Source organism: Chiloscyllium punctatum, chromosome 32 (assembly GCF_047496795.1).
Source record: "Chiloscyllium punctatum isolate Juve2018m chromosome 32, sChiPun1.3, whole genome shotgun sequence".
NCBI lineage: Eukaryota > Metazoa > Chordata > Chondrichthyes > Orectolobiformes > Hemiscylliidae > Chiloscyllium > Chiloscyllium punctatum.
The window spans coordinates 51,396,254-51,684,611 of NC_092770.1; the positions used below are offsets into that span (position 1 = coordinate 51,396,254).

The 288,358-nt window shown below is 42.6% G+C and overlaps 1 protein-coding gene and 1 long non-coding RNA gene across 5 annotated transcripts; one reads left to right on the plus strand and one right to left on the minus strand.

Moving 5' to 3' along the window:
- Positions 1-78,655: 78,655 nt before the first annotated feature.
- On the minus strand, positions 78,656-212,703 carry LOC140458168 (proline-rich protein 5-like). Of its 4 annotated transcripts, none has more exons than XM_072552363.1 (9): positions 212,553-212,703; positions 157,813-157,926; positions 155,781-155,861; positions 153,212-153,260; positions 137,142-137,199; positions 132,782-132,873; positions 123,994-124,134; positions 89,267-89,405; positions 78,657-86,922 (listed from the first exon to the last, which is right to left on the minus strand). In XM_072552363.1, exons 2-9 carry the CDS (start codon positions 157,914-157,916, stop codon positions 86,327-86,329), a joined length of 1,260 nt encoding a protein of 419 aa, XP_072408464.1. In that variant the 5' UTR covers positions 157,917-157,926; positions 212,553-212,703; the 3' UTR covers positions 78,657-86,326. The 4 variants fall into 4 exon arrangements, with proteins under 4 accessions (XP_072408463.1, XP_072408464.1, XP_072408465.1 ...); XM_072552364.1 differs by lacking the exon at positions 212,553-212,703 and adding an exon at positions 158,292-158,310; XM_072552362.1 differs by lacking the exon at positions 212,553-212,703 and having other exon boundaries at positions 78,656-86,919; positions 157,813-158,268.
- A 116-nt stretch (positions 212,704-212,819) lies between these two features.
- On the plus strand, positions 212,820-227,705 carry LOC140458169 (uncharacterized). Its single transcript, XR_011953446.1, has 3 exons — positions 212,820-212,963; positions 218,787-219,056; positions 227,515-227,705. It is a non-coding gene; the product is annotated as an uncharacterized lncRNA (long non-coding RNA).
- The last annotated feature ends 60,653 nt before the right edge of the window (positions 227,706-288,358 follow it).

Genomic DNA, 288,358 nt, shown 5'->3' on the forward strand with positions numbered 1-288,358 from the left:
ATTATCTGGGGCAAAAATGAAACTGATGTTCAGGCTATTTCACAGATGCTGCCTGACCTACTGAGGTTCTTCAGCAATTTTTGGTTTAGTTTCAGATTTCCAGCATCCAGCAGTCTTGTTTAATTTGTTCAGACTATTTTCTGGGTTTCAGCAAAAGCCTTGACAATGTTGTGCAGTCTAATAAATTACCCTTTCCAGTGTCCCATCAGAGACGGACACCTTAAACAGTTAATTTGCATTTCCAGTGGCCAAATTGAAAGAAGTACACACTAGATTTCAGGTTTTAAGACCGTTGCAATAACAAAATCTGAAAGCAACATCAACTAGATATCATTTATAGAATCCTCACAGTGTGGAAACAGGCCATTCAGCTCAATAAATCCATACCAACTCTCCAAAGAGCATCTCACCTACACACTCCTCCTTTTCCCTGTATTTCCCATAACTAATCTACCTAGTACAGGTAATTTAGCATGGCCAATCCACCTAACATACACATCTTTGGACTGTGGGAGTGAACTTACACAGACACAGGGAGAATGCACAAACTCCACACAGCCACCGAAGGCTGGAATTGAATCCAGGTTCCTGGTACTTGTAAGGCAGTAGCGCTAACCATTGAGCCACCATGCCACCAACACATACACACACATACACACACACACTCCAGACATTGCATTGAACAATGAAAAATGGTTCACTTTATTTTCGAAGGATTTTCAAATCGAATGCCAGCAGTAAGACAAGGACAAATCTTTAGAATACATCTCACTCACTGGACCTTGCTCCTCCTCCTATATCCTGTGTGGTACCATGCAATCTTATGACTGAGTCTTACCCCACCACCCATGGGTCACCATAAAATAAAGCATTTTTTCCCCTACCAAGCTGGCTAATTCAATACCTTATCTATAACAAGTAGACAAAATCACAGCTTTTTATCAAAACAAAACATATTCAATAAAGGTGCAACAATATCCATCATCACTATAGAAGTATAGCTTATCCCTCAAAACACACTCAGACTGAAATAAGAAAAAAAGGATTTCTCTGCAGAGCTTGGCTTTCTGGAAAAAAAAGACCAATGAGTTATTTTTGAAGGCAAAAGGAAAAAGTGTAATGTTATGAAGGTGTGGGTGTACTGTAACTTTAAGAGAGTTAAAATCTAGCAGGACTATCTGACAGCACCAAGTGTTCTGAATAAGATTCAAAGTAACATGTGGTCTGGCAGCTAGGGTAGCTGGTTGCCTGATGCCAAAAACAAATTTGAATTAGACCAATCAATTTAAATATACCCTGAAAAATACCAAACTCCAATCAAGTTTAAATTTAGTAAATTGACCATCTTAAAAGCCAATGACAGAATCTTTTGGGGTATAAGCCCAGGGAAAATTGAATAGTTGAAGGAGAACTGCCACACCACCAGCATGTAGAGACTACCCAAAAAATAACACTCTCTTATAGGTACCTCTAATGATCAGTGACTTGTGAAATAGAAATCCCTAAGAAGAAAAGAAGACCGAGGATGAGAAAATTTGATGTCTGGCTGGTTTGGAAAACTTGAATTTTTGGTAAACCTTAATCAGAGGGTTTTATCGGACTAGTATTGTAGAAAGGGAAGATAAAAGATAAGTTAGAGGAAGGAGTTGTAAACAGTTGTTAGTTAATTATCCTCTGTTAAACCTTAAGAGATAAAGTTGTTAATTTTTACTTTAAATAGTTCTTGTCCTCTCAAATTTTCACAAATTACTATACAGGATAAATCTTTTCTGCATTGCTGGTTTAAATTACGCAGGAGGGTTTAGCCTGTGACATAACAATTTGGGGGCTCAGCGCGGGTTTTGAACTGGTTCAGACAGATTTGAATAGTTTGGGGGTATGAAACCCCAGCAGATTTAAACATTTCAGGTTAGTGTCTTAGACCTTTAAATAAAAGGTGGTGAGACAATTCATTTAATTTCAGTGACTTGTGCTTGATTAAATTAGTTGGAAGAAATGGCTCTTAAAATTGCTAAAGAGGTTCTAGGATTTAAAGGTGATTGTCAAAGTTGCCAGGATGTTTAGAAGGAAACAAAAAGGCCATACTTTTAGAATTCGCAAGTAAGTTAGATTTGGGTTTAACCAAGGACAAAATTTGAAATTGTAAGGGAATTACTCAAACACTCAAGTGTATTAGAGAAAGAAACAAGTGCAGTAGAGGTAGGAAAACTTAAATTACAATTGAGGAACATGGAGTTAGAAGATAAACAAAGGGAGAGAGAAAGAGAGAGAAATGAAAGAGAGAGAAGCTTCTTAGCTGAGCAAAATGAGAGAGAATTTGAACTTGAGAAGTTACGACTTAGTCAGCCACGTCATATTAACAGGATGGAGATTACAAAAGAAGCTGGTGCAATGTATAAATATGTCAAAACTCTGCCACATTTTGATGAGAAAGATGTTGAAGCTTTCTTTATTTCATTTGAAAAATTGGCTAGGCAAATGAAGTGGTCCAAGGATTTCTGGGTAATGTTAGTTCAGACTAAACTGGTAGGCAGAGCAAGCGAGGTATTTGCCTTGCTGTCAGATGAGGTGTTTTAAGTGCTTTAAGTGCTTATGAATTGGTACCAGAAGCTTATACACAGCAATTCAGAAACACATAGAAGGAACCAGGTCAGCCTCATGTTGAGTTTGAAAGAACTAAACAAAGTCATTTTGATCGATGGGTGGATGCTTTGAAGATAGATAGGAACTTTGAGGTCCTAAGAGAGATTATGCTGCTGGAGGAGCATAAGAATACACTTCCAGAGATGATAAGAATTCATGTGGAGGAACAGAAAGATCAGGAAGTGAGAAGGGCAGCAGATGAATACATCTTGGTGCATAAGACAGGCTTCCAGTCAGAATTTCAACCTGTCAGGGACAGCAGTTGGGAGAAGGGAAGATCCTACACGATGACTTCAAGAGTAGAGAGCACTGGCAAGTATTTACCACAGGCTAAAGAAGCCCAAGAGGGTGGAAAGAAGGTGAAAGGCCTCAGGTGTTTTCACTGTAATGGGTTGGACACTGAAAATTATAGTGTCGGTAGTTTCAGAAGGGCACTGGGAAAACTTGTTTTCACTGCCAGAGGTGGGACACATAAAGGCACAGTGCTGGTCATTACAGAAAGGCACCGTGGGAAAAGATGTGGTAAAAGAAGCTCAGCCAGTGGCATAAGTGAGGGTGGTAAAGGTGACCCCAAGAGCAGCTGAGGAACTGCAGGAGAGTGCACAGCCCAGGCAGGGGCTGGGTATGGAGTCAGTACCTGATCTCTACAAAGAATTCGCCTCTGTGGGCAAAACATACTCAAAGAACAGGGGGAGAAGGACAAGAAGTTATAAATTTGAGAGATACAAGCTCTAACTAGTCGCAGATAGTAAGGATTGAGCGACTATGCACTCTTTCTGATCTAGTACCCGAGAGTGTCGTAATTTGTGGGATAGATGGACAGAAAATTTTGCATTCCCCTATGTACGATCAGGTTGGGAGTGCCAACTCAAGACTGGGGGAGTTACAGTTGGAGTGAGTGACAGAGTGTCAATTCCAGGAATTCAGTTTGTTCTTGGGAATGATTTGGCAACATCCAAGATGGGAGTGACACCCCTTGTTGTTGAGAAGCCCAAGGAAGACCAGTAAACTGAGGAGTTAAAACAGAAATATCTTTGTATTTTCCCAGACTATGTGGTAACCAGATCCCACTATCATAAGTCACAGTATGAAGCAAAAAATAAAGAGAAAGATGACTGAGTTGAGGTTCAGTTAGTGTATATCCTGTTTGATGTAATGATGCAGGAAAAACCTCAACAGGCAGAGGGTCAGACAGAAGTGTTTAGTCCTGAAAGGCTAAGGGACTTGCAACAGCAAGACAAGACAATAAAATATATATATGAGGATACATACTCTGAAAAGGAGGCAGAGAATATTCTGGAGGGTTATTATCTGAAAAATAGAATCCTAAGATGGACACCAGGGCAGGTTAGTGCAGAGGATAAATGGGCCGAAGTGCACCAGATTGTGTTGCCGGTAGCATACAGACAGGAGGTGTTAAGGGTAGCACATGAACTACCTGTAGGAGGTCACCTAGGGGCACGAAAGACTCAGGCTAAGGTACAAAAACATTTTTATTGGCCTGGAGTGCACAAGGATGTAGTTAACGTTTGCCGTACATGTCATACATGCCAAATGGTAGTAAGCCACGGGCAGTAATAAAACCAGCATCTTTGTTGCCAATTCCCACATTTGAAGAACCTTTCACGCAGGTTATGATTTATTGTGCAAGTCCCTTCCCAAGAACTAAAAGTGGGAATCAGTACTTGTTAACCATAATGGATGTGTCTACCAGATTTCCGGAGGCAATTCCATTATAGAGTATCAAAGCAAAAAAGGTGGTAGAGGAGTTTTCTTCACACAGTATGGGCTACCCAGAGAGATTCAGTTGGACCAAGGGTCAAACTTTACTGCTAGGCTGTTTAAGGAGGTTATGGATAGCTTTGGTATACAGCACTTTAAATCCAGTGTGTATCATCCTGAATCCCAGGGAGCTTTAAAAAGGTGGCATCAGTCCTTGAAGACCATGTTGAGAGCGTAATGTCAGGATTACCCAAATGATTGGGATAAAGATATCCCATTTGCCATTAGAGATACCCCAAATGAATCTATTCAGTTTACTCCCTTTGAGTTAATGTTCAGAAATGAAGTCAGAGGACCTTTGAAATTAATTAAAGGAAATTTGACAGGACCAAAGTCAGAGATCTCACACTTAGATTATGTATTGGAGGTCAGGGAGAAATTAAATTGGGTAGGTAAGTTAGCCACACAGCACCTAAAGAGGGCACAGTATAGAATGAAACAGGTGGCAGATCAAAGCTCTGAGACTCAGACTTTTTCCCAAGGGGATAACGTGTTAGTACTGTTAGGAGTGATAGAAGATCCTTCAAATCCAGGTTTAGTGGTCCCTATCAAATTAAGGAAAAGCTGAGTCAGGTAAACTCAGATTAAAGTTATCAGTATGTTAGGTAATGTGTTTAAAGAACAGACAAAAAATGAAGCCATCTTTGCATTATGATAGTTCATTTTTTTCTTAAGGAGGGAGGTGCTATGAAGAAGTGGGTGTACTGTACCTTTAAGAGAGCTAAAAGCTAGCAGAACTACCTAACAGCACCAAGTGTTCTGAACAAAATTTAATGTAATATGTTGTCTGGCTGCTAGGGTAGCTGGTTGCCTGGAGACAAAAACAAATTTGAATTAGGCCAATCAATTTCAATTATATCCCAAAAAATACCAAACTCCAATCAAGATTGAATTTAGTATTTTGACAATCTTAAAAACCAATGTCACAATCCGATGCTTTGGGGTATAAGTCCAGGGAAAATTGAACAGTTGAAGGAGAACTGCCATGCCACCAGCATGTAGAGACTGCCCACAAAATAGCTCTCTCTTAACAGTACCTTTAATGATCAGTGACTTGTTAAATAGAAATCCCTAAGAAGAAGGAAAGAAGACCGAGGATGAGAAGATATGATGTCTGGCTGGTTTTGAAAACTTGAATTTTTGGTAAACCTTAATCGGGGGTGGGGGGAGTTATCGGTCTAGCATTGTAGAGGGTGAAGGTAAAAGATAGGTTAGAGGAAGGAGTTGTAAATAGTTGTTAGTTAATTATTCTCTGTTAAACCTTAAGAAGTAAAGTTGTTAATTTTTACTTTAAATAAGCTCTTGTCCTCTCAAATTTTCACAGATTACTGCACAGGATAAATCTTTCCTGTGTTGCTGGTTCAAATTAAGCAGGAGGGTTTACCCCGTGTCATAACAGTAGGATGTTCCAAAGGCTGTTGCTCTGATGTGCTTGGGTCACTGATCATGCACAGTTGCCTCTGGGGTCTTGCAGACGCAGCTTGCTGAGGAATACAACCTTGAGATGTTCTTAATCGCTCTTTCAAAAGAACAAATCGGTTTCACCCTGAAGCGATTTAAGGAATTTTCTTATCAGTAATGGGAGAGGTAAGCTCTGCACCTTGTTCATTACACGTTTCCCTCAGACCCAACGTGTTCTTAGCTTCTCTCCAAGTCAACTAGATAAAACAAAAATCTCTCCAAGCCAGTTCATAACATCCCCAAGTAGAATATATATCAAAGCAAGCAGTCATGTGATATACAGGAAACCGTGTTTGGGGTAAAAAAGGTCCCCAGTAACCTTTTAAAGAAACTATTTGGGAATGCCCACAAAATTTGGGGTGGCACGGTGGCTCAGTGGTTCGCCGTGTTGCCTCACAGCACCAGGGACCTGAGTTCGCTTCTAGCCTCGGGCAACTGTCTGTGTGGAGTTTGCACATTCTCCCCATGTATGTATGAGTTTCCTCTGATTTCCTCCCACAGTCCAAAGATGTGTAGGTCAGATGAATTGGCTATGCTAAATTGCCAATTGTGTTAGGTGCATTAGTCAGAGGGAAATGGGTCTGGGTGGGTAACTCTTCAGAGGGCTGGTGTGAACTTGTTGGGCCGAAGGGTCTGTTTCTACACTGTAGGGAATCTAATCTAAATTCCCCTTTCAATTATCCTTCATTACCTAAGTCCTTCTTACAACATTAATTTTAAAACGTTTATGTAATAGCAAAGATTTGCAGCCTTCATCTTTCTGTTGATCACATCAACTGCAGCCTTTGCCTGTGTGAGACCTCTCCTGTCCGTTTCTGTGCAAGAGTATGGAGAGCAAAAGCATGTCTACTTTTAGCATAGCTGCTCCTGCCTTTGTTTTCAGATGTGAATGCTTTGTACCTTTCTCCCACTAAGTCTCAAACTGCATTCCCTTGTCCCATCATTAACCTGGTCATCCTGGCTTGTTGATGAGCAGAAATTGAAGCAGACAAAGTGACTCTCTTCATTCCTCCATTTTGTGTTGAATTAAAGAGATGGGTATAAACATAATAGTCGAATAAAACTTTATTTGTGCATTTGTAAGGGCATCAATTAGCATGGAGTGGGAAGGCCATCCCTGAGCGTTCTGTCTAGAATGAATTGTGCCAAAGACAGAGAGATGATTGGATTCTCACCCAGCACACCCCCCAATTGATTCAATCTCTCATCCACCTCCAAACCTACCTTATGCATAGGGCATTGAGTTCTGCTCCATGTTTTAGGAAAATAGATGACAGTGTTATGTTGGCACAACTGATTGAATGGTTGCCTTTGAATGGGGAGGCATTATGTACAATCTCCATTGCAGATTCTGAGCATGCAATCCAATGACACCTGTACAGTACAGAGAAAAAAAGGTGCTACCTTTTGAATATAACTGTTTCATAAGCAGATGTAAAAAATTGCAAATCTGCCTTCTATGTGAACATTGTTCTCGCAATTATCATAACCAAAATTAGTCATTTATCTGTCTGTTTTGTAGGAAAGAGTGCCTGGCTAATTTGTCTACACAGAACTGTATTAGCACTTTGAAGCACCAAATACCAAATAAAGTGCTTTGATATGTAGTAAGGTACTTAGAGAATACATGTTGGCTTGTATAAATTGAAGTCTTTATTTATTTACTATATATTGGTTCCTCTTGGACTCTATACAGAGAGTAAAGCAATTTGAGTCAGCCTTTGTTATGCATTTGCAACTTCAGCATAAAATGGAAAGCAGAGAATGATTGATATGCACTGTAAACCTGTTTTACTAGTTCCTTTGGGAACTGCTGAGGCATTTGAAATGTTTTTTGATGATGTGGGTTGACTTGCCACAACAAGGAATGAATAGAGTGCCCAACCTGCATTTGTCCCTAACTTCCCAACATGTCCAAGTCTGCATATTCCGGGTAGTGACAGTATAGCAGGGAGGTGGCCACAAAAACCACCTCCAATGTTCATTAGCATAAACTGGGTGGACTACTGCGCCATCAATTATGCTTCTTGAGGGTGGATGTATCATTCCTGATCAGAAACCACCCATCATGTTGGATCTAGTAAAACAATACTAAAGCCCACTTTGGAAAGGTGATAAAAGAGCAATCCTATCTTTTTAATAGGATTGGTTAAAAATGGTCACTGTTTTCTATCTATGAGAATCTGTTACAAAGGTATGTGACACACATACACACACCCAAACCACATAGAACATTTGCTCAGTCTGAACAAATACATAAAATTAGTCCATAGGAATATTAACTCCTCTCCACAGATGCTGCCAGAAATGTTGAACTTTTCTAGCGATTTCGGTTTTTGTTTCTGATTTACAGCTTTCACAGTTCTATCAGTTTTTTCATCTCATTTCATGCTGCATGGGTAATGATTCTTCAGTGGATGAAGCCTCATCTCTTCCAGTGGAAACAGTTTGCATAACGAAGATCTTTCTCAGTTGAGTTAGGACAAAGCACAAATCGTGGAGGTTTGGCTTAGCAGGGGAGTGTAGCTACATCATCTCGCTTAGACCGGCAGAGCGGTCCTCTTCTAGGGGGTCGTCCTCTGCGGCCGAGTGCTGAGCTTCAGGAGGGACACACATGGAGCTGTGAGGGAAGGGGGACACCCGCCTAGCCAGCCAGATCAGCCAAATCAACCCTAGCGATCAATGGGGTGACAGATGTCGCAGCCAAACCGGGTATTTTCGGTGCTGGAGGTGATTACCTCGAATTCCAGCAGCAGCAATTACTGTTTTATATGCTGTTGCATTGTTTTGGAACTTTGGAAAATAAAAGTCAAAACAACAGCAGTTTTAAAAGGGAGAAGAGCAGACAAAGGAAGCACATGGTGAGGATGGAATGAGCTGCCAGAGGAAGTGGTGGAGGCTGGAACAATTGCAACATTTAAGAGGCATTTGGATGGGTATATGAATAGAAACGGTTTGGAGGGATATGGGCCGGGTGCTGGCAGGTGGGACTAGATTGGGTTGGGATATCTAGTCGGCATGGACGGGTTGGACCGAAGGGTCTGTTTCTGTGCTGCACATTTCTATGACTCTGTGACTTTAAAGCACAAGGCGTTTAGTATGCTTTCCTTTATTGGTCAGAGTATTGAGTACAGGAATTGGGAGGTCATGTTGCGGCTGTACAGGACATTGGTTAGGCCACTTTTGGAATATTGTATGCAATTTTGGTCTCCTTCCTATTGGAAAGATGTTGTGAAACTTGAAAGGGTTCAGAAAAGATTTACAAGGATGTTGCCAGGGCTGGAGGATTTGAGCTACAGGGAGAGGCTGAACAGACTGGGGCTGTTTTCCCTGGAGTGTTAGAGGTTGAGGGGTGACCTTATAAAGGTTTACAAAATTATGACAGGCATGGATAGGATAAATAGGCAAAGTCTCTTCTATTTCTTCTATTTCACTGTAACTTGCATGTTTTGCTCTTCAAAGTTTGTGAGAAGATTTGTAGCTTGTGTGCTTGTTGTTGTGGTTCTGTTCGCCGAGCTGGGAATTTGTGTTGCAGACGTTTCGTCCCCTGTCTAGGTGACATCCTCAGTGCTTGGGAGCCTCCTGTGAAGCGCTTCTGTGATCTTTCCTCCAGCATTTATAGTGGTTTGTCTCTGTCGCTTCCGGTTGTCAGTTCCAGCTGTCTGCTGCAGTGGCCGGTATATTGGGTCCAGGTCGATGTGCTTATTGATTGAATCTGTGGATGAGTGCCATGCCTCTAGGAATTCCCTGGCTGTTCTCTGTTTGGCTTGTCCTATAATAGTAGTGTTGTCCCAGTCGAACTCCTGTTGCTTGTCATCTGCGTGTATGGCTACTAAGGATAGCTGGTCGTGTCGTTTCGTGGCTAGTTGGTGTTCATGGATATGGATCGTTAGCTGTCTTCCTGTTTGTCCGATGTAGTGTTTTGTGCAGTCCTTGCATGGGATTTTATACACTACATTGGTTTTGCTCATGCTGGGTAGCGGGTCCTTTGTCCTGGTGAGTTGTCATCTGAGAGTGGCTGTTGGTTTGTGTGCTGTTATGAGTCCTAGTGGTCATAGTAGTCTGGCTGTCAGTTCAGAAATGTTTTTGATGTATGGTAACGTGGCTAGTCCTTTGGGTTGCGGCATGTCCTCATTCCGTTGTCTTTCCCTTAGGCATCGGTTGATGAAATTGCGGGGACATCCGTTTTTGGCGAATACATTGTATAGGTGTTCCTCTTCCACTTTTTGCAGTTCTGGTGTGCTGCAGTGTGTTGTGGCCCTTTTGAACAGTGTCTTGATACAACTTCTTTTGTGTGTGTTGGGGTGGTTGTTGTCGTAGTTCAGGACTTGGTCTATGTGTGTGGCTTTCCTGTATACCTTTTGCACTTCTTATGCACTTTATGCTGTGTAAAATTGTATAGTTTGTGCTGTCCATGTAGCACCTTTGGTCCTGGAGGAAGGGAGAAGAGGAGCAACAACATTAAGATGACAGCAGCAGGAACAGCATTCTCTTCACACTAAAGGACAGAGAGGATGAATATCAATAGCCAGGTCCCAGGAGGTAATACCCAGACTGCATGGCTTTCTGGACATGATTGAACTGCGACTTTCTCAGTGGGGGGCTGCAGACATCTCTTGGAGAAGGTATTCTGCATAGGGGAGCAGAGTGAACACTGATTGCAAATTGGTACTCAAGGTTCTCACAGCCCTCAATCTCTTCATCTCCTGCTCTTTCCAGGAATCTGCTTTTCGTATTGACAAAGCTTTACAATGTGCTGCCCACAGGTCCAGCTCCATCTTAGCTAAGGCTGCTATTAACATTCACTTTGCAATCACTGATGACCCAGTCAGACTAAGAAGTCGCTGTGGCTGGATTTCCAGTTGAGGGAGTCCTATAGCGTACCCTTGTGGCAATCAGGGGCACTGCAGACAAACTGGGAGAGTTTGTCAACCAAATTGATGTGTTCCACATTGGGTTACAAAGTAGCTAGATTTCTGGGAAGTCCTATTGAAGTGTTTGTATCTGATCTGTGCAAACTGCACATGAACCACGAATCCCCCAGCATTCATGTAGTGTGCATTCGTGCAGCAGCTAATGGACTGGTGCAGAGCCAACAACCTGTCTCTGAATGTGGAAAAAAAAACAAAAGAGATGGTTGTTGACTTCAGGAGGGCATGGAGCCACCATTCTCCACTGGACATTGATAGCTTCCCTGTGAAGATCGTGAAGATCCACCTGGTCTTTTCCATCCCCCTGGTGGAGAATCTCACCTGGACCCTCAACACCAGCTCCACAGCCAGGAAAGCCCAGCAGTGTCTCTACTTTCGGCACAGGTTGAGGAAAGCCCATCTCCCACCCCCATCCTCACCACGTTCTACAGAGAGAGTACCCTGAGCTGCTGCATCACTGCATGGTTCGAGAATTGTACCATCTTGGATCATACAAACCCACAACGGATAGTGAGGACAGATGAGAGGATCATCGGGGTCTCTCTTCTCTCCATTACAGATGTTTACACCACACGTTGCATCTGAAAGGCGAAGAGCATTGTGGAAGACCCCACAACCCCCTCACTCAAACTCTTCTCCCTCCTGCCATCTGGCAAAAGATACCGGAGCATTCGGGCTCTCACGGCCAGACTGTGCAACAGTTTCTTCCCCCAGGCCATAAGGCTCCTTAACACTGTATGATCAGACTCTATTCCATCTGAAATCTTGGCATGAATTTGAATTGCTGCTACAACAATGTATTATTAATTATCATTCTTTTATTTCACTCTAATTGGTGCACCATCGTGTCTGTTGTCTTGACGTGTCAGGAATTTCTGTGCTGTCTTGTGATTTTTGCACTTCTTACACACATTATGCTACCCTGTGTATGATCGTGTAGTTTGTGCTGTCCATGTAGCACTCTCGGTCCTGGAGTAACAGTCTCATTTTTTACTGTATCAGTTGTATATGGTAGAGGTGACACATAAAGCTATTCTTTACTTTCGACTGATGGTAAGCTGATAGACAGTCAGGTCTGTGCAAAAAAGCCATAAATGTGCCAAGATGGCTTCATTCTGTACCCAGTGAACATTTCCACAGATTTGCAAAGAGGTTGCACCTTGGGATAAGGAGGAAGCAGCAAGGTGGGAAATCCAACTGCTGTTGCCTAAGGAATGGTACAACAGGAGTACAGAAATGGTTATTGAGCAAGCCATTGGACTAAGGGAGATGTGGTTCAGCTGTCTGGGCTGATCTGGGAGCCCCCTTCATTACACACTGGCAAGAGTATCCCGAATGATATCAGTTTGCTGTGCATTAGTCAATGTTGTACAACAGAGAAGACTGAAGAGGCAGAAGGAAGATAGTGATGAGTGCATGTGCAGAGGAAGAGGATGACCATAAGCAGCAAGCAGACCATAGGCAAGCACAGCTCAACATGCATGAGTCAGCAAGCTTAAGCATTATGATGCCCACCCCCCCTCCCCACCCCACACCCTCTCACCCCTCAGCCATAAGCAATATTATAGTCAGGAGTACCCCTCTGTTGGATCATTTACCTCAAGGTTGATGCTCATTTGTGGCATGTATGAGGAAACAATGGAGATGACTGAACAATGGGGACTTGAAATAAAGCTAATGATGTTTGATAAATACAGAAGTGCATGGTCTCATGAGCAGTCATTTAAACCCTCAAACAATTTTCTTTGTACAACCTCAAATCTTTATCTACCTTCTTCCACCAATTCACTTTGGTGCAATTACCGTGGTTTGATCAGAGCCGCTGTTAGGCTGCTGAAGTCCCTGCTCCAGTTGCTCAAGTATATGTGGTGCGTGTCCTCTGGGTTCCTGAGCCTAGGAAAGCCTCACCTTGGTTGACCTGCAGGAACGTGCTCTCCCAGTCCTTGGCTGGCAACAGGATAAGATTGACCACAAGAGGGAGGATGGAGTGAAGCCAGTGGAAGGATGACTCTGCTGAAGCTGCTCATAGTCCACCCCCATTGTACCCATTCCCCAGGCAGAGCCTCATACATTGCGTCTTGCTATGACTGCCCTGGCACTGTCTTGGTAGGCTCAGGAACCCAGAGGACACTCACCACACATACTGATGATCATCTTTCCATTGCAGGTGATAACATGTCAATTTGAATGCACCCATATAGCGATGTGATCCAATTCTGTACTGAGTAATTGGGGAGACCCATGTCCCTTAAATTCCAGTGCATAGGTAATTGGTTGATTTCCAAAGCCCTTTCCTCCACAGTACTCAGGATGGCAATGATAGGAGAAAGTGACACTTACCCCTTACCTCTCTCCCAGTTCTCTGTGTCTCCCTGGAGTTCTACCCTCCTCTGGAGAGTTATGCATGTCAGGAATGGTTCTACAGAGAGGAAGGAATGACAACAGTAGTGGATGGTGAGTTTCACTGTTGGTTGTTTAATGAGGGTATGAGGAGGTGTCTAGGGAAGCAGGAATGAGTGGAGTTACAAGTTGTGCTTGTCCGAGGACTCTTAATGCAGCATGAAGCTGATGGTGACAGTGTGGAGATTGGTAATTGAAGTTGGCCCACTGCCCACCACTTCAGCCCCAGTGAGGTTGGGGAACCACATTCCAGCTGCTCACTTCCTCCGTGACTTCCTGCCAGATCTTTTTGCCCCCTAGTGCTGACCTCCTCCTCCCATCCCCTGAATAGCATATCTCTCCTGTCCTGTAACACCTACAACAGGCAGCTATGCTGGAACCGAAGGGGTAGTGTGACCTTCCCACGTTGGGCAATACACCAAGTCCCCTGCCTGGTCTCTGCCACTTGAAAGTGGATGAATTTTAAACTCCACTTCAGTTCCTTTAAATAGGCATTCTTTGACATGTGTAAGTTACCATCTTACGGTGAACAGTTGCAAGACTCAGAAGCCGAATGCTAATACTGTGGCTGAGCTAAAGGGCCCACTCTAGATCTTTCAAGTTCCCGACCTACTGCCAGTCTTTGCTATTGTGGGTGGGTCTCAGTTTTAAATTTCACCCCTTTACCTATGCACCTGGACAGTTGATTGTGGAAGAGCCATGAAATGCTGGAAGAACAGTATCAATGGGATTTACTTAATTAAGTTTCATTCGGGGTTTCCCAAAGTGTGGGTTTGTGAACTTTTTCTCCTCCAAAACAGCAAGGGTAACTATGGGAACTGAGACTCAGCTGGAACAGTCCTCACACTGACTCGGAGGCTCCTTGCTTGCAAAATGATGGGAAACAAATTATATCACTGTCTCATCTCTAACACATGGCAGGATACACGTATTCCGAGAATATCATGTGGCTTCTGACTTTCTACTGTCCCTTTCCTGGACACCTGCCCTTAATCTCTCAGTGAGGTCACTCTGCCCCAAACCCCATGCCCAGGCCCAAGCCCAAGCCTGTGTTATTTCAGCCTGAGTGTTACTTCTGCCCTGCATCCCACTTGGAAATGGGAGGCCACTTGGTGAGAATCACCCTGGCCATCCTGGGAAAGCACCTCACCCCCATCATGCTCTTCTTTCACAGCTCAACCACCACTCATAATTGCCCCCTTGCTGCACAACCCATCTCCCAACCTCCCTTTTCACAAAACCCTTTCGACTACACAATGACACCCCCTGTCCCGTCACAACACTCCCTCTCATTTTCACAACATCTTCCTCTGCACTCTCACAATTGATTGATAGACTCCTGGCCAGTTGAAGTAGAAACATTCCTCTGTCTCCTACATTCACATCTCCTCTCCATAAGACTATCCTCCCACACACATAATTTCACCCCCTTTACCCTACACTCATAATTCCACCCTATCCACCTCACACCCCTACTCACATAACAAACTGCCTCCCCCTCACAACCCCCACTCTCATAACATCACCCCATCCCCCTCACATGTCCCCACTCACATAACAAAATGCCTTCCCCTCACAAACCCCACTCTCATAACATCAGCCCCTCCACCTCACATTCCCTCACTCTCAAAAAATCACCCCCTCCATCTCACACATCTCCACTCTCATAGCATCTCCTCCTCCCCCTCAAATGTCCCCACTCTCATAGCATCATCCCCTTGCCCTCACAACCCTCTCAAAACATCACACCCGCCCCCTCACATGCTCCCAACTCTCATAACATCACACCCTTCCCTCCCCTCACCCACCACCCTCATAGCATCACCCTCTCCCCCTCACATCCCACTTACCCTGATAACATCATCCCTGAACCTCACACCCCCACCCTCATGACATTAACCCATACTCCTCACACCGCCCCCCCACCCTCATAACATAATCCCCTCCCTCCCCCTCATCCCCCACCCTCATAACATCACCCCCTTCTTCTCACACCCCACCCACCCTCATAACATCACCCCCTCCCCTCACATCCCACCCTCCCGCATAACATCAACCCCTCCTCCTTACACGCCCTCACCCTTGTAACATCACCCCTCCCCCCAAACTCCCCCACCCTCAAAATATCAACACTTCCCTCTCACACTACCACATCCTCTTAACATCAACCCCTCCCCATCACACCCCACCACCCTCATAACATCAACCCCTCCCCCTCACATTTCCCCACTCTCATAACACCACCCCTCCCCTCCACATCCCACGAACCCTCATAACATCAACCCCTCCTCCTCACACCCCCTCACCCTTGTAACACCACCTCTCCCCTCAAACTCCCCCAACCCTTCTAACATCAACCCCTTCCCCTCACAACCCCCCCACTCTCATAACATCAACCCCTCCCCCTCACACACCCTCACTCTCGTAATACCACCCCTCCCCCTCAAATACCCCCAGCTTTCTTAACATCAACCCCTCCCCCTCGCACCTCCTCCCATCCTTCATAACATTACCCCTCCTCCTCACATTCCCCCCACTCTCATTACATCACACCTTCCCCTTCACAACAGCTCCTGCTCCTTCACTGTCACTACTCCATCCTCTCTGCCTCATGAACCCCATGCCATTCTCATAACTCCATTCCTTCCCCCCACAACGAGTTCCCCCGCCCCTCCACCTTCTTTTATTCTGGGTCTAAACCAAACTTCATGCTTCAAAATTGGCTCCATGGGAAAAAAATGTTTTGAAACAGTAGCACAGTTATTTCTTGTAGTTGAGCTGTCCCTACAGTCAGAAGCATTTTCATAAATATTTTATTGACAGATTGGAATCAAATGAGTTACTGAGAGCAGAGATTTCCTCAGTATTAAACAGGAAATGTCCTGTTTAGTTAACTTGATATGAAACATGAAGATATCCATCTTGGTTGTAAATATATGCAGTCTCAAAGGAACCCTACAGTTTTATTTATCAGGCACATCGTTCAATGAGGTTAATCAGCATCACAACCACAGCTATTTTCTTCTTCCATCATTGAATATCAGGTTTAATCTAGTGACATTCCTAGTCATTTGACCATTACAGTGTAACCAGTACCAGACATTCGGGAAACAGACCAGTCTGAATATGTTACGGTCCCCTCTAGATAAGATAGAACAAATGTCTTCAAATAGCTTGTAGACTACAGTCAATAATATCTTGACTTGGGTGATGCAATTTTAATACCTATGCATTAAGGTGTATTGTTGACACTGTCTTTCATTGTTCACTAACATGAGTAGTTGCACCTTCCACAGACACGTGTTATAACATGCCCAAACAGGTTGACCAAAAAACTAACCAAAAACCACCTACAAACTGAACCCACCACCAGAGATATATTTCCCTCTCCACCCCTATCCACTTTCCATAAAGACCGTTCCCTCCGTGACTCCCTCATCAGGTCCATACACCCCCGCCAACCCACCCTCCCCTCCTGGCACCGTCCCCTGCCACCGCAGGAATTGCAAAACCCGCGCCCACAGCCCTACCACCACCCCCCACCACCACCCCTGCCCCATCACTGTCCAAGGCCCCAGAGGAGTCTTCCACATCCATCAAAGTTTCACCTGCGCTTCCACATATGTCATTTACTGTATCCGTTGTTCCCAATACGGTCTCCTCTACATTGGGGAGACAGAATGCCGACTTGCAGAGCGCTTTAGAGAACATCTCTGGGATACCCGCACCAACCAACTTCACCGCTCCGTGGCTGATCACTTCAACTCCCCCTCCCACTGCACCAAGAACATGCAAGTCCTGGGCCTCCTCTATCGCCACTCCCTTACCACCTGACGCCTGAGGAAGAAAGCCTCATCTTCTGCCTTGGGACCCTCCAACCCCATGGCATCAATATGGATTTCACCAGTTTCCACATTTTCCCTCCCCCTACTTTATCCCAATTTCAACCCTCCAACTCATCACTACCCTCATGACCTGTCCTACCTGTCCATCTTCCTTCCCACCTATATGCTCCACCCTCCCCCTGACCTATCACTGTTACCCCCACCTTCAGCTACCTAGTGCACTCTGAGCTACCTTGTCCCCAGCCCCAACCCCACGCCCATTTATCTCTCCACCCCCGAGGCTCCCAGCCTCATTCCTGATGGAGGGCCTTTGCCCGAAGCATCGATTTTCCTGCTCCTTGGATGCTGCCTGACTTACTTTGCTTTTACAGCACCACTCACTCGACTCTAATCTCCAGCATCTGCAGTCCTCACTTTTGCCAAATACTAACCTGTTTTGTTGTAGGCAGCAAACCTCCTGTCCTGGCTGGATGTAGATCCTGCACAGTCCATAACTTTCAAAAGATACCAAGAAAATGGTTCTAATGAATGTTCAATTGGCATGGCCACTGAGATTCAAAAAGTCCTTGGCCTCGCAGCGCCGGAGACCCGGGTTCAATTCCCGCCTCAGGCGACTGACTGTGTGGAGTTTGCACGTTCTCCCCGTGTCTGCGTGGGTTTCCTCCGGGTGCTCCGGTTTCCTCCCACAGTCCAAAGATGTGCAGGTCAGGTGAATTGGCCATGCTAAATTGCCCGTAGTGTTAGGTAAGGGGTAGATGTAGATGTAGATGTAGATGTAGGGGTATGGGTGGGTTACGCTTCGGCGGGGCGGTGTGGACTTGTTGGGCCGAAGGGCCTGTTTCCACATTGTAAGTAATCTAATCTAATCTAATCTAATCTTAACAAAATCTTAAATCAGGTAATCCAGCCTAGTAAGCAAAGGTGAATAAAAGACTTCCTTGGCAGATACAACACAACATCAGGTTACACATACACACAGGAGCACACACACTCTTACATACTCACGCACTCACACAGACCCTATCCCATATACGTGCTCTGTCTCAGAGACACACAGTCACACAAACACACACACACATATACACACACACCTCCACCACACGCACACCTCCACCACACGCACATGCACACAAGCACTCTCTCTTTCTCTCTCTCTCTCTCCCCCCCCCTTTCAGGCATACACACATACATATAAATCAATGGGGTGAATTTGCATTTGCAGATTTGTATTTGCAGACACATTCTGTTTTTTTTTCAAAAAGCACACAATCTGTAGGCAGTCAATATATTTTATAATCCATGTGACATTTTATAAACTCTTACTTTGGAAATAGTCTGACTCAAGATTGGAATACATACAGACTCTAACATCACCTTTAATGCATTGCCTGTGCTGAGATGTCACTTTTTTTTAATAAAACCTTAAGTTAAGAATTCTAACAGGTTTGTCAGGCACGACCTCCCCTTACTAAATCCCTGTTGACTTGTTCTAATCCGACCCTGCACTTCCAAGAACTTAGAAATTTCATTCTTAACAATGGATTCCAGAGTTTTACCTACAACTGGGGTTAGGCTAATCGGACTATAATTTTCCATATTTTGTCTTGATCTTTTCTTGAACAAGGGGGTTACAACTGTGATTTTCCAATCATCTGGGACTTTCCCCGACTCCAGTGACTTTTGAAAGATTACAATCAACGCCTCCGCTATTTCTTCAGCGACCTCCCTCAGGACTCTGGATGTAGCCCATCGGGGCCAGGAGATTTATCAATTTTTAGACTTTTTAGCTTATCAAGCACTTTCTCCTTTGTAATGGCCACCATATTCAACTCTGCCCCTTGACTCTCCATAATTGTTGGGATATTACTCATGTCTTCCACTATGAAGTATTTATTAAGTTCTTCAGCTATTTCCTTATCTCCCATCACTAGCCTTCCTGCATCAGTTTGGAGTGGCCCAATCTCTACTTTTGCCTCTCGTTTGTTTCTTATGTATTGAAAGAAATTTTTAATATCATTTCTAACATTGCTGGCTAGCCTATCTGCATATTTGATCCTCTCCTCCTTATTGTCTCTTTGTTATCCTCTGTTTGTTTTTGTAATCTTCGCAATCTTCTGATTTCCCAGTTCTCTTGGCCACTTAATAAGCTCTTTGATACATTTCCTGACCCCTTTGTCAGCCATGGCTGTGTAATCCAGCCCCCACCCCCACCCCCCAGGGTAATCTTTTTTTTAATGGGATGAACCTCTGTACTGTATCCTCAATTACACCCAGAAACTCCTGCTGTTGTTGCTCCACTGTCTTCCCCACTAGGCTCTGCTTCCAGTCGATTTTCATCAGTTCCTCTCTCTTGCCCTATTTATTTTTATTTATTTAACTGTATACCTTTATACCTTTATTTAACTGTAACACCATTACATCTGATTTTGCCTCTCTCTTTCGAACTGCAGACTGAACTTTACCATATTATGATCGTTGCCACCTAAGTATTCCCTGACTTTGAGATCTTTTATAAAGTCTGGGCTCGTTACATGACACTAAGTCCAGAATAGCCTGCTCCCTTGTGGGCTCTATCACAAGCTGTTCCAAAAAGTCATCCTGTAAACATTCCATGAATTCCCTTTCTTTAGATCCACCGGCAACATAATCCACCCAGTCCATTTGCATATTGAAATCCCCCATGATCACCGTGACCTTGCCTTTCTGACATGCCCTATCTATTTCCTGGTACATCTTGTACCCCTGGTCCTGACCACTGTTGGGAGGTCTGTACATAACTCCCATTATGGTTTTTTTTGCCTTTGTGGTTCCACCCTCACAGACTCCACATCATCTGACCCTATATCATTTAATGCTGTAGATTTAATTTTATTCTTAACTAAGTGGTCAGCCCTGTCCTCTCTGCCCACCTACTTACCTTTTCGATAAGTTCTTTGTCAGAATGGCAGCTAGTGACAAGTGGGGTCCCGCAGGGTTCAGTGTTGGGGCTGCAGCTGTTCACTTTATATATTAATGATCTGGACAAAGAGACTGGGGTATTCTGGCAAAGTTCGCCGCTGCTACAAAGTTAGGTGGACAGGCAGGTAGTGCTGCGGAGGTGGGGAGGCTGCAGAAAGATTTAGACAGTATATGAGAATGGTCCAGGAAATGGCTGATGAAATTCACGTGAGCAAAAGAATTCAAGCATGGACTATTTTCTAAACTGTGAGAAAATTCATAAAGCCAAAGTACAAAGAGATCTGGGAGTGCTAGACCAGGACTCTCTAAAGGTTGACTTGCAGGTCGAGTCCGTGGTTAAGAAAGTAAATGTAATATTGTCATTTATCTCAAGAGGGTTGGAATGTAAAAGCAGTGATGTGCTACTGAGACTTTATAAAGCTCTGGTTAGGCCCCATTTAGAATACAGTGTCCAGTTTTGGGCCCCACACCTCAGGAAGGATGTACTAGCACTGGAGCATGTCCAGTGGAGATTCACATGGATGATCCCTGAAATGGTAAGCCTAACATACCACTTACGATGAATGGCTAAAGACCCTGGGATTGTATTGCTTACAATTTAGAAGGTTGAGGGGAGATCTAATAGAAACTTACAAGATAATGCATGGCTTAAAAAGGGTGGATGCTGGGAAATTGTTTCTGTCAGGCAGGGATACTAGGACCCGTGGGCACAGCGTTAGAATTAGAGGGGGTCAATTTAGAATGGAAATGAGGAGACATTTCTTCAGCCAGAGAGTGGTGGGCCTGTGGAATTCATTGTCACAGAACGTATTGGAGGTCGGGACGTTAAATGTCTTCAAGGCAGAGGTTGATAAATTGTTAATCTTACAAGGAATTAATGGATACGGGGAGGGTGCGAGTAACTGGCATTGAAATGCCCATCAGCCATGATTGAATGGCGGAATGGACGCGATGGGCCAAATGGCCTGACTTCCACTCCTATTTCTTATGGTCATACCTTGGGAATGTGGCTTGAAAGAAGTTTTGGGATTCACATATTAATGAATCAAAACCTGTAACCCATTGTAAAAGATGAAAGTCTTGTCAGCAATCTAGGTTTGTTCAATATATTGCATCAGTTGTATGGCACTATAATCTTTTACTATAAATTCTGTGCCTATGATCCTGCCCCACTAGCTACCTGACGAAGGAGGAGTGCTCTGAAAGCTAGTACTTCCAAATAAATCTGTGGAACAAGAAGCTAGTGTTGTGTGATTTTTATTTTGTCCACCCCAGTCCAACACCGGCACCTTCACATCTTTGCAGACATGAGCACTGGAAAAAAATTAAACAGTGATGATGAACTAAAGCTGCAAACGTCACTGACCTTCACTCTCCGACACTTCAGAAATGATCTAAAGACTTAGCAACCAGATTGATTCAATGGCAAGAGCAATTTAAAAGGGGATCAATGCCCCTAATGTATCCTTTTAAAAAAGGGGTAATCAGCAATGGGTTGAAAGGAGTGTGCCCAAAATAAGTCAATGACAAAGGGTTAACATTAATAAAGGAGAGAAACTCCAGTTGAAAAGGAGAACGTGAGAGTAAATGATGGTCTAAGGAGGCCAAATTAAAAAGGTGTACCGAGTGGGATTAAAAAGGAGAAGGGAGCATTAGAGAGTAACAAAATCCATAAGGTAACTCAACAGATTTCTTTTAAAATTAAACTAAAAAGTGGCAGAGGAGACCAGACTAAGGAGCAATCGAGGTGTAAAGTATGATAGGAGGATATTTATGAATGAGAAAGCCATGTGCAATAAGCAGCTGCTGATCAGTATCAGTCTAAAGGAAGAGAACAAGGTACAGATATTTACATATTCAAACAGAAAGGACAGATGTAGATAATGAATAGATTGGTAATTGGATCATCACATGACAATAAACTGGCTAGGCTAAAGCTAGACTTTGCACAATAATGGTAAAGCAGATTTAGATTGCAGCTAAATACCATTGATTCCTCACTAGTATGAGCAAATCCCTGGGCATTTTTCCCAGTGCTACCTCATCCCAAATTATTCCATCCAGTGCAATGCAAATTCAGGTTCACTTCAGTGCCACACAGCTCAAACTATCTCCAAGAAAATCCATTCTCTGGCACTACCTTATTAAATTCTAAGCATCTACCTCCAACACACAGCTTGCATGTCACTCTGCTGCAGTTTAAAAGCAGTAAGCCCTAAGTATAGACTAAAATCACTAAATCATGCACAATAATAGGGGTGGCTGAATTCAATAATATAGTGCCTGTAATAATCTCAGGATACTTCCCAATAATATTGAGTTTGACTTATTTTGGCCACATTAAATCATTGACCCTTATTTCAATTGCTGTAAAAAATATTATGAAACAGCACATCCTCTGATCACTGTGAGAAATGCAACACTAAATCTGCTGGTGATAAATAAAAAGCAATGAATTGGCAGTGAGCAGTGAACACAAATACATTCGCATTTATCCATGAAAATACTTTACGGGTTTTTGAACTGCTCTTTATTAGAGATAGCAGCACCATCTACAGACCATCTGCTACCTGTGTTAACAGGATAAGCAATAATATTGCCTTAACCAAACAGATTAGAGCAATATTATTTGCTGTGCAGTCTGAACCAAGAAGTGCCGGTTAGCGAAATTAATTCAATGTCACGTTATGATGGAATGTAAAATAAAGAGGATAGGAAGATTAAATTAGGGGAGATAAAGTAGAAAATAAATCAAATTAAACCTCCAGTAATAATCAAAATCTGAGAGGATGAGCATTTAGACTTGTCCATTAATTTTCAGTGCTAGAGAAGTTATTTGGTGCTAATTATGATAATCACACCATTAAAAGTTGACTGAAAATGGCATCGATAAGGGCCATCTTTTCTGTTCAGTTTCATGTGTATATTTATCAAGTATATATAGCAACTTCTTGTCATTCCTTGTACTTCAAAAGAGAGCCTCTTGGCAAGATACATTTCTCACACGATCTTTGGAGGGAAAGGCAGCCAAGATAGAAGAGTGTTGGTTGTGAGATTGCATAGTTCTGTCTATATGATGAAGTTTCCACAGTTTAGCTTGCAATTAGTTTCTTGTTTGTCCCTCATCTTTGTGTTTGTCTGAAACTGCTCCTGATATGCTCTCTGGATTCCTCATGGAACCAGGATTGATCCACGTGAGGAATACATCAGGAATTCTAAGGATGTTGATGGCCCACAGTGCCTTGTGGATGGACAATTTTGAGTTCTAGATCTATTCTGAATCCATTTGTCATTCATCAGAGTAATAGTACTATCCAACACAGTGGAGGGTACCTTCAGAGTGAAGTCACAAAGTAATGCAAATTTAATTTGCTTTCCATATAGGGTAGTCGGTTTGGTATTGTCTGGCCTTTTGTTGCTATGGATGCCATTTTGGTCCCGAAGTAGCACACACACCTCACATGAGATCTTCTGGTGTCAGAAACGCTGGATGACATTTTGAGGAAATCATCAGTGTGGGAGATGAGTGTACATTGGAAGTGTGCAGAATTAGCAGATAGTGGCGTCAGTCAGTGTGTAAAACTGATTTGGCACCAGGGCTTTATAGACTTGAAAAACAAAACAAGTGCCTCCTAGCACATACACTGACCATGTGTTCCAAGCAACAGCTTCCCCCTCCAACCTCGCCAGTCAACACTATTAAAGTGATCATCAACCACTCTCAGGTTAGCTGCTAAATCATTTTCATTCACAGGATATGAGCATCTCTAATTACACAGAGGGCAGTTAAGAGTCAACCACATTGCTGTGAGTTTAGAGTCATACATAAGAGTGATTTGGATACTTAGATAAAGTTGGTAAAGTTCACTGGAGATACTGCAGCACACAGAGCGACCTTGCTCTTGACTTTAAAGTGTTGGTCAAATCATTTACTCTGAGGTATGAATAGTATAGTTGCCATTCCTCTTGACTCACAGGGCAAAACAGAAATGGAACTGAGGCAGCATGAAGATCACAAACTGCTTCCTAAGGGAAGGAAGAGGAGAGGAAAGAATTCTTTCATCAGACAGGATCTTCTCTTATCGCAACATAAGCCCTGAGCAACATGTGCATCAGTTCTGTTTTACAAAGGTGGTGCTGACAGCAATCTGCCATCATTTATAAATTTGGAAGAATGAGACATCAGCAGAATGTGCAATGGTGAGTGTGTATAATGATGGTGTCAGTGACAAATCAATAACTGAGAGACAATGCTGGAGAAACAGAACTGTTCTGGCAGCATCACTGTTAACATTTTGACCAGTACCCACACTTTTTCAAAGTTTCTAAGGAATGACATTGGACTTGAAACATTAACTCTGTTTATCTCTCCACAGGCATGCTGCCAGACCTGCAGAATTTCCCCAGCACATTCTGTTTTTATTTAAGATCACCAGTGTAACCAGTATTTTGGTTTAGTTATGTAGAGGCATCTGGAAGGAACCATAAGTTCTACTAGAGACTCAGAGAATGTGTGCATCCATAATTTTGTAAATAAAGAGTTTTAAGAAAGCACCTTGGATATAAGAAGCAATAATTGGGAGATTCCATATAAAGTCAAGTCACAATAGGCTTACCAGGTCATTGGGCTGCTCTCTCATTAACTTGAGGGTACCACACCTCAGATGAGGTTGAGAAGGAGAATTCTTCATGGCAACCTCAGCCACTGCAGGAATTGAACCCAAACTGCTGGTGTCACTCTACATTGGAAAACAGCCAACTGAGCTAAACTGATCTTCATGTACCTGATAAAACAATAGGCAAACCTTTAATCTCAGAGGAGGTGAGGATGATACTCGAAGTGTAAAACTGACCATGCTCTTAAAGTTTTTCGCACTGAGATCCTCCCAGGCTGGAGTAGTTTGCTGGTCATTGTTGTGTCAGAGAAGTGACTCCTTGTGCCAGGAGAGAGGAGAATGTCTTCTCTCAGATCAGATTGCATCATTGTAATAAACAGGCAGCACAAAACCTGCGTTACATTGAACAGGCACAGGTTAATTGCCATCCTTACACTAGTATTCATTATCGAGCCTTATCCAAATTTTTCATAGTCCTTTATCCTTTTTGAGTTTCTTCGGGCTTAATTTATTTTGTATTTTATCTAAGCTTTTTATTCCGCAGGTCACCAGATTCTGTTTTTCCATAGTTCTGGTCAGACTCCACCATTAATTGAGTTCAACAAAGCCTTCATTCTCTCCTTTGTATTATTGACTAATCTACTTTTCTCTACAGTATTTTGATGCATTCAATTTTTCCCCTGCATTGGACAATATTCAAGATTCCTTTGATACTTTGAAACTTTATAGTTAAAGTTTAAATGAATGCGAAAAAAAACAATGCACAACCATTGTCATAAGAGACAAGATGTTACTGTCAAAATTAATCGTTTTGCAATTTGGAATTAAACAAGTTAATCATTACTTATTTTCTTTTCACCAAAGTCTGAGTAGTGCTTAAGTAAATAATCACTTCTGCTCAGAATGTGTTGAACTGGATGAAACTGGCTGTATGTCAGGTGATTGCGTGAGTTTGTTCTTTAAAATATATGTAGCAGTCATTTGGAATGGAGAGGAATCGGTTCTTCCAGTGAACTGCGACTGATGCCATGTTTTGTTGCATGTTATTGATTGTGGAATTCAGTGCTAGTTTAACAATGCCATATTTAGTCATTAGTTGCCAGGTTGTCTGAAATTGGGTATGTATTCTAAAAAGATTGTTTCACTATATAGTTGGTCTTCCACTCTGTAAACTGTTGCAATAACAGAATTACTTAAATAAAGGTGGATGAAATCTAATGTTGTTTTGCTGCCATTTTTCTGTTCCTTGTTCATGTTATAGATCTTAATAACTGAAAATCTGTTCCCACAGGATTGTATTCCTTTTCATAATTGTGCCCATGAAGCTATTCTGTCTGTATATACTAGACAGCTGATCATATTCTATTGTCCAGGTACCAGTGTACTTTGTAACAGAGGTCTGTGAAAAGCATGGAAGATTGAGGGATGATTTAATTGAAGAGATTAGAGTGCTAAAAGGATTCAGGTAGATGTAGGAAAACTATTTTCTCTGGTGGGTTGAGATGAAGGAGTGTAATAAACTAAAGCAAAGTCAGAAAACACCTTTCATGCAAAGGCTAGTCGAAATCTGAAATTATTTGCCCCAAGAGACTTTGATGACTGGATCAGATCATAACCAGCAAAAACTGTGGATCAGTAGATTTTTATTAAAGCAAATTACTGCAGATGCTGGAGGTCTGAAATAAAAACAGAAATGTCTCTCAACAGCACTCGTGGAGAGAGAAACAGGGTTAACTTTTTCACTCCAGAATTACCCTTCTTCGGAACTCATTTCCGGAACTAAGTTCCAAAAAGAGTCATGTTGAACCGGAAACTTTAACTCTGTTTCCTTCTCCAGACCTGTTGAGTTTCTCCAGCAGTTTCTATTTATATATTAATAGATTGTTATTAAGTATGTGGATGAACAAATTTGGAGCTAACGTAGGTTAATGATGGACAGGCCAGCCATAATTTATTTGAATGGTGGAATAGAACTGGAGAGGCTAAATGACCTCTTTCCGCATGACTGAAGGATGACGATTCCTGAGCAGACTTTCTTTGCTTGCTAATGGCACTACTATTAATGTTACTGCGGCTCAATTAAAATAATGACCTATTTGTGATTCTAATATTATGTATTAGATCTTTCCAATCTTCAAAATTAAGCATCAACACATTCACAGGACAGTCTTATTTGGTCTTTCTTCAAATGAAAGGAAATAAACTTCACAGAACTCAAAGAATCATCTTTCTCAATCACGTTTAGGAAGCCAATATTTATTTAGCCAAACAATCAAAACTAATCGAAAGGATGACATTTTTTGACAAACACTGAAGTCTAATTTTCTTAAAATATATAATTCTGACATTAACCTAAATTTTCCAATTGGTTATCTTTGATTTATGGAAATCAAGTGGTCATAACAAGCAAAAAAAATGTAAAAATGCATTATAGCAAATTATGTGCCTTTAGTTTTCCATCTAATGCCCTTCAGTTTTGTTTTGAGACTTGTAAGAAGTCTCCATAATGACATTAGGACCATAATGACATTTATATGTACACACAAATTCCCCTTGCCTCTGCCAATTTAACAGTTAATTACCCCTTACCTACATGAACTGGCTGCTTTGTATGTGTTGCCTACTTTTACTTTTCCCTCTCAGGTATTCAGGAAACATTACTCAGCATTTCTCTTTCTTGATCTATCCATGATATTGGGAAAAAAAAACAAGTTCCTCAGTGTGAGTTATCTTTTGGGATCACCCTTCATTCTTTTTTACAAGGAGGGATGCTAGGAATAGCTCTGTCCGTCTACCTACACTCTGACACATATGCAAGGACAGCTCTACCTGCCATGCACCATCAACCTGGCACTGTCTATAGCTCACTTCCTCTTCCTCATACGTCTTTACAGGCATGTTGGAACATTCCCCTGTAGGGAAAGTCTCCTGCACTGACAGGGCAGAACAGCAGGTTTGAACTTGGGCTCTACAATGCCCCTAGTGCCACAGCCCTGTGGAGAACCCAAACACAAACCAATGCTGAGTGGAAAGCTTCTGTCAATGTCCTGACTGAAAAGGCACTACCGTGTCTTTTGTGTTGCAAACTTGATTATTGAGAAGCCTGTGATGGCGAGCACACTCAAAGCTGATATGATGCATGACCTGTCACTGAGAACAAATAGGTCAAAGTGGTACTGGGTTCTTAATTTCTTAGAGATGAACTACCATGAATTTTCAGATGAATTGCTGGGATAGAGTCAGTCAGAGTACTGTGCTCTGTGTTTTTGGAGGGGATTTGCTAAATTTTGGGATTTTCAAAGGGGTAATGTCCAGAATCTAAGTAAGGAAATCAGGCAAGTTGCTTGGACTGTCAGTGTAATGCTTCACTGCTGGGGGTTATAGATGTAGTTCTTGTTAGGTTGCAACCTGAAATGGAAATAGGGTAGAAGCAGGAGAGAGGGGAGCAGTGCACTAGGGACATAGACACTCATGAGAAGGTTATACTAAAGGGTCTACGAAGAACTTTTCCAATCTCCACCTCCACCGAGTGTTACATCCGAGGCTCCTGCATTTCAATAGGAAGCAGTCACTGATTATGCTAGCTGCACATTAGAGTGAAGGTGACTCTGTCAAGGTTACCATTGTCCCTAATTCCTACTCCAGTGAATCTTTCTTGACAACGTTAGCAACACTTCATAGTTCAACGTCCATCACTGTGGCAAGGAGGTGGGCAGAAGCTTTGTGTATCAGAAGAAACTTAATTGTCCTCTCACTGAACCTTAGAGGGCAGGAGAAATGAGCAGATGGAATTGCCAGCCTGGTAGGATTCTGAATTGTTCAACTGACAACACACATACGACACTGGAGACCCCATCTGTTACTGAGATGCTGCTGATTAACCATGAGGGCTACCACTCCATCAAGGCCCAGCTGAGGGAGAAGAGGTTTCAAACACAGAAGCAGGGATGTGTTGTTTTAATTGTACAGGGCCTTAGTGAGGCCACACCTAGAATATTATGTGCAGGTCTGGTCTCCTTTTCTGAGGAAGGATGCTCTTGCTCTCGAGGGAGTGCAGCGAAGGTTTAGCAGGCTGATTCCAGGGATGGCGGGACTGATGTATGAGGAGAGATTGACTCGGTCAGGATTGCTTTCACTGGGGTTCGGACGAGTGGGGGGTGGGGGTGGGGGGGGGGCGGCGGGGGGAGATGACATAGATTCTTTAAAAATTCTAACAGGACTAAACAGGATAGATGCAGGGAGGATGTACCAATGGTGGGTGTGTCCAGAAGCAAGGGTCACAGTCTAAGGATTCAAGGTGGACCAGTTAGGGTGGAGATGAGGAGATACCTCTTCACCTAAAGAGTGGTGCACCTATGAAATTCATTACCATAGGAAGTAGTTGATGCCAAAACATTGAATGTATGCAAGGGGCAGCTAGATATAGCACTTGGGGCAAATGGGACCAAAAGTTATGGGGAGAAAGCAGGAGTAGGTAATTGAGTTAGATGAGCAGCCATGATCATGATGAATGGCAGAGGAGGCGCAAAGGGCAGAATGGCCTCCTTCTGGTCCCATCTTCTACTTGTCTATGATTGAACTGATCCTTTCAGTGAACATCTGTTATCATGGCAGCAGCTACTATGTCTCTATCCTGCAGCTTTTTGGAGAAATGGATTTGTAAGAGTACTATATTCTGTGTCTTGTGTTAAGTCACGCAACCTCTGATTTCCATTAAAGGAGAGCCTACACACGGAACAACAGCAAACAGTCATACCCACCATCCTTAAGCCACCACAACAACCAAATGCAGGATGCCAAGGGCCCCCTTCCTTACACCATGTGCACAATTCTAATCTGCCATCAGAACATTCATGGACATTGTGCCTCGGGATCCTTATAGAGCGCACTGTCATCATCCTGAAGCAATATTCTGCTGCATGGACCATTTGTAACATAATACATCGCCAAGTGTATGGTGGTCTGCTGTGAAGCCACAGGCCCTGCTATCAGGTTTTCCAAAGCCATCTTGGAAGGAAGAGGGGTGGGAGGCAATGGGACACCTCCATTTTGGATGAATTGTCTGTGGGCTAATACTCATATTCTGGTCCCCACATTGCAGTTGTTCCACAATTTCCTATCTTTCAATCCACCTTTACATCACAACATCCTGTTGGTCATATTCCTGAAATAAAAGCTGTCATAAACTTTCCACTTGACGATTTATTTCTGTGCTGCAGTGGAGCCTGAGACTGTGAGCTCCAGACGCTGTAAGGCTATTGGGTCCACAATTCTGAATTAGTGGTGCTGGAAGAGCACAGCAGTTCAGGCAGCATCCAAGTAGCTTCGAAATCGACGTTTCGGGCAAAAGCCCTTCATCAGGAATACAGGCAGTGAGCCTGAAGCGTGGAGAGATAAGCTAGAGGAGGGTGGGGGTGGGGAGAAAGTAGCATAGAGTACAATGGGTGAGTCGGGGAGGGGATGAAGGTGATAGGTCAAGGAGGAGAGGGTGGAGTGGATAGGTGGAAAAGAAGATAGGCCGGTAGGACAAGTCCAGACAAGTTATGGGAACAGTTACTGAGCTGGAAGTTTAGAACTAGGGTGAGGTGGGGGAAGGGGAAATGAGGAAACTGTTGAAGTCCACATTGATGCCCTGGGGTTGAAGTATTCCGAGGCGGAAGATGAGGCGTTCTTCCTCCAGGCGTCTAGTGGTGAGGGAGTGGCGGTGAAGGAGGCCCAGGACCTCCATGTCCTCAGCAGAGTGGGTGGGGGAGTTGAAATGTTGGGCCACGGGGTGGTTTGGTTGATTGGTGCGGGTGTCTCGGAGATGTTCCCTAAAGCGCTCTGCTAGGAGGCGCCCAGTCTCCCCAATATAGAGGAGACCACATCGGGAGCAACGGATACAATAAAGTTTCAAGTCCGTGACCCTTCTTCAGAACACGGAGTAAAGTTAGATGATCTGAAAGCACAATTTCAGAAGGGGAAGGTTGGAGTTAGACAAAGAATATGATATATCAAGTGTGAGAGGACTATGGTCACATACCTGCAGCATGCCTCCTCTGGTAGATACTAAAATGAGGGCATCGTGGAATTTGAGATAAGGTGGTGAGAGGCGGTCACTCTGAATGATACATTGCCATAGTCCCTCAAAACTCATGTGCAACATAGTCTTCTTGTGAAGGTGCAGTCAAAGCCTATCCCTCATCGGATTCTCTGCTGCGCTCTGTTGTTTTGGGCCACCTTGTCCTGCCAGAATGATAGAGAGAAGAGGAATGTCAGTAATTGTATTGTGTTTAGGTGATGTACCTGTCATATCCAAATAGGTGAATCAGCATAGGGAGGCTGATGGCATGTAGTATGTGTGTGATGGTGCAGTGAAGTGGTTAAATGTTGGGCATGGATCCTGACTGCTACATATTGCTGATGGCTGAGTGATGGGATTGTGCTGCATTGAGCAGTATGAGAGGCTGGTGTTGTGGTGATAAGGGAGTGTCACTGTCCTTGGTCGCTTGTGTGAACAGGGTATTCCAGCCTGTAGCCAGGTCCCTTCAGCTTGAATCACAGAGCTGACTTCCTCTGTCAGCATGAACATAGTATCCTTGCTGCTTTCCATCTCTATCAAAAATGTCTGCAACACCAGAGTAAACCTGGGGACCCTCTCTCTTGCTGTTGATCCATTTTTTGAGCTTTTATTTCCAGTTCCTGGGGTGAGACGGTTTCTAATAAAGACATGTTGACCCCATATCCATTGGAATTTAAAAGCGTGAAAGATGAACTTATTGAAACATGGACAATCCTGGGATGACTTGACAGGGCAGATGTCGAAAGGCCATTGTCCCTATGGGAGAGTCGAAAACTAGGGAACACCTTTAAAAATGAGAGAAGATGCAGATGAGGACAATTTGCTTCTCTCAGGGGGGTCATCAGTCTGTGGACTTTTCATCCCCCGAGATCAACCTTTTTGCTGAGTTGAATATATACAGAGGAACCTCGATTATCCGAATATCAAATATCCAAATATTGGATTATCCAAAAGGGACCTCAAGGTCCCGATAGAAACATCACGTCAAAGAGCTGTTTCAACCCAGATCGCGTCGTTTGTTTACAGGTATAATGATTAAAAATAAACTCTGTTCACTGAAATGCTGGCGTCTCTAAGTGGCTGACCCCCTGCTGTCTCTCTTCCCCCCCACACTTTCCCTGGAGTTCTACACAGGGGTGAACCTTAACCCCCTTCCCCAGGTAATCTTTCCAACATTGTCCTGTTCAGGGCAAAGGTGGAACCTGTAAAACAGTTGCAGTAAAAAGGTGTGTGTGTGTGTGTGTGTGTATGTGTGTGTGTGTGTGTCACTATTTGGAGACTTACCCCACAAAGACAGCAGCAGCCTTACTGTTGATATACCTTCTGGCTGCCCCATTGGGCAGGGAGGGGGGAGGGAGTTGCAGGGTGACCGGGGGTGCGGGTCAGCAGGGGGGGTGGGTTGGAGATGGACGGGGTTGGGGTGGGCGGTGTAGGGGTAGATGGAGCTTGGGGGGGTGGGGTTGGGGTTGCAGGCAGGGGGTGGGAGCAGGGGCTCGTGCATGGTGAGCAGGGAGTAGACTTCACAGAAAACTCCAAGCCCCAGAGGAAATCTATTAACCAAATAATCGATTATCCGAATGAAATAGTGCCTGCCCATCTCATTCGGATAATCGAGGTTCCTCTGTACTTGTTGGACAAAGGAAACAATGGGTCTAGAGAGTAAAGAGGAAAACAAAGGCCACAATCAGATCAACCATGGTCAGTCAAATGGTGGAGCAGGTTTAAGGGGCTGGATGACTTGCCTCTGCTCTGAATACATATATCAAGTTTATGTTGCTTGAGTAAAGCTTCTCTTTAAAAAGGTCAGGCTGCCTTAAAGAGGCTCAGATAGGAGTGGAACATACTGGCCTTCCAAGCTGCTGGTCTCCTGTTGAGTATATAACCAGTCTGTAATACTGAGCTGAATGCTGGATTAATTCAATGAGCAGCTGGCACTACCTTTGAGTGTTGCCTGGATTGATGGCACCAGACACACAGCAATCACATATCGTGATTCATTTATCCACTTTTACCCTCCACTGTCTCTGGTCCTACTTCATTCTACACCACATCTATTCTGTCACTTGACAACAGACTTAGTTTCTGATTTCCATGTATGTGCTGCCAACTGTTAACTTTTTTCAAGAATGTTTTGCTACCCAAATTTATTTTGTAAAGGCTGAAAAAGACATTAAAAGAGATTATTTACTCCTACATATGGCTACTTACTTCCAACATCTCCATCACTTTAAATTGACTTGGTATCCCTTGTGAGCAGCAATTTGTGTTTCTGACTTCCTTCCCTTTACCACCCCCACCACATACCCCATTCAGAGTGCCCAATGTCAGTTCCACCATAGACTTGGGGCACATTCACATTAAAGCCTCCAAACCAGGCAGATTAACAGTTTGAGGCCTACAATAACATTTCTTTGGAAATCCCATCCCATTTATGCAGGGGTGTGGTTTTATAGTAGTAATGTCACTAGACCGACAAATCCACAGGCCTAGTCTAACAGCCTATGTTCAAACCCCATGATAGAATTTGAATTCAACTAATAAATCTGGAATTATGAAATAGTCTTTGTCATGTAGTCGTGAAATCATTGTTGTAAAAATATACTTGGTTTAGGGTTGGAAATCTGCTATCCTTACATGGTTTGTCCTACTCTAGATTCACACCACTGTTGTCACCTCTGAAATTACTTGGCTAGCCACTCAGTTTTACCGGATTGTTGTAGCGCCTAAAAAATAACAAAGGATCTTTAACAGTGATGGCAGGCCTGCTACATTACAAAGCATCCACATGTACATGTCCATTAGCCTTTTTCAATATTATGCCTTTTTGAAGTTCTTACTTGTGTCTGCTACAACAGAACTCATGTACAACCTTATTACCTGTACTATCGTATCATTCACCCTGACTAATCACATGAAACACTGAACATTTTAGCAGCCCTACCCAGAACTAGACTGTTGGCATTCCCAATGTTCTCACTTTGTCCTCATTCAAATTGCAGTGTCTTCCTGGGTGATCTCCTACCCCCTCTGAGGGAAGACAATCTCCTCCTGTCTACTTTCTGCAGCAAGTCCTCCAGTGCTGTGGCCTATTGCATTGCTTTCCAAGGTTCATCTTGCTCATTAACTTCACTTGCACCATTTCCAGCCCTTTCTGCAGCCAGAACACACCTCACCTTTGAGAGATGCAGGCTACCTTTAAGTTCTACAGGCTATCTTTCAGCGCTGCAAGAAGCAATAGTCTCCCAAAAACTCACACCTTCTGTTCAGTGTGTAATCACCGTTTAGCACTGGGCTACAGAGCGTCATCATTAGAATTAGTGGGCACAACAAAACATTTGTGTTGTGAGCAGCCAAGGGTTAACCGTGCTGGTTTTTGGGGCAATATTTAATTTTGCATCTGTTAACTCTGTCACCCAGTATTTCACTGAAGTAGTTGTAGTGCTGGCTAGAGGTTTGTCAGGAATGGGACTCTTACTGATGTCCCTTTTTGACAACTGAAGGGAAATGAAGTCAATTGTAGAAACCTAATTATTGCTTTATTTAAGTTCAGTTTAAACACCACAAGTTAAAGATTAAACCTGGGATTTTCTGGTCCACAGAACCATGTCTCTAGATTTATGCACCAACCAAGAGAGCTATTAAATCAACTTGAACGTATGAAAGTCCAATAATGGAAGTCTTATGGGAGGGAAAACGTACGGGAGGTTCCTGATATTATTCAAAACTTACCTTTTTATGGTAAAGTTTATCAATTACAGTTATTTAAGGGTCACCCAGCATGCATGCTTATCGAGAGATTTTTTTGCAAATACATTAAGACAATTTTAATGACGTCTAGAAATATTCTGTTTAAGTATTCATGGCATAAAACATCTGAGGAGTTAGGTACTGGCTCACTTCCCAGAATGTAATTGCAATCCTGGTTACACATTCATTCTAACTCATGCTCTGTTAAATTGCAATGCTGACTCAGTTAGTATGTATTTATCAGCCATCATAATGAGATGCCACAAACATGTTATTGAGCTTTATGTTTAAAAGTCACTCATGCTGCTTCTTGCTTCAGGAACAAAGACTAAAAATTAAATTGTTTATGGCAAGAACAGGCTTCAAACTGCAAGCACTTCAAACATATTCTTTTTTATCCTTCTCAATTTTGTCCCATCCTCTCAGGATATCACAGCTGGAGGGATGGTTTCCATGGGCACAAACAGCCAAGTTGCTATTTCTTCATGTGTGATCCCATATCAGAAACATTTGCAAGCCACCAGAACTCAATTGAGAAACCGAATGGACCATCTGGCATCAATTTAAACACCAGAAATGACAATGGCAAACCCATCTCCACTGGTCCTGCCAAAATTAGGAAAACTGTTACACTGACTAGTCAAGCAAGATGCTGCTCTAGTCATACTCAAGGGTCATATCTTACAGTGTCCCAGACGTCTTCATCACCGTCTGTGGTATGCCCAGGCCCAGCAGCTGGGCAGATCAAGAAGCAATGGTAGCACATTGCGTTACAGTCAGGAGGGAGTTACCCTGGGAGTCTTTAACATTAACAGTGGAGCCCAAAGAGTCTCGTGACATCAGGACAAATATAAACAAGGAAAACCCTTGCTGATTATCCCCTATCTCTCACCTTGAGAGATGAATCAGTTCTCTTCCACATTGAACCCCCACTTGAAAGAGATACTGACTGAGGTAAGAGCACAGAACATACTCTGGATGGGTAACTTCAATGTCTACCATCAAAAGTGGCTTAGCAGCAAGTGCACTGTACATTTATTTCCATCATCCAATTCATTAATACATCTTGTAAACGGGTGTGGCCCCAACACTGATCCCTGTGACACTATTAATTACAGGTTGCCACCTAGAAAATGCCCCACTTCTCCCAGCTCTCTGTTTTCTATTAGTTAGCCAATCCCAAATGCATGTAAATATATTACCTCCAACACTATGGGCTTTTATCTTATGAAGTAGTCTTATTACAAAACCTGTCAAACACCTTTTGGAAATCCAAATATATTAAACTACAGCTTCCTTTTTTTATTTATCCTGTTTGTTACCTCCTCAAAGAACTCTCACAAATTTGTTAGACACGATTTCCCTTCATGAAGCCATGTTGACTCCGCTGATTATATTATGTATTTCTAAATGCTCTGTTATTACATCCTTAATAACAGCCCTTAACATTTTCCCAATGACAGACATTGAGCTAACTGGCCTATAGTTGTATGTTTTTGTTACCCTCCTTATGTGAATAAGAGTGTTACATTGGCAGTTTTCCAATCTTCTGTGATTTTTGCAGAATGCAAGGTTCCTTGTAAGATTACTGCCCGTCCATCTACCATATCAATAGCTACTTCCTTTAATATCCCAGGATGCTGCCCATTAGGTCCATAGCATTATTGGCTTATAGCCCTATTCATTTTCGAGTATCTACTCATAAAATTATAGAGTCCCTACAGTGTGGAAACAGGCTATTTGGCTCAACAAGTCCACACGGACTCTCTGAAGAGTAACCCACCCAGACCCATTCCCCTACCCTATTACTCTACACTTCCCCTGACTAATGCACCTAGCCTACACATCCCTGAACACTATGGGCAATTTAGCATGGCCAATTCACCCGATCTGTACATCTTTGGACTGTGGGAGGAAACCGGAGCAAACCCACACAGACATGGGAGAATGTGCAAACTCCACACAGTCAATCGCTGGACGCTGGAATCAAACACGGGTCCCTAGCGCTGTGAGGCAGCAGTGCTAACCACTGAGCCAAGGTGGCTCTATTCTTTTCTCTACTGATAGTTGCTGTACATATTTCCTACCCATCACCTTTCCCCCCTTGATTCTTTTGTATTTTTGGAATGTTATTAGTCCTATTATGAAGATGGCTGCAAAGAATTTATTCAACTCACTGACATTTCCTGGTTCCTTATTACTTTTTCCTGAACCTCATTGTCTAAGGGGCCTTTGTTTACTTTGACCTCTCTCCTCTTTTTTATACCTTTAAAGAAGTTCTTAACTTTTCTTTAATCTTACCAGCAAGTTTTCGGTCAAGGTTCATTTTCTCCTGTCTACATGAGGACACTGGTTATATAATGTTTCAAGTGAAACCCATTCCACTGGAATCGCTCCTACCTACTCCAATACTGGTGCAGGTGCCCCATGTGGTGAAACTCATTCCTCACACACTAAATATTTAGCTTTATTTATCCTATGCCAGTTTATTCATGGCTGTGGTCATTAACCAGAGAGTATTACCGTGTAGGTATTGCTTTTTAATTTAGCTTCTAACTAAATCTTTTTGCAGAACCTCATTCCTTGTTCTATCACTGTCATTGGTACCCATGTGGATGACAACAACTGATCCCTCCTCTCCCATTACAACAACTTCTTCAGCACCTGGTATTGGACAGGCGACACAGCCATCATGACCCCTGCTCATGGTGCAGAGAACAGTATCGATCACCTTGATTATATTGCTTGCTGCCACTACTACATTGCTATATCTTCCCACCACTTGAATGGCTGTCTGTACCAATTTGCCAAGGCCAATGCATCCTCCCTTCTGTCCCCATTCTCATCTATACACCTCACAACTGGTAGACAATTGTAAGGGTCAAAGCTCCTTGAACACCATCCTCAGGAGATTGACCTGCAGTCACACCTTCCTATCTCTGGTCAAAAGCCAAATTGGAATTGCCTAGAGCAAACTGCCCATGTAATGCTCTCCCTCCCTGTTGTGATGCAAAGTCTGCTGCTTGGAATCCAGTTTCTCAACTCAAAACTAACGTTCCTTGAGCTACAACCACCTACTACAGATGGTTTTGCTCTGAATCACCTTGGTTCCCAGTAGCTCCCACATGCTGCAGCAGGGACATACCCCCTGGTCTGAAATCATTATCACACTTTAATGAATTAATTACTGTTGTACCTTGGTCATAACATGTGAAGAAACCCTCACTCTTAACACAATTATAATCATTCTTTTCCTTCATTAAAACAAGTTATTTTAAGAAAGAGAAATAAAGACTGAAGACATAAGCACAAACTAAACACCTTACTTTTACTTTAAAGACTAGAAATACTAAAAGAAACCATACATCCTCTTTTCTTCCTCAGCTTAATGTTTTGATGCATTTAACTCCGGTATTCTATTGTAAGTTGCATTCTCAAGTGCTAAGTTACACTAGCTTGGCTACTTATATATACTTACAACACAAAAAAGGAAGTCACATAATAGGGATCTAGTTTCAGCTGGTTCGTCATTAAATTTTCCTTTCACTGGGATCCTTGAAATGAAAAATCTGTTTAAGGCTAGCAACTACAAGTTGCACACTGTCAATTTCAGTTTAATTCTGACAATAAACTAAATTAAATTAGGTTCGTACATTATAAAAGCTTAGGCTTTATCATCAACCATTCATATTCTGCTGCCAACATTGGCCAGAAACTGGTCCAGACCAGCAATGCAAATAAAATGGCTACACGAGCAGTTTTTGAGACAAGGATATCATTGGTGAGTAACGTATTGTCTGTCTCCCCACTGCTTGTCCACTGCTAACAAAGTACAAGTCAAGAACTTGATGGAATACTCACCATTTGCCTGGGAGCAGCTCCAACAACTCTCAAGAAGTTCACTGCCATTCAAGAAAAAGCTGTCCATTCAATATGCCAGTCCATCCACTACTTTCAGCATCCATTTTCTTACCCACTGATGCACAATGGTAGTAATGTGTACTGGCTACAAGGTTCACTGCAGGAATTTATCTAGGGTCCTCCAACCCATCCACCGAGAACATCAAGGGAAAAAGGTACATGCAAATGCCACCACACGTGGCATTATTATCAAGTTCAAAATGTTGTATGATTGGACTTCATTGCTTAGATTAGGTAGAATTAAAGAAATGATACTATGGTATAGTTGTGTATGTGATTTGATTCAGTATTTATAACACACAATTGTTATTCAAGTCCAATATATAAAATGCTATAAAGAGAAGCAAAATTCTGGTTAAATTATTTGCTGTTACTGTGTAACAAGCATATCAACATTTCAATTTACGCTGGCCTCACAAAACAAAGCGAACCATTCAGCTCAGATGATTTGTGCCAATATTCAATATTCGCCATTCTCCCATGAATGGATTAAACCTACCCTTTAAGTATGCCAACACTATCAGTTTCAACAACTCCAGGTAGTAGCAAGTACCAGATAACAGTATGACAACAGAATTCTTTAAAGAGATTCCATCCTTTCATTGTTTGATATGTTAGTGTCTCTAATATTTAGGTCCCCTCGTTCTTCACCCATACACAAATAGAAACAGCTTTTTCACATCATCCCAAACAAAACCCCTTCAAGTTTATATCAGATTTCTTCTGCTAGAGAAAAGAACTGCAGCTCAATAATTTCTCTCATTCTGGTAATATCCTTAAAAATCTTTTCTGTGCTTTCTTCAGTATTTCACTGATTAACAAAATGAGAACTATGTGCATTGCTTCAAACTACTATTAGCTCCTTCACTAGGACATATTGCTATCCAGTTGCACTATACTGTTCTAGTTGTATCAGTGCTGAAGTCCTAAAGAAGGGTTACACCTGAAACGTCGACTTCTACACCTCTTGATGTTGCATGGCTTGCTATGTTCTTCTAGCCTCCTGCTTGACTACTTAATCATATCAGTGAGCAGGCAAACCCCTCTATTCACAGTAATAGTTAAGCAATGCCCAGTTGCTAAGTGAACAGAAGCCTGTTGCTGAGCTGGCATAAGTGAACTCAGAGAAAAAGGCAGAGTGGGTGCTACCAGGGTAACTACAATAATGAATCTGGCTCATAAACGGTTTACAGCAAGAATTCAGTTCCCAGCATTAAAGAGGAACATACTATATCATAAGATCATTCATTTCAAAATGACTCCAGCAAAATTTGCAAAGAATTTTGTTTTCAATTAATTGCTGTTACAAGAGTTTCTTTTAAACAGCAATTGTCTTCCTTCCCCCAGTAGGAGGTGACAGGAATGCAGCCACAGAACATTAGGAAGCCAGAGGAGATGACCTGCTTATTTTCTTTTGATGGCTATAAACAAGCTGAGCCTGGAAAAGCAAAGTCTGGCACTAGTGTCTGCACAAGCCGTTGTCCATTTCTAGTGTGGAATGAATTAATTTCTCCTCAGGCCTGGTTGGCAGGGCTGGCATCTGGTATCAATCATCAGCTCGCGCTCCTCACTCGTCATGATTGAGGTTGTGCGTTTTCATTTCTCTTTTGACAGCATCCTTGAGTGAGAGTTTTGGTGAGCCTGATGGTCTCTTGGCAAGGACTACCTGCCTGCCTGTACGGTATATCCCTGGGGAATTTGGTTATCAACCATCTTGTACATTTGCCTAAGCTAGCAAAGATTTCTTTGCTTGAATAGTGTCAGAATGCTCTTTGAGTTATGCCTCACAGTTGCTGTGTCAGTACACCTTCACGAGACATGCTCACGATATTATCGACGTGTCATCGAATGTGATCTGAGGGTTTACTGGTCTCATATTCCATCTTATCTTGTGATCAATTATGGCATGCCAAGCTACTGGAAGCAGGCTACTCTATTGAAACATAACAGATTAATGTTAGCCTGCCTGTGCATGTAATGCTTATACATAATAGTCAGTTGTAATAATAGTGAGTTGTAATAATTTTTGGATTCTTCAACACCGCAATATCCACACCTAGTTTCTTGTGTTACATGGAATAACATAAGCATTGCTGGGTGCAAAAGGCCCCACTGTATGCAAAACCTGTAAAACAAGAAAGGACTGCTACATTGACAACTTTGCCTTTTAAAGTGATGCCAAGGCCATGTCATATCATTCAGGATGGAAGGTGTTTAAGCCTTGTTTTTAGCAGCTGTAAGTTGCTCAAAACTTCACCGCCATTCAACAATATACTGAGAATACAGACCTTATATATGCATCTTGGTCTGCAGCTCAATTTGTTGTTTTTCTATCCCACATTAAACAGCAACTTCCAATCATTCATAGATATAATAAATTCATTTTCCCATGAAGCCTCACCTTGATAGCAGAGAGGAAACACACATACTGTTATCGATATAAATCTTGCAACTCTAACCATTGTTCTTGCTGCTCAGTGAAGAATAACATGATTAGCACGATACACATTGGGTACAGTTAGTGAAGCTTCCAATATGTTTGGAATATTTAAAATTGTTCAATTATTAACATTTCTCATTCACAATTCTGACAGTGGTTCAATTGACAGCAGTAGGTGAACTTGGCTCTCGGGAAATAAAGGCTGTGTGTTGGAAACTCGGGCAGTGGTTTTTACCAGTTCCTACATCAAATACAAAAGACTTTTTTCTGCACTCAAGATCCTGATATTTTTTCAGTACTCCAGTTACACACAGACTCTGTCTGAGTGGGCCTGGGGTCCTGAGGTATGCGAACAGCAGGATGCAAATTTGTGTGTGTTCTGGTGGACAGAACCTACTCCTTTTCCCTCATAAAAGTGAACACCATAGATTTCTTGAGCTTTTATTGAACAACCTCCAGCATTGCCTTTGCTCAATACCTGGTACAACTGCATGGAGCAAATTCCATACAGTATTGGTGGCACAGTGGCTCAGTGGTTAACCCTGCTACCACACAGTGCCAGGGACTTGGGTTTGATTTCAACTTTGGGTGACTGTCTGTGTGGAGTTTGCACATTCTCCTCATGACTGCGTGGGTTTCCTCCAGGTGCTCCGGTTTCCTCCCAAGGTCCAAAGATGTGCAGGTTAGGAGGATTAGCCATGTTAAATTGCCCCATGGTGTTCAGGGATATGTAGGTTTGATGCATTAGTTAGGGAAATGAGCCTGGGTGGGTTACTCTTTGGAGAGTTGGTGTAGGCTTTTTGGGCCAAATGGCCTGCTTCCGAACTGTAGGGATTCTATTAACACCTATCTCACATGTTCAGGGTTTATAAATGGAAAGCACCCATGGTTTTCCTTTTGAGGAACCTCTACCTCCTGTTTGAGGAAGGCGTCCTGGACAACTGAAGGGTGCCAATTGGAATGTGGAGCACCCTCAGCCACATTTGGTGAGGCAGACCGCAACTTAACACTGGAAGGTTTTAGCCCACTTTTAAATAGATGGATTTCTCTTCAGAATAGATGGGTTTTAAACAGCAATCCTTCAATCATTAACACATCAGGGTCAATTTTAATTCCATCAGGATGGGGCGGGGGTTGGGTGATTAACTTGTGTAAAAGCCCCAACAGATCAGTAATTATAATAGAAATGAAGTCTCATGCTCAAATGCTATTGTCATTTAGATTCAGTGACACTAACATGGATTTTCCAGGACTTGGGGAATCTCTCATCTAAAGCAGCAGAGATGCCGAATCCAGCACTGCCCGTGGGCCAGGAGGAGCAGCGATGCTCCACACCCCACCACCACCACTCCCCTAATCCCAATGTTCCTTGTTTTGTGATGTCTTATCCACAATCTCTTTCCCCCTCACCCATTGGTCTCCGTTTTGCTGTGAAACTTCCATCCATGCTGCCCATCAGGCTCTGTACCCCTCAGACTGCCACAAGCCTGATTGCCTAAGGACAGTCCACAGTGATTCTGAGCCACAGCTTTGACCTTTCTCTCCCTCTCAGCTGGCCAACCTTCCAGCTGGCTGGCTGCCCGGACAACAATGAAGAAAAAGATTTTTGCTCCTGATAGATTTCAGTGCTCCTGGTATTTGTGGCTTCTGAAAGCAATATCCCAGCTCCCTCCCCACCCCCCTGTAAATATTGAAACCAACATGTTTACAGTGCACTGATGAACAAGTATGATTCCCATTACCTTCAACACACAAATATTGTAATATCTTTCTAAATTTCTAATATACAGAATAGTAAAAAAAATAGCCATTTTGAAATAATTGCTACAACAGATCAGAAAGCAGCAGCTGTAACAATAGATCACAGTAAATGGAGCTGGCATAGGTACAACTTTATTATCTCTTCCTGCTGCCATTTATAGGCTCATGGCGCATCCGTCAGGAAGAGTTAGCAGACAGCAGTTACAACAAGTCAGTGTTGTAAAAATCAGGAAAAAGTATTACCAAGTCACTGGTAGGTCATGCATTAAAGTTTAATGGCTCCAGCAAACCCAGACCTGTAACATTATGATCACTGTGTGAGCTACTGAGAAAGGATGGGAAATGTCGGGACAGTTTTTGAATAATTTATTTCATAACACTTCTTAATGTCAGTGATTTACATTTTTGATTATCCAGTAATTCCTCCTGAATGTTATAGCTAAAGGTGCAGTAGCTTACAAAGATCTGACAGCTCACTTTAGCAGGTTTGGTGAAGAAATGCAATATATTTATTTTCTACAATCTGAGACAAATTCTGCCTAATATGAAACAAATTGCCGATATAGTATTAGTGTCAAGGTAACCATTCTTGATCTGTACTTTCTTTGGAAGGTCTTCTGACTTTTTTTAAGAGCCATTCCATCACTCCAAACACTATGAAAGAGCATATAATTAAATGATCACTTCCGTTGTTTTATGTGTCAAGAGTGTGGCACTAGAAAAGCACAACAGGTCAGGCATTATCCGAGGAGCAGGAGAATCGACGTTGTTTGGCATATGATTATTGAGGCAGCATCATTTTGGGGGGGGGGGAGTGTTGGCATCTATTACAAGTGTAAAAATGTTAATAAGTTCCTCATTCCTTCTTTCTGTAGAAGGTCAGGTGTGGAACTCTCTGAGTCAGTTTTCTCAATTCGATGGTATGGGATTCATAATATCGCAACCTTTAGAATATTCCTTTAAAATCCTTATCCTTGGTCGAACAGGAACTTTCTGAGAATCCTTGCCTCTCTTGGAACACTGAGGTTTCAACCATGGAGAACATTTGTCTTTTGTAGCTAGACAAATTCAAATTGATACGTTCTCCTTTCACTCACTAATCTTATTTACTATTGAATCAATAGCAGTAATTTTTTGGGTTTTAGAACATAGAACATAGAACATAGAACAATACAGCACAGAACAGGCCCTTCGGCCCACGATGTTGTGCCGAACTTCTATCCTAGATTAAGCACCCATCCATGTACCTATCCAAATGCCGCTTAAAGGTCGCCAATGAATCTGACTCTACCACTCCCACGGGCAGCGCATTCCATGCCCCCACCACTCTCTGGGTGAAGAACCCACCCCTGACATCTCCCCTATACCTTCCACCCTTCACCTTAAATTTATGTCCCCTTGTAACACTCTGTTGTACCCGGGGAAAAAGTTTCTGACTGTCTACTCTATCTATTCCTCTGATCATCTTATAAACCTCTATCAAGTCACCCCTCATCCTTCGCCGTTCCAACGAGAAAAGGCCGAGAACTCTCAACCTATCCTCGTATGACCTACTCTCCATTCCAGGCAACATCCTGGTAAATCTTCTCTGCACCCTCTCCAAAGCTTCCACATCTTTCCTAAAGTGAGGCGACCAGAACTGCACACAGTACTCCAAATGTGGCCTAACCAAAGTCCTGTACAGCTGCAACATCACCTCACGACTCTTGAATTCAATCCCTCTGCTAATGAACGATAATACTCCATAGGCCTTCTTACAAACTCTATCCACCTGAGTGGCAACCTTCAAAGATCTATGTACATAGACCCCAAGATCCCTCTGTTCCTCCACCTGACCAAGAACCCTACCATTAACCCTGTATTCCGCATTCTTATTTGTTCTTCCAAAATGGACAACTTCACACTTGGCAGGGTTGAACTCCATCTGCCACTCCTCAGCCCAGCTCTGCATCATATCTAAGTCCCTCTGCAGCCGACAACAGCCCTCCTCACTGTCCACAACTCCACCTATCTTTGTATCATCTGCAAATAGTTTTATTGCAAATAGATGCCCGAAGGGAATATAAACATTTTGTTGCAGGGCTATTATTCTCACACATCACTACAATTTACTGCAATATTTCTTAACTTCAAAGCGTACCTGTCATCAATCGCATTCACTTTGATTTAAGATCCAACTCATTCCTGTTCCTTGATAATCAACCAATTGAAATATTTCATTAACCCATGTACTGAAGTCTTTGGAATCTGATATAATAAGTGAACAGTCTGCACAGTTATATTCTGAAAAATCTTGCAGATACCATGATACTGCTGCAACATGTTGGAATATTTCCCGGATGTTGTGTCTGCTTTGGTCTTAAATCTGTGGAATGATAGTTTAAATCACAAACGAAACAGGTATCTCAAAGGTAGAGTGCCTGATAGCTCTCTTACAATCATTGCAAATGTTTCCAGGAAAACATAAAATTCTGAATCATAGTTGACTTTGCCATCAGTCTTGTTGAATAGAATAGCAAGTGATAAAATAGTTACTTTCATATGTCTTTATCTGACTTCCATCTCCTTCAGCTGGTAAAGAAATCAACTCATCACAAACACCTTGAATCCATATTTTCCCTGAGATTAAATTAGGTTTTAATTCTCCCTGTTTTCAATTTTGAAGGTTATAGCATGACGGAGAGTTGTTATTTACAGCAACATTTTTGTGAACATTTAGTTGAGGGTTGTGGGTATTAACTCAAGATATGTACTACATTCACCTGTTGTTGAATCCTGACAAATATAGCTCACAAACTTGAAATAATTTCAGTGAGACAATCCCACTTACAATGCAATTCTGTCTTGTCCAAGATTCTACAATTCAAAGCAATCAGGTTCTAATCATTTACAACAATATGCCCCAAATCAACTGAAATCTGTTGAAGAACTGTTGAAAATCTAGAAACATTCCATTCAGGATAAAGGTATGGTATGTCTCAGGGTGCAGTGTATGCCTCAATGGTATTCCAGGGAGTCCTGATCCTGGAGGGGATGCAGCGAGGTAGATGCAAAACACACAAATAGAAAATCTCAACTTCAAAGAAGTGGTGAATATAGACTGTAAAAGCACACTTGCCTTCCATGTCTGCCTAAATTTACCATTCAACTTGAGGAACATTCTGGATTGTTCCCCTTGGCTGAGTTAAGCCATTTGGCATTAACCAGATCCTCATTAGATTATACATAACCTACTGTGTGAATAAATTAACCATTGCAAAGGAGGCACCAGAATGGTGATTTTATCTTTGGACAAATAACCCAGAGCCACAGGCTAATGGTCTAGGATCATGAGTTCAAATCCCATTGCAGCAGATGGTAAAATTTGAATTGAATGAAAAAAATGTGGAAATTAAAAGCTAATCAAATGATGGCCAGGTCACCATTGCAGATTATTGGAAAACCTTTATAAATTGTTTATTAATGTCTTTAAGTGAAGGAAATCTGTTATTCTTATAGCTGTCCTCTGAAACGGCCTAGCAAGGTCTCAGTTACACAAACCGCTACAAGTCTAAGGTAAGAAATAAACTGGATGGACCATCTCAACTCTCGAGCGAAGACTGGAAATAACAGTGGCAAACTCAGCCTTGATAACCCTGAGAAGTCCTCCTTACTAACACCTGAGAGCTGCTGCCCAATTTGTAAGGGCTGTCTCACAGAGTAGACAAGCAACAGCCTGTTACTCGTGGAATCATGAATTAGAGAAAACATCCCAGCCATCCCCATCACTGTTCCTAGCTACTCCTGATCCATTGACGTGACAGATCCACATTGGTCCAAAAAGAGTGGCCTTCGGAGTCTTAAACACTGCCTCCTAACAGCACAAAGTCTCACAGCATCAGGTCAAACATGGGTAAGGGATCCTCCTGCTGATTATCACCTTCTGCCCTGTCGTCATTCTCCTCAATGTTGAAAATCACTTGGAGAAAGCACTGAGCGTAACAAGGGATCAAAATGAAATTTGAATGGGTGAACATCAAAGTCCAATAGTGTTTCAGCAAGTCTACCACTGACTGAGCTGGGTAAGTCCTAAAGGTCACTGCAGTAATACTGGGAGGGAGTTCTCAAAGATATAATGGTTTGGAGAAGATAGGGGAGAAAGATGTGAGTCCATGGCTAGAGGGTGGGGGGAGGGAGGTATTTCTTGGTTTGTGGCCAAGAGTGAGGGATGAGGGGACAGAGGAAGGGATGTGGCACTGAGAGAAATGTTTGTTTATGAGGTCAAAGTTTGAGTCCCCCTTCAATGATCAGCAAGATTTAAAAGAATTCATTTGGGGGTTGTGGATGTCACTGGCTCAGCCAGTGTTTATTGATCATCCCTTGAGAAATGGTGGTGAGCTGTCTTCCTTAATTATTGCCCCCCATTTAGTGTAGGGATACCCACAATGCTATTAGTGAGGGAGTTCCAGGGTTTTGACCTAGTGACATTGTTATCTATTTCCAAGTCAGGAGAAGTCTTGAAGGGAAACCTGCAGGAGCTGATACTCCCATGTATCTGGTGCCCTTGCCTGTCTAAGTAGGAGAGTCATAGAGTCATAGAGATGTACAGCATGGAAACAGACCCTTCAGTCCAACCCGTCCATGCAGCCCAGATATTCCAACCCAATCTAGTCCCACCTGCCAGCACCCGGCACATATCCCTCCAAACCCTTCCTATTCATATAGTCATCCAAATGCCTCTTAAATGTTGCAATTGTACCAGCCTCCACCACATCCTCTGGCAGCTCATTCCACACACGTACCACCCTCTGCATGAAAAAGTTGGCCCTTATGTCTCTTTTATATTTTTCCCCTCTCACCCTAAACCTATGCTCTCTAGTTCTGGACTCCCTGACCCCAGGGAAAAGACTTTGCCTATTTATCCTATACATGCTCCTCATAATTTTGTAAACCTCTATAAGGTCACCCCTCAGCCTCCGACGCTCCAGGGAAAACAGCCCCAGCCTGTTCAGCCTCTCCCTATAGCTCAGATCCTCCAACCCTGGCAACATCCTTGTAAATCTTTTCTGAACCATTTCAAGTTTCACAACATCTTTCCGATAGGAAGGAGACCAGAATTGCACACAATATTCCAACAGTGGCCTAACCAATGTTCTGTACAGCTGCAACATGACCTCCCAACTCCTATACTCAATACTCTGACCAATAAAGGAAAGCATACCAAATGCCTTCTTCACTATCCTATCTACCTGCGACTCCACTTTCAAGGAGCTATGAACCTGCACTCCAAGGTCTCTTTGTTCACAACACTCCCTAGGACCTGATCATTAAGTGTATAAGTCCTGCTAAGATTTGCTTTCCCAAAATGCAGCATCTCGCATTTATCTGAATTAAACTCCATCTGCCACTTCTCAGTCCATTGGCCCATCTGGTCCAGATCTTGTTGTAATCTGAGGTAACCCTCTTCGCTGTCCACTACACCTCCAATTTTGGTGTCATCTGCAAACGTACTAACTGTAACTCTTATACTCGCATCCAAATCATTTATGTAAATAAGAAAAAGTAGAGGATCCAGCACCGATCCTTGTGACATTCCGCTGCTCACAGGCCCTCAGTCTGAAAAACAGCTCTCCACCACCACCCTCTGTCTTCTACCTTTGAGCCAGTCCTGTACCCAAATGGCCAGTTCTCCCTGTATTCCATGAGATCCAACCTTGCGAATCAGTCTCCCATGGGGAACCTTGTCGAACACCTTACTGAAGTCCATATAGATCACATCTACTGCTCCTCCCTCACCAATCTTCTTTGTTACTTCATCAAAAAACTCAATCAAGTTTGTGAGAATGATTTCTCACGCACAAAGCCATGTGGACTATCTCAAATCAGTCCTTGCCTTTCCAAATACATGTACATCCTGTCCCTCAGGATTCCCTCCAACAACCTACCCACCACCGACGCCAGGCTCACTGGTCTTTAGTTCCCTGGCTTGTCTTTACCGCCCTTCTTAAACAGTGGCATCACGTTTACCAACCTCTAGTCTTCCGGCACCTCACCTGTGACTATCGATGATACAAATATCTCAGCAGGAGGCCCAGCAATCACTTCTCTAGCTTCCCACAGAGTTCTAGGGTACACCTGATCAGGTCCTGGGGAGTTTTCCACCTTTAACCGTTTCAAGACATCCAGCACTTCCTCCTCTGTAATCTGGACATTTTGCAAGATGTCACCATCTATTTCCCTACAGTCTATATCTTCCATATCCTTTTCCACAGTGATACTGTGGAAAATGTCTATATCTTCCATACTGATGCAAAATATTCATTTAGTATATCCCCCATTTTCTGTGGCTCCACACAAAGGCCGCCTTGCTGATCTTTGAGGGGCCGTATTCTCTCCTTAGTTACCCTTTTGGCCCTAATATATTTGTAAAGACCCTTTGGATTCTCCTTAATTCTATTTGCCGAAGCTATCTCATGTCCCCTTTTTGCCTTCCTGATTTCCCTCTTAAGTATACTCCTACTTTCTTTCTACTCTTCTAACCATTCACTCGATCTATCCTGTCTGTACCTGACATATGCTTCCTTCTTTTTCTTAACCAAACCCTCAATTCCGTTAGTCATCCAGCATTCCCTATACCTACCAGCCTTCCCTTTCACCTTGACAGGAATATACTTTCTCTGGATTCTTGTTATCTCATTTCTGAAGGCTTCCCATTTTCCAGTCATCCCTTTACCTGTGAATATCTGCCTCCAATCAGCTTTTGAAAGTTCTTGCCTAATACCGTCAAAAATGGCCTTTCTCCAATTTAGAACTTCAACTTTTAGGTCTGGTCTATTCTTTTCCATCACTATTTTAAAACGAATAGAATTATGGTTACTGACCCCAAAGTGCTCCCCCACTGACACCTCAGTCACCTGCCCTGCCTTATTTCTCAAGAGTAGGTCAAGTTTTGCACCTTCTCTAGTAGGTACATCCATGTCCTGAATCAGAAATTTGTCTTGTACACACTTAAGAAATTCCTCTCCATCTAAACCTTTAACACTATGGCAGTCTCAGTTGATGTTTGGAAAGTTAAAATCCCCTACCATAACCACCCTATTATTCTTACAGATAGCTGAGATCTTCTTACAAGTTTGTTTCTCAATTTCCCTCTGATTATTGGGGGGTCTATAATACAATCCCAATAATGTGATCGTCCCTTTCTTATTTCTAAGTTCCACCCAAATAACTTCCTTGGATATATTTCCAGGAATATCCTCCCTCAGCACAGCTGTAATGCTATCCCTTATCAAAAATGCCACCCCCCTCCTCTCTTGCCTCCCTTTCTATCCATCCTGTAGCATTTGTATCCTTCCTGGAACATTCAGCTGCCAGTCCTGCCCATCCCTGAGCCATGTTTATGTAATTGCTATGATATCCCAGTCCCATGTTCCTAACCATGCCCTGAGTTCATCTGCCTTCCCTGTTAGGCCCCTTGCATTGAAATAAATGCAATTTAATTTATTAGTCCTACCTTGTCCCTGCCTGCGCTGACTGTTTGACTCACTTCTGTTCTCAGCTGTACCCGTCTCAGATCGATCTCTTTCCTCACTATCTCCCTGGGTCCCACCCCCCCCACCTTACTCGTTTAAATCCTCCCAAGCAGTTCTAGCAAATTTCCCTGCCAGTATATTAGTCCCCTTCCAATTTAGGTGCAATCCGTCCTTCTTGTACAGGTCACGTCTACCCCAAAAGAGATTCCAATGATCCAAAAATGTGAATCCTTCTCCCATATACCAGCTCCTCAGCCATGCATTCTATCCTCCTATTCCTGCCCTCACTAGCTCGTGGCACTGGGAGTAATCCACATATTATTATCCTTGAGGACCTCCTTTTTAAATTTCTGCCTAACTCTCTGTAATCTTCCTTCAGAATCTCAACCTTTTCCCTTCCAATGTCATTGGTTCCAATGTGGACAATGACCTCCTGCTGGCCCCTCTTCCCCGTGAGAACATTCTACACCCTCTCTGAGACATCCTTGATCCTGGCACCAGGGAAACAACACACCATTGGGCGGCACGGTGGCACAATGATTAGCACTGCTGCCTCACAGCGCCAGTGACCCGGGTTCAATTCCCGCCTCAGGCGACTGACTGTGTGGAGTTTGCATGTTCTCCCCGTGTCTGCGTGGGGGTGCTCCAGTTTCCTCCCACAATCCAAAGATGTGCAGGTCAGGTGAATTAGCCATGCTAAATTGCCCGTAGTGTTAGGTAAGGGGTAAATGTCGGGGTATGGGTTGGTTGCGCTTTGGCGGGGCAGTGTGGACTTGTTGGGCCGAAGGGCCTGTGTCCACACTGTAGTGAATCTAATCTAATCATTCTGCTTTTTCTCTGCTGGCCACAGAAATGTCTGTCTGTACCTCTGACTACAGAATTCCCTAACACAATTGATCTCTTGGAAGCCGACATACGCCTCGTTGCATTAGAGCCAGTCTCAATACCATAAACTTGGCTGTTCATGCTACATTCCCCTGAGAATCCATCACTCCCTACATTTTCCAAAACAGCATACCTGTTTGAAATGGGTATATCCACAAAAGACTCCTGCACTAGCTGCCTACCTCTCTTACCCTTCCTGATGTTAACCCATCTATGTGAGTGCATCTGAGACTTTCCCCCTTCCTATAACTGCCATCCATCACATACTGTTGCTGTTGCAAATTCCTCATCGCTTCTATCTGTCTCTCCAACCGATCCACTCGATTTGATAAGATTTGCAGCCAACAGTATTTATGGCAGATATAATCCGCTGTAACCTTTAAACTCTCATTAAACTCCCACATCTGACAAGAAATACATATCACTGCAAAGGCCATCTTTGCTCCTTCACAATCTACAGACCCAGAAAATAACACCGTCTTATTCCTCTACAAACACTGCACCAGGTTAAATTAATAGCTATGGCTTATATTTTAAGTTAAATCAAGAGACTTATCTCCAAAAACATATAATCAAGAAAGAATCCACTGTACTCACTAATACAGCCTTTCTCTTGGACAGACTTAAAACAACAATTAACTGATCTGATTCTGTGCTGTGAACTTCGCTCAAACTGGTTCCTCCAAGGTTAGTTGTGAAATTCACTGTTTGTTAATTTTCCCAGATGCACTCCGATGTCCAGTGACACATGAATTCAAAAACAGCAAAGGCGGTAACTGTGAAGGTTTTCTCTCTCTCTCTCCTGCAATGACCTCACCATGTGCTTCCTTTGTCTGTTCTTCTCCCTTTTAAAATTGCTGTTGTTTTGAATTTTTTTTTCCCCAAAGTTCCAAAACAATGCAACAGCATATAAAACAGTAATTGTTGCTCCTGGAATTCGAGGAAATCACCTCCAACACCTAAAATACCTCAAAAAAAGGAGCAGGTCTTACAGCCAGAAATTCTTCCCATCCTCCATCTTGGATTACCCAGAATCCGGGCTGTGAGTTTTGAAGGTGCTTTCAGAGGAGCCTCTCCTTCTGTCATGATCACATCAAATCTATCATTCCCACCTCCTTCTCATCCTTGCCTCCTCTGTCCCTGCAAGCTACTTGCTAATCTCCAATCTCTCTTTTTGCTGGAAAGTGCTAGAAGGTTTTTTTGCCAATTCCCAAATCTATCCCCACATTTATATGATTGGATTTCTGCACTTGCTTCAGCTTTCAAGCATCCCTAATCAGTCACGGTGTTGCTAACTGTGACGGTGCTAAACGTGAGCTGCTCATTCCTCTCAACATCTTTGACATGACCAAACCATCTTCCCCCAACATCTTTACTTCATTATCCAACCGAGTCGAACTGTTTCTGTCTGGTATCAAATTTATCATTTATCCAAGCATAGCCAGAGAATTAACAGCGATCGTCTCTTGTTACTCGAGAACTGTGATTTATGGTGTGTGTCCTGGTGATTTATCTCCGGCCTCCTCTGCATACTGGCACCTTAAGGCATTATCCAACAATGTGTCAGATTCCAGCTGGAAGTCGATAACACTTAGTTCCAACTCATAACCACTTCTCTCAAGTGCTGTCCTGCCTCTGCATAGTTCCATTCTTCTTTGCTAATGTGTAGAATTAAAAAGCTAATCAAATGGTGACCATTGTTGATTATTAAAAAATCTAATCCTCGATGAACCATGCTGTGGTTTTGTAGCTGCCACATCTAAACAGAGAAATGTAGACAAACTGTGGAGGTTTTCACTCTCTCAGTTGGTATGTGACCTTACACAGTACACCTTGCAAGAGAATGTCCTGAATCTTGGTAGCTGCCTACTTTTAGCATGCACTATCTTGGCTTCTCATGACTGCCCTTCTCTACATCTTCACCCTTGGCAGGGACTGCGATGGTTTTGGTGTTGGAGGGTGTAGCCTTATGCAAGCTCTGCTCAGCTGGACAAGAATGATGCATCCTGGGAGTCTTCATGGAAATGGAGAATTATTGGAGAGCATGGGGCTCAGTGGTTAGCACTGCTGCCTCACAGCACCATGGACCCAGGATCCATTCCACCCTCGGGCCATTGTCTGTGCAGAGTTTGCACATTCTCCCTGTATCTGCACAGATTTCCTCTAGGAGCTCTGATTTCCTGCCACAGTCCAAAGATGGGCAGATTGGGCAGATTGGCCATGGGAAATTGCCTGTAGTATCCAGGGATGTGCAGGCTAGTTGGATTTTAGCCATGGGAAATGCAGAATTACAGGGATTGGGGTGGGTCTGGGAGAGATGCCCTTTGGACTTCACTCTTTGGAGGATTAGTGTGGACTTGATGGGCTGAATGGCCAGCTTCCACACTGTAAGGATTCTACAATTGAGAAGGAGCATCCAAACACACTGATCATAATTAGGGAGGGCATGAAGGAATCTGCCTCAATCCTGCCAGGTCTGACAATATAGCTCATTCAGGTGATCATGTCCTTCCATTGGTGGAATGGTCAACATCATGTGACATCGAATGAGCCCATGCAAGTCCTGACCATGGTGATAGGCGCCAGTATGTCTGTCAACTTCAACAGGTTGACAAGGAGTTTTCTTTGGCTTAACCAGGCTACATTGATCAAAAAGAGGTATTCTCCAGCACAGGGCCAGAAGTGAAGGCTGTGAGAGGGATGATGGCAAAGAGGTCATCAAACTGGAGACTTCACTCTAATGCTGCTCACTCCATTGTGCCGATGCTGGAGGAGCAATCCTTGATTGGACCTCATGGGCTGCATGACCCAAAGGATGTTATCGAACAGCTGGGACGACAGTGACTTGATTCTACCTCTGCATAAGCCAAAGTGGTTGAACCATGTAGAAATTTATAGGAAAAAAAGGTTTTGCAGTTACACAAGGCTATGCAAATGGACATATGAGAAAACATTGTGCTGCTCAATTTCTGTCCTTTATATAACTGATGTAAAGATTACTCCTTTGCATCTTTAAGCTCATTCAATAAGTTAACAAGGACCAATTGAGTTGTGATTGGCTGTGTATAGCGCTCCTCAGTTGTGGGTAGCATGGACTGGGGGTGTGGGGAGGTACAGTGACAAATAAATGTGCTTGCAATATGGATCCATCGGTCCATCTGGAGCGAACCTTGCACCCAGAGCATTGCAAGCAGCAACGTGCATAGGAGCATGCTTCAGTATCTATCTCTGATGCACCTTCTTCCTCCTCCCAACATTCTTCCAGGAGGCTGCAGATGGCTACCACCATTTGTCTTAATAAGCTGAGCCTCCTGAGATACTATAGCTTGGATCATGTTAAGGAAACAGTACCTCGACCTGAGGACTTGGGGAGTGCCTCCGGTGAGCTACAACCTTTCTACTAATGCTCTCTCTCTCTCTCTCTCTCCTCACCAGCTACTGGTCTATGCCTAAGAGGCTCCTGTTGCTGCTCCAGAACACATTCCTCCTCAGTTGATGTCCAATGAATGTTCAACAAATTGACAACCAATCCTGGTATGATAGAACAAAGGTCCTAAGCAAACTGTCAGCAAAAGCATTGTGAACAGGTGAGAAAGCAACTATAAGTACTGAGCAGAAATTGACATGTTTACCAAAAATTGATACAATCTCTTCAAAGTTTACTCTGCACTTGTCTTGCCTTCATGGGGGAGTTTCAGGAAGTTTGGGGAACATGGGAACCTGACTTTAAAGTAAAAATCTGGTTAAGCAGCATTTTAATTGAGAAAATTACCACTCTGGTCTCCTGATCATAGATTTATCCTTCTCAATTGGTACAGTAGATTTCATGGTGTTGTCTCAATCTGAGATATGCAAGATTATTCCTGGGAAATCTGTATGGTGAATCTCCATCTTTCATCACAGTAGCTCATCCAATATTGATTCTCTCTGTGTAGCATTAACTTTGCTTCCATTCTCAGGAACTTAACTCCAGCATGCTGAATAATTTACCGACCTCTGGCTATTGGTGTTCTTCAGACTTTGAGCTCCCAAATGCTTCCTCTTCATCATTTTTGTGACTTCTCAACTTCTCTCACCTTTCCCCATTTATTTCTACATTGGATCATTGGAGTGATTTGGATTACAGCAAAGATCGTTGGTGACAATGCTGTCAGTATAACAAGGTTGTTTTGTCCTTGGGGTTTTTTCAAGAGAGGTTATAAAGGCAGAGTTGCTGAAATGGCTGGTTTAACAATGGCAGAGGAGTGGCCAGCTCTCCCAGTTCAGGTTTTTTTTCTAGTTTGCTTTAGTTGTAGCAGAAGCTGCTGCAGTTCGAAAAGGCTCCATGCTTCACCAGATGATCCCTGGCTGACGTTTCTCAGACGAAACCTCCCTGCCTGTAAGAACCTATGTTTGACTTTTGCCACAGGGTGTGGTTATGGGATGTTACGGGTTAGTTAAGTTGCTGTATTGAGTCAGTTATGTTTTCCAAGAGTTAAGTTATTCTAAATTCTGCTTCCTTTTATTCGTGTTTCAACTGTGGGGTGTAAATAAGTTCTGTTTTGCTTAAAGCTGAGTGGTTTGACCAGCTGCATCACACCTGGAATATCCACTTCACATCTGCCATTAAAGCAAGAAAAGGTTAGGGTCTGGGCTACCTCCTTAAAATATTGTGAATTGGGGTCTGGCCTGGTCCATAACACCTTGCTTGTTAATACTACATTAGGTACATACTGAGGATTAATAATAAACATATTTTTAGTTTCTTGAGAAAAACCAGGTTGTTCATTAGGTTGTAACGTCTTTTACGTTGACTGTTAATGGTATTGGTCAGCTTGTTAAGGGCACGTCGACTCCTGCTCATGACGAACGTTGCTACTTCTATCCTCTTTCAGTATAAGCCACTAGGGATTCTGGGTAATCCAAGATGGAGGACGGGAAAAATTTCTGGCTGTAAGGGCTGCTCCTCTTTTTGAGGTATTTTAGGTGTTGGAGGTGATTTCCTCGAATTCCAGGAGCAGCATTTACGATTTATATGCTGTTGCATTGTTTTGGAACTTTGGAAAAATAAATCAAAAAAACAGCAGTTTAAAAGGGAGAAGGGCAGACAAAGGAAGCACATGGTGAGGACAGTGCAGGAGGGAGAGAGAGAGAGAACCTGCAGTTACCACCTTTGCTGTTTGAATTCGTGTATCGCTGGACATCGGAGTGCATCTGGGAAAATCAACAAACCGTGAAATTCACAACTAATCTTGGAGGAACTGTTGGGCGAAGTTCACAGCACAGAATCAGATAAGTTAAGTGTTGTTTTAAGTCTGTCCAAGAGAAAGGCTGCAGTAGTGGGTACAGTGGATTCTTTCTTGATTATATGTTTTTGGAGATAAGTCTCTTGATAAAACTTAAAGTATAAGCCATAGCTATTAGTTTAACCTGGGGCAGTTGTTTGTAGAGGAATAAGACGGTGTTATTTTCTGGGTCTGTAGATTGTGAAGGAGCAAAAATGGCCTTTGCAGTGATATGTATTTCTTGTCAGATGTGGGAGTTTAAAGAGAGTTTAAGGGTTACTGCGGATTATATCTGCCATAAATACTGTTGGATGTGAATCTTATCAGATCGAGTGGATTGGTTGGAGAGACAGATAGAAGCGATGAGGAATTTGCAACAGCAACAGTATGTGATGGATGGCAGTTATAGAAAGGGGGGAAAAGTCTCAGATACGGTCACATAGATGGGTTAACTCCAGGAAGGGTAAGAGAGGTAGGCAGCTAGTGCATGAGTCTTTTGTGGATACCCCTACATTTACCCCTTACCTAACACTACGAGCAATTTAGCATGGCCAATTCACCTGACCTGCACAACTTGCAGCAGTGCTAACCACTGTGCCACCGTGCCGCCCAATAGTGTGTTGTTTCCCTGTTGCCAGGATCAAGGATGTCTCAGAGAGGGTGCAGAATGTTCTCACGGGGGAGAGGGGCCAGCAGGAGGTCATTGTCCACATTGGAACCAACGATATTGAAAGGGAAAAAGTTGAGACTCTGAAGGGAGATTACAGAGAGTTAGGTAGAATTTTAAAAAGGTCCTCAAGGGTAGTAATATCTGGATTACTCCCAGTGCTACAAGCTAGTGAGGGCAGGAATAGGAGGATAGAGCAGATGAATGCATGGCTGAGGAGCTTGTGTATGTGAAAAGGATTCACATTTTTGGATCATTGGAATCTCTTTTGGGGTCGAAGCGACCTGTACAAGAAGGACGGATTGCACCTAAATTGGAAGGGGACTAATATACTGGCAGGGAAATTTGCGAGAACTGCTTGGGAGGATTTAAACTAGTAAGGTGGGGGGGGGGGGGGGTGGGACCCAGGGGGATAGTGAGGAAAGAGATCGATCTGAGATGGGTACAGCTGAGAACAGAAGTGAGTCAAACAGTCAGGGCAGGCAAGGACAAGGTAGGACTAATAAATTAAATTGAATTTATTTCAATGCAAGGGGCCTAACAGGGAAGGCAGATGAACTCAGGGCATGGTTAGGAACATGGGACTGGGATATCATAGCAATTACAGAAACATGGCTCAGGGATGGGCAGGACTGGCAGCTGAATGTTCCATGATACAAATGCTACAGGAAGGATAGAAAGGGAGGCAAGAGAGAAGGGGGAGTGGCATTTTTGATAAGGGATAGCATTACAGCTGTGCTAAGGGAGGATATTCCTGGAAATACATCCAAGGAAGTTATTTGGGTGAAACTGAGAAATAAGAAAGGGACGATCACCTTATTGGGATTGTATTATAGACTCCCCAATAATCAGAGGGAAATTGAGAAACAAACTTGTAAGGAGATCTCAGCTATCTGTAAGAATAATAGGGTGGTTATGGTAGGGGATTTTAACTTTCCAAACATCAACTGGGACTGCCATAGTGTTAAAGGTTTAGATGGAGAGGAATTTCTTAAGTGTGTACAAAACAAATTTCTGATTCAGTATGTGGATGTACCTACTAGAGAAGGTGCAAAACTTGACCTCCTCTTGAGAAATAAGGCAGGGCAGGTGACTGAGGTGCCAGTGGGGGAGCACTTTGGGGCCAGTAACCATAATTCTATTCGTTTTAAAATAGTGATGGAAAAGGATAGACCAGACCGAAAAGTTGAAGTTCTAAATTGGAGAAAGGCCATTTTTGACAGTACTGGGAAGAACTTGCAAAAGCTGATTGGAGGCAGATATCCACAGGTAAAGGGATGGCTGGAAAATGGGAAGCCTTCAAAAATGAGATAACAAGAATCCAGAGAAAGTATATTCCTGTCAAGGTGAAAGGGAAGGCTGGTAACTATAGGGAATGCTGGATGACTAAAGAAATTGAGGGTTTGGTTAAGAAAAAGAAGGAAGCATATGTCAGGCATAGACAGGATAGATCGAGTGAATCCTTAGAAAAGTTTAAAGAAAGTAGGAGAATACTTAAGAGGGAAATCAGGAGGGCAAAAAGGGAACATGAGATAGCTTTGGAAAATAGAATTAAGGAGAATCCAAAGGGGTTTTACAAATATATTAAGGACATAAGGGTAACTAGGGAGAGAATAGGGCCCCTCAAAAATCAGAAAGGCGGCCTTTGTGTGGAGACACAGAAAATAGGGGAGATACTAAATGAATATTTTGCATCAGTATTTACTGTAGAAAAGGATATGGAAGATATAGACTGTAGGGAAATAGATGGTGACATCTTGCAAAATGTCCAGATTACAGAGGAGGAAGTGCTGGATGTCTTGAAACGGTTAAAAGTGGATAAGTCCCCAAAACCTGATCAGGTGTACTCGAGAACTCTGTGGGAAGCTAGAGAAGTGATTGCTGGGCCTCCTGCTGTGATATTCGTATCATCGATAGTCACAGGTGAGGTGCCGGAAGACTGGAGGTTGGCTAACGTGGTGCCACTGTTTAAGAAGGGTGGTAAAGACAAGCCAGGGAACTATAGACCAGTGAGCCTGACCTCGGTGGTGGGCAAGTTGTTGGAGGGAATCCTGAGGGACAGGATGTACATGTATTTGGAAAGGCAAGGACTGATTTGGGATAGTCAACATGGCTTTGTGCAAGAGAAATCATGTCTCACAAACTTGATTGAGTTTTTTGATGAAGTAACAAAGAAGATTGATGACAGCAGAGCAGTAAATGTGATCTATATGGACTTCAGTAAGGCGTTCAACAAGGTTCCCCATGGGAGACTGGTTAGCAAGGTTAGATTTCATGGAATACAGGGAGAACTAGCCATTTGGATACAGAACTGGCTCAAAGGTAGAAGACAGAGGGTGGTGGTAGAGGGTTGTTTTTCAGACTGGAGGCCTGTGACCAGTGGAGTGCCACAAGGATCGGTGATGGACCCTCTACTTTTTCTCATTTACATAAATGATTTGGATGCGAGCATAAGAGATACAGTTAGTAAGTTTGCAGATGACACCAAAATTGGAGGTGTAGTGGACAGCGAAGAGGGTTACCTCAGATTACAACAGGATCTTGACCAGATTGTCCAATGGGCTGAGAAGTGGCAGATGGAGTTTAATTCAGATAAATGCGAGGTGCTGCATTTTGGGAAAGCAAATCTTAGCAGGACTTATACACTTAATGGTAAGGTCCTAGGGAATGTTGCCAAACAAAGAGACCTTGAATTGCAGGTTCATAGCTCCTTGAAAGTGGAGTCGCAGGTAGATAGAATAGTGAAGAAGGCGTTTGGTATGCTTTCCTTTATTGGTCAGAGTATTGATTACAGGAGTTGGGAGGTCATGTTGCAGCTGTACAGGACATTGGTTAGGCCACTGTTGGAATATTGCGTGCAATTTTGGTCTCCTTCCTATCGGAAAGATGATGTGAAACTTGAAAGGGTTCAGAAAAGATTTACAAGGATGTTGCCAGGGTTGGAGGATCTGAGCTACAGGGAGAGGCTGAACAGGCTGGGGCTGTTTTCCCTGGAGCATTGGAGGCTAAGGGGTGACCTTATAGAGTTTTACAAAATTATGACAGGCATGGATAGGATAAATAGGCAAAGTCTTTTCCCTGGGGCTGGGGAGTCCAGAACTAGAGGGCATAGGTTTAGGTTGAGAGGGGAAAGATATAAAAGAGACCTAAGGGGCAACGTTTTCATGCAGAGGGTGGTACGTGTATGGAATGAGCTGCCACGATGTGGTGGAGGCTGGTACAATTGCAACATTTAAGAGGCATTTGGATGGGTATATGAATAGGAAGGGTTTGGAGGGATATGTGCCGGGTGCTGGGAGATGGGACTAGATTGGGTTGGGATATCTGGTCGGCATGGACGGGTTGGACCGAAGGGTCTGATTCCATGCTGTTCATCTCTATGACTCTCTGGCTCTACAGGACCTGCTTGATCAGGTGTGATGAGGAAAACCACTGTTGATCTAACTAGAACAGTCTCACTTCTTAAAGACCCTGGGCTGTTGTGCCCACATCATCATAATGGACAGTGTTTATGGCAGTCCCTAGTGTGAACCCTATCAGACCCATTTACAACTTATTCCCCAAGATTTTAGTTTATATATTAGTTTTAAAAAATTTAGCCCTTCTTCCCCTAAATCTCTAGCTTTACAAATTCAGATAATCCAGAGATTTCACTGCTCTCCCAGAACACCAGAATGGGAAACCTACTAGCTTGTTGGGTGGAAAACCTTTTCCTTAACTCTCTGTCTGACAGACTGAGGTCTGCAGTTCCCTTTAAACTCTAGGCTCTTGAATTGTTTGGATTTCCTTCACAGAAGGTGTTCTCTGTGCTGACACAGGCAAGTATTTTGTTTCAGAATCCTGAATCTCTGAAACAGGCAATTTCTTCCTTCTAATGTTTTAACTCATTGAACATTGGCCATTCTTTCTCAGTGGTGGTTTTCATGGAGTTGTATGAACCATATCTTCAGTCCATGTCGGGAGATTTTTATCCCAATCCATCTGTAGATTTGTATTGAAGGATGTAAACCCTTTACTTCATGCTCCATGAATAGGATCCATAGCCTCTGGATCTTTGAAGAATATTAGATGACACAAGATTTTCAAAATGATGAGGGAGTCACCAAGAGACTGATCCCTAGCTGGAGAGCCTGCAGCAAGGGGAACACCCTAAGGATGAGAGGCTGATTACTTACGACCATTAGGAGAAATGTTTTCTCCCAGAGGCTTATGAATCTTTGGCATTTTCCATCTTAGAATGCTCCATCATTGAATATGATAGCAACTGAGATTTAAGGAGCAGGCAGAACAGTAGACCAGGCAGCAGAGTATGACTTGATCACTTGAAATGGGGGAGCAGCTTTCAGGGACTTAGTGGCTTATTTCTGTACCAATTCCTAATATTCTTGCTACAGAAGTCCTAGGATGAGGAATAGAACATCACAGAACTAGCAGCAGAAGAGTGAACTGACTCCTCCTTTGTGATCCTCCATTAACCTGAATCTCCAGTGGCAAGTCCAAGAACATGTGTGCCCTCTTACCTGGTCCCTACACCACCCGAACAGTGCTGCTCCAGCTATATTTCACCTTCAGTGGAATAGGGTGCTTAAATTTCAGAGACTGTATGCTACTCCATAAAACTGGAGTTCATTACCACCTGAAACATAAACTTGCAGGTTTAGCATTGTTATGGGATCATCATGTGGTGCAGAAGAGCAGTGCAAGGTGCAGGAGACAATATTCAGAAATGTGAGACAAGCTTTTGAATTTGATCATGCAACTGCTGTGCAGCCTGACAGATATGGCTTTGAGCAGGAGCTCCAGTCCAGGCCTAGTTGAACAGCAAGTGATAGCTGAGATTGAGCTAACACGGGAGGCTGCTGAGTAAGGTGAGGGCCCTTGGTGTTCGAGGTGAGCTACTGGCATGGATTGAGACTTGGCTGGCTAACAGAAGGCAGAGAGTTGGGATAGGAGAAAGTGAGGACTGCAGATGCTGGAGATCAGAGCTGAAAATGTGTTGCTGGAAAAGCGCAGCAGGTCAGGCAGCATCCAAGGAGCAGGAGAATCGACGTTTTGGGTATCAGCCCTTCTTCAGGAATCAGAGAGTTGGGATAAACAGTTCTTTTTCAGAATGGCAGCTGGTGACAAGTGGTTCCCGCAGGGTTCAGTGTTGGGCCACAGCTGTTCACTTTATATATTAATGATCTGGACGAAGAGACTGGGGGCATTCTGGCGAAGTTCGCCAATGACATGAAGTTAGGTGGACAGGTAGGTAGTACTGAGGAGGAGGTGGGGAGGCTGCAGAAAGATTTAGATAGTTGAGGAGAAATGGCTGATGAAATTCAACGTGAGCAAATGCGAGATCTTGCACTTTGGAAAAAAGAAAACAGACATGGGTTATTTTATAAACGGTGAGAAAATTCATAAAGCCAAAATACAAAGGGATTTGGGAGTGCTAGTGCAGGATTCTCTAAAGGTTGACTTGCAGGTTGAGTCCATGGTTAAGAAAGCGAATGTAATGTTGTCATTTATCTCAAAATCATTGGAATGTTCCTGAGTCTCACCGTTATTCTCATCTGATGCCCCTTCACAACTTAACTCGGACTGACAGAGTTTACATATCCAACAGAGTTTACATATCCAACATGTTTCTGAGACTTTATAAAACTCTGGTTCGGCCCTATTTTGAATGCTATGTCTACTTTTGGGCCCCACACCTCTGAAAGGACATACTGGCACTAGAGCGTGTCTAGTGGAGATTCACATGAATGATTCTTGGGATGGTAGGCCTAACATACAATGAACAGCTGAGGATCTTGGGATTGTATTCCTTAGAGTTTAGAAGGTTGAGGGGAGATCTAATAGAAACTTACAAGAGCTTTGACAAAGGGTCAGTTCGACTTGAAATGTCAGCTCTTTTCTTTCCTTACAGATGCTGCCAGACCTGCTGAGATTTTCCAGCATTTTCTCTTTTGCTTTCAGATTCCAGTAGCCACAGTAATTTGCTTTTATTTCTTACAAGATAATACATGGCTTAGAAAGGGTGGACCCTGGGAAATTATTTCCGTCAGGCGGGGATACTAGGACTTGTGGGCACAGCCTTAGAATTAGAGGGGGTCAATTTAGAACGGAAGTGAGGAGCCATTTCTTCAGCCAGAGAGTGGTGGGCCTGTGGAATTCATTGCCACGGAGCACAGTGGAGAGGGGATGTTAAATGTCTTCAAGGTAGAGATTGATAAATTCTTAATCTCGCAAGGAATTAATGGATACGGGGAGAGTGCAGGTAAGTGGCATTGAAATGCCCATCAGCCATGATTGAATGGCGGAGTGGACTCGATGGGCTGAATGGCCTTACTTCCACTCCTATTTCTTATGGTCTTATGGAGCCCAGAGCCTGAGGGTAAATGGCACTGTGTTGACTTGCTTTTGAGAGGCAGGCTTGGCAGAGAGAGAGACTTGCACAAATCACGTTCTGGGCCTCAGCCTAATGATTGCTGAAAATGGAGGGTTCCTGAGACTCACCGTTATTCTCATCTGATGCCCCTTCACAACTTAACTCGGACTGACAGAGTTTACATATCCAACGGCAAAACGTGGAGATAGCCATTATTTAAAACTGAAAAAGGGGATAAATATTGAATTTTCGGGAGCAGCTGATCAGGAAAAGGCTGGAGAAGGTGGTGTAGGGAGCCCAGACTGCTGATACTTTTCACTCTCTTGCTCTGACCTGCAGGAGGATGACTTCCATTTTTGAAATCCTGTGTGGCCTCCCACTTTGCCAACACTAAGGATTTGACTCAATCTCACTTCATTTATCAATGACTGATGGCCTCTCACTTAGCCGAAGAGCTTCTCTCCATCCACTCTGCTTTAAAATTAACTCCCTAACACATTAGCTTTTTATCATGCTCTTCATTTCCCAAAGTACTTTTTACTTTCAAACTTCCCCTTCCTGCTGAATATCTATTCTTTTACACTCCTCAATGTAAAGCCCTTTGAGACACACGCACACAGACACTCACACACACCCTTACAGACACACACATTCCCACACTCACACATACATCCTCTCAGAGACTTAGACCACTCTACACTCACACACACACATATACACTCTCCCTCACGGACACTCACAATCCCACCAAGACACACACACACACACACTCCCACACACACACATGCACCCCCTCACAGACTTGAGACACTCTACGCTCACATACACACATATATATACCCTCTCTCTCACGCTCACAACCCCCCAACCCAGACAGACAGACAGACAGACAGACACACACACACACACAAAGACCCACATGTACACATATACATATATTTTGTGGGGTGACTTAGTACTTGCAGAGTTACATTGTACTTTGCTCAAAAACTGCATGAATTCATGTAAACTCTGTTATCTCACTTTTTAGATTAGAATCAATCTAAACATCATGGCATAGACAGAGAACACAGGGAGCTAACACCTTCAACATATTGTCTAGCGAACGCCCATTGTTACAGCTAACCTGAGAATACAACTTTTTTTAAAAAAAAGGTTTTGTGATTTACACATGAAAGGAGTGAAACTGTCATGGTATTCGAACAGATTAACAGATAATCAGGGCATTTTTCAATGTATAATTTCAGTTACATCACACTGTAAATTCTTGCTATAAATTCTGTGCCTTACAATTGTGTCCTCCACAGCCACCTGATGAAGGAGCAGCGCTCCGAAAGCTAGTGCTTCCAATTAAACCGGTTGGACTATAACCTGGTGTTGTGTGATGTTTAACTTTGTACACCCCAGTTCAACACCGGCATCTCCAAATCAGAAATGCAAATTGTTACCAAAAGAGTGGCATGTCTGTACAATTCACTAAGTATCTATTATTCTCCATATCAAGATGTTTTATTACATTAGTTCAAAATATTGCAGATGAAGATCATGTCAAAAAATTGCCATTAAAATCTTCACAGTTTATGGATGAGTATGTATAAAGTGAAGCACAAAGGTATTGCAATTGTATGGCATAGGCTACATCGACTAAAGGATCCTTACTTATAATAATCATTGATATGTTTCTATTAACTGCCAATATGGCATTCTGAAAAAAACTCAGATTTGGAGATCATAATAGTCAATCCTTTGTAGATAAATGTATTTAAATAATATATTAAACTGGATTATGTGGGTTAGGAGTTATCCCAAAAAAGAGGCAAATATATCAGCCAATGGTGACTGTGGTGAGAGGGTGAATTTTCTTAATAAGAGTGGGACAGTACTTAAGGTTTTTGAAACACTAGTGCAGAAATATTTCCGGTGCTGTAATATATTTTTTATGAAGAGCTCAGACCTGTTTGAGATTCAATAAGACACCAATGCTATTTTTAAACACCTACCAATCGATACTGAAATATGCTTAACAAAAGAGATTTTTATATTAAATTTCTTGGTTTATTTAATGATTTATGAGTTAGGGGTCACTTGGCTTTGCACTTAGACCAATCTAGGAACTTCTTGCTTTAGTCAACTAAATCATAGACTCTCTAAAGTGTGGATATAGGTTATTCGGCCCATCAAGTCCACACCAACCTTCTGAAGAGCATTCCATCCCAACTTACCCCATCCCTCTAACCCTGTATTTCCCACAGCTAATCCATCTAACCTGCACACCCTTGACACTATGGGCAATTTAGCACGGCCAATCCAGCTAACATGTACATCTTTGGACTGTGGGAGGAAACCGAAGCACCCAGAGGAAATCCATGCAGACATGGGGAGAACATGCAAACTCCACACAGACAGTCGCCCAAGGCTGGAATTGAACCCGGGTCTTTGGCGTTGTGAGACAGCTGTGCTAACCACTGAGCCTTGTGCCACCCAAAACAGAAATCTCAATGCAATTTTGACAAAAACCTGGTGTGTTTAAATTGAATGTAAAACAATTGCTAACTGTGAAACGTCCTCTTGCATTCAGGTTGGAAAGCTCAAGTGGCAATCCCACCTTCAGTAGTGTTTTTGTCAGAATATTTTTTTAAAAATTCATTCACTGACTAGGCCAGGATTTCTTGCCCATCCCTAATTGCTCTTGAGTAGGTGATGATGAGCTGCCTTCTTAAAATGGCGATGTGGTGTCTGGATACCCACAGTGCTGTTCAGGAAGGAGTTCCAGGGTTTTAACCCACCAACTGAAGAAAGGATGCTACAGTTCCGTGTTTGAATAGTTTTGGCTTGAGAGATCTTGTGGGTAGCATTTAAATGGATCTGCTGCTCTTGCCTTTTGAGGTAATAGAGCCCATGGGTTTGGAAGTTGCTGTTGAAGGAGCACTGGTGGATTGTTGGAATGCATCTTTACACATTGTTACCATTAGGTGGGGTGCCCATCAAGCAGGATGCGTTCATAGAATCATAGGGTCCCTATAGTGGGGAAATAGGCCGTTTGACGCATCAAGTCCACGCTGACCCTAAGAAGAGTATCTCACCCAACCCCATTCCCTTGCTCTATTGCTCTACATTTCCCATCACTAATGTACCTAACCTATGTATTCTTGAACACTATGGGTAATTTAGCATGGCCAATCTACCTAACCTGCACATCTTTGGACTGTGGGAGGAAACTGGAGCATCCAGAGGAAACCCATGAAGACACAGGGAGAATGTGTAAACTCCACAAAGACAGTTGCCTGAGACTGGAATTGAACCCGTATCCTTGCCACTGTGAGGCAGCAGTGCTAACCACTGAGTCACTGTGCTGCCCAACATGTTTCTTTGTTCTGGATGGTATTGAAATTCTTGCGTATTGATGGATTTGCTCTCATCTAGAATACTCAATGATTTCACATGGTTAGTGAAGGGTCAAAGGTGGTGGATGGTACTAAGGCACTAAGTTGGCATCAAGATATAAGGGCTAATGGGTTCTGGCAGACAGAACTAGGTTGCATGGGTAGGGCATTGAGACTTTGTAGAGACGAAGGGGTGTGAGTTGGGCATGAGGGTCAAAGGAATGTTTTCTGTTTCAGCCTTTTGAAGAGGAAAGATTCCCTTTTGGATTTGATCCCAGGACACCTTTCATGGAGGTAAAGCATTAGTGCTATAAAGGGCCATGGGAATGATTGAGGGCATATGGAGTTTGAGGAGCCATAGAAGGTGGATTGATTGGTCTGGGGTTGGGGAGGGGGTAACATTTGAGGGGCCATGGGGCTGGGTAGATGTTGATTGGCCTGGGGTGGGTGTTGGCAGGTGATTTTGAGGGGCCATGAGGCTGGGTAGATGTTGATTGATCTGGGTAGGGGGGATGTTTGAGGGGCCATGAGGGTGGGTAGATGTTGATTGGTCTGGGGTGGGGGCAGGGAGTGTTCGAGGCTCCATAGGGCTGAGTAGCTGTTGATTGGTCTGGGGTTGGTGGGGGTGGGGGGGGGGGAGTGATGTTTGAGAGTCCATGGGGCTAGGTAGATGTTAATTGGTCTGGATTGGTGGGGGCAGGGAGTGTTCGAGGTTCCATAGGGCTGAGTAGATGTTGATTGGTCTGGGGTTGGGGGGTTTGAGAGTCCATGGGGCTAAGTAGATGTTAATTGGTCCAGGACTGGAGGATGTTTGAGGGGCCATGAGGCTATGTGGATGTTGATTAGTCTGGGGTGGGTATTGGAAGGTTATATTTGAGGGGCCATGAGGGTGGGTAGATGTTGGTTGGTCTGGGTAGGGGGGATGTTTGAGGGGCCATAAGGGTGGATAGGTATTGATTGGTCTGGGGTGGGGCAGGGAATGTTTGAGGCTCCAATGGGCTGAGTAGATGTTGATTGGTCTGGGTGGGTGGGTGGGGGAGATGTTTGAGGGCCATGGGGCTGGCTAGGTGTTGATTGGTCTGGGGTGAGCAATGGTGTGACGATGTTTGAAGGGTCATGAGGCTGGGTAGATGGGCACAGTGAGTTGGGGGCCTTGGCATGTGGGTTAGGGGCACAGGTAAACATAGATAGACTGTGGCCAGGTCAGGTAGGTTGTGCTTATTTTTAAACTTTGAATACAGTGTCCCCACCAGGCAGTGTCTCCATAAGCTGGCCAGGCATGAGCAACCTCTTGGGTTCTTCCAAGGCTGCCTGGCCCAACTCCAAACCCAGCCCTCAACACTCCCCCAGTGAAAACTGGAAATGTAGGTGGCCATTCTTTGTGGAAACAGGATTTCTCCCAAGTCTGACCCCTGACCCAGGAACAAAGGTCAGGCCATATGTGAAACTACCTGAAGGTATTCACAGCCCAGAGATACTGAGGAGAGGTACCTGAATATGTTAGTCGCAGTGTTAGCCTTCAGCATAGAATAAAGCATTGTCCAGCAGGAATCTCTCTCACACAGTAAATAAAAAAGAAACGCCAAAGTAAGAGGCACAGGAATTTACTATCCAGACGTCTACAGGTTTATGAAAGCTGTTGGCTATTTACTCAGACAAATGATTGCAAACCATCTGTCATCGATGCTTACTGGGGCCAGTGTGTTTATCTTGTAAATATCTGAATCATTTTCAAGTTTCCAAGGACTAATTAGTATTGTCATTAATTTTTTTTAACTAAATTGCTAATTGCTTTGTATGAAAACCATGAGTAGGAGAAAACACACAGGAAACTGAATGCAACCAATAACAGTATCTTGTACATCTAATTCCAGACTACTGAGATCATTTAATTGCAGGCATTGCTTTTGTAAATCCCTCCAGTAAATGCAATTATAAGTGTTGCTGTTCTGTTTTGTTTCCTGTTTTGACAGATGATATTGAACAACAGGCACCGCAGTTTGTCATTCGATTGCATTCTGATAGCCCAGCATCACCTTCTCAAGGGCAATTTAGGGATTGGCAATAAATGCTGGCCGAGCCAGAGTGAATTGGCCATTTTGTTTTGACAGCCCGATGCTCCCTTGTGTAATCACTAGCTCCAACCAAGCTGATCTAAAGCCTGTAAAATTTCAGCATCACAGTCTCCCTGTAACCAACCACCCCTTTCCTGTTTATTTTTTGTTTTCTCTTATCCAGTTTTGAGGATACAACATTCAATCTTGGACGTTCCTAATTATTTGCTATTTTAACTATCCTTGTTTTATGTCATCCACCACACTGCTGAGCAGGCAAATGACCTGCTCCCAGGCCTCTGTTTATGGGGATGGTCACAAGACTGACCATTAGGTGGACAATCCCAGTTTAGAGTCACTTTCCTGCCTGTGCCACAGTTTGACAGCAGCCTGTTAGTGAGGACTCTTTTTCCTGGAATGCCTTCCCTACCCTTGAGGAACACAGCTGATCGTTCCTTGCTGGGAGTGAGTGGGTGGATGGAGGCCTTTCTGTTAGCTGTTTCTAGAAACATACGGAGTAGAAGTGGTCCATTCAGGCCTTCGAGCCAATACACAATGAGCACTACTCTGAACTCTAACCCAGCTCGATTTATCTATCCTGGTTTCATCTTCCTTAATACCAATTCAACAAAAATCCATTCATCTCATAGAAGATAGGAGTGGGAGTAGACTATTCAAGCCCTCAAACCTATTCGTTATTCAATAAGATCATGGCTGGTCATTAAATACCCTAATCCTGCCCTTTCCCCCTTATCTTTGATCCCTTTTTGGAACTTTTAACTTTGACAGTGTTTTGACAAAGTTCCAGCTGTCTACTACCCAGAAATGCTTTCTCACATCACCCCTGAACAGTCTAATTCTAACTATAAGTTTATATCCCTTTGTTTTGGACCCAATCACTAGAGTTTCTTTCTATCTACCCTATCAAATCCTTTAATAACCTCAATTGTTCAAAGAAATACAGTCTGTTCTTGACTGCAACCCTTTTAGCTCCAGTATCATTTCAGTGAATCCATGTCGGACACGTCCAGTGCAGTAATGCCTGGATCTGAATGCAATATTTGGGGTGCAGTCAGATTAGAGCTTTATACAATTGATGTAACCTCCTGTCTTTGTGCTCCATCCAACTTTAGATTAGAAACTCATTCATTAGCTGTTTAAATGACTTTTTCTCAACCTGATTATTGGTGTATAATGATATCCCCCCAGGTCTTTCTGCTGATCCATAGCTCGTAGCTTGTTCACTACCACCTTCTCCAGGGTAACTAAGAATGGAGAAGACATGCTGGCATAACCAGGAGTGCTCACATCTCATGAATTAATAAAAGGCTGTTCTAGGTGCCACCTGCTTTACAGGTGTCAGTAAAAGCTGGACAGACTTTAGACTAACATGGCAAACTGCATTTGTTGCAGATCTTATTACTTTGGTGTGCTTTTCTGACTACACCTAAAGAATAATGGTTCTTGGCCTGCCACTATGTCTTCTTATTTGCAATGTCCCTGGAATAATGCATGAATGGTATGGTTCTTTCTGTTGCCTTCCTTCCGAAGGCTTATATGGTGTGGAGGTGGCCACAAATTCAATGAACCTCTCTGACAGGTATGATTTTTCTGAAGAGAAACTGTGTCCTTTGCTGTGGCATCTCCTGACAAACTGGTCAATAAGCTCTTCAGGGCGCTGACTGAATAAGGTGGGTTAATTTTTTTTTTATTTCAAAATATACTTTATTCATAAAAAGATTTGATTGTCTGTACATTTGATCATGCCATACATATGTCCACATTTCCAAACACAGATTCGAATTTATCAATGTCATTTACAATCCTGTGCATTTTTCAATCTTGTACATATATTTGGCTGAGGCATCAGCAGAGCCCAAAAAAAACATCTGTATGGGCCCCCTGTTCTTCTTTAGGCAGGCCGATCTTACACGGTGGTCTTTCCCCACCGCGCCTTGGCGGCAGCTGCCCCAAGCTTCAGCGCGTCCCTCAACACGTAGTCTTGGACCTTGGAATGTGCCAGTCTGCAACACTCGGTCGGGGTCAACTCCTTCAGCTGGAAGATCAACAGGTTTCGGACCGCCCAGAGAGCGTCCTTCACCGAGTTGATGATCCTCCAGGCGCAGTTAATGTTCGTCTCGGTGTGAGTCCCGGGGAACAGGCCGTAGAGCACGGAGTCCCGCGTCACGGCGCTGCTCGGGACGAACCTCGACAAGCACCACTGCATTCCTCTCCAGACTTCCTCTGCATAGGCACATTCCAGAAGGAGGTGTGTGACAGTCTCGTCCCCCCCGCAGCCACTTCGAGGGCAGCGTGCGGTGCGGCAGAGAGTCCGGGCGTGCATAAAGGATCTCACAGGCAGAGCCCTTCTCACCACCAGCCAAGCCACGTCTTGGTGCTTGTTGGAAAGTTCTGGCGATGAGGCATTCTGCCAAATGGCTTTGACAGTCTGCTCAGGGAACCGCTCGACAGGATCCGCCCTCTCCTTTTCCTGAAGGGTCTCAAGGACGCTACGTGCTGACCACTTCCTGATGGTTAATTTTTACCTTGAGCTGGCCTTTTGAGACCTTTCTAGATTTTCCCTAGCCTGTCTGTTTTGTGGCAAGTATTTGTTCTGTGAAGCCCATCTTTGTCAATGTTAGCAAGATTCTGAGAGTTTTTTTTGGGATCATCTAGCATTTAATCTGGAAGATAAAACTGCAAATGTTTGCACAGTTGTAATTCAGTAACAGTATCATTGGATGCCTAGCCCATAATTAAGTTTTTTTAGATTAGATTCCCTACAGTATGGAAATAGGCCATTTTGGCCCAACAAGTCCATATCAACCCTCCAAAGAGTGACCCACCCAGACACGTTTCCCTACATTTATCCCTGACTAATGCACCTAACACTACGAGCAATTTAGCATGACCAATTGACCTAACCCACACATCTTTGGATTGTGAGAGGAAACCAGAGCAAACCCACACAGACATGGGCAAAATGTGGAAACTCCACACAGACAGTCACCCGAGGCAGAAATGGAACCTGGGTCCCTGGCACTGTGAGGCAGTGGTGTTAACCACTGTACCACCCCCCCCCCCCCCCCCGCCCCCAGTGTATCCGTGGTTAGCACTGCTGCATGTTATCTTACATGTTTCTTTCCCCAAAGTTGAGTGCAGTGCAGTACAGTGTTTGTTTATTTCTTTTACTGGTTTTGTTTCTCCCACTTTTATGAATTTATTTTTGTATCAGCTTCTTGCTGTTGCTCCTTTACTGGACTCTGGTTCCTTTGATGATTGATATTTTGAGAACCAGAGGCTTGTAGTTGCAGCTTTCAGCTTCCAGCTGGCTTTTACACCAAATAAGGAGCAATGATTCCTTTTTAACTTTTGGCATTGACTTGCAGAAAAAAAAATCAGTGAATTCAATAGAGCTCTGGAGAGAGGTAAGCCTTCTTTGTGCATAACACTGATTCTTTACTGTTCTCAAAGCAGTATTTCCTTTTAGCTGGACAATGTTTTTACAACTTTATGGCTGCTTTAATTTTAACATGGAATTTGAACTGCAGAGTCTTCAATAGATTTTTAAAAAAAAGATAGATAATGCACATACTTTAGCCCTTTTCTATATCAATGCACTGTTAAAAAAATACTGCCCAGTCGGTTCTGCTATACCACGGCAATTCTGTTTCTGTGCAAACCTGTGTTGTAAGAAAATCGTGTTACAGCAGCACTAATTAAACTAACGAGGCCAGAATCACGTTATAACCAATACACACTTTAAAAGTTTGCACTTTAGAAACAGTCTCCCCAATTCACCTAACCTACACATCTTTGAATTGTGAGAGGAAACCCACACAGATATGGGCAAAATGTGCAAACTCCACACAGACAGTCACCCGAGGCTGACTGAATAAGGTGAGTTGGGACTTGTTAATTTTTACCTTGAGTTTGTTATAGCGAATTCACATTAATGAAATGCACATTATAGCGGAATGATCTGTATTTGAAAGAACTTAGGCAAAAGTGAGGCCTGCAGATGCTGGAGATTAGAGTCGAGACTGTGGTGCTGGAAAAGTACAACAGGTCAGGCAGCATCCGAGGAGCAGGAGAATTGACGTTTCGGGCAAAGGCCCTTCATCAGGAGTGAGGCTCAGGGGTAGAGAGATAAATGGGAGGGGGCTTGGACTGGGGGAAGGTAGCTGAGAGTGCAATAGGTGGATGGAGATGGGGGTAAAGGTGATAGGTGGGAAAATGGACAGATAGGACGGGCCATGAGGGCAGTGCTGAGCTGGAAGGTTGGAACTGGGTTGGGGGGGGAGGGGTGAAAATGAGGGAACTGATGAACTCCACATTGATGCTGTGGGGTTGGAGGTTCCCGAGTTGGAAGATGAAGCATTCTTCCTCCAGCCATTAGGTGGTTAGGGAGCAGCGATGGATGCAGCCCAGGACCTGCATGTCCTTGGCAGAGTGGGAGGGGGAGTTGAAATGTTTGGCGATGGGGCACTGGGGTTGATTGGTACAGGTGTCCTGGAGATGTTCCCTGAAGAACTGTGCGAGGAGGCATCCAATCTTCCCAATGTACAAGAGACCACATCGGGAGCAACAGATACAGTAAATAAGGTGTGTGGATGTGCAGGTAAAACTCTGAAGGATGTGGAAGGATCCTTTGGGGCCTTGGACGGAGGTGTGGGCACAGGTTTTGCAATTCCTGCGGTGGCAAGGGGTGAAAGGAGGGGCGGGTGGGTTGGTGGGGGGGTGTGGACTTGACCAGGTAGTCATGAAGGGAACGGTCTTTATGGTAAGTGCATAAGATTGGGGAGGGAAATATATCTCTGGTGATGGGGTCCTTTTGTAGATGGCGGAAATGTTGGCGGATGATGCGGTTTATGCAGAGGTTGGTGGGGTGGATGGTGAGGACTAGGGGCATTCTGTCCTTGTGGCGTTCGGGGGCGGAGGTGTGGGAAGTGGATGAGATGCGCTGGAGAGCATCATCAACCATGTGGGAGGGGAAATCGCAGTCTCTAAAGAAGGAGGCCATCTGGTGTGTTCTGTGGTGGAACTGGCCCTCCTGGGAGCAGATGTGGCAGAAGCGGAGGAAATGGGAATAAGGGATGGTATTTTTTTACAGGAGGTGGAGTTGGGGGGAGGTGTAGTCCAGGTAGCTGTGGGAGTCGGTGCATTTGTAGAAGATGTCAGTGTTGAGTCGGTCATCGTTGATGGAGATGGAGAGGTCCAGGAAGGGGAGAGAGGCGTCAGAGATGGTCCAGGTGAATTTAAGGTCGGGGTGGAATGAGTTGGTGAAGTTGAAGAACTGATCAACCTCCTTGTGAGAGCACGAGGTGGTGCCGATACAGTCATCAATGTAGCAGAGGAAAAGGTGGGGAATGGTGCCCGTGTAACTATGGAAGATGGACTGTTCCACGTAACTGACAAAGAGACAAGCATAGCTGGGGGTGCCCATGACTACCCCTTTGGTCTGAAGTAAGTGGGAGGATTCAAAGGAGAAATTGTTGAGGGTGAGGACCAGTTCAGCCAACCAAATGAGTGTGTCAGTGGGAAGGTACTGGTGGGGACATTGGGAGAGGAGGAAACAGAGGACTTGGAGGCCCTCATTATGGTGGATGGAGGTGTATCGGGGTTGTATGTCCATGGTGAAGATGAGGTATTGGGGGCCAGGGAAGCTAATGTCTTGGAGGAGTTGAAGGGCGTGGGTGGTGTCCCAAACATATGTGGGGAGTTCCTGGACTGGGGGGAATCGGACAGTGTCAAGGTATGTGGAGGTGAGTTCGGTGGGGCAGGAGCAGGCCGAGATGATGAATTGGCCTGGGTAGTTGGGCTTGTGGATCTTGGGTAGGAGGTAGAACTGGGTGGTGTGGGGTTCCCAGACTATGAGGTTGGAAGCTGTAGGTGGGAGATCCCCTGAGGTGATAAGGTTGTGGATGGTGTGGGAGATGACAGTTTGGCTAATTTGTTAGCTAATTTGTTTCTGATTAAAATGTCTTCTTGCTCATCAATATCTCATTGATGGATCCGTATAGATGTCTTTATTCACAGAAGCTGACTTCTTTGAGTCCCAGGAATGCTGTCTATATGATCCTTAATTAGTTTTCCAAAACCCTACCACCCAGATCTGAGTCTTTTTTTCGTATGCAGTCACTGTTACTAATAACAACATGTGTTTGATCTCTAGCAGTGTATCTTTACTGTTTTGGTAATGCTTGTGTTATCCCTTACAACTTGAGAAATTAGGCATGGATAATGTGGTATTGAAAGGTCTAACAGAATTTTTTTTAAACATAAGTACCTGGGCTTTTGGAAGGAGTGGGTGCAGAAAAGTTTTACCGGGACTGGAGGGTTTGAGATATAGTGAGAGGCTGAATACACTGGGGATATTTTTCTGTGGAACATCAGAAGCTGAGGGGTAACTTTATAAAATCATGAGATGCACGGATAGGTTGAATAGCCAAGGTCTTTTTTTCTAAGGTGTGGGAGTCCAAAACTAGAGGTCGTAGGTTCAAGAAGGGAAAGATTTAAAAAGAACCCGAGAGGTAACTTTTTTTCATAGAGGGTGGTATGTATGGAATGAGCTGCCAGAGGAAGTGGTGGAGGTGGTACAATCACAACATTTAAAAAGCATCTAGATAAGGAGGGTTTGGAGGGACAGGAGTCAAATGGGACTAGATCAGATTGGAATGTCTTGTCAGTACAGATGAGTATTTTTCCATCCTTACGACTCTGTACTCCAAGTAGCATATCATTTTTCAAGTGATCTCCAATAAGATGGTGTAAAGGTCTCTGATACCATCAGTTCATATTATGGTACACTGAAGCCACCACAAGCATTTTTCTTAAGGGTATACTGACATACCAACTATAAGACAGAACATCCCATGTGTTTTCCCATTCCATCGGTATGTCCACGTCTTCAATGCCTATCATCATCCTTGCAGTTCATAATATATCTCCACGTTCTGTGCCATTTGCAAACTTTAACAATTATGCCTTGTACCCACACCTGAGTCATTGATATAGAGCAACAAAAAAAAATGTTCTTATATCAACCCTGGGAACCCCTTTCCTAGCCCAAAAGCGACTATTGCTGCTCAGACTCCTGTCGCCTCAACTTTGTTTCCATGTCGCCATTATCTCTTTTATTCCATGGGTTTGAACTTTGATGACAAGTAAATTATGTGCAAATTTAGCAAACACCTTATACATTGCACTAACCACATTATCTTCACCAACAATTTGTGAATTCATCAGAAGTCTCAAATAAATTATTTGATCGTGATTCACGTTTTCTAAAACAAAATTGTCTTTTCTTAACTAATCCAATTGCCTGCTAAATTTATTCTGGATTAGCTATAGCAGGAGCTATCTTCCCAGACTATGCTGACAAACCTGTTGTTGGTAGGTTTACCTAGTGTTTGGAATATTCTGATATTGTGAAGCTTCAGTCTCCTATTAAAAGGCACATCTTGTCAGCTGGGTTAAAAAAAAATCTACACTTAATCATTCTCTATCTCCTATCTCTAAATCAATCCCTTACACATTTCAGAAGATCACCTCCAACATAAATGGTTTTACTTCAGTGAAGACCTGGTCTTATCAACCAGGATACAGATCGCAGGCTGCAGTGTGATTGGGTTGGACATAAGGACAAGCCAGAATTCTTACTAGTTATTATACTGTCCACTAATGCTTTGGTGGAAAGTGCACAATGGATACATTTTGTTGCTAAGAGATGTGGATTTTAGCTTTAGATATAGCCGAGGTGCCCTCACTAGGTGAATTGCCTTGACACCACCCATGATGAAAGCTGACACGAGTTATGGACTCCCAGCAATCATGAACCTGTACACCAGCAAGCAACTGATGTCTTTAATGTAAGGACCAGGGGACAAAAGTGAGAAATCAACGGAGAAAAAGTTCTTTTTTTGAAGAAGAACCTTTTGCATAAGGAGGTGTTAAAAATACCGATGTTGAACACTAGGTGGCACACCTCATCATCCATTTCCTCTGTAGCTCTTTCGGGGAAATGTTGACAATGAGCACTAGATGGCCTTCACAGACTAAGCTTTGTACCCAGCTTATCGAAGCTGCAGCTGGAAGAGGCAGGGACTGGGTTTATGCACCTGACCCACATGAACACTTTTATTTTTGGAAACCAACAGACAAGCAGAATTAGGGCAGGATGATACATTTTGGTGAAGGCTAGTTTTTCCTGATTGCACATTATAAAGGGAAGTGCTGACCATAAGTGTGGAGCTCAGTCCTTGGTATTACAAATAAAGCATTTGGCAGAGATGACAAAAGTCTGTGGATGTGGGTGAATTATATTTTAGAAAGAGTCAGTGCCATGAAAAGTGGAGGGTGGGTGCTGAGGGCAGAAACTGAACAACACACACAAGATTCAGCCAACATTCCAAGCTTACAGAATTTTTATATAAACGGATTGTCTCATACAAAGAGTAAGCTCCAATCTAAGGGGTTGTACATTCAGTTAGCACATACTGTAGCTGAGATACAGCCCTTCCAACTTATCAGCTGCATTGGAAATTTGATGGTATAACATGGATAACCAAAGCCCCAGTGGGAATGGTGGAAACCACAAGTTCTGGTTCTATTGCAGTCTCCTGGTTAGGTCAATGGAGTGGCATTACCTACACTGGCACTGGCAGGTCGAGTTGGGAAGGAACTGTTCGGGAACAAATTACTGTGTTTGAGACACTGCACCGAATATTTTAGTTTTCCCTCGGTTCTTCACTAGGAGACCGAGTCTCAATTTCCAGAGACTCCGGGATAGAACACTGTTCATAAACTATTAACGAGAACCTGGCCATCTGCTCCATAAACACAAGCACGACTCTGTTTAATATAGCTCATAGCTCTTAATGATTACTTTACTCTGTTCGCCGAGCTGGGAATTTGTGTTGCAGATGTTTCATCCCCTGTCTAGGTGACATCCTCGGTGCTTGGGAGCCTCCTGTGAAGCGCTTCTGTGATCTTTCCTCCGGCATTTGTAGTGGTTTGAATCTGCCGGTTCCGGTTGTCAATTCCAGCTGTCCGCTGCAGTGGCCGGTATATTGGGTCCAGGTCGATGTGCTTATTGATTGAATCAGTGGATGAGTGCCATGCCTCTAGGAATTCCCTGGCTGTTCTCGGTTTGGCTTGTCCTATAATAGTAGTGTTGTCCTAGCCAAACTCATATTGCTGGTCATCTGCATGTGTGGCTACTAAAGGATAGCTGGTCGTGTCGTTTCGTGGCTAGTTGGTGTTCTTGGATGTGGATCGTTAGCTGTCTTCCTGTTTGTCCTATGTAGTGTTTTGTGCAGTCCTTGCAAAAAGAGGAAGAACGCCTCTACAACGTATTCGCCAAAAACGGATACCCCCGCAATTTCATCAACAGATGCCTAAGGGAAAGACAACGGAATGAGGACATGCCACAACCCAAAGGACTAGCCACACTACCATACATCAAGAACATTTCTGAACTGACAGCCAGACTATTACGACCACTAGGACTCATAACAGCACACAAACCAACAGCCACGCTCAGACAACTCACCAGGACAAAGAACCCAATACCCAGCATGAGCAAAACCAATGTAGTGTACAAAATCCCATGCAAGGACTGCGCAAAACACTACATAGGACAAACAGGAAGACAGCTAACGATCCGCATCCATGAACACCAACTAGCCATGGAACGACACGACCAGCCATCCTTAGTAGCCACACACGCAAATGACAAGCAACATGAGTTCAACTGGGACAACACTACTATTATAGGACAAGCCAAACAGAGAACAGTCAGGGAATTCCTAGAGGCATGGCACTCATCCACAGATTCAATCAATAAGCACATCGATCTGGACCCAATATACCGACCACTGCAGCAGACAGCTGGAACTGACAATCGGAAGAGGCAGGTACAAACCAGAATAAATGCCAGAGAAAAGATCACAGAAGCGCTTCACAGGAGGCTCCCAAGCACTGAGGATGTCACCTAGACAGGGGACGAAACGTCTGCAACACAAATTCCCAGCTTGGCAAACAGAACCACAACAACGAGCACCCGAGCTACAAATCTTCTCACAAACTTTGATTACTTTACTCATTCTACATTTTGGTTCCAAGACAGTTGGAAAGGGTTGGTCACAGCATAGTGTATAGATCAGAAAAAAAATCAAGATCCATTGAATGATCAGCTATTGGAGGTAGGCATGAATGGGAACAGATTTAAACTTCATAAACAAGCCACTATGCATTCACCTCCCAAACCTACAGAAACAGGACTGGTTTGTGAACAGTATTTACAAGCAGCACTAATATTAAAGGTGAAAAAGACACACTGCTCAATGCCCCCTAAACTCTCAAAAATGTCAGACAGGTAAAGCAAGCATTGTATGACTTTGGAAATCTCCACCTCAAAGTGGTGGGAGATATTTTTTTAATGCAGATGTTGATTGATTCCCTGGTTTGCTGAGAATATAAGAATACTGGGGGTGGAAGGGAATGGAAAATTCAGAAAACGAACAATTTAGCCATGATTGTATTGAATGGTACGGGAGCCAAATGGCTGCTTTCTGCACCTATTTTGTTAGTTTGTGGATAACTATTCTCCCACAGGATACCTTTGTGCTATGTATGCGTGCGGTGAGCAAATGGCCGATTTACAAAATTGTTGATAAGGCCCACCTCAGCGCAAGATGTGTACTGACTGGTGAAGGTAACGCTTACCAGAGACATCAGTGAGGTAACCAACTGCAATGTTCTCAACTAGGATGGAGAGAAAAGGCAGTGTGTATTCGAGCTGTTCCATCACCACCTCTGGAGTTTAAAACTGCCCAGTCTACCTCAAAATACTCTGGAAAGGCAAAGTATCCCAAAACATTTCAGCAACAATTTCAAGAATATTTGAAGTGCAAACTCTCCTCAACAAGCCTGAATTTTAAAAAAAAATTATTAACCTATTTTTCTTAATCAAACGCCTCTAGAGCAGGTGGGACTTGAACCCAGATCTCTCAGTGCATGGGGGTAGGAATATTACCACTGTGCCACAGAAGTGCCCTCAACTAACCTGTATTTTGCTCCATACTTTTTAAAATTAAATTCACATTTTGCATTCTGCTATGGGATTTAAACCCTCATCTCCAGAATATTAGCCTGACATTCTGGATTATTAGCCCAGCGACACGATCATTACCTCACCATCTCCTGGAAGATTCCTGGTGAAGGGCTTTTGCCCAAAACGTCAATTTTCCTGCTCCTTGGGTGCTGTCTGACCGGGTGTGCTTTTCCAGCACCACACTAATCTCGACTCAGTTTGGGGTGCCTATCGTTCACTGTCGCTTTCACCATCTGCACCTATACTGCCAGTAGCAGTAGTGGACTCTCCCTCTTTATGGGTATTTAAGTGGGCATTGGATAGGTATATGGAGGATAGTGGGTTAGTGTAGGTTAGGTGGGCTTTGATCGGCGCAACATCGAGGGCCGAAGGGCCTGTACTGCGCTGTATTCTTCTATGTTCTATGTTCTATCTCAGCATCGTGGCTAATCGGAGTTACTTTGCCACCCAATTAACATCTTTCTCTCCTGTAAAATAAACTGCGATGGCTTGATATTTATGTTTGTCCTGATGAGTCAAAGATCTAAATCTTCAGCAACATTATTATCAGCCCCTAGCTTCGCTGTTTTAATAAGACTGTAAGGTCAACACTTCCTCCATGGATTAACACCAGTGTTCTGCAAGGCTGTATACTCAGCCCCTTCCTATACTCCTTGTACACTCCTCACTGTGTGGCCAAATTCTGCTCTAACTCCATTTACAAGCATCTTGGGGCCATCACATAGCAAGTTTAAATTTACGTTCTCATTCACAGATACTGAGACGGAAAGAACAACCCTTTCATCGCAGTCCTAAAACAGCAACCCCTCATTTTAAAACATTGTCCCCGAGTTCTGCACTCACCCACAAGAGGAGACATTATTTCCATGTCTGTTTTGTCCAGCGGATTCAGAACCTTATATACAGCAGTGACATCATCTGTCACTCCCCTAAACTGCAATGGAAGCAAGCTCAGTCTCTCCAACCTTCTGAGTGCAGGTATCAATCTAGTTCTTAGGCCTAAAGGAATCAAAGAGTACGGGTAGAAAGCAGGAACAGAGTACCATGTTGGATGATCAGTCTTGATCAGATTGAATGGCAGAGCAGCTCAAATGGCTGAATGGACTATATAGAGACATAGAGATGTACAGCACGGAAACAGACTCTTCGGCCCAATTTGTCCATGCCAACCAGATATCCCAGAATCTAGTCCCACCTGCCAGCACCCAGCCCATATCCCTCCAAATCCTTCCTATTCATAAACCATCCTGATGCCTTTTAGATGTTGCAAATGTACTAGCCTCCACCACTTCCTCTGGCAGCTCATTCCACACACACATGACCCTCTGCATGAAAATGTTGCCCCTCAAGTCTTTTTAGTATCTTTCCCCTCTCACCCTAAACCTAGGCCCTCTACGTCTGGACTCACCCACCCCAGGGAAAAGACTTTGTCTATTTACCCTATCCATGCCCCTCATAATTTTGTAAACCTCTATAAGGTCACCTCTCAGCCTCGGACACTCCAAGGAAAACAGCCTCAGTCTTTTCAACCTTTCCCTAAAACTCAAATCCTCCAACCCTGGCAACATCTTTGTAAATCTTTTCTGAACCCTTTCAAGTTTCACAACATCTTTCCGATAGGAAGGAGATCAGAAGTACATGCAATATTCCAAAAGTGGCCTTTAAGCAATATCCTGACCTCCCAACTTCTGTACGCAATACTCTGACCAATAAAGGAAAGCATACCAAACACCTTCTTCACTACCCTATCTACCTGCGACTCCACTTTCAAGGAGCTATGAACCTGCACTCCAAGGTCTCTTTGTTCAACAACACTCCAGAGGACCTTACCATTAAGTCCTGCTAAGATTTGCTTTCTCATAACGCAGCACTTCACATTTATCTAAATTAAACTCCATCTGCAACTTTTTAGCCCATTGTCCCATCTGATCAAGATCCTATTCTAATCTGAGGTAACCTTCTTCGCTGTCCACAACCCCTCCAATTTTGGTGTCATCTGCAAATTTACTTACTATTCCTCTTATGCTCACATCCAAATCATTTATATAAATGATGAAAAATGGTGGACCCAGCATCGATCCTTGTGGCAATCCACTGGTCACAGGCCTCCAGTCTGAAAAACAACTCTCCACATCACCCTCTGTCTTCTACTTTTGAGCCAGTTCTGTATTCAAATGGCAATTTCTCCTTGTACTCCATGAGATCTAACCTTGCTAACCAGAATCCCATGGGGAACCTTGTCGAATGGCCTACTGAAGTCCACGTAGATCACATCTACCACTCTGCCCTCATCAATCCTGTTCATCACTTCTGCAAATAACTCAATCAAGTTGTGAGACATGATTTCCCACGCACAAAGCTATGTCAACTATCCCTAATCAGTCCATACCTTTCCAAATATGGGTGCATCCTATCCCTCAGGATTCCCTCCAACAACTTGCCCACCACTGACGTCAGGCTCATAGGCCTGGATTGTCCTTACCACCTTTTTGAAACAGTGGCACGTTAGCCAACCTCCAGTCTTCCTGCACCTCACCTGTGACGATCAATGATACAAATATCACAGAAGGCCCAGCAATCACTTCTCTAGCTTCCCACAGTGTTCTAGGGTACACCTGATCAGGTCCTGGGGATTTATCCACTTTTGTGTGTTTCAAGACATCCAGCACTCCCTCCTCTGAAATATGGACATTTTTCAAGATGTCACCATCTATTTCCCTACATTCTATATCTTCCATGCCCTTTTCCACAATAAACACTGATGCAAAATTTTACATTTATATATCACGGAAACAGATCCTTCTGTCCAACTCGCTCAGGCCGACTACACATCCCAATCTAACCTTGTCCCTATGCCAGCATTTGGCCCATATCCCTCTAAATCCTTCACATTCATATACCCATTCAGCTGCCTTTTAAATGTACCAGCCTCCACCAGTACCATTTGCAGCTCATTCCATAAATGAACCACTCTCTGCGTGAAAAAGTTAGGTGCGTCTATGAACCACCTTAAAAGCATTTACATCCATCCTTAAATAAGACATCCGAAATTGCACACAATATTCTGGTTTTACTGCCAATTCCATCACTGGGCAAAGATGACTTGAAGAATCTCGGAGTGGTTATATTTTGAGTGTTTGGATGAGGATAAGAATTGTAGCTCCTGCAAGGGACAGCCATTCATCTACCTCCTTGTCCAATCTCACTTCCCCAACAATTTTGTCAGTATTCACTGTGAAAGCAAAATTAAAGACTGAAGTCAACAAAACAAACATCAATAGGGAAAAGTTTGCAGGATCTGTTTGAACGTTTTTATGTTGTAGTGTTTCACTGCTGATCTCAGTAGCCCTGAGCTCAGATGGGGAAAGAATAGCCAGAGTTCTTGTTCCTCACTACTGTGCAATGATCAATATTGGAAATTGTGGGCATGCCTGATCAAACAGCCTATCACCATTTGCTAGGTACAAAGGATGCCCATGGAAACTCACTCTAATATGAACCATGAGAAAGGAAATAAATAACATGAAACCAGTAAGTTAAAAGAGGATATTTTTACTCTTGTTAGTGCAAGCTCTCTTAAATAAAAATAAGTCTGCTGACTTTTACGGGCTAAAGCAATAAACTTGCTGTTTTACATGATAAAACAACATTTATAATACAGGCGAGGATATATAGCAATCTCATATGAAGTCAGTTGTCTTAAGAATGTATTGATCAATCAGATGTTCTTAAGTGAAGACTTAAGTAGGATCTACTGTTCATTAATATCCATGGTTCTTGTGATATTAAATCCATTGAACAGTTTACAATTGCAAATACCATAAGCCCCATAAGGCTGCACATTCGTAGAAAATACACAAATAGCCTCTATCGAATGGGCCTATTAACAACTATTGCAGAATGTAATGAAAATAAGCAAAGGACTCCTTCAAACAAATACTTTCATTAACAAAGTACCTGCTAACTTGTCTTTACTGAGCTTATTTGTTGCAACTTATTTCTACGGAACAGTATGCATGGTAGGACATGCATCTTCAATGAAGTAAAATAAAATGGTGACTGGCTAGAATAAAGTCTTGTCAAAATCTAACTAACTACTGTAGGGTCAACAATGACATCAAGACTCCATCAACCACTCTACAGATGGCACCCTGACAAACCAGGAGGGTTCCAGGGTTTGATCACCAGTCTCAGTTGTATTAAGTGATCTTGACGGGTGTAATGGTGCCCAATTGGGTTTGATACTCATTAGTTTCTGTTCCTGACTACCATTGATACCCAGTGAGTGTGTGCTGTGATTGACGATAATGCCTGAAATTGGCCAAAACAGGTTAAATGCCAGAGGCTGCTTTGTACTCAGAAAGTGGTCAACATTTTCAGGCAGTACAGCATAGTGGGAAGTGGACAGGGGATAAAATGGTTAAAACATGAATACACTGTTCTAGACATTCCTACTTATGATCTTTACAAACAATTGGTGATGAGGCAAGAAAAACATTCTGAATGCACCATCTCCAAGGATGAGTTGGTAAAGAGCTCTGCTCCCCACCACCAATGAGCTAACGAACTTAACTCTTGCTTCAGTAACTCCTTACTGGTTGGCCCACCAGACTTTATACTTGATTGTGTTTAGGTCTCCTTTATTGCCTTGTGTACTGGATGGATAAACTATCCAGTAATGATTGATATGTTAGTCTTTGATTTTAGGGATGGTTGAGCAGGGTAAAAATGGACTGAAGCATTTCTCGTTGCTTGTCCTGGGGAAACTCCGTGTGGGGATTTTTTAAAATCCAGTTCTTCTCAGCCCCTACTCTTCAGTTACATTCAATGTATAAAGTGCTTTCTATCAGAGGTATCCCATGTAAAATCCAACAGCACTTAAACAGGGAATCTTCTGCACTTTAAACTGCAGCATCAGAATGAGAAGAGCACAGCAAACCATCAAGCAGTGTCAACAGGAGAACCTGACTTCTTGTAAATGGAAACATCAGTGCTCTTGCCAACAACTTTCAAACACTTTTGTTACTAAATGTATGGCTCTCTCTGAAACATTCAATCTGAATCAAAGTCCCTTTTATGTTGCTCTCACAGATCTATTGGTCCCATTCATGTACCAGGTAATGCAAATCATGATACTGAGCCCAGGCAGCACTGGTCAAATTCTCAAAACGTTAACAGCTCTGATATCTCCCAATGGAAGGTTTCTTTAGATACTGTTCAGTATTTTGAAATCAGAGAGTCAGCAGGCTTTTCTTTTCTCAATAGTCACGATTTACGCAATAGACTTATCCAGATGAAATGCCTGTTTAAAGATGAAACTTAAAAGTATTCTACAAATCACAAGCGTTAAAAAAAATCTACAAATTATAAGTCCAATGTGCAAATCATTGAAAACTATGAGAAGTATGAAGTACATGAGGAGATCTTGTGTAATTTTCAATGGGTAAAGGAAGGTGACTTGTGAAAGCATTTGGTCACAAAGCGTTTCAATTGGGAAACACCAATTAGACTATTGTTTTGAAATACAAACTGAACTGTGAATACTGTTTTATAATGAAGACTTCATTATGTGTGGTTCATTCTTAACTGCCCTTTGAAATGGTCAAGTAAACTACACAGCTCAGGGACGATTAGGAATGGGCAATAAATGCTGGCCTAATCAGCATCGCTCACATGCCAAGAAAGAACAAAAGAAATTAAAATATTCCGCCGCTTAACGTCCGCTGCTCTGTTTCTCTGTGAATCTGTCAAAAACTGAAATTGCAGCAAAAACACAGAGCCAGAAAAAGCAATAACTGAGAATAATCTAATACGATTTGAGTCTGTGCACTGCAGAAATAGGTCTGTAGTCTTTTGCTCTGCAAAGCTACAGATGAATGGAGTGTTAAGATGGGAGAAATGGTGAAACCAGGAATTTGTCTCTTTCTGTTGGTTTTGGCTGGGTTTTACATATACAGTAGCGCCTTGACATATGAACGACCCCATTCATGAACAAATCAGTTTATGAACAGGATTGTACGTAAACTTTTGCTTCAACGTAAGTACGAAATTCAAGGTATGAACGCAAAAAGACCATGTGCGACCACGTGGTTTCATTGTTCTGCTTTGCTACGCGCTTGTTGAATGCAAAAGCTCTAGGGCCCCGCGTGATCTCATTCAATTCGTCTTTGGCGCGTGCGCGGTGAACAGCTGTCCAAGCATTCTTACGCTATCCGAACAATGGGAAAAATTGATTCAGTTCGCGAACCGGGTCCCGGAACAGATTAAGTTCGCAAGTCGAGGCACTACTGTATTACAAATTAGCTGTAGACAGTAGATGTTGCTGGTTTTAACAATGGTTCATACTTTGAATTCAACTTGTGTATCAGAAATCTTCTCCTTCAGTTTGACAAATTTAAAAACACTTCAACATCTAATAACTGGCAGTGCAACAGTGACAGCTTGGCTGTGGTTGTGGGGGCTTTCCTTTATTGCGTCACTGCATTACTGGTTTTGCTGTTCTTAATGTCACACCACACTTTGTCTGCTCAACTCTCTGTTGTATGTTGGCGTCTCGGAACATCTGTGACCAAAGTCGAGAAAAATCCCCTCTGAGTCTGTACCCACTGATTCCAAAGTATTGTCTCCTGTGCTTTCAGGACTGGACGATGCTGCAGTTGTCATGGAAGGGCTACTCGTTAACTTAAAGGCATTGTCTTGGTCACCTCTCGGGGCCTGAACGAGGAAACAATCCTGTTGCTGGCTGATAATGGGCTCACTCATCGTTTTGCACTGGAGAAGTTCATTAATGGTTTGTATGCTCGCTTGCTCTTGCTCTCCAGGCAAGTGATTCTGTGCTGCGGTAGCAGTCTTGACGGACATTGGGTCTACAATGGGGGTTGTGATGCAGGGACTGAGATTTAAATAGCCTTCAGACTCAATGCAAGTTGTCATTTCTGATACGGAGTGCCTTCTGATACTTGTGCCATTGACCAGACTTCCTTCGCTTTCGTATTCTGCGACTGGGGTTAACATCGGATTGTTGTAGCTCTTGGAGCGCACCACTGGGTTCTTGGTCAGAATTTCATTTGACTTGGAACAGCGGGGAAGCAATCGTTTCTCTGCTGAAGAGAAATACACAATTGATTCTTTTAGCAGCAGCAACAACAACCTAAAAAAAAAATCAGCAATGTGGAAAACAAGGCCATTGCCAAGACTGAGATTGCAGAAGGAAAATAAACAACAAACCTGACTACACACTCACTTAAGCAGACATAGTTGTGCCTTTTGAAACACATCATTACTGACAACCACAATGAATGAATGAATTCCAGTTCAAAACGGGAGAGGCTTCACAGAGCTCAGACTGTGGAACACACTTCAGGTTTCACTGAGGCATCTCTATGAAATCACACCTGTAGGTTTGGATGTAGCCTGGTCCAATGAAATAATAGTTGCACTGAACAACAATGTTAAAGATTTTCATAAGAAATTTGCCATCTTTGGTATCATCACCAATTCGCTTTTCCCTGGGTCTCCTCAAATCAGTTGCCAACTTTCCGTTTTTAACATCCTATTTCTCTTTCCCCAAAATCTTGCTCTACTTGGTTGCTAAGTTATCCAGAATACTTAACGTCCATTTCTTCTGTCCTTCCCACTGTAAAAGCCCTTCCCATCCATTTTACAGTTAAGAATAACTCAATTGTAATATACAGCTAACAGTTAACATGACCTACCCAATCTTTTCAACATGCCCCTCCTCAGGCCCACCAACACCTTTAATAATCCCCGCTCTTAGTATTTTTATATGGAATTCACAAACTGTGCTCAATCAACTGTTTGTTTAACTAATCTTTGTAGACAGCTTTATTTTCCTAAATTTCCTTATAATTGTTTTTTGACTTGTACAAAATTTGTGGACAGCAGCTCAAAAAGCACCAGATAGATTGAGGCCTACAAGGTAGGATTTGTTATGGAGCCTGTTGAGGGTGAGGCTACAGTGAGAGAAGGCACAAGAGATGAGAGACCGACTCTGGGGGAAGGAGGTAGAGGTGTAACACCTTGGAAGAGGAGTCTGATGACTTGAGTGACCACCAAGGCAGAACTGCTGGTCAGCATCTTGGCTCAAATAGGGGGTGGCCATCAGTCTGTTCAGATGGAAAAACAACCTGGGGCAGTACAGAAAACAAAAAAAAAATTGGGGTACAGAGCAACCTGCAGCTCAGAACATTTATTTGGGCAAGATCTGAGGCAAATGGTAATCAATGACAACTTAATGAGGATAGAATAAGGTCAGAAGGCAAGATAGGAAGAAACATACAAAATGTGGTGGGAAGCTTAGCTGACGGATAGCAGTCATTCTATTGAGAGTGGCGACAGAAACAACACAAGCCTAGAATAGATTGCTAGATCACTCTCGAATAGAAAATGCAATGTTGCCCGACATGAATAAATAAAATATGATTTACGGATAGATACTGTCAAAATGTTCAAAAAGGACACAAATCAATGAAAAGGACATGATTAACATTTAAACCTAGCAGCAAGGTTAAATTCAGACTTTCAGCCCTCGAGTCTAGAATTTAATTCAATTTCATAAGAAAATTTTAAACTACAAACACCAATAAGGAAAACGTATGCATTTTTTGAGGTAGGGTTAGGACCAAAGGATAATTTTATCTTTCTTAAGGTCACATACCTATCCATGAGAAGTCACCACAGTCTCAGAGGACTATAGGGCTGCTCTCTCATTACAGCAAGGGGGCTGGTAATGAATTTAACCTGAGGGTCACCACAGCTCAGGAGTGGGGCAAGGTTGATAAGTTGGGACTTCCACAGTTGGTGCGGGAATGAAACCAGAATGATTGGTATTGCTCTGCATCACAAACCATCCATCATTCTACCAACAGAGCTAACCAAACCCCAACATACATATCACATGCACATACAGATCATTCTCAATCCTGACCGTCCACACACTTCTGAAGTGTTGTGACCAAAGGAACCCAATCAACCTTGAGTTCAGGAAGTTGCAAAACACAGTGCAACACATATCCAAAGGACCAAGTATATTTAAAAATGTCAGGTCTAACATGCAGGAGCAATAGGTGGACTATTGGAAAGGGGACATCAGATGAGGTCTGTGTTTGCTGAGTTTTGGAAGATGTCAGAGGCCAGATTACATTATGCAACACATGTCACACGTTTCACTATTAGCATTCTAACAGATTAGCATAACATAGAACGAGTTCCACCCAAAAGGTGTGTAATACCATCATACCCCGATTGTTCAAAAAGCTATCAATATCCTTTATCCAGTGAATAGCCTTACACATATTTGGGATTTCTCTTCTAAACTTCATCTGTTCCAATCGTGTTCAATGAAATCTTTCTACAAATTACTTCACCCCCTCTCAATGATTTATAGTTTGTAATTAGTTATGAGAAATGGGTTCTGTATGTTCTTACCCAGAAAGCACGCTGAGTGTGTCGCTTGTTCATCCACCGTGTGCACTCCGTACGTTCCCAGGTATGGAGAAACCACCTTCTGTATCAGCAACTCGAGCCGGAGGTAATCCCCTGTCACACCCTTAGATTCGTGAACTCCCTGAAATAGAAAAAATCAGTTTACTAGCCTGCTCACGTTGTGAACAGTTAACACTCACCATCCGAACTGGAGGGAGAGAGAGAGACAGAGAGAGAGAGCGCGAGACAGAGAGAGAGACAGAGAGAGAGAGACAGAGACACACACAGAGAGAGGGGGAGAGAGTGTGTGTGAAGGGGGGACTAATGAGGAGGGAAAGAGGGAGAGGGGGAGGGGGAGGGAGAGAAGGACGGGGTAGAGAGGGGGGAGAGAAAGAGAGAGAGGGCAAGGGGAAGACAGACGAGGGGAAAAAAGAGAGAGTGGGGAGAGAGAGAGTGGGGGGAGAGAAGGGGAAAGAGAGAAAGAGAGGGAGGGAGTGGGGAGAGAGAGGCGGGCAGAAGAGACAGAGAGGGAGAGGGAAAGAGAGTACTTGAAATGAAGCCTTCCACAGTGTATGATTAAGTTAGCTGCTGTTCTTTGGACATTAGGAGAAGCTCATTGTACAAAAAGACTCTAGGCCTTCAAAAACAATGCTGTTTCATATTTCTGTACATATTTATCATAGCCACGTTCACACTGGGAATTCTCAATTTCATCCACGTTTCATCCAAAGAAAGTGAATGTCAGTGGCATATTTAAAGTCGAAGACTGGAATTTTCAGCCACATACTCGACGCTTGTGATGTTTGAGGGCATATTTAATAAGAAGCCAGACATGTGGCTTATATTATTTTCACCCGTTATGGGATTAGTCTGACTGAGATGGATGACAGCAACTCTCTGCAATGCTCAAAGACTGCAAGTGAAGGGTTTAGTATGGTCAGTTCTTTGCAATATTCATGAATAGTGCAGGAGGAAATACATCCTCAATGCAGGCTGTGCTTAGAGTGGCTAAAGAAACTGAGGCAAAATGTGTCCAGTCACAAAACAGAAAACTGCCGCACTCTCACATCTGAGTAGCAGCTGACAAGAGGCTGAATAAAGTCAAATTAAGTTGTTAACATTTATACGTCTGCTGTACAAAGACTGCAATATCATTGTAAAGCCTCAATTCTATTTGAAAGCATCTACTTTTGTAAAACTCTGGTTTAGAAATACTGTGACAATGGGAGAAAATTTACAATATATTGAAGGATTACGATAGCACCTCCAAGAATTGTAGTGTTTTAATTTGGAGCAGCACGTCTCATAGGGTACAATTGACCATAATACAATTTCCGCTTTGTATTTCTGAAGAAGTCATATTAGACTTAAAACATTAACTCTGCTTTTCTTCCAAGGATGTGGCGATACCTGTCGAGTTTCTCTAGCATTCTGTGCTTGTTTAAAGTAGTTATGATGTATTTGAATGGATTTTCCCTATCTGTCTCTGGTGCATCATGTCAACACATGTCTCTCCTCTACATCTGTAGCTCACACAGTAAATCTATATCTTTCATCATTTCTTTATGTTTGCATTTTTCAGTTTAGACGCCGGTGAACATTCACAGAGTTTGCAGAGTGAAACATTGTACCAGTTTCCCAATAAATTGCACAATCTCTCTTACATATTGAAATGTCCTGCATGTACAGGAGAAAGCATATTTTAGATAGAGGGTCCATTTTTGATATGCAGATGTAGGTTTATATTTGGGCCATTAACAGAGGTCAGCACTGTGGGCAAAAGTTGGCACTTATGAAAACCGAACTTCCAAACAGCCAAAGAACAAGCTGCTATAAATTCGACTGGTAAATAAATTTAGAGTTGCTCTGCTAAGTAGTTTATAAATATTTTTCTAATGATATTATGAAGTTTTAAAATGATCAGGGCATAGTGATAGAATCTTTCTCCTTTGAAATCAGTCTCCAAATCTAGCATTCTGGGGCCAAATTTAACATAACTCACATAAATTGTAAATGAACCTCACAGACATATCCAAACTCTAGGTCCAGATACCGCATGTGGTTTTTTGAACTTCTGGAACTTTCTCAACATAAGCCATCCTTGAACCCTGAATAACGGCTCTTTGTCGCTTCATGAAAATTACAACATTGAAAATTACTTGCACAAGTTTCACTGAGCGCTGCAAACTTTATAAAACTGGATAAACTAATTTCATTTCAGGGAGACCATCTTCAATCCCAGGCACACAGCTGAAATCCTCATTCCTTACAGTAGGTGTACCCTTTGTGCGGGCGCAAAGGTGACAAAGTATGACATTAGTGATCGTTTTTCTGAATCTCCTCCCACTTTCTCAGTCCAGACATCAAAAACACAACTGATTTTATTGCAGCCGAATTCAAGATGGCTTTTAAAAAGAAACTTTGATTACTCAAAATGTTGAGGGAGTCCAATTGCAAATCTTAAGAAAAGTAGAGTCTAGATATATTTGCAACAGAACATTACACAAGTTAAGCTTTTGTTTTGTCTCCTGCAAAAACCAGACACCAAAGAAACAAACCCCGTCATATCTGATCTCTACAACAGATGAGAATGAAGATCTTATAAATCATGAGTGTTTTTAAGTCACAACTAACCACTAGCTACTGGCTTCTAGACAATAACCACACTTCGTTGGCACCTAGTTTGAGAGAGTCTTCAGCTTGAAATGGCTCTCTTGACTTCAAACATTCATATCATTCATCATTCCAACTGACATAGTAATGAAAAGGAAGGACAGCACTTTTTCTTTACAATTACTTTAAGCACAGCCTCAGTGGCACTTTGCAAATGATGGTCCTAATCTACTGGAATATTTTCATTCATACAACTCTCCTCAGGAATGCTTTCCTCTCTCCTATTGCTGTTAAGCTTTAGAACCATAACTGACAGAATTGTGAAGTAACCAAACGGTAACTGAAATAGGAACTGGCTCCTTTACAGATCAAGAGGACAATTATCCTCCAGAATGTGTGTTGTACACCATATAGTCAGGAAAGCAGCTGCTGAAATCTCAGTGGCTCAATTTGTAACTGGCATTATATATTAGCTAAGAAAGTAAAGAAAACAGACTAACTGCCCCTGTTGTATTAGATACACTGAGAAAATTGAAAAAAAAAGAGAATTACTGAGAATCTCAGCAAGTCTGGCAGCATCTGCAGAGAGAGAAGCAGAGTTAGCATTTCATGTTTGATATGAATTCCTCAGAGGTTCTCAAGCATTTCCTGTGCTTGTTTCAGATTTCCAGCAGCTGCAGTATTTTGCTTTTATATTGAGAAAATAGTTGCTTTGACTAAACTCTAGGTGCATTTGTGGAAACCACTGATCGTGCTGATATTCTGAAAGACTAGTGGGAAGTTGCCATATGGCAGTTACAGAAACTGTGAACAGCCAACTTAAACTTTAAGATCACACAGAAACTGCCCATGAGAGGTGCTGTTTAAATTATCGAGAGCTCATCCAAGTATACTTATATCACAAAGTGTATTTCATTTTTACAGTAGGTACATCTCACAAACAAAGGAGCACACTGATTAACAGTATAGTGTGATACAAGATAAAGAAAATCCTTGAATAGAGATGACATTTTGAAATCAGTAACTTTACTGATTACCCTTCATTTATGTAAACAAGTGTTTATTTATTCACTCTGAGTTACACATCACATCTTGCTTTAACAGTTCAATAAGTGTATCCATTAGGTAGCACAGCCACAGAGAAGAGGGAATGTTTAATCTCAGACATGTGCTGGAGTCAGTTCATTTCTGCTGTGACAGAGAGGGGTCAATGCAGTTAGCCTCAGAACAGGACAGTGCATTGCAATTGAGCTTGATAATCTATTTTATCCAGGTTTCAACTCACTTTTTCCAATTTGCTTATCATTTCTAAGGATCAAAACGATCAACATATTTGGCCCCCAATCCTGTCCCACTCTCTGTAATAGTTTAACATCGCAATTGCATTTATATACCGACCTGGTATGTTAATAACTTTCCCATTCTTCCTATGCATCCTGCTTTTTTTTTCCTCTCATGCTGACTTATAGTATGCACTTTTCTCTGATGGATTTTTTTTCAGGTTTTGTTTATTTTAGGCTTTTGGTAGTTAGCGATCTGTTGTCCTCATCCACGTATAAAGCAAAGAGGAATTCACCGGTTTCTCATTTGACGGAGGAAGGAATGTAAATGGGCTGAGTAGGCAGAGCTGACAGAGGAACAATATTGTGGCAGAGGAAAATTATTGTGATCTGGTCTCCACAACTGCACAGTGAACTGGAGAAACAGCTAAGAGAAAATCCTGCTACAGAAAATTTGGGTAGAATTGAAAGCTGCAACTGAGTCAACATCTCAATAATTAGGAGGCGCTGAAATATTCTGTTTCGTTGAAAAGGGGTTTTGTACCTTTTTTAGTGGAATATGACCCAATACAAGCAAAGCCATTTGGCTCAACTGAAACAATTGATGCTATTAAACATGGCTTTGTTCCCAGGATGGCTAACTGTGGAATGGACATTGATTGCATGAATAATACATCAGTCATTTTATCAAGTGTTTCAAATACAGATAGCTATCGTGCTGAATTTTCAATTTTGGGACAGATCCTGACGCCAGCATTGTTTCTAGCTTCTGATCTTTTATCGTGCTGATGTCTGACAAAATTTCAAGGTGGTCGAAGGACAGTCAGTTGACACAAATGCCACCCACTAATGGATGGACGACAAGTGTCAATGCTAAAGGGCCAATAGGAAAGCTTTAGCAGTGGATGATTAGCAGCCTTCCTGGAGTGGGAGCTCCTGATGTAGGGAGCAGAAAGGAAAAAAAAAGAGCCTCAGGAACGAGCTAATCCATGCAGATTTTTAAAAAAATTCATTCATGGAATATAGGGATCATTGACTAAGCCAGCATTTTTTTGCTTATTCTTAATTGCTCTGGAGGTGCTAGTGGTGAGCTTGAACTGCTGCAGTCCTTGGGGTGCCCACAGCGCTGTTAGAGATTCATTGATACGGACAGATTTTCAAAACGTTCAAATGAGACATTGCCTGACCTACACTGTGGGGGGGAAACCCTTTCACAAGTAACCTGTGGCTGACTGTAATGGCCTCATGGTATTTTCATCAGACTGTTAATTCAGAGACCCAGATAACATTCTGGGGACCTGGGTTCAAATCCCACTACGGCAGATAGTGGGATCTGAACTCAATCAAAATCTGGAATTAAGAGTCTAATGATGACCACAAATCCAATGCTGATTGTCGGAAAGACCTATCTCTTCACTTTAGGGAACGCAACAGTCATCCTTACACAGTCTGGCCAATGTGTGACTTCAAACCAGCAGTGATGTGGTTGACTCTTAACTGCCCTTTGCGCAATTAAGGGATGGGTAATAAGTGCTGGCCTGGCTAGCGATGCCCACGTCTACTAAATGATTAAAAAAAAGACTTGCCCATTAACTATTGTGGGCTGGTGGGTGTGCTAATATTACAGATTTGGAACTGGTCTCTTGCTGGCCAACCTAATTATTCACCAGGAAGTTACCTTCATTCATTGCTGTGGCTCAGATGCAGCAAAACTGAAAAATGCTGATTATTTCTGATTGAAGTGTGATTGATCCACTCTGTCCTGAAATTGTTGTCCTTATTTTAGTTTTCCATAACTTGAATTTGCCTGGATGTGTACAGAGTGTTTATAAGGCTTAAATGCTCATGCTCCCAATGAAAATTGTGGATAATCAGCACTCGGGTGGTAATCCTGCAGCTCTCAGGTTTAGCAAGCCCATGTTCTGATAAACAACAATTAGGATCAAAATGGTGTGTTAAAAACAGCCTTTCAAACAGATGTGTCCTATTAGCACAGCACCAATTAGTATCTTGATCCTTTGGCCAAAATAATTCTCTCCAGATTGAAATAGAGAGGAGAAAAAACATTAATTAACAATGAATATTTTGCTTCATAACGACATATCAAATAGTCACCAGTGATGAGGTAGTGAAATACATTGTTTTCCACTTTAACACAACAGCCTCAGTCTTAACATGCTGTTTTTATTGAGAGCCTTACATTTCTTCTACATAGAAGCTAAATGGATATTTAATGTGCATGCCCTTTGGTACCTCACACTCTTTGCACCATAGAGACTGTTGCAAAGACTTTTCCAGCGTAGGAAGGCTTTGTACATAAAGAAAGGAAAGCTGGACTGCAGAGACAAAATAAAGTGCTAACAAAATCCAATTCCCCTGGCTGCACACAATGGCTCCTGTGTGAGAGAGAACAGTCAGGGGCCTGCAAAAATTCCGAAATCTCTGCCAAGCTCCCTCAGGGACTAATTTTCAGAGCACCATGAACTCCAGCTCAAAGGCACTGCTGACTTTTGCCTGCTCAACACTATATTGACTGGGGGTGAGGGCACAGAACCAAAGTATGAATATCATAGGTGAAATTTTAAATCCAATTCTGTAGTCCATGATTAACAAGTTATACCTCCAGCTCAGTGTCACTCTCATAAATTCCACGTTTTACACTTCAGACAGTAATCACACCTCAAACAAAGCCACCCAGAAAAACCTAGAGATCTATGGTATGGGTTTTTCTGGGCCTATATTTGGTTGAAACTACGGAAATCAAGAAAGGGGTGTCTGTAAATTAAAACAAGGGCAGACCATCCCTTGAGCCTTCTCAAAAGATCAAGGCTATTCCGAGTGGTGCCTACAATCTATTTTCCCTTGCAAAGCAAAAGATTGACCAAACACAGTCTGTAAAGTACAAAGTGAACCCGGACTCCACCCCTCTCTTGGAGAGGTAGTTCCATCGACTCACGACCCTGAGAAACAAAAATCATCTACATCTTAAGCAGGAAATTAAAAACCAATTGCTAGAAAAACAGAGCTAACATTCCGAGGCCGGTGTGACTCTGCAGTGGAACTTTGGTAGTGTATGCAGAAGCTGAGCTCCAACTCCCAGTTCCAAAGAAGAGTTACACAGTTTTCAAAACATTGACTTGGTTTATCTCTTCACAGATACTCCAGGGCTGCTGAGTTTGTCAGCACTTTGTTTTTATTTCAGATCTCCAGCAGTTTGCTTTTATTTAAATCCAGACTTTTGGTTTTTAAAACAGTAAGCTCTAACTTTAACCTCTTAAAAGGGGAAACATCAATTCAGCTTCCACTTTATCAAGCCTCTCAGTTTCAATAAGGTCACCCCTCATTCTTCTAATGAACAACAATGGAGACAGGTCCAACTGTCCAACTTTTCCCTTTATGATAATCCAAACATCACAGAATCAGTTAACTGAACGACTTCTAACACAATGATGTATTTTCTCAAAGACCAATATTGTACAAAGTGTTCCAGTTTCATGTCACCAATTCTGTTTAGTTGATGCAAAACTCTATTTTTTTAAATTCCAATCCTTTTGCAATAAACACCAACATTCCAGTAGCCTAATTACTTGCTTCATCTGCAAACTAACATTAGCATTTGTGTACAAGCCTATCTGATCCCTCTGTACCACAGGATTCTGCAATCTCTCTCCAGTTAAGTAGTATCCTTCCTTTCTACTCTTCCTGCCAAAACAGACAAGTTCACATTTCCCCCACGTTATATTCCATCTGTTATTTTTGTGCCCACTCACTTAACCTATTTGTATTCCTTTGTATATGCCTTGTGTTCTCTTCACAACTTTCTCATCTTTCTATCATCAGAAAATAGAATTATAATAAAATATGGTCCCTTTACCCAAGTCATTGATGCAGATTGCCAGGTTTCCAGCAACAATGCTGACACCTAGCAAGGTATGTTTAAGTATACTCAAAGAACAGGAAGGAAAATGCACTAATTACTTTTTTTAAACAGTGAAGGATTAAGTTGATAGAAAATAAATGATTTGACATACACATTAGAAGTTGCAACATCGCAAACTTTAAAGAAAACATCAGAACTGAAAAAGATGACATTACGTGGATGTAAAAATAGCTTTTCCCATGCTATGGAGATTAATTAGATTCCCCAGTGTGGAAACAGGCCCTTCAGCCCATCAAGTCCACACCGACCCTCCGAAGACTATCCACCCAGACCCATTCCCCTACATTTACCCCTGACTAATCCACCTAACACTAGGGGCAATTTAGCATGGCCAATTCACTTAACCTGCACATCTTTGGACTGTGGGAGGAAACTGGAGCACCCGGAGGAATCCCACGCAGACATGGGGAGAGTTGCCCGTGGTGGGAACTGAACCGGGTCCCTGTTGCTGTGAGGCAGCAGTGCTAACCACTGAGATACCGTGCAACCCCTAATTTGTTTGTCACAATTTTGTGCATGATTTAAAAGATTGGTGACTTTGAAGCAATGGTAGTTTATAAGGGTTTAACAATGATCTTTACGGAATAGATTAGAATTATTACAGCAACTTCCAGATTTCCAGGTTTAACTTGCATGTCAGATTCCAGACATTACAGTCAACTTCAGAAGTTATGATGGCAAAAGCTGATAGTTTCACAGTCACGTGTATTACAAAATTTACTTCACATCTTCTGCATGAATAGTAAAAATGTTGACTTCACTGGAGCCTTTTAGACACCACCGAACAGAAAGGATCATGTGAGGTACAGCTGTGCAATTGTACTAACTGCAATCTTCCTGTTGCCTTGGGGTGTATGTGCATGTGTGTGTGTGTGTGTGTGTGTAAAAATAAATGAAACAATGAAGTGCGCATGAAGCAGTGCAGTAGTTTAACCGACCACTGGGATATAACACAATGGCAGCAATTCACTCCAGTTTATTACTGTACTATGTTTAAGTATACAGACCAGTTAAAAGCTGAGGACACAAGCAAACAATCTGTTCCCAATCTTCTGTAATTGCTCTTTCAAGGTGGAAAAAACATGCCAGTAGTGGAGGCAGTTTGCTAGCAATCTTTGACTGCCCTGTACTAGCTGTACACGTGAAAACACTAGCCCTTGAGAAAGAGCAAGCCAGAGGTTAGTACATCACAACAATGTAAAATTCATTCAAATTGCTTTTCTTCCTCTCTGCATTATGCAAGAAATGTTGCTCCCCACTGTCCAACCATGCTGATGTGTTGCTTTTTTGCCAGTGTTAGCACCATGTTGGGACTTACAGCTGATAGAAAATTTGTTTATATGGTAAGTTCAGCTCTGTTCATTGCTCGACTCTTGTTTGGGCACTGAATGGTTCTACAGTCTCTCTGGGAGGAAGACACTTCATTGAACAGTCAGATAAGCCTTAGGTTTCTTAAGCAAATAGTGGGATTCTAACAGTTCACCAATGGGAACCCAGGGATGAGCAGATTTCTGAAATCTTTCTGAGTGTTCCTGTAAATATTTTAATCAAAACATATGATGCATCTGGGGTAGGCAGGACTGAACCCAAACCTTTTACTCCAGAGGTAGGAACACGACGTATGCTTCAAGAGCTTGAATCAATCAATCAATCAGAGCTGCACATGAACCGACAAGCTTTTGATACTAAACATTCCTGCACACTACTGTAACCTTTCCCACAATAGTAATGCTGTTTTACTTAGACAAAACAAGGCCCAGTTGCAATATAACTTAACGATACCAAAACACAGACCATTCTGCTACAAATCTCAACATCATTCTCATCTGATAAACCAAAAGGTACTGAGTTCAACATTCCAGAAAGATCAAAAGTTCAAAAGAACTTTTCCCAAACTTTGAAGTTCAAAGAACACTTTTACCTCCATCCAGTCTGTGACTTATCCACACCACTCCGTTCCCCCCTCCCCCTGAGATGTCTAGACCTCTGAGACAAGCACTTAGCCAACATCCACATTCAAAACTGAAGTTAACAATGTGCCATTATATCACAGTGAAATCTTCTATGCCTTCAAGTGGAGACATATCTCTAAAACTATTTCATCTCAATCCTCACAGAAAAGCCTCAAAACCCCAGGGGAATGTAAGGATGAAAACCTGGCAAAATAGGACTTTACCTTAGTTTCTGATATTAGCTCTTGGGGAATTGTGTTGTTTGAGGCCAGGAAAACAGTCTGCATTGTCTGGGATGAAATTAAGACAACTTGAAATCCAAGGATAGAATACATTTATAACCCCTAAATGGTAAATAAATAATCCCCCCCAGGATACCTACTTTCACAAATGCAGTGAGTGCACACGGTGAGTGGCTGCCATTTTAAAGGTTTATTAAGATTGACTGAAACAGTTGTAATACTGGGTGAGTGGATTCTGTGAAGAACTGTCCACCAGTTCTGGGGGAAATAACAATCCACCATCTCAGAGTTATCTGATGAAATTCCAATGATTCTGTAGGTAAATTCATGTGGCAAGATATTGAGCTCTAAGATGGAAAAGCATCAGGAATAGCTTCCATTGTGTACCAAGCTCGTGTAGTGATACCAGGCAATACAATGAGCTCAGTGCTCCAGAGAAAGAGAAGGAACCAGGATCTTCACACCAATGATATCCAATAAAGTCTGCTGGATGGGGCAGGCTGTGTCAATAACATCCAAGTCCTGAAAGGTCCTGCCCACATTAATGCCAGAGGATGACCAATTAGCAATCAACTAGCTTGGTAGTGGCACATTTTACACTCGTCACCTATCGGAAGGTTGGATTGATGAGACAAGAACAGAAAGTGAGGTTAACTTAAACATTAGTGCTTTGTGAGTTGTAGAAATTCTTTGCTTACTCAGCAGAATCTGCTTGCTCCCAACCTGAAGTCTTTGCTGCCTTGTATTGGAATCATTCTCTGCGGTTTAGAGGTTAGAATCCCCTAAACAGGAAAAAAGTCAATAGCTAACAATAAATCATCCCAGTTCTTCCACTGACGGAAAGTTGTTAATTTTGGTTATTCAGCGATTACGTGAGATGCAGAATGTGAAGAGTGACTATAGACTATTAAAATAAGCAGATTGAGGGGATTAGGATGGATGTAACATTCAACCCACACAAAAGGCATTTAAGACAGCTAATTTCTCAACCCCATTTCCTTATGATGACCCTTAGAACTGCTGCCAACAACTCAGCTCAGTCAGTGGGATTGCATGGCAAACATTAACAAATACTGGTGGAATTCCCACTGTTCACATTTTGCGGTGCATACCCACATCACTGATGTAGACTCCATGCAATCCTACAATTACTTCAGTGTGACCCTAAAGCAGAAAGAGAACTCTTTACGGACAACCTGGTCGAAAGGGTGAATGAAGTAAAATCAGAGTGTGCAATCAATGACTGAGTAATTTAGATGACACAGTATCATTACATGAGTACAACACAATCACTCAGGCTCAAAACTAAACAATAGAATGTAAAAGTAAAAGAAGAATGTAGAACAGTACAGGAACAGGCCCTTCAACCTTCAATCACACGTTCTTCATTGTTGGATGCCTGGACTCAGGTGAGGGAGAATGTATGGGGAGAGCAAGAAGGTTGCAGGGAAAGAAACAGACTTTCACTGCACCTTGCTGTTCCTCATGCCAGGTCCCTCACAGAACTCTTGGCAATGAGTAACTACCCCTGAGGTTTAGGCACTGGCACCTGCAGTCAGAGTCATACAGCACAGAAACAGACTCTTCGGTCCAACTAGTCCACGCTGACCATAATCCCAAACTAAACTAGCCCCACCTGCCTGCTCCTGGCCCACAATCCTCCAAATATTTTTTATTCATGTATTTATCTAGACGTCTTTTAAATATTGGAACTGTATCTACATCCATCACACTTCCTCTGGTAATTCAATCCATACAGGAACCAATGTATGTAAAGAATTTGCCCCTCATGTCTTTTTAAAATCTTTCTCCTTTCACCTTAAAATATATACCCATGGTCTTGAAATTATTCCCCCCCCCCCCCCCCCACTGGGAAAAGACACCTACTATTCCTCTTATTTAGACTCCTCATGATTTTATAAACCTCTAGAAGGTCACCCATAAACCTTCTACACTCCAGTGCAAAAAGTCCCAGCCTCCCCACCATAACTCAAAACTCTCCATTCCCAGCAACATCCTGGTAAGTCATTTTTGAACCCTCTCCAGCTTAATAATAATCCAGCTGATAACAGGGCAACCAGAATCGGACACAGTACTCCAGATGAGGCCTTACCAATGTCCTGTACAGCCTCAACACAATGTCCCAAGTCCTATGCTCAAAGTTCTGAGCATGTAGGGATGTGGAGGGAAGGAGTACCACAGTAACCCAGCGACAAAGGAGGAACAGTAAAATATTTCCAAATCAGGATGGTGTGGGGCTTGGAAAGGAAATCTCATACATGTTTTTGCCCTTGTCCTTCTAAGTGGTATAACTTGCAAGTTGGAAGGTGATACCTAAGGAGCCTTGGCGAGTTGCCAGCATGTAGTAGATCTTACACCTTCCTGCCACTGCGCATCAGTGGTGGTGTGAATGTTGAATGTGGTAGTGAATGGGGCATCAATCAAGCAGGCCGCTTTTTCCAGGATGGTTTTGAACTTCAAGCATTGTTGAACTGCACCCAAAAAAGGGAAGTGAGGATTATTTCATCACGTTCCTGACTTCTGTCCTGTAATTGCAGGATAGGCTTTGGGGTAAAGGTGGCAAGTTACTTGCTGCAGAATTCCTTGCTTCTGATTTTTGCTCAGTAGCCATAGTACTTCCATGGTTAGGTCTGCTCAATGGAAACACCCAAGCTGATAGTGGGGGAATTCAGTGCCATTTAATGTAGAGGGAAGATGGTTAGATTGTCTCTTGTTAGTGATGATTATTACCCACCAGAAGTGTTACCTGCCACCTTTCAGCCCAAACCTAGATATTGTCCAGATCTTATTGCATTGGGATATGGACTACTTCAGTATCTGAGGAATTATGAATGGTGCTGAACATCATGCAATCATTGGCAAACATCCCGTCCTCTGATCTTTCAACGTAGAGGTGGTCATTGAGGAAGCAGCTGAAGGTGGCTGGGCCTAAGACACTGAGAAACTCCTGCAGAGATTTCCTTGGAAATACAATTAGAGGAAACAGCCAAGAAAAGATACCATGTGTAAAATCAATGCCAGGCATTCACAGTCTCTCAAAATGTGTATTAAAATTTGAAGTTATGAAAGAGCCTGCACTTTGAGACTGACCTCAGTTTGATTGTGACACTAAAGGTGGGATCTTCCTCTCTCAGTGGAGCGGAAAGAGGTGCAAAAGGTCAGTGGGATAGCATCAAGGGGTTGCCCAGATCTGTTAAATTCCAACAAACCACACGAAGGGCTTTCTAAATGCGGCAAAACTGAAAGGAAGCGGCATTTTAAAAACAGCATTAAACACAATACCCAGCTTCTCCAAATCATCACAAAAACTTTGCTTTATTCCATTGCTGGTTTAACCCTCTCCCCAATAATTTCTCCCATTTTCCCAAATTTCATGTCATAACAAAACGTTCTTCCTATTCACAATTTTGTTTTGGTTACTCGTCAAAGTAGCAGGTCTATTACCAGGACAAAATGAAATGAAACCGCTAACCTAGTAATGATTAACTAATTCCTAACTTTGTTTTGCCTGTGCACTCTATTTATTGAAGTACTATTTGCATAAATGTGAAAACGAGTGAGTAATACAGATTTGTAAGAGTACAGGCAGACTGTGGGTCATGAGCAAGTTCCATTCGAGTCGATTCACAACTTGATTTAGAGTCAGATTGTCATTCAGCAAGAAAACAGATCCTTCGGTCCATCTCTTTCACGCCAACCAAATTAAACTAGTCCCCCACCCCTCAATACGCTTCTTATTCATGTACTTATCCAAACATTTTTTCAAATGTTGTAACTGTACCCGCATCCACCACTTCCTTTGGCAGTTCATTCCACATTCGAACCACTCTCTTCGTAAAAAGGTTGCCCCTCAGGTCTTTTTAAAATCTTTCTCCTCTCACCTAAAAACTATGGCCTTAGTTGTGAACTTGCCCACCCGAGGGGGAAGACCTTTGCCACTCACCTTATCTATGCCCCTCATGATTTTATAAACATCTATAAAGTTACCACTCAATCCCCTATGCTCCAGTGAAAAATGTCTGACCCTATTTGTACACAAATCGGAACACAATGTGGGACAATATAAAATAGGCATTCACACGTTGGAGCTTTACAATTTATACTTATAAACTCCTACATGGGATCGCATTCGTATGTATGAGTGTTCATAAGTAGGACTTTAGTAAAGTCAGAGTCCCCCTATAAAGGGAAAGCCTACAGATCATGCCCTCTCTGCAGACACAGAACCCCAAGCTGCACAATATCAGTTCCAGAGTTTCCTTCTGAAACATATCCAACTTTCAGTGCAACATTAAGAGGTTGTGACTCAAATTGATTTATCAATTTAACCTGAAAGGCACATATTTTTGAAGGAAATATCATCTGAAAACTGCACTTCTAGAAAAACAGAACATTTGTAATAATTCAACAGAAAATGGCATAATGTTTGCATTAAGTTACTGTATTTTTCATTCACATGATGAGCACATTGCTGGTAAGGCCAGCATTTATTGCTCATATCTAATTGCCGAGAGGGCAGTTAAGAATCAACTACATTGCTGTGGGTCTGGAGTCACATGTAGGCCAGACCAGGTAGGACAGCAATTTCTCTCTCTAAAGGACATGAGTGAACCAGATGTGTTTTTCTGACAATTGACAATGGATTCATGATCACCATGAGATTCTTAACTCCAGATCTTTATTGAATTCAAATTCCACCAGCTGCTGTGACAGGATTCAAACCTGGTGCCCCAGCACATTACCTGGGTCTCTGCATTAACAGTCCAGTGATAATACCACTAGACCATTGTCTCCCCTTGTCCATTCACACATGGATATACTTGTAAATAGGGACGTTTTGCTAAAACTATACAAGGCACTAAGCAGACCACACCTGGAATACCGTGAAGAGTTTGGTCCCCCCATTTAAGGGAAGACATATTGGCATTGGAGGCAGCCAACCAATGATCCAAAGTATGAAAGGATTTTCTTATGAAGAGGGGCTGAGTAGGTTAGGCCTGCACTAACGGGAGTTTAGAAGGAGAATGTGAAACAAGAAATACTCTCAGGTTTGACAGGGTCGCTGTGGAGTGATTGATGTCCTTTGTGGGAGAGGATAAGAACTGAGAGCAATATCGCAGAGTAAGGGGTTGTCCATTATGATGGATAGGAGGGGGAATTTCTTCTCTCAGAAGACAGTGAACTTTTAGGAACAGTGGACTGTAGAGTCCGAGTCATTGGGTATTTTCAATTGCTTACTTCTGCTCCTATGTCTTATCCATACTTTCATTGTTCAATCCCTCAACTGTAACTTTATCGGTGGGATTCACTTACTTTTCTATAGTTTCTCTCTACCAAAGAGCACTATCATGCAGTTGCTAAAGCCACCATCGGTTACCATCTGTGTAATCCTCCACACACCCCAGTTCTTCCATCCTCTGTCCTCATGTGCCTAACAAAACTTCTTGATCATCCTCTTCTTTCTCCTCCCCACATCCCACATTCTTTGCACCCACCACCATAGCCTCCCTTTCACCAACTCCAACACCCATGTGTGCTCCAGTCCAACTTACAGCTCACCAGCCTCTGACTCAGTGCACAGGGCCGATGGCACAATCATTTACAGTCATAGAGATGTACAACACACAAACAGGCCCTTTGGTCCAACCAGATATCCCAACCCAATCTAGTCCCACCTGCCAGCACCCAGCCCATATCCCTCTAAACCCTTTCTATTCATATACCATCCAGATGTCTTTTAAATGTTGTAATTGTACCAACCTCCACCAGTTTCTCTGGAAGCTCATTCCATACATGTACCACCCTCTGTGTGAAAAAGTTGCTCCTTAGGTCTCTTTTATATCTTTCCCCTCTCACCCTAAACCTATGCCCTCTAGTTCTGGACTCCCCGACCCCAGAGAAAAGATTTTGTCCAATTATCCTATCCATGCCCCTCATGATTTTATAAACCTCTCGAAGGTCATCCCTCAGCCTCCGATGCTCCAGGGAAAACAGCCTCAGCCTATTCAACCTCTCCCTATAGCTCAAATCCTCCAACCCTGGCAACATCCTTGCAAATCTTTTCTGAACCCTTTCAAATTTCACAACATCCTTCTGATAGGAAGGAGACCAGAACTGCATGCAATATTCCAACAGTGGTCTAACCAATGTCCTGTACAGCTGCAACATGACTCCCAATTTCTGTACTCAATTCTCTGATCAATAAAGGAAAGCATACCAAATGCCTTCTTCACTATCCTATCTACCTGCAACTCCACTTTCAAGGAGCTACGAACCTGCACTCCAGGGTCTCTTTGTTCAGCAACACTTTACCCTCAGAAAAGTACAAACAGCCATATTATTATTCTACTACTCGCCTTTTCAGTTGAATTATAAATTTACAGCACTTGCACTAAAATACAGAAGGAAATATCAAAAGTACTTGCACAACAGTGGCTGGCTTCCTCATTGCTAGCCTGGAAAAATGAAGATTTATATGCTGCGCTGCAGTCTGTTAGATGGTGCTGGATAGCTGAAAATCAACTTTCCTATTGCCGAAGTGCTCAGGAAGGAATGATCTTTAAAGCTGGAAGAAATGATTGAAGGAAGTGCCCTTTTTAACAAAAAAGAAGAGATGAGCAATCCAAAGAGTGGCTCCAACTTTGGAATGGGTGCATCTATTGACCCACAGTCAGTGGTGAAAATGTGGTTGAGAAATCCAAAATCTAGGATTTCTTCCAACACTTTCACAGTGTGCCTTTTCATCAGAAGGATCCCTGCCTGAATGCCAGCCTGTTTGAAAGGCTTGGTTCCATCAGGTGGGGACTGTGCAAACTGGGTACAGATATCATTGAGCTAGAGGTTCTGTTTCTTAAAGGGGGGGGGGTCGGTCGGTGACTGGGGCTTCCAGTTGAGTGGGGGGAGCTGAAACCAGTGATGTCCACAGGACCAGATGAGAAGAAGTCAGAGCAAAACTTAAGCAGAGGCTTAATTGTTAGTGAAGGGTTCCACATAGCAAGAAAGGATCATTGATTAACCCATCAATGAAGGACAACATAGCAACACAAACCCCTTGAACCTCAAAACAAATGCAAAGCAACAAGAGTATACCAGTGAATGAACACTGAGTACAGAAGCCATTATATAAATGCTGTCTTGGAAAGCCATCAAATGTTTACAGAAATGTTATGGAATTTTAAGTCAAATATTAGTTATGAAGTCAACAAGAGGAATGAATTGGGAGTGAAATGTCACCTTGTATCACTGTACACAGTAACCCTAGCACACTCTGGTCAATAATGTTTGACAATAAATACATTCAGAAAGCATGAATGACATTGAAGCATTTTAAACAATACTCTTCTCCACTCTCTTCTTGGGCAGTAGATATAAACATTTGTCCACACATACGAACAGATACAAGAACAGCTTCTTCCCTGCTGTTATAAGACTTTTGAATGGACCTCTCCAATATTAATGTTGACCTCTCTCCCTGCACTTTCTCAGCAGCTATAACACTCTCTCCTACACTCTATTCTGTTACCCTGAGGCACTGTATAGTATGATCTGCCTGGAAGGCACACAAAGCAACACTTTTCACTGTTCTTCGGTATATGTGATAGCAACAAATCAAATCAAAACATTTTATAACATGCATACAATAGCCCACACTGCAGTAAAATCTATTTGGATGGAAAATTCAGCAAAATCTTACTGACCTTTTCCCACATTTGAATGCATGTATATGCTAAAATGTTTGGCAGAATTTTGAGGAGGTTTCACTGCCTTTAAATTTTCATATCCATCAATATTTCCTCATAATAAATATAAATTAGTTAAAATGTAGGCATCTTTTAAAGTCAAATTTAGTAAGAATTTTAAAACAGTAACTATTGGGGAAAATGATCACGTTTGAAAAGTTTCATTCATTATTTATAATAAAGTGTACATAGTTGAGCTCCTTCATAGTATTATAATTATTTTATAAACAAACTTTGGATGAGGGAGAAGGGGGAGAGAAAGAGGGTGGGGTGGTAAGAAAGAGCCGGGGGGGGGGGGGGGGGGGCGGGGGCAGGAGAGACAGTTCTGACAGCATCAAGTTCAAATTAAGCCTGGAGCTATTCACATGTGGAGGCAGTCATTTGGATGGCCATCTTTGCATATATGCTAAATCAGCCCCTTAAGAACAGACTTCTGTTCCGTGATCTACAAATAAAATTAAAAATAGTCGTTACTCCTGATAAAGGGGCAAAAATGCATCATAAGGAAGGGGGCTAAAATTACACAATTTTCAAGATAATATCACACAGTGTCTTTACCTTGACGATTTAGGAGGTGAAGATGGTGATAAATGGTACTGAAATATGGTTCATCCTCCAGTACACCACTAACAATGTCTCTAAATAGCAAGTATGGTGCAGCTTTCTGATGGCAGGAGGGATCATTTATCATTTATATAAAGTCACCATAGTCCTGCTAGACCAAAGGGCTGCTCTCTCATTAGAGGGAGGTTTAACATAAGGGTCACCACACTTCAAGCAAGGGGGAAGTCTGAGAAGGAGAATCCTTCATGATAACCTCAGCCAGTGTAGGAATTGAACCCATGCTGTTAGCAGTATTCCACACTACAAACCACATGTCTAACCAGCTGAGCCTACCAACACAGCACTTTACATCGGAGGCCACTACCGAGTGAGAACAAAACACGCTGGAAATTACTGCATGTAGGGCAGCATCCGTGGGGAGAGACACCAAGCTAACATCTCAAACTTAGATGACTCCTTCTCAGAGCTTGGGAAGAGCAGTTACCATACCACACTGTGATGCATCCAGATAGGACCTTTTCTATGGTGCATCTATAAAAATTGCTCAGAGTCCTTATGGACATGCCAAATTTGCTTAGCCTCCTGAGGAAGTAGAGATGTTGTTGTGTTTGCTTGACCATCGCATTGACGTGGGTGGACCAGGACATATTGTTGGTGATCATCACTCCCAGGAACTTGACGCTGTCAAATACCTCTGCCTCAGCAGCATTGATACACACAGGAGCATGCCCTCCATTCCGCTTCTTGAAGTCAATGAGATGCTCTTCCACTTTGCTGATGTTGGTTGAGAGATGGTGTAAAGACAACAATGTCATTAAGCAATCTATTTCTTGTATTCTGTCTTGTCGCTGTTTGGAATTCAACCTACGAGAGTGGCATCAGCAGCAGACTGGTAAATGGAGTTGGGATGGAATTCGGCCACACAGTCGTGAGTGCCTACATAGTACAGTAGGAGGCTAAGTACACAGCCTGGAAGGGCACTGGTGTTGAGGATTATGGTGTCATCTATTCTTATGGATTGCAGTCTATGGGTAAGGAAATCAAGGATCCTGTTAGTTGGGGGGGGGGGTGGTTGGGGAGAGTAGAGACCTAGGTTTCAGATTTGAGATGAGTTTGTTTGGAATTATGAAGGCGGAACTCTAGTCAATAACTGAGAGGCTGCTGTAGGTATCCTTGTTATTCAGATGTTCCAGGGATGAGTGTAGGGCTAGGGAGATGGCGTCTGTTGTGGACCTGTTGTACTGGTAGGCGAATTGCAAACGATCAAAGCAATTTGATAGGCTGGAATTAATACGAGCCATTATTAACCACTGGAAGCACTTCGTAATTACGGAGGTCAGGTGGGAGTCATTGAGGCGCGTTGTATGATTTTTCTTTGGCATCAGGATGATGGTGGTCTTCTTGAAGCAGGTGGGGACTTCAGGTCGTAATAAGGTGAGATTAAAGATATCTGTGAAAACTCCCACCAACAGAGACGCAGAAGATCTGACTGCACGGCCGGGGATTCCATCTGGGTCAGCCGCTTTGCACGAGTTCACTCTCAGGATTCATCATGCATTTACAGTAAATAATAATTAGGATGGGGTAGCTGGAAGGCAGACAGGGAAGAGGCTTCAGCTACAGCAGCAAGACGAAAGCGGCTGCAACTGCTGTGTGTTGGCCTCTTTCCCGTCTACACTGAGCAGCTGACAGCTCAACTGGGCTCTGACCCAATTTCCACACTCGCTCCAACTCAGCTTAAAAATGTCAATGGGAATTTCCTGCTGAGATGAAGGAAGACAAGCTCAGGCAAGCAAGAACAAGCCTCACATTGATCAAAGCTATTAATAAATAATAAGGTTCTGCCAGCATTTTAAAGGTGACCTTAACAACTGTTTGCTTCTCCATAACTTGAGACTTTTATTCCATTTTCAACAAAAAGAACAAACACCTGCAACAACAGCAAAAATTTTCATTCATGCTTAAATCTCTCCCGCTTGGGATACTAGACGATTAAAAGATAAGGAGGCACAGTAAATTCTCTCACGTGAATATGCTGCTCCAACTCACTTGTCCAATTCCATTGCTTGTTTTAGTCAGAGATAAGAGGAGCAAAACATTTATCAAAAACAGAGGAAATTAGCAGCTCACAGAATTCAAACACAAAATGATAGTTTTAGATGAGACCAAACCATACCAGTACTTGTGGCAGAGCTTCTACGGCTTAAAGAACCCTGAAGTTTGGATCAGCTGATTAAATGGAAAAATAGAAATGTGTGCTGTCCACCCCCAACTCGTACGGATGCTGATTGTTATCTAGACTTACATGAAGAATGACCACTTGAATAGAAAGGTATGAAGTTTAGGAATTCACTTTAAATTCCTCTGTGGGGCAGAGTAAGTTCCCAGTGACTTACAGAATGAGTTGATATATTACGCATTTTACTCCACCTAATGAATTCCAAATGGCAGAGAGCAGGATTCAGCAGTGAATGGATATGTGACTGAAAATAGGCGAGCAAACAAAAGGTTTAAATTATGTAACTTTTGCACAGTTGGTGCATATAAATTCAGTCAAACACTCAAACATCAATCCAAAGACCACAGAGACCGTATTAATACCAACCAAGGTCAAATTCAATCTTTGACTCCAGAAAATAATTATTTTAAAACCTGATTTCCAATCCCACCTTCTGAGTGTGCAAAAGTGATCAGAGTTTGGAATGTTCAACCTAGAGGTACATATTTTCCAAACATCCTGGAATTGTTAAATTTCATCCGTCTGAAGTATTTTCTATTTCGGTTTTCTGGCCTCAGCAGTCTGCACAATACACTGATTGCCTGTCAAGCAGGAAAGACAGCAGTAATACCCTTAGCCCCCTGATACATCAAGTCGGGGAAGAAAATCTAATCAAGACCTATCAACTGGACACTAGCTTCGGGTCTGTTCAGTGCGATAGATCAGTTGCCTAACTTCTTCAGTTCAATTGGGGCAAGACCGAGCCAAAAAGAACAAATATTAACTTTTAAAATAAAGTGCAACAACCTCCTTTAAGTATAATTAGTAGGTACATAAAACAGGACATGGAATAAAAATCTGATATCTCTGAGAGAAATCCAAAGGCTCAGCTACAATTCTCATTTCCGCCGAAAACAAATAGATGCTTTATTTTGCAGCTACCTCTTTGGTCAACATCCCCTTCACCCGCCACCTCCTCCAGCACTCTGAATCAGTGTCTACCCCTAGAGGATGGAAGTAAGGCCCAATGCTTTAACACTTTAGTTTGGATGTGACTCATCTCATTTTCTTGGACTCAACTAGAAACTTTTTAATTTCTCAGTGGAGTAAAAAAATCTTGCAATTATGCAGCAACTGTCATGAAGTCAACCTAAAACATTTTAGATCCAATTGTACCCTTTTGAAGATTAGTCCCTTATGTCATGCAGTAAATGCAAGCAGCCAGTTTGCACACAGTGTCCTACAAACAAGAATACGACAGTGACCAAAGAATCTAACATGGATACTTACAAACACATGAATTGGTAACAGAAGTGAATCATTTGCCTCTATAAGTCTGTGCTGCTATTCAATTAAATCAGGGTCGATTTACAGTTCGCACTGCCATCCAATCCCGATAATAATGGATTTCCCTGCCAATGAGAATCTACCCACACCTCCATCCTAAAAAATATTCTATGGCCTCCACCTTCACCATTTTCTGAGGCAGAGTGTTCAAAAATCACACAGCTCAGGGGGAAGAACAAACCTTCATCTCTGCTCTAAAAGGGTGACTTCTAATGTTGAAACAGAGGGTTAAGATTAGGGAGCATGGTTAGGAGATAGGCAGGAAACTCAATGTGCATTAATCCCTAGTTTGGTTCATCTACAAGTGTACACATTCACCTGGTCAATACCATTTAGGATCTTGTACATTTAATCAAAATCACCCCTCACCCTTCCAACTCCACTGAGAACAAGCCCAGCCTGTGCCATCTTTCTTCAAAACATCTAACTGAATTCAGGTATCAATCTGGTAAATCTCCTGTGAAACACCTCCAATGTCTTGACATTAGTCCTTAAGTAAGGAGTCCAAAACAGTGCAGATTATGAGAAATTTAAAAATCACACAACAACAGGTTATTGTCCAACAGGTTTATTTGGAAACATTAGCTTTCGGAGCGCTGCTCCTTCATCAGGAGGAGCTGTTGGACTATAACCTGGTGTTGTGTGATTTTTAACTTTGTCCACTCAGTCCAACACCAGCTCCTCCAAATCAGACTATGAGAGACAGTCTCACCAAGCACAACATCCTTACTTTAATGTTCAATACCTCTCATAATAAAGAACTAGCCTTCACAATCACTTGCTGTACACTTGCACTAGAGTATCTAGATCCCACTGCACCTCAGAATTTTGAAATCATTCTCAGTCTAGACAATACCTTGCTTGTTTATTCTTCCTGTCAGACAGCTTGACATTTGTCCCACATTATACTGCTTACTCATGTCACCTATCATGTTGCCATCTGCACACACTTTTGCACCTATCCTTAAATCATCTGCAAATTTAGCCACATGTCTTCAATCCCCTCATTTAAGTCAGTGATATAAATCATAACAAACTGGAGGTTCAGCACAGACCCCTGCAAAATTCCACTTGTCACATTTTGCCAATCAGACAAAAACCGAGTAACTCACACTGTTTCCTGCCAGCCAATCTCCTAAACCATGCTAGCACATTACCCCTTACACGTTGAAATGCTACTTTCACACAATAAGCTTCGATGTGGAGCCTTGTCAAATCCATTCTGGAAATCCAAGTACAGTACATAAAGGGCAGCCCCTTATCAACAGTGTATGAATGATTTTATTTTCTCTTGTATTTTATAGCAATACAATAAAATACAGTGAAAAGTTGTCAATTGTCGCCATGACTTGGGGCAATTTCAAATAATTTAAGAATAAAGGGGGAAAAAAAAGAAAGATATAGCTTAAAGAGAGTCCATTAAAGAGAGTTCTTTTGGAATATTGCGTGCAATCCTGGTCTCCTTCCTATCGGAAGGATGTTATGAAACTTGAAAGGGTTCAGAAAAGATTTACAAGGATGTTGCCAAGGTTGGAGGATTTGATCTATAGGGAGAGGCTGAATAGGCTGGGGCTGTTTTCCCTGGAGCATCAGAGGCTGAGGGGTGACCTCATAGCGACTTGTAAAATCATGAAGGGCATTAATAGGGTAAGCAGGCATGGTCTTTTCCCCGAGGTGGGAAGTCTAGAACCAGAGGACATGGGTTTAGGGTGAGAAGGGAAAATTATAAAAGGAACCTAAGGGGCAACTTGTTCATGCAAAGGGTGGTGCGTGTATGGAATGAGCTGCCAGAGGAAGTGGTGGAGGTTGGTACAAGTACAATATTTTTGATTAGATTAGCTTACTTACAGTGTGGAAACAGGCCCTTAAAAGACATCTGGATGGGTATACGAACAGGAAGGGTTTAGGGAGATATGGTCCAAGTGCTGGCAAATGGGACTGGATTAGTTTGGGATATCTGGTTGGCATGGTGAGTTGGACCGAAGGGTCTGTTTCCGTGCTGTACATCTCTATGACTCTATGATCAGTGCTGAACCAACTCATTGCCATTACCAACGCCTGTGCTGCCAACCTTTCCTCCACTGCTTTCATCGCGGTCTGCACTGGACCCAACCAATGAAGTTGCCGATGTGGAGGTGCCCTCTTTTGCCGCTGGGTTGATACCCCTCTGCCACTACCTGACAAACCCATGTCAGAGTAGAATCTCTCGCTGCCCATCTGCCACCACCTCACTGACGCCAACACCGGACCCAACCAGTGACCAAGTCACCGATCCTCAGGTGCCACCTTTCACTGGTGGGCCTATCTTGCCACCATCAGCCTTCACTGATGTAGCTGCCGCCGATTGTGATATCAAGTCCTGAGCATCGGAAAGTAAGATGGACCTCACCCTGGGGACTGCGCACTGGGCCCGCCCTCCGTCCGTATGCTGGACTCTCGCAGCCGCCAATACCATCTGAGCTAGAAACGGGAGGTAAGTAAAGGCAAGGAGAACAAAACAAAAAGAGAAAAGGAAAGCAGTTGGAATGGATGAGTCAGGCTCTGGAGCCCTCCTCTGCCGACATCTTGTTTGCAAAAGTGTTACTTTTAAAGAATTCAAATTAATTTGTTAAACAGAATTTCTTTTTCACAAAACTGGAAGCAAAATTCAATCCTACTGTGGTCACCACTACCTTGAGGTGTCTTCACTCTGAAGTCGTTCATCAATCCTCTCACATTACACAACTCCAAAATCTTGTGTAGATGTTCAGTTCCAGAATATGCTGATTTAAAACTCGGAGACAGATTCTGAATGAGGCCTCACACCTACAATCAGCGTCTGATTTGAGATGTCACCTTTTGTATCTCTGCCTGATTGAAGTTCAGAAAGTTAGGTAGACACTGATAAAACCTTGAATTATCTCGGGGCAGTGACTTGAAACAGATTCTGAATTTGCATCTTAATCAATTGAAACTTGTGGGGCTGGGAAAGGGGTCTGAGAAATAAAAAGGAGGGTGGGGGGAGGGGGAAGGTAGCTGGGAAGACGATAGCAGATGCAGGCAGGGGTGATAGTGATAGGTCTGAAGGGACGGTGGAGTGGGTGGGAGGGAAGGAAGATGGACAGGTAGGACAAGTCAAGAGGGCGGTACCAAGTTGGAGGGTGCATCTGGCATGAGGTGGGGGATGGAGATATGAGGAAACTAGAGAAGTCAATATTGGTGATAAATGGCTCCATTTCGGAATGGCAGGCAGTGACCGGTGGGGTACCGCAGGGATCAGTGCTGGGACCGCAGCTTTTTACAATATATGTTAATGATATAGAAGATGGTATTAATAATAACATTGGCAAATTTGCTGATGATACTAAACTGGATGGCAGGGTGAAATGTGAGGAGGATGTTAGGAGATTACAGGGTGACCTGGACAGGTTGGGTGAGTGGTCAGATGCATGGCAGATGCAGTTTAATGTGGATAAATGTATGGTTATCCACTTTGGTGGCAAGAACAGGAAGGCAGATTACTACCTAAATGGAATCAATTTAGGTAATGGGCAGTACAGAGAGATTTGGGTGTTCTTGTACACCAGTCAATGAAGGTAAGCATGCAGGTACAGCAGGTAGCGAAGAAGGCTAATAGCATGCTGGCCTTCATAACAAGAGGGATTGAGTATAGAAGCAAAGAGGTTCTTCTGCAGCTGTACAGGGCCCTGGTGAGACCACACCTGAAGTACTGTGTGCAGTTCTGGTCTCCAAATTTGAGGAAAGACATTCTGGCTATTGAGGGAGTGCAGCGTAGGTTCACGAGGTCAATTCCTGGAATGGCAGGACTACATTACGCTGAAAGACTGGAGCGACTGGATGAGTTTAGAAGACTGAGAGGGGATCTGATTGAGACATACAAGATTATTAAAGGTTTGGACACTCTGGCAGCAGGAAACAGGTTTCCGCTGATGGGTGAGTGCCGAACCAGGGGACACAGCTTAAAAATACGGGGTAGACCATTTAGGACCGAGATGAGGAGAAACTTCTTCACCCAGAGAGTGGTGGCTGTGTGGAATGCTCTGCTCCAAAGGGCGATGGAGGCCCAGTCTCTGGATTCATTTAAGAAAGAGTTGGATAGAGCTCTCAAGGATAGTGGAATCAAGGGTTATGGAGATAAGGTAGGAACAGAATACTGATTAAGGATGATCAGCCATGATCATATTGAATGGTGGTGCAGGCTCAAAGAGCAGAATAGCCTACTCCTGCACCTATTGTCTATTGTCTATCAATTCATTTCCATAAACAGAAGTTGCTCAGTTCTGAGGAAGGGTCACCAGACCCAAAGCGTTAACTCTGATTTCTCTGCACAGATGCTGCCAGATCTGCTGAGCTTTTTCAGCAACTTCTGATTTTGTTTCTGTTTTACAGTATCCACAGTTCTTTTGGTTTTTATCAATCCATGTACTTTGTTTTGAATGATACATGCACACACATATAGAGCCTTTAGGACTTTTTTTGCTATCTTTGCAGCATCTAATCTTGACTATCAATACATTGTTAGGCTATCCTCTGTTCTTCCTACCATTGCTCAAACTTCATTTTCCACAACACTAGTTTGTTCTCCTGCCTCAAAGCTATCCCTTGATTGGTTACATTTACCCACACTTGATCCCTCATTTTCCTGACCTTGTTTATTTTAGTCCTCTTTACTTCCCTAGTTATGTGGCTCATAAGAACACCAGTCCAAGCCTGGTTCAGGCGGAGACCATGGCAACGATGTAGATCCTATTTTCCTCAATATTGGTGCCAACTCTATGAGCAGACACCCAATTCTCCCACACCAGTCTTTCAACTACAAACTCACTGCTCTCATCTTAACATCTTCCAATATGCAAGTGACTCTGGTAGCAATCCAAGAATTATAACCTCTGAGGTTCTGCTTTCTAACTTAGCCTGAAATTTTATAGTAGTACCTTGGCAGCACCTCTTTCCTATATCTACCAATGTTTTTGGTACTAACTTGGACCATAACCACTATATCCTAAAATTCCCACTTTTAAGTTCTTCTCCAGAATGGATATTCTACACTCTGTCATCATGCAGTCATTAGGACACTTTTTACTGCAGAGAACAGTGTCAATGCTTTCACTATACTGTTTCCTACTACATCTACATTCCTTCGTGCACCCTACTCTGGACTATTTTGACGGCGGTAGTGGAGGAGAGGTAAACATCAAATCTCTGCTCTTCCAAAGAGGTGCCACATCATCTTTCATGTCCAGGGAACGATCATTTGCCCTGTCCAATCAGACAATGACACTATTCTAGTTTCTTCAAAATTCATGGGACGTACATGGACAGGAACAAAATCAGGACACTGGGCCCTTTAGGCCTGGTCCTCCATTTGGTAAGGTCATTTTGGATTTGTGTAGGTGTTGGATTCCACATTCAGATCAACCTCTCCCCCATCCCCCCACCCCCTGCCCACCATCACCAAACTAAACTTTGATTCTTGTTAGATAAGGAATCAATCCAAAATATTTAGTCACCTACCTCCACTATCCTGAGGCAGTTTCAAAGTTGCACAACCCTCAAAAATTCTCACCAACCCCTCCTGTTTTATTTGACAACATTATTGCCTCCTTTTTCTGGACTCACCACTCAAGACACAAAGCAGCTCAGGCCAAAACGTGGAATGTTTTCAAGAAGGAGATGGATAGTTTTAGATCAGAGGGCTAAAAGGATCAAAGTGCATGGGGAGAAAGTGGGAACGGGATACGGAGTTGGATGATCAGCCATGATCATACTGAGCGGCAGGCAATGCTCAAAAGGGCTGAATAGCCTACTCCTGTACCTATTTTCTATGCTTCTCTGAAACAATTTCCAGAACCCTATGTACTCATATCAAGTCACCCTGTCTTCTATTCTCCAACGGAAGCAAAGGCCACCTTTGTCTAACCTTTCGTTATAAAGTCAACGTCGCATTCCAGTTATCAATTCAGTCAACTTCCTCTGAACTGCCTCCAATGCACTGACATCCTTTCTTAAATAAAAGGAGATTAAAGCTGCACACAGAATTCGAGAAAACTTCAGTATGGTCCTTCGAGACGACGTCTTGAATTTGATAATTGCTGCCGAGCTATTTCACTTTGATCACAATGAGGGTTTAAAACATCTATCTTGGTTTTTCAGCTAAACACAAAACCATACACTCTGTGGAGGTATGAACTTTATAATACATGTAGTGAAGGCCATTACAAACTGAACAAAAGTCTAAACCTGGAAAACTGAATAAACAAACATTCAGTGGGCTAATGAGTATCTTTAGAGATAACATATATTGGATAAGTTATTGATACCTCTGTCTATTCCAAATGACACAATATGGATTACCAACATTTCCAGTTTTTATTATGTTGATACATGCCATAATAATTACTGAAAGTTACAAAGCGAGGCCTTGCGAGGTAATGATTGAAACAATAACAAATGCCTTTCCTAGTCATTGTTGGCATGTGGAGACAAAACGATTCCACAGTAATGGGCTTGAACTTAACAGCAGCCCAAACCTATTTAAATTTTAAACAGGTTTGTTTATGTGTTTCAGTTGGACGGATAGAGTAGAAAAGAAAAGAGATGGTCCAAGTAACTATGGAGTAAGGGGACTCTGACACTGGGATTACGTTTAAGAAAGTGATTTTTAAAGGAGTGCATTTCAACTTCAGAAATATTAATGCACAAGACTGCAATCTAAGCCATAGATGGTTGCTGAAATGTAAAAATAACAATCCAAATGTAAGAGAAACTCAGAAATGCAAGTTCCGTGGTTAAAAAAACGTCTTGAGTTCCAAAGAAGAACCAGGTGCTCTCACAAAGCTTCCAATTGATGTGGTTTCTGCAGTTGTATGTCTTTACTTAGACTAAACTCAACACAAATCCATAGGGTTCCTTTAACCAGAAACTCCAGGAGAGATCAAAAGTATTTTAAACCACAATATTAACTCCAGAGCGCTGAACATATTTTCTCAAGATATAGAGGAACCACAGCTCCACCCAAACCCCAAATGACCTTTGACTGTATTTAATGCAGGGATGCTGGTCTTCTCAATTGTTAGCTTTCAAGTCAAAAACTCTGCCCCGTGAAAACAAACCACCCACTCAGCAGGGCCTAACACAGCAACAAACGGCATATTTCCTATGACCATTCCAGAAACCACAACGTCTGAAGCAATTACTTGATATAGTCTTCATGAAGAAACTTCTCTAAACATTAGTCTAAGTTACATTTTTGAAAAAAAGAAGTGTAAGTCAAAGAGCTGAATGGAGCAAATTGGCTATTGACCTATAATTAGGTTGGGACATCTAGTCGGCATGGAAGAGTGGGACCAAAGGGTCTGTCTCCATGTTGTATGTCTCTATGACTCTATGACCACATTGATAAATGTGAAATGTGATATGGGTCCAATTGGTTTAGTTCCACCTTGAATAGGGCAAAGACAGCTCTTCTGTAATTGCTTGAGACTTACCCTGCCATCAAACTATGTAACAAATTAATAAAGAGAAATACACAGTTCATTTCACAACTACAGGAGGTCATTTCATAGCCAATGTATTAAGTGCAGTTTTTGCTTTGATGTAGAACTTGCAGCACTCAATTTCCAACACAGCAATCACTCACTCACAAACAGCAAATGAGATAATGATCTGATTATCTATTTTATTGAAGTTGGTTGGGAACTAACTATTGGGACAGTCACTTGAAAAATCCCTCTGTTGTTCTTCAAATGTCCTGAATGAACTTTAAATGGACGAGCAAGTCTTGCTCATATGGAGCAAAATAATCAGCTGCAAGCAACGTCTGTAACCTATGAACAAGCACTAAAATAAAATGCAATTACTTTCAGCCACAAGCTTTCAATTAAGATTTTACTCCCTCTCTACAACCGCATTCCATGTCACTCTTCCCCAGTCACTGAGTCGTGAACATGGAATCATTTTAATGACATTTCAGCACATCACTGCCACAATGATGCTTTCATACCAGCCAAAAAATGGTTTGGAAATTAGTCATAAGTTTAAAAAGCTAAACAAGAAAACCTTAGTATTCATCACTTCAGTTTCTCTTTATTCACCATTCTGGTCATATATAAAAAGTGTCCAATAAGGGAACTATTTGATCAATCCAGGCATCACCGGTCCACCTGATGGTGGTGGAAGTGAGAGCTGGGACAGATACATTTGCCTTTACGCTGTTCTCTTTTGGTCACACACATTCTGTGGCTGGCAAATCGGAAGTCAAGGTTGTTCAACCTTCAACTAAGATGCAGCTACTGTAATGGCTGAGTTTACATCCATCATGACAGGGATGTCACGATTGGGATAAAAAGTCTGAAAGCTTCTATAAATGTGGAGAGGTGGGCTTGAACTCCAACAGCAACCCAAAACTTAAATTTAACCATATTTAAATCAAGAAAATGATCATACAGTTAGAGATAGATTTTGAACCTAGTTGTAGGTAGAGGCCCCAAACACATTTAACGTGTTAAAATTAACATGTAGGGACTTACACCACCAAAGGTGACTTTCAACAACCTTTGATAGGGAGCATGAACCCACGGCGGTGCTGGAAAAGCACAACAGTTCAGGCAGCATCTGAGGAGCAGGAAAATCGACATTTCGGGCAAAAGCCCTTCATCAAGGCTTTTGCCCGAAACGTCGATTTTCCTGCTCCTCGGATGCTGCCTGAACTGCTGTGCTTTTCCAGCACCACTCTAATCTAGACTCTGGTTTCCAGCATCTGCAGTCATTGTTTTTACCTAGCATGAACTCATGGACAGATTCAATTATTGTGGGTAATTTGAGGAGTAGGGACTCTCTCAAAACTGCTGTTTGGTCATTTACATTAGCCTTGTGAAAGCTACACAACCAGTCACTTACTACTTTGAACCTTCCTCTCTGAAACTCAGGATGTCCGCACATATCAGATACTCAGTCCTTTTCATGTAAATCATATACAACGCATTAAAGATTAAATGAAAAGCGCAGCATATTCAAGGATCCAGTTGTATTTCTGCAATCGTGAACACGATAACTATTCATGTGCATCACTTGTAAAGTCAGCAGTATTTTTCCAATGGGAATCATGTTTTCACAGCTGCCTCATACCACACGACCTGGCAGAAGAAAACAATTGTGTGGTAACAAGTCAAAGGTTAACGCTCGTGCCTTGTGCCCACGCTGCACTGATGCTTTACGTCCAATATAGGACATAAGTAATTAGTAAGGCAAACAGTATATTACATTCATCGCAAGAGGATTTGAGTTCAGAAGTAGGAATGTCTCATTGCAGTTAGACAGGACCTTGGTGAGATCAGACCTGTAATATTGCACACAGCTTTGATCTCCTAAGAATAGATATACCTGCCACAGAGGGAGTGCAGTGGAGATTCATTACGCTGAAACCAGGGATGGCAGGACTGTCCTCTGGAGGAGAGAGATTGGTTTGCCCGGATCTGTACTCACTAGAGTTTAGGAGAATGAAACAGGATCTGATTGAAACATAAAATTCTAACCAAGATAGAAAGACCAGATACAGAGAGGATGTTCCCAATGCTGTACAGTCGAGACATGGGGAAACGGTCTGAGGATGTGGGGTAGGCCATTTAGAACTCAGTCACTTCGCTCTCACTTTCCACAAATGATATCCTTCCTTCCTTTCCACAAAGTAATTACGCTCACAGCTCTCTGCTTGTTCTCTCTCAAAACTGGAATTAAGAGTCTAATGATGAGCATGAATCCATTGCTGACTGTTGGAAAAACCCACCTGGTTCACTAAGGTACTTTAGAGAAGGAAATTGCTAGCCTTACTTGGTCTGGCCTACATGTGACTCCACACCAACAACAATATGGTTGACTCTTAACTGCCTTTTGGGCAATTAGGGATGAGCATTTAAATGCTGGTCCAGTCAGCAATACTTTCATCCCATGAATTAATTTAAATAAAACAATGAAGGTATTACCCAACTTGGATAGAGATTGAGATTTGTTGGGTAGTGACAGTGACCATCCAGTGACTAGGACCTTGTTGGTCATTCCCAGTGTGTGCCCTGCTGGTTCACTGGAAAGGAGGCTTTATTCCAGATGCAGGTGTCAGCAGTGACTTCTTACAACAGTCTGACACACTGGAGCTCAGGGACGATAGAAGAGTGATTGTTTGCCTGCGGACTGCATTGTGGGATCATGCTTCTTTCTAGGTGGTTCTTGATGGCCTTCCCATCCATCTTGGGGAGGGCAATATGGCTGGTGCTGCTGCTGGACCGGTCATTGGTGACGGCACAGCCTCAGTAGCAGGGAAAGCTGAAGCTGTGCAAGCTGGCTATCTGTCATACTGAATTCTGGCTGCAGAGGAGTACAGCCAAAGTAAGTGAAGTACTGGACAGATCAAGTGTTTTCCAAGAAGTTAACAATCATCTGTCATGCAGTGATTGCATTCTCCGACTGACGTGCTTTGAACAGCAGCGTCTCACCTGGCTAGTGCTGGGGATCCTCAACATAACTGATCAAAGCCTTCACAGCTAGTCAATTTCACTGGAGGAACACTTCCTGCTATGTACCTGCCTCCGTGATCCAGATGAAGCACAATTACAGTGTGGAAGCTGTGTGCTTCCAAAGAAGAAGGACTTCATGACTGAAAAGCCTCCGAGTTAACTTTTTAAATCACTTCAATTCTCTTTCCATTCCAGACCTATAAAAGGTTTCTTCCATTCGGAACCTACAGCAAAGAAGAGGAGAAGTAAGCAGAATGATGCTGCGATCTCAATCAGCTAGCTTTTTCAGCTCTTTCCCATCCTGCATTCACTGGAACCTGTCTCCTTTTACCGGAGATAATTCGACCAGTGTCTGAAACAGAGAAATGTACTTTTCCTTGGACCAGAACAAAATAATACAGACCTCGTATTGCTGGAAATAAGTTAGAACTTTTACGTTATTCTATAACTCGCAGTCATAGAGTCATAGAGATATACACAGCACGGAAACAGACCCTTCGGTCCAACCCATCCATGCTGACCAGATATGCCAACCCAATCTAGTCTCACCTGCCTGCACCTGGCCCATATCCCTCCAAACCCTTCCTATATATATGTCCATCAAATGCCTTTTAAAATGTTGCAATTATACCAGCCTCCACCACTTCCTCTGGCAGCTCATTCCACACACACACCACCCTCTGTATGAAAAAGCTGCCCCTTAAGTCTCTTTTGTACTTTTCCCCTCTCACCCTAAACCTATGCCCTCTAGTTCTGGACTCATCCACCCCACTTCTATAAGATCACCCCTCAGCCTCCGACGCTCCAGGGAAAACAGCCCCAGCCTGTTCAACCTCTCCCTATAGCTCAAATTCTCCAACCCTGGCAACATCCTTGTAAACCTTTTCTGAGCCCTTTCACGTTTCACAACATCCTGCCGATAGGAAGGAGACCAGAATTGCATACAATATTCCATAAGTGGCCTAACCAATGTCCTGTACAGCTGCAACATAATCTCCCAACTCCTGTACTCAATACTCTGACCAATAAAGGAAAGCATACCAAACGCCTTCTTCACTATCCTATCTACTCTACTTTCAAGGAGCTATGAACCTGTACTCCAAGGTCTCTCTGTTCAGCAACACTCCCTAGACCTCACCATTATTCTTTATGCTTGTATTTAAATCTCATTTGTGCTTTGCACAATAGCATGTTGACTGACATTAGTTCATATACAAATTATTAACCCAAAGCACCTCATGATTTCAAGGGAACATGTTAATTCTGCTCTCTCAGTCTACACAGTTTCAAATAATGTCAGCCACAGTCAATTTTGAACCAAAGTCATTTTTCTATCAATTCTTACTATGTACATAAACTGCCACAAAACAAGGTACTGACAGAGACATTCAACCTATACATTAAAAAAAATGCCAACAAATGAAACCTCAATTTCATACCCAGTAGGGAAACAACTTTCTTGCATCTGTGCAAATGTGCAATGCACTCCCTTCCTTTTGTTGTTATTTTGAAAGGCAGCATTAATTTGGAATATGCTCCTGTTCTATGGGACAGTCAACTCGTCTACATTATGTCTGATATATTGCTGGCTATTACAACATCTGTTGGAATTCTACTTCATAAAAATTACATCCATAAATGACAAGGAGGATTCCCAAAAGGTATTCCAGAATTCCATTATATATGAGCACACATTCTGATTTGGCTGATTGGTTACCAAAACTTAATTGCTTCAATAAAAACAGCAATACTAATTCTTAGTTGGGCCACTAGCCAAGCATATGCTCTTGCTTTAATAAATTAAAAACACAGAAGCAAAATGAACAATCAAGTCAGGTATTTGTGCTCCATTTGATTTTAGTGCAGTGTAAATTATTACAATCAGAGTGTTACAACACAGTGCTGATTTGATATTGCAGAAATTGCTTCATTCTAATTAGATTCAACGTAATGAGGCCATTGCACTGAACTAGATATTTGCAATGGAGCACTAAACAGCAAAAATAAATTGGAGCACGTTTACTTGAGAGTTTGTGCCATTAACACACATTGTTGTACAAAATTAACACTTTCAAATTACCGCTAACCTTGGGTTTGTCTTTAATTCAAACCATTGTGAATTGACTATAAATGTTCGGCTCCACATCACTCAGTTTTACCACATCCGCAGTTTAAAAAAAAGGTTGCATGAGACAATTTAAACCACATGCTAATGTGCAAAAGGTCAGGGACAGAAGAATAACGAGTCTCATGATTCCTCCCCACACTCTTTTTCCTATCAGTTCAAAGACAGAGTTTACACCTACCTGCAATATAAGCAGCATCTGAATGAGTGAAGGAGGGATCCTTGCACGTGGCCGGGACAGAGCATCTTCTAGCTTTACGTTCAGCGTGATAACATTCCTGAAATGCAGCAGGGCTATCTGTCGAACGGTGGGTTCCTTTCCCTGTTAAATCAATTGAAAACAAAAGCATTAACAAAAAAAAAGGGAGAGTTAAAAATAACATAGGACTTCAATGCTCACAGCTGTATGAAAATCTGCAGAGTTATGGGTTAAATCATGACAGAAAGCATACGAATCTACCATAGTAAACTACAGTGAAACTATATCACCAAACCCGCACAACGTTGCCCTTGCAACATCTAATGAAAGTAAATGGTGTCAATGATGCAAATTACAATTTTATATTTGAACCCTAGGTTGTCCAACTCCAATAAAATTTTACTGAAGTAATCATCAATCACACCCTATATTCCTTTATAGGTGTGGTTATCACTGGCAAGACCATCTCCAATTGCCTTATGGATATAATGAGTCGAAACAGATCTCACTTTTCATTGTTAGAGTATAAACCTAGGGTTGCAGATCAGGCAAGAGGTGCTGGTGAGTCTCCTAAAACCACTGTGTCATTGGTACACCCACAGAGGGTGGATGGGGAGGGAGTGTTAGGATTTTGATCCAGTAAAACAAGGAAAGGCAATCCAGAAGTCAAGATGGTGTGGGACTTTCAGAACGCAGTGTTCCTGGAGCCCTCATCTTTCTAAGTGGTAAATTTTGATAGTTTTCAAGGTACTGTTGAAGAAGCCTTGGTGAGTTATTTGGTACATGCTATTGCTACTGCGATGGTGCAGAGAGTCAATGCGTCAGGTTATACAGAGCCAAACAGGTTGCTTCGCCCTGGATTGTGTAGAGCTTCTTAAGTGCAGTCCACACAAATGCATATATTGCATCATACTCTTGACTTGTGCATTGTAGGTGGTGAGCAGGCTTTGCAGTGTTAGGCAGTAAGTTACTTAAGACAAAATTCCCAGCTTCTGACCTGCTCTTGTATTCGTTTTTTATACAGCTGGTCCAGTTCAGTTTCTGGTCTTTAGCATCTTTAGGATGCTGACAGAAGGAGATTCACCAATGGTAATGGCAACAAACATCAAATGGAGATGGCTTCCTGAGGCAGCCACTGCCTGGAATTTGTTTAGCACAAGTAGTACTTGCCAGTTATGAGTCCAAGCCTGAATATGCTCAGTCTTGCTGTATGCTTCAGTATCTGAGCTGTGAAGAACACAGTGCAGTCATTGGAAAATATCCTCAATTCTGACCTTACAAAGCTGGGAAGCTCACAGATGGAGCAGCTGAAGATGGTTATACCTAGAATACTGTATTAAGGTAGTCCAGCAGAGATGTTCTGGGGCTAAAATGATTGGCCTCCAACAATCACAACTAGCTTCCATTGTATTAAGTACAACACTTTAGATAGATGGAAAGGTGTTCTTGCCAATTCCTACTGACTGATGCTACACCCAGTAAAATATGGCCTCCACATGAAGCTCAGACATTTTCACAAATTCAGCTGTAATAAAACATGGAGCAGAATGCTCTTTATTATATACTTCAGAAATGCATTTCAGTCTGCAAGTTTAAATCTGAGCTCATCCTTTTATAAATAAGAGAAAAGAACACATTGAATATAATTAATGTTCAATCTTAGCATGTGGGTATCACTAACAAAGCCAGCAAATATTGCTCATCCCTAATAACCTTGTAAAGGTGGTAGAGAGTCTTCTTCTGGGAGCAGTTCGATACAGCTACGTGGGTTCTTAGATTACTTCAGAAGGCAGTTAAAAAGCAACTATACTAGTGCATGGTTAGAGGTACATATAGTCCAGACCAGCTTACTTCCTGCCATGAAGGACATTAAAGACACCAGCTGTGCCTTCACAACAGGATGTACACCTTCATGATCATTGTTAGTGAAGCCATCTTCTATTTGGAAGTTTTTATTAAAACTGAACTTAATTCAAAGAACAGATGTTCAAAACTCACTAACTGCTACTCAGGATTAGCCAAAAATCTCTAGATTAACACTGTTGATGCTGTTGCCTACATTTACAACTTGATTCAAAGATAATTTAATTGTGTGTGCAATTCTGTTTGACGTTTTAGCTAATCTCAGTATAATGACTGAGGAAATGGATGAATTTATATTCGTTAATGGCTACCCTGTCAAGTTGATGTCCGAGAAGAAGACTGCGTCAACATTAGTGCGAGCGATATCAGATAATTTGACGGAATTCCCTCTTGTAGTTGCTCAATTTCAGCTGCTCATTTGTTCAGAATTGATTCACTGGATCCTAAAGCGTCCCAAAATTGAACTGTGAATTATTTGATATTTTGTTAGGAACTACAAAAATGTTTTATTTGGAGAGTCCTACAAACTGCAGGATGCTGGACGAAGCATATTTTACAAAAGATGCTCTAATTGTTTGTAGACTGATCTATATTTATTGCTTTAGGCACTATACATATAAGTTGTTGTGATGAACAGCACTGTTTCTGTGCAATACCTTATAAATCTCCTCATTTTAATGCATGAGTATTTGCCTGAATGCTGTGTTGACGTTCTTATAGTGAGGGCAGGAGAATATGATGGTCAGGGCACACTATCCCACTTATGACATATAGCAAGAGGCAGGTTGGGGTTCATCAGAGATTCTGTCTGGCCAGTAATTGACAAAACTAATGGCATGAAAATCAAGTAAGGTTTGTAAAGAATGGACAAACCACTTCAACAGGTTGCTGGCCAGAAAGCATATAGAGTCACAGAGATGTACACCATGGAAAAAGACCCTTCGGTCCAACTCGTCCATGCTGACCAGATATCCTAAATTAATCTTGTCCCATTTACCAACAACTGGCCCATATCTCTCTAAACCCTTCCTATTCAGACACCCACCCAGATACCTTTTTAATGTTGCAATTGTTTCAGCCTCCACCACTTCCTCTGGCAGCTCATTCTATGCACGCATTACCCTCTGCGTAAAAACGTTGCCCCTTACATCCCTTTTAAATTTTTCTCCTAAACATATGCCCTCTAGTTCTGGACTCCTCAGCCCATTGACCCATCTGATCAAGATCCCATTGCACTCTGAGGTAACCTTCTTCGCTGTCCACCACACCTCCAATCTTGGTGTCATCTGCAAACTCACTAATCATTTCTCCTCCAAACCAACAATTTATGTATGGAGATATCATCTGGAATTTTTTCCAAAAAGTTAACAATGCTCTCCCCTCCTTTAGTGCTGCTCATCCTGACCTCTTCCCAAGGTTGAAGTATCCTAACTAACAAAGACAACAGTCTTTCACCCCCAACATCCAGGTTAGAGTGCTTTGTTTTCCACCTTTTAAAAAAAATCTATGCGACAAAATGTATTTTGTAGTTCAGGTGCTAGTACTCAAAAGGCACTGCAAGCCTCTTCACCCTCAGTGAGGCAAATTGGCTTGATGGTGCAAAGGAACTGCCCATAAATACAATGCTGGAGCCAAACTCTTATGGACTCATCTCCTTGCTCCTGGAATGGTATGCATACCCAATGAATAAAGATTACTAGAATTCACATTGATCATCTCGTCTCAAAAGAAATGAAAAGCAGGGCCTGTTTCCACGCTGTTAGTAATCTAATCTAATCTAATCTAAGTACTTCCCTTCCTCATCTATAGTGCACACATGCAACCCAATTAATTTACTGAAAACAAGATATTCACAACACATTGCGCTAGCCTGAATCTATTTTCTTCCATTCCTCCAAGCACAATGACAAAATGAAGGCAAACTTCACTTCTACCTCACATTTCTATCCAGATTGAACTCCTGTAGCTGTAGTATGCCCCTCCGGAACCACAAAACAAAGGGACACAGATAATCATAACACCTAAATTGCTAATGACAGAATTCTGCTCAAAATTCAGACCGCCTCACAATCATATAGGGAGGGCTTACAACACAGCCTCCTGACTCACTGCATTCCAATGTTCTGAACTGTTCCGAGTGTAGAATTAAAAATAGCAGCCTCTCTCCTTTGGGATCCTAATTTCCTTTACCTACATAGTAAACAAAGTTGATTTCAGAATAACAATGTTCCCGCAGACTAACTCATTGCCTTACCTGAGAAAGCAGAAAGGCTGATGGAAATGTGAAGCGAGCTATCTTTTTGGGCAATTCACTCCTGATTGGAAGATTTGGCATAAATCCACCAGAGGCACTTCAGGTAGGACATCAAGAATTGCATAAATACACTCAACAAATTACTATACCAACCTGGCTCCATTAGTAGCGTTTGCACCTTTAAGAAATACTGGAACTCAAGCTCAGTCCAGTGTGATGCTGGATGAGTGCTTCATTGTCTCACCCTAACTTCTGACAATCTCAACTGAGACACGTCGAGATGGAATGTAAAGACCCCAGGACTTTGAGGAAAATCCCTGCTTGCCAACACTGCTTCATAATCCATGCCATCACCTTGTCACTGGACAAACAGTCCAAAATCTAGACTAATGCTTAGGAGATATCCTTAAAGTACCACCATCACATTGAAACTCAATTAAATTAATTCATTAAGTAGATAAATAAATCTGGGATTGAAAATTTGTCTCTGTGAAATTATCGTCAATTGCTATAAAAGGCCAGCTGTTCTTGTTCCTTAGGACAAGAAATCTGTGTAACCTGGTCTTGCCTAAATGTGACTCCAGACCCACAGCAAGGTAGCTGTCTTGCAAGCTATTCAACTGTACTCAAGCTGTACAGGAAAAAGCCACAAGAACTGCAGTGGTTCAAGATGGTAGCTGCCACCATCTTCTCCAGGAAATTTGGGGAGAGTAAATTAGTGCTGGCTAACCTATTGACAACCGCAAGCCATGAATAGTTTTTTTTAAAAGAAAGAATGCAAGATTTCCTTTCTCTTGGATTTGTTTTTCTCTACTGCCTCACTCCAGACACACAAACAAATCTGGTGAGCAGCTCCAACTTAATGAGATGCCTTAAAAGCAAATGCTACCTTTCATGACAAGTATTAATTTGTTATAATGTTTCAGCATTGTCAGAGTGTGGGGAACCTAAAGGATCATGGAATGGTACTGCAAAGGAGGATGTTAATTAGCCCAAATTGGTGCTGAATTTTTTAAAAAAATTGTTCAGGGTACTGCTGAAAGAAAGTCATTTTGTCAAAGCTTTTGTTCTTGGACTCATGAGGACAGTTCACAAGAATACTAAATCAAAGCAATACATATATATTGTATGAGAGGACAGTACTTATTGATTAAAGTGTAGACCCATTGGTAGAAGAGATGCCTTACAGAATGATGATTGAACATTAACTGCTAAGCCTTATTTGAATTTCAGACAAGACACGGGGCCTTGATTGGTTCACTTTTTGGGGCAATGCCGTGACCAGAAAATGGCTGACATCTGTTTTGTGGCATTGAAGCTGGCGCAGCACTGCGTAACACATTCTGTCTGTAAAGAACGGGGACTTGTATTTTATTATATGTCGCTTCCATGATGTGCCATTCTGTAACCCTATTTGACAATTCTAAATTGTCTGTCATAATAATTATTTGCACACTCAGGATTAAGTAGCAAAATGCTGCCCAACTGCAAAAAGCACTCTCAATGTTGTACAGTGTGCTGTAAGCATTTCATGCATTGGGTAGCCGGGTATGGTCAGTATCTTGCTTGTTGTGAATCGATGAGGGGCTAAGCTATTTGTTATGATCATACAATCTTTGTGACGGACATCCTGCATCACACTGACACTGAATTTCACATACCAGATTATTCATTTGTGGGATAGCATAACTTGTTTATTTTAGCTCATTGGCACTATCCTATCATCATGAATTCCATTTGTGTTGCTAGTGGGCAGTAGCAGTGGGAAAGAGTGCAAATCTGTTGGTCAAATCTTTGACACGGTGTAATCTGAGGTAGACTGCTCACATTTTAGGACAAGACATCATGAATGTGGGCCCATTCATGATTTTCCATGATACACAACAATAAATGCTACTGAAGAGTATTCCAAAGCCAGTTTATGAACAATGGCTACCTAGATCAGGTTGGCAGATTGTATCCAACAACATATCTGTTTAGCTGTTCGCAATAAGCAAACTATGACTACCAACCAGTTTGCACTTTTAAAACTCACAACAGTGTTTAGCATTAAATACAATTCTGCAATTGGACAATTTTTTTTAATATAATACTAATTGTGAAAAGATTCACACACTGCTAACCAATTTTGATGTGTTTATAGTGTGGTGCATTTGCATGCACTAGAAGTTACATATAAATACACAGGGCCTTGATCTTTGCAGACAGAAAGATCATGAATATATACTCTGCCTGATTCAATACAAAATAGATAAGTTTGTTGGTTCATTTCTCAGGGCAATGTCCTGACCAGCGTCAACCTGCCATGTTTAAAATGTATGTACAGTTTGGCAGTTAACAGTCAGTCATCACTAACAGGTACATTCTACACGGCAACTCCTTTGCCAAGCAGAGTCCACTGGTCAACCAACCATCCTATCATACAATTGTTCTAACAAGTACAAGACAAAAAGCTTTGCCAAAATACTTCTTTTATCAGCAATATACAAGTTCAGTGTTATCAAATCAGCAGTTTTGCTCTACTCCTGTTCTGACCAAACAACCCCAATTTATCTCCAAACATTCCACTTCTATTCCCATTGTATAGGCTCTTACCAAATCTGTATCTTAAATGTCTGTTTTTGGAATTTCACCAATTAGTGTATGAATAAAAAAACTTGCCTTATTTCATGGCTGGCCCTTTGTCAATGAAAAATTAACTGAAAATAAACTGATTGTAGCCACAGGCATTGGGTTTTGTAGGCAAGAAACAAAGTAGTGTACCAGTTTCTGACTCTTAGACAACTGGAAAAGCACATGCTCTGTTCTCGGTAGGATCAGAAGGATGGCTACATTTTTGATACTCCAGATAAAATCTTTCTCCTGCAATGGTGTTCTTTTCGGTGATGCTATCTCCAAAGTAGTTTTGTGTCTCAGTATGTTGATGGGAAAATGTGTGTGTGCAGACTAGAAGTTAAAACGGCCAGTAATGCAGCCAAACCGAGACACTAACCATGAAAATAACTTGCTTAATTTAGTTAGAACAATATAGAAATGAGCAGATCAATACAAGCAAAAATAGATTCATGGAATACTTTAACTTAGCAAAACTTAGTAGATTTTAACTGCAATCCTCCTTTGCTTTATTGAAAAATAAAAATCAATTCATGAAACAATAATTTCCTCCTCTAGTAAGTGATGCTCATGCGCCATAACATTCTGAAATCAGATTAGACTCAAAACATGAACTGTTCTCTTTCCACAGACACTGCCAAATCTGCTGAGTTTCTCCAGCACTCTCCACGTTTGCTCCATTTTGGATGTTGTCATTCTAATGTCAATAGCCCATGATTTCATGATGTTGACATTGTTTTCAAGGCCAGGTCAGGCTTTTTCCCCCACTCTGTGACATCTATTTTCATCTAGCAATTTTACATTTCTTGCACTCTTTGATCATGCTAAAATTAGTTCATTTGCTGTAGTAGCAACCTGCTTCATTTGGGTTGACGTTTAAGCACATCTGCCAGCAATTTAGTTTTGTTTCTCATTTCAGAATCATCCAGAGTTACGTTATTTGTTATTGAGTGGTTATCTGCCTCTGTTGAGAAGTAACCAGCATTACACTTATCAGCACCAGAAAACAATCACCATTTCTCCCTTCTGTTTAAAAGAGAGATGACTTAATAACATAAGAAATAGGAACGGCAGTTTGGCCCCTCAAGTCTACTCTGGTATCCAGTAACATCATGGCTAACCTGACGTTCCTCACGGCTACTTTCCTGCTCTTTTCCCACAACCCTCAATTCCACCTGAATCTTAAATATACACAAGAACTCTGCCTCCACAGTATTTTGTGGCAAGCAGTTCCAAACACTCAGAGCCCTATGAGAGAAGAAATACCTCATTATCTCTGGCATAAATTGGTGCCTTTTTATTCTGAGACTATGGCCCCTGGTCCTAGACTCGCCCATGAGGGGAAACGTCCTCTTGGTATTTACCCTGTCAAGCCCCTTAAGAATCCTATATGTTTCAATGAGATCACTCTCTTTTTCTAAACTCCAGTCAGTAGAGTCCCAACCTGTTCAAAACTCCCTCGTAAGACAATTCCTTCATATGAGAGATGACCTTAGTGTACCTTCTCTGAACTGCCTCGAAAGAAATGATATCTCCCCTTAAATAAAAGCACTGAAACTGCTATCAGTACTCCAGATGGGGTCTCCCCAGCACCTTTTACAGTTCCAGTAAGACTTCCCTACTCTTATACACCAATCCTCTTGAAATAAGGGCCAACGTTCCATTAGCCTTCCTGCTGCCCGTGTGCATGCTTTCTATGTTTCATGCAGAAGTACCCTCACATCACAGCTTTCTACAGTTTCTCTCCACTTAAATAATAGCATTCTTCTGTTCCCCTTTCCAAAAAGAACAACTTCAAATTTTCCCCAGATTATACTCTACTTGCCAACTTTTTGCCCACTTACTAAATCTATCAATATTTCTCTGCAAACTGTTTGTATCTTTCTCTAAACCTGCCTTTCCCCATATTTGTGTCAGCTGCAAATTTGGCTATAGTACATTCACTTTAAAACCAAACTAAATTGACAACACTGTTTTGGAAAAGAGTGGAGTGAGGGGAGAAAGGGATATTTTATTAAGACGTTTCACAAATTAACCTACCTGGACAGGAAAAAATATTGCCTGGAGCATAGGAAGGATGTCACAAAAGAAAAAGTCCCAAATTTCAGCCACTGTATCAAGCAATTTCTGTCCTATATATTAACAAAAAAAGCATAATCTAAGACATAGAAAGGATTAAAAGTACAAAAAGGTTCTCATTGTTAATATATCTTTTGGCTTTAACATACTGCCAATGTTAGCACATCCTGTGAACAGTAATCCACATTTTTTACATAGGAAGTCTACCCATTCAGTAGCGTTTAGTATTCATAACAGTAAAGTACAAGGATGATGTATGAGCACTTTCACTGATACTCCATTGTGATAACCATACTAAATGATAATATTTATCAATAGCATTAAACTACCAGTCTAAATGTTATCCAGTTGCTGACCTATGCTAATTTACATAGGAACATAGAGATACCAGAAGGCGGCCATTCGGCCCTTAGAGCCTGCTTCAAAATTCAGTCTGATCATGGCTGATCATCCAGCTCAGTATCCTGTTCCTACTTCCACCGCATATCCTTTAATCCCCTTAGCATTAAGGACCATTTCTACAACACACCTTATTTTAACCAGCATCTTATGATCTGGTACTCTCGATAAAAACCAGTAAAAATGATATACTGTACCTCAAATACCAGATATTTACAGAATTATCACCAGGAGTCAGTTGAGGGTGCATATGAGAAGACTTTCTGCTGGTGAGTTTTATTTAAGGCAAAGTTGTCTTATTATTTAAGTGATTTATGTTGTAAATGAAATATAACTGTGATGCATATATCCCCGCATTACGGTTCTATTACTTTGTGTGTATTTCTATATTGATTATGTGGACCTCTTGATCAACTGGAATAGATGATGAATCAGTACACTCCTGGTCCCAGATGTGCTGGGGTTAATAAAACTTTACTGTATCTCTTTCTTGAAAACAGTCAATGTTTTGGCCCCAACTACTTTCTATGGCAGAAAATTCCACCACTCTCTGGGTGAAGAAATTTCTCTTTAACTCAGTCCTAAACAGTCTGGTAAACCTTCACTGCACCCCCTCCCTTGCCAGAACATGCATCTTCAGATAAGACCAAGACCGTACAGTATACCAGATATGGTCTTATCAAAGCTCTATACAATTGTGGCAAGACATCCCTGCTCCTCTACTGGAATGCTCTTGCTATGAAGGCCAACATACTATTGCCTTCTTCACCTCCTCCTGCGTCTGCATGTACTAGGGCATGCTGATGATCATGGCTGATCATCCAACTCAGTACCTGCTTCCTCCCCATCCCCTTTAATCCCCTTAGCATTAAGGACCATTTCTATAGCACACCTTGTTTTAACCAGCACCTTATGAACTGGCACTCTCAGTACGATACATCCGTGTGTACTAGGGCATCCCAGTCTCATTGCACCATCTGCTTTGTATTGCATCTGCCAGGTATTTGCCCACTTATTCGACGTGCCCAAATCTCCACATCCTCCTGGAATTGTTCTAGAGTCTATAAAATTTTGGAAGACGGCCATCAAAATATCTGCCATTTCTAAGGCCACTTCTTAAAGTACTCTGGATGAAGATTATCAGGCCCTAGGGGTTTAATCCTATTAGTTTCCTCAACACCATTCTCCTACTAATATTAACTTATTTTAATTCCACCTTCCCATTAGGGCCTTATGTCCTCCCGTATTTTCTGGGATGTTATTTGTGTCTTCCTTTGTGAAGACAGAACCAAAGTATGCATTTACTTGCTCTACCATCACTTTATTCCCCAATATAAATTCCCACTCGCTTGAAGGCTGATTCAAATAATCACTAGAAATATATAGACTTTTTCCTGTACTGGATACTGTCAGAGGACCAACGGCCCAAGAGTACCAGCAGAAGTATATCAAAAGAATATCTTTGGACAGTGAGTAGGGAATGAGATAGTTACATACTGCTGCGTTTTTACTCTTGCCTCGGTTGTGATTTACCCAATTACACAGTGGCTCATGGAAAAGTTTGTGTAGGATATAGTTTTCAGAGGGTATACAATGTAGTAGCTCAAGCTGTAGCATAATTAATTCTTCAATAAACAGCTCACAATTGGAACAATGAAGAGGGGAAAGAGGTATTAAGCTAGCAGTAACAGACCTAATCCATGCAGATCTCATTCCCAGTCAGATATAGAGAAATCTGAAACAAAAACAGAAATTGCTGGAGAAATTCAGTAGGTCTATGGAGAGAAAGCAGAGTTAATGTTTTGGGTCCAGTGACATTTCTTCAGAACTGATGGTAGCTGGAAGAGGTGATATATGTGCTGAAAGTTTGGCAGGTGGGGGGGGGGGGGGAAGGGGATAGAAATGTGCCATAGGTGGCTAGACCTGAGTTTCTCCAGCTATTTCTGCTTTTGTTTCAGATTTCCAGCATCCGCAGTTGTCAGTTTTTAAAAAAATCTCAAGAAATAAGAAACTGCCACCTGCTTGGTTTTTGTGATGGGAGAAAGGGGTGCTGTACTACAGTAGTGTTGGTTTTCTATTGTAGGAGTGGAAAGGTCAAATTGCCACTTGGAAGTATCAAACTTAAACAGAGACTTGTTGTCAAAACCTTTCATCTTGCACTCATCAGGGCAAACACTACAATGTCAAATTTCAAACAATCACAACAAATGGCACTATGGAAGAAGGACTGCAAATTGGTTGGCATGTTATTCCTGATTGGCTAATTCATTTGCATAGAAGTAGCAACAGGGAATTATGGATTCTCCAAGCTCCTGACTAATTAAAAAAAAAGCACAAGACTTGAATGTAGTCCTCTTATTTACAGAGGAGGAGTTCATGCTTATAGATGCATGCTTCTGGCAGCCACATTATCAGCTAGACTGATCAGCTCGCATTGATTGTTATGATCGGTGCTACCACATTCAGGATTGTTGAGCACGTGTTGCTTAATATCAGAACCAAGTGCCATGCTTCTTTGGTTGTTTCCAAGTGGCATGTAACCAGCCTTCATCAACAAAACCCAAAACAAAACATGAATATTAATGTGATTCTACAATCTGCGAGCACTTCTTGAATATTCCAGAGTATGCAAAAAGCTTCACAAACAACTAATTTCAGGTAATTAAATCAAGTTTAAAACATGGCATGACCAGAGTCAAGTTGCCGACTAATCAACAACCCTTTTCTCCAAAAGAGTAATTTGTTGAGGCAGTTTGACATTTGGCTTTCTTGTATTTACCCTGATGAAACAAGCTGAAAAGCTTGACAACAGGTGTCTCTTCTCAACAATATTCAAGGTTCAGTTGGTTATGTACATTTTAATCAAATTAATATTTTTGCCAACAAGGGTGTAAGGACCTTTCATGTCTTCAATTTCACCCAAAACAGGAACATCAGCACTATTCAAGATAAGATAAACAGAGGAAAATCTAGTTTTGAAGACTTATGAAGTGGCAGGTGGACATATTTTTCTGAAGATCTGCGTAATTTAACTTTGAAATGAAGCTGCAGTACTAATCCTCACCACATAAAAAAAAGATAGAATTGAGATGTAAGCAATTTAGACTGCTTTAGGAAGGAGGTTCATATTATAGAAAAACTCACTCGTTTTACTGGTTTAAAAGAAAGTTAGCCTCTACGCACCCTAAGAACCTTTTTATATTGGAGACACTGAAAATGGGGTTTTACGGCCTCTCAGGGAGAAGGGATGTAATGCAGGGAGTACATAAAACACTGGCTAGGTCACAGCTAGAATTCTGTGCACCAGCTCAGGGAAGGCACAATTACCCTGGGAGAGAGTAGAGAGGATACTGCCAAGGCTTGGAAATTGCTGCTATGAGCAAAGATTGGACTGGTTTAAAATTGTTTCCCTTAGAACTGAAGGGGCCGGGGATTGTCTTAATTGTTGTGTAGAAAAGCAATGACGGGTCTTGAGATACAGGACAGAACCTCTGGAGGTGTCATTCACTAGGGTGTGGAGAGATAACAACATAGATTTAAGGCAATTGGCAGAAGGATTAAACCTAGTCCACCCTGAGAGTGATGAGTGTCTGGAATTCACTGCTGGGATTGCTGGTGGATACAGAAATACATCCTTGGCTGGTGCAGACACTTCTATGCTTCCTCCCAGATAGGGGAAGAGTGCCACATCAAGCCAGTTAATGACCCGATTGTCATAAAATGGCTGTGGGATGATTCAATTGAACAGGAGAAGACTTGTCCCTAACCTTTCAGCTGGGGACAAAGGGGATTCACTGTTTTCATATACCATTCAGGCACGGGGTTGCATAAGAGGCTAGTTTCCGAAGAGGTCACAGCATCATAATTCCTGAGTGATACCAGCATGAAACACAAATTGTTAGGAGAAAAGCCATCTTCTTACCTTCGTAAAACCGAATTTTGTCCCTCAAAATCACCATGCCTTTAGTAAGCAGCTGATTCTACGCAAGGAAACACAAAATAAAATAAAATTCAATACACTTGCAAACATCATCAGTGCAGTCAGGCTGCCTGTGACTGGAAAGACCAGGGATGGAATCAAAATTCTAGATCTATTCCACAACGTCGTGTGAATAGATACTGCAGAATTTTATGCCTGCAGCATTCAGATCATTCCAAATGTGGATCACAGTAAAAAGGGGGAAATAACTATCAGGAACAAAACATATGAATAAATCAAAATACACTGAAGGATATTTTCCCCAATTAGCAGGAATCTGAACTGTGTAGCATGAGAGGCAGCAACTATTTGGTCCATGGTGCATCAACATGCCTGAATGTTTGAAACTAGTTTAATGTTGCAATCTATTGATCACTTAAGTTTACACAATGTTAATATGCACCTCAACTGTTAAATGGTTAAATCATTAACTCACACACAGGACCCTTCATGCATGAAGAAGAAAACTACACGCACAGTTCTTTATTTGTTATTGTGAGGTGTCATTATCAATTGACACAGGAGCAGCAGGCAGGTTTGTCAGAGGCACTAAGTTAACTGCCTCAAAAGGTTGGAAGCATTTACCAATACTAACTACACTCTGCTGCCTCTGGTCTCCACGTGCCCACGTGTCTCCCTGGACAGAGTAACAGCTGTCTTGGACAGTCAGGTCCATCACACTCAGCTAGATATATAGACCAACATGCGCTCCCTCAGCCCAACCACTGCTCCAATAGCAAGGCACAAGGGGGACCAGGGACCTGGACCTGGAGAGTGCCCCTCCTCACAGAGAGATGGGACAGTGCCAGCAGCCACCCAGCCAGATGTAAAACTGCATAAGGTGCCCCCAGAAGTCTCCTCTCAGGACACTTCACTTTGCCTGTCTATCTCCATCCTGTGTGGGATTCTGTGGCAGGTCAGGCTGAGGAGGCTGGACCTGCATCGAGGCAGGACACTCTTAATACTCTGGTCACTCAGGGTTAAAGCTCAAAGGACAAACAGGTGCCAACAGGCAGGCTCACCTTAAGCTAGATACACACCCAGGCTCTGCACTGAGATGTAGCAGAAAGCGAAGGAAAAAGTAACCTTTCTGATGGAGCACTGATGGCGGGAGGTGACACTTTATTGTAAATAGATCACCCTGTTTGTAAAACATACCTTCACTTTTCATCATCGGCTACCTGATCAAATTTCACTTTAGCTCAAAATACAAGAATGAAGGTCGAGAGACAAGCCATCATTTGAGCCACGTTATTCTAACCTTGTCTCAATGACAGTTATCCCCTTAAGCGTCAACACCAGCATAAAGCATAGGATTGAAAGAGGGAGCATCAGATGTCTTCATTGCTTCCATCTACTTATAATCTGAACCTTCATTCAGCATCATGTAGCACCTAAAAAGATCAAATCAGTAGGCTGCACTTGTAATTGGGATTACATGGGGGATGCTGGCTTTTTACAAAAAGGAAATCTGCCATCCTCTCTGTCTGGCCCACATGTGACTCCAGACCTACCACAATGAGGCAGATGTAACTGCACTCTGAAATAGCTGAGTAAGGCACTCAGTTCAATAGGATTAGATTCCCTCCAGTGTGTAAACAGGCTCTTCAGCCCAACAAGTCTACGCCGACCCTCTCAAGAGTAACCCACTCAGACCCATTCCCCTTTGACTGATGCACCCAACACTAAGAGCAATTTAGCATGGCCAATTCACCTGACCTGCACATATTTGGAGTATGGAAGGAAACCCATGCAGACACAGGGAGAATGTGCAAACTGAACACAGACAGTCACCTGAGGTTGGATTCGAACCAGGGCCCCTAGCACTGTAAGGCAGCAGTGCTAACTAGTGAGTCACTGTGCCACCCCCGATCGATTAACATAGATAATAGGGACATGCAACAAATCATCACCTCTTCAATGCAGCAAGTATAATTAGAAGCAACAAAGGAAATTACACTAAATAAACATTTCAGCCTCAAATGGATATTGTGCCCAATTCTGGACAACATCCCTCAGGAAGGAATTGGATAGACACAGAAAAGATTCATTCCCAGCTACATTCCCCCCCCAAAACCTGTCCCATTTATCTCAATCCCCTGGCCCTCAAGCCTCATTCCTGATAAAGGTCTTATGCTCGAAACATCATTTCTCCTGCTGCCTGACTTGCTTTGCTTTTCCAGCACCACACTCTTGACTCTGATCTCCAGTACCTGCAGTCCTCACTTTCTCATAGAAAAAGATTCAGGAGAAGTGGTCCAGGGAAAGAACTTCAGTGATGTGGACAGACTGGAGACAGTTCTTAGAGAAGTGAAGATTTGATCAAAGGTGTTTAAAAGTAATGAGGGGTCTGCACAGAGAAGGTATTGAGAAATGAGAGGTGGCATGAGGTAAAGCTATTTTATGCAGCGAGTGGTTAGGATCTGGGCCACACCGTGGGTAGAGTCAGATTGAATTCTGCCTTTTAAGAGAGAAAAAAGCTTGCAGGGATACAGGGAAAAGACAAAGGAGTGGGACTGGAGAAGTTGCTTTTGCAGAGCCAGCTTTGGATGGGCCAAATGGCTTATTTCTATTTTTTTTATTTCCACCACCAGGAAGATATGAAAAACACCCGAGTGGCCAGTGACAAGCACTGCCCTTCAAACCACAGGGCAATGCTGTCACCTGGTTTTATTTTTTTTTTCTTTAACCCCCACACTACCGCCTAACTGCTGTAGTGCTTATTTTTATTCCCCAGCACCCATGGTGTGTGTGTGCGCGCAGGTGTAAAACACAGTGAAGGACACACAGTGCACGAATCTTTATTCAATTTCCACCACCAGGAAGATATGAAAAACACCCAAGTGGCCAGTGACAAGCATGGCTTATTTCTATTTTTTTTTTCTTTCTTTTTTTTTAGGGAAGGAAACACTCAAGTGGCCAGTCACAACTCCAGGGTGTTGGTGGAGACCGCGTGCTCCTTCTCCAAGGACACCCGGATCCCCTATTTTTTTTTTCTGTTAATTTTCTTTTTATATTTAACCCCCACACTACCGCCTAAGTGCGGTAGTGCTTATTTTTATTCCCCAGCACCCATGGTGTGTGCGTGCAGGTGTGAGACACAGTGAAAGACACAAAGTGCACGAATCTTTATTCAATTTCCACCACCAGGAAGATATGAAAAACACCCAAGTGGCCAGTGACAAGCATGGCTTATTTCTATTTTTTTTTTTCGTTTTTTTTTCTTTTTTTTTCAATTTCCACCACCAGGAAGATAGGAAAAACACCCGAGTGGCCAGTGACAAGCACTGCCCTTCAAACCACAGGGCAATGCTGTGTGATCAAAACAGTGAAGGGGGGATTTTTAGATTTATTTTTTTTTGTCGTCGGGCGGCGGAGGCTCGGGGCCCCGCTCCTCTCCCGACACCGGGACGCGTGGCTCCTCGGGGGGGATTTTTAGATTTTTTTTTAAATTTATTTTTTTTTTAACCCCCTCACTACCGCCTAACTGCGGTAGTGCTTATTTTTTTTTTCTCCCCAGCACCCATGGTGTGTGTGTGTGCGCAGGTGTGAGACACAGTGAAAGACACAAAGTGTACGAATCTTTATTCAATTTCCACCACCAGGAAGATAGGAAAAACACCCAAGTGGCCAGTGACAAGCATGGCTTATTTCTATGCTGTAACCATTCCATGATCCTTGAACATCAAACCATTAAACACTAATCAGATATCATGCTCCATTGTTAAGCAAGCACTCAGCTGAAAATACTGAACTCATTGAGTTCCACTGGATCAATGAACACAGGTAACAACCAAAAGGAGAACTGTCACCTATATGAAGCTCCATGTAAGGCTTTTATGTTCGGCATGGGTTTTTTTGTACAAGTATTGAGACAACGTAGCACAAAACCTAGGAGAGAAACATCTGTGATGCTGTTGCTTGACTTAACTAACCTCCATCAGTAACCATGGTTACGTTATACAGACCGTGCCAATTACTTGAGTGCTGCAGAAACTAAGACTGTCTGCAAAACTGTTTACAAAGACACCAGTCCTCAATTTGGAAAACATCTAGGTTACGAATCTGATTAAAAAGGCAAAGTCCCAATTTAATGAAGAAATAAAGGAGCCTAATTTTACTTTCTTTGTGACTAAAGTTTAGAGGTGGGTGTGAAAGCAGGTTGCAAATTTTTCTGGAGTGTGGGTCAGCTTTTCCAGCCTAATCACAATCCTCTTAGTTCACCGCACGTAGTGAATAGGTAAAGTGCTAAATTTTACAGACGTTTTACCCTCCCCCACCAGGATCTTCCAGGCTGCAACATCCAGAGGCACAATGAAAAGGCAGCCGGCCAACACACCACTCTCTGCAACCCAGGAACATTAGTCAACCTCTGCTTCTCACTCCTGGTGAGAGAATCGGCTAAAAGGCAGTGCCACACTTTAGTGCCATCTTCCGAGAGATTCTCCTGAAGACTGTGAAGTAGAGAAGGGAAATTCTTCTCCCTCAACAATAGCAATACAAGGCCACCCTGACTGATGTAAGCAGCCTAGTGGCTGCAGAGGTCAGTACCTGTGGGTGACTCAAGGGAACCTGGCTCTCCTCCACATTTCCCTGGCCCTCAACACTTCATCTTCACCATGGACATCCAGTCCCTGTACACATCCAAGAGCCATGACAAAGGCCTCCAAGGCCTCCGTTTCTTCCTCACGCCGACCCAACCAGTTCCCTTCCACTGACACTCTCATTTGATTGGCTGAACTGGTTCTCACCCTCAATAATTTCTCCTTCGAATCCTCCCATTTCCTCCAGACCAAAGGGGAAGCCATGGGCACCCGCATGGGTCCTAGCTATGCCTTCTCTTTTTCGGGTATGTGGAACAGTCCATCTTCCGCAGCTACACCGGTACCAACCCCCACGTTTTCCTCTGCTACATTGATGACTGTATCAGTGCTGCCTCGTGCTCCCATGAGGAGGTTGAACGTCACAAACACATTCCACCCCGACGTCAAGTTCACCTGGACCATTTGGACACATCCCTCCCGTTCCTGGACCTCTCCATCTCCACCAACGGTGACTGAGTCAAAATGGACATCCACTCCAAACCCACCGACTCCCACAGCTACCTGGACTGTACCTCCTCCCACCCCCGTAAAAATGCTGTCCCTTATTCACAATTCCTCCGCCTCATCTGCTCCCAGGAGGACCAATTCACCATAGAACATCCCAAATGGCCTCCTCCTTCAAAGACCGCAATTTCTCCTCCAACTTAGTCGACAATGCCCTCCAATGCATCTCCACCTCCACTTTGAACCCCACCCCTCCAATTGCAACAAGGACAAAACACCTCAGTCCTCACCTTGCACCCCACCAACTTCCAGATACATCGCATCACCCTCTGCCATTTCCGCCACCTACAAACAGACCCCACACCAGAGATATATTTCCCTCCCTACCCCTACTACGTTTTGGCGAGACCATTCCCTCCGTGCATCCCTTGTCAGGTCCATGCCCCCCACCAACCTACCCTCCACTCCCGGCACCTTCCCTGCCACCGCAAAAGGTGCAAAACGTGTGCCCACATCTTTCCCCTCACTTCCGTCCAAGGCCCCAAAGGATCCCTCCACATCCAAACAGAAATTTACCTGAACTTCCACACGTGTCATCTACTGTGTCCATTGCATCTGATGTGGTCGCCTCTACATCGGGGAGACAGGACGCCAACTTGCAATCATTTCAGAAACATCTCTGGGATACCACAATAACCATCCCTGCTGCCACATGGCTGAACACTTCAACTCCCCTTCCTACTCCGCCAAGGACATGCAGGTCCTGGGTCTCCTCCATCACCAAACTCTAACCACCCAATGCCTGGAGGAAGAACGCCTCATCTTCCACCTTGGGACTTTCCAACCATGTGGGATCAATGTGGATTTCATCAGTTTCCCCATTTCCCCTCCCCCAACCTTATGTCAGTCTCAACCTTCCAACTTGGCACTGCCCTCTTGAATGGTCCTACCTGTCCATCTTCCTTCCCACCTATCCACTCCACCCTCCTCTCTGACCTATCACCTTCACCCCCAGCTACATCTACCCACTGTACTCTCAGCTACCTTCTCTCTCTCTCTCTCTCTCCTCCCCCCCCCCCCCCCCAATACCTACCCTCTCCCATTTATCTCTCAGCTCCCTTGGTCCACAAGCCACATTCCTGATGAACGGCTTATTGATTCTCCTGCTCCTCGGATGCTGTCTGATTGGCTGTGCTTTTCCAGCACCACACTTTTCGGCTCTAATGCCACATCAGGAGGAGCCACAATGGGTGGCTGGGGTTTGGTGATGGAGGAGACCCAGGACCTGCATGTCCTTGGTGGAGTGGGAGGGGGAGTTGAAGTGTTCAACCACTGGGTTGGTTGGTATTGGTGTCCCAGAGCTATTCTCTAAAATGATCGCAAGTTGGCGTCCTGTCTCCCCGATGTACAGGAGACCACATCAGGTGCAACGGTCCCAGTAGATGACATGTGTAGAAGGACAGGTACATTTCGGTTGGATCTGGAAGGATCATTTGGGGCCTTGGATGGAGGTCAGGGGAAGATGTGGGCGCAGGTTTTGCACCTTGTGTGATGGCAGGGAAGGTGCTGGGAGTGGAAGGTGGATTGGTGAGGGGCGTGGACCTGATAAGGGAGTCGTGGAGGGAATGGTCTGATATGCTCTGAAAGGCCATGTACCATTATCTATAAAGGATAATCAGAGAGTTAGATAGGGTGGACAATGGGAACCTTTTTCCTTGGATGGTGATGGCTAGCACGATGGGACGTAGCTTTAAATCGAGGGGGGGAAGAGAATAGATATAGGACCAATGTCAGAGATAGTTTCTTTACTCAGAAAGTAGTAGGGGCATGGAATGCACGGCCTGCAATAGTAGTAGACTTGCCAACCTTAAGGACATTTAAATAGTCATGGGATAAGCATATGGATGAAAATGGAATAGTGTAGGATCGATAGGCTTCAGATTGGTTCCACAGGTCAGCACAACATCGAGGGCTGAAGGACCTGTACTGCACTATAATATTCAAGGTCCTGTGTGTGTGAAGGAGTTAACATTGCAAGGTTGCCAACAGCAGAAGGTTAGGAGAAAGTGAGGACTGCAGATGCTGGTGATTAGAGTTGAGAATGTGCTGCTGAAAAAGCACAGCTGGTCAGTAGCATCCGAGGAACAGGAGAGATTAGATTAGATTCCTTACTGTATGGAAACAGGCCCTTTGGCCCAAGAAGTCCACAATGACCCTTCGAAGAGTAACCCACCCAGATCCATTCCCCTGTATTTACCCCTGACTAATGCACCTAACACTATGGGCAATTTAGCATGGCCAACTCACCTGACCTGCACATCTTTGGACTGTGGGAGGAAACCGGAGCACCCGGAAGAAACCCATGCAGACACGGGGAGAATGTGCAAACTCCACACTGTCAGTTGCCTGAGGCGGGCATCAAACCTGGGTCACTGGCACTATGAGGCAGCAGTGCTAACCACTGAGCTACCGTGCTGCTCGACATTTCAAGCATAAGAACCTTCCTGAAGAGCTTATGCTCAAAACATTGATTCTCCTGCACCTCAGATGCTGCCTGACTGGCTGTGATTTTCCAACTGCAGAAGGCTGTCACACAGACATCTCCATCAGATGCCTCATGAGTTACCTTCATTGCAGCTCCAAATGTAACACCACTGGCACCACAATAATACTGCCTCTCGTGTCTGACAGGGTTCACCCTAAAACCATAAAGAGCTCCAGCACTCAGCAGCTCATGTACCGTTGGGTCCCTGACCTGTCTTCACAACCACATTGAACAACTCTTCAATGGCTTGCACAAGACAAGGACAATCAGGAAAGCCTGGTTCTGTGTTCAGTTCGGCCTGCCTGCCCCACTTGGGTTTGTTGGCAGCAGCCAACGTGGGGCTTCACCCCAAACACCAATCACTTAAAGCCAACAAACCAGAGCGCATATGATTGAGGGACCTCGTGAGGTGATCAATATGGAGAGGCTTCACTGCTGACAAGGTTTTGCAAATTAATACCTTAGATAAGGAGGAGCCAAATAACTGAAGATGTTTGTACTCACTGAAACCTCGGGAGGAAGCTGATCCCACCAGGTACGAGTGTGGTGCTGGAAAAGCACAGCAGGTCAGGCAGCATCCCAAGAAGCAGGAGGATGCTGCCTGACCTGCTGTGCTTTTCTTGTACCACACTCCCAACTCTAGTCTCCAGCATTTGCAGTCCTCACTTTTGCCCACCAGATACGAGCCTAACATATAGTTGAGTTTGTAAATATAAGCATTTCCCGTTTCTAGCTAACAAACTTACGCTCGTGAACAATTCCAGAGGACTGGTGCATTAATGAGTGTTTGTAGCACTTTAATGAATGGGAAACAGGTTCCAAAACATAAAGGATGGGAAAGCAGACCACCTTGAAAAGCACAAACTTAACAACAAAACTAACTCACCATTGTGAAACCACATTTTTGTCTCCAGCCCAATTGAGCTTCCTACTCATCCTTCTAAAAGGACCTAGAAAATTCCACCTAAGATCACGCATCTGAGGATTGAGAGAGCAAGCACAGTTTTGCAATGGAATGAAGTACTGTTAACTGCTTGTGTGGAGCTGAAGAAATCCAACAATTCAGTAAGAAATCTTTACACTGTTTTCCATTCATTGGATTAACAGCTATTTTCATCGGCATTTACTGTTTACTACTTGTATCCAGTGCTATTTAGCAACTGAAACAACAGAAATATACTGAGCTCAGGGACAGTGCTATGGTTTAGTAGTATCGATGCCATTTTCAACATTATCCTATGCAAAGGACTTAGCAACTTCTGCAATTAAGGTAAATAACATCAAATTACTTAACTAACAAACAACAAAAAAATACAAAAATATTACTGTTGTAATATCCATTGGGTTGAAACTGTGCTGTGTAATATGAGTGTTTCAATGTTTCTGATACAGTTCTTTACTACTTTAACAAACATACAGCTTTACAAAGATCCATTTGGGATGTCCTTAGGATATATGAATGTATGTATGTTAGGTGTTCAATTGAAACTTTTTAAAAAAAAAAGTATTCTTAGTTAAAATTCAGAACAGTTTTAGCTTCCCTAATTCACATATAACAGATTATAAACCAGCCTTATACTTAGGTATCATGTGCCAGCTTAGCTCAATACATCTTAATTTGTAGGATGTTTGTATCTGAGACAGGATGGGAACCAAACCATTTAGCTGAAATACAAACATTTATCGGATAGTCAAACTTTGCATTATAAACACTCCTCTGAAGTGCCTCATGAGGTTTTCTTACATTGAAGATGTTACACACATATAAATCATTGCTGTCTGTAATAAGGTTTTCATTAGCAGCTTTTGTTCAATTAAGTTATACTCAGTACTCATCAATCTCTCTTGATCAAATGAACGAGTTTGTCAAAAGCTTTCAAAGGAAGTCTAACCAGGTGACATCCATAGATGATAGGAAAACAAAGAAACTACTGCACAAGGATGTACCTTGCATCATATCTGAATAGCAATCACAAACCTCAGATTCTACTGCATGAGGGACTAGCTAAGTTTTTCAATGACTGGGTGATTGATACCATTCACCTGTCCTTTGACAATTTAAATTTGGCCAGTTGTTAAAGATAAATCAAGCATACCTTAATGTTATTCTAACAATCCTTTGGAAACAAGGATGATCATAATCGTGGCTGAAACAAAGGGAGCAAGGCTCTCTGTTCACTAGGCATTTACCAAATTTACCAAACGGTCCTGTCCCCCTTAGTCCAAGTACCTCGACACGGTCCTGTCCCCCTTAGTCCAAGAACACCCCACCTACGTTCGGGACACCACCCATGCCCTCCACCTCCTCCATGATTTTCACTTCCCCGGTCCCCAACTCCTTATCTTCACCATGGACATCCAGTCCCTGTACATCTCCATCCCCCATCACGAAGGCATCAAAGCCCTCCGCTTCTTCCTTTCCCGCCGTACCAACCAGTACCCTTCCAGTGACACCCTCCTTCGACTGACTGAACTGGTCCTCACCCCGAACAACTTTTCTTTCCAACCCTCCCACTTCCTCCAAACCAAAGGAGTAGCCGTAGGCACCCGCATGGGCCCCAGCTATGCCTGCCTCTTCGTAGGATATGTGGAACAGTCCATCTTCCGCAGCTACACTGGCACCACCCCCCACCTTTTCCTCTGCTACATCGATGACTGTATCGGCGCTGCCTCGTGCTCCCACGAGGAGGTTGAACAGTTCATCCACTTTACCAACACCTTCCACCCCGACCTCAAATTTACCTGGACCATCTCAGACTCCTCCCACCCCTTCCTAGACCTCTCCATTTCTATCTCGGGCGACCGAATCAACACGGACATTTACTATAAACCAACCGACTCCCACAGCTACCTAGACTACACCTCCTCCCACCCTGCCCTCTGTAAAAATGCCATCCCATATTCCCAATTCCTTCGTCTCTGCCGCATCTGCTCCCAGGAGGACCAGTTCCAAAACCGTACAACCCAGATGGCCTCCTTCTTCAAGGACCACGATTTCCCCCCAGACATGGTCGACAATACCCTCCACCGCATCTCTTCCACTTCCCGCTCCTCCGCCCTTGAGCCCCGCCCCTCCAATCACCACCAGGACAGAACCCCACTGGTCCTCACCTACCACCCCACCAACCTCCATGTACAGCGTATCATCCACCATCATTTCCGCCATCTCCAAACAGACCCCACCACCAGGGATATATTTCCCTTCCCTCCCCTATCAGCGTTCCGAAAAGACCATTCCCTCCGTGACTCCCTCGTCAGGTCCACACCCCCCACCAACCCAACCTCCACTCCCGGCACCTTCCCCTGCAATCCGCAAGAAATGCAAAACTTGCACCCACACCCCCCCCTTACTTCCCTCCAAGGCCCCAAGGGATCCTTCCATATCCGCCACAAATTCACCTGCAACTCCACACACATCATCTATTGCATCCGCTGCACCTGATGTGGCCTCCTCCAAACTGGGGAGACAGGCCGCCTACTTGCGGAACGTTTCAGAGAACACCTCTGGGACACCTGGACCAACCAACCCAACCACCCTGTAGCTCAACACTTCAACTCCCCCTCCCACTCCACGAAGGACATGCAGGTCCTTGGACTCCTCCATCGCCAGACCATAGCAACACGACGGTTGGAGGAAGAACGCCTCATCTTCCGCCTAGGAACCCTCCAACCACAAGGGATGAACTCAGATTTCTCCAGTTTCCTCATTTCCCCTCCCCCCACCTTGTCTCAGTCAAATCCCTCGAACTCAGCACCGCCTTCCTAACCTGCAATCTTCTTCCTGACCTCTCCGCCCCCACCCCACTCCGGCCTATCACCCTCACCTTGGCCTCCTTCCACCTATCGCATTTCCAACGCCCCTCCCCCAAGTCCCTCCTCCCTACCTTTTATCTTAGCCTGCTGGACACACTTTCCTCATTCCTGAAGAAGGGCTTATGCCCGAAACGTCGATTATCCTGCTCCTTGGATACTGCCTGACCTGCTGTGCTTTTCCAGCAACACATTTTCAGCTCTGATCTCCAGCATCTGCAGTCCTCACTTTCTCCTCGAAGATTTACCAAATTTACTAAGCTATCTGGGCCAGAAAAAAAAGACAGTCTCTCTGGGCCACAGAGCAGCATGTAAAACAGAAGGCAAACATTTCCAGAGCACCAGAGCAAAGAAATACCTAAAATAAAGATTAACATCAAACGGTGCAAATGTAAAACAATAATAATTTTGGGCCAAATATGGACTACTTTCATATTTGTGGTTTTAGGCTTGCTAAGCCCAAACCCAGTGGCTAGATAGGGTCAGATGTTTTGAGATTCACTCTGCTGTTGATGAAAAATCAAACCAAAACTTTATTAACATCAATAGTTACTCCCACCACGTGAGAATATTTTATATATATATATATATATATATATATATTCACTGTTCTGTTTACCTCTTAGGTATTTTCATGCAACACATTCAAAAATACTGAAAGGACACGGGTTGTCAATGACAGACATTTCCACTGGACAGTATGAAATTCAAAACTGATTCCTTTGCCCATTTTAATGACCATTATATTGACAGCATCCTGTTAGAAAAGAGGGCTATGTAAACCTCCCAACAAGGTTAAAACAGCAGCAGCTGTGGAAATATCTGGAATGTGTAACCATTCATATCATTAAACATTCCAAGGCATTTCACAGTTGGGTGCAAGAAAAATAATGAACTCGGAAAGAGGAATTAAGAGGAGTGAACGCTTGTTAAAGAGATGGGTTTTGAGATGTAGCAAGGGGGGAAAGTGAGGTTCTGGAGCTCAGAGTCAAGAGTGTAGTGCTGGAAAAGCACAGCAAGTCAGGCAGCATCCGAGAAGGAAAATCGACATTTCAGGCAGAAGTCCTTCGTCAGGAATGAGGCTTGGGGGCCAGGGGACTGAGAGATAATGGGAGGGGGGTAGTGATGGACAGGTCCGGAGGGCGGTGCCCAATTGGAGGCTTGGGACTGGGACAATGTGAGAGGGGGGTGGGGGTTGGAATGAGGAAGCTGTTGAAATCCACACTGATCCCGTGTGGTTGCAGGGTCCCAAGGCGGACTATGAGGCATTCCTCCTCCAGGTGTCGGGTGGTGACAGTTTGGCGGCCCAGGACCTGCATGTCCTTGACGGAGTGGGATGGAGAGTTGAAGCGTTCAGCCACAAGGTGGTGGCGCGGGTGTCCCAGAGATGTTCTCTGAAACAATCGCAAGAAGGCATCCTGTCTCCACGATGTCGAGGAGACCACACCAGGTGCAACGGATGCAGTAGACGACATTGGTGGAGGTACAGGTAAATTTCTGATGGATGAGGAACGATTCCTTGGGGCCTTAGACGGAGGTGAGGGGAGAGGTGTGGGCGCAGATTTTGCACTTGCTGCGATGGCAGGGAAAGGTGCCAAGAGTGGGGTGTGAGCTGATCGGGGGTGTGGACCTGACGAGCGAGTCAGGAAGGCTGATAGGGGTGGGGAGCAAAATATATCTCTAGTGGTAGATCAATTTGGAGGTGGTAAAAGTGGTAGAGGATGATGCGCTATATGCGGAGGTTGGTGGGGTGGAAGGTGAGGACCAGAGGGGGTTCTGAACTTGTTGTTTTGGGAGGGTTGGGGTTCAAGAGTGGCGGTGCGTGAAGTGGAAGAGACGCCCTGGAGGGCATCGTCAACCACGTGGGAAGGGAAGTTGCAATCGTGGAAGGAGGCGGCCATCTGGGACTTTGAGGTGGAATTGGTCATCCTGGGAATAGATGCAGCTAAGGGGCGGAGGAATTGGGAATAATGAATGGCATTTTTACAGGAGGTAGGATAGGAGGAGGTGCAGTCTAGGTAGTTGTGGGAGTTGGTGGGCTGTCTGTGGTTAGTCGGTCACCAGAGAGGTCCAGGAAGGGAAGGGAGGTGTCCGAGACAGTCCAGGTGAATCTGAGGTCGGATTGGAAAGTTTTGGTAAAGTTGATGAATTGTTCAACCTCCTCGTAGAAACACGAGGCGGCACCGATACAGTCATCTATGTAGCGGAGAAACAGATGGGGCTAGTGTTGGATTAACTACAGAAGATGGACTGTTCCACGTACCTGACATACAGGCAGGTATAGCTGGGTCCCATGCAGGGGCCCATAGCTATCCCTTTGGTTTGGAGGAAGAGGGAGGATTGATAGGAGAAGTTGTTAAGGGTGAAGACCAGTTCAGCAAGGCGGATGAGGAGAAAGGGTAATGGTTGGGACAGCGTGAGAAGAAGAAATGGAAGGACTGGAGATCGATGTGTACAGCCACTGGATGTCCATGGTGAAGATGAGGCGTTAGGGGCTGGGGAAACAAAAATCTTGGAGGAGGTGAAAGGCGTGGGTACTGTCACGAACTTAGGTGGGGATTTTCTGGACTAAGGGGGACATGATGGTGTCAAGGTTGGAAGAGATGAGTTCGGCGGGACAGGCGCAAGCTGAGACAATGGGTCGATTGGGGCAGTCAGGTTTGTGAATCCTAGAAAGGAGGTAGAATTGGACAGTGCAAGGTTCACCAACAATGAGATTGGAGGCTGTGGATGGGAGATGCCCAGAGGTTATGAATGGTCTGAGAGATGGTGGTTTGGTGATGGGAAGGGAGGTAGTGATCAAGGGGGCAATAGGAGGTGGTGTCTGCGAGTTGGCACGTGGCTCCAGCAGTGTAGAGGTCAGTGCGCCAGACTACTACTGTGCCCCCCATTGTCTGTGGGTTTCATGGTTAGGTTGGGGTTGGAGCGAGGGAGTGGAGGGTTGCGCATTGTGAGGGTGAGAGGTTGGAGTGGGTGAGGGTGAGATTCAGATGGAATTTTGAAACAGTAGGACAGAAATGAGTAAATTCTGTCACTAAAGATAGGTAAAGAGGGGGTGAATTTCATTGCTCTCTGTCTTTCACCCCCAATAGTCAGTAACAAATACCAAGTCCGGAGACAGATTTCTGAAGAGAGAGTGAGGTAAGGTCACAGTAGGATTTATAAAGGAGGACAGGATTTTAAATGCGATACATTGGAGAATTGCAGATCAACACAGGGCAGTAGAGAAGGATGTGTTGTGAGCAGGACAGCAGAAAGGATACAACAGCACCTTAGACATGATGGATTCTTTTGAAGGATGGCAGATGGGAGAACAATGAGCATGTTGTAATTCTTAGGTCTGGAAATGAAAGAATCAAGAGGTGAATGGCAGGAAAGAGATGATTTTGAGAGTCCTGGGGGGGGGGGGGGGCAGAGAAAAAAATATGAATTATGAAGATATGGGGACCCTGTAATAGGCTAGATATAAGTCTATAGCAGGCAATCTTATTCATGTAGCCTATGCTATAGTCAGTTCATTAACTCACTATGTAGTGAATTATCAATACCTATCCATGTTCCAACGCCCTATAGTGTATATAATGTGGGGGAAATCGCCTGATAGTAGTAGCCATGGAAAACAGTGCAAGCTTTTTGACAGAATGTTCGGTATTGTGAAAATTGTATCCTTACCAGGTCATTCCTACTGGGCAGAAATGAACCAGGAAGAGGTGAAAAAGGTCGCTGTTCAATATGTTGTATTACAGGCCTGGACTTCTTCAGAATGCAACGATGCACTTGTCAAAGGAAGGTTGTTTTTAAAGAGAATTTTTTAAAATAATGTAAATTATCTGGAAGCTCTTCTCCCTCAATATCATCAAATTGGGAAATTCATGGTTCCTGAAATAATTTTCACTGCAGCATTTATAATGAGACCTGGAGAACAGCTATACTTGCTCATATCCCCAGTGTCTCAGGTGAACTTTAATCTCTTTCTAAGTACAGTCATCCTTAACATGTACAAAATATCATACCATGTACAGCATTAATCAACACAGATGCACAAGGAACAGTACAGCACAGAAACAGGCCCTTCGGCCCACCAAGCCTACGCTGAAACACGATGTCTTTCGAAACTAAAATCCTTTTGTCTCTATGTTGCCTGTATCCTTCTATTCCCTGCCTTTTCATGTATCTGTCAAGATGCCTCTTCAACGTTGCTATGTATCAGCTTTTATCACCACTTCTGGAGTGCATTCCAGGCACTTGCTACCCTCTGTGTGAAAAAAACTGCCTTTCACATCTCCTTTCACCACATCCCCTAGTAACTGAAACTTCTACCCTGGAATAAAAGACTCCCAACTATCTATTCTGTACATTCCTCGCGTAATTTTGAATGGTTCTATACAACATCACTAAAATTTAAAAGATTCTTCAAAACCCTAGGTTTTAGGAGCAAGTTGCACTTTCTCCTCAGTCCCAGCTGGGAGTCCATACATGTGTTGCTAGTTTTCAATTTGTATTATTTGGTGCCAGAGATCAGTATTGTGGGTATTAATAAAAAACAAAGTAATTGTCTCTCTAAATTAACAATTCAGAGTGGAAGCTATGGAAAAATACATGCTACTAACCTGAAGGTACTCAGTGAAAAATGATCCAAGTTCTGTTTTCAACAACTGTCTGCAGCAAGAGAGAACAAAAAAAAATCAAGATTAGAATCAAGTTGGGCCAGTCTAAACTAGTTACGCCCGGGCATGGATCCACAGCTCAAAACTGTCCTCAGCTAGCAAGCTCATCCAAAGGTCATAAAGAAGGATGGTGTGAGGAATTAAAAAAAACATGAAATTGGCACACAAAGTGGTGCTTTTCTACAATTATGACTAAGCTATATTGTATGGACAAAGTCGAGTGATCTCTATTTTGCTTCCAGTGATGATACATCTGACTTTAGGCATTGATGATTGTAACGTAGAAGGGTAATTTTAACCATACTTGCCAGGAAATACTCAGGATTTCAACACAGAATAAAACTGTCAGTAAGTGTTGCATCCATTCGTGTCAGCTTCCTGATGGACAAGGTCAAAACTCTACCATCCTTCCACGCCCCATCCTCAAGGGTATGAAGTGGAAACAGTTTCCAAATCATGGTGAGTGGGAAATGCAAGTTGCTGGTTGTTCCCTCAGTTAAGTCATAGATGGTTAAAAAAAATGCATGAACTTAATCGAGATGAGAGTATAGCAGTCTCTGACTTGAGTTGTCTTGTTTTAAGTCATTATCTCAATGTTTGAGGATATAATACTTGTGCACTTACAGCTGGCATTTCCATTTTAGCATCATTTCATGCTGCCATTTTGGATTGGCCTCTCCTGCTCTCCCATTCACTGGCAATCCTTCTCCTAGCTTTCCTCCCTGATCTTTACCCTCGTGACTCCTCTCACTTTTTCTTTGCTTCCAGCAAGGTTTTAGGACAGGAAAGCAGGAAGCAACAGGGAGCAGAAGGAGGAAGTGATGGGGAGAAGCATTGGTGAGCAGAAATAATAGTTAGTATAATTAGCATTTTAAAATGTTATTTCATTTACAAATATAGGAACTTGGGAATATGTTTTAATGATTTTTTATTCTGACAAAGAATGTCCTACTGAATTCAATTGCAGTCTTTACATTGATGTTCCCATGGGAACATCAATTTGGCTTCATTTCATTTTGAGTTGCACTTTTCCAGAACACAACTAGAACATTAAGGGAACAATATGGCCCTTGGAGCCTAATCTGTCATTTAATAAAATTATGAAAGATCTAAATTTTATGCTGCTTTAAAAAATACAAAGATGAAAACAATAGACTAATGCAGGACAAAATCATTCAAAAGTATCTAAACACAAATGTATACAGAGAGCTCAGTAAACACACTATGATCAACAAAAAGTGTAAGCTTCAGATGGTATTGGATAAATCTCCTCGTGTCATTCTTATAGTCTCTTACTATGTTAACTCTGACTTGCAACTATCATATGAAATACTCCATGGTTTGTATTTACCATCAACAATCTTTTGTCTGCTTTCTAAATATTTCAGCTCTAGTATCAATCACTGGGCGAAAAATTCAAAGGAGATCAGTATTGCAGATATTAAAACTGATGTTTATTTCCAAATAATTATAGCTGTTAATGATCCAATCTAGAGTGCAGGCTTGACAAGATTGTAAAGTTCAACAGAGTGCAACCTCATTGAATCGATTAGGCAGGACTTAAGTTATCTGACTTTAAACATCTCATAACAGTTGACCAGTGTTGTCATCATTACTATTTAAAGTTTAATGCTTAAAAATACAGGTAGTAAAGCAAACTAATGTATTATTCATAGTTTGTAAGCTTCACTTTTCTTTGAACTAAAGGACAATGAGGTGTGGTTGTGAATCATACAGGCAAGAATATGCAGCTTCAACTAATGGTTAATAAGGATTTCACTGATCCTAGTCAGGTTATGAGAGTGAACTGAAGTTAGTGTTATAAGTATTTATTGTTCCTCTTCTGATTGCTATTTTACAATCTGTACTGGAAATACAGCAGCAATTGACAGCCATCAACAGAAGAAAGATTCTGATTCAACTGTGACAAGTTGCTGTCAAACGGTCCACACAATACATGTTATCTGAGCTTGATTTTACTTTAAGTGTGACTTTAGATGGATTACTGAAGGAGTGCAGCTGCCTTCAGGGAATACTCAGGTAATATTAGAGAATTAAAACAGCTTAATGTACAAAGGTGTCACGAAAGGGATCTCCTTGCCTAGATTTCAAAGTAAGGTACCAAACAGCATTGATCCCATGAAACTGCTTGCTTCCTGATAAACAAGTGAATCAGTTACATGGTATAGAGAGTCATGAAAATAATTGTTACTGGAAGGGGAATGGTCAATTAAAGCACTATTACTTTGTCCCAGGTAAACTTACTATCTTTTCACATGCCATTGCTGGAGATTATATTGAATTACAGAAAGCATTACTTTTCAGCAACAAATAATTAGCTTCCCCACCAAAACAGAATTTTCCAAGCAACTGACTTATCAGTGGATCAACTTATTTATAAGAAATGCTTATTTTCAGTCTGCTTTTTTACATCACGGAAGCTCAGTTGGACTGACCAGCATTTCAGCCAAGAAAGGTTAATCTCAAATACAGAAGTTCTTTACTTACTCACCTAACTCCTTCATTAAGACTATAGAGCTCATTATCAGGTAAACCCTTCCGCTGGAAGACAGCGATTACAGCATTCTGTATGCTGGAAAACAAAAGATTCAGCATTTGTTTAGACCAAATAAATAATACTGTCCAGTTAATATAGACCAATTAACCAGAACAATTTAATATAGTCATCCTTTTTACTCTGCTACTGCCTTTGACACAATGCAGTAACCAGTGATCAGTCAGATGCTTGCATTTCAAGTTAGCAGCACATTTTCCTAAATATTAAGTTTCAACCCAGGCACATCTTATAAATTATTTGTCCTCTTGTCTCCAAACAAATTAAATTAACTTTGGAGTGGCGCTCAGAAGTGGCAAAGCAGCTGCCAGTTGTGGGCTAAAGTGCAGTTAGTTTATTCTATTAATAAAACATCTGGTGGCTTCCATTAATAAATTTAAGAAGTTTACAAGTATTATTGTAAACCAATCAGGACATACAATAAAGGCAGACCCATCACTTTGGAAAAAGCTTCTGAATATACTTCTAGAAACATCAATTAACAGTAAAGCCTAGCATTAAATTATCTTCTCAACTGTGCAACTTCTTAACATTAGTAGTTATAAACACTCACTTATTTAAAAAGATCTTACTATAAGACTAATAATAAAGACCTGCCTTCCCTAAGCAGATGTCTGAGTTTCATACCATTATTCTACAGAGAACCTAAGTGGAAAGTGAGGACTGCAACTGTTGGAGAGGTTCAGTCGAAAAGTGTGGCACTGGAAAAGCACAGCCTGTTAGGCAGCATTCGAGTAGCAGGAGGATCGACATTTTGGGCATAAGCTCTTCATCAGAAAAGCCTGCTCCTCGAATACTGCCTGGCCTGTTGTGCTTTTCCAGCACCACAATTTGACATAAAAACTAAGTACCCAACTGAGGACGCCTGAGCCTATTAGTCCCATATTTTAAAAGGATCCTTGTCTTTAATGTTATAGCTGTAGATGATGCCAGTGTTGTACACTGTCCATAATTACAGCTTTATAGACTGTTTGTACAAATTGTTTTTGTTGATTTTCAAATTGGATGCTATTTTTGGACTTAAAACTCTTGAGTTATAACATCACATGTTATGATATGCATGTTATAGTAAATATTCAATCACTTTGTTACAGATGTTGCCCTGTATATAAACAGTGTAGCTGACACCTCACCTTTTAAGGTTTCCTCATTGTGGGTTGAGAATGAAGGATTTCTCTCAGGGTGAAATGAATTTTTCTTTCTGATGACTCCATATGAGGGTCTCCCAGCAGACTGGTTCTAATGCCCAGGCTAAATGAAGTTTCCCTGAACTTTTTCCCAGAGTGCTCCGACACGGAGACTGCCTCTCCTGTCTCTAGCTTCAGCAGGAGGCCACTGACAGCAGTGGCACTATGCTGCTAGCCGATTGGCTTAGTCCCATTGGCAAGGCAACCTGGCAAAACCCAACCCAATATTGACATCAGTGGGTGCAAGTCGAGCAAGTATATACAGTTTAGATTACTTACAGTGTGGAAACAGGCCTTTCGGCCCAACAAGTCCACACCGCCCCGCCGAAGCACAACCCACCCATACCCCTACATCTACCCCTTACCTAACACTACGGGCAATTTAGCATGGCCAATTCACCTGACCATGCGTGGACCCCTGGGCAGTTTCTTGACAGGGTGGGACAACTCGAAATGGGTGGATGTTGGAACACCCATCTTCTGTGCTGAGAACCAGTCTGCCCTTTTGAGTTGACCATTCTTCAGTGAAGAATCAGAACGCATTCAAAACATTAACTGTTTCTCTCTCCAAAGATGCTGACGCCTTCGCGTCTTAATATTAAAACAGGCGCCCCGACAGGAGACTACACATTGATTGGAATGGAGAATTCTGATCCATGTATATTAGCATGCAATGTAGAGGTTAGGTTTGAAATTAGAAGCGAGCGAGTGCACTTGGAAACACTGACAGTGAAGCTGTGCAAGGGGGGGGGGGGGGGGACGATGCCACTTGCAGCCTTTACCTGTTCCAGGTAGCGTTGGAGCCGGCGCGTCGCTGCTGGGTCCCCCGCTCGTCTAAAGCTGCTTGTTCGCTCTTGGCCAGGTCGCTGAGGCTGGGTGAACTCATGAACTTCGGTCTGCGGAAATTCCTCATGGTTAGTACACAGACTTAACCCCGAACGGCAAAGTGAAAAACAAACAAAAAAAAGGTGATGGGTAAGGAGAGGACGCTGCTTGGGTAAGTGAATGGCCTCAGGAGTCAACCGCACAGTGGGCGATAAAAATATAACAAAAATAAAGAACTCTGTGGAGCTAGCTTTCAAACAGAAACCGTCTCATACGTAACGGTGAATGTTTCAAGGGGTTACTTTTCTTTTTAAAAAAAGAACCACACAGATCAAACTCAGTGGTGACCACATTCCACAGACTCTAAGCAGTAACCCAGGGCAAGTTCAGGAGGAAGCTATTCCACATTAATATAGCACAGCTTTCTCTCACTCACACACACACACAGACAGCAACTGGCCAGCGGATCTGACGCCGTGACTCCACCCTTACCGCTTTTTCCGAAGGGATTGCTTGAGGGGGGAGGAACTGGGGAGAAGGTGGGAAGAGAGTTCTCAGTACATTGGCAACAAGTTTATTGTTTTCTTCCCAAAAAAAGTCATTTACAACCAGAAGAAATGCGAACAGTTTCGACAGTAGGGAAGTGTGAAATGCAACTGTGTGTGAATGTTCCTGTCGCACTTTCCATTCGAGACAGAAGAGCTAAAAGAGATTTATTTTATGAGGACACTTTGCACCTTGTACAGAACAGTTTGATCATTAGCTCACTTCCTGCTTTGGAACAGATTGATCACAGCGTTTGAACTGATTGCTATAAATGCATTTTTTTTTAAAAAAAGTTTCCACTGACCCGTCACCGTTTAAGTATTAATTTTAAGTTAAAGAAGAAACACACTTGGTGCATTTCAACCTCACACAGTAAACGCTTCCAGTGGAAACAATGATTCAGATTTAGGCACGGGATTCAAATTGAATTAAAGTCACTTCCCATTCAGCCTCGGTTCAGTGGTTAGCACTCTCAGTTCTGAAACAGGAGATTGCCGTTTCATTTCCTCACTCCAGACACTCGAATACACGAACTGGGTTGACATTTCCGCGCAGAATTGACAAAATGCTGCACTGTCACTGTTGGGGATGCAATGATATCAAGCAGGGACCCAAAGCTGATGTTATGCGCCAATTGTTACATTCTCTCTACTTAGAGTGAGCGAGAAAGACCCGATGTTACTATCAAATGTCCCGCCAGAAATTTCTCTTAGTCGAAACCAGTAAAACAGTGATCTATGTAATTGCTGTTGGATCTTTCTGTCCAATTCAATTGTCACGTGGACCAACATTACTACAAAGACTGGTTAATCCAGCCGAAGTGGCCTCCTGTGTAGGACAGTTTTGTGATTAGACTTCAAAAGCTATTCTGGGAGTGACCTGCTTAGGGGGAAAAACATTGCCTTATTTTCAATGCTATAAAAAGCTTTTTGAGTGGGTTCAGTGGTTAGCACTGCTGCCTGACAGCACCGGGGACCCAAGTTTGATTCCAGCCTCGAGCGACTGTCTGTGTGGAGTCTGCACATTGTTCCAGTATCTGCATGCGTTTCCTTCCACAGTTCAAAGATGTGCAGATTTGGTGGATTGGCCCATGCTAAATTGCCCCATTCTGTGCACGCTAGGTGGGTTAGCCATGGCAAATGCAGGGTTTCAGGGATGGGTCTGCATGGGATGCTCTTTGGAGGTTCACTGCAGACTCACTGGGCCAAATAGAGTCTTTCTGCACTGGAGGGAGTCTATGGTTCAAAGTGTAACAAAGGATGAAATAAGAAAGGTCACCCAGCTTGTTTATTTTGTAGACTGTGTGGAATAATAATAATAATCCCCCCAAATTATCTTGAGGAAAGCTATCATACAGTGTAACAATACAGGGTAGGCCATTTGGGACTGAGTTGAGGAAAAATTTCTTCAACCTAGAGGATGATGAGCCTGTGAAACTCTGTCATAGAACACTGGTGAGGCCAAAACATTGAATGTTTTCAAGAAGGAGTTAGATATAGTTCTTAAGGCTAATGGGATCAGAGGCGAGACGGGCAAAACAGGAATGGATTACTACGTTGGATGATAAGCCAGGATCATATTTAATGGTAGAGCACATTCAAAGATCTGATGGCCTATTGTTACCTCTATTTTCTATTCTACAAATCACACAACACCAGGTTATAGTCCAACAGGTTTAATTGGAAGCACTAGCTTTCGGAGTGCTGCTCCTTCATCAGGTAGTTGTGGAGTACACAGTTGTAAGACACTGATGAAGGAGCAGTGCTCCGAAAGCTAGTGCTTCCAATTAAATCTGTTGGACTTTAACCTGCTGTTGTGTGATTTGTAACTTTGTACACCCCAGTCCAACACCGGCATCTTCAAATCACGTCTATTTTCTGTGTTTCTATACAGCCCTTTACCTTTTCAAAGTAAATGACCAAAATTCCAATACGTCTAACTTCCAGATGCTAATTTAGTAGCCGTACCCACATCTCAGAGCCAATTAGACAAGGGTTCAAGAATGAGTTCAGATGTTTGAACATAGTAACAATGTTCTAAGTACTGAGAGACTGCTACATTGCCTGAAATGCTATTGCTTGCTGAAGACAAGGTGCCGTCTGCTCTCTCACATGGACATAATTGTTTCCAAGGCCGGGTTTTGAGAAGAAACGTGGAAAATCTTCCGTGTCCCGACTGCTAGTTATCCCTCAATCAACGTTACCAAAAACAGATTATCTGGCCATCATCACATAGCCATTTGTGGGAATTTGCTGTTGGTTAATTGCTAATTGACTGCCACTTCTCCTACATTACAACAGTGACTACATATTAAGTGTTTCATTGACTATAAAGCCCTTTCAGACAACCTAAGGTCATGAATGATGTAAAAATAGTGCAAGTCTTTACTTTATTCAAAATTGATCAGTCACCATTCTTAATACAACAATTTCACATTAACTAAATCTCTGAACATATCCTTATAATCCTCAATTCTGTTTTCAATCATATATTCACACTATATTTTGCTATAGTGTCATTCTATTGATGAAACCATTGTCGATTGTGGGAAAAACCCATTTGACTCACTAATGGTTCTTCAGGGAAGGAAATCTGCCATCCTCACACAGGATTTCAGACCCACAAGAATGTGGTTGACTCTCAACTGCCCTTTGAAATGGCCAAGCAAATCACTCAGTTGTATCAATCAGCTCAAAGTCTCAAGAAAGAAATGAAACTGGACGGACCATCTGGCAACGACCTTGGCACCAGAAAAGACAACAGCAGAAACAGTCCTGTCAACCCTGCAAGAATCTCCCAACTAACATCTGGGGGCTAGTGCCAAAATTGGGAGAGCTGCCTCACAGACTAGTCAAGCAACAGCCTGACATAGTCATATTCACAGAATCATACCTTACAATGTCCCAGACAGCACCATCACCATCCCTGTCCCACTGGCAGGACTGACCCAGCACAGGTGACAGCACTGTGGGTATATAGTCAGGAGGGAGATGATAAATCCCCAGGACCTAATCAGGTGTACCCTAGAACTCTGTGGGAATTGATTGCTGGTCCTCTTACTGAGATATTTGTATCATCAATAGTCACAGGTGAGGTGCCGGAAGACTGGAGGTTAGCTAAGGTAGTGCCACCATTTAGGAAAGGTGGTAAGGAAAAGCCAGGGAGCTATAGACTGGTGAGCCTGACATCAGTGGTGGGAAAGTTGTTGGTGGGAATCCTGAGGGACAAGATTTACATGTATTTGGAAATGCAAGGGCTGATTAGGGATGGTCAACATGGCTTTGTGTGTAGGAAATCATGTCTCACGACCTTGGTTGAGTTTTTTGTAGAAGTAACAAAGAGGATTGATGAGGGCAGAGTGGTGGATATGATCTACATGGACTTCAGTAAGGCATTCAACAAGATTCCTCATGGTGGACTAGTTAGCAAAGTTAGATCTCATGGAATACAGGGAGAACTAGCCACTTCAATATAGAACTGGCTCGAGGGTAGAAGACAGAGGGTAGTGGCGGAGGGTTACTTTTTAGACTGGAGGCAGAGAGTTGTTTTTCAGACTGGAGGCCTGTGACCAGCAGTGTGCCACAAGGATCGGTGCTGGGTCCACTGCTTTTCATCATCTATATAAATGATTTGGATGTGAATATAGAATGTATAGTTAGTAAGTTTGCAGCTGATACCAAAATTGGAGATGTGATGGACAGCGAAGAAGGTTACCTCAGATTACAACAAGATCTTGATCAGATGGGCCAATGGGCTGAGAAGTGGCAGATGGAGTTAAATTTAGATAAATGCAAGGTGCTGCATTTTGGGAAAACAAATCTTAGCAGGACTTATACACTTAATGGTAAGGTCCTAGGGAGTGTTGCTGAACAAAGAGACCTTGGAGTGCAGGTTCATAGCTCCCTGAAAGTGGAGTCGCAGGTAGATAGGATAGTGAAGAAGGCATTTGGTATGCTTTCCTTTATTGGTCAGAGTATTGAGTACAGGAATTGGGAGGTCATGTTGCAGCTGTACAGGACATTGGTAAGGCCATTTTTGAAATATTGTATGCTATTCTGGTCTCCTTCCTATCGGAAGGACGTTGTGAAACCTGAAAGGGTTCAGAAAAGATTTACAAGGATGTTGCCAGGGTTGGAGGATTTGAGCTGAAGGGAGAGGTTGAAAAGGCTGGGGCTGTTTCCCTAAAGCATTGGAGAATGAGGGGTGAACCTTATAGAGGTTTATGAATTCATGAGGGGCATGAATAGGGTGAATAGACAAGGTCTTTTTCCTGGGGTGGGGGAGTCCAAAACTCGGAGGCATTGGTTTAAGGTGAGAGGGTAAAGATTTAAAAGGGACCCAAGGAATGGGTATTGAATGAGCTGCCAGAGGAAGTCATAGAGCTGGTACAATTACAACATTGAAATGGCAGCTGAATGGTATATGAACAGGAAATGTTTAGAGGGATATGGGCTGAGTGCTGGCAAGTGGAACTAGATTTATTTAGGATACCTAGTCGACATGGACAAGTTCGATCAAAGGTTCTCTTTCCGTGCTGTACAGCTCTATGACTCTATGGCTCTATTTCAAGATTGAGTTCTCTGTACTCAGGTGTAAACTGTCTTTCTGTATCCAGATTAAACATGAATTCAGCACCACATTACATCGCTACAATTCTTCAATCTAACTATCAACCTTTTACTCTAGCTGTTTAGTTTCTATTCATCAATCTACTTTAGGTTCATGCTGTTTGATCTTCCTGGATGCATACATTTTTCTAACAAGCCCCTTGTGAGAAGTTTTAATGAAAGGTTTCTCAAAATTCATATAATTGTGACTTTGAATTCAGTGGGGACTTTGCCAGGGTCTCTGTCATGACCTTCAAGAAAAGCCTCCTCTGAAAAGCACCATGTGATGTTCAAAGATATTCCCAGTGTTCAGGTCGATATTTATCCACCGACCAACTTCATCAAGATAGATCATCTACTCATTATCTCAATGCAGGCCATGAGAGTTTGCTGTGCATGAATTGGCTGCTTTATCTTCTTTATTACAGCAGTGAGTACACATCCTCAGTGCTGCACAGTTCTGCGCAGTCATGGGGGATGCTGTGTAATTTGGATTACTTATTCTTTAAATGATTTAATAGTATTTAAAGACAGTTTTAGGTGATGCAGCCACTTACTATGAAATCTGACCATCTCTTCTTAAAAGTTTAGTTGTTAGAACATGCAGTTATTATTAGATGATATCAACGGCCTTTGACACCTTGACCAGGAAGTTACCATTGTTTTGGAACCTATTTACAAATGGAATGTTGTTTACGTCAGCTACATCAAGCAGAGTGCTTCCATTACTGTACTAGTAATCCAGAGACTTGAGCTAATGATATGGAGACATGTGTTCAAATTCCACCACGGCAGCTTGGACTTTAAGTTTCAACAAAAAACCTGATTCACTAACTTCCCTGAGGGCGTTAAAATGTCCATTATCCATGGTATTTAGGGATTCCGTGATCAAACTGTTAAAAACATAGCTATATGAGGAAGTAGATACAGTGTACTCTTAATTTGATATCATTTAATTCAAATTATGTTAACTTAAGTGAAGTTCATTCAAATATGTCTTCCATTAAAAATTTACTGTGAGAATTGAATTTGCTCATACAATATATTAGTGAATTCTTACTTTTTCTCCATATGGATACTGACCAGTGAAATCTGTTGCTTACTTAGATTTTAACCTTACATTGCAAATCTTTCAGTTGCAACAGTTTTCAATTCGAACAATATTGTTTTTGAAGCAGACATTGTCAGACATTTATGGTTTATATTTAGAAATAGTTGGGGCTTTCCGAATTAGTTGGGATATTGGAATTTTCCCTCATGCTTTAGAAATTAATTCCAGGTAAAATTCAAAAAAGACCTTTTACTTGTTACATGTTCTGAAGTAAAGACTGTGTAAATACGTTAGTAAAGCCTTTGACAAGGTTCCTTTAACTATTAGTAAAGTTAGATCACATGGGATTCAGAGTGAGCTTGCCAATTCGATACATAATTGGCTTAATGTCAGGAGACAGAGAGTGATGATGGAGGGTTGTTTGTTGGACTGGAGGCCTATCACCAGCGGTGTTCCATAGGGATTGGTGCAGGTTCACTTTTGTTTGTCATTTATATAAATGATTTAGATGAGAATATAGAAGGTTTGGTTAGTATGTTTGCAGATGGTAGAGGTAGGTTCTTTATGCAGAGAGTTGTGAATGCATGGAATGCTTTGCTGTGGTGGTGGAAGCAGAGTCACTGGGGACATTTAAGTGACTGCTGGACATGCACATGGATGGCAGTGAGTTGAGGGGTGCATAGGTTAAGTTATTATATTTTACGTTAGGATTAAACCTCGGCACAAAATCGTGGGCCAAAGGGCCTGTTCTGTGCTGTACTTTTCTATGTTTTATGTTACCAGGATTGGTGGTATAGTGAAAAGTGAAGAAGGTTAGCTAAGATTACAAAGAGATCTTGATCAATTGAGTCAGTGGGCTGAAGAGCAGCAGATGGAATTTAATTTGATAAGTGTGAGCTATTGCATTTTGGTAAAACAAACAAAAGCAAGACTTATACAATTAAAAGTAGGGCCTTGGGTAGTGTTGTAGAACATAGACGCCTAGGGATTCAGGTACATGATTCTTTGAAGTTTGCATCACATATAAATAGGCTGGTTAAGAAGGCATTTAGCATGCTTGCCTTCATCGCTCAAACCTTTGAGTACAGGTCATTCTGCTATAACGTGTGTTTTGTTAATGTAAAGTTGCTGTAATGCGATTGGCGAATTGAGGCCATGTGTTTCTAAGGTGCGATTTTTCTGTAATGCGGGCTTGCACAAGAACACAACCATCACATTATAGAAGAACTACCTATATAGCAGCTGGGACATTATGTTGAGGTTGCACAGGACATTGGTGAGGCCTCTTCTGAAGTACTGTGTCCAGTTCTGGTCTCCATATTATAGGAAGGATATGATTAAGCTGGAGAAGATTCAGAAAAGATTTACCAGGATGTTACCAGGAAGGAGATTTTGAGATATAAGGAGAGGCTGGGACTTTATTCACTGGAGGGTAGGAAGTTGAGAAGTGACCCTATAGAGGTTTATAAAATCACGAAGGGTATAGATAAAGTGAATAGCAAGTGTCTTTTCCCGAGGATGGGGGATTTCAAAACTAGGGGGTATGTTTTTAAGGTGAGAGTTGAAAGATTTTAAAAAGACATTAGGGGCAATATTTCTGCACAGAGTGGTTTATGTGTGGAATAAACGTTCAGAGGAAGTGGTGGATGCAGATACAGTTACAACATTTAAAAGACATTTCGATAAGTCCATGTATAAGGAATGTTTGGAGGGATATGGACCAAGCATAGGCAGGTGGGACTAGATTAGTTTGGGATTATGGTCAACTTGGACTGGTTGGACCGAAAGGTCTGTTTCCATGCTGTATGACTCTCTGAATTTCTGAAGTGCATATTTATGTATCACCACAAACGTCCTTGACAGAGACATCTCTAGGCACTTTGTGGTCAGTTAGTTACAATGAGTGTTATGTCGAAAAATACAACTGACAGTATGCACGTAGATGGATCCAAACAAACAGGAATTAGATAAGTAATTAATCTCCTTTTGATATTGGTTCTGAGAGGCATGTTTACCAAGATGGTATACTCTGTAGATACTGTTAGGGAAGTTCTAATCTCTGCAAAGGAAGACACATTTTTGTTTACATTCCAAACCTTTGGCAAACACTGGACACCAGTAAAGAAACAATAAGTGAGTTGTTATTAGCTACTAAACCATCAATTTAAATACACATTATGATATACTGTATTCTGAGGTGAAGCAAGATGCCTTTTTGACTGTAATTGCTTGCCTGAAACATGATCCTCTCACATCGTAAGGAAGAACACTCATTTCATAAAATGTGAATATTAAAAATTTAACGTATAATCTTTTTAAGAGTTTATAAAGAGTATAAGACTTTATAAAAAAGTATTTTTTTATAAAAATATATATCAAGAAGCTGGAGAGTTCACAACTCTCAATATCCCTTGCAAAATAATCAAAGAGGCATTGGTCACCAACTGTTCTAATAGCATTGAATTTGAGCAAATATCCATGAGTTATTTGTGAGATCAAACTTGCTCCAATGGATTTTGTAATGCTCAACTTGCCACATACAATGTGAAAACACCATCAGCACTGTGTGAGTTCATGGTCAGGGCAAAACAAGGAAACCCAATCAATAAGGAGCATGCGTAAGCCACACCCAACCACATTCTGGAAGGAATGTGAGGGCAGATTCTATGTGTGCCATCCTCTGCAATCATTCTGATAAAGTCAAAGTACCAGTTGCAACTACTCGATAACAGTCTGATGGCTGCACTAAGGTGGGCTGTGTCTGTTATATTCAGGCTAGAACTCTGCTTTGGGAAAGAGGAAGCAATAATAATTTGCACCATGAAAAGGTGATAACTGTTTATTTGCAAGTACATTTATTTGTACTGTGTGTAAGACATTTGTTGCTAAAGTTAGCTTCAACAGTGTAATCACAGCCTCAGCTGTGGCTAGTTGTTGATTTCTATTGAACAATGACTAAATTCAGTTAAAGGAGATAAGGCCTTTCTGATGTTCAGATGTAATTACAGTGACAGTATAGTAATATAATTTTGTTTTGTCAATGCTCCTGTTAAAAAGTTTGAGGGGGAACATCATAATTTTTAAAAAAGATCTTATTAATAGTCAAATTTTAAGCTTTTTAAATTTGAAATGCCATGTGTTCATGGTGGTTAAAAACAATGATTGCAGATGCTGGAAACCAGATTCTGGATTAGTGGTGCTGGAAGAGCACAGCAGTTCAGGCAGCATCCAAGGAGCTTCGAAATCGACGTTTCGGGCAAAAGCCCTTCATCAGGAATAAAGGCAGTGAGCCTGAAGCTTGGAGAGATAAGCTAGAGGAGGGTGGGGGTGGGGAGAAAGTAGCATAGAGTACAATGGGTGAGTGGGGGAGGGGATGAAGGTGATAGGTCAGGGAAGAGAGGGTGGAGTGGATAGGTGGAAAAGGAGATAGGCAGGTAGGACAAGTCTGGACAAGTCATGGGGACAGTGCTGAGCTGGAAGGTCACCTCCGCCCTCAGATCTACATCCCACACCTCCGCCCTCAGATCTACATCCCGCACCTCCGCCCTCAGACCCCACCCCTCCAACCATAACAACACCCTTGGTGCTCACCTTCCACCTTACCAACCTTCGCATAAACCAAATCATCCGCCAACATTTCCGCCACCTCCAAACAGACCCCACCACCAGGAATATATTTTCCTCCCCACCCCTTTCCGCCTTCCGCAAAGACCGTTCCCTCCATGACTACCTGGTCAGGTCCACGCCCCCCTACAACCCACCCTCCCATCCTGGCACTTTCCCCTGCCACCGCAGGAACTGTAAAACCTGCGCCCACACCTCCTCCCTCACCTCTATCCAAGGCCCTAAAGGAGCCTTCCACATCCATCAAAGTTTTACTTGCACATCCACTAATATCATTTATTGTATCCGTTGCTCCCGATGTGGTCTCCTCTACATTGGGGAGTCTGGGCGCCTCCTAGCAGAGCGCTTTAGGGAACATCTCCGGGACACCCGCACCAATCAACCACACCGCCCCGTGGTCCAACATTTCAACTCCCCCTTCCACTCTGCAGAGGACATGGAGGTCCTGGGCCTCCTTCACTGCCGCTCCCTCACCACCAGACGCCTGGTGGAAGAACGCCTCATCTTCCGCCTCGGAACACTTCAACCCCAGGGCATCAATGTGGACTTCAACAGTTTCCTCATTTCCCCTTCCCCCACCTCACCCTAGTTCTAAACTTCCAGCTCAGTAACTGTCCCCATGACTTGTCCGGACTTGTCCTACTGGCCTATCTCCTTTTCCACCTATCCACTCCACCCTCTCCTCCCTGACCTATCACCTTCATCCCCTCCACCACTCACCCATTGTACTCTATGCTACTTTCTCCCCACCCCCACCCTCCTTTAGCTTATCTCTCCACGCTTCAGGCTCACTGCCTTTATTCCTGATGAAGGTCTTTTGCCCGAAACGTCGATTTCGAAGCTCCTTGGATGCTGCCTGAACTGCTGTGCTCTTCCAGCACCACTAATCCAGAATGTGTTCATGGTGATAGTGTGAGTTGGTACGTGCACAGTCAATGATCAGTCTTCACTAGGCTTATTGCTGCATGCTTATTAATATTAATTCACTGGTTAAAATTGGGCTGAGTTATTCTCCATTCCTCCCCAATTAAAATTATTAATGCTTGCTTTTCAACAAAAAAAATCGTAAAAGTGTTTAGAGAAATAAGGGGACAAAGCAATATATTAATGCTCATCATAACTTTATTTTGTTGTTAAAAAGCAATCCTTCTGGTCAGGCGACTATAATGGGATCTTTAAAGTGCAATCTTTAATTTTCATGGTATGTTCTTGTTGCTTTTAGTTGTTAAGGTTATGAACATTAATGTAGTTAATGACTTACTTGCACATATTGTTCTGGTAGGTGTTGGAGCATTAGTTATTTGAATAATGCAGAGGGGAATATTTTCATCAACCAAACATGCACTTAATGCAGTAAGTGCTTCTAGATTTTAACCCTTTCACTGGCCCATTGGCTATCATTTTTTCCCATTCCAGGCAATTTTTCACTGGAAGAAAGACCTGTGGTAAACAGCACACATCCCATCTGGATGTCTCTTTACCTCCAGGCTGAGCAACAACATCGTAAACAAGGAAGTTTTGTCCAGGCTCTGCCTCAACAACCTGATTCATTTTGGATTTGAACATTTCTGTGGCAATCCAGTTACTGAATAATTACACATTCAACATGTGGATAAAAAAGCATGTTTTCACGGAAGCACCATTAATGAAGAATTTAAATTACAAAACTGTGGAACTTTGGGGAAAGTAGCCCACAGGAGTCCAACACCAGAAAAAAAAATGTGTGCTTTTGTGAACAGGTTTCTAGCAGAAATACAAATAGAAAATGTGGAGAAACTAAGGCACTCTGGCAGCATCTCTGGGGAAAGAAACAGAGTTAATGCTTCAATTCCACTATGACATTTCTTTGCAACTCATATTGGACTGAAAAACATTAATTATATTCCTCTGAGCTTCTCTGGCATTCCCCAAGCGTGTTTCAGATTTCCAAAATCTTTTACTTTTAGGTATTCAGGTCATTTTTCTTTATCAAGTAACAAATTATTTAGTGTGTTTTAATGGAGGGTTGGCTAGGCTAGCAAAGTACCTCAAACTGATACTTCCCCAATGAAAATGTAAGTGTGTCTTGAGGTAACAATGGCTGTGAATAAAGCCGGCTTTCCACCTACCCCACAATCTTTAGGCCGGTGTGAAGAGTTCGGGGGTGAGTGATAATGCCTGGAAGATTATACTGCACGTGTCTCTGGCCAGAAGGGTAGGGATCTAGTTAGTGGACCCCACTGTCCATCACTAGCACTCCCTCCACCACAAGTACTTAGTTGCTCCCAAGCCTTAAATTTCAAGGACTGCTTGTAGTCCATGTCTTGGCCACTGATGTTGGAATGACAAAGCCGCTGACCAGTCCAGAATGACCGGCAGTTCTCTGAGCTGGAGCCTCTGCTCAAATAAGGGACGGAAATCCAGCCTTCAGCCAATTAATGCTCTGTGGAACATGAAATAACTGTGTAGGGATTGCTTTGATTGGCAGGGATACATTCCCACTGACTCTGTGGGTTCAGGACTGCAAAGTCTACCATCCAAAAAATCCTATTGGAGCTGCTCTCTTTTAATTAGCCATTAATGGTAAAAATGCAACTGTCTTACGGAAGTAAAGTAGCTGACCTACATTTTTCTATACAGACAAACATTGTGAGGATTGCAGATAAGGTATAGGATTTAAACCCTTCAGGCTGTAACTTTTATAGCTCATTGTTCATAACAAGTTGCCTGCTTTAATGCCAGCATGTTGCCATTATAGCCTGCTGTTTTCTAGGAGCTAAGCTCCACACCGTAACATCTGTGAACACATAACCACTATACCTTTTTCTTTCTACAGCATGGCGTCTCCACCTCAGACTGTTGGATATTCTCTCTGGGCCCAGTCATATGTTAAGTGCAGTGCAGCTTGAAGTTGGGGTCAGCAGCCCCAGTGACAAATGCTGTATGGAGCTTATAGAGCCATAGAGATGTACAGCAGAGAATGAGACCATTCCATCCAACTCGTCCATGCCAACCAGCTATCTCAACCTAATCTAGTCCCATTTGGCAGCAATTGGCCCATATCACTCTAAACCCTTCCTATTCATGTTTAATCGAGAGTTATGAAAAGCCCCTCAAACAGCCTATAAACTATCAAACTAATTTCTCCAAACAAATGTTTTCTGTCAGGCATCTCAAGAACACTTAGAATAAGTGGCTCACTGTGTAACATTTTAAGGTCACATTCGGTGGTAGTAATTGGCAAACTTCAGCCAATAAGGCAACATGAGATCCAACCGAGCACTGGATGATACAAGGTCTGCTCTGTTCTACTTCTAAGAAACAGTCAGTTTCCATCTAGGATGCATTGGTGATGGCATGATACCTGGACCATGGGAGCACCCAGATCCCATGAGCACCTTGCCAGTCATGTTCAACGGGCAGATGTCAGGCTAAAACTGGGAAGAAGAGATATTATTCAGATTCCATGCTGAGGCAGATGGTACATCAGGCCAGGGCCTATCGTGCACGTTGGTTGGAAGATTGAAAAATTTTCCAGATCCGGTTTTAAATGGTCTTAATTTAGGGATCATTGACTGAGTTGATATAAATGAGCAAAATGTTGGAAATGCCTGTTTGAACCTAAACATCGCATAGGGCCTACATTTTTATATTTGAATTATTGGTCATCTTTGTTTCAGGAAGGCGGCATGCATGTTTACAGTTTCAGCTTAAATCTACCTCATGAACTTTGGTTATTCGTGAGGTTTCTGAGGTGCATGCCAGTTCAGCCATCATCTGGCCTGCAACCTCCTCCCCCCTCTCCCACCCTCCCCGCCAAGCCCCAGTGCCACCCCCTCAAACCCCAAGATCATCAGCTCCCTCTCACCAGTTTCTCAGATGAGACAGGGGAACAAATAGTGGAAAATCACACCCATGACATCACAAGAAAATGTAACAGTTATGCAAATAACAATCAGTATATTTACACAGGCAGGCAGTACTTGGTTCTTGTTGTTTATTCATTCACCAGTGCTGATCTGAGGTAATCTGATATTTCGGGTAGATATGCAGTGCCTGATAAACATAAAGTTGTTTGTCATGTCACTATCCAATTTCAGGATGTTTGCTGGAAGATGGAAGTGCGATTTTCTTTCTAATCATTGCCAACTTTAACCAGAACAATGGTTTCAGACTATGGTGGGCACACTTTATCTTGTCACTATCTGTAACGTTTTTGAGAGGAAGGGATATTTTTTGAGTCTGTTTTCCATTTTGTTTGTCTTTTAGATTTTCTGTGTATCTATTTAGCTTGTAACTGACAGACAAATCAAGCCCATGTACTCTCACAGCGGTTCAGATGATAGGAGAAAGGTTATTGGGCCCTTTTCTGCTTCGTGGGATGACACATTAACTTGAAAAATCAGACTTTATATTTAACATTTACAATCTTTGACAATTCAGCTGTACGTCGTGTTGTTTCAAGACCGTGACGTTCAAAATCATCATCGCAGCTTTGTACAAGTGTTATTTCTCTGGTCATGGTGTGTATTCTTGTTGCCTCAAGTAAAGAAAAACCTGAGACTCACACTTCACACAACAAACATGTTTTGAAATGAAAATAAATCATTGACATCACTTCAGAACATCCCACGTTATCAAGACAAAGGGTAAAAGGACATAAAACTTTCTTCCGTTTCTATTAATGAAATGAAACTTGAAATCCAGTATCGAGAAGTTGATAAATCTGTCCAATCTACCAAACAACTTCATGAGTTATTCATTTAAGGGTAATGAAAATACTAAGACACATTATATTTAAACAATTCAAAATACCATGTCAGGTCTTGTCCATTATTGTAACAGAGCCATAACTTACTTTGGACTTTTGTCCAAATTCTTAACAGCTGCTACCTTAAATGCACTACAAAAAGACTGCATTCAAATTATTGTCCAAGAGGAAAACAACAGTTCACATTAAGGGAACAAGTTACTTGATCTGCCCATCTAATTGGGGTCAACGGTGAGGAGCTAGTTCTCACCCAAGTAATGACCATCAGTACAATAATGGTCTGACATGAAGGCATCCTTGAGAAACACACCATATTGAGGAACAAAAACAGAAATTGAAACAGCAAAAGCAGAAATTGACCTGTCCTTGGATCTGCCAAGCTTTTCCAGCAATTTCTGTTTTCATTTCTGATTTCCAGCATCCACAATTCTTTCGGTTTTATTTGTCATATTAAGGAGGTCATTTTATGCATCCACTGTCAGGACTGTAAGTGCTGCATATTGATTTCTTTAGTACTTTGGAACTTCAATGAGAACATTTACTAATGAGGTCATTCTGATCAAAATACAGTTGGCACTGGTGACACCACTAAGCCGAAGGGAATTTCTTTCATCCCATGAAAGAGGGAAAGAGGAAGATGAGAACAACTTTAGGAATCGAAGAAAAAGGTAGATCAGAGGCTTGTTAGAAGTTATTCCTTCCACAACTGCTTGTATCAATCGACAAGTACCACTGATCCAGAAAGTCTTAATTAGACTTTGCTAGCCATCAATGTTCTTAGAAGCAATGATCCCTCTAAGATCTGCAGCCACAAAGTGAACTAACATGCCGTGTATAAGTCAGGCTCTTTAAAATCTTGCTCATTTGTAGCCCTGCAAAAAAACTTTCAAAGGTTTGAGCATATACTGAATCAGCTGTGTAGTACAAAAAAAATTAATGCTGCTCAGAAGTTGTACTTCCTCCTGGAAAACTATGGCGAAATATCAACCGTGCACTGTAGACCTGCAGCCCATTTTCACTAAGGTAGTGTTTTGAGCCAAAAAAAAGTGATGTTACATATTGGGATTGTGCTCCCTTCAGGAGCTGGGTTTCTCAATTCTTTGTAAAGCATGTGTCTTCCAGTAACTCATCATGTGACCAAGTTGCCTGGAAGATAAACAATAGAACCATAAAGGTCAGTATGAAGTTCACTAATTTAGAGGGGGAAGTAACTGCTTGGAGGTGGCTGTATGTTTGAACAATTTGAGTTTAGAATAGAACAACCTGGCTACACATCAGAGAGCATTTCTTTCCAGCTGAATTAATTTGAAATTATGGGTGTTGGCTTAAAGAATTAAACTAATTATTAACTGAAAGACTCCTAACAGTGATTTGGATTTCTTACACAACAGAGAAAGAGAGTTCTGGATACAGGACTCAAAATTAAAGAACATTAGAACCAGGGAATTTCTGATCAGAGATGGCTGCACGTTAGACCTTTGCAATGCCTGAATTAAACTGGGAGTCTATAGCTGTAGGATGGTTGGAGACGATGTGAAGGGACCAACTTGTTGGAAGTAAGCATAAGACCTGAAGATATCTCAGCCCTTCTATGAATCTTGAAACTCTACTAAGATTAAGTAGTTAGTTAATCTTTAAATTTCAGAAACGCATTTGATTTAAGATTATTGGGGTTCTAACTGAACATGGATGCAGATGGGAAGTTGTACGAAGAAGTTTGTTTTACAGTAAAAGTGTCTGTGTTCTTTATTTTTTAATCTTTGACATAAAGAGTTGGACCGAAAGGGTCTGTTTCCATGCTGTACATCTCAATGACTCTTTGATTATTTAAAATTGTGTGATTATTAGTTTGACTTTTGTGCATTAAATACTTCTGATTTAAACTGTGAAGCTTGTAGCTTAATTTTTGCAGTGAATACCTGGGTTGTCAGATTCTGAAAACCCAAAGTTGCAGGCTCCACTAAGTTCATAACAATAGCAGTATGGTTTCTACCAATCCTCATCACTGTACCTTTTTTTAATATAAAACAAACTTTTCAGGTTTACAATTTGGAAGGGTTTCCATTCTATCAAAGTTCAGTAAGTATTTCACACCACTCGTTGTTATCAGCCATTATGGTCTGATACAAAACAACAATCCAGCCTCATGACTGAGGGTGTGTGTTTCCAGTAAAATCAGATTCACATAGTCACAGAGTAATAAAGTTGTATAGCATGGAAACAAACCCTTCGGTCCAGCTTATCCATGCCAACCAGATATCCCAACCCAATCTAGTCCCACCTGCCAGCACCCGGCACATATCCCTCCAAACCGTTCCTTTTCATATACACATCCAGATGCCTTTTAAATGTTGCAATTGTACCAGCCTCCACCACATCCTCTGGCAGCTCATTCCACACGTGCCATCCTCTGTGTGAAAAAGGTGCCCCTTAGGTCTCTTTTATATCTTTCCCCTTTCACCCTAAACCTATGCCCTCTAGTTCTGGACTCCTCCACCCCCAGGGAAAAGACTGTCTATTTACCATATCCGTGCCCCTCATAATTTTGTAAACCTCTATAAGGTCACCCTCCGGAGCTCCAGGGAGAACACCCCTAGAATATTCAACCTCTCCCTATAGCTCAAATCCTCTAACCCTGGCAACATCCTTGTTAATCTTTTCTGAACCCTTTCAAGTTTCTCAACATCATTCCGATAGGAAGGAGACCAGAACTGCATGCAATATTCCAAAAGTGGCCTAACCAATGTCCTCTATAGCCGCAACATGACCTCCCAACTCCTGTACTCAATACTCTGACCAATAAAGGAAAGCATACCAAATGCCTTCTTCACTATCCTATTTACCTACGACTCTACGTTCAAGAAGCTATGAACCTGCACTCCAAGGTCCCTTTGTTCAGCAACACTCCCAAGGACCTTAACATTACCATTAAGTGTACAAATCCTGCTAAGATTTGCTTTCCCAAAATGCAGCACCTCACATTTATCTGAATTACATTCCATTTGCCACTCCTCAGCCCATTGTAAACCATTATAAACTGAGGTAACCTTCTTCGCTGTCCACTACACCTCCAATTTTGTTGTCATCTGCAAACTAACTAACTATACCTCCTATGTTCACATCCAAATCATCTATATGACAAAAAGTAATGGACCCAGCTCCAATCACGACAAGAAGCTCCAGAGAAAAAAAAGCAGGAATTTTCAAACTTATAGATGCCCAAATAATTTTTTTAGAGCTCAATAATTCAGCCCTGCACTTGACTCGAAAATGATTGGACTGAATTTTAGCAGAAATTAAAATGACAATTCTGGCGAGTTTTACAGAGGGTTTCTCTCCACGGGGCATACTGAGATTGCTCACTGTATTCTGAAACTCCCCGCATTGGCTATACACTGCAGCCCAATGGCTCCCCACTCACTGTTTCTGCCCTCTCAGCAGAGTGAAGTCCTCACTATTGCCAGGACGTCCTGAGATTCTCAGCACCGGTGCCATCTTTAAAATACAGGTCATGTGCTGTCAGTATGGAACTGTGCAGTTTATGTGAATTGACCTGGACAGGGTAGAGGGAGGAAAATTAGCATTCACTTTGCTGAAAGGGACCAGGAGGTCCTGGTGGACGGGGCTATGCAGAGGAGGACCTTTCTCTTCCCTCAGGAGCAGCAGAGGAGACCACCCCACCAGGCATGACCTACCTGGCTCAGTACTGCCTTCACAGTACAGAGGAACGTGCAGCAATGCTGGAAGGTCACATACAGGCACTCTCCTCCAGAAATCTCCCTTCAGGACACTCCAACATGGCCAAACCTTCCATCTCTACTCTGCCTGCTCACCACCCACCCACCCCGCACCTCTAGCTCTGTGCAAGTTCAAGGCCAGAGGAATGCACATACCTCTGGGCAGGACACACTCAGTATGTCTGAGCCCTCTAGATACAAACACTCCCGAGTTTGTCTGATAGTCTGCAACACAGAGCAGGCTGACACCTAGCAAGAGGGAAAGGAAGACCACTTTCCTTGGACACATTTGTGACACGTGTATGTCCTCACAGCTATCAATATATGGTCATTGTTTATCATCAGCTCTGTGAGCAAATGCCATTCTAACTGCAACGAGCAGAATAGGGGACAAAGATTACAATGGGGTACAAATCCTTAACACTTCAATAGGTCCCAGATGTGAAGTAAGCGGCTCCTGGCACTACATAGAGGCAATGGGAAGTTGGGAGGTGACTGGCACTTTGGCGTCTAGGGTAAATCACTCCAGACTTGAGTGCCACAGCCAGGAGTAGGATTGATTCCTGATGTAAATGATGTATTCGACGATGACTGGAGCCAGGACCTGATCTCTGCGAAGAGGAAAGTAACATTTCTCACCCCACCCCCGATGGATCACCACTGACAACCTTGAGAAGCTGGATTAGAGTGGAGCTGGAAAAGCACAGCAGTTCAGGCAGCATCCGAGGAGCAGGGAAATCGACATTTCGGGCAAAAGCCCTTCATCAGGAATAGAGGCAGAGAGCCTGAAGGGTGGAGAGATAAGTGAGAGGAGGGTGGGGGTGGGGGTGGGGAGAAAGTAGCATAGAGTACAATAGGTGAATAGGGGTGGGGATGAAGGTGATAGGTCAGAGAGGAGGGTGGGGCAAGGTAGCAAAGAGTACAATGGGTGAATGGGGGTGGGAATGAAGGTGATAGGTCAGAGAGGAGGGTGGGGTGGAAAGGTGAAAAGGAAGATAGGAATGTAGGACAAGTCATGGGGACAGTGCTGAGCTGGAAGTTTGGAACTGGGGTGAGGTGGGGGGAGGGGAAATGAGGAAACTGGTGAAGTCCACATTGATGCCCTGGGGTTGAAGTGTTCCGATGCAGAAGATTAGGCGTTCTTCCTCCAGGTGTCGGGTGGTGAGGGAGCGGGGGTGGTGGAGGCTCAGGACCTGTAAGTCCTTGGCTGGCTGGGAGGGGGAGTTGAAATGTTGGGCCACGGGGCGGTGTGGTTGAATGGTGCGGGTGTCCCAGAGATGTTCCCTAAAGCGCTCTGCTAGGAGGTGTCCAGTCTCCCCAATATAGGGGAGACCGCATCGGGAGCAACAGATACAATAAGTGATATTGGTGGATGTGCAGGTAAAGCTTTGATGGATGTGGAAGGCTCCTTTGGGGCCTTGGATGGAGGTGAGGGAGGAGGTGTGGGTGCAGGTTTTGCAATTCCTGCGGTGGCAGGGAAGGTGCCAGGATGGAAGGGTGAGTTGTTGGGGGGGCGTGGACCTGACCAGGTAGTCACGGAGAGAACGGTCTTTGCGGAAGGTGGAAAGGGGTCAGGAGGGAAATATATTCCTGGTGGTGGGGTCCGTTTGGAGGTGGTGTAACTGTCGGCGGATGATTTGGTTTATGCGAAGGTTGGTAGGGTGGAAGGTGAGCACCAGGGGGGTTCTGTCCATGTTACGGTTTGAGGGGTGGGGACTGAGGGCAGAGGTGCGGGATGTGGACAAGATATGTTGGAGGGCATCTTTAACCACATGGGAAGGGAAATTGCGGTCTCTAAAGAAGGAGGCCATCTGGTGTGTTCTGTTTTGGAACTGGTCATCCTGGGAGCAAATATGGCGGAAGTGGAGGAATTGGGAATATGGGATGGAACTTTTGCAGGAGGTAGGGTGGGAAGAGGCGTAATCCAGGTAGCTGTGGGAGTCGGTGGGTTTGTAAAAAGTGTCACTGTCAAGTTGGTCATCATTTATGGAGATGGAGAGGTCCAGGAAGGGGAGGGAGGTGTCAGAGATGGTCCAGGTAAATTTAAAGTCAAGGTGGAATGTGTTGGTGAAGTTGATGAATTGCTCAACCTCCTCGCGGGAGCATGAGGTGGCACCAATGCAGTCATCGATGTAGCGGAGGAAGATGTGGGGAGTGGTGCCAGTGTAACTGAGGAAGATGGACTGTTCTGTGTAGCCAACAAAGAGACAGGCATAGCTGGGGCCCATACATGTGCCCATGGCTACCCCTTTGGTCTGGAGGAAGTGGGAGGATTCGAAGGAGAAATTGTTGAGGGTGAAGACCAGTTCAGTCAAATGAATGAGAGTGTCGGTAGAAGGGTACTGTTGGGGACGTTGGGAGAGGAAGAAACGGAGGGCTTGGAGGCCCTGGTCATGGCGGATGGGGGTGTAGAGGAATTGGATATCCATGGTGAAGATGAGGCACTGGGGGTCGGGGAAACATAAGTCTTGGAGGAGGTGGAGGGCATGGATGGTATCTCGAACATATGTGGGGAGTTCCTGGACTAGGGGGGATAGGACAGTGTTGAAGTAGGTGGAGATGAGTTCAGTGGGGCAGGAGCTTGCTGAGACAATGGGTCGGCCAGGGTGGTCAGGCTTGTGGATCTTGGGAAGGAGGTAGAATCGGGCAGTGCGGGGTTCCCGGACTATGAGGTTGGAAGCTGTGGGTGGGAGATCTCCTGAGGTGATGAGGTTCTGTATGGTCTGGGAGATGATGGTTTGGTGATGGGGGGTGGGGTCATGGTCGAGGGGGTGGTAGGAGGAGGTGTCTTCGAGTTGGCGTTTGGCTTCAGCGGTGTCTACAGTGGTCAGTGCACCAGACTACCACTGCGCCCCCTTTATCCGCTGGCTTGATGTGAGGTCGGGATTGGAGCAGAGGGATTGGAGGGCTGCGCGTTGTGAGGGTGAGAGGTTGGCGTGGGGGAGGGGGTTAGACAGGTTGAGGTGGTTAATGTCCCGGCAGCAGTTGGCAATGAAGAGATCGAGGGCGGGTAATAGGCCAGCGTGGGGTGTCCAGGTGGATGCAGTGTGTTGGAGGTGGGCGAAGGGGTCCTCGGAAGGTGGGCGGGAATCCTGATTGTGAAAGTAAGCTCGGAGGCAGAGGCGGCGGAAGAAGTGTTCGATGTCACGGCGTGTATTAAATTTATTGATGCGTGGGCGGAGGGGGATGAAGGTGAGTCCTTTGCTGAGGACTGATCATTCGTCTCAGTGAGGGGGAGGTCTGGAGGGATGGTGAAAACTCGGCAGGGCTGGGAGCTGGGATCTGGTGTGGGTGTGGAGCTGGGAGTGGGGGCGGAGCCTGTAACTGGAGTGGGTGTGATGGTGGGGGGAATGGGGGTGGAGTCATGAGCTGGGGTGGTGTTCCCCTCAGGGCTCTGGGGGGCGGGGGTGGTGACAGTGGGATCTGCGGGGGGGGTGCGTGTCATCAGAATGCAGGTGAGTGGTGTTGGTGGAGGCGGAGGTGGTGGCGAACACAGCAGTGGAGGGGGAGGAAGTCACTGAGCTTATAACATCAGCGATGATGTGAGGGGCGGAAGTGATGTCACATGTGGTGCATGAGGAATTGTGAGGAGCGGAAGTGGCGCTCCTCACAATTCCTCATGCACCACATGTGGAAGCGGCCATGGGGGTGGAAGTGACGTCATCGATCACCATGGGGATGGTAGCTGCACTAGTCGCATGGCTGAAGGCATCCGAGCAGTTCCAGAGGCCGGGGGAATCTTCTGGAATGTTTGAGGAGTGCTGGTTATGGAGGTGAGTAGAGAAAAGCTGCGTGTCTGTGCTAAAAGAAACATTGTAAAACTAAAGTACTAGGAGCCTTTAAATTCTGGCTGATGGGGTATAGCACTAAAAGGGCAAGAGCATGACAAGATAGAGATTTTATGCAAACAGTAAGTGTGTGTGTGTGTGTGTGTGTGTGTGTGTGCGCGCGCTAATAGAGCAACAAGAAGCCATGAAATTCATCAAGGCCGAATCCTAGAGATGGGTGCCTTTCCCTATGTACAAAGTGTCCTGGCAGCAGCATTTCAATGAAAGGTGCCAGTGCACTCTAAAGGAGAGCATTGGAGTGGAGGAGGGTGCTGTCAGTGGGTCAGAGACGTGCCATGTGGGAGTTGTAAGGCTGGTACATGCCATGCGTTAGGGATGGCTGGCCCAGATGGAGGATAAGCAAGGGGGGGGGAAACTAGAGACACCAGGCCCCCACTCTGACTTTCACGTTGGGAAACGCCCCCATTGAGTTTCTATCCAGTGCGGTGGGAGAATGGTTTAAAGCACCTTAATGTGGTAAGATGTGCAGATAATTAGTCCATGCCAATCAATGTAAACAAGCCTCTCACTGGTGAGATTCTTCTCTTGCCATTCAACACTTGGTTGAAGAATGGGACTTAATGCTTTCAACGTCGAGAGTCTCATTACAGTGGGCCTGACCTAATTTTCCCAATTTCTTCACCAACGCCCATGTTGTTTAGGGGGTGGGCAAGATTCTGCCTTAGTCTCATGTTGCTTTCTGTATAACATCAGACATGCTGAGGACCAGAAATATGTCCTTCCCTCCAGCATGAGAAACGTGCACATTAGAATCTAAGTAGACAGTTCCCATTCATCTCACAACTGTGGTGGAGTTTATTGCTATTTGGCTGAAATTGTTGTTTGCTACTCTTTACAAAAGGTATTAAAAAATAAAATGCTGCAGATGTTGGAAATCTGAAATAAAAACAAAATAACACAGGTCAAGACATGACTGTGGAGAAAGATAGATTTAACTCTGTTAGATCTAACAGTTCAGATCTAACTGTACAAAAAAAAACTGCAGCTTTCAACTTCAGAAATGTTAACTTTATTCCTGCTTCTCTCCACAGGAGCTGCCTGACCTATTTTACCAGCAGTTTTGTTCTGGAAGGAATACACATTGGCAATAGCACTTACAATTATTTTGGATAACAAACTTTTAATAATGATTCTAGATTTAGTCTATTTTGCACACCTATTTCCCAACACAAAGATTGTTACGAACTGGATAAAATACAAAATGAAAGAAAATTGTCCTTCAAAATTATGTAATGAGTTCTACTTCTCTTACTGCATCTGTATATTCAAAGGATCCACAAATATAAAAGCTATACAATTTTCTTCCTAGTCCTCAAGGTAATTGAAAAAAAATCTCCAATACCAGTTACAAGGTGATCCTCAAGCTTCACAGAAGAGGAGATATAATAAATCCATGACTCATTAAATGGTTGAATCAGATTCTAAAAGCTGTACCTTGTTCTTGGTTAACTGCAGAATTTCCTACTTAAGTCTTGCATCAAGAGACATACTTCAGTCACTCTAAGACAACAATTCATGAAGCAATACTGACCAGCCAAAATGTACCAGACAGTGAATCAGCAGGCAATTTCAGCAGATCATCCTGCCATTCATAACCATGGACTCAAACCAATTTCCAGAGTTATTTGCACACCTACCTCACTGACTTTCCTCACTACCCAGTGTTTATCAATGAATATACTGCTTGAAAATGCATTGCAATAAAATAAAATACCATTAAACCAAGCTGCCTGGCATGTTCTGAAAAACAAAACTTTTACCAAATTTCAAAGGCCAATTACTTCTGTCTGTTGTCAACTAAATAAGACAGCTTCCATTTCACAAGCCTTGTACATTTGCAAAAGTACCACCTTCTTGTGATTATGAGCATGACAGTGTATAAAAACATTGAAAGTTGATTTTGCAGCCAACACCCAACTTGAGTGAAGACTTGAGGAATCACATCATTAAAGTGGCAGTGCCAATTTTGAAAGGCTCTTAGGTGGATCCTTTGTCACTGCTAAACATGCAAAACAGCATTTACATTTAAAATCACAAGCCTGCTCATTGCAATTTCTTTTTCCCCAATCCTTCATTTCAAAAATTACTGCTTACCTAAAATGCAATTTTTTTTTACTTTGGAAGTTACTCAATCTTTATGTTGTGCATTTTGAACAAATTCAATCCTAAATCAAAGACAACTTAATTTTAATGCTACGCTTCTCTGTTATAACCTAACTGAGAAGAGCTTTCTCAATTGTGTAAAATAAGCGGTTTTACAAGCTTCCTTGCTGCTATGAATTATTAGGCATATCCCTGTTGCACGTTTCGGTTAACCCATGCTAACATCTCTAACGGTTACAATACAGTTCTAATGATGTTCACACTGCATTCACAGAATGATTAGCTTTTAGAAGGAGACCATTCAGCCCATTGCTCCTGCACTGACTCTATTATCTCGTCCAGCTCCAGTGCCAAGTGCCAACCTCCTGGCTTTACCCAAAAGTCCTGCACACAACTGCTTTCCAAAAACAAAAATCTAATACCCTCTTGAATGTCTCAATTGAACCTGTCTTCACCACATTTCTAGGCATTGCACTCCATGCCTTGACAACTTGCTGTGTGGACTAGGGATTGTAGTAGTATCAACATGCAGCTTCTTCAGTTCACCCAAAATGTCAACTTGTTAGAGTTTGCAGAATTACTGCTGTGTTTGTTAGGTTTATAAAGGCCTAAAGAAGCACATTCTGTAAATCTACAGTCTATTCTGACTATACTACACATTTTATAATCAATCTTTCCATGAAGGTTATCTATGGTTGGAGGCCTCACCACTAGACTTCCTGCCTTCAGCTGTCCCTCCTGAACTCTTCCCAATCATTGTCCAATGTGTCCAAATTGCTGTTAAAAACTTTGCCTTTTCTTTCAGAAGGAGGTATAGCACAACTGGATTCAGCAGGAACTAACACGAGGGGTACAGATGCACATGCATGTCCTAACCCCATGGAGATTAACTGGCCAATACTGATAAGTCAATGCTGATGCCTGGTTAGCAGTTCAGCTGAAATTGATGACAAAAGTTGGGTGCTGAGAAAGCAGGCCATTTTGACCTGGATACTGTTCAGTGTCTTGAGTGTTATTGGAGCTGCACAGATCCAAGGGGAATGAAAGTATTCCATCATATTCCTGACTTGTGCCTTGACATTGGTGCAGAAGAATGGAAGTCTCTTATTTGTGAGTATCCAGCCTCTGCCCTGTTCTTGTAGCTCAATTATTTAAATAGCTGGTCTCATTAAGTTTCTGGTCAGTGTATTAATTACAGGATATTGATGCTCAGGGATTTAACAATGGTAATGCCATTGGATGTCAAAGAGAAATGGTTAGATTTCATCTTGTTGCGCATTACCACTTCTTGGCATACATGTGGCATGAAGTTTAGTTGCTACATATCAACCCAAGCTTGAACTTTACAATATTTGGACCAAGGTAGTAATGAGAACTGGAGCTGAGTGTTTTGGAGGAAGACAAACTGGGAACCTAGTTATTTCTGAGTGAAAGCTGCTTGATATCACTACCAACGGTGCTGTCTATCATGTTGCTGGTTATTTGCAAGACAGATGGAGCAGTAATTGGTGAACTTGTTTGGCACGTTATGGACAGGACATATGAGAACAATTTTCTACTTGACTGGTTACAGGATAGTGAAAGAGCTGTTCTGGAACATCCTGACTGGAGGTGTGACTTATTGTAGAGTGCATGAGTCTTCATCGGTACAGCTGAATGTTGACAGGGGCCTAGATTGTGCTTACTCAGTTTGCTAAACTTATTATGACACAAAATGAATTGAATTGGTAACAATTTCTGAGGGCCACAGCTGTTAGCAAAGATGAATCAGCCACTTGGCACTCCTGGTTTAAGGCGTCTGGAAATGCTTCAGATTGGTCATTTGCACTCATGTGATGGGCTGTAGCATTGTTGAGGATGACAAAGTTTGTGGCACCTTCTCATCTGATTAGCTGTTTAATCTTCCACAACTATACACGGCTAGATATGGCAGAAGGGGAGATCTTTGATCCCTTAGTTTTTCTGTAACATATTACTTCCACTGTGGAGCATTCAACAGGTCTTGGATTGTAGCTTCATCAGGTTAGCATCTTCATTTTAGCCATGCCTGGGACAATGTTCCTGGCACGCTCTCCTACACTCTTTAGTGAACGAGGGCTGGTCCTCTGATTGGATGATAATGGCAGAAAGAGGGATGTCACAGTTTGTGGCTGAAATTAATTTGATTCTTGTTGATGGCCCATAGCACATCATCTGGTCTACTGTCTGGTTTTGTGCTGCTAAATCCATTCTGAGTTGTTTCATTTGACATGGTGCTAGTGTCACATACCTGAAATTAATGAGCTCCTGATCTCCTTACTTCTCCTTCTCAGTTGCTTGTTGTACAGCTTGTGACAAAGACAGTCACTCACAGTGGTCAGGTTGTGCATTATGCAACAATTCTTGACAGCGACCCTGCCAAATACTTTAGGAATTAACCAGAGTTGTCCCAGCAGCACAGGTGTCATTTCAACACACCAACGGTCTTGTCAATCACATTTTATCCAGCAGTACAGCTTTCATTGTGTGCACTTTGCACACGTGTGTGTGCGTTATGGACCTGAGTTATCAACCTTGTGATCAACAGATGGTCCATGTCATTCAGTAGTGATTTCTTGTGTTGGCTTGAACGGTGCAGCAACCACTACAAATCCCTGAACATTATCCTATATAATGCACTGCCCCTCAACTTTCAATCATCAGGACCTACAGTAAAATCATAGTGACTGGTCAAACCTATAGTCCATCAATTAAGTATCTGAAAAGAGGTGCTTAGACTCTCTACTAGGAAACGTTGCAATTCGTTTGACAAAAATGACCAAAGACCTAATTAATCAAAAGTGTAATGCATCATTGGACCATTTCCCACATCTTGGGAGCCTCCTCTTGATTAAGGCAGAGATGGGAAGTTTCATCATCACCTTTAATTAGTCAGCTTCGCGTTTGGCCAACTGAAGAAGTGTATTTGCGTACCATGCTCTCAAACCTGAGACTAAGGTCATGGTTAAACAGGCAGCACTGATACCTATGCTCCCATAAGATTGGACAACCTGACTGAACTATGGCAGGTACCTCAATACACTGGAGAATCCCACCAGCAAGATCCTTGCCTTTGCATGATCATCCAAATCTGGTGGCACAGAAGGCAATCCAACAAAAATGACTTACTCCTGGACAACTTGCCCAGCAGAGGTGATAATCTCTTAGAGACAGTTCCACTGGGCAGGAACATGTTGTCCACATACCTGACAGCAGATTCCTGGAGTAACTGCTCTCCATTGTAATCCAGTTGTGACAGCAGACTTCTAGGAGGACAGCAGAAAAATTTTAAGGATGTTCTCAGAGCATCCATAAGGAAGTCAAAGATCCCCACTGACTCACATAGCTCCTGTTCTGACTGGGGACTTGTATCAATGGCAACCTGCACCAGGAGAAACCAGCATCTGGATTAGTGGTTCTGGAAGAGCACAGCAGTTCAGGCAGCATCCAAGGAGCTTCGAAATTGACATTTCGGGCAAAAGCCCTTCATCAGGAATAAAGGCAGTGAGCCTGAAGTGTGGAGAGATAAGCTAAAGGAGGGTGGGGGTGGGGAGAAAGTAGCATAGAGTACAATGGGTGAGTGGGGGAGGGGATGAAGGTGATAGGTCAGGGAGGAGAGGGTGGAGTGGATAGGTGGAAAAGGAGATAGGCAGGTAGGACAAGTCCGGACAGGTCATGGGGACAGTGCTGAGCTGGAAGTTTAGAAATAGGGTGAGGTGGGGGAAGGGGAAATGAGGAAACTGTTGAAGTCCACATTGATGCCCTGGGGTTGAAGTGTTCCGAGGCGGAAGATGAGGCGTTCTTCCTCCAGGCGTCTGGTGGTGAGGGAGCAGAGGTGAAGGAGGCCCAGGACCTCCATGTCTTCGGCAGAGTGGGAGGAGGAGTTGAAATGATGGGCCACGGGGCGGTGTGGTTGATTGGTGCGGGTGTCCCGGAGATGTTCCCTAAAGCGCTCTGCTAGGAGGCGCCCTGTCTCCCCAATGTAGAGGAGACCACATCGGGAGCAACGGATACAATAAATGATATTAGTGGATGTGCAAGTAAAACTTTGATGGAAGTGAAAGGCTCCTTTAGGGCCTTGGATAGGGGTGAGGGAGGAGGTGTGGGCGCAGGTTTTACAGTTCCTGCGGTGGCAGGGGAAAGTGCCAGGATGGGAGGGTGGGTTGTAGGGGGGCGTGGACCTGACCAGGTAGTCACGGAGGGAACAGTCACCTCCGCCCTCAGATCTACAACCCGCACCTCCGCCCTCAGATCTACATCCCGCACCTCTGCCCTCAGACCCCACCCCTCCAACTGTAACAAGGACAGAACGCCCCTGGTGCTCACCTTCCACCCTACCAACAATCACATAAACCAAATCATCCGCCGACATTTCCGCCACCTCCAAACAGACCCCACCACCAGGGATATATTTCCCTCCCCACCCCTTTCCGCCTTCCGCAAAGACCGTTCCCTCCGTGACTACCTGGTCAGGTCCACGCCCCCCTACAACCCACCCTCCCATCCTGGCACTTTCCCCTGCCACCGCAGGAACTGTAAAACCTGCGCCCACACCTCCTCCCTCACCTCTATCTAAGACCCTAAAGGAGCCTTCCACATCCATCAAAGTTTTACTTGCTCATCCACTAATATCATTTATTGTATCCGTTGCTCCCGATGTGGTCTCCTCTACATTGGGGAGACTGGGCGCCTCCTAGCAGAGCGCTTTAGGGAACATCTCCGGGACACCCGCACCAATCAACCACACCGCCCCGTGGCCCAACATTTCAACTCCTCCTCCCACTCTGCCGAGGACATGGAGGTCCTGGGCCTCCTTCACCGCCGCTCCCTCACCACCAGATGCCTGGAGGAAGAACGCCTCATCTTCCGCCTCGGAACACTTCAACCCCAGGGCATCAATGTGGACTTCAACAGCTTCCTCATTTCCCCTTCCCCCACCTCACCCTAGTTCTAAATTTCCAGCTCAGCACTGTCCCCATGACCTGTCCGGACTTGTCCTACCTGCCTATCTCCTTTTCCACCTATCCACTCCACCCTCTCCTCCCTGACCTATCACCTTCATTCCCTCCCCCACTCACCCATTGTACTCTATGCTACTTTCTCCCCACCCCCACTCTCCTCTAGCTTATCTCTCCACGCTTCAGGCTCACTGCCTTTATTCCTGATGAAGGGCTTTTGCCCGAAACGTTGATTTCGAAGCTCCTTGGATGCTGCCTGAACTGCTGTGCTCTTCCAGCACCACTAATCCAGAATCTGGTTTCCAGCATCTGCAGTCATTGTTTTTACCAGGGGAAACCAGCAGTCTTAGCAAAGCCACATGCTCATTCCATCTACTGGTTTCTGGCAAGATGAGAGTAAAATATACAGTATGCCCTCAGGGACCTCCCTTAGACACCAGTGGACAGCAAACAGCCACCCATTGCAACTAACTGCAGTTTCAGCCTGGAAGACGACAGACATATAAGTAAATATTCATGGCCACAGTCACCACCATAGTTAATGTGGCCTTATCCTGCTCAGAGATTGCAGTGGTGGCTACTGCAGATCGCACAGTGTTCATCACTGAGGTTCAGGTATAGAGAATGCTTGCTAAAGATCGGAGGTTAGATATGGCCTCCTGCTGAGAACTCTACACCTTCTCCCCCTCACCCAACCAGCAGCTGCTCCTCTGCTCCTTGGCTCAATGCTCTAGTATTGCAAGGGGAATGTCAAACAATTCATCCTGTCCAGCAGCAATTGGTTTCTGCAGAAGTAAGCAGAAACTCTGACCCTACTACATTAAATCCTGTAGACTTTTGCAGCTTGAAAGAAATGTAGAAAGCAGGAAACGCTTACAGAATTGTAACAACAGTCTAAAGAAAGTCAACAACAACTGTCCTATAAACTGTTAATTATACCTTTAAGTAGCACAAATAGAAATTGTCCTCATTGTTGAACATGGGTTAAAAGATGATTTTAACAGGAACAATGAATTGGCATTTAATCAGCATTGCACACTTACTGACATCATGATTTGTATCCTCTGCAGACATGTGATAGAGCTTAGCTGCACAGTGCTAACACTGTCATCAAAATGGCATCCAATGTGGTTTGTGGCAGACTGCACACATACACAATGCACACTGTTTTGACCTGCAGCCATAGCAGCCAAACAATGAGAACTAATGAACCCAACTTTGTGCTCATTGGGCATTAGTATCCAGAAAAAATTTTGACATTGTTTTAATATGGATGGAAATTGTAGCTTGGGCCACTTCTAGCATTTGAACATGAACATCACTTAGTGTTTCACTCCTGCACATTAACTGCATCATGTCATTATCCTAAAAACAGACTTCCAAATTTATGTGAAGATCTGATTGGAGACCAGAACCATTAAAGTATGAGTTTCAGGATTTGCTATGAGAATAAAGCCACAAAAGTCCACTGTTGTGAACAAGCAGAAGGGTTCACAACATGAAGTTAAATCTATAACATGCGTACACACACACACAAACTGTAATCTAATATCAAGAAATGACATGAGACAAATGTTGGTAACATACTGTGATCAAATACCTCTCAGAGAACAAAAACAGCAAAGAGCTCTCAGCAAGACAGATCCTACAGATTGGGCAGCAATTCTGTCCACCATTCTGCCACCCCACACCCCACCCCACACACACACTCAGACTTCCTAACAACGCCTCATGTTCTAGTCGATCATCTTGTTTTCATGGGACTATGCTTACCTGGTTTCCAGCAACTGAGCTCCAACACTTACAAACAAACATACCTCCACGTTTTACAGACTTCCGACTTGACCAATCATATACTGCCCCTTTGGTTTCTTCACTCAGCCCTAGCTCCAACACATGGCTTCAGCTCCCGACCCCTAGGACTTCCCTGAGCACTCGTCACAAAGACAGCGGTTTCCTTCTTAGCAGCACAGCTTAACAGCAAAACCACTTAACATGGAATCCACTTCTGTATGTTCTTCTCCCACACACTCTAATATTGACTGTTTCGTAATGCTTGAACTGTTCTGAGTGACCTATTAAAAACTTTACAAAAAGCCCTGCACTCATTCCCAGGCAATATTGAACATAACTAATTCTTTGCAATACTTAGCAAACGTAGGAACTCCCTGGAACTGGAACCCTCTGCATGTTGCAATGTTCACATATTTCTGGCTGCATTGGACAAATTGGATAGAATATTAAAAAGGATTTCATGAGATTTAAAATTAATAGTTGGTTATAAATATTGTTCTTTAAAAACGTATCCTATGTGTTTTGTTCTAATTTATCAAAGCAAAGGTCAAAATGCCTTTCATCCAACCTTCCCTAATACCTTTACATAAGAGACTGGATAAAATAATCTGGATTATCATGGAAGACATTATATTGGAAAATGAAGAGATTAGATTAGAGGGAGAGAGAGAGAATGGGAATAATCAAATGATTAGTTTCGAATTTTAAAGTTCTACAGTCTTAACAGTCATATCAAAATAAAACCACTTCCCTCTTTATTGAAGAAGCACTTGACCTAGTTTAGAATAAGTGTTCCAGATGAAACTTAACAAATCATAATCATGGACTTGCAGTATAATTTTACATCACACTTAACCACACCTCCTCTGGGTAAAAATGTGCACTTATCATCTGAGCAATCATGGGGATAGTTAACAAATTTCATCCAGCATATTTCTGCCAATTCTTGGCAAGCAGTTTTCATATTAAATATTTTTAATATGTATTTAGATTTCAGCTCATTTTCAAATTTTCAGTTCAACACAAACTACTGTATATTTTCCTGCCAGCAAATTCTTTTGAACATCAAAGTAACATTTACAGAAGGCTTTAGTATTTTTCAAGGTTAAAGATGGCTAAACGTTCAAGCATCATGCTGAGAAACCTGGCTGTACTTAATTATCTGCAGACTAAATTCAGCTCAACACCCACAGTTGCAAAACAAAGGAACTTCCTGTAGTTGTGCAGTCTCATCAGAAACAGATAGTGGTGGAAGTCCAGACTGGGAGAATAACACGCAGTTTCCTGGAACTCAACCCAGTGACCACTCTACCAAGGAACAACGCTGGCCTTGTCAAACCTCCAGAACTACACAGAAACTTCAATGTTTCTACCTGTTAGCTACGTGAAATATATGCCACAAATCAAGAAAGTGTGTAAACTTTGAAATTATCAAGTTAAGTATAAACAGTAAGTCATGTAACTCTAAAAATGTCGGTACAGTCTGCTATTGATAGACCTTCAACTAAATGGCATATTTCCTTTCTCTTCCAATTCAGTTTACACCGTATGTAGTGTTTGGAAATGGTGTGAACTTGCAGCAAAAACATACTTCATCGAATCATAGAAGCATCTCCACTCTACATCAGATTTGCAAGCTACTACCAATCTCTTCGATTCAGCATACCAGACGTTGTTACAGAACCTTTGGGGACAACCAGATGTTGGATCTCACTCCTTCGAAATCCTGAGCTGTTCTACCCACAAGTATATGTGACAAAATGAAAGTGGGTGATGATAAGGCGATCATCATTATTAACTCTTTCAGCATCATTATTCTTCTCACAAATCTATCATTCAACACTTCTCTACAATACATTTCATCTGCCTGCTTTTCCACCCGTTCCATCAGTCTGTCCTTTTGAAATCTATCACCATCCACCTTACATTTCACAATACTTCCAGGTGTTGTGTCACCCACAAATTTTGAAGTTGTGCCCTACCCAAGTAATAGGTCATTAATATAGATGAAGGAAAGGCATAATCCTGCTCTTGATGCTCGGGAACTCCACTGTTTATCTTCTTCCAGTCTGAAAACAACCACTTACCTCTACTCTCCTGTTTTCTGTCAGTCAGCCAACTTCAAGCCCAAGCTTCTGTCCCTTCTATTCTATGTGTTCTAATTTTATGACAAGCCAATATGTGCAACTTAATCAAAAACCTTTTCCAAGTCCATGTACATTACATCAACTGCATTAGTCTTATCAACCTCATTAAAAACTCTAATCTAATTAGTCAATTAGTCTTAATGAATTCAGACTGGCTTTCCTTAATTAATCCATATTTGTCAAAATGATTCTTCATTTTGTGCAGTGTTTTTGCTTCTGAATGCTTTCCCACAATTAAAGACTATCGTCCTTTCTATAGTGATGTTGTCCTTTCAAAATTGTTTGTACAAGGCAGATTTTTAACATTTGTAATGTCCTAGTCCTCTGGCACCACCCCTGAATCAAAGGAAGTTTGGAAGAATATGGCCAGTGCCTCAGCTATTTCCACCTTAATTTCCCCAGAAGCTTCGAATTCTTCTGATGTTGGAAAGCTACTGAATTGTTTGTACCACAGTGTCATCAGAATAGGGAACAAATAGAGATATGCTGTCACCCATTTTTTTTAAAAGCCTGCATTAACAACCCCTCTCCAACCCTTACTTGAGCAATGGCCAGAATAACCATGAAGAAATTCTTTTCTCAGTTGGTTACAAAGATTGCTCTGATCATGTCACAGGTGTGAAAAGCAATGTTTGTTGCATACAAACAGGATCCATTTGACCAGTTTGCCACGGAATGGAAAAAGGTCAACAACAGGAAATTCTAAAGTGTGATTCTAACACATTTCTCCATTGTACAGTAAGAATTAACTACAACACTTGTGGCTATCCAGTAGATTATGAAATTAACTAAGTTGTCTAAGTATGGAAGATTCTTAGAGTCTACGTTCATGTTTTTGCTCGCAGAGATAATGGGCTTCATGATCCTTTTTGTCATTTTGATTTTGGACAGTTGTGAGCTTCTCCATGGTTAAAAATAAACAGGCTGCTGACATTCACAACTCAAACTTCAAGGATAGTTCTTTTGAAGAGTAACAAAAGACCTAGCAACCGTCAGCTGCTCTGGAAGTAAAGGTATCTCTGAAGGACAGCAGTAAAGTGGAGGGAAATGACCAATAGTAAGAATTAATTATTTCTCTGCAACCTTTAACCCATGGAATGCTATAACCAAATTGCTCATTTTAGTAGGTCTCCATTTAGTGGGTAAGTCAACAATGCCTCGTGTTCCACCAAAAAATACTTTAAAAGATTATGTTAAGCATTTCAATGAGATAACCAGCTTGATCTAATGTCCTGTATGACAAAAAACTGATTTTGGAGCCTGTGTTTAGTCCACATGGGGCTACATTTTAAGAATGAGGATCAAATAAACAGGAAAAAGTATTCAGGCTTATGGGGATAAAGAAGGAGAATGGCACAATTGCATAAATACTCATTCAGAAAACTCAGCTTAACTCAATGCACCAAACAGTTTCCTTTTGCAACATACAAATTCTGTGATTCTGTGACCGTTTGCTCTGAGTATGGGCAACAGTCATGGTGTATCAGTATTCCTCAGAAGGAGCAAGGCAGTAGGATAATTAATGATTGGCAGCATAACACGCCAGCGATAGAAACGAAATCCAAACTAACCTGCACTCGTCTAGTCCTATTTTCTGCACCCTCTTGTGGCTGTGACATTGTATTCTGCATTCTGTTCTGTTACCCTGATGCACCTTTTATTGTATGATCTGCCTGTATAGCATACAAAACAACACTTTTCACTGTATCTCAGCACATGTGACAATAATAAATCAATAAGTCAATATTAGGTGTTGATGAGATTAGAGAGCACTGTTTGTCCACATAGACAATAATAAGTCATTTGAAGATGTATGCCTTTTTAATTTTTAACATTTCTCAGTCCACAATGTCTGACTGAAGGAAAACTGAGGGGGGAGCAGGAAGAACTGCACTCTCTTCAGCAAACAGGGCCTCTGGTCCTGGTGGAGAGATATCAGGGACAACGCTCAATTAGAAACCTATATGGACTCCATCATCAGCACACAACAGCTGAAAGGCAGTGAGAGGAGACAGCCACTACTATGAGCAGGGAAGGTGACCACTGAGGAACTTGGATCCAGTGTAGTAAGAGGTGTTTTTGTCATTCTCCATGACAGCCAGCAGACACAGTGGGGACACTATGGAATTTAATACATGTGCATGTGACTTAAAGAAGTTGTGAAAAAGGACTCAGTGCTATTATTGACAATAATCACTTCAGAATAACTTGCATACAGTGAATGAGAAAGGACTTAATCTGTGTTCTTTCATCTGTTATTGTTTGCTTCTTGTATTTTAATAAGTAGCAAACTCACTCCTTTGTCTACCCACAAAAGCTCTTTAAAAGGCCCTCCGTTTCTTCCTCTCCACCCGACCCACCCAGTCCTCCTCCACCCGACACTCTCATTTGATTGGCAAAACTGGTCCTTAGGAGGGAAAGTGAGAACTGCAAATGCTGCAGATCAGAGTCGAAGAGTGTTGTGCTGGAAAAGCACAACTGACCAGGCAGCATCCCAGGAGCGGGAGAATCAATCAGGAGCTGGAATTCTGATGAAGAGCTTATGCTCGAAACGTCAATTCTCCTGCTGCTTTGATGCTGCCTGACCTTCTGCACTTTTCCAACACCACACTCTTCGACTCTGATCTCCAGCATCTGCAGTCCTCACTTTCTCCCAGTTGATTATAACCTTACTGTGAAGCCTCTTCCATGGATACCTACCTTGAAGAAGTTCTCCTCCAACAGATCTGGTCCTTACCATTAACAACTTCTCCTTTCAATCCTCCCATTTCTGACAAGCCAGAGGGGTGACGATGGTCACCTGTATGGGTCCCGGCTATGCCTGCCTCTTTGTAGGATATATGGAACAGTCCCTCTTCCACAGCTACACTGGCATCATCCTCCACCTTTTCCTCTGCTACATCGATGACTGTATCAGCACTGCCTCATGCTCCCGTGAGGAGTCAAACAGTTCATCCACCACACCAACTCCTTCCACCCTGACCTCAAGTTCACCTGGACCATCTCCAACACCTCCCTTCCCTTCCTGGACCTCTCCAATGGCCGTGTCAACACCAACATCTACTTCAAACCCACCGACTCCCACAGCTACATGGACTACACCTCCTTTCGAAATGTGTAAAAACGTGATCCCCTACTCCCTATTCCTCTGCCATATCTGCTCTGAGGAGGAGTGATTCCATTCCAGGACAGCCCAGATGTCCTCCTACTTCAAGGATCACAATTTCCCCTCTGCTGTGATCAACAATGCCCTCAACTGCGTCTCCTCCACTTCCTGCACCTCCACTCACAAACCCCACCTCCCCCAACCCCAACAAGGATAGAACCCCACAGGCCTTACATTTCACCCAACCAATCTCCAAATCATCCTCCTACACTCAGACCTCACCACCAAAAATATATTTCCCTCCCCACCCCTATTTGCATTCCATAGGAATTATTCCCTCTGTGACTCCCTCGTCAGGTCCACACTCCCCACCAAACCCCTCCATTCCTGGCATCTTCCCTTGCCGCCGTAACAGGTGGAAAACCTGCACCCACACCTGCCCCCTCACCTCCATCCCAAGGCCCCAAGGAATCATTCCAAATCTGATAGGGATTTATTTGTATATCCTCGATTCTCACTTACTGGTTTTGATTCATCTCCTCCCAATTGGTGAGACCGAGCAGAAACACATGGAATGATTCAGAGAACATCTCTTGTCTATATGCACCAACCAGCCCCACCTTCCTGTGGCCATTCACTTCAACTTCCCCTCCCACTCCCCTGAGGACATGATCATTCTGGGGCTCCTCCTGCTCAAGGCCACCTGCAAACCAAAGGAGGAACACCTCATCTTCCGCCTCGGGAGCCTAAAACTTACATAGCGTCAACATCGACTTCTCCAGTTTCCAAATCTCCCCTTCCCCCCACCCCATCCCAGATCCAACTCTCTGACTCAGATCCGTCCTCTTGACCTGACCTGCCTCTCCATCTTCCCTCCAGTCCATCTATCCAGTCCACACATTCCACCAACCGATCACCATCACCTCTTACCTCTGTCCACCTATTGTCATCCCATCTATCTTTCTCTTAGCCCCACTCCCCCCATTTATCTCTCAGCCCCCTTCCCTCTCCCCAGTCCTGAAGAAGGGTTTTCCCCGAAACATTGACTCTCCTGCTGCCCAGCTGCTACCTGACCTGCTGTGCCTTTTCCAGCGCCACACTTTATCAGCTCTTTTTAAAACATAAGATTGTTTGGTATGGAGAAAGGCATCCACAAGGGAAAGGAACCGTTTTATAATTAACCTTGTTGCAACCAACCCAAGGGGTGGGTGAATAAGAAGAGAAGCCAGTTTATCCATCCTCACCCAGAAACTAATGGATTTGGGGTGTCTACTCCAAAATGGTCACAAATTGAGAAATGTCTCCCAGCAACTGGTGAAGTTAACACTGTTAGTTCAGTGAGTAGAAGGGGACAAGGATACATGAGGAAGTATAATGGTTGGGTTGTATGGTAAAGCCAGCTTGGCCATTGTCGAAAGGAATGTCCTGCATTACACCGTTCTCTCATTATGTGAAGGGCTACATCTCACTAACTTCTTTCCCTTGCCAGCCGGAGCATCGCACCCCTCAGTCAGCAGTTGGAGGCAACTGACTTCCGAGCCCCTTGGTGGGAGTCCTCGTCTGTAGCACTTGTCCAAGTGATAATGGTTTCTTCCTGCAGAAATGCAGAGGTTGCATCTGAAGTTCGTTCCCAGCAGGTCCCTGCACACCAGCAGGGCTGCTCCCCACACCCCCAAGTGATAGATTTCACAGACAGCAGCTACTACCATGAACCATGCAAGAGCGAGACGTGACCAGTCGCTGGCAAAAAAAGGTGAATGCCAAGCTTGGGAAAGGGTCTTTCTGAATTGGGGCTCAGATGCCATTTTGGCTAAGGCAAAAGACTGTTTGGTCCCCATAAAAGTTCAGACTTGAGTCTTGATTTCAGAACACATTATTGGACCTTAGAGGCACTAGGAGACCATAATATTATCACTTAGCTTTCTTTTCTGCAAGTAAATCCTGTTTAAAAAGGCAACAATCTAAACTATTATTGAGATATGGCAAGTGTGTTTACAGAACACACATATTTTCAAGGCCAGGACGCCTGTTATATAAAATGTGTTTGTTTGCAGTTGGATGCGAGTTGGCGTTTAAGGTCACAAGATTTAACTTCTGAAAATAGGTGCACTTTCAGGTCATTTATAGAACCTATTCCTCTTGGGATCCTCCCGATGCAATGTAAAGGGAGATTATTCTTCTATAGAGCAGCTGCATTTATATGTAACAGGTTTTCCAAAAATATTTTCTGCATCTGCAACAAGAAGACATTCTGTACACGATAGCAGATCTGTTGCTGTCTGGCTTGCTCGCAGAGACGGTGTGCTGTTTTTATCAGGCCAATATTCAATCATCTTCAGCATCATTCCCCACTCCTCCAATAATGAAAGTAACCCATAACAGGAGCAGGAATAAAATCCCAGTTTGGACTAACAAATAATTGGGGACAGTCGTGCCAATGCATAACAAGTGATGGCCGTCATAAACAAGACAAAGGCGAGACCCCTCCTCATAACTGCCAATAGCCCAATCATAAGCAGCCTTTACCTTACCATTGGAGAGATGCTGATTTGTACCAGCCACATTAACGCCAATGTTATTAGATCAGGCAAGGTATTTGGGTAATAAGTGGTTTACATCCAGATTTTTTAAAGGATCTTCATATATGAGGCTCAAATTAGAATGGGTTTGTTATCACTTTTCTGGCTGGGTGCAGGGCATCAATTTTGAAAAAGCTGAATAGTGTCCAGGATGGGAGTAGTCTAACTGTTCAGCAGCTGACTAACTAAACTAGTATCCACCCCTCTAGCATACTCAGAATGGACCCCTGATGTGGTAGTGGTTCATTACTAAGTTACAGCACATGTACTGAAATCTTTAAAACTTGGTCAGCTCAGAAACCTAGAAATTAATGTGAGCTGCTGCCTGTTAACAGTTAGTTGCAAACCAAACAAAACGGAAAAATGATCCATCTTGTCTGGAGTAACTTTCTTCAAGGGGCTAAAGTACTCTGATATAAATCACCTCTTCAAGATCTATGAACGGGTGACTTCATCTTAAGGTGTCGACCATTCATTTCCCTCTGAACCTGAAGGTTAATAACACCAAATTGTCTGAAACATTCTTACTAAATTTACAGATCACTGCATGTTGAGCTCTGAGAGGGGTTCTCAATTATCCCAGTGTGTTCCTTAGGAACAAAGCAAACACATTGCAGTCAAACTCTACCCTGACATCACCGATGCAGCATGGAGCAATGATTAAAGAGCTATCTTGCTATGACAAGTTATGTCATACTACCCTTTTCAGATCCAACATAATTTACAGATCTTTCATTCCCTGACAAACCATACCAAACAATCATTGCTATAATGCTATAACAATTGTATAAACCTTGACCTGGTATACAAACTCTCATTTAAAACTGCTTTCTCTTACACACTTCAAAGTATTGTTCTTACACATGACTGTTGTGAATAAAGTTTGCAAGCTGTTTCTACCTTCAAGATTTTGCACTTTAGGGAATTGAATTGCTAAATGAAACAGTTTTGAGGAAAACATCTACGACAGATGGGAGAAGAGAAGGAAAATGTGACAGACACATTGAGTGGCAGAGAGACGGAGAATGAGAGCTGGATGATGACACAGATCAAAAACCTTAAGACCATAAGATCATAAGACATAGGAGTGGAAGTAAGGCCATTCGGCCCATCGAGTCCACTCCACCATTCAATCATGGTTGCTGGGCACTTCAACTCCACTTACCCGCATTCTCCCCGTAGCCCTTAATTCCCCAAGACAACAAGAATCTATCAATCTCTGCCTTGAAGACATTTAGCGTCCCGGCCTCCACTTCACTCTGCGGCAATGAATTCCACAGGCCCACCACTCTCGGGCTGAAGAAATGTCTCCGCATTTCTGTTCTGAATTTACCCCCTCTAATTCTAAGGCTGTGTCCACAGGTCCTAGTCTCCTCACCTAACGGAAACAATTTCCTAGCATCCACCCTTTCCAAGCCATGTATTATCTTGTATGTCTCTAAACAGATGTACAAGAGCCAGAGAAAGAAAGGGTAAAGACAGGAGATTGATTACACTATACAGGGAAGTCAAATCGAAACAGCATTTCAGCTGTATTTTTATGAGGTGTTGAATACTGTTTTTGGTGAACTTTATTACTGTACAATGCTGATATAAGGGTGACTCATCTATACTTTGATAATGCTCTTACAACAAGTCGTTCTGTTTACTTTATTTATTCAGCAAAAGCAAATCACTGAAACCAAGTGATAGCCTCCTGACTTGTTGAGATTAAAGTGATTAATCTGCCCCTCAGTTTGTAGAGGGACTACTCCTCAGTAATTTGTAGAATTGTCTATGTCTCTCCACAAGCCTAGAAAGGATTTGTACCAAGGCCCCAGTGGTTGTATTGTTCTGAATCTGTTCAGTAAGGATAAATCTTACCAAGGTAGTTCAAAGTTTGCTATTTGACAGATTAAGTTTGTCATTAAGAACTTGTTAGTGACTTCCCATGTTTTCCATTCCTTGATCCAAGGGATGTCGGTTGGTGGAATCTTGCTCAGGAGGCTTGCTTCGGATGGGGATTTGGGATGGAAAGCAGGCAGTAGATGGATTGACAAGGTTATCACAGAGTTGTGTGTGATGCAGCATGTATGAATTTAACCAACTTTGTGGGTTTTCATCAGTCAGTGGCTGTGTGGGAAAGGGATCTTTTTGAGGACAGGAAGCCAGGGGAAAGGTGTTTAGCAGAGGTATTGAGTTACAATGCGCATTGTTGTCTTTAGCTGAGAACCCACAAGATATGTGTGTGAGATAACCTTTACTAGACATGTATGCAGCACCCTGTTGCAAAGGAGGATAGGGCAAGTGCTAAGGCCCAGAGTGTTGTGGCAACAGTACCCCAAGTAGATCACATAAGTTTGGTTAATGAGGTTGTTTCTGGTTTTGATGTTTTGATCAGATGTTCCAGGAGGGCAAATTGGAGTTAGACTGAAGTATACTGGGCTGGGATTATGCTTTCATCTTGGGTCATCTGTACAGATATGTGATTCATTTTTGCCACCTGCATGGTCCAAGTGTAATATACTGGATATGGTTTTGGAGAGATTTGGTGTGATAAGCCTTGACAGTCTGCCAACTTTGTAATGTCTTTGTTTGAGTCTGCTCAGTGCTGACCTCAAGCCGGTTCTACATACATACAAATGACCTGCCAGCAGCCACATTGCATAAACTCATCCATGTTGTGCCATCCAAGCACTATGTCTTTGCATTTTGGATCACCTACTTCACTTATGAAGAAAATAGGATTGTCAGCACATCCTGATAGAGATGAGTGAACGTCTAGATTACTGAACCCACCATCATCCCAACCACAGATTTGTAAGTACTCGTTTTCGTATACTGGTTAAAAAAAAGTTAAGAGTACTTAATTGTTTGTGCTTCAGTTATTTTAGTGCATGCATTTTCTTTTCATTTCCAGTCCGCTTCTATAAGCAGACATTAAAAGTGAACAATCTGCACCTCTGCAAAACAGTTTAATTAAGACGACGCCTCAGTGTAGGCAGGCAATAGAATGGCAGTGACATACTTAGGTCTAGGCTACAAGTATTTTGTTGTGCAGTAATTCAGACTATTAAAGAATCACTGAGACATTACAGTGCAGGAGGAGGCCATTCTGCACATTGGGTCTGCACCAGCTCTCCTAATGAGCACTTCACTTTGTGCCAGGGCATTCTTGAAATATATCCTTATACTTGTCTCTTCCAAAGACAAAACCGTGTTAGGAGGTTCACATAACAAGTACACATTGTCACAAATGGAAACATATTGGAGCATAAATGTAACTGGATTTTAAATTTGGGCTTCTAACATCCAGATTACAAGAACATGCCATGAATAATACATTTTTTACATTTTGAGGGACTGTTCATGTGTAGCTATAGTGCTGTAGTTAAAGACATGAATTTTCATATTCCAAACACATATGTATGTTGCTGTTCTTGCGTTTATGGTATTTCATTAATTTGCTCACTTTACAGCGGGGTAATTGCTTTAAACAATTTGCTTTATTGTCAAAATTCTGTTTTTCCATCTCTGTGACCCTATAACTCTGGACAAATTTGTAAACATTTAAAGCTTGTTTTGTGTCAATATAATGGGGGGTTTATGGGTGCTTCAAATAGAAGCTTTCATTGGAATGTAAATTTAAGAGGATTTAAGTATTGTCTTGATCATGTTTCTAAAGAAATAAAAACTTGCATCTCTGAAATGTATCAAGAATGCAACTGATATTATTACAGAGAATGACAAAGCAAGATTTCACAAACAGCAAGAAATAAATGGATAGCAAGTCTGTTGTTGATGTTATTCATTGAGAAGGAAATGTTTGGCCCAGGAAAATTTAGTGCTGTTCAAAAGTCCAATGTATAATTCAGAATACTGGAGTTCCATGATGTGGAAAGCTGTCCTCTGTGCCCCTTTCCAGACTCAGTGAGTAACTTTCTTGGATATTGTGGTGATGATAAAATGTAATTTTTAAAAGCAGGCTGCATAATTGTGCCAGCATATTAGTTTTAGCTTTATCACATTCACAATGTCGTACCAAACATAACAAATTTGTACTTAACTGTACTGTCTGGACTTACTACATTATTTTTGTGGGAGAAATAAACACATGAGGGTTGTCGTATAATTTATGAACTGAAGATTATGCTCAAAATGTTTCATGTGACAATGCTGGTCCTTTAACAAGGTTATGTCACAGAGTCATAGAGATGTACAGCATGGAAACAGACCCTTCGGTCCAACTTGTCCATGCCAACCAGATATCCCAACCGAATCTAGTCCCACCTGCCAGCACCCGGCCCATATCCTTCCAAACCCTTCCTATTCATATACCCATCCAAATGCCTCTTAATTGTTGCAATTGTACCAGCCCCCACCACTTCCTCTCGTAGCTCATTCCATACCTGCTGCATGAAAAAGTTGCCCCTTAGGTCTCTTTTATATCTTTCCCCTCTCACCCTCAACCTATGCCCTCTAGTTCTGGACTCCCCCACCCCAGGGAAAAGACTTTGTCTATTTATCCTATGCTTGCCCTTCATAATTTTGTAAACCTCTATGAGGTCACCCCTCAGCCTCCGACGCTCCAGGGAAAACAGCCTCAACCGCTTCAGCCTCTCCCATCCTTGACCTTTTTTTTGCAGAGAGGTCATAAAATCAGCAATTCTGAAAAGTCTGGGTTTAATTACTTGGGAATGCTTTCAAGTTAAAACAAAACACTTGTACAATGAAAGGGGAGTGGCCAGTTCTCCCAGTTCAGCTTTTCTCTGGTTTGGTATGGGTTTAGCATGCAGTCAGTTGTGAAGCTACTGGACCCAAAGAAGCAGGTCCATGCTGATCCTCCCTCTCTCTGACATCTCTCCTGCAAGAGCCTGCATTGGATGTTTCCTTTTTTTTGCAAAGGAGTGTTTATGGGGATTGTTGCAAGTGTTTGGAACAGCATCATTAAATTGGGATAGTCTGTTGGATTTTTGGATAGGTTAAGTTATTATATATTCTGTTCTCTTTTGTTTGTGATTCATTTGATAATCTTACAAATAAATTCTGTTTTGTTTAAAACTAAGTGGTATGACCAGCTGCATCCCTCCTGGAATATCCGTGTCATACCTGCTTAAAACAACTAGCAAAGTTAGGTCTGGGCTACCTTTTTGAAATGTTTTGAGGGATCTGGTCCAGACCAAAACAGATTGGGGGCTCTTTGCGGGATTTGTTCTATAGTTCCAAATTGGGATTTGGGTTGTTGGACTCGAAGGCAGCAAGTGGGAGGTGTTAGCATTTTTTTGTTTCGGGTGTTGATTTTGGTTGGTTTAAACAATGTTTGGGAAGGCAATGGATCTTTCAATCACCAAGAGTTTTCTGGGGTTGGAAGAAGTGACCTTGGGGGTTTTACAAAAGGTGGTTAAGGCCAGGCTGATGGAAATAGCAGGCAAGCTGGAGTTGGAGCCACCTCCATAAGGAAAGGAGAGATAATTACAGCAATAGCTCAGCATTTCAATTTTCTGGAAACACCATCAAAATCTTTAGAGATGGGTAAAGTTCAATTGAAAATGAAGCAGTTCGAGTTAGAGGCAAAAAAATAAGGAAATGGCAACAGAAAGGAAACCGTTTGAATTATCATTAAGAGCAGAGGAAAGAGAAAAGAACGAAAGGCCCTAGCAGAACAAAAAGAAAAAAAAAAGAGAGATAGAGAGAGAGGAGAGCGAGAAAAGGAGAGAAAGGAAAGGAAGAAAGAAAGGGAGTTTGAACTTCAGAAATTGGCAGTTAGACAGGAAAGTCAGCTTCAAAGGATGGAGATGAAGGCTGAAGGTAAGCTTAGTGAGGATGAGCAAACCTATGGTCGCTCAAAGCCTGGTGAGGATCTGTTTAAATTTATTCAGGCATTGCCTAAATTTGATGAATAAGATTTGGAAGCCTTTTTCATCTCATTTGAAATAGTGGCTAAACAAATGCGGTGGCTGGTGACCATGTGGGTTTTGTTGATCCAACCAAAACATCTAGGTAGAGCTAGTGAAGTATTTGCTTCACTATCACAGGAGGAATGTTGGGTGTATGAGGAGGTGAAAAAAGCCAACTTAAGTGCATTTGAGCTTGTGCCAGAGGCCTACAAACAATATTTCAGGAATCTATGGAGGGACCTGGGCAAACCTAAACTGAGTTTAAAAGGATCAAACACAGTAATTTTGACAGGTGTATAACGGCATTAAAAATAGAGCAAACCTATTACGCTCTTAGAGAGACAATTATTATGGAGGAGTTAAAAAATTCACTTCCCAAAATAGTGAGAACTCATGTGGAAGAGCAGAGAGTTAAAATGGCAAGATTAGCAGCTGACATGGCTGATGATTATGAGCTGGTCCATAAATCAAAGTTTGGCTTCCAGAATCAATTTCAATCCGTGAGGGATAGAAATTAGGGAAAAGAGAAATTCTCACGTGGAAAAAGAAAGATAGATCTCGGTGAAGATCATAAGGATAACTTAGGACTTGGTAAAAAGGAAACCTATGAAGCAGAAAGAGAAGTTAAAAAGTTCTGGTGTTTTCACTGCAATAAAGCAGGCCACTTGAAATCACAGTATTGGTGGGTTAGAAAGAACACTGGGAAGCCAGCTGTAGAAAAACAGGATAAGCCAGTGAATTCTGTTGGAGTAGTAATGGAAAGCACAGCGGAGGCTAGAAAGTTGCATCAGAATGTACAAGCTGGTTGGAGGTTGTTTAAGAAGAAAGTGCCAGATCTTCTTAAACCATACAATCTGTGAAGGTAAAGTTTATTTGCACAGGCCAAGAGCTGCAGGTAAAGAAGTTACAATATTAAGAGATACAAGATCCTCTCAATCTTTGATGTTGAAAGATGAGGAGATATGTATGTCTGAAAGACCACTGCCAGCAAAGGGACTAGTAATGGGAATTCATGGTGAGGCAAGTAGTGCTCAATTATATAAAGTGAGGTTAGAGTATTCAGTGAAGAGTGGAGATATTGTGGTATGAGTACTGGACAGACTCTCAGCTCTAGGAATACAATTTGTCCTTGCTAACAACATAGCTGGTTCACAGGTAGGAGTGCTGCCCACTGTGGTTGAAAAGCCAGTGGAAACTCAGGCAACTGAATTATTGCAGGACACACATCCTGGGATTTTTACGAAGACTGTGTGGTAACAAGGTCACAAAGTCACCAGTTGAAATAGGAGAGTTCAAAGAGAACAGATAAGAAAGTTGAAGTGGAATTAGCAGAGACCCTGTTTGATTAGATGGTTGGGACAAGCTAGGAGCAGATAGATGACAAAGCAGACATCTTCAGCTCAGATAAATTAACTGAGTTACAGAAGAAACATGAAAAATGTAAGCAATTATATCAAACGGCTTACATGGAGAAAGAATCCCAATGTATCCTTGAATGCTACTATCTTAAAAATGATGTCTTAATGAGGACATAGAGACCATCACATATTCAGGCAGGTGAGAAATGGTCAGAAGTTCATCAAGTCATACTGCCCGTGGATTATAGAATGGAGGTGTTGCGAGTGGTGCACGAGCTACTTCTAGGGGGTTATCTAGGAATGAGAAAAGCTCAAGCTAAAATACAAAAACATTTTTACTGGCCTGGACTGCACAAGGATATAGCTGAATTTTGCCAGACATCTCATACATGTCAGGTAATTGGAAAACCACAAGCAGTAATAAAACCCGCACCTTTAATACCTATTCCTACACTTGAGGAATCTTTCACAAGAGTCTTAATTAATTGTGTATGACCCCTATCTTAAACAAAAAGTAGGAATCAGTATTTGTTAACAATAATGGATGTGCCCACTAGATTTTCAAAGATTTTCATTACGTAATATCACAGCTAAAAGGATTGTACAGGAGTTACTCAAATTTTTCATTAGATATGGACTATCCACAGAAATACAATCAGAACAAGGGTCAAACTTCACATCAAAGTTATAGATAGCTTAGGAATAAAACAATTCAAATCTACATTGTACCATCCTGAATTGCAGGGAGCGCTAGACATTAAAGACGATGTTGAGGGTTTATAGTCAAGATTATCCAGATGTTGGGATAAGGGAATTCCATTTGTACTTATTGTGATCAGAGATGCACCAAACAAATCAACCAAATTCAGTCCATTTTAATTAGTTTTTGGGCATGAAGTGAGAGGATCGTGAAAATTTATTCAGGAGAAATTAGTATGTCAGAATTCGGAGACTACATATTTGGACTGTGCGTCAGATTTTACAGAACAATTAAAAGAACGGGAAAGTTGATTAGGCAGCATTTAAAAGTATCACAGCATACAAAGACATAGGAAGCAGACAAGAAATCAAAAACTCACAATTTTGGTATTGGGGATGAGGTGTTAATGTTACTTCCATTGAAAGCAAGGCTTAGTGGACCCTATCAAGTTGAAAGGAAATTGAGTGAGGTGAACTACTTGATAAGGACTGCAGACAGAAAGAAATCTCACAGAGTGTGTCATGTGAATATGCTCAAAGGGTATTTTGTCAGGGAAGGAAAGCCAAAGGAAACTGTGTTATTAGTTACAATACAGAGTGAAGAACCAAGTTCCGAGGATTCTGAATCGGACATTCCTCAAATTACATTGTTCAATGAGGAAGTTGTCATAATGTGGGATAAATTATTGAGTTACCTTCCAGAGGAAAATCAAAATGACCTGAAAGAGTTAATACTATCACATGGAGAGATATGTGGAAATAAACTGGAAAGTACTAACCTAATTATGCATGAAGTAGATGTTGGAAATGCTGTTCCAATTAAACAACATCCTTCTAGGCATAACTCTCTAAAGTTCGCACAGGTTCAAAAGGAGATTGAACAAATGTTCCAAGATGACATAATCAAAGTGAGTTACAATGACTGGAGCTCACCCATAATAATGGTACCAAAACCAGATGATACCCAACAGTTATGTGTGGACTACTGCAAAGTCACTGCAGTTACAAAGACTGATGCATATCTGATTCTGCATTTGGAAGACTGTGTTGAACAGGTGGGACAAGCAACTTATATTTCTAAGTTGGACTTGCTCAGAGGATACTGGCAGGTACCTTTGTCAGAAAGAGCAAAGACAATTTGGCTTTCATATTGGCGAATGGACTGTATCAGTTTTAAGTCATGCCGTTCGGTACGAAAAAATGTGCCAATTACATTTCAGAGACTAACCAATAAAGTCAGTTCCAGATTACCCAATTGTGTAGTTTATATTGATGACCTGGTGATTTTTAGTCACACATGGAGGAACATTTGCAACATTTATCCAAATTGTTTAGTCAACTTCAGGAGGCAGGCTTGGTGATAACCTGCTAAAAGTTAATTTGCTAAAGCCCAAGTCACCTTCCTGGGCCATATTATTGGACATAGACAAATGGTCCCAAGGGATGCAAAAAAAGGTAATTTCCCATACCATCAACAAAAAGAGCAGTACTTCAATTCCTGGGATTGAATGGAATTTATCAAAAACTTGTGCCAAATTTTAGCAGTGTGGCTGCTCGACTCACTGAATTGCTAAAGAAAGGCAATATTAGTGAATTTTGAGAAGAATTTTAGCTCAGGTTGAGGTTCTGGATGTAGGTTTGCTCGCTGAGCTGGAAGGTTCATTTCCAGACGTTTCGTCACCCTACTAGGTAACATCTTCAGTGGGCCTCAGGCGAAGCAGTGTACATGATTCCTGCTTTCTATTTATATGTTTGGGTTTCTTTGGGTTGGTGGTGTTATTTCTTGTGGTGATGTCATTTCCTGATAGATGGGGTCTAACTTGTTGTGTTTGTTGATAGAATTCTGGTTGGAATGCCATGCTTATCGAAATCCTCGTGCGTGTCTCTATTTGGCTTGTCCTAAGATGGATGTGTTGTCCCAGTCGAAGTGGTGTCCTTCCTTATCTGTATGTAAGGATACTAGTGAGAAAGGGTCATGTCTTTTTGTGGCTAGTTGATGTTCATGTGTCCTGGTGGCTAGTTTTCTGCCTGTTTGTCCAATGTAGTGTTTCTTACAGTTCTTGCACAGTATTTTGCAAATAACATTAGTTTTGCTTGTTGTCTGTATAGGGTCTTTCAGGTTAATTATCACTGTTTTAGTGTGTTGGTGGGTTTGTAGGCTACCATGATGCCAAGGGGTCTAAGTAGTCTGGCAGTCATTTCCGAGATGTCTTTGATATAGGGGAGAGTGGCTAAGGTTTCTGGATGTGTTTTGTCTGCTTGTTTCAGTGGATAGTGGATTGTTAGAAAGCATTTGACAGCCTGAAAGCTGTGTTAACCACTGCTCTGGTATTAGTCACACCTAATTATGAAAAGCCATTCAAGGTGGCTGTCGATGCAAGTGATGTAGGTGCCGGTGTGGTCCTCTTGCAAGAAGGTGATGAGAAGATAGAAAGACCTATCGGGTATTTCTCCAGTAAATTGAACACTCATCAGCAGAAATATTCAACAGTTGAGAAGGAGACTTTGAGCTTGGCATTGGTATTGCAACATTTCAATGCTTATGTTACCAGTCATGTATCTGAGACAGTCATACACACTGGTCATAACCCATTGAAGTTTGTGGAGAAACTTAAGGTAAAAAATGCCAGACTGTTTAGATGGAGCATGTTGTTACAGCCATTCAATTTGAAAATTGCGCATGTGGCAGGATGAGAAAATATTATTGCTGCTGCATTGTTGAGACTTGAATGAGAAACGTAGGCATTCAGTGACAGAATTACAACACTCTGGGACAAAATATAGTTGTGCATGTTTGCATTATTATAGTCAATGTAATGTTTATTTGTACTGTAATGTACTAACAAGTTAAGATTAAGGGGTTTTAAAATGAAGCCATCTTTGGATATTAATAATATAACTACTTGAGAAAGCTTTCAAGTTTAAAAAAATCACTGTACAATGAAAGGGGAATGGCCAGTTCTCCCAGCTCAGCTTTTCTCTGGTTTGGTTTGGTTGTAGCAGTCAGTCAGTTGAGAAGCTGCTGGACCCAAAGAAGCAGGTCTATGCTGATCCTTCCTCTGTCTGACATCTCTCCTGCATTTTTGATAAGGGATGGCATTACAGCTGTGCTGAGGGAGTATATTCCCAGGAATACATCCAGGGAAGTTATTTGGGTGGAACTGAGAAATAAGAAAGGGATGATCACCTTATTGGGATTGTATTATTGACCCCCCAATAATCAGAGGGAAATTGAGAAACAAACTTGTAAGGAGATCTCAGCTATCTGTAAGAATAATAGGGTAGTTATGTAGGGGATTTTAACTTTCCAAACATTGACTGAGACTGTCATAGTGTTAAAGATTTAGATGGAGAGGAATTTCTTAAGTGTGTACAAGACAATTTTCTGATTCAGTATGTGGATGTACCTACTAGAGAATGTGCAAAACTTGACCTACGCTTGGGAAATAAGGCAGGGCAGGTGACTGAGGTGTCAGAAGGGAGCACTTTGGGGCCAGCGACCATAATTCTATTTGTTTTAAAATAGTGATAGAAAAGGATAAACCAGATCTAAAAGTTGAAGTTCTAAATTGGAGAAACGCCAATTTTGACGGTATTAGGCAAGAACTTTCAGAAGCTGATTTGAGGCAGATGTTCACAGGGAAAGGGATGGCTGGAAAATGGGAAGCCTTCAGAAATGAGATAACAAGATTCCAGAGAAAGTATATTCCTGTCAGGATGAAAGGAAAGGCTGGTAGGCATAGGGAATGCTGGATAACTAAAGAAATTGAGGGTTTGGTTAAGAAAAGGAAGGAAGCATATGTCAGGTATAGACAGGATAGATCGAGTGAATCCTTAGAAAAGTTTAAAGAAAGTAGGAGTATACTTAAGAGGGAAATCAGGAGGGCAAAACGGGGACATGAGATAGCTTTGGCAAATAGAATTAAGGAGAATCCAAAGGGTTTTTACAAATATATTAAGGACAAAAGGGTAACTAGGGAGAGAATAGGGCCCCTCAAAGATCAGCAAGGTGGCCTTTGTGTGGAGCCACAGAAAATGGGGGAGATACTAAATGAATATTTTGCATCAGTATTTACTGTGGAAAAGGATATGGAAGATATAGACTGCAGGGAAATAGATGGTGACATCTTGCAAAATGTCCAGATTACAGAGGAGGAAGTGCTGGATGTCTTGAAATGGTTAAAAGTGGATAAATCCCCAGGACCTGATCAGGTGTATGGGAGAACTCTGTGGGAAGCTAATGAAGTGATTGCTGGGCCTCTTGCTGAGATATTTGTATCATCGATAGTCACAGGTGAGGTGCTGGAAGACTGGAGGTTGGAAAACGTGGTGTCACTGTATAAGAAGGGTGGTAAAGACAAGCCAGGGAACTATAGACCGGTGAGCCTGACCTCGGTGGTGGGCAAGTTGTTGGAGGAAATCCTAAGGGACAGGATATACATGTATTTGGAAAGGCAAGGACTGATTAGGGATAGGCCACATGGCTTTGTGCATGGGAAATCATGTATCACAAACTTGATTGAGTCTTTTGAAGAAGTAACAAAGAAGATTTATGAGGGCAGAGCAGTAGATGTGATCTATATGGACTTCAGTAAGGCGTTCGACAAGGTTCCCCATGGAAGACTGATAAGCAAGGTTAGATCTCATGGAATACAGGGAGAACTAGCCATTTGGATACAGAACTGGCTCAAAGGTAGAAGACAGAGGGTGGTGGTGGAGGGTTGTTTATCAGACTGGAGGTCTGTGACCAGTGGGGTGCCACAAGGATCGGTGCTTGGCCCTCTCCTTTTTGTCATTTACATAAATGATTTGGATGCGAGCAGAAGAGGTACAGTTAGTAAGTTTGCAGATATCACCCAAATTGGAGGTGTAGTGGACAGCGAAGAGGGTTACCTCAGATTACAACAGGATCTGGACCAGATGGGCCAATGGGCTGAGAAGTGGCAGATGGAATTTAATTCAGATAAATGGGAGGTGCTGCATTTTGGGAAAGCAAATCTTAGCAGGACTTAAACACTTAATGGTAAGGTCCTAGGGAGTGTTGCTGAACAAAGAGACCTTGGAGTGTAGGTTCATAGCTCCTCGAAAGTGGAGTCGCAGGTAAATAGGATAGTGAAGAAGGCGTTTGATATGCTTTCCTTTATTGGTCAGAGTATTGAGTACAGGAGTTGGGAGGTCATGTTGCGGCTGCACAGGACATTGGTTAGTCCACTGATAGAATATTGCGTGCAGTTCTGATCTCCTTCCTGTCGGAAAGACTTTGTGAAACTTGAAAGGGTTCAGAAAAGATTTACAAGGATGCTGCCAGGGTTGGAGGATCTGAGCTACAGGGAGAGGCTGAACAGGCTGGGGCTGTTTTCCCTGGAGTGTCGGAGGCTGAGGGGTGACCTAATAGAGGTTTACAAAATTATGAGGGGCATGGATAGGATAAATAGACAAAGTCTTTTCCCTGGGGTGGGGGAGTCCAGAACTAGAGGGCATAGATTGAGGGTGAGAGGGGAAAGATATAAAAGAGACCTAAGGGGCAACTTTTTCACGCAGAAGGTGGTACGTGTATGGAATGAGCTGCCAGAGGATGTGGTGGAGGCTGGTACAATTGCAACATTTAAGAGGCATTTGGATGGGTATATGAATAGGAAGGGTTTGGAGGGATATGGGCCTGGTGCTTCCAGGTGGGACTAGATTTGGTTGGGATATCTGGTTGGCATGGACGGGTTGGACCGAAGGTCTGTTTCCATGCTGTACATCTCTATGACTCTAACCTGTGTTGGATTTTTCCTTTTTCTTTGCCAAGGGGTATTTATGGGGACTGTTGCAAGTATTTGGAACAGCATCATTGAGTTGGGATAGTCTGTTGGGTTTTCGGAGAGGTTAAGTTATTCTATGTTCTGTTCTCTTTTGTGTGTGTTTCATTTGGTAATCTTGCAAATAAATTCTGTTTTGGTTAAAACTATGTGGTTGGGCCAACTGCATTACGCTGGAATATCTGCATTACACCTTCTTAAAACAACTAGCAAAGTTAGTGTCCAGGCTACTTTCTTGAAATATTTTGAGGGGGCCTGGCGTGGTCCATAACATTCCTAAATGCCTCCTTTTAATATTCTGTTGCACTTTACATTCAGCAAATATGTAGGTAACCCCATTCATAAAATCAGGGCAACCCAAAGTGCTTTAATATCCCACAAAGGACTTCTGAAGTGTAGAAAATGCACCTGCCAATTGCAGATTGCAAGCCCCACAATTAGCAATGAGATAATGACAGTATATTGAGTTTGAGTAATGTCAATGGAGGATTAAATAATACCCAGTACATTGAAAAAAGCCATAAACTTCCTCAAAATGGTACAAAGGATATTTTATGTTCACTGTGGACAGCAGATTGGGATTTAGTTTAATGTGTCTTTCAAACAACCTGAAGGGTTACACCCGAGGTGTTGACTTCTCCACCTCCTGATCCTGCCTGGCTTGGTGTGTTCTTCCAGCCTCCTGCTGGTCTCCCTGGGATTCCAGCACCTGCTGCTTTTTTTTTGGCTCTATTCAAACAACCAGCTGTCATAAGTGCAGCTACTCAAGACTGTTAGCTTCAACTTAGCGTTGCCAACAGAAGACTGATGTTATGGAGCTCATAAAGTTATTGAGGCCATTGTTCCCTAATGGGCAAAGTATAATCTAACCTATAAATTTACTCTGCCTTCATTATTATCAATTGGAACGATATTTGTGCTTATGAAAGCAGATTATCAGTGCCAATAATAAAAAAAAGAACAATTGTAATGAGTCAGTGGTCCAGTGCTCCCAGATAATGTACAGTATGATGCAGAACAAAAATCTTTACTCTCAATAATTTAAGAGATGTGCAAAAGAAGGAAGGGTGATGTGAGAAACAAAACAAAACTGAACCTTTTTTAATGCACTGGAAACACAGATTCAGTGAGACATTCTAGACAGCATTGGATGGTTATTGCAATAGAAATGGTGTGCAAGGATATAGGGTGAGGTGCAAGGGAGGCGCTGGGTAATGATGCTCCTTGGAAGAGGCGGTGTGGAGACGATGGGCCGAATTGCCTCCTTCTGTAATACCTCCGTCATTTTAAGCCACCACCTCGGAACAGTGCCCCCTGCTGTATTAATGGTCACAGCGCAGCCCATCCTTCTGCTCTCCGACCGACTCACAGTGTCGCGTTTACTTAAATGAGCCCTGCACTCACCCAGAGCTAGCTCCATATTAACCAGATCTCCCCTATTCTCTCCAGCTTCTCTCTCCTAGCCTGCTGCCCAGAAGCGAGACCTTACTCGAGGTTGGCTCGGATGTGAACTCAAACTCTTGAGAAAGGTTAATCTGCTGTACAACCCAGTCCCCCTGGATTCACAGACCCTTCAGTGCGATGAAAGTAAGTGCTGTGGGAAACACGGGAAATGAAACAAGGTCAAAACAAAAACAAACGCATACGGACTTTTTAAACATTCAGCTCCGACCATGGGGACCGATCTTTCAAATGAACTTCACCCCACCCCAACCAAAAGGGGTGGACAGTAAAACAGATTCATTATCCAGCACTTATGCAAATGGAAACTGCATTCCGATGCATTTAACACAATACTGCGGTGCCAGGGCAAGAGCTGAGATTGTCCCAAAAAAAAACCTAATCCCAAATATTCCAGCTTTAAATTCATCCAGGACATGGGTCCTGGGTGCTGGGGAGGGGAGATGAAAGCCCTCCAACAGAACCTAATCATCCCAGCCTTTTATCCTTGACACCTCCCCGAGCGTCCACTGTGAGATTCCCGAGCACTCGTTTTCAGCAAAGCAGCGATTTGTTAGTGGCAAGGTGGGGGGGGGGGGGGGGGAGAAAATACAGCGTGTCCGCCGACAACATGCTCCAATGTTTCACCTACCGTAACTTCCAGCCGCTGCAGACAGCAGCAGCGAGTTACCAACAGCAACAGTCATCAGCGGCTCCTGCAGCCCACTACAAAGATGGGATTCATCCAGCGAGTGTTAATTCACCAACTCCGTCAGTTTCACCACCATCAAGGAAGCAAATCCATCCGGGAGAAAGGGGTTTCCCTCAACGTCCGCTTATACGAGAACAGTTCTGTCTTGTCCCTGCATTTGAATGACTCTCCATTCCTCCCTCCTTCTGGCTGGTTTTGCAGCCGTCCGGTTAGTGTGAAGATGTTTTGAAAGCGGGAGGGGAGAGCGGTAGGGGTTTTCAGTGCTAACTGCAAACTGCACTGGAGTGTGGCCAGGAGAGGAGACTTCAAGGCAACATCCGCCCCAAACCGCAGCGGCATACAACACAACTGGTACGTCAGAACGAAAGGCCAAGATATGAATGTGATTAGCTTTCTACAGCTTCGTTTTCTCTTGTCTTTTAATGCCATAAAAGCTCTGCTCATCTAGCTCTTATTATTGTATTCGTGACGGCAGGGGTGCTCACAAAGGGTGGTTTGTGAATTTGCCATCTACCCTAGGGTGCAGCTTTTATTTAGCAGAATCTCATTGTGTTTGTAAATTGAGTTTAACACTGTCATTTTGTCACTTCAGCAACTTGTCCTTCTGCTACACTTTAATGCCCTCAAGCTCCCCAGGACTGACACCAGTACAAAGACTGATAGTCAACGAAGGGGCTGAGTAACCAACACATCTTTGTCAAAGAGGTGGGGTTTCTGGAATTCTTGAAAGGATGAGAGAGAGCTACAGAAAGATTTAGTGGACAGAAATCCAGTGTTCAGGAACTGGACCTATGAAGATGTAGCTGCCAGTGATAGTTGGAGTCTAGGAGTATCTACATGAAGGCAAATATGGAGGAAGGCAGAGTTCTCAAAAAGTTTCAGAGATAGAAGGGATTTCAGAGATGGGTGGATCTGATGGATGCCAGGAGGAACTTGAAGAAGAAGATAATAATTTTCAAACAAGGCGTTAGAGGAATACATGATGAATGGGGCTTGAAATGAGTTAAGATACAACAGTAAATGTTTGGATTAACTTGGATTTCTGGAAGTGGGAAAACATTGGGATAATCTTGAGGTAATAAATACACAACTGAGGGTTTCATAGTAGATGATCTGAGGCAGATGCAGAGATGGGCAATGACATGGAGAGGTGGTGGCAAGATGGAGTTGGGTGTTTTCAGTGGAGATTTTGAACCTGCCGTATCTTTAGATAATGTCAGTGAGGAGTGGCAGTATACAGAAGAGAAATTGGTGGCAGCCCAGGATTGATCTTTGGTTGAATCCACAGATTATGGTGAAGATCCACATAGAAAAGCTACTGTGGGCTATTTGGCAATCTCTGAATGGATAAGAGTAGGGCCATTTCAGGGCAGTACCAATCAGTACTTTTTTGTTTATTCTTTCATGGGAAAGAATTCTTTCATTTGGGGCAGCACGGTGGCTCAGTGGTTAGCACTGCTGCCACACAACACCAGAGACTGATTCCATCTTCAGATGACTGTGTGGTGTATGTATATTCTCCCCTTTTCAGTGTGGCTTTCCACCTCAGTCCAAAGAAATGCCGATTAGGTGGATTGGGCAATGCTAAATTACCCAGAGTATGTCAGGTAGATTAGCTCTGGGAATTGCAGGGTTACAGGGATAAGGTGGGTCTGGGTGGGATACCGTTTAGAGGGTCAGTGTCAACTTGCTGGATCAAATGGCCTGCTTCCACATTGTAAGGATTCTATGATTCTATAAAGATGATGTAATTGACAAGGCCAGCTTTTGTTGCCCTTGAACTGAGTGCCTGTGAGACGATATTTGATGGCATGATGAGTAAACCACATTGCTCTACATCTGGAGCCACATGTAGGCTAAATCAGGTAAGGATTCCCTAAAGGCATCAATCAACCAGATGGTTTTTACACTATTCGGCAACAATTGTGATGATCACCATCATCAAGGCTGCTTTATATTCAAGGTTTCCTAATTGAATTGAAATACCACCATGCACTAGCTGCTATGAGTCAAGGGTAAGGTCAGTGTTCTCAAAGAGTTTTAGAGCTGGAAGGATTTCAACGATGCTAGAAGTAAGACCATGGTGGAATTTGAATAAAAAAACAAGAATTTGTGAAAATTGCATTTTACCAGAATGGGATTTGAACTCATATCCAAAGAGGATTGGCCTGGATCCTTAGATTACTAAAGTAGTGACACTACCACTACACCACCACCTCCACTACAGGAAGACACTATGGTCAACTACATCAAAGATTGCACATAGGGCAGGAAGGATAACGATGATTCATGCATGGTAGCAGTGTCAGAGGATTTTATTTGTGATTTCGCTTTGGGTTATTTCAATGCTTTGGCAGTGGTGGGAACTGATTGGAGAGTTTCATTGTTGCCATGTTTAAGCATGGTGTTGTGGGTAAGATGGGTAGGAAGGAGAAGTTGGAGATGGGACAGTTGCTTACAAAACATAGAGGGGTCAAGGGATGAAGGCAGGGAGGAGAGAGAACCTGAGGAGAGGGAACTGTTTCTAAAATTAGCCAGCATAGTGGCCAGCAGGGGAAGTTGAGTCATCAGCTGTTTGGTACTGGGATAGGGAGAAGAGAGTGGGTCTTTCCAACGTGATGAGCTCCAAGAATGTGTGTAAGAAGGTGTGACATATGTTAGGGAATTAGGTGAGTTTGAATTGGTAGGGAAAAGGTCAGGACGACAGAGGCTGGATAGGTGCTCTCAGTCTGAGAGAACATAATATCTATAAGCATCATGTAATTGGCATCGAAGGTGAAAGCAGATGGTGAAAAGGAGATTTACATATACAATCAATGTTAGAATGCTATTGCGTGAGAGTCATTCTTCAAAACCTTCACTGCCTGTGTGCTAAAGAAGTTTCATGTTTCCCTGACTGCAAGTTGCCAATCCTCATGACCTCAACAGGGTTTAAGGTTGGTTGTGAATGATCATGTACAGTTTTGGCAGTGGACAGTAGAACCCAATATTGTTTGATGTCTTCTGGCAAGGTTGTGTGAAAAATGGCTAGAGTAGTTATTCACCAGGTAGACATACATGCCACATGTTATTGGGAGTTAGACTTAGCATCAGGAACAGAAAGACGCAGCACTGTGAAGTGACTGACATGACTGAAGAATCTACATTAGCAACCCTAAAAGACCTTTGAATCATTTTGAAAGACTTTTGAAAGATAGATACTTCACAAATGAAAAAGATGTCTCTTAAAGCTTTACCTAATAGCAGCTAGGTATCATTCAAATGTCCACTTCCATGCTTGGGCCACCCTTCATTGGTGAGTGGGAGCAAGAACAGTTTTCAGCCGGGAAAGAACTCAAACGGTCAAACTAAAATGACATTAATTGACACCTGTTTGCAGGGACATATGGAGGACATGAGGATACAGGACAATTGAAAATCCTATTACCATCAGTGGTTGTAATTCAGTTTGGCACCCCTTTCACCTGTCATAGAACAAGTAGCAAGATGAACATCACTCCAAAGATTTAACGATTTTCATTATTTAAAACTGCAACAATGAAACATTACTCTCTTTATCCCTTCTCGTTTCACAAAATTATCTCCAGTAATTCTGTTGTAAGTATTCACACCGATAAATAAATGTGAAATAATGAATACTTGAGAAAATCTGAATTCAGCCAGCAAACCTATCATTTTGTTACTCACAAATCAGAGTAGTTTGTTAACTATTGAGTAATTTGAGGCTGTAATTAATGGTGAGTGTGAATAGTATCCAGAGCAGATGATTGAACTGATAAACAGCATTGTACTCAGAAGTGCTTTGTTTGAAAAGTCAACTTGCACAATGAAAACCAAATGAGTCCTTCAGTTTATTTTTATGACTCTCGATAAATGTTTCAATGTTTAGAGCTGTTGACCTATTCCATAGGTATGCAATGAAATGGTGCACCCAGTGTATCTTTTAACAATCTCCTAGATATTAAGGAGAGACACCACGACCTGCAAAGCATTTGCAAAATAGGAATCATGTGGCTTATATTTGAATGATCTTCCTTGTAAGAGTTTTGTGTGTACCTTCGCTTGTGGCTCTTTGATCTTACTGAAACTTGTTGGTTGTCCAGTGCAAAGAGTTGACCTCAACCAAGTGTTGCAGACTGGCACATTCCAAAGTCCAGGACTATGTGTTGAGGGATGCACTAAAGCTGCCACCAAGGAACAATGGGGAAAGCTATAAGGTCTTTCTCCCAAAATGAAATGATGGACTGTTAACATTTCGAGACTCCTACATTACCTAAATGGGAATGTAAATAGTTTCCTTTCATGACCAGAAAACACCTTTTTGCTGCAACTGGATTGAGACTATAATGAGGAATGTCAAAATTCCACTGTATTTTCTGCAAAGTCTGTACAGACCTGTTTTGTACTTGTTGTATTTACTTATAGATAATTTATCAATAAAGTAAAAAAATACTAGGGAGGATTCGGTGCCTGTAGTCAGTGCACCATAATGATATGCCTGTAAGAAGTTCTAAAACACATGGGATATAAAAATAACATTTATTTCACCAAGTGCACATAGATTTTATATAAATTGCTTCCTCAGAGTTTCTACTCTTCCCATTTAATTTCCAAAATAAACTAATACAACTTAAACCTCAAAGATAAGCAAAATAGTGTAATTTTTCAAATATGTTGGGGAATGGAAATATTACAGTTTGTATAAACGTTTCTCTAAAAGTTTTGTGTGGCTAAGAGTATGTTATTTACAAGATGGGTGAAGAATTACTTGTAACCTGATGCCCTGATTGCTACGTATAGCTCAATAATCATAAGTGTGAGATAGAGAGAGAAAGGAAAAGAGAGGGCATGAGGTTTATCAAGTTAAAGCCAAAGACTGAAAGACAGGCTTGAGAAGTTGAGAGATAAAGGATGATGGAAAGAGAGAGACTAAGGGAAGCATAGGGGTTCTGTACAATGAAGGGCTGAGGCACTGTGAAAGAGTGAAACAGTGCAAGATAGACTGCGTTAGAAAGTCTGAGAGAGAATTGTGCAGTACACGAGGGAATAAGGTGGCTAAAATTGAGGATTATAGTTATTACATGTGGCAAACAGGGTTATCATTTTTTATGGTGAGATAGAAACTAGAAAAATGCGTTAGAAAATGAATAAAAAGGCAGAGTACCAGACATAATGAGAAAGTAGAAGAAATGTAAAAGGACAGAGCTCGCATTGAAATTTTTGAAAGACATTTCTAAAGTATGTTTGGACTTTGGATAGTACTTTTTGGAAGATGGAATAACATTGAGAGGTGTGAGTGAACAAAGAGGTCTCAATATTGTGAGAGATGGAAATTTCTTCATAAGGAGTTGTTGAGCATGGTTACATGGAATATTTGAGACATAGACTGACAGATTTATGGGAAAAAAAATTAATAAGTAGAAGTTTACCAAAGCCTGCTTCCTTTATTATTATTATGTTTTCATCACACTTTATTGTAATTACATTCAAATTTGTTGCAGCCATAGATTCAGAAGAAAAACAATTAATTAATTGGTTTAATTTGTTTCTGGTAGAGTTTTTCCAATATACTAGCCACTATATATTGGTCACCAAGTGCACATATCACAAACCATTGCTTTCCCATTGTTCTATTACTGTGACATTTAAATGTATCAAGTATCACAACAAAGCTTTCTTGAATATGACACTGGATCTTATTGCACAATGGTAGTGTTCCTTCCTCTGGATTAGAAGGCTGAGCTCCATATCTCATCTGCCTGAGAGATGTGTCATCACACGCCTGAAACGACACCACCTTCGTAAGAGATTCAAACTTGCCATAGCAATTGCTGCTAGGGGCTCATTGTGGACAATTGCATTTAGAAATGCCTCTAGGTACTCACTGAGGAGGTTTCAGTATTTGTTGTCTTGCACTTGTCCTGCTGTGAGGGAACATGGCATTGCCGTCACTTTCAAATGCTAGGGGTACTGAGCATGTTATGTTTACTGCTATTGACTTTGTGAGCAGGATCTCTGCATCTGAAACACATCAGAAAATTGACACACGTTGTCTAAAGTTCACCAACACATGACCAACACATATTCCACAAGTTCTTTGAAAATTCCACCTAAAAGGAGTCTGTACTATGCTACTCCGCCTTTGAGATACTTTTAATCAAACTATTCCAACAGGTTATGACTTCCCTTTGAAGCTGAGAGGATTTGAAGCTGGGACACAATCACTGTGCCATAAGGTTCCCAAACTTTAACCCAGAGTTCTGGATTATTGATCCAGTGTCACGTCCCCCTGCTCTACCTTACTGAAGTCTTCAAGAGAAAGAGAGTGACTGGTCATGGACAACTTGCCAGGTGTCTTACTCTGTCTGAATGAGAAATGAAAAAATGACACGAGGCCAGGCAGAGCAACATCAACTGCAGCAGAAGACAGGGACAAGAGATGAAGTAAGTAAGTTTGGCATTCTTCCACTCTTTCCTGAGTTTAATACTAATTTGAGTAAAGGAACCTCTACACCCAGGCCAATAAGCTTGCATTCAGGCAGTTGTACACCATCTACTTTAGTCATCTGCCATGTGACAACCAGGACCCCATATACCTTCACAGGAAAAGTGAGAGATGTCCATATATATTGCTTCATGAAAATTTGGTCTAATTAGCATTGAGTGCTCAACCTGGAGGTTTCTGGTTTAACACATGCAAGAAGACTCAAGTTATTGTAATCAGCAATTTGGAGCAAAATTACGTGCTTGAGCAGAGTTTCAAACAGACATATTTTACAAACACGGTTCTTCCTTAGTCCTTGTTTCACCCTTTGGTCAAAATCTCCTCCAATTATTTCAGATGTGTCAAGAGTTCTACCTTGACCAATGTGGGATTTTACGCTGATTTACAATCAACGAATAGCCAATAGAGAAACCTCAGAATTGAGTTTCAGTCATACTGTTAGATATTTTTATGTAAAATAAAAAATTAAATGAGTAGTTTTTGGTAACTAAGAGGTTAACAGCTCTTGCAATGTTTGAAGTAATTTTCCCATCCCCAGCTGGGTAAACAAACTCAATCAGACACCGATGAAGTGCAGACAAGTGTCTGACGTTAAAATATGTTCAATTTACACCCATGGTACCAAGTAGATCCATCGATAAGCTTCATTCTGAGAAATTCTAATTGACCTTGACAGATAAAACGAACATGTTCTACCATTTTATGGACATGAGGAAATGAGAATGTGTCTCCATTTGATAGATTGTAGTATATGCTTAAGTGCATTAAATATTCCTGCAGGAGAAGGAGAAAGCATGTTTGAGATATTAGTTAATGTAACATTGCAAATCTACAGATTAAAATTCTTAATGCAAGTGAGGGTCAAAGGAAACTGAATTGTAAACTTTCACAGAAATTTATAAAGAATTTATATAATTGAAAGTGAAAAGATATGTATAAAAATGTAGCTGCAGTGTGGCTAAGGTCACCAGAGAAAGGTTGGTAATATGATGTTGAAGTGGTTGCTTAAGTGACATGTCAGTGAGGCAAAGCTGTACAATAGCCTAGAACAGAGCAAAATCTCTCCATGGGACATTTCCATTTTAGAATTTGGTATTTCTTAGAATCTTTGTGATAATTTGTTTTCTTAACACGTAGCAACCTACAAATCAAAGAAATGCTGACAAACAGTTTTAAAGAAGCTGACAGGACAAGAAAAACTGTACAACCTAAAATAGCCTTGATTAAAGGCACATGACCAAGACTACTGCATCATTAACGTGGAAGTTAAAATCCTCTTTCTGACACTGAATTTTGGGGTTTTATTAGAAATCAGAAACCCAACATCCTGTGGCATAACATAAAAAAAAGAAATATTAGGAATGGGAAGGGAACTTAGTTATGACTTAACCAGCATCTATACCCAAATGTTATTATACAGACAATTTTGCACTCAAGTGCAACAAATATAGTCAAGACATTTTTGAAAATGGAAGAAAATTCTGATATTATGAAATACAATGTTGGAAATTTCTAGGAATTTTTATTGTGATGTATGATCTCTGGAGTAAGCAATAACTCTGAAAGGTAAATTCGAGCTGAAAGAATGACTTGTCAACATTCCATGTTTTAAAACTTTTACTGTTACAAATGACTGGAAAAGCACTGTTGACTAAACATTATGTTCTTTTTGTCAGTAATTTACATTTAAGTCACAGATAAAGCTTGCCTATTTAACTTTGAATATGAACAGAAATCTTCCACTATGATTATATGTTATGCTGTCCCTTAAATGGACACTTCATCCTCTAGAACCTGTCTAAAATTAGTCTCCTCAATTTCTGATGGCTTGCTTCTTTTCACTTTCCCAGTCAGAAATCAATTTCACTGAGTGTAATACTAAATATTCCTTCCCTGTCACTGAAAGTAGGTAAATCTTTAGGACTCCTTTAAATCCTCATGAACTGTTGGCTTTAATTTTAGTTTGGCTAAGTGTCAACTTAATTGATTTTAATGAGAGTTTTCACTGTGAGCTCAGGTGAGATATTCCGCTGTATCTTAAAAATTCACCTCATTAGGTATTTAACCTGCCCCACCGCCTTCCTTCACACCCAATTCCAGCCCCACTAGCTACATTTGGGACAGTTCAGCACTGGTGGGATATCCTAGAATGGACTGGCATCCTTGGTGCTGGTACCAAGACAAGCACTGATAGCCCAGACATGTTATGCATGGTTCCTGACATTTGCTCAGCATATTGGCACCCCGCTTTGTGGGGGAGGGACCTGGAGGTCCTGGTGGACAGAGTAATGCAGACAGAGGATTTTGTCTTACCCCAGGATTGGTAGAGGACATCACAGCACTAGACCTTGCCAAACCAGCCTGGTCAGTGCATCCTCGGAGGTGGTGGAGGAATGGACACCAATGTAGGAAGGGGTCAATGTCCTTCTCTGCTCCACCAGTATAAGTGCCGCCATCTTGTTTCTGATGCCTCACCCTCACACTGTCTCTGCGGCTGTTCTTACCTCCCAAAAAAGGCTCATGCTCCACTACTCACACTATTGCTGCAACCCCTTCTCTCACTCCCTGTCACTCACTGCAATCCCCAACCACACTAACCCTACATGCCGTCTGTGCTCCCATCTCATTTACTTGGGACACCGCCCCACCTGTAGTAACAGTACCAGCTGTGCCACCCACTTCCATCTGCCTCTCTCATTTCAGGAAAAGATTCACAAACAAGGAAAAAAAACAGTGGTGAGCTGCCTGACATCTGCCTTTTCCCCTGTTATGTGGAGAGAATTCTGACTGTGAATGCCCCAAGTGGCTGACAGACCCTTTCTAAAGAAGGCTCCCCCTACTGTGGGACCCCCAGTCGAAGGCTATCCATTGTGACTTGATGGAGGCACACTGATAACCGCATCCAGCTTCCTGGCTTTGAGTCTGCACTAAATAGCAAAGCAATACAGCCCTACTGTCAGCCTAGTCTCTCTGGCTGAGGGTGCAAAGCAGAAAAAGGCAAGGTGTGGCAAAGCAGTGATGCTACAAGCATCCAGATAGGCTCATATTGAGTGAGTACTACGGTGGTAAAAGGACAATTTGGAGATGCAACCTGGTCCACAATATTCTTTCTAAGCTGTGCACTTGCATCTGCTTCAAGGTTCTATGCACGGTGATTGGTGTCAGCATGGCATTTGCAGCATTGACTTCCAGTTACATAGGTCATTGCAGCGCACGGACCTCTGAAAACTACAGGGAATGCTGCTGTCCAGTGCATGAGCTAGGTGCATGTCCTTGATTACAGTAACCTTGCTGTAGCATCACAATGATAGTTACCAATGCACTCTGAGGAGCAGCATTGAAGTTCAGGAAGTGTACTGTAAGTGGATTGAAGTGTGATGTGCAGGTTCTTAGAGGCTTTCCCTGAGATGTTGGGATCCTGGTGAGCATCATAGAACTCCTCTGGAGCAAATGGTGATCCGAAATCGACAAGTACCTACAGTGACTTCCAGGTTCAGAGTCAGAAATCGCACAACACCAGGTTACAGTCCAACAGGTTTATTTGAAACCACAAGCTTTCGGAGAGTAGCCACTTGGTCAGGTGTAGTCAGTGTTCAGAATTCTAGTTGTCTAGTTTGTTTGTGTTGTGTGGTATGATGGGAAGCTGTGTGTGAATGGCGTGAGCTGTATGATTAATTAGGTCATTAGCAAGCAATAAAATGCCCTCAATGGCAACTTTGCAATCCATAATGAGAATCTTGCCTCAATACCGAAAATTTAGTTCAAAGGGTGCAGTGAGTCGTCCCTGTTTGCCAGACTTGTCATGTAATTCTGCTATCATTCTCACTATAACCAATATCAGTTCGGCTCCTATAAGATTCTGCCCTGTCTCTTCAATCTGAATGTGAGTATAGTGAAGAGCAACATTTTTCTATTTAAAGTGTTCTTTACTTCTCGGACAACATCACTTCACACCCCAACAAAACTACAGCTATCTATTGAGTTGTAGATATTTAACATGAAACATTAAACATTAAAACTGATCTCAGAAATGATTTATTTTACCCTCTTCCCCTTGGCATTGTAAAGCACAATAGATTTGTATCGAGATATAAATGCTAATTAAATATCTAATCTCAGAAGTAAATGGATTAACAGCATAGCTGTTTATAACCCTACACCTATAATACCTGTATGGGATTTCAGGAGACTCAGAGTATACACATCGCATACCAACAGGCCACTACTAATGTCCTGAAACATAAATATATTGCACCTTCTGAACATTCTTTTGATCTCCACCAATCAGAGCACCAAGACTTGCTGTCAAGCAGACTGCAGACCCCGGTCATAAAACTGCTGCCCACATATAAGAATTTCACTTACCAAATGACACATGAGAAAACTATAAACCTAAAAATGCTAACACTTCCTGTACCTTGCATTTTGAAAAATATTGTGATTCTGCATTTGGAACAAGAAAACTATTTCAATGACTCTGCAGTTGTTACAAGTTACCATTGAATCCAGAATTTTGCAGCACCTGAAGGAAACATTCAGGGAGTAACTGTGCAGAGGCTGTAGCTTCTATTGGAACAGCACCAAGATCTTTGATGAGTCTCTTCTTTTTCCTTCTAAGCATCAGCCATTAGGAGCACTGTACCTCTGAATCGGAAAGTTGTGGGTCTCGGTCCCAAATGAGAGTGGGGTCTTGTGGAAGTGAAGGCGTCTTGGCAGTGACAGATCTTTCCCCATGATCAAAGACCTTTCAGTGAAAACCACATCCACTGACAGCTAGACGCCCTTCTCTATTCGGGGTGGGCCACTGAGGTGGTGCTGGCTGCTCCTGGGATTGAAGTGGGACCCAAAGACAAGACATCAATAGCAGATAGCAGACTGCCGGGTGAGTGTTGCTGAGATGGGGAAAGGGTTCAGCAGCAAACAACAGGGTTGGATTTTAACAGCCTACACAGAGCCCCCCTCCCATCCACACTGCCCCCTTCATAATCTCTCGATCAGTCGCTGAGTGCCTTTAAAGGGAGGGGCCCCTCTTCTGAGAGCCTGCAAACAAGTACTCTCCCAACCCCATCTCAGTGTGTGCTGGGCTCACAACAAAACTGGAGGTGTTCATTGCCCACATTAACTCCTCAGCATTGGGGCGGGAAGGACAATTCTGGCCTTTGCCAACGTGGACTTAATTGGGGTGGAATCTGGAGTGTGCTTCCTTCCCGTAATGGCCTCTGCCACCAACTTGCCCTGTGAAAGGACACAAGATACTGTCCTAGGAGCTGAGCATTGAACACTCTAGGCTGACAGTATAATACAGCACTGAGGGAGTGAATTACTGCTTGAAGTGACGACTTTCAGATGAAGATGATAAAACGTTACGACATGGGGTAAACCCACCTGACTAATTTAAACCAGCAACACAGAAAAGAAATATCCCGTGCAGTAATCTTTGAAGATCTGACAGGCCAAGAACTATTTAAAGTAAAAAAATTAACAACTTTATTTCTTAAAATATAACAGCGAATGATTAACTAACAACTATTTACAACTCCTTCCTCTAACCTATCTTTTACTTTCCCTTCTATAATACTAGTCCAATAAAACCCCCAATTTAGATTTACTGAAAAGTTCTAATTTCGAAACCAGCCAGCGGTCGAATCGTTTTGTTGCAGATTTGTTCTCCAGGTCGGTGTTGATGTTTTTCTCTGTGCAAACTCCTTCTCCAGACAGGTACCTCTCCGAGAGTTCTCACTAGCAGTCTACAACTTTTGGTCTTTTGGCAGTTCTCCCCTCAACTGTTCAATTTTCCACGGTCTTATACCCCCAAAGCATTGGATTGTGTCATTGGCTTTTAAGATTGTCAATATACACTCAATTCAAACTTGATTGGAGTTTGTTTTTTTGGGGGTATAATTTAAACTGCTTTTGTCTCCAGGCAACCAGCTACCCTAACTGCTAGATGACATGTTACATTGTATCTTGTTCAGAACACTTGGTGCTGACTGCTAGTTCTGCTAGTTTTTAACTTGCTTCTTCATAACCAAAGCAATGTCGCATCTTTTGTATCTAGTCTGAAGAACTGGGATTTGCCTCTGATATTCTGGCCAACATTGTTCTCATAGATCAATATTGTTCTGATCACATTGTGGAAGCTGTGTTTGTGAACACACTTGGCTGCTTTTAAAGCGCACCGTGACATCCCATGACCATGAAAGATGCTATATAAATGTAAGTTTTTCTCTTTTTCAAAGATTGGTTGATTTGGTACTTTATGTTGTAGGAATGAACCATGAACTATTGGATTATTTCCCAGTGAGGAAAAAATAATGAAGGAAATTAATATTTGCTAATCACGTGTTAAGAGTTTTACACTTCATACCACATCCATGGGTTTCCCAAGCATCTGTAACTTCCCAGAGGCAAGCAAGATGAGAACCCAATTGAGGAGTGGAATTAATCTTAAAACAATACTGCAATAAATATTCAGTACTCGCAGCTGCTTTCTTACCTGATGGTGGGAGGGGATTCACAAAACCTCTGCTGAGAGTTTACTTCCTGTGCTATTAAGAAGTTTTCTCAATTTTAGCTAAGCCTGGTGTGTTGCTGCCTTAGATTGGGCTCCGGTTGGGAATGTGACCATCAACAGCAGCAATGGTGGCAGAGTCGAAGAGCTGGACACTAGAGAAAGCAGCAGCAAAGAAAGGACTGACAGACTATGGACTTACAGACAATACTGTCAGAGGAGGACAGGCAGAGGCTGGGTTTCTCTAACACATCAAAACAGCAGTGTATTAGGAGGCCACCTGGTTGGGTCAGGTGGTGTCAGACATCTGCAGCATGTTGCTGGCTGGAGCGAGTGGTTACATGTGGTTGTCAGAAACATCCCAACCTTTTAGCTTGTGGATCCATCTAGGGCTCTGTCATAGACAAATCTCCCAGTACCGTAGCATAACGATGCATAAGACAGATAACTGATGGGATTTTTTTTTTCTCAGGACTGGCAATTACGTGACATTTTCCTATGATGATATTAGTCTGAGTAGGTGGGTATTTACACTTAATACTTACATTGATTTTACTTAAGTACAGGGTGCACTCGACAACGGACACTCTTCCATACATTCCAGAGAAACCAGGAGTACTGATTGACTGCGAGAGTGTTCCCTCCAACAATGTGCAGCCAAGGTGCAACTCTGAATAGATCACTCTGCAAGCACGTGCCAGATGCCCCAGGAGCTACCTTAATCCATTCACATAACACCAGGTTATAATCCAACGGGTTATTTGGAAGCATTAGCTTTTGGAGCACTGCTCCTTCATCAGGTAGTTGTTACACAGCTTCTTAAGTCTTCTTTAAACTTCCTGCTCCTTAATTTAAATCAATGTCCCATAGTAACTGACCCTTTTTACTAAGGGGAGGGTTTATTCCTATCAACACATCTATGTCCCTCATAACTGTGTACACTTCGATTAAGTCCACCCTCAGTCTTCCATGCTCTAAGGACAACAACTCTATTCTATATAGGTTCTCTCTATAGCTAAAACACTCCAGTCCATGTGACATCCTGTGAATCTTTTCTGCATCCCCTGCAGTGCAATCACATCCTCCCTGTAGTGGGGCGACCAGAACTGCACATAGTCCTCAAGCTTGTGTAGAGACTTGTCTCTACATCACTGGCCTGACTACTGAAATGCTCGGGACAGCTATCCGCTGATATCCCAGTGCAGTACTACAGATGGAGTGCTGCATTGTCAGAAATAAGTACAGGATCTTCTGTTCTTGTTAATGGTGGGCAGGTGGTGGAAAGGACATTTAAAGTATGCCCCTGCACACCACTGCCTTTCTGCCTCAATCTGAACCAAATGTTGAGCAGAATGGCCTAGGGCCCATCACTAACAGTGTCTGTCAGTGAACACTTAAAGGCCTCATCCTGCTTCTGGCATTGATCTGACTGCATGTGGCCTGCTGCATGTCATTGGTCCTCTCCTGGAGTGGGCAGTTCCTCCATTAAAGGCATTGATGCCCAGTCAAGGGACTAGATCATTGGGAAGGCAAGTGCCTCCTGAGAATCACTCACTCTTTTGCCCTCTTCATGTGAGCCTCGCCCCATGAAAATGACCCCCCCCCCACCCCCCACTCTGTGACCTGAATCAGCGTCAATCCTGGGATTCCGGGGTGGGGTGTTGGGGGATGGTGTGGCACGGATGCAGCCTTCTCAGTACCTCCAAAGGAAGATCCACCTGTGACTCTGCCACCACCTGATTGGTATTTGCTTTGGCAGATTTGGCTCCCAAAACGTGGCATTGTGGGTCTCTGCAGCTATCCAGCTGTTGGCACATCACCAATGGTTTCACCGGGGCACACTGTGGTCACTTGGATATGATCTAAATGCAATCCTTTCTTTTCAGTGGAGCTATTCGCCTGGTGTCAGCTGAATGAAGAGGTTGTACCATCCTTTCGTCAGCATCTGAAGCATAAGACTCCTATCTCCTGAGCAAGAAGCAAGACAGTGCAGCGGGTGTTAAAAGAAAGGCTTGTGATTTGTTTTTGTTGCTGTAAAAACACCAGGTTAAGAAAGAATTAAATTGCGAATCATTAACTCCTGAAAATCTATGTGTCTGTGATGGGCCATCTCTACTGCTGTGGAATTTCAAGCCACTCTATTTCTATTAGAAGCATTGTATAGCTGTGTTGGATCTTTGATAACAGAGAACTGAACATAGGAGTTGGGAGTCATGTTGTGGCTATAGAGGACATTGATTAGGCCACTGTTGGAATATTGCGTGCAATTCTGTTTCCTTCCTATCGGAAAGATGTCGTGAAACTTGAAAGGGTTCAGAAAAGATTTACAAGGTTGTGCCAGGGTTGGAGCCAAAGGGAGGGGTTGAATAGACTGGGGCTGTTTTCCCTGGAGCAAAGGAGGCTGAGGGGTGACCTTATAGAGATTTATAAAATCATGAGGGGCATGGATAGGATAAATAGACAAAGTCTTTTCCCTGGGGTCGGGGAGTCCAGAACTAGAGGGCATAGGTTTAGGGTGGGGTGGGAAATATATAAAAGAGACCTAAGGGGCAACCTTTCACTGAGGGTGGTACGTATACGGAAAGAGCTGCCAGAGAACATGGTGGAGGCTGGTACAATTGCAGCATTTAGAAAGCATCTGAATGGGTATATGAGCAGGAAGGGTTTGGAGGGATATTGGCCAAGTCCTGGCAGGTGAGACTAAATTGGGTTGGCATGGACGAGTTGAGCAGAAGGGTCTGATTCTGTGCTGTACATCTCTATGACTTCCCCAGGCAGCTCAAGAAAGAAGTGATGGAGGCTTGTACAATTGCAACATTTAAAAGGCATCTGGATGGGTATATGAATAGAAAAGGTTTGGAGGGTTATGGGCTGGGTGCTGACAGGTGGGACGGGATTGAGTTGGGATATCTGGTTGGCATGGACAGGTTGGACCGAAGGGTCTGTTTCCATGCTGTACATCTCTATGACTCTATGATATGAACAGGCACAAATTATACTGGAGAGCTGGAAATGAAGAATTTCAGCAGAATGTACGACGTTCAGGGCTCCATTCAGTGACCATCTGATCTGACTGTTCAGTCGTCAATTTGACCCTCATCTCACTGCCTTTGTTGGACGCACTGTGTGAGTGATGAGCCAATTCTTTCAGCATTGTTAATGATTTTGGACATTGTCAGTACTGCACTGCCAAAAGATGAACAGCACTGGCTGCAGAATGTTGAGAGATGCGGAAGAGGGCAGAACAGGTGCTTCCTGTTTCATGGGAACCTAAGAATGTTCTTAGCCATGCGGTTAACAAAAGAATCCCAGGTTTTCCCTCCATGAACCCACAGTATAAATGGCTTCACATTCAGAGGACCAAAGGCAGAGTGGTGCTCAGTTACTGTTGGGAATTTGTTTAGCAATGTAAATACAGGGAGTTTTTAACTCTGTTCACACTTAAACTCTTTCAAGCAACTGGAATCTTACTTACGTCTGGTATTGGCCTGTGAACTAAGCAGACAGTATAGTACACGCAAGTGATAGAGGAAGAATGGGAAAATTACAGTTTAAAAATGACTTAGAGTTTTCAAACATATTTCTGTGTACAAAGACAACCTTAAAAATTAATGGATCTCAACAGTTGGCATTAGCCTTTTTTACATAATGTACACATAATCTGTTGATTTTATTTGTGTTTTTTAAGGAGAGGCTGAAGGATGGTGAGGGAACTACTCAGCTTTTGTATCCAGTGACATTATTGGGTGCTGCTAGTTTAAATACAGCGTGGATGAGGCAAAGAGTGATGTTTCCTCAACATTGCTCCTGCCTCAACCTTATTACAGGATCTACTAACATGTGAATTGTGACATTTCCATTTCTCATAAGAATTTAAGATATAGGAGCAGAAGTAGACCATTCAGCCCATTGAATCTGCTCCTATATTCAATGGGATCATGGCCAATCTGATAATTCTCAACTCCACTTTCCTGCCTTTCCATCATATCCTTTGATTCTTTCACTGACTAAAAATCTGTCCAGCTCAGCCTTGGATACACTTTATGACCCAGCCTCAATAGCCCCCTGTGGTAAAGAATTGCCCAGATTCATTACCCTCTGAAAGACAACAACCATGACTGGGGCTGGGAATGGATCGAGAAGCTGTCTTGATTTGAAATGTTGGTGCTCTGAAGAGTAAGGAAATTAAATGAGCACTTAATGTGAAATTGTTACTGCCTTTTAATGGACAAGCTTTTAAAGTTGAAGTCCAGTGATTTAATATCGTTTTTGTTTTAGCTATGGCTCAAAATGTGCACCACTTTCTCTCCTGTTCTTAAAAATGCAGTCACAGGTAGAACGCTGGGCTTCATGTACACTGTAGCTTCGAAATCAACGTTTCGGGCAAAAGCCCTTCATCAGGAAAGCTTTTGCCCGAATCGTCGATTTCGAAGCTACTTGGATGCTGCCTGAACTGCTGTGCTGTTCCAGCACCACTAATCCAGAATCTGGTTTCCAGCATCTGCAGTCATTGTATTTACCTTCATGTACACTGTGGATAGTTACAAACTATTGAACTGTAGGAGGCATTACGGTGCCCTTTCCATCAGGAGTCAGTGGGCAGTGAACAGGTAGGAAAACTCTGCCTGACTTCTCCCATCCACTCTCTTACTAGCTCGAGAATACCACAGACAAGTGATAGAAGCAGAATAAAGACGAGCCAGCCAAACCAAGAATGGAAGATGAGGCAGTATTGGGAGAAAATAAACAAGGCACCAGTGGAGAAAAGTATAGATAGTGCCTAACGTGGTCAGAAGAAATTTGTACATTGTCGATGGAATACTGAAGGAAGAGGCTGTTTAGAAATAAGGGTGATTCTCGTATCCGCAGAATCCATTTCCGCGCTTTCAGTTACCCGTGGTTTACCACAGCCCATTCCAGGGAACGTTCCAGAACCAGGGAGCAGGAAGCTGCCGGGAAGGAGTGTTTCCCATTTAAATGAATGGGTTATATATTCCCACTCCTATTCGCAGTAGATCTTGCAATGTAACCCCCAGGGGTACAGGGGGACTGTTGTTTTACAGATGAATTGTGTTCGTCACACCAGCCTTCAAGTATGAAAATTATGGATAAACTGAGTTTACTTCTGGTTTAAACAGCCATGGCAAATGTAAAGATCTGTAAAACTCACAACGTTTCTCCAAATAGTTACTCTTTTAGTGCAAAGGAACATTCTTATAACCCTGAACATGACCTTGGCTGAATTTCATAATTGGCAGCATGTGATGTCCAATTCATTCATTTTATTGCACAGAAAATCAAAGGCTGGCAAGGACACAATTGAAAAATTCTGGCTTCGGAGCATAAACTTGAGAGACTGGAAGCATAGGGCAAACAATGGAGCTGTTATACTGCCTTAAAGCTCATTGAATGTAGTACAAAATATGTTGTACCCTCCAGAGCTCTCAGACTGACCAAGAAATTACCAAACACAACATAGACTGAGGGCTAAAAATCAATTATGTATGGGAAGCAAAAGTTAGTGGAGGACTGAATAAAGTTTTTTTTCAGACCACAAAACTCCAATTGAATTTATCAACTCTCTCCCAAGACAATAGACATGTCATCAAAGTCCTGGAGGGTGCTTGGAGTAAGACCTATGTATGAAATCAGGTTTTTCCTAAGCTTTTTAAAGATTTAGCTGACAACCTGTTATTGTTAAGTAATTTCCTTGCAGAGAGTGTGATATGATTTTAGAACTGATATCAAAAAGTTGGGTTTGTCAGTGCCACACAGTCAGGCTGTAAGACAATGGGCTAATTTCTCAAGCTTTCTTTCAGCCAATTACTCCCTTAAAGAAAAGGCTTTTCAATATTAAGTGGTGGTGTTGCCTGAGTCAATGACTCACTTCTGCCTTTGAAGTATTACGTGTTTTAGATTTCCACCCAGGCAGTCTGCTTTTAGTCAAATTTAAAATTATCACCAGCTCTTTAGTTAGTAACATCTCATAAACAAAGAATATCAAATGAAGGGAGTGAAAATCATGCTGGGTAACGATGTCAAAAAGAAGATGATTATGTCGAGGTTAGTGTTAGGTGTTAGCATGCAATGGGTAGTATGACACTGGCCCCCTTGTAGATGCCCCTCTTGTTATTCAGTTCTCTGAAGTTTGTGGAACTGAATATTAGGTGGTCAACTTAACTGAAAGGCCAGTTTTATATATTCCCATTCTGCTGCCTCTCATGTCAAATTTCTATCCTAGACCCTTATTAATAATAAAATAGAAATTTGACCCATTTCATGTGCTGTGAAAATTTAAATAAATCAATTGCATCTATACACAAAAGCATATGTTGGGTGGAATTTTTAAAAAAAATGTATACATTAGTCATTTGCGATCATTATGGCCAAGGATTGAACGAAATGGGATACTTTGCCACTTTTACACCATATCTTATTAAGCACTAAACACTCTTAATTAGATTCAAAATGTGAGCCACAGCGTCAAACTTCACAGAATTTTATTCCAATAATTAAGTTTAGTGTTTAAAGTGAACAGCTACTGCACCAGCTTGATGTGTCCATTTCTACCTTCACAGTTCAGGAATTCCGATGATCCCTTTATTAGATTACTTACAGTATGGAAACAGGCCCTTCGGCCCAACAAGTCCACACCACCCCGCCAAAGCGCAACCCACCCATACCCCTACATCTACCCCTTACCTAACACTATGGGCAATTTAGCTTGGCCAATTCACCTAACCTGCACATCTTTGGACTGTGGGAGGAAACCAGAGCACCCGGAGGAAACCCACACAGACACGGGGAGAATGTGCAAACTCCACTCAGTCAGTTGCCTGAGGCGGGAATTGAACCCGGGTCTCTGGCACTGTGAGTCAGCAGCGCTAACCACTGTGCCACCGTGCCACCCATAAACTAAACATTTAACTAAAGTATAATGTCCTGACTCTTGTAATCCATGGTACTTTGGTGCTGCAGACTGGTGGGTCTGATCTAGATGGAAGTGGGGTTGCCTCCTACTAGATAGGACTCCTACACCTGGCAAAGACTTTTGATGAATAATAGTGGGTCTGGAGAAAAGTGGAACAGACAGCTTCAGCACAGCCATACCCTGCAGACAGCATTGAGATAGGTGAACTAGTTAAGCAGTTAAATAGAGTTCAGAACTTTGGAAAAACTTGCCTTCCATTCTATAAAGTTTCCAGGGATTTTTGTTTTTAGTTTAGAATCAAAAAGGACCAAATTTAAACACAAAATGGCACCTTAGGCAATGGCAGTCCTTTTAGTTTTGTACTGGGCAGCATGGTGGCACAGCAGTTAGTGATGATGCCTTACATTGCCAGGGACCTGGGTTTAGTTCCCAACCTTGGGTGACTGTCTGTATGGAGCTTACACACTAGCCCCCCCCACCCCGTGTCTGTGTGGGTTTTCTCTGGGTGCTCCAGTTTCTTCCTGCAGTCCGAAGATGTGCAGATTAGATGGAATGGCCATACTAAATTGTCTAGGAGTGTGCAGGCTAGGTGGATTAGCCATGGGAAATGTGGGGATAGGGTTGGTAGGTTGTACCTTGGAGGGACAATGCAGACTCAATGGGCTGAATGGCCTCTATCTGCCTGTCAGAATTCTATGAAATCTCAGGCTAGATTATACAATGGCGCTTTATATCCAGTGGAGAGACAATTCCCACTAAGACAAGTCAGTAATGAACAAACTAAATGCTAACATGTAGCATAAACAATTTCTATGTGTTAGCTCCATGACAATTCTTTTAGAGACGTTCAGATGTAAAAGCATGAAGTACAGCCCTGGTTGCTCAGGGGCAGTGGTTAAGTGACATTGCTTTGGTCCTGGATGATTGCCAGCATTAAACACAGTCATGGTCTGATGTGAATTGTCATTCATCATCATGCTTCCACGAAACATAAACAGGCCAGTTATTGTTTTCACATTTCGTAAACAAAAATACAGATGATGCAATACAGACTAAGAGTATCTCAATTCATACCTAGTTCCAGAGTTGCTGCTTGTGTACTTCAGCTGGCCTTATTTCAGGAGTGTAGCATCATCACCCAGATCTGAGGAAGGGTCACTTGATCCGAAACATAATCTCTGATTTCTCTCCATAGATGCTGCCAGACCTGCTGAGCTTTTCCAGCAATTTCCGTTTTAGTTTCTGAGTTCCAGCATCCGCAGTTGTTTCAATTTTTATGTTGTAAAATCAGTCAGGTTTCCCTCTCTCATTAGTTCATTGTGATGACTGCTGGAAATTGCAGATCTTTGACAAGGATAGAATTTTGTTTGGCACAGTGTTCTCATGGTTAAGTAGCTTGAAAGTGCTGGAGGAGTAGTCAGCACTGCTGCCTCACAGCACCAAGGTCCTGGGTTTTAATCGTGTAGAGTTTGTGTGGAGTTTGCACATTCTCCCCGTGTCTGCGTGGGTTTCCTCCGGGTGCTCCGGTTTCCTCCCACAGTCTAAAGATGTGCAGGTCAGGTGAACTGGCCATGCTAAATTGCCCATAATGTTCAGGGATATGTAGGTTAGGTGTATTAGTCACGGGTAAATGTAGGCGAGTGGGTCTAAGTGAGTTACTCTTCAGAGGGTCAGTGTTGACTTGTTGGTCCGAATGGCCTGTTTCTACACTGTAGGGATTCTAGAATTCAGGGTTTCATGTTGAAATAAATTGAGAAAAATCAATCTGAATGAGTGCTTTCACACTTCAATGAACTCAGTTACACCCAGAATGAATTAGGAATCGTACAATACCTGAGGCGAACTAGATGAGTCTTTTGACTATTTCTTCACAAGATTGTAGATTGTAGCCATGTAAATTCAAGGAAACAAATGAAAGGCTGATAGATCAGTTCATTTGGAGTTCTTCACATGGTCATTCAAACCTGGAAAGGGGAAAGAAGTAAGCAGACAATGACAAATTGTGAAACTGTAGCTTGATATTGGAACACAAATTTAACTCATTCCATTCAGACTATCCCAAAGATCTTCCCGAAGAATTTGAATGGAAATGGTTGTCCAAGGAAACATATTCTGAAACTGAGCAACAACAAGCTGGGGGAGAGCTGAGGTTCTCCACTTAGCAACAACTCAAATCAGAGAGTAGCCAATGGAGCAAATGTTAACTGGATCTTCCATGCCACTGAAGCAGACAATCCAGCTATCCTGGGGTTGAGCAGTTACAACGAGCTGCTGTTATCTCAGTGAGCCACGAGGTAAAGTAGGAACACCAAATGGATTTGTTGCAGTCAGGTATTGAAATCCTAAAGGCAAGGCAAAGACATAAAGAGGTCTTGACAAAGAAGGGAAAAGAAGCTAATTTTAAAAGTTCAGGCAACTAAAGAACATTTCCAGAAATTTACCAAAAGCACTCCAAGATAAAAGAGAATGGAGTTGCTGACCTTGGAAGGCTGAAAAGCTGACTCTTACAATTTTTTGGCTAAGTGCCAGTTGTGTCGATGTTTTTTGGGGGAGAATCCCACCATGAGGCCCAATCAAATTTCTTGCCACACCGTCCCAAATTTGGTTCATTAATGACCCACCCTGCCCCTGTGTCCCTTCACCATTCCATGCCCTTATTACCACATGCTTTTCCTGGACAATGTGACACTCAGTGGACATCTGCTGAAAGATTGTCATCTGTTGTGCCTTTGGGAGACAAGCATTGGGTTTCACCAGCAACATCACGACACATAGCCACCAAGTTAACAGAGCCACTCCTTACAATCCATTATCTCCCTCTGGCTGCCACACAATTTAGCCATCCTTTGCTACATCAGGTCTATAGACACTGACTGAGTCCCTAAAACTCTTTCCCCAAAGCCCAGTGATCACCAACATCATTGTCCAGTAGGGAAAGTCGCACATAGGCAAGCAATTGAACAAGAGCAATCATTAACGACTAATAAAAAGGAACAAGATACAAACATGCTGTAAATGTGTTGCTGGAAAAGCGCAGCATCCAAGGAGCAGGAGAATCGACGTTTCGGGCATGAGCCCTTCTTCAAGAATGAGGAAAGTGTGCCAAGCAGGCTAAGGTAAAAGGTAGGGAGGAGGGACTTGGGGGACGGGCGTTGGGAATGCGATAGGTGGAAGGAGGTTAAGGTGAGGGTGATAGGCTGGAGTGGGGGTGGGGGGCGGAGAGGTCAGGAAGAAGATTGCAGGTTAGGAAGGTAGTGCTGAGTTCGAGGGTTGGGACTGAGACAAGGTGGGGGAGGGGAAATGAGGAAACTGGAGAAATCTGAGTTAATCTCTTGTGGTTGGAGGGTTCCTAGGCGGACGATGAGGCGCTCTTCCTCCAGCCGTCGTGTTGCTATGGTCTGGCAATGGAGGAGTCCAAGGACCTGCATTTCCTTGGTGGAGTGGGAGGGGGAGTTGAAGTGTTGAGCCACGGGGTGGTTGGGTTGGTTGGTCCGGGTGTCCCAGAGGTGTTCTCTGAAACGTTCCACAAGTAGGCGGCTTGTCTCCCCAATATAGAGGAGGCCACATCGGGTGCAGCAGATGCAGTAAATGATGTGTGTGGAGGTGCAGGTGAATTTGTGATGGATATGGAAGGATCCCTTGGGGCTTTGGAGGGAAGTAAGGGGGAAGGACTCCTCCAACGCCAGACCATAGCGCCTCATCGTCCGCCTAGGAATCCTCCAACCACAAGGGATGAACTCATATTTCTCCAGTTTCCTCATTTCCCCTCCCCCCCACCTTGTCTCAGTCCCAACCCTTGAACTCAGCACCACCTTCCTAACCTGCAATCTTCTTCCTGACCTCTCTGCCCCCAACCCCACTCTGGCCTATCACCCTCACCTTAACCTCCTTCCACCTATCGCATTTCCAACGCCCCTCCCCCAAGTCCCTCCTCCCTACCTTTTATCTTAGCCTGCTTGGCACACTGTCCTCATTCCTGAAGAAGGGCTCATGTCCGAAACGTAGATTCGCCTGCTCCTTGGATGCTGCCTGACCTGCTGCGCTTTTCCAGCAACACATTTTCAGCTCTGATCTCCAGCATCTGCAGTCCTCACTTTCTTCCACAAACATGCTGTAGTTCACTCCGACGATGCGAACCAAATACTGTTGTCTTGACCTTGACAGTCCATGAGGATGTTGTGCACCCAGCTCACACTTACTGGAACCAGGGGTCAGCCAGCTCCTGTTTGCCTTGTAGCACCCAACATAACTGTGCTCTCTCATCCATGCTTCCTGTTCCCCAATGTTTACATCCTTCTCAGAAGACAAAGGGTGTTTCCCAGGAGCTTCAGCATCTATTGTACCATCTGAGTGCCTGCTCCAGGGTTAGTGCAGAACACAGCAGGCCAGGGTGGTCTGTCCAGGTTGCACTGGCAGCCATTGTGTGCTCCATTATGGCCCTGGTGGAAGAACGTGCCACCTTTGCGAAGGTGCCATGCTAGCTGAGTGATCAAAACATTACATCAAAATGGGGTGCCCCCTGCTCTCCGACCTCCTTCCCATCCCCGATTCACCGCACTACTCCATTTGCCATTCTATTCAGTACAGCCCATTGCCATACTGACATGATGTATGCAGTGATGTTCCCTTCATCCCATAGCTCCCTTGGAAATTCCCCAAAAGGTGGGGCACTTTTACCCGGCATTTGCCTCTTTTTAAGTCATTGCCTCTATCTCCTACATCACTGAGATGCAAGCATCAGTGCAACATTTGAATCACAAACACTATCACTCCACACGCAATGCACAAGGGTGAAGAAATGTTCGCAAACGAAACATGGCTGGAGTTTGCAAGCTGGGTGCAGAACAGCGTCAAGGATTGTCACAGTGAAGATGCCATCATTTGGTTTGCATTGTGTGGCTGAACTGCAGCCTCTATTTAGGGGGGGTAGATATAGGACTGATGTTAGGGGTAGGTTCTTCACTCAGCGAGTTGTAAGTTCATGGAATGCCCTGCCAGTAGCAGTAGTGGACTCTCCCTCTTTATGGGTATTTAAGCGGGCATTGGATAGGTATATGCAGGATAGTGGCTTAGTGTAGGTTAGGGGTGCTTTGATCGGCGCAACATCGAGGGCCGAAGGGCCTGTACTGCGCTGTAATGTTCTATGTTCTATGTTCTATGTTCTATTTGCCCTTTCAATATCCCAGTATCCAGCAAATGTTGCCTTTCAAAATGCCGCTGAATCCACCCACCCTGTGTATGGGCCCAGCCATTTCTCAGTTGTTTTCTGCATCAAGAGAATGGCAAGTATGTCTTGATGGACAGTGTCAGCACTGGGCTCTGCCTGGTCACCAGGTACCAAGCCTCCCGTATCCACACACACCCCTCCCCTACCAGAACCTCCATCTCCCTTTTACCTCACTGAATCCCAACAGCCCCTTTCCACCACATAGAGAGCCACCATATTGAAAGGTGGTGAACGTCAGAGAGAGTGCATGCAGCTGATGCCCTGGGATCATGCCCTGAGATATTGCTTGTTCCTAAGCAACATGGGGAGATTCTTCAGAGCAAGCAACCAGCTGAATTCACCAGGTACTCCCTTTGATTTCCAGTTCAAGATTTCGCAAAGACAAGGTCATGTGATGCATTATGCTAGATAGGAGCCTGATAATAAATGAGGTAAGCTGGACTGTTAACAAGTTGTTTAACGAGCTATAACCCATTTTAATTGGCAACTTGCCGCTACCGAGTGTGAAACCTGGCTGCTTGGCAATAGCATAAAAGATGGATTGAAATACTTACAATGTAGAGATAGGCCTCGCTGGACTTCTCATCTGATTTGGTCATAAGACTCACTGCAGCTCGCATCGCTCAGAGCCCTGTGAGGTTCCCTCCATAACGTGGAACACTGACAAGCAAAGCATGGCAAGAGACACAGCAAGCTGTTCAACTAGCAGAGGAGGCATCCAAGAGGGAGATCCTGAACCTCAGCTTCCAACTATAACAGCACACACTTCAAATCGCGGAACTTGCAAAGAGAGAACGACAGCACTGCGTTCTATCAGTAAATAAGTGAACTGCAGCGTATCCCAATGATTTACAGGAGGCCAACTACAAACTGCGAGAAATATTGGAGAGTTTAAAAGAGGAAACAGACAATGCAAGAAACTGAGCCGAGCCTGCACAGCAGGAAGCTGAAAATCTGGTGGGAAACAGGCACATGGAGCTGCTGAAAGAGCAACATATGCTGCAGAATTGTAGTTGCAGAGCTGGAGGAGCCAGGCAAGAGACATACTGTTGTGTGCTGCTTTAGCTCAGAAGAAACAGCAAAACATTTTACCTTGTAGCAATACTGTGAATATTGCCTTTTTTGAGAGAAGAAAACAACCCATAACTGACTCTGACGTTGTTCAGTTTTCTATCAAATTTGATGATTAAGTTTCCCCAATTTATATATAATGAGTTAATGATCAGAACAGTTGTATTAATATATCAAGGATTTTTTAAAGAAAGATGTGTGACATAATTTATAAATAATTACGAATTAAGTTTTACCAGAATGTATTTCCTGGATGCCAAGTATTGTTGCATTGTAGTCATGTACCAAGCAACAATGTTTGAGTCCACACGTAACGCAGAGAACACCAAGATATATACTTGATTAAGTTCCAGGTATTGGTCAGGGGCTGCTCACACACAAAGACTGCAGCTTGTGAATTGAAGTTACCCAAGCCCCAGCTTGGGCTGGCTTCAACTGGTTCAGTTCCGAGGAATGACATATAGGGTAAATTCTTAATTGGTGGAAGAGTAATATGAGGTAATACTACTGGTGTCCTTGGGTCAGAGCTGTAACAAAAAGACACAGGCTCAGCTGATGAGCCAGACCAATGAAGAATAATACACCACAGCTCAGGAACATGGGCGGCATGGTGGCTCAGTGGTTAGCACTGTTGCTTCACAATGCCAGGGACCTGGGTTTGATTCCAGCCTTGGGCAATTTCTGGCATTTGCACATTCTCCCTGTGATTGCATGGGTTTCCTCCCACAATCCAAAGATGTGCAGGTTAGATGAATTGGCTGTGCTAAATTGCCTACAGTGTCCAGAGATGTGTAGGTTAGGTGCTTAGGTTAGGGTAGGGCAATGGATCTGGGGGATTACTGTTTGCAGGGTCAGTGTGGACTTGTAGGGCTGAATGGCCTGTTTCCACACTGTATGGATTCTATGATAACATAAGGAAAAAGGATAAAACTGAAGGATTATGGGTATACTAGCAGTGAACTCTTGAGGGGAATCATCATGAAATTGAGGAGCACACGTTTGGAAGCATGGAGATAACAACCAGGATTTGGGGAATTGCTTGGCCAACATGAGCTCCTGCTCTCGGGTATTAGCCTTTAAATTCTTTAATGTTATAGATATTTAATGGGTGTGCACATAGGTTCTAACCTTGTATAAATTGCATGTCTTCTCTTAACCTTTTCTTAACCAAATGGTGTGAGTTGTATATCTGTTTTCATTAAACTAATAAGGTTAATGGTTAGTTGATACACTTTGACTCTTTTCCTCTTTATGCTGAGTCAATAACTGTTCTCAACAGCAGTATTTTGAGTCTAAAAACACGACTACTTGAACTTTTGGAAACCAGAAGACGTAACACTATAACAAGTCGCTGATTGATAAATGCTACTTTTCTATTTTTGCAAAACCCAAAACTGAACCTCTCAGCTCAGAATTGACAATGGGACACATGGGTGCTGACACTCATGGACAACGTCAGTGTCAATTAGTACAGGTCATTCTGTTATAACACACCTTTCATCAATGCAAATTCGCTGTAATGTGATTGACAAATTGGGGATGCTGTTTCTACACTGCAAACCTTTTAAAACGTGTGTTGGCTGTAATGTGATTACAGTGCCAACACTTTGAAGTGCGGTTTCTAACGCGTAATTTTTCTATAATGCAGGGTTGCACAATAATGCAACCATCGCATTATCAAAGAACTGACTGTACCTGTACCTGTATCTGAGGCCACAGGAGAAATGGACAATAAAAAGATCGGGGATTCAAATAAAGTGGGAATGGATTTTCTTTATTTTTCTGAACGAGACACATATTCATAATTGTGCAGAAAGTGAAAACAGGATTTCAAATTCCAAAACTGTAAACTGCATCACAAAGTATTGAAAATGTACTTTCTGCCAATAATCAAGGTTTACAAGAGCTAACTTGCTGATCAACAACCTACCATGGGTTGTCTAACTGGATACATTGCTGGATTCATTGTTATGTTTTGCTCAAAAAAGTAATGTTCAAATCCTGAAGTTGCTTGAATAAAAGAATTCTGACCCAATGCACCCGCAATTTCTTATCATCTCCTCCATCTTATTAATTTACATTGGTGGAGAACACTGCAATCGTTCCTCTGGATCTGACGTGGTTAAGTACTGAAATGTGACAGCAAGACAAAACAAAAGGAAATGTTCAGCACTTCTTTGGCACAGTCTCACATTTGCCTCATGTATTCTAGACTCTAAAATAGGACTTTGAAACAGAACAATTTTATAACATTTTAATCACGTACCTGTACATTTGGTATTAGAAATGGAAGAAAGATTAGTCTTTAATAAAGCTATTCCACTCTTATCCCTTGAGTGACCAACCTATCATAATTTCTTATAAATCCTTTATAAATTCAGATAATGTCAAGTGTAGTTGTTATGTGTGACTGTAATATTGCAGTTTACATCTCATCATACAGCACATCCTCTGCATGAAAAATGTACAAAGTTGGAAGGAGGATGTTACAGCCGTGTTTCAAATTTTGAAGGAGCTCTTGTGGCACAGTGGGTTGTGTCCCTGCTTCTGAACCAGAAGGTCCTCGTTCAAATCCTTGATGGTTGAGGAAGGCACATTTAAAATATAGCTGGTCAGGTTGAGGATCAACTTCTATATCCTTCCAATATAGGCCATGCAAACAGAAAATGTAAGGGATCCATATGTTTAAATGTATGGGCTGCACATAAGAGCAACAAAAAGAGGGGAACATCATCACTGAGATCAGTCTACAACTCATTAATATAAACACGAACTACTCATTAGAATCCAGTAAAAATTCTAAACATATTCTGCAGGCAGAAACTAATTTTGGGAGAGATTGGATGTATCTGTTAATCTGACCTTGTGGTCACTGGCTATGTGTGTTCTCATTACCTATAGATGTTGAATAGCCTTTCATCACTCTGTCTCCCTTTCACAGCTTGTCCAGCTGGCTTGAAACGTAGAGCTGTTCCATCTGTGTTTCCTACACAGCAGAATCAGTCCAGCTTGTATACAGCAAACAAAAGGATTTTATTATAGGAAGAAAATACAGCAAGTTAATTGTTTCATTGTCTTCTTTCCCACGGGGAAGTGCCTGATCTCCACATGGAAACGTGTCCTTTGTGGAATGGTCTGAAATCAGGAGCTCACTGCACAGTATTCCCAGAGGCAGGCACAGCTTCCTCCTTGTGGTACAAGGATTCAAAACTTCCTGCAGGCAACTCTTAAAGAAAGGCTTTGATTGGGATTGTGATCCTTAACAGAACCTTAGTGAATAGCGCACAAGGACCTTTGTTTGTGTTTTGTAAAGTGGAGGCAGTGATGACATTTTGACAGGAATACCACCATCAAAGAAAATGATAAATTTCATGATAACGTAACGGACATTTTGACAATTGCTTCCTCCCTTATTTGAAAACAAATCAAATCCATCTTGTTTTTTTTAGAAAAAGCTGTCAATAATACAGAAAATGGACTAAAGAAGAAACTAATTGTTTGGAGGTTGGTTATTAACAAAAAAAACCCTGCTTTTTATAGCAAGTATCACTTTAAACACTCCAAACATCCAATGATGGTAGAAGCATGTTGGGTTTGTAACTTGGGCAATGATACTTTGATCTCCTGAACGTGACCCCATCCACATGGCTGAGGTTGGTTCAATTTAGACCATTCTAGGATATTGCTATGTTTATTTTCCAGCCCCCACACTACCTGTGGAACAGTACTAGTGGAGAAGGAAAATTAAGACTCCCACTGCATTTCAAGTCTGAAGTCTGGTATGTTTGTTTACATGTACTGAGTTAACCATACTGGAATGGCTGAGACCACAGACTGCTTTTAAACTGGGACCTGCAATGCTAGTCACTCCCACATAGTTGGCAAACAGCGCAAATGGTAAACAAATACGTCTAATTTTACATGACTGTACATCTGTAATTAAAGAGCAACATCAAACACATGTTGTGAGTACACGACAACACAGACAGAATTAACAAACAAGATACAAAGCCAGAATAGTTTTCTCCCAGTCTACCAAGTATTTGTGGTTGATCTATAAACAAACAGAAAGGCATCAATCCCACTCTTACCAATACCACCTGCAAGTGAATCAGCTTGGCATATGCCACATCTGCTGCACATTTCCTACATAACTGAATGCAGGGCATCTATGAAGAAAGTGATTTAACTACAGTGCTTCAATTGACAGTGACAATTATTTATTGGGACTGAAGGTAGACTAAATACACAAGAGTTCCTGCCCACTTGCATTCATTCCAAGATTTAATGTTAAGTGCTGAGGTTTGGAATTACATTTGAAATGAAAGAAACTCTAAAAGTCACTGAATTTCTCATGATTTTTCTCTGTATTCTGGCATCATCAAGATATTGCCACTTTTGAAAGAAAAAATAAGTAGCAGCCCTCCATACAACCTAACAGAAACAAAACCAGAAACTGCTGGAGAAACTCAGCAGGTCTGACAGCATCTGTCAAAAGAGAAGTAGAGGCAATATTTCAGGTTGGGTATGACTTCTTCAGAACAAAATAACAATCTCGATCAAGATGGAGTTACTCATTCTTCTTTAGCTATTGTTTCCTGATGTTAGGTGTTGGATTCCAATGACTTAAATGTTCACAAAAGGTCCCATTTGATAGGTTTGTTTGTGGGATTATTTCTTGCTGGTCTCCTCAGGATTAAGGTTTGTCACTGGGGGCTGTTTATGAGAGGTGTAGAGGATATCCATTAAATCTGTCTGATGAGGGAGGCACAGAAATGTGACCAGCCCACGGAGCATGTGGTAAAGTTTGGGGAGCAATCTTAGGTCAACTCCCGAATGATGTCCTGCTGTTGGGAAAATTTTATCAGCAGCGGGACCAGAATTTGGACATACAAGGGCTACTTCGAGCATTGGGCTGACCATTGATGGGCTCCCCTGCCATGTGAGGAGATCGCTGGCTAAATGTAAGGGATTTTCCAGCAGTAGCCTGGGATTTGAAGGCTTTTTAACATAACAAAAGAGGGCTGTAGGCAGGCTGTGACTCCTGTGACATCCCTGGAGAAGATTACCTCCTTCCCCATCATCAGCACTTGGCCCAAAATGTTTAAAAGATTTTATTCTTCTCTCATCATGGGTTTAGTTTGGGAATATGTTCAGCATGGACAATTTGGACCGAAGGGTCTGTTTCCGTGCTGTATGACTCTACAACTCTGTAATGTGGACAAAAGGGAATCATTGCCCAGTCAGCTTAACATGACTGGTACGAAAATCATGAAATTCCCACTAAAAGGGTGAATGGAAAAATACTAAGAAATGTCAGAATTGAAATTCAGCAAGGATTTCAAAATCTTACCTAATGAATTTAACAATTTGAGGAAGTAACAGAGATTGTAATGGAAATGGATTGGATGGAATGAATCTGGATTTCAAAGGCCCTTCATAAATTCATAAAAAGCTTATGGATAAAGTCCAAGAGTTTGGTAGGAGTTGCGAACTGGTATGAAGTCAGATAACAGATAGGAGTAAAGGAGGATAATTCAGTACAATAGATGATGGGATGATGTGCTTCCAAAACAATCAGTGCTGGGTCTCTGCTTTTCACAATTTATATTAATGATTTGGACTTTAACGGATAACACCAAATTGGGAACAATAGTTTAGAGACGTTATGACTCACCAGGGGATTATTAATATTTATAAGGACTTTCGAATACCGTTTCAAACAGTGGAACCATGTCACAAGATTTCACTTCTTAGTAAAATAAACTTTTTTGTTTTATTTAATGATTTTATGCACGAGTGCTATGAACTTAATATGGTTTGAACCTGTATATTTTAAGCTACTTCCTTCAGAATTCTTTTAGATATATCAATGTTAAAATTATTTACCCCTGTAGGGAGACAAAGTCTTTTCTCTGGGGTCAGGGAGTCCAGAACTAGAGGGCGTAGATTTAGGGTGAGAGGGGAAAGATATAAAAGAGACCTAAGGGGCAACGTTTGGGTATATGACTAGGAAGGGTTTGGAGGGATATGGGCGGGGTGCTGGCAGGTGGGACTAGATTGGGTTGGGATATCTGGTCGGCGTGGATGGGTTGGCCCGAAGGGTCTGTTGCCATGCTGTACATCTCTATGACTCTATGACCACCTGAGAGCTTGCTGCAGTCCTCTGGAGGTGTTTTTCTCAGCCCTAGCTATTCTCAGAGGTAAAACTTTTACTCACCTTCATTTAAATGTGGAGGCCACTTTTCCTTTTCTGGTTATGTTTCCAATCCTTCCAAGTTAACCTACTGGTTACCTTCATCTGCATAAACCCTGCAAGGCCGACAAAACATTTTCCCAGTAGTTTCAAACTGTGCAATCTTCCAGCTTCTGTCCCCCACAAAATTCGAACTATGATTACGTTCACTCACTTTCCTCGCAGTCAGTGATGAAGTTAGCAGTTTAATCTGATTGCAGTCCAGTTGTTTCTAGCTACCATTTAATTCAGCTAACACAGTGAGGTGCAAACTATGTACAATCTAAACTGCAACTAAAAAGCTCCTTGGCAAACACACAAGACAATTTGAAACCAGACAGCCTTCCAAAGCCCGGCCTGTCTCCATCATAATTTAGCTTGCTCTGGGATATCCTAAAGTTGATCTCCATTAAATTATTCCTCATTTACAAACGTTCCAGACAAGTAAGCCTGCCTGCTGTTTTGTAGCTCATTATCTTCTACTCTAACTCTATTAAACAAACATGAGTTACCTTTGAACTGCCACTTCTTTCCATATTCTGGCAATCTCTCAAGACAAGCATTTAATTACCCTGCCATTACAACTTGCTAAATTTCTGAAGACTTTTCCATGGGATGTGGGCATCACTGTTTAGGCCACCAATTTATTGTTCATCCCTCGTTCATCATCCCTGAAGACCTTGGTGGTGAGTAGCCTTTTTGAACTGCTGCAGTCCATGTGCTGTAGTGATGCTCAGTGCTGTTACGGAGGGTGTTCCAGTACTTTTAATCAGCGACACTGAAGGAGCAGCAATAAAGTTCCATGACAGGGTGATGTGTGCCTTGGAGGGGAACATTAGGTGACAATGTTCCCATGCAACTGTTGTCCAGATCCTACTAGCTAGTAGAGGTCATGGGTTTGCAGCTTGCTGTTGAAGGAGTTTTGTTGAGTTGTTGCAATGCCTCTTGTAGACAGCACACATTGCTGCCATTATATGTTTTCTCAACAAAAATATCAATATTACCATTAACCACGATCTGGATAGTCGCAACAAGAAGACTACAACAAATTGCAAGATAGCAGGAAGAATACAGAGGTCAGTAGTTACTTAGAAGGTACAAATTGAAATGCTTTTAGGAAACAAGGGATCTCAGAGGAACAATTGATCAATCATAAAAGTTGCCCTACAGCATAACTTGACTATGTAAAACATTAACAAATAAAACACTGGGCATATTTCTAGAGAGACAGAATTTATTAGTAGTAAAGTTATGTTCAATTTGTATCAAACCTTGTTTAGACTCAACTAAGAGAAACGTGCATTTAGTTCCGTTTGCCATCTTATAGAAAGGGTCTCAACATACTGGACAGGGTACAGAGAAAATTGACAAAGATGTTATCATGAAGCAGGAAAGGATTTCCTTTCTCAAAAAAAGGACTAAGGGGTGACCACAGATAGAGATCTTTAAAATTGTAAAAAGTTTTGATAGAATGGATACAGAGGGAATGTCTGGAGGTCATCAAGATAAGATGATTAGCAAGTAATCCAGTGGGAATGTAGAAGGAATGTATTTAGCCAATGATGGCGAGAATGTGGAACTTGCTGCCACAGGGAGTTGTTGAAGTGAACAGTTTTGGTGCATTTAGGGGAAGCTGGATTGGGACATGGTAAAGATGGGAATGCAGGGTTACAATAATAGATTGCAGTGAAAGATGTAATTGGTATTTTATAACGGTTTTCCATAATTTTGATGTTTTTGCACATTAAACCTTTGCTTATAAAGCCAAAATGACCCAATGTCATTTATAGCCTGCTGGATGTACCAAATAAGAAATGAATGACCAAGTAGCTGTACCAGTTACCCCATAAAATGTCCAGTCCTCAAACTGTCAATTGTCCAATTGTACAGCTGCTGCTAACCCTTCTTCCAGCTTGGATCCAGGAACATATGAACTGTGGCACTTATACCTGAAAGCCCTTCCTGAGTTGGCTGAGTTGCAACCTCATTAATACTTGCCCTCCTTCACCTCATGTTCCTTTATGTTGGTTACCGATCTGCCCTCAACCCCCTCCCCATGGCCTGCTGCAGCCTAACTCCTACTCTGTATGACTTTTCCCATTCTCATTGTATATCTGAGGAACTGTAGGCCACATTTACAAGTAGTTTGGCTGAGTCTGCAACTTACAGTGGGCCCAGTGCCACTTTGAAGGCAGTAAATGTGGCTGTGCTTCAATTTGAATGATAGGTCCGTGCCAGCGTAATTTTCAACTCCAAAAAATATCTTTGTATTATTTGCTGGCACCGTCATTCCAGTGAATGCTGTCCTTGTCTGCTGGTGATGAAGGTGGGACCACTTTATATTCTAGCTTCAACAGCTCCTGTAATGCCCACTTCTGTTCAACAAAAGAGCAATCTGAAATCTTGGTTTATAACTTCTTTGCAAAATGTCATTAGATAGCAGAACAACAGCTTATTTCAGACAAACTTCGATTGCTTGCAAAGCACGAACCGAGGTCCACGTAATCAGAATCGTGTTCCTCCCCCCAGCTCAAAGACAGTGGATGTCTTGGCTCTTGGCCTGTTTAGATTTCTTCCAAGTGGGAAAGGAAATCTGAAACTCTTCATATTGGAGCCAAGAGAAGATGCAGGACCAGCATAATAAAGCAGAGATTCTTACTTTACTGTTTATATGAACTAGCAGGGTTCATATGATGTAAAAGAACACATAAATATTTGCAAAGTTACATGCAATAATCTTCATTTCAATGTCACATGAACCCTGCTCCTCTCTCTATTTGTGATATTCTGGATAGATTTCTCATTTTCATGTAATGTATTGATGTACCCCAACTAACTGATTCACAGAGTAATATTGCTTTTGTTGTGCTTTGAGAATGTTAGAATAATGTGTTAAAGCTCTTTCAAGTAGCACAGAACGTGCCATGCAGTTTAAACAGGCCCTGCACATCTTATATTCTCTTTGCAAGGCAACACATGAATCTTAAAGCGACCACACAATGAAACAAAATGACTTTAAGCAGCGAAGATCAACAAGAGGGACCATTGGTTCTCACCATTTCTGACTGAAATGTGAGTAAGTCATATAGCAGTGTGGTTCTCTCTGAACCACCCTCTGAAGTGGACCCATTGAGAAGATGCAGGACCAGCAGAATAAAACAGAGATTTTCAAATTACTGTTCATTTTAAACTGGCAGGGGTCAGACCCTTAGTAAAGGGGGACTTTGGAAGGTCAGTTGTTTACGTTGTGAATTTGGAGCATCCTGTGTCTAGGTCAGTTGTATCAAACTGCTACAAGAAATAATAAACTAAAACCAGATTAATTACTCGACATTGATCTAGGCACGGGATGCTTCAAAGTCACAACTTGAACAACTGACCTTGCAATGTCACCCTTTACTAAATGTCTGATCCTTGCCAGTTTATAGTGAACTGTGAATTACAAATCTCTGCTTTATTATGCTGGTCCCGCATCCTTTCTTGGCTCCAGCAAGAAGAGTTTCAGATTTCCTTTTTGAAGCTTGTATCAAACATGCTGATATCATCTTACTCATCATCGATGTTTCCTCGAAGCTGAGCAGCCGCTCTGAGGGTCTGCGCATGTTGATTGGCATCCAATGCCGTGCCAACGTATTCACCTCTGGTTTCTCCAGCTGTTGCTGCACATGAACCGCAAAGGTCTGCGCAATGGTTAGAGAAATTAGAGGGACCCTAGCTCATCAGATCTTAGAGATGGTGGTACTATAGTTTACAGTCACGGGGAGTGACCCTGGGAGTTTTCAGCATAACGTCTCATATTATCAGGCCAGGCAGCGCAAGACAATCTCCTACCGAATGCTACTGACCTCCTGAAGGATGCATTTGCAAATGGGGCCCGTGACAGATGGTGAGAGACCAATAAAAAAGACATGATTTGGAGATGCCCTCACAAATGTGTTTATTGCAAATACATCGATTCTCAAGTAAGAGTGATCCTCTTTCTCTCTCTCTCTCTCTCTCACACACATGCACATACCAACTTTTAACGGTGAAGAAAGTCTCTACTGTGATGTGAGAGAGATGCTGGTTTGATGGTGATGTTTCACCATCCCCCCCAGATCTCCCCTTCACTGAGGATGAACAGTCAGTCCTCAGTAAAGGCCTTACCTTCATCCCACTATGGTCCCAGAACCATGAGTTTGACACGCATTGCGACATTGGATATTTCCTCCACCACCTCTGGGCTTACTTTTTCCATCAAGTTTCCTGCCCACCCTCCAAGGACCCCTTCTCGCGCCTCCAACACAACCCATCCACTTGGATACCCCGTGCTGCTCTGTTACCCGCTCTCAATCTCTTCATTTCCAACTGCCGCCATGAAATAGACTATCTCAACCTGTCCACCCTCTCCAACCTCTCACTCTCACAACACACAGTCCTCCACTTCCTCCGCTCTAACACCAGTATCACCAACAAACCAGCAAAGTATATCGATGACTGTATAGGCACTACCTGGTGCTCCCATGAGGAAGGTGAACAGTTCTTCAACTTCACAAACACCTTCCATCCCAACCTCAAGTTTACCTGGACCATCTCAGACACCTCCCTCCCCTTCGTGGACTTATCTGCTCCACCTCCCTTTCCGACCTATCACCTTCACCCCCACCTTTATCTACCTATCGCATTCCCAGCTACCTCCCCTACAGCCCCACCCCCTTTCCATTTATCTCTCAGTACCCCGGCCCACAAGCATCATTCCTGATGAAGGGCTTATGCCTGAAATGTTGATTCTCCTGCTCCTTAGATGCTGCCTGACCAGCTGCACTTTTCCAGCACCACACTCTTCAACTCTATTGTGATGTACAGTACTACCACTGTGATAAATGGGATTGATTCAGAACACATTTAACAGCTCAAACCGGGTATCCAAACAACAATGTGGGGGCATCAGTAACAGCTGAATTGTATTTGATTACAATTTGCATCCTCATGGTCCAGCATACCTCTCACTCTATCAGATAGACGTAAAGTGTTTTCATACCTTCAGCTGTCACTACTAAGTGCATTATTGTAATGTAAATGTGTTCTTAATACAGTTATTAATTACAGGGATCTGTTCTCTCATGGTAAGTTGACCCTTACATTGAACAATCTTATAAAATTTTCACACACATTACAATAATTTTCCAACAGGGAAAGTCCTGTAATGCAGTGATAAAATTAGAAAGTGACCTGTCAACCTGTGTTGTCATCATTTTTACTGCAATTTTAATGGCTTTGGCTGATAAAGGAAACCTGATTTTGGCACCTGAGAAAAATCTCTCCACCTGCTCCCTTATATTGATTGGGAAACATTCATCTTCTGTTCTTTCATTCCATAGTGTAGGATATTGTGTGGTCAACTGTGGTCATTATGTATGCCTGGCTCAGTTCCAAACATGACTGGGTTTCAGCACAGTAACTATTCCATTGATCTGAGAAAGAACAAATGTCCCAAGAAGTTGTATGTACTGTTTGTCCTTTTGCTGTTGTTTCCGGTTGGTTGACACAATTTAGGATTATAATTATTATAAGTTTCTCTTCACATGGTAGAAAGCATTTTCTCTCAGTGCTGATGATATGGATAGGTTTATATTTTCCCCAGGGGAAATCATTTTTCATTGATGCTGCATGGTATTTGAGGAGTGTACGTAGTACATACTGGGTGAGTGACATGAGGAAACACAGGGTAATCACAGTGACATGGTGTGGGGGGGAGGTCGGTGTGGGTGATGAAGGGTGATTAAGAATATCTGGGCACAGACATTTTGCATGAAGTGCAATGTGTGAACTGAGAGGTCATGTGGGGCAGAAAGATGGCATTTGACAGCATAGGGTTGCAGTTGTGATCGAAGGAAGCAAAAGTGAAGTTTAAGATGTTGGGATACAATATTTGAGAACTGAGGCAGGACTTTGAACAGGCCTGTGAATCATGCTAGACTATATGTGAACCCAGCACTGGTGTGATAAGCCAGAAATGGCATGTAAGGTCACATAAAGCTGAGCTGTGTGCAATGATCGTAATGAAGTCAGCTACATAGACCTCATAGAATAGGAGTTCCCTGATTGGGACTGTTAACCTGGTCCAATCAGGAAGCCCTGGCTGATAGATATAAACAGGAGTGTCAGAGGTTCTGCTCACTCTGAGAGCTGGCTGTGAGGAAACCAGATCAGTATGAAGTGCCATGCACATATAAATAAAGGGTGACTTAGTGACAGGATACTAGCCTCTGTGGAGTTACTCCAGTACACAGTTGGTGAGCTACAAATGTACATCGATCAAGTTATACTGAGCCTAAAGGTAGATTCAGCCCAAAGTTTCCTTTTGTTAACTTTAAACTCCCCCACTCAAGGAAATGAAATTTTGTCACTAATTAATATATTGCATTTAAGCTTTAAATATCCTCCTATCAGACATCATATGTCAACATATTAATACCTTTCTTCATTGAAAGCTCATGCCTGAGAACTGCAAGGTGACTTTACAGATTTTAGTAAACAATTAGTAAGTTCAGTTTTTGGCACTTGTTCAGACATCCTGATAGTTATGGTTTGAGTGCATGCGGTGTGGGTTGGGATGACATTAGATTTCTAGTGCATTGGTAATAACCAATGCTGATAAAAGCTGTTTTCCCACATTATCCAGTTTTGTTTTTCACTCTTAACAAAGAAGATATAGCAGTAAACCATGTGCCTATCCAGTCTGCTTAAGTATTAAATGATAATTCCCAAATCTATTTTCCTGCCTTATCCCCATAAACCTCGATTTCCTTAAATATCTGTCTGTCTCAGTCAGTGAGTATACTTAACGACCAGCCTCGATAGCCCTCTGCAGTAATGATTTCTGCAGATCCACTAACCTCAGAGAGAAATATTCCTCAATATCTCTGTCTTAAATGGACAAGCCTTACTTTGAGTTATGCCCTCTGTCCTCTCCTGTCCTGTGTCTTCTATACCAGAGAACACTTGTGGGAGCCTCCAAGTATCATCTTAAAACATCCTTTAAGAACTGAACTAGGAAGAAGTATGTTATTTATCGAAGTACATTATTTGCTTCCCTTTTTCAGTATGAATGGCCATGCCAAGATGGTGGAACTAAGTCTACAGAAGTTCAAGGGCACCAATGACCATGAAGTTATATGGTGCTGCAGAGGAAATGGGTTGCCTCTTTGTACATCATTGAGTTCAATCCCATTATGAGCTTTTTAGTGATACAGAGAAATGGAAAGGGCTTATCTTGGATAAATACTCTAAACGTGGCCATCAACTGGGGGGAAACTGATAGACAGTCTTACACAATATAATGTACAAAGGAACCTCGGTTATCCAAAGGACACGAGTAGGGAGTATTTCATTTGGTGAGTCGAATTCTGGATAATCGAATGCCGGATAACATAGTTTAGCTGAGCTTCAGGACCCTGCGATCTTGCTGGATAATCCAAAATTTGGATAATCAGATGCTGAATAACTGAGGTTCCTCTGTAAAGATACTAGTTTTTTTTTGTAAATATATTTATTAGCAATTTTTTTAAACTTTACAAATATATAAAATTATTGAAAAAAAACAATCAATAACAAATATCAGTATAATAAAAAGAAAAAAACACAAATTACAATACAACTACTGTATCCTAACTACTAACCTATCCTCTAACACAAACAAACCCTAACACTGTGCAAAGCAACACCAAAAAAAAGCAAAAAAAACAAAATAAACCACAAAATACAGAACAGCTATGCTCAGTGCAAAGCTCCCAAACAAAGGAATGAGAGCATTGTATATATACCCGTATTAACTCAGGAGACCCCCTCCAGGGCCCAGGGCTTGACAAATCTAATCATCCTGGTTAAAGAAACACCATAGTTAAGATAACTGACAATTCTATATCCAAATAACTCAAGTAGGGCTGCAATGTCTTATAAAATGGTCTGTTGTGTGGTGCACCATGTTTGTAAAAAAGTCCAAGGGAATGTGCTCCATAATTAATTTCTGACATCCCAGCAAGCCCGACGGGTTCTCAGAAACCCAGTTCATCAGAACATTCTTCCGTGCTCAGTATGCAAGAATATTAAATAGTTTCTTCCCATGCTCGTCTAAAGATGGTAAATTTAGTAGACCTAAAAGGAGAGATAGCAGGTCTACTTTGATTTCAGTCCTCAATACCCTCTCTATCTCTCCCCCACAGCGCTCCAATAAACACGGAGCCTGTGGCATGTCAGAAGCAATGGGTAAGAGTACCTACACTTATTTTACATTTGGGGCACACTGAAGATGCCCCTTTTTTAAACTTCGCCAGACGGTCTGGTGCCAGATGAGTCCTGCGCAGAACTTTTAAATGCGTAGTGCATGTCCTATTACAGATTGAGATCTTTCGAGTATTCTCCCATATGTTCTCCCATGTTTCAGAAGAGATCTCCACTCCCAGCTCTTGCTCCCAGACCTCACATAACCGGTTAATATTCTGCCAGGCCCTGCCACCCAGCAGGCAATAGAGGGCACTAACTGAAAGGGTGCTTGTGGAACATAGCAACAATCTCTCTGTAATGGGCTTATAGGGTTTAGTGAGAAGCGTAGTCTTCTTCTGGATGAAATCCCTAACCTGAAAAAAATGGAAAAGGTCTCTGCTGGGTAACCTGTATTTGCAGCTCAGTTGCTCAAAAGACATAATAACCTCCCCCTCAAACATGCCCCCCAAACTAGAAACTCCTCTCGCTGTCCATAGTTTGAACCCTGAGTCCATCATCCCTGGTTGGAACCCTAGGTGTAAGTGGTGAAGTCTTGGATAAACAACCCTCACTCTGACGCATTGCCCTCCAAGCCCTGACTGTACTAATGACAATGGGGTTGCGGCAGTGGTCCATAACTGTCCTCATCTTATCCATGAACAACAGGTTAATAAGAGGGCACTTTGCCTGGGAGGCCTCGATATCCAGCCATATTGAGTTTGGATCATTACCTACCCAATCGCAGACAAAGGACAGCAGGGAACTCAATTGATATGTCCTGATGTCTGGGAAATCAACTCCTCTCCCTTCTTGAGGCAACTGCAATTTAGTAAGTTTGATGAGGGGCCGCCCATGATGCCAGACAAAGGAACCAAACCACCCCATAAGCATCCACACCGTTGACCTGGGAAACATTATAGGGAGCATACGCATGGGATAAAGCAAATGAGGAAGAACATTCATCTTAATGAGAGATATTCAGCCCAGTTATGAAATTGGAAGAGCCTCCCATCTCTGGAGATCTCACCTAATATTGTTGAGCAAGTGAGCAAAGTTAGTCCGAAATAACGGATCAAACGTGGGGGTAATAAAAATGCGTAGGTATCGGAACCCTGCCGGTGACCACTTAAAAGGGAACTTAGAGCCACCTTCAACTTCTGACACATCCTTAAGGTTCCCCAAAGGCATAGCCTCCGATTTTGCAAAGTTAATCTTAAATCCTGAAATAGCCCCAAATGAATTGATACATTGTATCAAATCGGGTTCGATAAAAACAGAAGGACATCATCCGCATACAGTGTAATCTTGTGTGCCTGCGATTCCACTTCTGGAGCAGTTATGTGGCTGTTCTGATGAATGACCTCTGCCAGTGGCTCTATCACCAACATAAACAACAATGGTGAGAGAGGGAAGCCTTGCCGACTACCCCTACCAATCGTAAAATTCCCAGACTTCACCCCGTTGGTGATGACCGCGGCCAGATGGTGGTGATATAAAACCTCCACCCACCTCGCAAAGACTCCACCCAACCCAAACTGTTCCAAGGCATAAAACAGATACGGCCATTCTACCCGGTCAAATGCTTTCTCTGCATCTAAGGAAATCACCAACCCCTGAATCGATCGTTGCTGACAAACTTGGACCATATTCAGCAACCTTCTAATATTAGAGGACCCATGACCCCTTATAAAGCCTGTCTGGTCCTCTTTAATAATATGGGGCAACACCCTTTCCAATCTCAGCGCTAGGATCTTGGACAGAATCTTGAAATCTGAATTTAATAGAGAGATGGGCCTGCACGAGGCACGATCCTCAGGAACCTTCTCCTTCTTAAGAATTAGGGAAATATTAGCTTCTCTCAAAGATGGTGGTAGGCATTCATGCATATAGGAGTGATTGTACATCTCCAACATTGGCCCTGACAGAATCCCTATAAACGCCTTATAAAACTCACCTGGAAGACCATCAGGGCCAGGTGCTTTCCCAATCTGTAGTTGCCGAGCTGCCCCCTGTATTTCCTAAACTGTCAAGGGGGTATTAAGGAGAGAGGCCAGTGCTAAGGTTACCTCCGGGAGGTCCAGGTTCTTAAAATTATCTCCATTTTAGCCCTCCTGTCTTCGCAACCTTCAGACTGATACAATTCAGAGTAAAAGCTCCGAAAAGCCTCATTAATCTTTTTAGCATCATATGTAAGGACCCCAGCACTGTCTCTGATTGCAGTAATGGATTGGGGAGCACGCTTTTTCCCAGTCAGGTACGCTAAATACTTCCCTGGCCTATCCCCATATTCATACAGCCTTTGTCTAGCAAAAGCAAGTTCTTTCTTTGTGTTTTGAGTCAGTATTGAATTCAAGGCAGCCCGAAGGGCCATGATCCGCCGAGCTTAGTCAATGAAGGCCGCGCAAAATGTGCCGCTTCGGTGGCTTTCAACTGCGTCTCAAGTAGACGCTGCTGTTCCTCCTCCTGTCGTTTCCGGCTAGCTGAATAGGAAATAGCTAAACCCCTAGCAAAGGCCTTAGCAGTCTCTACTAGCCGTGGCTGAGTTGATAGTCAAGAATTCCTAAAACTCCTTCAAAACGAATTCCATAAATTTGGAATCCTTAAGGAGAAAAGGGTCCAAATGCCAATGCTGCAAACCTAGCCCTTCACTCTTGACCTTAACCTCCAAATATACTGCCGCATGATCAGAGACAGCTATATTCCCAATTTTACAACCCATAATCGAATCCAGAAGGGCCAAGGGAGCCAGAAAGAGGTCAATCCTCGTGTGACATTAATGTGAGTTTGAGAAAAGGTAAAGTCCCTGTTGGTAGGGTGAAGACATCTCCAAATATCCACCAGCCCCAACTCCTCGCATCAGTCAACCACCTGCATGGTCTGCGAAGAAATAGTTGTGGGCCCACAAGGTATCCTGTCCACTGTCGGATTCAAAAGACAATTAAAATCCCCCCCTATAATAATGTGCAGTGTTTCAAAAATCACTCAACTTAGAGAAAGCACTATTCAAAAATTTGAGGGGATATGCCAGAGGATAGTAGTTGTTTAAAATGCCATATTCCTCCCCATGTATCAGGGCTTTAAGTATCACAAACCGTCCCTGCTCATCTTTCACCTGCTCTAATAATGTGAATGGAAGATTTTTCTGGATAAGTACCATCACTCCCCTACTTTTAGTAGTAAAGGATGAAAAGAATACCCAGTCATAACCCTGCTGTTGTAATTTCAGGTGTTCCCCATCATCAAGATGGGTTTCCTGCAACAAAGCGATATCAACCTTTTCCCTCTTAAGGCTAGAAAGCATTTTTTTCCTTTTAATCGGTGAATGACTTCCCCTAATGTTCCAGGTACACCATTTAATAAGACACTTAGCCATATCCCCTTTCAGACACCCTTGAACCCATTGGAGGGAGAACCCTGCTTACAAAGCGTCGAGCATAAGTAAATAAAGACTCATAAAACTATTTATACAAAAACTACACTATCATAACTATAAATAACTATTACTACCAAAAAACGACAAAGAAAACCAACTATAAATCCTTGAATGGAAGACTCTTCCCCCTGCCCATAGGGGGCACTCACCCTACCCATCCCCTCCTTCACAGCTCCTTCAAACCTGGACTGTGCCCCAGCCTTAGGCCAGAGACAAACAAGGAGATGATCCTTAAATCAACAGAAAAAAGACCAAGTCAGGATGAGCACTCCACCCATCCCTGGCTTCATGACACCCCTACTTGTGACTAAAAGAGAAACAGAACAAACAAAAAAAGGGGAGAGACAACAAAGAACATCCACAAAATTTCCCATCAGAAAATCCAGTTATTAAAAAAAAGGAATAACTTATTCCAAAGTCTTTTCCCCCCTTTCCAAAAAGGAAATTATTAGGGAGAAAGAAAGTAATAAAAAAAAGGAAAACATGGGGAAAGATAGAAAAGAGAACAAACATTAACCATATTCTTCAGGTCAATCTGTTTATTTTAAAGTGTCTACAAAGTTTGTAGCTTTATCCGCTGAGTCAAATGTATAAACTGAGTCCTCATGTCTGAAATGGAGCACTGCGTGGTATCTCCTGGAGTACTGGATGCCCAGGTTCCTCAGCCTCTTTTTAACTTCATCGAAGGATTTCCTTTTTCGAATTACAGCTGCAGAAAAATCCTGGAAAAACATGATTTTTGACCCCTTGTACAGCAGTGCCTGAGGATCTTTTCCCAGGGATCTGGAAGTTTCTATGACTTTTTGCTTGTCCTTATATGAGCAGAAGTGCACTCGGACTGGGCGGGGGCGCCGCACCAACCCTGACCTGTGCACTGTAACCCAATATGCCCTTTCAATCTGCAATCTGCTGGACTCGATGTGAAGGCCCAAAAACTTCAGCAGCCAGCTTTCAAAGAAGCTGACTGGCTGCTCACCTTCCTCACCTTCAGGGAGCCCGACAGTTCGGAGATTTATCCTCCGACCTCGATTTTCAAGGTCGTCGATATGGTCTTGCAAGGTCCGCACCTCTCACTCCAGCATCTAGATCCGACTGGATGAGGACTCCATTGCAGCTTCTGAGGCCTTAGTTTGACCCTCCACCTCCTCCAGCCTCTCCCCGAGGCCCTGGATCTCCTGCTCGTGCTACTGCAGCATGGATACGATAGGGTGGACCTGGGCACGAATCTCCCCATGGATAGCCTCAATCGCAGTCGCAACTCTCCATCACTGCAGCCAATTCCTGTGAGTCTGTCACGTCCCCGGGGGGTTCAGGAGAGGCTGCTGCTGCTGCAGTCTCTGGTGGGGTAGGTGCTGTAGGGGAATGTCCTCCCTGCTGCTGTTTGCTTGCTCCTTTCCCCTTTGGCATCCTTCCCACTCCCAAATATTAACAAATATGTGTTCTGTAAGGTTTTAAACTAATAATTCCAGCATAAGTTGGCCAGGGATGGTAATAAACACCTGAATGCCTTGGCTGTTAGGCAGAACTGTCCATAGCAGTCCTACAGAATCGCTGTCATCTTGCTGAGTCAAGATACTAGTTTTCAGCTCCCTGAGAAGTGAGTTAGTTGTACAAATGAACAAAGGTTTTTTTCCTAATGGCTTTTCTAATCATATCATCTCCCTCTGTTGAGCTGAAAGCATTAAAAATGAATCAAAAATATTTAAGGTAGCTCTGGGAGTGAGGGAGGCTTCAAGGTAGAAAGCTGCAATCTAGGAAATCATCTTACTTCCTGAGACCCTGATCCGCCACACTCCCTAACGTGAGTGCATTCAAAATGTGGCTCACATGTGGCAAACTTTGTGGTCAAATGGGACAGAATCATAAAATGCACTTACCACTTGCTGGGTAAAATCAACTGGTTTGGATGTGGCAGAGTGGAGACTTAATGAAGGAAGGTGGTGGCATAGCTGATATCTGCTGCTTTCCTACCTCTGCAGGAAGGCCGATGGTCTACATGCTCATAAATCTGCATATTGAGGCCCCGATATGGCTAACTAAGGACCATTCAACCAGCCACTGATAGTATTAACTGGGCGGGTCAGTTGCCATGTAGCATGCTTGGAAGCAGGAACAGGAGGATGCTTATTGGATGAGGTTAGGAGTCTGCAGGGGCTCAAGCAAAGGCTCATTGCCTGATCAAGGTCTGGGGCTCTGAAAGTCAATTGCCTGCACTTTCCACTGAGCACCTTCCTCCCTCCCTTCTCCATTGAACCCTCTACCCTACAATCTGTGCCCCACACTTACCTTGCTCCAGGATCCTGCCACTTCAGGCTTGCTCCCTCCCAGCAACCGCTGCTCATCTTTGATTGGCATCTTGTGGCAGGGGGATTTTTTTTGACCCATAGGGGGCTCTAACTCCTGAGGATGTTCCTCAGATCTCAGTCACTGAGATCCTCATTTCAAGTGGAAGGGATTGTGAAGGATGGTCCCTACAATGCAGGTAAAATCCTGGGTGTCCGTGCATAATGTCTGTGAATATATAAATTTGACTTATTCTGATGTAATAAACTAATGGTCTTGTTTGAAGTTCCATCTCAATCACAACATAAACTGTAAGGTTATCAGTGCAGTATTTAAACCATGCAATGTCACTGTGCAGCACTTTATAATAAGCTCTGAGATTAAATAAATTGAACTAAGTGCATGGGTTTGTACTTTAAATAATCGTTATCAGTCACTTTCTCTGTCAGGTGGTCTTCATGTTCTTCTGTGTCTGGCTGAACAACACAAACCTTTTATTAGCAGCCTGAAGTTACAAACCAGTTGTCACACCAAACTAGACATGATCCACATTGTTCATCAATAATTCAAAAATTGCAATTCGATAAACAGAGGCATGGTGCTTAGTAATGATGTATGTCTACTCTGTAAGTTCAAGATGTAAACACAGTTCACTTGTAATTGAAAAATGTTAAACTTTTTAAGAGATAGCTAAAAGGATTGTCATATCATGCTGGAGCAGCGAGGGAGCACCCATTCCACATCACTTCTCATCCATTAGAAGAAGGACAGTTCATACTGAAGAACTCTTCCCCAAACAGACCATCAGTGATAATATTAGATGGCATGACATTGAAGGTCACAGAATATAACCTGGTCATTATCTAAGGCCCGAATCCTAATATTGTCCCAGTTTTTGTGCTCACTTTGGCCTTCTATCTGTCTGCTTAAAATTATAGAAGGCTACATATTCATGAGGCAGTGTGTGAGATTTTAGATACTGTGCTCATCACTTTGTCATGGTTGTGTTGCTCCCCAAGTTTTCACTCATTCTGGTGAAATGCAGCAAAATCCCCATTTAGAGACAGATGAAATACAAGCTGTTCCGACAAAGACATTTCAGTGCAACCAAACAAGCAACATTGGCTCAAATTAGAGCCTTAAATATCTCTCATATAGGAATACAGCATCCATAATAGTGACTGTCATTGGGCTGCACACAAGTTCACACACCACATGACTGTGACAGTGATTGGACTGTGTGGGAGTACAAGATCCACACTAAAATGACAGGGATTGAAATGAACTGGAATACACAATCCACTTTACTATGACAATGATTCAACTGGATTGGTGAATCAGAGTCACTACGCTGTGACAGTGATTGGACTGTATGGGAGTACAAGATCCACTAAACTGTGACAGTAATTAGATTCATTATACTGTGAACAGTATAATCCTGTGTACAGGATTCACTGTACTGTGAGAGTGATCAGATTACTTTGGTTTGTAGGATCCGCTATACTGGAATAGTGATTAATGTACTGAAGTATAAGTCGTATTGTACTCTGACAATGACCCATTGTATTGTGACATGCATTGGCATCCAGGTTTCTCTCTATGAAGACACGAATGTGGCATTAAGTTAATCATGGTCCTGAATATTGTCGCTTTGCCATGTAACTGAACCAGTCACAACATTTACAGTCCATAAGTAGTGTCAACCATCTCCCTACCTTGAGTCCAATTGAGGTAACAGCACCAGATGGACATTACAAACTGTGTTCAATCACTGGATGACAGGGATTTGCTTCAATTTTTGTTTGTTTCAAGGGCTGTAGTTTGGAATGTGTAGAGGAATAGTTCTGTAATGTGATGAAACTTTACAAAGATGTATGCAGTCTGCTTGTCAGTGCATACAGCAGGAAGTGCACTGCGCCTTGTCCTTCAGAGTCTACTAACCATTGCAGATTAAAGAGAACCACCTGCATATTATTTATAATAACTGAACCTAACAGTTTGTCCTTTAAAACTGAAACAAAAATCCTGCAAATATTCCCTCTCATTTACAGCAGGCTATGTTAAATCACAGTCATTTGCTCCCTTAAATATAAGATGCTGGATGCACATATCATGCTATTCGATCACAATTTCCTTTTAGAGTTTCACTTAATCCATTGCTTTGCAAATTTTCTATAAATTCTTATCATAACTTGGTTATTTATGTGATAAAGCTTCCTTCCACTGAACACAGTGTGTAAAACATACAGGTGGCATCTTTGCAGCCACTGAACAACAAAATAAATGGCGAGTGAACTGGGAAAATATGCAAGGTCTGCTCACTTCACAGCTTGGAGTATAAAACATCAACACCATTATTGCCCATGCAATGCTGCTTTTCTTGGGGTATGTACATTTTGGAGGCCAAGGAAGACATTCTTACCCTGGCCACCAGACTTGCAATCTCCTACTGAAAGTCTGCCTTAAGCAGCATACATCGAAATCAGATTTACAGTGAGAAAGATCCACGTATCCCATTTCCCTCATTGTTGGAGATTTCCCTGTCCCAGTGTTTTGAGTGCATTGTTTAAAATGACATTAGGACGATAGCCGAATGATCACATGATGGCTTTGTTTCTGATATTGCCCATGTGGGCTCATTGGAAGCATTCTAACTGGAAGGGCGTCCATGGTTAGATGTGGAGGAGATTGGGATGGGTGAGAGGGAGTGAGGAGAAATGCTGTGTGCAATAGTGAGTGTTGTAGACTGTCAGTCTTGGTGGGAGGTGGGTGCAGTGGTATAGTGAGAGGGAGTGTGAGGTAGCAGAAGAAGATGGGGCATTCACCCTTGCAGCAGGTCATCTGTATTTTTACTGGTTGCTGGACATTCCTTCATACTATCAACACCACATTGGCCCAACCAGGGATCAGGCCATTTTGGATCTGAGACATTGTAATGAGGAATGAGGAAGGTTTAGCACATTATCTGAAAACAAAAGATTCCCTAGTGTACAGAAACCATTTGAAGAAGTAAGCATTCAGTATAAGAGTGAGAAAGTTGGATGAATAACAACTGTGCTAAACTTAAATAAAGATAATTGCACAGTAATAAGGACAGAGTTGACTGGACTGAGAAAAGTGTTTTACAGAGAAAAATGATGAACAATGGCAAATGTCTAAGAAAATAGTCATAACTTACAGCAAAGATACATCTCAGTTTGGGGGAAAGATTCTTGGAAGAAACTAAACTGACTGCGGTTAACCAAGGAAGGTAAGACTAGAATCCCTACAGTGTGGAAACAGACCCTTCAGCCCAACAAGTCCACACCGACCCTCTGAAGAGTAACCTATCCCCCTGTATTTACCCCTGACTAATGCACCTAGCCTACACATCCCCAAACACAATGGGCAATTTAGCATAGCCAATTCACCTAACCTGCACATCTTTAGATTGTGGGAGGAAACTAGAGCATCTGGGGGAAACCCACGCAGACACAGGGAGAATGTGCAAACTCCACACAGACAGTTGCCTGAGCTGGAATAGAACCCAGGTCCCTGGTGCTATGAGGCAGCAGTGCTAACCACTGAGCCACCGTGCTGCCCCAAGGTGAGGTGGTTTAAGGAGAGGATTAAATTGAAAAAAGACATATCACATGGCAAAGATTAGTGATAAGCCAGAGAACTAGAAAGTTTTAAAAACCAACAAAAGATGAACAAAAAAAGGGAGGAAATAACTAGAAAATGAGACCAGGAAAGTATTCATGGGGGACCAGGAAATGGCAGAGGAATTGAATAAATAATTTGCATCTGTAGGTTAGGTAGGCTTCGGTCGGCGCAACATCGAGGGCCGAAGGGCCTGTACTGCGCTGTATTTTTCTATGTTTCTATGTTTCTGTCATCACAATAGAGGACACCAATAGCATTCCAAAATCTCTAAGTTGTTAAGGGGTAAAAGTGGGAGTGAGTAGAAAATAAACACAACACCATCACTTTGGAAAAAGTACCAGGGAAATTAATGGGGCGAAAGGCTGCTCCATCTACTGGACCTGATGGGATGCATCCTTGCATATTACAGCAAGAATCCACAGAAATAATATATCCACGACTAGCAATTTTCCAAGAATCCTAAGACTCTGAAAAAGTCAAAGGGGATTGGAAAACCACCAATGTTGTTCCAAAAGGGAGGAAACAATAAATGGGTAACTGCAGGCCAGTTACATCTGTCACTGAAAAAAAGAGTTAGTGTCTATTCTAAAGGATGTAATAGTGGAGCATTTACAAATCCCCAGAATGTAATCAAGCAGAGTCAACATGGCTTCATGAAGATGTAATTCATAAATTTCTTAGAATTCTTTGAGGAGGTAACAAGCAAGGTAGATAAAGGGGAACTGGTAGATAAAATATATTTGGATTTTCTAAAGACCTTTGATAAGGTTCTGCATATAAGATATAATAAGACACCATGGTTTTGAAGGTAATCATAAAATCATTATACAACCCCTACAGTGTGGAAACAGGCCATTTGGCCCAACAAGTCCACACTGACCCTCCAAAGAGTATCCCATCCAGACACATTCCCCTACATTTACCCCTGACTAATGCACCTCACCCACACATCCCTGAACACTGTGGGCAATTCACCTAACCTGCACATCTTTGGATTGTGGGAGGAACCCACACAGACATGGGGAGAATGTGCAAACTCCACACAGACAGTAGCCTGAGACTGGAATCAAACCCGGGCCCCTGGTGTGGTGAGGCAGCAGAGCTAACTACTGAGCCACTGTGCAATTCACGAATATTTTAGTATGGAAAGAGGTTTAGTTAATTAATAGAAGACTGAGGTTTGGGATAAGGAAAGCAATTTCTATAGCAATCTGTAACTGGTCAAGTGTCACAGGGATAAATGTTTGGGCCACATTTACTTACAACATAAATAACTTAGATGAGAAAAGTGAATGTACGATAGTCAAGTTTTGGGATGACATAAAAATAGGTAGGAAGGCAAGTAGGGATGATGACAAAGAGTCTACAGAGGGATATAGACAGTTTAAGAGAGTGGTCAAAACCTTGGCAGATGAAATATAACATGGGGAAATGTGAGGATTTGGCAGGAAGTACTGAATCGTACTTAAAGGGAGAAGGACTGCAGAAAGCTGCAGCAAAGAGTGATCTGTGCTTGAATAACAAGAAGCTGCATACAGTTTCAGTGTGTAGGCAAATCCACTGTTGGACTTTATTTTCAAAGGAACTGGGTATAAAACAGAGAAGTCTTGCTAAACGTACACCAGGCAATAGTCAGAAAATACCTAGAATGCTGTGAACAGTTTTGGTTCCCTTTTCTAAAGGAAGATATACTGGAGGCGGTCCAGAGAAGGTTCACTAGGTTGATCCTTTGCAGATAAGGGAACCTGACCATCTCAAGCTCTTTTGCCCCAAGGTACAGGAAGGGAGAGGGTCCCTAGCAAGAGCTGACGCTTTGAGCTGCTGGGCAAGTTAGGGTGCATGCTAGCAGAATCGTTCAGCAGATGATTCAGAATACCTCCTCCCACTGTGTCAAGCCCAGCTGATGTCATTGTGAAGGAACAACCACAACCACAACCACAACCATTGCCTTTTTTTCCCCCAGAGAGTCGTGAATGCCTGAGCACCTCAGAATTACTTCAACCCAGGTTTCAGCAAATGCTCTTAGTCACACTGTTCCATTGCTATATTCACTGCAGAATATGTAAACCAACTTCCTGAGAAACCACGACCTGAGTTTGTGTCAGGGTCAGTGAATCAGCGGGTTTCCTGGATATCTTTCTCATTTATACCATTCCAGGAAACTCTTGCTCAATGTTCATATAAAATCTACACATACCTAAAGATACCACAAGATGGCAGTCTGAGACCTTGTGTATTAACACAACCAGGGTGTGATTCTTTCCCAAACGCAAAACATGCAAAATTGTGGCATTTACACATTTGCATTAAAAAAAATACAACTCTTTGGAGGGTCGGTGTGGACTGGTTGGGCTGAAGGGCCTGTTTCCACACTGTAAGTAATCTAATCTAAAATCCCTCCCTGGTCTAGGTGTGGTTGATTTTGTCACTGCATTAGGGCCGTCTAATTAGCTCAGTAGCTGTGCCAAATTGCATAAGGATAGGAATATCTTGTTATGAATCTATTGTGTACTCCCTTATCAATGTCTTGGAAGGCAATTGTAGAGGTGGAATGGCAAGTCAGTGTCTCACAACAACTGGATTATGCCGTAATTGCCATAAAGATCATTCAAGGAATAACTGATTGTAGAGGCAACCCTCCATGATCTAATCTATCAGAAGTCCTTGAACAGCAAGTATAAATGCTCCATCTCCTGTTCAGGAGTGGTGCACTCTGAGTCAGGGGCAAGTCCTCTGTAGATAGTGATATCAGATGCAGACCTGTGTCAATGTGAGGCCAGTCCTCTGCAGAAAATAACATCTTTGGACCTCCTACAGAAAATAGAAATGTATAACCTTCAGCAAGGAAGTAAACTTCTGAACCAGAATCCATAGGAGATTTCTGTGGTCTGTAGACTGAATGATAAATTGCTCAAAAGCAGGACATTTAACATATGCCATCTGCCCTCTTGTCTTAATCTCAGTCAAATAATCAGACAGTTAAGTATTGAGGGTTCGAGTCTACATTTGCTTTTCAACTGAGTTTTGCAAAAGGTCATTCTGCAAATAATCTAATCATTATCAAAGGTTTGCTTTTTCATGATAGCCTTCTGCAGACTTAAACAAATATTTTCTTTCAAGAATTAGCTTTGCAAATATGAGATTATTATTCCTTAATTGTTGAAGAAGCTTTCCCTAGTAGTAGTAGTTCAGAACGAGCTTTGAGCTCTGAACATTTTAGAATATTTTCCCCCATTAAGGTACCTCCTCGTTGTTTCAATTACACTAGAAGTTTGACGTTCTCTGTAGACACTACTTGTTTAAATCTTATGTAATCTTTTCTTTCTTAGTTCCTGAGGCTCCATAGTGCAGTGTGACTTCACAGTCAGCAGTCCCTTTCAGGTTTTTAGCCTGGCCCAACTTTTGTTTCATTTTGATCAGCTCAAATTCTTTTTGATACTTTTAACTTTCTTCACGTTGATTAAATAGACACTGCTTTCACTCATCATTCTGCTCCCAGTACCTCATCACTTCATACACCTCTTATTTCCTACAGTGTGTAAACAGGCCCTTCGGCCCAACCAGTCCACACCGACCCTCGGAAGAGTAACCCACCCAGACTCATTTCCCTCTGACTAATGCACCTCACACTATGGGCAATTTAGTATGGCCAATTCACCTGCCTCACACATCTTTGGACTGTGGGAGGAAACCCGCACAAACACAGGGATAATGTGCAAACTCCACACAGCAGTTGCCCGAAGCTGGAATCGAACCTGGTACTGTGAGGCAGCAGTGCTTACCACTGGGCCACCATGCCACCCAGGTGTCCCTAGCTCCCTAATATAGGTGAGGAGGAAAGTCCCACTTGGAAGCTTGATTTAACAATGAATCTTCCTTTCATTCATAAATTTATGGAAGAAAGGACAGGGAAATACTTTCTCAGGTTTCAGAAAAGTGATTAAAAAGTTGAAATGGCCAAAGGTCTAATGGACAGTTATGCCAGAAAGTGTCCTGACCTGATAAAGCAATGGAGCATTAGTCTAGGCATCCAGAAGATCATTGGTAAGGTAAAACTGTGGTATTGACCTTGAAAGAGCTTGTTATGGAAATCTACCTGTGAAGATTTGGATAGTAAAGATGAAGCCCAGTCAGACATTTGTTGAAATTGCCAGGAAGAAATAAGTTTTGGGATCAATGGTTTTGTCGTTGGAGCAAACATTGAAACTGTGAGGGGAATTATGACTGTGGAAAAACGTAAGAATAGCAAACTGATAACAATTGTCTTATTTGGATGAGCATTGGATATCTAAAATCAAAGGATAGATGCACATGATATTTTTCACAAACGGCGATGTGTTCATTATTTGTCAGTAGGAATCAAGAGAGTAGCTGGAGAAATAGACCAGAAACTGTCTTTAGAATGAAAACCCCAGATAATCTAATCAATGGAAATGATTGTATGGAGACTAAAATAAACATGAGGGAACTAGTATACATTCATTAACATAAGGAAGGGCATCGAAAAGCAAATTGTTGGAAGAGGAATAAAAAATCAGTGGTATTGAAAGGAACAGTAATCTGCAGAAAAGTGTACCTGTAAATGAAATAATTGTTAATTCAATGGCTCTGATGCAAGTGGCTGGAATTTCCACAGGGAAACTAGTATCAGAACGAGAAACTCGGAAGAAACCCATTCAGTCTAGTCTTTTTACAGTGAGGATAGATAGGAACAGCAGAGATTATAAATTCCAGTGTGTTTTGAAGAAGGGTCACTGGACTGAAAATACAACTCCTCCTTCTCTCCACAGATACTGCCAAACCTCCTGAGTTTCTTTTGTAATTGCTGTTTTTGTGAGAGATTAGTTTTGAAAGGGAAGTCACTCTATATTTTTTTGACCAAGAATGAGCCTAAAGGGGTTATTATCTTGAATGATGCTGGCTTATTTCAGAGTTTACTGTTAGTGAAGGTTTGGACTTTTCTTCAGAAAGTTCCATGAATCAAATTGCCTAACAGTAGGTGTTGATATATGATTGTACAAATTAAAGTTAAATTGTGCTCTGATGATGGGGTCTTGTGTGGTTGGAATTATTCCAAAAAGTGCCCCTCAAAATATAGGGGGGAAATCTTCCCAGTCCTGGATAATATGGGCTCTGGCGAAACATTTGAGAGAATCACACAATAAGTTGAGCAAGGTCCACCTTGACATCAGGGACGGCAAGTTACGTTTTCCAACAAAGTTCTGGGCATTGAGATGAGACTGTCACTAGGGAACAACAAGAGGCCTATTAATGGGGATTATTGTTCGCTATCATCCTTGTTATTCCTTAATCCTATTTCAATAACATCCACTCTCCTATTCTACCACCCTCTGGATAGTACCCCTGAGGGTTCCTGAGATGAATGTCAGAGCTGGAACCTGGTGACTCCAGCTCGCTGTTTCTTCGCCCAGACACCATCTTGGAAACACGGCACTAGAGTCTCATGGGCACCTCTTGTCCACAGACACTGGGTGTGACAGACATACCAGCCTCTCTGCCCAACCGTGGCTCATCTCCTATCCACTTACAGCACGGCTTCTGCATTTTAAGTTTCTGTTTGAAGTGCACCAACCCTTTTCATTAGAATGCCACTGTGAGGATACCTTGTGGGTACGGGCTGGCATCCAGGTTGTACCTCAGGCCTGTTCACTCGCTCTCACAGTACTCACTCACTTAGCACCTACCCGGCTGCTTACTGCACCCTTGCCTTGCCTTTTAGCCACGATGTGGAGGTGCCAGTGTTGGACTGGGATGGACAAAGTGAAAAATCACACAACATCAGGTTATGGTCCAACAAATTTATTTGGAAGGATAGGCTTTCAGAGTGCTGCTCCTTCATTAGGGAGCTAGTGGTTCCTTCCCCGCTAGCTATCTCATGAAGGAGCAGTGCTTCCTGGTGGCATGTGATTTTTCACTTTGCCTTTTAATGTGTTTCCTCTTTAGCTGGTGCTACTTTGTGCATGACACTTCAGTCTTAACTTTTTTTTTGTTGGAGCACACACAAAATTAGAAAGCTTACCATGGTTGTTAGCAGTGATCTGTCAAAGGGATGGACATGTTGCTGTATGTCCCATGTCATGTCAATCTCACACTTGCACCACGTGCCAGTAGTGTATGCGGTAAACTCATCGCATGTGCTTCACCCAAAAGGCTCTGTGTCTCGGTGTGAGACTGCTGGTCCTCGATTGAGTCCAGGGAGCCACCCTTCAGTAAGGGACTGGCAGCTCAGTAAGTCAAGGTCACTGTCCAATACCAGCCCTGGAGAGTTCATCTGGTCATTCAGCTGCTCAGAGGCAAGGGTGAGGACCCTCTCCTCTTGAGGAACGAGATGCTTTGAATTCAGGCGCTGACTTGACCTTTTTTGCCTTATTGCTGTTCTCTCCTGCAATCAGAGACAGGTAGTGTCAGAGTGAGATGGCAGCAGGTGGTCCAGTAGGAAAGGTGTTGAGGTGTCCTGAGTGAGTGAATAGGCAGCACAGAGGCCATGGAGGGTCAGTGGGCTTGGGGGGGCTTGGGTGGGTAAGAGCAGTTCAGGAAAGATGCTGTCTACCTGACGAAGGTGCAGCGCTCTGAAAGTTTGTACTCCCAAATAAAGCTGTTGGACCAAAACCTGGTGTTGTGTGATTTTTAACAATGAGAGTAGTAGACTGTGGGAGCTGGGTGCAGGAGCAGAGACAGAGTTAAGTATGAATTAGCAGAGAAAGGATGATGGCATTCTTCCTGGCAGAGCCCAGAAGGTCAATGACCTTCCTCCTGCACAGCTAGGCATTCCATCAGCCAGCAGAGACTGCGCTGACGCGGGTCAGGCTGGCAGGATATGATGGCATGGCATCTTCTGCCAATCCTGGAGGGCAAGGACAGCAGTCTTCTGCACCACCCTGTCCACCAGGACATTGAGGTCCCTCTCCACAAAGCAATTCCCCCTTATCTACCATGTCCAGGACAAATGTCACAAACCGTGTCAGGACTAACAGTGCTTGGCTGAGTCCACAATAGCTTCTTAAAGATGCCTTCAATACCAAGGATCCCAGGAAATCACAGCAGGAAGGAGTACCTCCAGCTATGGCAACAGAGAGAATTGGGCTGGTACCAGTCAAGAGAGGCAACATCAGGGCAGGGGACGTAGTTAATGCGGCAACTTTAGAACAATAGCACAATAGAATACACTAGGCTTTGTGGAGGGAAACCCATCCATGAAACCCAATGAAATTAACACTTTGCCTTAACGTGGTAAGTTCCAGCCCAGAGATACTATTCTGGGAAACATATAGTGGGTAGTATCCACCACCTGAGGAAGAGGACCCTAATTCCAAAAGTGTAGCTGTGATTGTAAACTCTTTGCTTATTTTAATTCAGCTGAGAAGAGAACTGGTCCAACTAGAATAGATGATATAGAGGCCACACAAAGGTCTGTCAAATTGCTCAATAAATTATTCCAGTGAAAAGGACTGAGACCACAAAATGACCTTGATGGGTCAGGGACAGCTGACACCGAGCCAAGAGTGCTTGCCCATGTTGAAACCCATGATGCAACTGGAGGAGCTAAGTTAATTGGTAGTAACCATAAAGACTTTGAATTCTGGGTAATCCAAGATGGAGGACGGGAAACACTTGCGGCTGTAGGAGCTGCTCCTTTTTGAGATATTTTCAGTGTTGGAGCTGATTTCCTTGAATTCTTGGAGCAGTAATTACAGAATTATAAACTATTGCATTGTTTTGGAAGTTTGAAGAAAAGATGAAAACAGCAACATTTTCTGGATAGATATATGAATAGGAAAGGATCAGAAGGACATGGGCCAAATGCTGGGAAGTGAGACTAGATTAATTTAGGATATCTGATCGGCATGGACGATTTGGACTGAAGGGTCTGTTTCAATGTTATACAGCTCTGTGACTCTAAAACTCCAAAGAATTTGGAAGGATGCTGGTTGTGAACTACATGGGAGACCACAAGTTTTGGAAAGGAAAATCCAAGTCCTGAATGAGAAAGTCCTGGATATTGCTTGGAAATAATTAAATGAGGCATATTTGGTATGGAATCAGAACAAGGTGAAAGATCTCAAAGTGTTCACTGATCAAACAGGGATACAACATTTATTGAACTACAAAAAGTCATTCAATAATATTCTTGGAAAAGCCAAAGGGCATTTTGATTGGGAATAGGAATGAGTTACTGGCATACAAGTAGGTTGTGTTGACTATATTATCTCAATATATGAAACTTTCTCAGATAAGTTCAGAAAAAAAGAATGTATTGGTGGAATGAACACGAGATTGTAGACTTAACTGAATCTTTCTTTCCAGAATTAAAGGAAGGGTGAATGATATGGAATTCTCTGAGGACATTATGATCTTGGTGGGCAATGGAGAACTAGTGGATGTGGTCTAACTGGATTTCCAGAAGGCACCAAAAAAGGTAGCACAAAAAAAGTCTACTGCACAAGATAAAGGTGCACAGCATTACGGGTATTTTGTTAGCATGGATAGAAGATTGGTTAACTAACAGAAAGTAAAGAGTGGGGATAAATGGATGTTTTTCTGGTTGGCAATCAGTGGCTAGTAGTGTGCCTCAGGGATCAGTGTTGGGACTGTAACTGTTCACATGATTTAGAGTTGGGGACCAAGTGAAGTGTGTCAAAGTTTGCAGATGACACTGAGATGAATGGTAGAGCAAAGTGTTCAGAGGACACTGAAAGTCTGCAGAGGGATATAGATAGATTAAGTGAGTGGGCAACAGTCTGGCAGATGGAGTGCCATGTTGGTAAATGTGAGGACATTCATTTTGGGAGGAATAACAGCAAAATAGATTATTATTTGAATCACGAGAAATTGCAGCATGCTGCTGTGCAGAGGGAGCTGGGTGTCCTTGTGCCTGAATCACAGAAGGTTGATTTGTAGGTGCAGCAGGTAATTGAGAAGACCACTGGAATATTGTCTAAAGGGGTTCTGGATTAGTGGTGCTGGAAGAGCACAGCAGTTCAGGCAGCATCCAAGGAGCTTCCTGATTAAGAGCTTTTGCCCGAAATGTCGATTTCGAAGCTCCCTTGGATGCTGCCTGAACTGCAGTGCCCTTCCAGCGCCACTAATCCAGAATCTGGTTTCCAGCATCTGCAGTCATTGTTTTTACTTTATTGTCTAAAGGCATTGAGTTTAAAAGCAGGGCGGTTATGCTGCAGCTGTATAGGGTGCTGGTGAGGTCACACCGAGAGTACTGCGTGCAATTTTGAGAAAGGATATATTGGCACTAGAGGGAGTACAGAAGAGATTCACTAGGTTGACTCTGGAATTGAGAGGGTGGGCTTTTTGAGTAGACTGGGACTGTAATGACTGGAATTTAGAAGAATGAGGAGGGATTTTACAGAAACATATACAATTATGAAGGGAATAGGTAAGATAGAAGCAGTGAAGTTGTTTCCACTGGCAGGTCCAACTACAACTAGGGAGTATAGCCTCAAAATAAAGGGTGCAGATTTAAAACTGAGTTGAGGAGGAACTTCTTCACCCAAAGGGTCGTGAATCTGTGGGATTCCCTGCCCAGTGGAGCAGTTGAGGCTACTTTGTTGAATGTTTTTAAGGCAATTTTCAATAGAATTTTGAACACTAAAGGAATTAAGGTTTATGGTGAAAGGGCGGGTGGCTGGAGCTGAGTCCACACAAAGATCAGCCATGATCATACTGAATGGTGGAGCAGGCTCAGAGGGCCAGGCTCAGAGGGCCAGGCTCAGAGGGCCAGACTGCCTACTCCTGCTCCTAGTTCTTATGTTAGAAATATGATATTAAGTCTCACTAATCCTTCTTGTTACATGTACTTGCTTTTTGTTTCAATGAGCTTTCATGACTTTTTTAATATGATATATGGAAGTTCGTAGGTGAAATGTTACCTGTTCAACATGTCATAAGCTATTTGTTAGGATTTTATGATTCCTGATAATCCACATTGTTCCATTCACATTGGTTGTTTGGTTACTTTTACAGCTTTGTAAACACAATATGTGCAAGTGTGTAAATGAAACTAAGATCAGTACAGTCTGTAATAAGACTACAGATTATCACAAAGACTGGTTATAGCTTCAATGCCATTGGATGACAGAGTTGTTACTTCCTCTGGGTAGGGGAGTTGGCATTGGGATGATAGAGGATGTTGATTCCTTGAATCAGGATGGTCTGAAACCAACAATTTGTAAATTTCAACATTCAGTGCACTCTCCAAGAATTGTTGGTTGACTGCGTTCAATTCTGCCTAGCAACAGGGGCAGGACTTATTGCAAGTTTCTCAACAAAAGAACACTTCAGGACTCACTTTAAAGGAGCTCAAAGGCTTCAGGTTGTTGCGAAAGTCAGTGAGTTTACAAATAGAAGACAGGCAAGGTCAGAAGCAGACTCCTTGTTAGGTAACATTGCTGTTAATTGTGCTGCTCACAACAACTGAACTACGTGGACTTTGCGTGAAGGTGACATGGAGTTTTGGCAGCTGTTGGGACTCAGAGTCATAGAGATGTACAGCACAGAAGAAGGCATCTGTCACAAATAATTCAGTACATCTTAGAGAGGTGGTTAAAAAGCTCACAAGCAATACTTCCTTGATACAAATGAACACTAAGGGGCAACTTTTTCACACAGAGGGTGGTGCGTGTATGGAATGAGCTGCCAGAGGAAGTGTAGAGGCTGGTACAATTATAGCATTTAAAAGGCATCCAGATGGTATATGAATAGGAAGGGTTTTGAGGGATATGGCTCAAAAGCTGACAAATGGGACTAGATCAGTTTAAGATATCTGGTTCGACTGAAGGGTCTGTTTCCATGCTATACAGCTCTATGACTAATATTCTATGACAAGGAAAAATCTGGGTGCAGTTTTTCTCAGTGAATGTCCTCGGCACAATCATATTCAGCTGCTTTAATAATGACCATTGTTACCTGAACTGCAGTGCTCTTCTAGCACCACTAATCCAGAATCTGGTTTCCAGCATCTGCAGTCATTGTTTTTACCTTATTGTCTAAAGGCATTGAGTTTAAAAGCAGGGCGGTTATGCTGCAGCTGTATAGGGTGCTGGTGAGGCCACACCGAGAGTACTGTGTGCAGTTTTGAGAAAGGATATATTGGCACTAGAGGGAGTACAGAAGAGATTCACTAGGTTGATTCGGGAATTGAGAGGGTGGGCTTTTTGAGTAGACTGGGACTGTAATGACTGGAATTTAGAAGAATGAGGAGGGAGTTTCCAGAAACATATACAATTATGAAGGGAATAGGTAAGATAGAAGCAGGGAAGTTGTTTCCACTGGCAGGTCCAATTACAACTAGGGAGTATAGCCTCAAAATAAAGGGTGCAGATTTAAAACTGAGTTGAGGAGGAACTTCTTCACCCAAAGGGTCGTGAATCTGTGGGATTCCCTGCCCAGTGGAGCAGTTGAGGCTACTTTGTTGAATGTTTTTAAGGCAATTTTCAATAGAATTTTGAACACTAAAGGAATTAAGGTTTATGGTGAAAGGGCGGGTGAAAACGCTGCCATAAGGTCATAAGTGGAGATGTTCACCAATGATTGCACAATGTTCAGCACCATCTGTGATTTCTCAGATATTGAGCAGTCAATGTTCAATTGCAACAAGACCAAGATGACATCCAGGCCTGGGCTTGAAAACGACAAGTAACATTCACACCACACAAATGCTAGGCAATTACCATATCCAATAAGAGAAAATCTAACCACTGCCCTTTGACGTTCAATCGCATTACCATCACTGAATCCACCACCAGCAACATCTGTGGGTTAACATTGACCAGAAACTCAGCTGGACTCACCTTATAAATACAGAGCAGGTCAGAGGCTGGGAATTAATAGTAAAGTGAGTAACTCACCACCTAAGGCTTTTCCATCATCCAAAAGTGGAATGAATCAGCAGTATGCTGGAACACTCCCCACTTGCCTGGATGAGTGCAGCTCCAACAACATTCAAGAAACTTGACACCATCCAGGATAAAGCAGCCCACTTGATTGGCATCACATCCACAAGCATTCACCCCTTCCATCACCAATGCTCAGTTGCAGCAGTGTGTACTATATACAAGTTGCACTGCAGAAATTCATCAAAGATGCTTAGACAGCACCTTCCAACCCTATGACCACTTTCATCTAGAAGGATAATGGCAGCAGATTTCTGCAAACACCACCACCTGAAATTTCCCCTCCAAGTCACTCACCATCCTGACTTGGAGTTCCTTCACTGATCCTGGTCAAAATCCTGGGATTCCCTCCCTCAGGGCATTGTGGGTCAACCTAAAGTATGTGGACTGTAGCGGTTCAAGAAGGCAGCTCAGCACCACTTTCTCATGGGCAACTATGGACAGGCAATATATGCTGGCCACCCAGCGGTGCCCACATCCCTTGACAGAATTAAAAAGAAACTGGATTTATACCTGTGAATGTGTACTAGACTGGAGTCTTGAAGTCTAGGAGAGTTTAGACCGAGGAAAGTAGAGGGAATAAACAGAAAATGAAAGCAATCGTTGAAGAAGTCTATGATGGAAAGATTCTTGAGAGGGAGTTTCAAGGCCAGATTTGCTGAAGTGAAAAATTGTGATTCCTTGAGAAGTTCAATGAGATTTGACAACCACAGTGTCATTTACATCTGAAGGCAGCTACTGAGAAATCCATGGGCCCTGCCTTGATTGCATTAACTATTGGGTGTACATTGTAGGATGTTTGATCACAGTCCATTCATGATCTTACCGAGGCTCTCTCCCGTGTCCCAACTAGATTCCAACTAGAGAGCCCCTGTGTGAGTCATCCCCTATCAGATTAAAGGCTTTCTGTAATAAAGGATTTCCTGCCCAATGTCCTCTGAGCAAAATCAATGTGTAATCGCATTGTTGAAAGAGAAAAGCCACCGTAAAACTTCGAAATCGCTGTAAGCCCTGATGGACCTCTGATAAAAGTTGGGGAAAACACAATGTGTTACTGGGGGCAGAAGGCTCTCTTATTAACGAAGGGAAACTCATCACAGCAAATGGATAAACTGTTCATCATTCACTGTCTTGGTGAAGATGGCTGTGTTGCAGAGGTATGGTATCATCAGCCCTGTCTGTACACTTGTGGAGACCAGTAGCCATTTTAACAGCATGTTTATTTTGGACCACTACTTCATCATCCAAAAACTATGGAGTCTTATGATTTTATCATCTTTCTAAGAATCTTGGTTCATACATCTCTCTTCAGAAATAGAAGTTATCATCTCTAAGCAAACCATAATATAAATTTGGCAGCCTGGTCTGGAATTGTAGCAGTTGAGAAAGGCACGAAATTGTCCAATGTAGGAAATGTGAATTTTTCTTACAAAATGTGGGGAAAGTCCGCAGTTAGCAGTACAAAAAAAGAACATTACAATCGACCAGAATTAGAAGATTTAAAAGAAGGGAAATATATAGCATTGCTGTACTGCACCTTTTAAAAAACTTTAGGACAAGGAAAAGGGAACGGAATTACAGTTACAAAGGTTAATGTCTTCAAGGGAAAGATTACTGCAGAATTCATGAGCTTGAAACTAAGAATTAAAAATCACAACTTGGTTGGAGAAATAATACCACTGGTATCAGTTAGTATCATAGATGGGCAAAATAGAGCATTAGATTGGACATCTTAGAGAGAACATTTATTCAGATACAGAATTGCTTCAAGCTTAAACACTAAACTCAAGCTGAATGAGTAAATACTCTATTCTATTCGGTTGGTCCTATAGCTGGGGATGTTATAAATCACAAAAACATAACGGATGATACAGATACTTTTGAAGAACTGGCTCTATAAATATTTAACGATTAATCTGAACTCAATCACAAGTTTTTCAGCGTAAAATTGACCAAGAGTCCTGCTGACTTCATAGATGATTTCATTAGTGACTCCTACCAATTCATGGAAAACTATGCCTATGGAGCTTTGAAATCAGAATTTATAAACAACCAATTTGTTACTGGAATTATTGATGAATCATCAGATTGTTTACAGACCAATGACAATCTGACTTCTGCAAAAGATATTCAGGTTGTGCCGAAGCAGAAACAAGGAAGAAACACAGACAAATCCTGAGAAGAGAAAGATAACATTATCACAGGAACGCAACAGCACCTACTCACTTTATAAGGTATGAACACACCAAAGTCACATATGACGAACCATCAGAAAGAACTGGCTGAACAGCTGATGCTCAGGGTCAGTGCCAGAGTTGAAAACATTGCAATGTACAGAGATGAAACAACATGGTCCAAGTGACATAACGTTCAAGCAATATTCCTTTTAAGATGCGTGACTAGACATGTAAGCAACCACTCCGAGATTCTACACAAGGTGAATCAGAACAACAATTGTTTCATTGTTTCCGATTTCAGAAATCATTGCTGTGCAAGGCCTTTGGAGGTCCAGGAAGTCAGGAAGAAAATAAGAGGGATGTTGCTCTCAAGATTAAGAGTATGTTGCAAGTAAAGCTGTAACACAAAGAGCATGAGAGAATTAAGAATGTATCCATGATTTACATTAAACACTTCTTACTTTTGAACCTGCATGCAGGTCATGACTTCAACATTCTTGAGGTGGAAGAAGGCATTCAAACAGCAATAATGAAATGTCTTGTTTGACACCCTCATCCAATTTCCTCTGCACTAAAATTGACTGATATCCCCTCTGGTAGTTCCAACAGGTCAAGGAAACCAAGTTATGCTAAATCAATCCAAAGGGAAGCCAATCATACGACAACTAGTCCAGGAGCAAACTGTTGTCATCCAACCACTCAAAGGGCAATCAATAAAAGATTTAATTGGGTTTCCAAGATTGATGGCTGAATTCAAAAAAGAGGAGAGAAACTTTTGAGATTACATAAGGGACCATTGGAAAATTGTTTCATTCTGTCAACAGGAAGAAAATCAGTGACTGTACAGGGGTGGTAGAAAAGTTTTATCCTCGCTGAAGAGCTTTCAGATGAGAAAAGTCAACAAAGTTTGCAAGCTGACGCAAATATTGACAAGAATGCACACAAAACCCACTCAAGCTTGTAAGTAATTTTTAACTGAAGTTGTTCAGAGAGTCTGAAGAACAAATTGCCAAAGCAGACACGATTTTGATCGTCAGGTGATGAGACAACATGAATTCAAGAGGAACGATCAATTCTGTTTTCCAAAACAGAATTATCACTATCAGTGTAAAAATAATTAATAATTAGCATTGTTCCTTGACTAGGGTTGGGATAATATCTGGAGCACCAGTACAGCAACAACAGAGGGCAAACGAAGACATCAAACCTAATTAACAAGTTGAAGTAAAGGGTCAAGACAGATACAACCAACAGATTGAGAATAACCTGTGGCATGTGCCTCTGGCTGATGTTCCTGACTCTTAAACTTGCAAGAAGTGTGTCCAGCTGCAGCTCTTCTTTGACCACATGATGGCTCTGGAGCTGTGGAGGGACTCACTGTGGAGCATCCGCGATGCTGAGGAGGTCGTGGATAGCACATTTAGTGAATTGGTCACACCGTGGATTAGAATTGCTGAGGGAGACAGTGAATGGGTGATCAAAAGGCAGAGAAAGAGTAGGAAGGCAGTGCAGGTGTCCCGTGCGGTCATCTCCCTCCAAAACAGGGTAGTGGGCACTGCTGTTCAGAAGGGCGGGACAAAGACTTATAGGGCCATAGTCACGGGGGATTTTATTGTGAGGGGAGTAGATAGGTGGTTCTGTGGCTGAAAATGGGACTCCAGGATGGTATGTTGCCTCCCAGGTGCTCAGGTCAGGGATGTCGGCTGCAGAACATTCTGAAAGGGGAGGGTGTTGTGGTGCATATAGGCACCAATGATATAAGAAAAAAATAAGGTGAAGTCCTGAAAGCAGAAATCAGGGAACTATGAGAGAAGTTAAAGAGGAGGACCTCAATGGTAGTGATCATGGGATTGCCACCAGTGTCATGTGCTAGCCAGGGTAGAAATGAAAGAATAGGCAGGATGAACACGTGACTTGAGGTTTGGTGTAGGAGGGAGGGGTTCAGATTTGTTGAACATTGGGACCGGTTCTGGGGAAGGTGGGACTATTACAAATTGGATGGTCTACACTTGAACCTGACTGAAACTAATGTGCTTGGGGGAGTTGTTGCTACTGTTGTTGGGGAGGGTTTAAATTAATATGGCAGGGGGCTGGGAACCAGAAGAGAAGATTAGTAGACAGTGAGGTGGAAAGTAGAGACTGTAAGAATCATGAAGTTAGCATTACTAAGGGGAAGAGTAGGCAGAGATCAGATGAACACAAAAGAACTGGCGGCCTGAAGTGCATATAATTTAATGCAAGGAGTATGTGGGTAAGGCAGATGAACTTAGGGCTTGGATTGGTGCCTGGGAGTATGACATTATTGTGATGACAGAGACTTGGTTGAAGGAAGGGCATGATTGGCATCTAAGTGTTCCAGGATATAGAAGCTTCAGACAGGACAGGGAGGGAAGTAAAAGCGGGGAAGGAATTGCATTGCCGGTCAGGGATGATATCATGGCTGTGCTAAAGGAGGACATTATGAAGGGCTTGAGCAGTGAGGCATTATGGGTAGAGCTAAGAAATAAGAAGGGTGCAGTTGCATTGTTGGGGCTGTATTACAGGCCTCCCAACAGTGAGCGTGAGGTAGAAGAACAAATAGGTAAACAGATCATGGAAAGCTGTAGAGGCAACAGGATGGTGGTGATGGGAGATTTTAATTTTCCCAACATTCCCAACACTTAGCATCAGAGGTCTGGATGGGGCAGAATTTGTAAGGAGCATCCAGGAAAATTTTCTAGAGCTGTATGTCAATAGTCCAACAAGGGACGGGGCCATATTGGACCTGGTGTTGGGGAATGAGCCAGGCCAGGTGGTAGAAATTGCAGTGGGGATTTCTTTGGGAATAGAGACCACAATTCTGTAAGTTTTAGAGTACTCGTAGAAAAAGGGAAGAGTACTAAACTGGGCCAAGGCCAATTATATCAAAATTCGGCAGGCGCTGGGAAACGTGGATTGGGAGCAGCTATTTAAAGGCAAGTCCACATTTGATATGTGGGAGGCTTTCAAAGATGGGTTGATAATAGTGCAGGATAGGCATGTCCCTTTGAAAACAAGGGATAGGAAAGGTAAGAATCATGAACTGTGTTTGACAGGAGAAATCGTGAGACTAGCCAAAAGGAAAAGGGAAGTGTATATAAGGTCCAAGCAGCTTAAAACAGAACGGGCATTGGAGGAATATCAGGAGAATAGGACCAATCTTAAAAGAGGAATCAAGGCGGCTAAAAGGGATAATGAAATATCTTTAGCAAGCAGAATTAAGAGAATCTGAAAGCCTTTTATACTTAAATAAGAAGCAAGAGGGTAACTAGAGAAAGGATTGGTCCACTAAAGGATAAGGAAGGAAGGTTGTGTGTCAAACCTGAGAAAATGGGTGAGATTCTCAATGATTACTTTGCATCAATGTTCACTGAGGAGAGGGACATGATGAATGTTGAGATTAGAGATAGAAGTTTGTTTACTGTGGATCATATTGATATAAGGAGGGAAGATGTGTTGGGTAGGCTAAAGGATGTTTAGGGGGACAAATCCTCAGGACCGGATGGGATCTATCCCAGGTTGTTGAGGGAGCTGAGAGGGGAAATAGCTGGGGCCCTGACAGATATCTTTGTGACATCCTTAAATACAGGTGAGGTGCCGGAGGACTGGAGGGTTGCTCATGTTGTACAAGAAGGGTAGTAGGGATATTCCGGGTAACTACAGACCAGTGAGCCTGATGTCAGTGGTGGGAAAGTTGCTGGAGAAGGTACTGAGGGATAAAATCTATTTATATTTGGAAAAGAATGGGCTTATCAGTGATAGGCAACATGGTTTTGTGCGGGGGAGATCATGCCTTACCAAGTTAATAGAGTTCTTTGAGGACATGACCAAGTTGATAGATTAAGGAAGGGCATTAGATGTCATATACATGGAATTTAGTAAGGCTTTGATAAGGTTTCCCATGGTAAACTAATGGAGAAAGTGAAGTCACATGGTGTGCAGGGTGTTCTAGCTAGGTTAAAGAACTTGTTGAGCAACAGGAGACAGAGAGTAGTAATTGAAGGGAGTTTCTCAAAATGCAGAAAGGTGTTCCATAGGGATCAGTGTTTGGGCCTTTGTTGTTTGTGATATACATAAATGATCTGGAAGAGGGCACTGTTGATTTGATGAATAAGTTTGCAGATGACATGAAGATTGGTGGAGCAGCAGAAAGCATAGGTGACTGTCAAAGATTACAGGAGAATATAGATAGACTGGAGAGTTGGCCGCAGAAGTGGCAGATGGAGTTCAATCCAGGCAAAAGTGAGATGATGCATTTTAGGAAGTCTAATTCTAGATCAAACTATACTGTAAACAGAAGAGCCTTGGGAAATGTTGATGAGCAGAGAGATCTGGGAGTTCAGGTCCATTGTACCCTGAAGATGGCTGCACAGGTAGATAGAGTGGTCAAGAAGGCATATGATATGTTTGCCTTCATCAGACGGAGTACTAAGTATAAGACCTGGCAGGCCATGTTAAAATTGTGCAAGACATTGGTTCGGCTGCATTTAGAATATTGTGTACAGTTCTAGTCGTCACATTACCAAAAGGATGTGGACACATTGGAGAGGGTGCAGAGAAGGTTTACGAGGATGTTGCCTGGTATGGAAGGTGCTAGCCATGAAGAGAGGTTGAGTAGATTAGGATTGTTTTCATTAGAAAAAAAGGAGATTGAGGTCCACAAAATCATGAAGGATATTGACATGGTAGGTAGAGATACACTTTTTCCCAAGGTGAGGGATTCAAAAATAAGAGGTCCCGCATTCAAGGTGAGAGGTGAAACGTTTAAAGGGGATACTCATGGAAAGTGCTCTACACAGAGGGCAGTGGGTATCTGGAATACATTGCCAGCAGAGATAGTAGAGGCAGTCATGGTGGATACATTTAAGGTGATTCTGGAAAGATGCATGAGTAGGTGGGGAATACAGATGCTTTGGAATTGGGCAATAGATTTAGACAGTGGATTTGGATCGGCTCAGGCTTGGAGGGCCGAAGGGCCTGTTCCTGGGCTGTAAGCTTTCTTTGTTCTTTAAGATTTGCTTGCACATCTTGAAGATAATCTGAATGAATTCATGGAAGCCAGACCAACGTTCACAGATTCAGGACATAGTGTAAAAGAAGAAATTACCTGGGTCAGCAATCAAGGACAATACAAAGAAAAAACACTTGCCTAAGCAAACACAGCTTCTTCTTTCATGAGATTAAAAGTCCCTGAGATGTTGAGGACTAGCTAATTGATTCAGCTGAGTAATGTTCCTCTGTGAAAGAAATTCCAGTGATGAAAGGTTTGTGTAAATAAATTATTGGCATCCTCCACAAAGTACATTCGGGAGAGAAAAAGGTCCTCTAGCACAGAGACAATTTGTAGATTCTGCAAAGTCAAGATTAAAGTTAGCGACAACCTTTCTCAAGGCAAAGAACTTCCGTGTCTGAAGAGAACATATTCTGGGAACATTATAAAACCTTCTGAAATTTGTGAAGTTAGAGACTTGGAGATGGGGCTAGGAGTTGGGTTAGTGGTGAGGTGGGGGAACAGACACAGCAGTATTAGATGTAACTATATACATAAATGTACAAATGTTAGCAAAGGATAACCAAAAAATTATGGTGAAGATGTGATATAGGTACTGGTTCTGAAAGGGTGGAATTTGGAGACTGTATTAAGCTCCACCTAATCTGATGTCATCATTTTGGCTTGAGTAGAGATATCTTAGAATCTCCTCGACCTATATCCATGAGTCTACTCATAGTCTTAATAACAAAGTTTAATGAAGTAATGTAACATATTGAATTATGATGCAATAAATGACATCGTGTTAAGATTCTCTCGTGGTTGGTCCTTTACCACTGAGAACCTTGTTAGGTTCTTAACTCAGACAAAGGGAGATAGCAGCTTTCTCTGTCCCCAAATACCACACAGGGCCAACACTGACTAACCTTTCAGTAACCTTTTACAGTCCACTTTTGACACATCACAACTGAGCTTAGTAGAATGCTGTTTCTTCCATTTAAAACTAATTCCTTGTCAATTGTTATGCTTTCCTGTAAGTACTTTACATCTAGCTGAATTGTCGTAACACCAAGCAGTTTCCCTGTGATGTTTTGCTTCTGTGCGTCTGTCTGCTGAGGTCTCACACTATTTCAAATAATGAAGTTTTATTAGAAGCTTTGTGGGAAGGTTATTTGTTGAACAACAAACAGAAATTTGTTGACATATGCAAGAAAGGTCACTTTTATTTAGTTACTCGCACTTGTCAGAAACATGTTAACCAGGATTGCAATCCATAAAGTGTCATTTGCCACCCATCCAACCTCCAAACAACCTCAGTTTCAAAGTTTTCATAGAAGAAGCTGGTAATAAAACTTGAAGACGTGTTTAGCCTGACTCTTTTTGATAAGCCTTTCGAGGGATTAAAACCTGCCCTCTCCAGTGGATGTAGGAAGAGCACGAGAGTTATCCCCAGTGTCCGAGCCAATATTTAACTTTCAACCAACTACACAAAAAAAAACGTTATCACATTCCTGTTTGTGGAAGCTTGCTCTGTGGTCTCTTACAATAGTGATTCATTTCAAAAGTAACTTCATTGAATATAAAGCACTTTAGGCTGTACCAAGGTCATGGATGGGGCTAGGTAAATTTAAGTGTACCTGACCATTATCCTCTGAGCAATTGGAAATGGGGACTAAATGCTGGCCTGGCCAGTGACATCCACATTCCATCAACAAGTGCAGAAAATATAAATACAACCATACAGGTATGGGGGGAATGGTATGACCAATTTTTAAACTTTCTGTACTTAAAGAGAATGTTCGTAAAAAGTGTATTACATATGCAGCTATTGGGGTGGCACGGTGGTGCAGTGGTTAGCACTGCTGCCTCACAGCACCAGGGTCCCAGGTTCAGTTCCAGCTTTGGGTGGCTGTCTGTGTGGAGTTTGCACATTCTCCCTGTGCCTGTGTGGGTTTCCTCTGGGTGCTCCGGTTTCCTCTCACAGTCCAACGATGCGTGGGTCAGGTGAATTGGCCATGCTAAATCATCCATAGTGCTAGGTGCATTAGTCAGAGGGAAATGGGTCTGGGTGGGTTGCTCTTTGAGGGGTTGGTTGGGCTGAAGGGCCTGTTTCCACACCGTAGGGAATCTAATCTAATTGCTCACTCTTAAATTTTAATTTCTTTTGGTACTTCCAGCTGTAGTGTCTTTGCAATTGTTAGTCTGAAGAGAATATTCTTTTAACTGCATCTTAGTTCCTTTAAAGTTTTAAATGTTGCATGATAGAAAATATAATGGGGGCGGGGAACAAAGAGAGTGCTGATCTTCAGTCTGTATCAGTATCGCAATTAAATTTTGTAAGCTGTAGGAATCCAAACATAACAACCTTACAGCTAAAAGTCATTCTGCAGCTTCTTATAATGATGCTTGTCCAAGCTATTAATGATACAGTGGTCTCTGTGCTTTGTCAGACAGTGAAAGTGCTGAGACATCTGTCCTGTGATACCCTTATGGGAGAGTTTCTACACAACAAAGATTCTGCTTCTATCTGTCTTTACTGTCAAGGGTTGTTCCAAAGTTACTTAGTGTTTATTTTCTTCCTTTTCCAGTTTTGTTGTTCAGATGTTTTAATCAACCTGTTCAGACATCAGTCTGGTGACGGTGGGACTTGAACGTTGGCCTCCCAACTCAGAAGTAGAGACACTACAAAAGACGCTCATCCAAATCAACTTGGTGGTTTTACTGGCCTTTAGTGTGATCACTTCTCCAATTTTCACAGCTTGTTTCTTGTAAAGTGGCCACACTTGCTGAATGAGGTCGAAGCAGTCTGTAAAAATGAGGAATAATGGAGAAAGAAATCAAAATTGCTCTTCATGTTGCATGAAATGAGGATAACTTTCCAAGCAGTCTGAATGTCAAATTGGTTAAACTGATGACAAAGCACAATTAGGGACAAAAGTCACTTACATTTGCTTTAAGTGCTCCACGGGGTTATACCAGTATCGAAGGTTGGATTTTGACCCACTGACCCTCTGTACATCAATCCCATCAATCCTATTCTCTCAGCTAACCCCATAGCACAGTAAGCCTATTACCCTCAAATATCTGTCCAATTTATTTTTGAACTCAAGTATTATCTCCAGTCTCACCACCTTTCTATTTGACAGTTCCAGTTTATTACCATTCACTGAATAAAAAAGAATCTTCATTTCCCTGTTTGCATCTTTATAGCAACTATGCTTAAAACCTCAAATCTGTATTTCCCAATCTTTAGACCATCAGCTAATTGGAACAGATTTTCATTACTTACCTTACTTAAATTTGTTATAATCTCATAGACCTTTATCAAAGTCTTGGAAGCTAATTGTAGAGTGGCTCAACTCACGGCATAGCTCTTTCCTGTCACTAAAAATGGCAGGCCCCATAAACTCTTTAATGTTTCCAGTAATTCCTGGACCAATGTACTCACAACTGAAGTTGGTACCTTTGAAGTTCTTTTTTTAATCAATGAAACCACTTTGGAATCACTGGGATTTACTGAAAAACTAGACCTCTTTCCACCTTTGGTTAGAGACAAAAAGAAACTGCAGATACTAGAATCCAGGTTAGACAAGCAGGAGACTGGAAGAACACAGCAAGCCAAGCAGCACCAGGAGAAGTCAGTGTTTCCAGTGTAATCCTTCTTCAGGACTGGGAGTGGCCTCCTTTATCTGCAGCTTCCCTTACACCCACCCACAGTCCTGAAGAAGGGTTTTACCCAAAAGGTTAACTTCTCCACCTCCCGATGCTGCCTGGCTTGCTGTGTTCTTCCAGCCTCCTGCTTATCTACCTCTTTCCATCGTTGGGCAATTCTAAATTACCTGTGTCTGCTTCACACATATTCATTGATACAGCAATTCTGTTACATGTAAAAACCTAAGAGCTGGGAAATAAAGACAAACATCAGCTAGAGCTAGCTGAAAAAATAATTTCATTTTGTTGAACCAAGTTATGGCTATTATTACAATAGTTAAAACCTAACAATAACTCTTGTAAACAAAATATAAGAAAAGTTTTGATAATGCTATGTTTAGACTTGACAGATTTAAGAGGTGAGATAATCAGTGGATTGAATGGCCTCCCTTGTGCCAGAATGTCTCCACTACTGTAGGACTGTATTAGGGCAATGTTGTTAAAGGTAGAACTTTGAGAGTTATTTCTCTGAACAAGTTAGTTGGATCTGTTATTACATATATTTCAATTGGTGAGAATAAGTTTGTGTAGTATTTGAATGTTGAGCTGGTGACCATGCCCAGCAAGAAATATAACCTTCCATGTTTGATACACATTTGGAATCATTTGCTATATACTTGATGGCCTGAGATTGTAAGCATTTGGACTCTGCACTCAGAAGTAGTAATTTGCCAAACTGTTTTTGATGGCTCTTAAATATCCCATGCTGAGTTTATGGCCTATACCCACAGAACATGGAAGTTTTCATGAAATACCAGATACCAGTTGATGTCTGCATTTTACTGCCTGTGCATCTGTTTCAAAAATTCAGCATCTATATTTTCTTCCCTTTGGAAGATCGAATTTGAATGCAGAATACAGGGCTCAAGGCAGGATTCTTGGCAGTATGGAGGAACAGAGGGATCTTGGGGTCCGTGTCCAAATATCCCTCAAAGTTGAAGCCCAGGTTGACAGGGTTCTTAAGAAGGCGTATGATGGGTTGGTTTTCATTAGCAGGGGGATTGAGTTTAAGAGCTGCGAGGTTATGCTGCAGCTCTATAAAATGCTGGTTAGTGTGTGCAGTACCAGTCGCCTCATTATAGGAAAGATGTGGAAACGGAGGGGTGACATGGTGGGTCAGTGGCTAGCATTGCTGCTTCACAGCGCCAGGGAGCCAGGTTTGATTCTAGCCTCAGTCTGTGTGGAGTTTGCACATTCGCCCCATGTCTATGTGGGTTCCCTCTAGGTGCTCTGGTTTCCTCTCACAATCTAAAGATGTGCAGGTTAGGTGAATTGGTTCTGCTAAATTGTCCATAATGTTCAGGGATGTATGGGTTAGGTGCACTAGTCAGGGGGAGTAATGGGTCAGGTGGGATACTTTTTGAAGGGGCAGTGTGGATTTGTTGGGTTGAAGTGCCTACTTCTACACTGTAGGAATTCTAATTCTCATAAATATGAGAGGGTGTAGAGGAGATTTACCAGGATGCTGCCTCAACTGGAGGCATATCTTATGAAGAAAGGTTGAGGGAGCTAGGTCTTTTCTCATTGGAGAGAAGAAGGATGAGAGGTGACTTGATAGAGGTGTACAAGATATTGAGAGGCATAGATAGAGTGGATAGCCAAAGACTTTTCCCCAGGTTAGGAATGTCTATCACGAGGGGACATAATTTTAAGGTAATTAGAGAAAGTTTTAGGGCAGATGTCAGAGGTAGGTACTTTACTCAGAGAGGCAAAAGTGAGGACTGTAGATGTTAGAGATCAGAGTCAAGATTAGAGTGGTACTGGAAAAGCACAGTAAGTCAGGCAGCATCCGAGGAGCAGGAAAATCGACGTTTCAGGCAGGAGCCCTTCATCAGGAGTGAGTTTTGTTTCTACGCGTATTGAATTCATTGATGCGTGGACAGAGGGGGATGAAGGTTAGGCCTGTGCTGAGGACTGATCATTCATCCTCATTGAGGGGAGGTCTGGGGGGATGGTGAAAACTCGGAAGGGCTGGGAGCTACCTGGTATAGGTGTGGAGCTGGAAGTGGGGGTGCAACCATTAATTGGAGTGGGAGCAGTGATAGGGGGAATGGGGATGGAGTCATTAGCAGAGGAGATATTCCTCTCAGCGTTCTGGGGGGCAGGAATGGTGACAGTGGGACCCATGGGGAGGTGGGGGGAGTGTGTCGGCAGTACGTAGGTGAGTGGTGTTGGTAGGGATGGAAGTGGTGCCAACGACAGCAGTGGGGGGAAGCGGAAGTCGCGGAACACATGACATCTGCGATGACATGAGGGGCGGAAGTGATGTCATGCGTGGTGCATGTGAAATCGTTAGGGGTGGAAGCAGCCACGATGGGGGTGGAAGTGACATCATCGATCGCTGTGGGAATGGAGGGTGTGCCGGCCTTGTGGCTAATGGCTGCCAAGCAGTTCTGGAGGCCAGGGGAATCTTCTGGAATGTTTGAGGAGTGCTGGTTATGGAGGTGGGTATATAAACGTTTGTTGTACTTACAGTTTTTGATGTTTGAGATAGTGTACAAATATTGTTTGTTGGGAGAGTATGAATTCTTCTTAGAAGAGGTCCTTTGTCGTTCTGAGAGAGTGTGGCCCTCAGTTGAGGCATAGCTGACTGTAGAGAGGTTCGGTGGTGGCGCATGGCTGCGAGTGTGGAGCAGAGGTTCCTGAAGGAGAACCGTTGCTGGCGGTTTTAAATTTGTCGTCTGTACTGGTTGTCCTGCTCGGAACCAAACTGTACTGGTTTGAATGTAATCCGGAGTCCATGTGGGATCAGTGGTTGCGGAGGCAAGCACTGAGGAAGCAGATGTGGCTGTGATAGCAAGTCTGTTTCAGGACATGGTTGAAGAGCTCATTCCTGATGAA

Excerpts from the sequence above, each read along its gene's own strand:
- LOC140458168 (XM_072552361.1), bottom strand. The coding sequence starts at position 157,943 with ATGAGGAATTTCCGCAGACCGAAGTTCATGAGTTCACCCAGCCTCAGC. Across the intron at positions 137,200-153,211 it reads TTTTCACTGAGTACCTTCAG|AATCAGCTGCTTACTAAAGG; the intron begins GTTAGTAGCATG and ends TTCCTTGCGTAG. Across the intron at positions 89,406-123,993 it reads AGATGCTGCTTATATTGCAG|GGAGTTCACGAATCTAAGGG; the intron begins GTAGGTGTAAAC and ends TTTCTATTTCAG.